The 255,000-nt window shown below is 39.7% G+C and overlaps 8 protein-coding genes across 12 annotated transcripts; 3 read left to right on the top strand and 5 right to left on the bottom strand.

Moving 5' to 3' along the window:
• Positions 1-58,347: 58,347 nt before the first annotated feature.
• On the top strand, positions 58,348-63,109 carry LOC134211330 (pre-mRNA-processing factor 6). Its single transcript, XM_062688091.1, has 5 exons — positions 58,348-58,369; positions 58,720-58,914; positions 59,015-59,074; positions 59,497-61,909; positions 62,803-63,109. The coding sequence occupies exons 2-5, from the start codon at positions 58,817-58,819 to the stop codon at positions 63,025-63,027; spliced, it is 2,796 nt and encodes a 931-aa protein (XP_062544075.1). The 5' UTR covers positions 58,348-58,369; positions 58,720-58,816; the 3' UTR covers positions 63,028-63,109.
• Positions 63,110-73,232: 10,123 nt separating this feature from the next.
• On the bottom strand, positions 73,233-75,287 carry LOC134215571 (HMG box-containing protein 4). 2 transcript variants are annotated; one of them, XM_062694727.1, is made up of 5 exons: positions 75,138-75,287; positions 74,903-75,075; positions 74,575-74,835; positions 73,495-74,034; positions 73,233-73,442 (listed from the first exon to the last, which is right to left on the bottom strand). In XM_062694727.1, the coding sequence occupies exons 1-5, from the start codon at positions 75,160-75,162 to the stop codon at positions 73,266-73,268; spliced, it is 1,176 nt and encodes a 391-aa protein (XP_062550711.1). In that variant the 5' UTR covers positions 75,163-75,287; the 3' UTR covers positions 73,233-73,265. The 2 variants fall into 2 exon arrangements, with proteins under 2 accessions (XP_062550711.1, XP_062550712.1); XM_062694728.1 differs by having other exon boundaries at positions 73,498-74,034.
• Positions 75,288-91,591: 16,304 nt separating this feature from the next.
• Positions 91,592-93,509, top strand: LOC134215570 (uncharacterized). Its single transcript, XM_062694726.1, has 3 exons — positions 91,592-91,932; positions 91,990-92,741; positions 92,828-93,509. The coding sequence occupies exons 2-3, from the start codon at positions 92,002-92,004 to the stop codon at positions 93,135-93,137; spliced, it is 1,050 nt and encodes a 349-aa protein (XP_062550710.1). The 5' UTR covers positions 91,592-91,932; positions 91,990-92,001; the 3' UTR covers positions 93,138-93,509.
• A 2,968-nt stretch (positions 93,510-96,477) lies between these two features.
• On the bottom strand, positions 96,478-99,591 carry LOC134211329 (ADP-dependent glucokinase). The gene is made up of 3 exons (XM_062688090.1): positions 99,012-99,591; positions 98,764-98,928; positions 96,478-97,620 (listed from the first exon to the last, which is right to left on the bottom strand). The coding sequence occupies exons 1-3, from the start codon at positions 99,356-99,358 to the stop codon at positions 96,642-96,644; spliced, it is 1,491 nt and encodes a 496-aa protein (XP_062544074.1). The 5' UTR covers positions 99,359-99,591; the 3' UTR covers positions 96,478-96,641.
• A 13,845-nt stretch (positions 99,592-113,436) lies between these two features.
• On the bottom strand, positions 113,437-202,566 carry LOC134211325 (phospholipase B1, membrane-associated). Of its 3 annotated transcripts, none has more exons than XM_062688085.1 (5): positions 202,258-202,566; positions 115,258-115,464; positions 114,869-115,197; positions 114,532-114,806; positions 113,437-114,468 (listed from the first exon to the last, which is right to left on the bottom strand). In XM_062688085.1, the coding sequence occupies exons 2-5, from the start codon at positions 115,453-115,455 to the stop codon at positions 114,023-114,025; spliced, it is 1,248 nt and encodes a 415-aa protein (XP_062544069.1). In that variant the 5' UTR covers positions 115,456-115,464; positions 202,258-202,566; the 3' UTR covers positions 113,437-114,022. The 3 variants fall into 3 exon arrangements, with proteins under 3 accessions (XP_062544069.1, XP_062544068.1, XP_062544070.1); XM_062688084.1 differs by lacking the exons at positions 113,437-114,468; positions 114,532-114,806; positions 114,869-115,197; positions 115,258-115,464 and adding exons at positions 147,905-148,561; positions 148,650-148,924; positions 148,993-149,321; positions 149,385-149,624 and having other exon boundaries at positions 202,258-202,564; XM_062688086.1 differs by lacking the exons at positions 113,437-114,468; positions 114,532-114,806; positions 114,869-115,197; positions 115,258-115,464 and adding exons at positions 147,905-148,561; positions 148,650-148,924; positions 148,993-149,345 and having other exon boundaries at positions 202,258-202,563.
• On the top strand, positions 137,177-245,923 carry LOC134211326 (uncharacterized). Of its 2 annotated transcripts, none has more exons than XM_062688087.1 (4): positions 137,177-137,351; positions 244,770-244,969; positions 245,113-245,347; positions 245,416-245,923. In XM_062688087.1, the coding sequence occupies exons 1-4, from the start codon at positions 137,264-137,266 to the stop codon at positions 245,841-245,843; spliced, it is 951 nt and encodes a 316-aa protein (XP_062544071.1). In that variant the 5' UTR covers positions 137,177-137,263; the 3' UTR covers positions 245,844-245,923. The 2 variants fall into 2 exon arrangements, with proteins under 2 accessions (XP_062544071.1, XP_062544072.1); XM_062688088.1 differs by lacking the exon at positions 137,177-137,351 and adding an exon at positions 237,834-237,991.
• On the bottom strand, positions 223,223-226,702 carry LOC134215569 (uncharacterized). The gene is made up of 5 exons (XM_062694725.1): positions 226,529-226,702; positions 224,663-224,865; positions 224,361-224,595; positions 223,824-224,297; positions 223,223-223,767 (listed from the first exon to the last, which is right to left on the bottom strand). The coding sequence occupies exons 1-5, from the start codon at positions 226,602-226,604 to the stop codon at positions 223,343-223,345; spliced, it is 1,413 nt and encodes a 470-aa protein (XP_062550709.1). The 5' UTR covers positions 226,605-226,702; the 3' UTR covers positions 223,223-223,342.
• Positions 245,924-246,780: 857 nt separating the features above from the next.
• On the bottom strand, positions 246,781-253,013 carry LOC134209415 (uncharacterized). The gene is made up of 5 exons (XM_062685404.1): positions 252,773-253,013; positions 252,441-252,717; positions 252,240-252,361; positions 248,285-248,412; positions 246,781-246,945 (listed from the first exon to the last, which is right to left on the bottom strand). Exons 1-5 carry the CDS (start codon positions 252,816-252,818, stop codon positions 246,781-246,783), a joined length of 738 nt encoding a protein of 245 aa, XP_062541388.1. The 5' UTR covers positions 252,819-253,013.
• Positions 253,014-255,000: the final 1,987 nt, after the last annotated feature.

Below are 255,000 nucleotides of genomic sequence, written 5' to 3'. Positions count from 1 at the left end.
TCGATTCATTTGAGTGATTCCCAATCAGTGTAGTACAATTCAATATAAATACTTTCAACACATATGTGTGGCATTATTCCATTTTCAAATAATAGAAAAGCTTATACTTCGAAAAAAAAAAATAGTTGAAAGCAGTGTTGGGCAATGTCATTTCGGCATCATGGGGCAAAGTTGTTAATAGCTTTTCTAAAATGTTTTTACAATCAAGGATTTTCATAAATATGTAACGCTCAGAAGATTCTATTACTTTAGCTAGCAGATCATTGCTCCAAATCTGAAGTTGATGGGGTGAAAACTAAATTATGATATCTGTATCAATATATTGACATTTCGTGACTGTTTTCTAAATTTCGCTCACATGTCCCAAACTTTTTATTCGGTTAGACCATCTGAAATAACAATCCTCTGACGCCCATTTTTTGTTTTCCCTGGGGTGGCTGATGCCTTTCGTTAACATCGACCTTACCATCGCCTCTCGTTTCAAAAGAGGACAAAACACGGACGAACAGTACTGGAACTCAGCGCAAAGCGCTTCCGAAATAGCGAGATTCGGTATACCGACGGATCCGTCTCCAGTCGAGGAATCGGCTATGGAGTCTGTGGACCCAACCTGCCGAATCGGAGAGTCTACTCCGCCAATGTAATATTTTTACTGTCGAAGCCGCCGCTGTTTTTGTCGCGGCCACCCACGGCCACTCTTACAAACCAATCGTGGTCTTCACGGACTCCGCTAATGTAATTTCCGTCAATGCGAGACTCCAAAACGCCCCTGGATCCAGGAAATCCTTTCAGGTATGATCCCCAGTACCTTCGCCTGGATTCCCGGCTATAGCGGCATTAGGGGAAATACCGAAGCCGAGGCCTTGGCTAATATCGGACAGGAGGGATTATTGTCTATCCGGTACAAATTTGTAACGCTTTTTATACCGAAGTTGGATTTTTCTCCTGATACGGGCAACTTTCCCAACTTCGGAAGTAGTTCGCTGGATTCCCCTTAAGATGCGCTAAACAACGCATCAATTAGTTTGACAGATAAAACTTCGGTAGAAAGTTCGGTTCGGAAGTCCGGACTTCCGAATTCTAAGTTGGTGCTACGCCGACAATACTTAGCTTACACTTGCTGCAACCAGCTGGCCGACGCGACGTTAAGAAATGGACGAAAAGCGTCGTCGGCCAATACGGGGCTCCGACTTAGAACAATAACAGAGGGCTCTTTTTGAGGAAAATTAAAATTCATCGTCCCCTGGAGTGACCTTGTTGCTCAAAAAGAATAGCAAGTCATCATTCACTTTGGTAAGTGATGCAATCTATGGGATGGGAAATAACACTAATTTGTTATCTCGGCACGCCCGGTGGCATAAGAAAACTGAGGAGAATAGCGTTTTGGACGACCAAACAGACGCGCAGCACTCTGTACTTATTAGCTTGATAGCTACATCAAACTATGGAAGATCGTCCTTGTTTCGATCGGAGCAAAACGCAATACATGCGCATGAGCCACCGACTCCAAATAGATATTTTATTGTAATTGTAATTGTAATTGTAATTGTTTATTTCTTTTTAACGATAACCAGTTAGTATATACATACTTTTTATCGGGTCAAGGAAGCAACTGTCTTAAAATATAATTACATTTAGATAGACTGATAGTTTAACAGTATTACGGGTAAAGCAGAGAATCAAAAGTACAGAGTAGCAAAAAAAAAAACTAAAGTGAGCTTGTTAAATTTATTTTATTATTTTCCCGACGAATGAAACACGTACTGCACTTACTTGCTCTATGGCTACTGCAAACTCAGTTCGTTCTGGAATTCCTCCGGTAGTTTTCTCTGGAATTTTTCCGGAATTTTATTTCTGGAGTTCTTACGCAAATTCCTACAGGAATTTCCGGATGTTCCTTATGGCATTCATCCGTAAGTTCCTTCTGAAGTTCTTCCGGAAGTTGCCATTGGATCTCCTCCGGATGTTCCTTCTACTCCCTCCGGAACTTCATTCCAGAATTCCTTCAGAAGTTCATTCTGCAATTATTTAGGATGTTCCTGCAGGAATTAGTCCGGAAGTTCCTTCCAGAATTCCTGTGAAAGTTTCTTCTGGAAGTCCTCCGGAGGTTCCTTCTGTAATTCAACCAGAAATTCCTCGAAAAGTTGTTCCAAGCAGTCCTCCATGAATTTGTTCCTAGAATTCCTCCTGCAGTTGTTCCAATAATCGCTCCTGAAATTCCTTGAGAAATTCTACTAGGAACAACAATAAGAAAATCGGCGTGAACATGAATGGTCTATGTCAGATTTGTATCGAGCGTAGTGACCTGGTAGTCCAATTGATCCCAATTCCAAGACAGTTCGGAGAATCTAGAACATCCGATTTAGGTATTTAGCATGGACTCTAAGGACTTGTATGAACATGACTGGTTGATGTAAAAGTTGTATTGAGCGCAGTTGACCGGGTAGACTAATTGATTCAAACTCTAGAACAGTTTGGAAAATCTAAAATTTCTGGTTGAGATAGAACTGTGTTGCAAATCAGACGCGTGGTCTCTACGAACTTGTATGGACATGACTGGTCGGTTTCAGATAGCTATTGAGCGCAGTTGACCTGTTAGACGCATTGATCCAAGCTATAGAACAGATTGAAAAACCTAGAACAGCTGGTTTGGGTTTTCTGATCACGGTATTCGGCGTGTTAATAAAGAAACGCAGCAGAGGAAAACCTAGGACCACCTAGCGACGAAACCGTAACAGAGAACTAAACGAAGTCGATAGCAATCAGACTTGAGCCCTAGTCAAGGATGGATATCTTTTACGTTGGCCCTATGTACCCCTAAATGTGATCAGAACACAATAGTGAGTGTGTGAGAATAGGATCCCATTGAATAGTGCCACATGTACATGGGTGCAGATAAGGAAACCAATCCTAGTGCCGTATAGCCTATGTGTTGTTTAACTTTGATTAGCTATTTTTACAAAGTAATGGAGATTTATTTTAGAACTTGTTGGAAGAATGTTTTATTTTCTGAATAAATTTGATACCTACTGGATTAGTGAGGACAATCTACAATAACTCTTTATAAGCATTTGATCATTTGTTTTACGGCATATCTAAATAATACCCAATTGACTCTAAATTATAATATCTATTTATAAAGGTTTGCAAAAGAATTATCGTTTGAACGCTCATAGGACGAATTTGGATGCATACAAGAATGGGAACCAAAAAAACAAATTTGACAATTATTGTATAAAATCAAAAAGCTTTTTATACAGGCACTGTATAAAACAATACAAATGTGTAAGATTTCAACACAATGGTTGTAATAAAATCTTCCGAAATGGTGCGTGCCAAAAGATATTTTAGTTACTAGATAAAGATTGTCGCTGTCGTCGCTGTCCGGAACATCTTTTACTGGCGAGGATAGGGGAGCTAAATGTCAAAGAAGGAAAATCCATACGATTTGACAGCTTGGTACCAGAGTGTAAAATAATCGAAATTTTTTGGTGAAGTCCATTTTTCTTCATTTGTCAGTTCACTTCCGACACATTCATATTCGGCTCTGGACAGTCAATATTCAGTTGAATATTAGTCATTGAATATTTATGCACATTTTACAAATTGATAAATTATCTGAAATCTGAACACGTTTCAAATGAGTAAAGTGATTTATCACACAGGACTGAATCCGATTTTCGTCCGAGAGGCACTTTCAACGGTAAACATCAACATTCATTCATTTATTTAGTTAACATCTAAACAGATAACACTGAATCAACAATTTGACGCCACAATACACGGTTCGAGGCCGCATCTCTCCATCCTCGGATACGCCCCACGCTCGCCAAGTCGTTCTGCACCTGGTCTGCCCATCTCGCTCGCTGCGCTCCACGCCGTCTCGTACCTGCCGGATCGGAAGCGAACACCATCTTTGCAGGGTTGCTGTCCGGCATTCTTGCAACATGTCCTGCCCATCGTACCCTTCCGGCTTTAGCTACCTTCTGGATACTGGTTTCGCTGTAGAGTTGGGCGAGCTCATGGTTCATTCTTCGCCGCCACACACCGTCTTCTTGCACACCGCCAAAGATGGTCCTAAGCACCCGTCTCTCGAATACTCCGAGTGCTTGCAAGTCCTCCTCGAGCATTGTCCATGTTTCATGTCCGTAGAGGACAACCGGTCTTATAAGCGTCTTGTACATGACACATTTGGTGCGGTGGCGAATCTTTTTCGACCGCAGTTTCTTCTGGAGCCCGTGGTAGGCCCGACTTCCACAGATGATACGCCTTCGTATTTCACGACTAACGTTGTTGTCAGCCGTTAGCAAGGATCCGAGGTAGACGAATTCCTCGACCACCTCGAAGGTATCCCCGTCTATTGTAACACTGCTTCCCAGGCGGGCCCTGTCGCGCTCGGTTCCGCCCACAAGCATGTACTTTGTCTTTGACGCATTCACCACCAGTCCAACTTTTGTTGCTTCACGTTTCAGGCGGGTGTACAGTTCTGCAACCTTTGCAAATGTTCGGCCGACAATGTCCATGTCATCCGCGAAGCAAATAAATTGACTGGATCTGTTGAAAATCGTACCCCGGCTGTTACACCCGGCTCTCCGCATGACACCTTCTAGCGCAATGTTGAACAACAGGCACGGAAGTCCATCACCTTGTCTTAGTCCCCGGCGCGATTCGAACGAACTGGAGTGTTCGCCCGAAATCTTCACACAGTTTTGCACACCATCCACCGTTGCTTTGATCAGTCTGGTTCTCGTCCATAATTTTCCATAGCTCTACGCGGTCTATACTGTCGTATGCCGCCTTGAAATCAACGAACAGATGGTGCGTTGGGACCTGGTATTCACGGCATTTTTGAAGGATTTGCCGTACAGTAAAGATCTGGTCCGTTGTCGAGCGGCCATCAACGAAGCCGGCTTGATAACTTCCCACGAACTCGTTCACTAATGGTGACAGACGACGGAAGATGATCTGGGATATCACTTTGTAGGCGGCATTAAGGATGGTGATCGCTCGAAAGTTCTCACACTCCAGCTTGTCGCCTTTCTTATAGATGGGGCATAATACCCCTTCCTTCCACTCCTCCGGTAGCTATTCGGTTTCCCAGATTCTGACTATCAGTTTGTGCAGGCAAGTGGTCAGATTTTCCGGTCCCATCTTGATGAGCTCAGCTCCGATACCATCCTTACCAGCTGCTTTATTGGTCTTTAGCTGTTGAATGGCATCCTTAACTTCCCTCAAGGTGGGGGCTGGTTGGCTTCCATCGTCCGCTGAACTGACGTAGTCATCTCCTCCGCTGCCTTGATTTTCACTGCCTGTACTCTCAGCGCCATTCAGATGTTCCTCGTAGTGCTGCTTCCACCTTTCGATCACCACACGTTCGTCCGTCAAGATGCTCCCATCCTTATCCCGGCACATTTCGGCTCGCGACACGAAGCCTTTGCGGGATGCGTTGAGCTTCTGATAGAACTTGCGTGTATCTTGAGAACGGCACAGCTGTTCCATCTCCTCGCACTCCGCTTCTTCCAGGCGGCGTTTCTTCTCCTGAAAAAGGTGGGTCTGCTGTCTCCGCTTCCGTCTATAACGTTCCACGTTCTGCCGGGTACCTTGCTGCAGCGCGACCGCCCGCGCTGCGTCCTTCTCCTCCAGAATCTGTCTGCACTCTTCGTCGAACCAATCGTTCCGTCGACTTCGACCCATATACCCGACGTTGTCCTCCGCTGCGTCGTTAATGGCATAAACATCAACATAAACAATGCTAATTATGTTTTTTTCTGCACACAGTGAACACACTCAGTGACAGTCGAATGAATGAGTTCGTGGAGTAGTCGTCTGACTATGTCATTCTATGTTTTGAATATTCATGCGATGTTTGTCAAAATTCGGACCGAAGTTGTTTCATGAAGATGAATATTTTAAGCTCTGCTTGGTACCCAACATGTTCCGGACAGCAGAACAAAGGGAGCTGAAGCGACAATCTTTATCTAGTAACTAAAATATATTTTTGCATGCCAAAATGTTATACAGTTTCTGTAAGGTTCTAAATGCGGAACTGTATTAAAATCTGCCATCCGCCGGTTGGATGTAGACAGTCACAATTATTGTTTATTAAATTCTGGTCAAAAAATGTCCCAGATTTGTTTAAATCTAAGAACAGGAATGTATATTTTTTCAACAATATTGTTTTTGAGCATACCAGAATTGTATCACGCTTCGCAAACAATAAAAGTGATTGGTATTAAAAATCTGTACAATCTATATTATTTGGACAATTACAATGACAAATTCGATACTTTGCTGAAAACTTGATCATAGAAAACATACGATGCAATGAGGAATGAGGAAATATTTTTGCACGACAATAAAAAAAAATGCGGAATTTTTCCACTGGTTGAATTAAACCGTGTGTTTGTGTATAATATTTTTAACTTAGATTGAATCTAACATAAGTGATACTAGATGTACAAGGAGCTAGTCGTAACAACGACAGATTGACACGATTTTTGTCGAAAAATTGGAAATTATTTCGTTTGATATTAGTCCAGTCCAGACGCTCCTTAATGTGAAATGGTTGGTACGGCTGTCCTCGTTTCTTCCTTTCGTGAATTTAAAACTTTTCGTTGATCATATTATCCAAATCCATTTCTCAATAATATGATTGCGGGTTATAAATTATCTTCCAATTTCAAGCCTACGCGATGTGCCTGGCCGCTTTAATATTTGTGTTATCTTTATGATATGCTGCGAATATTAATGCTGACAAGAAAATGATCTGAAATACAACCGACATTACCAGGATGCTTTTCAATACTGGCTGTGCATGTGCTAAGACAAGACAAGATGAATGAAAATTTACTATTTTAGAATTCCCTTTTCAACGAGTTACGAGTTACGAGTGAGTCCTGCAAGGTCTAGCCTCCCACACCCTACCGCCCTTTTTTAGGCGATGGAAATGCCAATTAAACACTAAGTTGAAAAGTAGGGTACGTTCCAGTTGTAATGTAGGGCTATTAAAGAAAAGGAAGTCCTGGGACTATGCAAATTTGCTTATTATGGTGCGGTATTCTACGAAATGTTCTGAAGTCAGCAAAATGCAACAACACAAACCTCAAAATATTGAGAACCACTGTGTGCTGTTTTCCAAAGCCGGTTCACAGTCAGCCAATATGATCAACTTATTTTATCGTCCTCTACAATCAATCACGACGGGGAAAATGTTCTTCATTGATTTAATAGCGATGCTGAAAAAAAACTCTTCATCACCAACAATTTTGACTGTCAAAGTCAATTTAACTCACAACAAAAAATAGATAGCCGTAGGTAATTGACTTCCTTAAATGAAAAAAAATCTCGCAGTTTGCTCAGAGACAATCATCGCAGTGAAGAAGAAGCCTACACCCCAAACATCCAGTAGATTGAGCGGAATAATTTACGTTGAGTGTCGATTTTATGAATTCGCCACTCACTGGGGAAGTGTGGTGGAAGCCGAACGGGGATGATGTTAGCATTTTACAGCAGGTGCTGCTTCTACCGCAGGACCGGTTAGCGTTCTGAGTCGGAAGACAATGCTGGGAAAATGTTACTTAAGTTCACTTTTTGCCTCAAATACAAATCAGGGCACATCTCCGTTCTCCCAATCGGCGAGGTGTAAACAATCAACGATCGGCGAATATTAGTTAGGCGCTTGCGTTACTGGCTGGATTTATCGCACCCTGTAATGAAGATAATGAAAGATTGTGGTGATCAGTGAAAACGTGAGCCAATTTAGCGTGTGTTGTGTATGTATCAATCATCGACTAGCCCGCTATTCAAAATGGATCCAACTCCTGAAACCTACACAGATTTTTATCAGAAATTGTTCAGTTCAGATGAATGGGAGCGCACAGCTCGCCAGAAGGTTCTCGGCCATTCATGGCTAGGTTTCAGTTTTTTTTATTGTTCAATTAGATAAGACGACTTATCTGCTTGTGATTGGACAATCTATATGAGATTGCATACAAATCCTTATTTGGCGTGCCTGGTAACATCAGCATTCACCCCAGTGTACATATTCGAGTTGCTAACACGTACGAAATATTTGAAGGAAGATAGCTCAGATGCCATCAGTAATTCATACATGCTCCAATTTTGTATAATTGCTTAGTCACTAATATTTATCTTTAGTTTATTGCTTTATTTGTGATTTTGCGGTGAATATAAAATTGAACTTTTACCGATGACAACACGATTGTTCTCATGCGTATAGGACATGGCTGCTGGATAAACTCACCTCGCAACAAGCGGTTGCCTCAAACTGCAACAGAATGAGACAATGATCGTCCACCGCGCATCAAGCGAATAAAAAACCGGCTTCTGTTGTTTTCGTTCATAATCAAATGGTTGTTCATATTTAGTTGAGTAAACCACACGATAACACGATTTCACAACCAAAGACAAGATTTCTGCTTTTGTCCTGGATAAATAATGGCCATTTGCATAAATCGCAATTGAATTCAATATTATTTTTATCTTATAAGCGATAATCATGTCCAACATTAGAATAGAAATCGATTCTCGAAATCCTTTCGTTTTTGTCATTTTTAAAGGTAATTTCGAAAATAATTAACATAACTTTCTTGCACTCATCCCTCTTGTAAAAAACAATTATTACGAACGAATCGAAGGACACCCAACTGAAGAAATGTGATTGGCAGCAAACCCACGGAACGGTCAAGCCATTTTGTGATTTTGGCCAACCCTAAGGACTAAGAAAACCGCAGTTAGTATTACAACCCTGGCCCAATCACCACTAGAAGTACTGAGGTAAAGTGAGCAAGAAGTAAACAGCCAAAGTTATAAAAAAGCACTGCTTTCTAGATGAGATGATTTTTTTAATATGTTTTGTTCCGTTATTTTCAGTGGATCTTTTCGTACGCTATTTTTTCTTCTCGAAAAGGAGATTCTACTGAGGGGACGCAAAGATACTGAGACATTAGATCTGAACGAGATTTATAAGAAGGAAAAGGGCAACATTAAAAGTGTACTAAATTTCGAAACAGTTCCGCTGATGAAACATTGAGGAATCATATCAATAATGCTGAAATGAACGAACATATCTAAGTCCACAGTTTTAGAATAAAATCATTACATTGAATAAGATATCGTAGGAAAAACGGGTGAGTGGGATAAGGGTGTTGAAATCGAAGTATTAGTCTATCTTGTCTGACGAAACAACGTGTCGCAAATGTCATTCTGCCTGCATTTCATTGAGAATGATAAAGTATGTGAGACATTCATGCAGTTATATCTAGTCTAAGAATGTACATGGTGCCAGATCGATGAGTGGTCACCTTAAAAGAGCACAAGCAATCATTTGACAAAACTGTAAAAGGCGTTATATGTGTGCTGCTTTTCGCATTCGTTGAATCTTTCGGTCTCTGATTGCACTCTGCAATTTCCTTAATTCTCCGAAAAGAACACTCGTCCTGACTAAAAAGAAAGGTTAATTGTGAGAAAGAAGCAACTGTTCAAAAACTCAAGCGAATTGCCAACTATTGCTTAACTACTTCGTCATCATTGGGGTGAAAGATGGTGACATTGCGGCTCATTACCAAAGGTTGCATTTTAACATGCATGTGCTCTTTCACGGAGACAAAGGATTTAAAATACCCCCCACATAAAGTGAAGCTGTGCGTTCACGACTTGTCTCCGGCAAAAAAGCAGTATAAATTTATAGAGTTTTTAACACAATACGGTGAAGTGCTATCCGTTACAAGAGAGCGTTGGGAAAACATTCCCCAGACATCTACAACTCCGGATTTTGAAATTGAAAATGAAGATTAAAAAAAAAAATCCGTCCTATGTAACTATATCTGGACACCAGACCTTAATTTATCACAGATGAAACAATTAATAAACGGCGGCGCTCAACTAGACGATGGCGAATTTGCGGAAATAGCAAGACTAAATTTTCAAAACGACTTATGTGCGTTTGTAAACAAAGATTCAAACGACGTTTGCTCTCCCACGCAAACCAACACCACCAACAGATAGCGGAAACCTTCACCTACCTATTGATGGTGTTGGTTTGCGTGGGAGAGCTATCAGATTCGTCAAATCATCGGTTGAATCTTTGTTTACAAAAGCAGATAAGTCGTTTTGAAAATTTAGTCTTGAAAGGTGTGTGCGAATCTGGTGTGGAAAGCCGCTCACCTATCGGCGCTTGAGACTTTTAAATGAATCGAACTAAAAAAACAGATTAAGTATTACCCTAACGGTGATGATGCCTTTCTCGATTCTATCGTTTGGTTTCACCTTAGTGTGATACATTTCTAAAATAATTGCCTACCTTACGGCTCTTGCAAACGCTGTATAGCGAATCAATCAACACTATCCTTATATTGTTCATCACACTAAATATTTTCTTCACAATCTTTAAACGCAATGTCCGATAATGAATATTTTAAATAGTGGTCAACTAGAGTGTGTTCCCGTTGAATGCAACTTGTTGCGAGAAAATCGATTAAGAATTACTGCATGAATAGTTGGTTAATGTTTTTCTGTTTTCGTGCGCACACACATACATCCACACGGACAGACAGATATATGTTCAGCTTGAAGAGCTGGGGCGATTGGTATATAACATCATGAATCTCTGAGCCTTCTATAAAAATTTCGATTTTGGAGTGAAATGATAGCCTTTCGGTATAACTTTGTTGTTCGAGAAACCCAAAAATTAAAAGACTTCTACGGATGCTAAGCAATAGTGTACAAACTTTCGAGTTTGTGTGTACCAATGACAGTTAACTTTGTATTAAAATTCTGCGTTTTAAAAAGCTGCGTTTATCGTGAAATCGGCAATGATGGCCAGAAAGTCTATACTGGATATTGGAGGAGATACAGGAAAACATTTCCATTAGATCTATAACAAGTCAGCACAAGTCAGTCAGCTTGTGTAAAGAGCTCGAGGTTCCTGTATCAGAAACCAAGCGCAGAAGCAAAGCTCATAAGGATTAGGATGTCGAATCAGAGTCACCAGAGGACAGTTTTTTGAGTTTTCTTCTTAAGCTGTTTCTGGAAAACATCGCTGTATCGTTACAACAAAAAATTGTTCAGCTTGGGAATATTTTGACTATTTCCAAGTACTATTGAAACAATATGCAGAAAGCCTGGATGATTTGCAATCTATGACAGAGCTGGCTGGGTTTTATGTAATCGAACCTCCTGATTTGATGCTTGGCTCCTACCACCCATGCTATGAAAGAAATGCGTTCTTGCAATGAAGAGCTTCTACCAATTTTTAACCCTCAAGCATCTTAAGTCATATCTACGAAATACCATCGGGGAAGGGCCATAAGTGAGACGTCTCACTTCTCACTATAAAAAGTGAGTAGTGCGAGCCTAATGGCATTCGGCCAAATTGGTTCCGGAAAAATGATCCTTCCCCGAAAAGGTCATCTCAACGGTTTAGGAACGATGTTCGTCCATGAAAACATTGAAGTCAACACCAATGAAGTTCTGTATGTTTCATCGAAAAAGCAAAGACAATAGGATATTTGTTTGTAAATAAATAAAAATACCTTCCACAATTGAAATATATGAGCATGAGCATTACGCCCGCACAATTCGTAGTTGTTACTTCGTGATTGACTAGAACTTGCGAAATTGTACAGAGAACATAATAAATGGGGCTGGGGATTAGCTACCCATTCTCAATGTACACGTTTCGGGAGCTCAAATATTTAAAGTCAATAACGGCGCCGGCCACGTCCTTACGGTCATATAGGAAGGGAAGCATTGTTAGTCGGACTCTCGATCTCCACGATTGCCTTGGGAAAGGATATCGTTTTATATTCCCGTAACACGGTAGATCACTTTGACGTAGTGTGTTGCGGTGTAAGATCTACCAAACAGAGTCCTAGCTTAATCCATTTTTCTAGCTAGGGCAATAACTTGTGGTAATTAAGGATTCATCCTATTAAGTCCCCGCTACCAACAGCAGTCTCAGAAATAAAACATAATTATAATAAACACAGCTTGCAGACTCGAATTCCTCTTGTTTGAGGCTAGACTGTATGCAGCGGAAACAACTTTTCAAGCAGTTAGTTGAAAAACCTCGGTACCCGGCCCTAGGCTGAACTGACTGCTGAAAAAATCGAGTTAGGGGTTTAAATACATACTAACTCTTCTTGAATTGGTGACCAATGGTAGTGAGAGGAACACACGGAAGTTCTTATTACTGAACAAATTCTCTTGCTTGAAATGGTCTTGTAGACAGAGCTAAATCCCGAGTTTCATTGTTTTACTGGCGATATTCTAGAAGCAAGACAAGGATGTGGCTAGGGCTCCTATGCATGGCCAAAAACAGTATCACTGTTCTGTTTTCTCAAGAAAGGATTGATTTCCTATTGAGAAAACAAAACAACAACTGTATCGAAACCGATACTGCATTGCTTATCAATAGTAATGAAGTTATTCGACATGCACTTAAACACTAGAATACGGGTAAAGCTACAATAGATCTAATAACAGGTCGCAGTGGCATACCCGAATAGGAAAAAAAAAAAGGATATCGTTTTAGTTTCAAAGGATGGTTTATTTGGATTCACTTCGGTAAGTGATGCGATTTATGGGATGGAAAACAACATAAATTCGCTATCTCGCCACGAGAAAAAAGTTAAACGCCCGGTGGCATATACTGAGGAGAATCGCGTTTAGAACAACCGAACGAACGCGCAGCTTGCTGTACTCACTTGCTCGACAGATCAACACTGGAGAAATACAAAGCATTTAATTAGATGCTTTTCTTGAACGCCTTCGAAATCATAAGTCGAAACTGATAATAATCATTGTATTAGGCGCTCTTCCAGATCACATTCGATATAGCAAGTCGAAACCGATGATAAAAAATAAAACAGCGAGCTCTTCCAGAGAAAATGCCTTCGACATTTTAAGACAAACCCGATTAGATTTTTTGTCCAATAAGGCTTCCGAAATCAGTAAGTCCAGAGCGCCTCCGAAGTTGAAATGGAAGAAAAATAACCCAACTTACTTGCTTACTTACTACAAAACAAAAATCTCCAGTTAGGAACAACTTGGCAGGGTCAAAGGCCCACATTTCGTGGGCTCGTCCTAACTATAGATCTTCTTCTTCTTCTTAATGGCATTACATCCCCACACTGGGACAGAGCCGCCTCACAGCTTAGTATTCATTAAGCACTTCCACAGTTATTAACTGCGAGGTTTCCAAGCCAAGTTACCATTTTTGCCTTCGTATATCATGGAGCTAATACGGGGATACTTTTATGCCGAGGGAAATCGAGACAAATTTCAATCCGAAAATTGTCTAGACGGGCATCGGAATCGAAACCAGCCACCCCCAGTATGGTCTTGCTTTGAAGCCGCGTGTCTTGCCGCTAGGCTAAGGAGGGCCTCAACTATAGATAGTGGAATATATATATGAGCGAAGAAAAACCCTCTGTCTCCAAACGAACTGTCAAACGTGTCTCCAAATGAGCATGACGTCACGATTTCAATGGAAACGTTAAGGGCTGTGACGCGTCATATGCGCGTTTGCACGGGCAAAAAATCGACCCAGCCATGCTTTCGCTCATCTATAGATTCTACTAGTCCGAACAGGTCCGAACAAGCTATCAGTTGGCATGGCCGCTCGCCTTCATCGCGTTCAATAATGCGAGTGTTACAAATATACGATCATGGGCAGTATATATATGTATTAAAATAAGTTTGCCTCTCGTTTGAAGAAAATATATTTTAGTTATAAGATAAAGATTGGCGCTTCGGTTCCCTTTGTTCTGCTGTCCGAAACAGGTTGGGTACCTAACTGTCAAATCGTATGCATTTTTTCTTCATTGACATTTAGCACCCTATCCTCACCAGCAAAAGATGTTCCGGGCAGCGACGACAGCGACAATCTTTATCTTGTAACTAAAATATCTTTTGTTTGGAGCCATATAAGGCCGATACAAATATTTAAAAACTAGAAAACAAGTATGTCTCCGCAACACCCATCCCCCACCCACCCCCTAATTTTGCCCAAAACTTATATTTTGAGGAGGCAACAACAAAACATTTGGGATGATTTTGAGAATTTTCAAAACAATCCTTAACAAATCCTAGGAGTTTTCTTGATTTTTTCCCTTTTAATATTTATTTTTTATTATTCCCGCCCTTGACCTTTCGGAGACCAGTAGGACATAATTTAAATTAAATATTTGTAACGGCCTAACTTACGAAAGGATTGACCAATTTGCAATTTTTTTACAAATCTCAGTGATTATATACGTACGAAAGATTGATCAATTTGACAGGAAAAGTTGGAATATTTGCAGAATACAACGTTTTTATGAGTTCTGAAAAAACACTGAAATCGATCTAGAGTGCGACTAAGCAATTGACCTTTCCCGTCAAACATTTTTAGACTCTGTCTCATTTGGAGAATTAAACTGAAATTAAACTTAAAAGTGACATTTCAATAATTTTTAAGTTTAATTCTCCAAATGAGACAGAGCCTTATTTGCTCAATCGAATCTTTTTTTTTATTGAAGGTAAATTTTTCAAAAGAACCCATATTTTTAACGCCTCTGAAGCACTGTCTCATTTGGAGAATTAAAATGAAATTAAACTTAAAAGTGACATTTCAATAATTATTGAATAACCCTGCTCACGAAGCAAGATTACTTTTGACAGATATCGAATATTTTGCATCGATGTCTTATTGGAATTGCTGGGTAGCACTAGCCATTCTTATGGTCGGGAGATTTTCTAATTTCCAAACTGTCATTTTTAAGTTTAATTCTCCAAATGAGACAGACCTAAGGCTTTGGTCCGATTCGTGAATTAAAATAGAATTAAACTTAAAAGTGATAGTTCGGAAATTATTAAATTCCCCGCTCATAAGAATGGCTGGTGCTACCCAGCAAGACAATTTTGAACAAAAAATTGAAAAAGTAGATACAATTTTTGAGGGAAAATGTCAACTCACAGCTAGATAAAAAAAATTAGCGAAGTCCGTCAAGTTCATTTATTTTGTAATACCGTGGATAATCAATTTTCGGACATTTCCAAACTTTGGATTGAAGCGTCGTATGGATTTTTTTAATTTTCTATATACATAAAAATGAATTTCTGTCTGTCTGATCCTTATAGACTCGGATACTGCTGAACCGAACAGCGTGAAAATTTGTATGCGAGGGTTTTTAAGGCCGGGAAAGGCTCTTAAAATGGTTCCAGACTCCTCCCTTCTCTGGAACAAATGAAACACAAATTTCTACATATCTCAAGCACTAGTCAAGCAAATGGAATCACATTTGGCATGTGGAGGTTTTCTAAGACAAGAAATGTATTTATGAAATGTATTTCGGGCCCCTCCCCGCTGTAAAAAAAATAGGGTTCCCATCAGGCATTGCAATATCATCTGAGCACATGATATTATCTTTGCTTATGCAAAGATATTATCCCTAATCAAAAAGCACTCTGGAAATATATTACCATTTGAGCATTCAATGATGATCCAGATAACCAGCGTGATTCGGGATTTGTTCACGTTGCGAGGGCGTTGCTACAACAAAAACAGTGAAAAAATGTTTCTCCATGGCGAACATTGCACTTTGTTTACTGAGTAGATAGATAACTAAGATCGATATCCCTGGATATCATCAGTATCTTTGGGCAAAACATACTTTTGCATATAAATGATAAAGACGGATCCATAAAAAACTGGAAAACGATCCATAAATAACATCTGAATGTTCTTTAAAATGCTACCATAAATCCATGAAATAGTTAATGAGATTCCATAAAGAATAATTTTTCGATCCATAACTAAGCTAAAATTTAGCAATTAATTGGGAAATATGTTCCATTAACATGGTCAAGAAAAACAATATAATTCTTGCTATTTTCCCATGAAAATATGACAAATGATCCATAAAAAACTATATTTTGATCCATAAAACTTCAAATTTGCGCATTTTTTTATCGTGATGATGATCCATAATTTCAGTAATATGATCCATAATTTTAGTCATATGATCCATAATTCTGACCATTTGATCCATAACTTTGTTCAAATGATCCATAGTTTTGGTGATATGATCAATAAATTTTGATAAATGATCCATAGATTTTATAAAATGTGTGGATCAATTAATATAGTTTCATTGGCCTTCTTTCCAAGCATTATGGATCACATTATCAAAATTATGGATCATATGACCAAAATTATGGATCATATGGCTGAAATTATGGATCATCATCAGGATATAAATTGCGCAAATTTAAAATTTTATGGATCAATATATAGTTTTTATGGATCATTTTTCAAAGTTTTATGGATCATAAAAATATTCTTTATGGAATATCTCGAACTATTTTATGGATTTATGGTAGCGTTTTATGGAACATGTAGATGTTATTTATGGATCGTTTTTCATTTTTTCATGGATCGATTTTCCACATTGAACGGTGCAAAGTCAGGGCTGCCGTATCTTTGCTCAGAAGATCGAATGATCGGATAAAATGCAATGCCTGGTTCCCATACAAATGAAACACAATTTTTGAACATAATAAATTTTTGGCGAGACGAAGTTCGACGGGACCGCTTGTATCCCATACAAACTTGAGAACCTAAAATCACGTTACGAAATAGCGGACACGAAACGACGAAACCTGTGAGCCAACGCAAGAGTGGAAATCAACAAGATATCGCAGCAAAGCAAAATAGTAGAGAAATCTATAGGAATGCCTCCAGAGTGTTCTCAGGATCTATGAGAAAGTGAGTTAGTTCTTTACAGAATAAAAAGAAAATCTGGCATTCGCTGGTTGGATGTAGGTAGAGGTCCACCATTGGTGCCTATCTATAAAAATGCTGAATTTAAAAGTTGAATCTGAGGTTTGTTTATCCCATTCATCATCCAACAGGTTCTTAGTGCAAGCAAAACAACTATTCGTCATTCTGAAACACAAGAACGATATGAATTAGGGTAACTGTTCCTTTTGTTCATTTCATTGATCCTATATTCATACTATCGAATGCATAGAAATGAAAACCAGTTCAATTTGTTTTCTTTTTATTGGTTTCTATTCATCAGTGAGCACACATATAAGCAAAAGAAATACAAATCGTGCCTTCTTCCTTTGTCCAAAACATGATGAGATGATCTTTTAACAGTGAGATTGAAACAGAAACAATTCCCCTATAAGCTCATTTCAAAATCTCGTTTTGTTCGCCTCAAACAGGTATGATGCATGTTAATGTACTTCCAAAGATAATAATTCAGTCAACGATCGCAGCAATAAAGATTCCATCAGATGGCAGAAACTTTCCGGACACTTCTTATCATTGTTGCCGACCGTTAGCTAAGGATCCTACGGAACACCACAAACTCCATTTAGTTGCAAATATGTGTCCAAACGCGGGCTGAAACATGACTAACGTTAGTTCTAGATTTTTGATTTTGATATAATGATGTATTTTCTAATGAGAAAGTCTCAAAGTTGAGAAAAGTCCCATAGCGCCCAATTTGCATTAATCTTATTAACGTGAGGGTGTTTTTATGATCACTATTGTGTCTTGTGTGTGGGGGCAAGACTGCTGAAGGTGGTTGTGCTCGATTCCTGGTCCGGTCTAGGAAATTTCCGGGTTGGAAATTATCTCGACTTCCCTGGGCATAAAAGTATTATCGTGCTAGCCTCATGATACTTACTTACTTGATGGGCTACAACTCTTCGAAGAACCTACGCCGAATGGAGTATCCTTTTCCACTGGACTCGATCCTGGGCCAATCGCTTCCAGTCGCCCTGAACATTGAGCGCCCTCGGGTCCTCTTCAACTGCAAAAAGCCATTATCGTGTACGCGGTTGCGGTCTCTTCCGGGTTCTCTAGTAAATATTATCTTCGCCTCATGATATACAAATGCAAAACTGATAACTTGGCTGCGAGCTGCCAATGTCCCAGTGGGGGATGTAATGTTAATCAAAAGAAGAAGAAGAAGATTACGTCTTGTGTAGTTGGAACCTCCAGTAGCTTAGCGATGGGTCTCATGGGTACAGACTATGCAGCAAGAAAATGACTTCAAATCCCGATCGAGTTGCGGAATGCAATTTCAGTGGAGAAGCGGGAGCTAATATTCAAAGGTGTCACATAAATATCCACATTTTTTAATACATATAACCAATATTCTGAATCTGTAAACGGACGAGCAAAAAGGTAGGTCTTGGTACATATGGTTCATGGCCACGCAAACGCAACCTCCCGAATCTGGCCGGATCTGTTTGACATAGCCATCATCCCTATTCGTCTTCTACCAATGGTTCCTATATTCTGTACGTTCAGAATGACAAAAAGTCTTATACAATCCTTGCAAACTGTTTTTCATTAGCCAGCACATCCTACGGACATTATTAGTTCTTTGTTTTTAATCATCACAAGGCTTTGAAATGATTCTCCTACAATCTGAAAAAAAAGAATGACACACTGACTTAGCATTTAGCACCACATAAGAATGGCAACAATAAACATTCTCTCGAGTGTGCGTGCATGCCGGCCGGCTTTGTGCCAGGGTAACTTTACTCGTTGAACTTATTAATGTTTCATCAGCGGAATCGTAAAAAAGCCCCTTGCTCCCGGTCATAGAACTTGTGGTTTACGAACAAAATGGGGAAGTCATTTGCCGTCGAACTTATAATTTTTAGTAGCAGTTGAGTAAACCTATTAGACTGAGACATTTGATGTTTTGGATCGTCCCTGGTGCTAATTGCACTGATGTAAACGAATCATCGGACAGAGCTTGCAGGTCAGTTCGACTCTCTGTGACTAGCTTGGAATTGGCATTCGAAGCTGTGAATTCCACTACTTAGTCAGTATAATGGCATTTATGCGCATAATTTCTCTCGGTTGTTTTCACGAAACAAGCAGTGCGTGTGTAAACCGTTGCAAATTAATGCTTAGGCTTATGACCCGTTGACTAGCAGGCACCATTATCGGAAGTGTTTAAGTGCGAATCTGTACTAACAAATAATAAGTCTGGGCGATGTCGTAATAGGGTTATGCTAGCCAGCATCTTAAATAAACTGTCTGCTGATTAGACAACCGGCGATTAGAGGAGACTCATCAGTATTGATAGTGATAGCGTTACGCTGATAACGGAACCTCCGCAGATTTTCAACAGTCGGGATTCGTTGTTCCGGCGGAGCCTCATTAAGTACAACAGCTTCATTAGTGAGTTCGCATTAGTGTAGATTCGTTTCGGTTGTACTTCCTTGCACTTGTGATTTGTATTGAGCACACAAAATCAACCTTGGGCTTACGTAATGGTGACTTAGTCCCGTGAAGTCAATCGATGAGCATCACGGGAACTGCTGCTTAGCTTTGGTGGAAACATGACACTAATTGATTATCGATCTACACCACACGCCACACGCCGATTCAGTGGTGCGTCCCTTTCGTTGTTCTGATGCAGCACGCTGCTGGACGGGTGCTGCCGGTAACTGCAGCCGTTCGGCTGTTGACGACGGTGGTTTTTACGCCAGTGGACTGTGGGAATTTTCAACCAGCTGGGCATTTTCTTTATTCTTACTTTCTAGTCCATTCATAAGAAACTGAGCACAACTTGGCTGATGAGGTGCTAACAGCGGTAATAATTTTGAATCGATTGCATTTAGATGAACAAGCAATAAAAAGCAATCGTGCTTGGAGCTGTTCTTGTTACATTAGATAATTAGAGAGGTGAGTAATGCATTTAATACCGTTGAATTGATTGCGCCACGGATGATGCAATATTCGAACCTGACTGGAAGTAAAAGACTTGGTAATCTAATGTGGTTTTGTTAGATTTTTTGACGGGGTACGTCTGTGCTTCCTATACCGGGGTACACTCTGCGATTTCAAAAAATCGGAAATTCTCCACGAAAATATAATAGGCCTTGAACGTTAATATCTCAGCCGTTTCTCGATGAATTTTCAATTTTCTTGGACCATTCGATCAGGGAAGAGTTAACGCTTCATATCCAATGTATTAAAATATTGATTTACAATTACTTATTACGATTCCGCCGTCGCGGGTGACAATGGGTCAAATAGCGGTGAGAATGGGTCACTGTTCAACCACATAGAATGCTTGTAGAATAGATTTAATGTATCTGAAAACAAGAAAACAAAATTATAAGAGACCTTTTTGAACGATTTGGTTATCCGACCTCCATATTGTCGGTGAGAACTTTGAACCTTTCTCACCCCCTAGACCCATTGTCACCCCCGATGACGGTTTGCTAACATTATTATTATCAACGGCCGTGGTCGGCAAAAGTAGCACTCATGCGAAATTTTCTCACAAGGTTCAGATTTTCCTATAACTACTTTTATTGATCGAAAGACGCATTAGGGTCTGTTCACAAATTACGTAACGCAAACTATGAAAATTTTAAAGGCAGTTAAATTGAACTGGTTGAGCTAACATGCAATTGATGCAATTGCTTTAAATGAGAACTCTCTGGGTTGCCTCTATTAACTTTGGCTTTGGTTTGGAAGATTTAATCATGAAATACAATATCAATAAAAACGTTTGAAAATGAAATAAAATTTTCGCGTTATGCGTAACATTTGGTAGTACCCACCCCCTCCCCCACCTTTTGGTGTAACAAAGTATAACGCAAGTTGGACCTCCCCCCAAAAGCGTTACGTAATTTGTAAACAGACCCTTAATGAAAACCTTTTCAGAATCAGTATTTTATTCAAGAGGAATTTTGTGCAAAGTGCAAAACAGCATCGAATAGTTCTGCAACTCTATCTGGGGGATGATTTTAAACGGTTGACAATTCTTTCAAATCGATTGAAATTGATAGTCCTGAAAAGGACTGTTTGGGATTCAAATGATGATAATCAATCAGCGAGGTTGTGATTCCTACTAGCAGCGACGGGCTTCTAGCTGGATTTTTCTGCTAACTTACACGCGCGTGTTCTTCCGACAGCTCGGGGCGCTTAGTTTGACACACGTCTATTGGTGTCAGTGAAGGCGCTCAGAAACTTCTTCGCAGCTGCTTCCTAGGTGTCTGTCAAAGTAAACGCGACGTCCGACGCGACTCACGTAAAGGAATAACAAATATTATCAATGAGTTAACGATGGGCTTCTCTACTCTGAGCCACCAGGGGCTTAGGGTGAGGCCAGAGTAAACGCGACGAGCGATGCGACGCGACGCGACTCACGTAAAATAATATTCCGTGTATAGTAGAAAATCGAAAATTTGTTTTCAATAAAATGAAATATCTGCAGTTATCAGACGTCGCAACTCATTTCTGATTAGTGCGCATGATAGTACATCCATGCGTGCATGATGCGCACTACTAATGAAATATTTCAAATTGTCGCGACTCGCGTCGCAGCGCGAGTGCTCAATCGCGCGGTCCGGTTTGGTGGCGGCCCGACAATAACAATCCTAGTGTGGGCGCACACAGTCTATCCCCGTCGAAAGCAACTTGTTGCGAGTAAATCGGATAATGCTAAGTTCCAAAAAGTGTGTCTACAAATATTGCCACATTAGGGCAGTTCAAATTTCAAAAATGTTTGAAAATTCCAACTCCCATATGTCTAATAGCATCATTTTGATAATATAGGAGTCCTGGCAAAATTTCAGGCAATTCGGTGGCCATTTAGGGGTGGCGCGAAGTCAATTTATGTTTATATGGAAATTTGTATGGGAAAAACGTAAAATTTATTCAAGTCTCCCTACAGCTGTCAAATCGTGATGAATTCAAATAAACATCCCCAACCTCCCTTTTTGAAATCTATATAAATGAGACCTCCGGATAACACATTAGTTATGAGTGGATTGAACGGTTCTATTGACAGTGTGAATATGGGATAAATGGCTAAAATGGTGTAATTAGCCTCAACGTAGCAGTGGAAATATAAATCAAAATTAATGAGTTACCCACTGGTTGAGCTCAAATAGATTCCAAAAATGGAGGTTGGGGATGTTTATTTGAATTCATCACGATTTAAGAGTTGTAGGGGGATTTGAATAAATTTTAAGTTTTTCCCATACAAATTTCCATATAAACATAAATTGACTTCGCGCCACCCCTAAATGGCCACCGAATTGCCTGAAATTTGGCCAGGACTCCTATATTATCAAAATTATGCTAATAAACATATGGGAGTTGGAATTTTCGAACATTTTTGAAATGTGAACTGCCCTATTGCCACATACACACATATATATGAAGCAGCGAAATGGCGAGTTGACATCTGGGAAGGAGCGACCTACACAGATCTGGTCGTCACAAGTTCCAATCTTACGCTCCCACGGGTCTTCTGATGACAATCGACCGCCAGCTAAGGGTTTTGTACTTAGCTGGTAGTGCAGCCTGGGCACTGTTGTCCTTCTGACATCAGCTAGAGTGAGTGGGTGCGACCAACAGGACCATCGTCCCTAACCCCTAATCCCAAGGCGTTAAGCGACCCGTGCCGAGGGGATGCATGGCCAGGGGGAGGGTGAAATAATGAGCTAGGCCTTTAACGGAGCCTGTGGGGTACCTGGGCACCCTCCACAGTAATTGTCCCTTACCACATCATGCTGGGCTCTGGCGTGGTTGACCTCTTTTCCCGAGCAACTCGTGGGACCAAAATGGAAAAACAAGTCAATTCTTCAATTAGTGGTAGTAGTGTAGACGACACGAGATGGGTTGTTCAGGTCTCCCGCTAGGAGGCCAGAAGCAATAGTCGGCAGCTCGGTGCGCAGCGCCAGCGTGGGTCACTTAACCATCTCCCAGGCTACACCGGTAGAGGATATAGACGACCCATGGCTTGTGAAGGCGATGAACCGCAAACGCGATGGGCTTTCGGCCTTCGAGGTGGCGACGGAACAGCTGGACGCCATCATCGAAGCATAATATCAGTAAGGACCTCAAAAGGAGCTTGCTGAAACTTCGAAAGTCGATGTTGGACGCCAAGCTGGAGAGGGCGGTCGGGACGGCCAAGTGTAAATCCGTAAAATCCGTGGAGTCGAGGTCTACCCAGACTGAGGCCCAAGGATTCGCGGACTCGGGCAAGGTCGAATCGACCGAGGGCGTGCCAGCGAAGACGGTGGTGCCAAAGTCTACTCAGACTGAGGCTCAAGTATTCGCGGGCACGTCGGGGGTCACTGCTCCAGCGGAGCAGACACAAAAACGGGGGAGACATCTCAGGGGATGAGCTTCCTGGGGGCCGCTCCAAAACGCGGAGGGTTACTACCCCGGACAAGGGTAGTGGGGCTGGAAAGCTGAACCCCGGCCAGGTACCTCCCAAACCGGGGGAGGAAGGACCTGGAAAGGTCCGTCCACCCAGGAAAGACGGTGGTAAGGGGCTACGGCAGACTGAGAACTCTCAGTCGCCCCAGACCAGGAAAATGGAGGGGGATGACGCCTCCTGGACCCTGGTCAAGAACAAGAGGAAACCGAAAACGTCAAGGGCCGAAAAGAAGGCCCAGGCGAACAAGGGTAGCAAGAAGTCTAGGGTAGGCGCCAATCGCTCCAGGGGCGATGCCCTAGTCATCAAGACGGACGAGGCTAAGTACTCGGTCGTCTTGAAGGCGATGAGGAGTGACGTCAAGCTCGGTGAACTCGGCGCCGACGTACGTCGAATAAGACGTACCCGGATGGGCGAGATGATCCTCGAGCTAAAGCGGGGCGTCTCGCAAAAGGGCGCCGCCTACAAGAAGTTGGCGGAGGAAGTCCTAGGCGAGACGGTCAAGGTGAGGGCACTCACGACGGAGGTGAATCTAAGGGTTAAAGACCTGGACGAGATCACCGAAATCGAAGAGCTCGTCACAGCACTGCGGCAACAGTGTGAAGTGGAGACGCCCACCGCAGCCGTTCGGCTACGGGAAGGTACGGCAGGGACACAGGTAGCATTGGTTCGGCTATCTGCAGCGGATGCCTCCAAGCTAGTCAAGTTAGAGAGCGTCAAGGTGGGATGGTCGGTGTGCCCTGTGGGCATATACGAGCAACCCGAAGTTTGCTTCAAGTGCCTAGGTGAACTAGGTGAACAAGTGAACCAGGGCACAAACAATGGGACTACAAAGTCCCTGACAGAAGCAAGATATGTCGACGCTGCGGATTGGAGGGACATAAGGCACAATGCTGCACGAACCCTCCAAATTGTTTGCTTTATTTCAGCAAAGCTGTGAACAGCAAGCACCCCATGGGGGGTTCGAAGTGCCTGGCGTTTAAGCGTGCTGCAAAATCCCAGTGCAGGTAACCCAGCTGGATTGCTCGGCCTCGCCCAAGTGTTTGGTGTACGCAGGTTTAAAGGAAACGGCGGAACACATGTTGTTCGTGTGCTCACGTTTTCGCGCAATGCGTGGCCACATGCTTGCCACATGTGGTCTGGACAATACAGACATCACCTCAGTTCATCGAGCTGAGTCGATCTAATCTGTAGATAAAAAAAAAACACTTTAATAAAGTTAAAAAAAAAACCGAGATTCGAACTAATGATCCTTCATTTCCTTGATGACCGTAAGGACGTGACCGGCGACGTTATTTACTTAGTAAAATGCAATGACTTTCCGAAATTTTGTTTTGACTCAAATCCCGAACATGACTTATATTCTGAACACTAGCGTTTCAGCACCCTAAAACTAAGAATTTCATTAGTTTTTCGTATGGAGGACCAAGACTGCAAAAGAATTCAAGATCCTATGGAGAAAAATGCGCGAATAAGGTTCAAATGACCGTTTAAACGCAACTATTCGGAATATGAGTCATGTTCGGAATTTTAATTAAAACCGTACATTGAGAATGATAGATAAATCAAAAGCTTCATTGAATTGATCTCTGTGCAATTTTGCAGTTTCTAGCCAATCAAGGAGTAGCAACTCCTGTTAATGTGCATGCTCATTAGAGTGGGGCGCCATGGTCATTTTTTCAAATTCTATGGTGTCCCAAGAATTTGGGCCCGATTTGTTGCTTCCTCGCTTTCCACATCGCATTTATAGTTTGTATGGAATTTAGTATGATAAAACATAGATTTTTGCACAGTTGGTTGGGTTCCCAAAGTTTGCGTTTTTCCGTACAACTGTGCCCCACTCCAATGCTCATGTAACTTAACTAACATGGGACAATTAGTCGTAGAAAGGCCTGGAAGGCTTGAATTAACTCGTCACATTTTGTAAAATTAAGGTAATAAAGACAATGCAGACATGCATATTTTTGCCTTTCTCGTATACTAAGTATACGGTAAAGGCTATATGATCGCTCCAAAAACAAACTTTTTATAGAAGGCCCGGAGACCCATAGTGTTATATACCGATCGACTCAGCTCGACGAATTGAGGTGATGTCTGTGTGTATGTGTGTGTGTGTGTGTGTATGTGTGTGTCTGTGCGCACCCACCCAAAAAAATGTCACTCATTTTTCAGGTACTTATCCTTAACCGATTTACTCGCAACAAGTTGCATTCGACGCAGGATACTCTCCCATTGTTTCCTATTGAAAATTGGTCAGATCGGACTATGGGCTCTGAAGTTATGGCCAAAATACATCTTTTTATAGAAAAAACGCGAAAAAAATGTCACTCATTTTTCAGGTACTTATCCTTAACCGATTTACTCGCAACAAGTTGCATTCGACGCAGAATACTCTCCCATTGTTTCCTATTGAAAATTGGCCAGATCGGATTATGGGCTCAAGAGTAATGGCCAAAATACTATTTTTATAATGTAAGAGAAAGGCACCATCACCGCTAGGTGGATTAATCTGGGTTTTTTATTTATAGTTTAACTTCTGTTTAGTGCTTCTGTAGATTACATAGGTAAACAAATGACTAAAGAGAATGTTGAAAAATTCATGTGCAAAATAGCAATGCAATAGTAGTGCAAAATAGGCAAATCAAAAGTAAACAATAAATCGCCGTTTGAGTTCAAATGGAATTACTCATGTTTTAGTCCTAATGTCATCTACGAAATTTTACGAATTTAGTATTAGGCATTGAGGTTGAAATATAACAATATTAATCATATTATTATAAAGTTTCTATAACTCTTTTTATATGTTCCGTAAAAATCTTCATTGATCTAGAACGAATTAACTTGTTCATAATTGATATGGATCTGATTCAAAACAATATCAAACCCATGAATGAATACAATGCCCTGTTTACAGGTAGCAGTGCCTTAATCTCTACATATCGATAGCGAAAGTCACGCAGAGCAAGATGCTATCAGCCCATCGCGATAAACTATGTGCTACAATTGAATTAAGGCAGCGTTTGATAAGCAGAGTGATCGAATCCTGCAGGCAGAAAAGTTCTCATCGGAAGTTTCCTCTCGATTTCTACGTGATTTGAGGCTATCAAAACTTCTCAGCTTCATAACAGAAACAACACTCCGCTTTGAAGCGGCTTGCGCAGAAAACTAGTGTAAATTATCCCATAATGCATGGGGGATGAACAATAATGCGAAAAAATCACACTGATTCTCTAGCAATTATGTAAATCAGCGAGGTGCTCAATCTGCTGAGTCTATATCGGCCGTACGTAATTAAATCGGGAAGCGATTGGTTTCCTTTCGTGATTTCCAGCCTACCCATGCAGCAAACGTTAATGAGATTTTAATAAATACACGTACACTCTTCGGTGTTTTTAAATATTCTTTTAAAAATGCGCTATATGTTTGATATCAAGATTCACATACAAAATCAGCTATCGACATGCAATGGCTAATAACTTAATCCAATTTATAGTAATTAATTGGATAGGATCAGCCTTCTCAACTTCGGGCTCGTAGCTGATCATCCCAGTGGAAAATACAATAGAGGAGAATGGTTCAAAATGCCGCCCTTATTTTTTTTAAATGTTCTAGGACGGGATACTGAATCATCCAACGTTCAGGCACAAAATTTACTATAGATATATAAACTACGATGATCCCCTACTCAAATCAACTACCCAAACAGCACACTTGTCATAAACGTGTTACTGTGACCCTTGTGCGACAAAATCCAGTTAAATATGAATTGCTGCAACCGAATCTGTCTAAATTGTGCTACTCGGTAACTAACTAACTAACTAACAACTCTAGAGTTGTCCACATGTCCATACGAATAGCTCACTAACTAAATATTTTGGATTTTATGAAGAAAACTTCAGAAATTTTCTTTCGAAATTTTTACGCGTTTCATAATCCCGAATTCTGCGGATACTTAATTATCGAATATAATTTGCGCATTTGTAAACGGCATTTATAACCATCAAATATAAGAAGCGCTTTTTTTGCTTTTCCCAGGATGCATTTATTGGGGGGTGTTCTGACTTGTCAATATCCCCAACTTAGCTATCTTGGATTTTTGTATGGAATTTATGCTCGTTTGTTTACGTTTTGCACTGAAAATGTATGTTTCACCCCCGCGCTGGTTATTCCTATCTACTGACGAAGTCGGATAACCTGTACATAAAAAAATATTGGCTTTTCCAACGCCTCTCTCTCTTTCGCATTGGTTTCGATCACGCGCATCACCGAATCGCGTTTTGGGAACTTTCCCCCTACACATCAAAATAATGCGTGTATGATGCAGGCCAAAGCGTTTTGGTCTGAAAGTCTCGTGTTGAAAAAAATATGTGGTGGCGGTGGGTCGGTTTGGTATCGTAGAGTAAAATATGACGCGTCTCCATCGCAGCATTTGGGTTGCTCTACAGCACATGCTACCTATATAAAATCCGTTTATGTATCTTATCGTCAAATTTGTACAAAACATATGTCAAATGCACATTATACAAATGTATATTAGAAAGTGCGTTTTGCATTGTTTTCCTCTACTTTTAGTAATCGTTTGCGCTTGGAAATTAAATTTAATTGGGGAGTAGATCGTGGTGTACTTCTACTCCCGTTCCCGTCATTTATTGCTCAGTCGCATGAGAAACATGGGTTGAAAAAACTTGAAAAGTTTTGATGTACCTAAGCTTCAGTAATTTCGTTCAATTCCGAACATTTCAACAGCAAAAAATGGTTTTAACTAACCAAAATGAAGCTCCGCGGAATCTCGGAACAACATTTAGCCAATACCAAGCCTTATATTTCACAAATCACGCAATGCTGAAATAGGCGATTTGGTCGAAAATACGACAATAAGTACGTGTTCTACTGATTTAACAGCAACGACTTTTAGCGCGATTATAATCCAATGTTATGCGCCAAACGGTGCTGTCGAACTGCGACAATGGAACTGCAAATAAAGGATCATCGATAAGACCTACATGAAGATAGAGGAGCGAAAGGAGGCCAAACCGCGATAGAGCGAACAAAAGCCAGAGGACCCAGAGCCTTAGCCCGTCAACGATACTCGGCTGTGGCGAAGGATGTGAAGCATTCATATCGACGAAGGGACAAGCGAGTGTTTGCGGACATTTCGAGCAACTTTTCAAATCTAGGCCACCACCTCAGCATAATCTTCCTAGAGTCCGGCAAGGGCGTAGCCAAGGGGGGGCAGGGGGGGGGGCGTCGTCCCCTCCAACGTCGTCCCCTCCCCCCTAAATTGTGGAAAGATTGAACGGGTACTGAAATGAATTCCCTCAAACATGTGCACTTTACGATCCAATCATATACAGAAATTGGTAGTTGAAATTCGAAAGATTCCCAAAACTTATTAGGGCATCCAGGATCCATAATATATGAAAGTTCAAAACAACTCGAAACATTTCGGGCTCAAAAATTCTCCTTGAAATCCTTCTAGAAGCTCCTCTGGGAACTTCTGAATTCCTCCGGAAAGTTATCCACAAATTCCTTTGAAAATCGTTCGAAAATCCTTCTCATGTAATTGTAATTCCTCCTTATCTAGAAACCCCCCACTATTTTTTTTTAGGAAATTCACGAGGAAATTCATTGAAGATTTCTTTTCTTCTCTTCAAGATTTACTTCTAGATATTTCTTCGGCTATTCTTTCTTCAGGAAGAATTTGGCATTTCCTTCAGGCATGCATTCGAGAGTTCCGTCAAGAATACATACGGAATTTCTTCCCAAAATTCTACCAGAAGTTACTTCAAAAATTTATGACGGAAATCCTCCGATTTAGCTCCATAATTTCACTTGTCAATCTATAAGAAATTCCTTAGGAAATTCTTCTAGGAGCTTCTCCGGGCATTCATCTTGGAACTCTTCCTTTAATTCCTGCGGGATTACTTCCAGGAAATTTTCCGGGAATACCTCCAAACATTCAATAGCGAAATCATCTAGCATTTCAATCTGGAATTCTTTTCGCAATTACTTCAGAATATCCTTCAAGAAATCCTCTAGAAAAATTTTCATGAATTTCTCCTGGAATTCGTCCAAGTATTTCCCCAGAAATTCTTACAGGTATTTTTTCGGGAGTTTCTTCAGGTACTTCTCCAGGAATTCTCCGGGAGATTTTCCGGGGAAGTGTACTAGAATTCCTTCCAGATTTCACTCGGAATTTACTCGGATATCTGCCAAGAGTTCTTCCAGAAATTTCTTCGGAACAATCCGCAGGGATTTTCTTCAGCTATTCATCTGTGAATTTCTGCATTAATTTCTCCTGGTATTTTTCTGGGAATTCCTTCAGATATTTTTTCAGAAACTCCTTTAGGAACTTCTCTAAGAATTATTTCAGGACTTCCATGTGGGAATTCCTCCAGGAACTGGACGATATTTGGCAGGAATTTCACGAAAAATGGGATTTCGGAAGTTGATTCAGAAATATTTTTTCTCTTCCTTCGGGAATTCAATCAGAGAATTCAAGAGAGATTCAAGATTTCTTCCAGGAATTCATTTAGCATTTCGTTGGGCATTTATCTTCAAATTCCTCCAGAAGTTCCTCGGAGAATTTCTCTGGGAGTTTTTACGGGAATTCCTCCGGGAGGTTCTTTTAAGAATTCTTCCAGGAGTTCCTCCTGGAATTCTTACGGAAGTTCCTTTGGGAGTTCATCCTAGAATTCTTACGAGAGTTCCTCCAGGATTTCCTCCGGAAATTCTTCCTGTAGTTCTTCAATAAATTCCTCCAGAAGTTCCACCGGCAGTTCCTCCGAGAATTCCTCTGATAATTTCTCCGGAAATTCCTATACAAAATCCCCCGGGAGTTCCTCCGGAAATTACTCTGGGAGTTCCTCCCGGAGTTCCTTTTCAGAGAAACACCCGGAGAAACTGCCGGTGAAACTCCCGGAGGGATTCTCGTAGAAACTGCTGGTGGATCTCCAGGACGAATTCCCGAAGGAACTGCCGGAGGAGCTCCCGTAAGATCTTCCGTAAGAACTCCCGGAGGAATCTCAGGAGGAACTCCTAGAAGAATTCCAAGAGGACCTCCCGGATGAGCTCCCAGAGAAACTATTGGAAGAACTTCGGGAGGAATTTCCAGCTTAACTTCTGAAGAAAGCCTAAATGATTTCCTGAAAAAAGCCTGAATAATTTCCTGGAATAGCTTCTGGGAGAACTCCCGGGGGAATTTCCGGAGAAACTTCCGGATGAATTGCTGGTGGAATTCCCGGAGGAACTCTCGAAGGAATTTTCTGTAAGAATTTCTGAAGAAACTCCCGGGAGAATTTTCAAAGGAACCCCGGGGAAACTATCAGAAGCATTCTTGGAAACAAGAGAATTCATCTTATAGACAAATCTCAACTAGCTGAAACCTTTGTTGGGGTTCGCAGCTGGACCATCATCATCATCAGAGGACCTCCTGGAGAATTTCCTGAGGAGCTCGCAGAGAAATTCTCGGAGGAGCTTCTGGTGGAAAATCTATATAAATTCCTGAAGAAGCCTAAATAAATTCCAATTTTGCCGAAAATCCCGGAAGAATTTTCAGAGGAACTGCCGATAGAACTACCGGAATTATTCTTGAAGGAAATCCTAGAGAAATTCTTGGTCGAAATGCCGGTGGAACTCCTGGAAGAATTCCAGGAGGAATTTTCGGAGAAACCCCTGGAGGATCTACCAGTGGAAATCTTGTAGATTCCACCGGAATTCTTTCAGGATTTCATTGCGAATTAATCTAGGAATTCCTCCGAAAATTCCATTGTTGATTTCATTTTCGGTATAATTTCTGTATAAATTTCCGGTGAAATTCCTGGAGAAATTCTTTGAAATTTTCACAAGAAATTATTCGAAACAATTCATGGAAAATTTTATGGAATTTACACAAGAAATTCGTAGATTTTTCGTGAAATTCTCAGGAATGTTTACTGGCAATTCTGCGGAATTTTCACGGAATATTTTTATTCCTAAAGTTATGGGAAACAACACGAAATTATTTGAATTATTGCAGGGAATTCTGCAGAACTTATAAAGAAGTTCGTGAAGATTTTCTTGGAGTAAATAATGGTGGAATTTTCGGATCAATTCCCGGCAAAATTTATGGTGGAATTCCTGAAGAATCCCTGATATAATTTCGGATAGAATGCCAGGAGCAATTGTCGAATGAATTCCTGGAGAAAGCTTGCATATTGATTTTTCTGCCTGTTTTATAATAAATATTATTTCAGAGAGGATTTGTTTTGAAATTCAGATGTATGGTTCTAGTTTTCTTAAACTTATGGAAGAATGCAGGATTTTTATAATAATTGTTATAGCCGATTTTATATTCTTTCTGAATACTAAGTTCGTTAATATTTTTCTCACTTTATTTAAAAATATCTGATGAGCAATAAATCACGCATTTTTAAATCCATTATTGTTTTAATCATTATTGTTTCGATTTGGTTTCATGTGTTAATATTCATGTGTTTTTATAAAACTACTATAAAACTACGATTTAGAAGACCAAAAAAGTTGCCCCCCCCCCTTCTCGAAATCCTGGCTACGCCCATGGAGTCCGGCGTATATCATGCGTCAATACCGAAGTTCCTTTACTGCTGGAGATTCGAACGCACGTCTTAGTGGAAGAGCATGAGCATGCATGCATGAGCATTAGGGCAGTTCATATTTCAAAAATGTTCAAAAATTCCAACTCCCATATGTCTGTTAGCATCATTTTGATAATACAGGAGTCCTGGCAACCGAATTGCCTGAAATTTTGCCAGGACTCCTATATTATCAAAATGATGCTAATAGACATATGGGAGTTGGAATTTTCGAACATTTTTGAAATTTGAACTGCCCTAATGAGCATGAGCATGCATGAGCAGCATGAGCATGATTGACCGCCCACGGTTGCTACTCCGTTATTGCCAGGCCAGCTGTAATTACACAGAGAACCAACAGATGATGTTTGGGACTAATACCATCCTCAATGTGTAAAAACTGGTGACCCAATATAAAGCAATACCAGCGCCGGCCGTGTCCGAATGCAGGTCAATTAAGGAATGGGTAGGAAATTGCTTTGATGGAAGCTGACGAGTCATCTGCACTTTCACGAGAAATCACTGGGATGTTGGAAAATATAACGTAGGGCATATAGCGGGGTTCGTCTTAGTAAACGGCATGCTGTGTATAACGTGTAGTTTGACTATCGCGCACTAATTAGTTCAATTACTGACTGCACTAAGTAGAACAAAAATTCCGTGATCTCGAGACCGTTCTATTTTAAACAAACACGTCCGATCGCGCACTTAATTATTTGAATAACTTACCGCACAAAGCAGAACAAAAATCTTCGGCCTCGAGACCGTTCTACTTTTTAAGTGAACACTATTTTAAAAACTCTTTTACTTTCATGGTATCGCGACAAAGAAAAACTAATACAATGCAGGCCCAGTGGCTTCTGCATACTGAGGATCGCGCTTCTACGACCGAACCGACGCGCACTCAAGAACTGTATCAACTTTCATTCATTACATCACATTCATTACAATGTAAGCTTGGTAAGTTTTGCCTACCGAGAAACGCGTAACATGAACCGAACTTAAATTAATTTATACTATTAGTATTGCAACGCATTCTGCATTAAATATGCATAAATACAAAAAAATCAAATAAATTTTGTAATTGCTTGCTACATGGTTTGGCTCTATAGTTATTGCCCATTTTAAAAGTATACAGAATGATAAAGATGAATTTGATTAACTGTAATCCTGTCGAATTGAAGATGATGAACTTTAAAAAAGAGCTCCGTCCTCAGGTTCCATTAATTAGTCGATATGAGTGAAAAGCAGTATACATTGTGAATTTGAAAAAGAAGTAATCACATAGAAAATAATCAAAATACTTAACAAACTCGATATGCCTTCCAAGCAGCACAAACTCCGCTGAATTCATCCTCAAGAACGCCACCTTCGCCATAGTGATATTACTAATTATACCATGAATAATCGATCAATAATCTACGTAACTCTCTCTTCTTCAATGTTTCAATTAATGGAAATATAGACAAATTCTACGATCATAGAAACTAACTGAATCTTGCATATCCGGGCAGAATTCGGGCCTTACGGTCCAGGTATTCACAAGCATATAAAAGGATATAGAAATGCATACAGGAGCAGTTGGATTAATTGATTTATTTGGTGCACTTATGCAGCCATTTCTGCACTTGAATGAAAAGATCCCATCAGTAATTAATTTAAATTGAAAGGTATTGGTTAACTACGCTACTGAACTGGATTGTTAGTAAAATGATAGAGGAAACTAAAGGGGGTCCGCGACGTTAGGCATAAGTACGTTAGGCACAAGGACGCCAGGCACAAGCACGTCAGGAATAATGGACGTCAGGCACAACGGACGCCAGGCACAATGTACGTCAGGCGCAATGGACGTTTGGCATAATTCTGCCTTCTTTATGTCATGGGCTGTTCTTTGGGTAATTTTATGCCTAACATCCATTATGCCCAACGCACACTAGGCCCAACGTCCGCTACGCCTAACGTCCATTATGCCCAACGTACCTATGCCCAACGTCCCTATGCCTAACGTACTTATGCCTAACGGGGTATACCCAACTAAAGGAGTTGCTTGACGCGCTCAACTGGGCTGGAATAACATGGTTTGTGAAGTAAGTAAATTTACGCTAAAGGATATTGGAACTTATCTGTCTACTGCAGTCCATGTCCAGAGCCACTCACGAGGCACCGCTCTTCCTTTCCAGTTATTGTAGAGAACTCTTCAATGTTCGCATTAGCCGCCGGACTTTTCCGACATAACGAATATCTTCAGCTCCTGGATATGACTTGATAAGCACCGATTTCTACACTGAAAACTTCCGATGAGATGTGATTTAATCTCTTAAATCTATTAAACTTAGAAAAATGTATGGAAAAAAAATCATAGGAAAAAATTCTGACAACGAAAACCTCGAACGCACATCTTAGTGAAGGAGCCCAAAAAGGGTGATTGTATGCGATATCTGGCTAAACATTATGTTGATGTGTACCGTTCCAAAGACCTATGCAAAAGAAAATGAAGTGGCGGTGATGTTGCATTTGTCAACGAAGTGCAAGTATAAAAATTATTTTCTTAAAATAAATTCATTTTGCAACGAGTGTTCGAAAAAAATATCAAATATTGTTAATAAACGAAGCGTGCACTCTTATCAGTTTATATAAATTAATTTGTTCGTAACGGCTACTGTAGGTATACTACGCTAATTCAGTTGAGCAGCACTCTTACTCAGTTGAGTGGACAATTGCATGGATGCTTTAGTTACACCGAAGTCAGGAGCTAACTCCCGTGTGTTGTTTTGAAAACATGCTTCGGTCATAGATTGAATAGAACAGATTACTCAACGGTTGTTAAAGTGGTAAGTTCAAATTTAATTAAATGTAGACACTAAAAGCGACCAAAATTCTTTTTTCTTTCATATTTTTTGTGGGCCTCTTTTATTTTAGTTGATACCGTATGGATACTCGGTCTCTAGCTAGGATAAGATGTGACAATCCAATGAATCGCTTGCTTTGAGTGTGCTTACAGCGGCACACTAGGAGTTAACTTTCGGAAATCAGTATGGTGAAAGGCATCTTAAGTTTGATACATATCTAGAAACAAAGCGATTTAATCAAAAATATATTTGGTAGGCGTAGTAGCAGACACCTTTCTGCATAACTGGCACCAAATAGATTTGCGTGAAAAGATCCTGCTGTTGAGAAGCGCCTGGATACGGCAGCGGCGGGTAGGAAACCAACCACTGTATCTGATTCATTGAGACTGACTTATTGTTTTTCTAATCGGTTGCGCTGTAGAGGTGGTCGCCAGTGCCACCAAATCGACTTAGTAGAAAATCTTCCAAATAGCATGCATCAAAACTCGATTATTTTCTTCCCGTATCATTCATTATTTATGTAAAAGAAGCAAAATAAAAAAGAAATACTTGTCATAAGACGAGTTTGTACAATCCCATTTAATTCCACCACTTAATTGTACCTCGACAGATTCGTATTTCGACCTCAACAGTAAGGTCGTCTTTACTGTTGCGAAATGGTGAGTTGACATCTGGGAAGGAGCGACCTACACAGCTCTGGTCCTCACAAGTTCGAATCTCACGCTTCCACGGGTCTCCCGATGACAATCGACCGCCGGCTAAGGGTTTTGTACTTAGCAGGTTGTACAGCCTGGGCACTGTTGTCCTTCTGACATCAGCTAGAGTGAGTGGGTGCGACCAAAGGGACCATCGTCCCTAACCCCTAATCCCAAGGCGTTAAGCGACCCGTGCCGAGGGGATGCATGGCCAGGGGGGTGAAATAATAAGCTAGGCCTGTAACGGAGCCTGTGGGGTACCTGGGCACCCTCCACAGTAATTGTCCCTTACCGCGTCATGCTGGGCTCTGGCGTGGTGGACCTCTTTTCCCGAGCAACTCGTGGGACCAAAATGGAAAACCAAGTCAATTCTTCAAATAGTGATAGTAGTGTAGGCGACAACCCTTTCGCAAGAGGTTGGTTGTTCAGATCTCCGCCTAGGAGGCCAGAGGCAATATTCGGCAGCTCGGTGCGCAGCGCCAGCGTGGGTCACTCAACCTTCATCTCGGCTAAAAAACGCCGGTAGGGGTTATTGACGGCTCATGGCTTGTGGAGGCGATGAACCGCAAACGCGATGGACTTTCGCCCTTCGAGGTGGCGACGGAACAGCTGGACGCCATCATTGACTTTGCGTCATCGAAGCATAATATCAGTAAGGATCACAAGGGGAACTTGCTGAAACTTCGAAAGCCGATGTTGAACGCCAAGCTGCAGAGGGCGGTCGGGACGGCCAAGTGTAAACCCGTGAAATCGGTGGAGTCGAGGTCTACCCAGACTGAGACCCAAGGATTCGCGGACTCGGGCAAGGTCGAATCGACCGAAGGCGTGCCAGCGAAGACGGTGGTACCAAAGTCTACCCAGACTGAGGCTCAAGTATTTGCGGGTACGTCGGGGGTGACTGCTCCAACGGAGCAGACACAAAAACGGGGTAGACAGTCTCCAGGAGATGAGTTCCCTGGGGGCCGCTCCAAAACGCAGAGGGTTACTACCCCGAACAAGGGTAGTGGGGCTGGGAAGCTGAACCCCGGCCAGGTACCTCCAAAACCGGGGGAGGAAGGACCTGGAAAGGTCCGTCCACCCAGGAAAGACGGTGGTGAGGGGTTACAGCATGCTGAGAACTCTCAGCCACCCCAGACCAGGGAAATAGATGGGGATGACGCCTCCTGGACCTTGGTCAAGAACAAGAGGAAACCGAAGACGTCAAGGGCCGAAAAGAAGGCCCAGGCGAATGAGGGTAGCAAGAAGTCTAGGGTAGGCGCCAATCGCTCCAGGGGCGATGCCCTAGTCATCAAAACGGACGAGGCTAGGTACTCGGACGTCTTGAAGGCGATGAGGAGTGACGTCAGGCTCGGTGAACTCGGCGCCGACGTACGTCGAATAAGAAGTACCCGGATGGGCGAGATGATCCTCGAGCTGAAGCGGGGCGTCTCGCAAAAGGGCGCCGCCAACAAGAAGTTGGCGGAGGGGGTCCTGGGCGAGACGGTCAAGGTGAGGGCACTCACGATGGAAGTGAATCTAAGGGTTAAAGACCTGGACGAGATCACCGAAGTCGAAGAGCTCGTCACGGCACTGCGGCGACAGTGTGAAGTGGAGACGCCCACCGCAGCCGTTCGGCTACGGAAAGGTCCGGCAGGGACGCAGGTAGCATTGGTTCGGCTATCTGCAGCGGACGCCTCCAAGGTAGTCAAGTTAGGGAGCGTCAAGGTGGGATGGTCGGTATGCCCTGTGGGCATATACGAGCAACCCGAAGTTTGCTTCAAGTGCCTGGAACCAGGGCACAAGCAATGGGACTGCAAAGGCCCTGACAGAAGCAATCTCTGCCGACGCTGCGGATTGGAGGGACATAAGGCACAATGCTGCACGAACCCTCCCAATTGTTTGATTTGTTCCAGCAAAGCTGTGAACAGCAAGCACCCCATGGGGGGTTCGATGTGCCCGGCGTTTAAGCGTGCTGCAAAATCACAGTACAGGTAACGCAGCTGGCTTACTCGGCCTCACCCGAGTGTTTGGTGTGCGCAGGTTTAGAGGAAACGGAGGAACACGTGTTGTTCATGTGCTCACGTTTTCGCGCAATGCGTGACCACATGCTTGCCACATGTGGTCTGGACACTACCCCGGACAACCTAGTTCGGAGGATGTGTAAAGATGAAGTTGGCTGGAACGCCGTTGTATCGGCGTTCTTCCTCGACAACCCAGGATGTCTGTTGAGCAGATTCCCCTCCATTTATTAGGAAGAAAAAAAGCCATCACCTCAATTCGTTTTTGGAGCGATCATATAGCCTTTGCGTATACTTTGTATACGAGAAAGGCAAAAAATGACAGAAAAGTGAAAATAATGCTTTAAATCAACAAATGCAGTTCAAAATAAATTGATTTTGCGCCAATAAGTTTGAACACAAATATTAATGTTTGTTGCTAAATATCAACTTTCCAAACTAGCCACACGGCCAAAATAAAAACAAACATACCCTACGGAAAACGAGCCGCAATCGATTGTGATTTTCAACCGAATTTTTCAATAGTACACACTCAGTTCAGCTCGGCATATTTTGATTCTTTTGCCGAGATCCGCACAGCCGAGCGCTCGGTTCGTGACTTACTGCTGACATCTCAGCTGAAAAATTAGTTTGTTTACTGCGGCACTCAAAGAAGCCACATACGTTCATTCAGCCGATATTCCAGCAAACGAACTTAAACCGAGATTTGCACAGCCGAGATCGGTGGAAAAATTTAAGTGTGTATAGCGCCTTTTTTCAACTATTTCTAATAGTTCAACTATTTCTAATCTTAAAGAGTTTGTCGATCGATTGATACAGAAAATTATCAAAATCAATTGGAAGCTCATACTTCCTGACCACTTTTCGTGACGGTCTCAAATTTGATTCTGTAGAATGATCCCTCAATATTTTCCCGTAAGACGTATTCTACGTCAAAATATTTCTATTTTTTAATTCATTCCACCACAAATATGAATCATGTTAAGCCTTGGAAAGGCCAAATTTGTGAACGGTACCCGTTATTTCTTGTCGAAATTGCTTACAGAATATTTCCCAGGTACTCAGAAGTCGTTCGTAATAAACTACAGGCGGTGAAAATAATTTCATGGTATATTGTGGTATTATTTACGAAAATAAAAAGAATGACAATTTTTTTTTTTAAATCAGGTCGAAAACGTGTTAAAATCGGGGGTAGACAAAATTGGATCAATATATACTAACTCGAACTAACTTAAAAAAAAACTTTTATTATATAGGGGAACTGTTTCGTTTTCCATCTCACTGAACATATATTCACCTCATCGCAAAACAAAGAAATACAGCACCAATCTTGTCACTTCTTTTTGCTAACATGCGTGCTCACTGCTGAAAAAAAAATCACAAAAATAAATAACAAATACGTTTTAATTGCTTTGTTTTTGATGGGATGGAAATGGGAGCTATGAGATGAAGTGCCGAACCGTTCCCCTATATACATATATATTATATATAATATGTTTTGGAAAACCGCGTAAAATCCGAAATCCGCGTAAAACGACTTTTTCTAAAATCGACCAAAAACAATTTTTCACGATTTTCACATGTTTTCCGACCTTTAAGAAAAACCGCGTATAAAAAACTAATGAGAAAATCTCTAAAAAAAACCACGTAAATCCCAAAATCCGCGTAAAATGTCGCGTAAGAAGCGTCCCCAGTGTACATTGAGAACGGATAGCTAACGCCAAGCTCCATTCACTTGGTTCTCTGTACAATTTCGCAAGTCCTAGTGTTCTAGTAAATCGCGAAGAAGCAACTACGAATTGTACGGTCATAGTGCTCATGCTCTCTAAATAGTTCTGAAGTCAAGATCAATTAGTCTACCAATGGATTACACCTGATACAGACCCACCAACAACCCATAAAGTCAAACGAAGTCATGAATGTCGGCTAAACAGATCTCAAAAGATAGTCAAAACTAAAACCAGTAAGTAGAACATTAGTTTGATATGGCTGACTACACTGCTATAAGTGAATATTAATTCAATTAAATGCCTGCTAGTTATTTCATTATATGATTATTAAAGTATTAAGCTATTCAGTAATGGTATGCTGCAAAGCAGTAGGGGAGACTGGGGAGACTTGATCCCCTTTTCTCATTTCCAATGTATCACAACTGAATCAAAACTAAATAAACTTACGCGATTTTCGCACAGGCTCTCTAATAAAAAAATATATAATTTTGCTGATGTGTGGTAGGCTGTAAATTGTTTTTGTTATTGATACACAAACGATTTTTTGGAGTGCTGTCAAAAATCGAACCCTCTCCAAGAACATTGATAAAAGTAGAAAGGTGCTCTCTAATTTTTTAAATATTTTTCTACTAAATACGCAGATTTTCCCACTTGCTGTGCGTATTTATGAACGAATTTTGTTATGGAATTCGACAGTACATGCGATTATAGAATTTGGGTAGAATTGATCCTCTTTATATGATATCTATGCAATCAATATTTTTTCAAGCCAACCCTTCATAAAATCTGTCTAGTTTACAAAAAATAAGAATAATAAACTATGCCAATGTTATGGCTTTGGGCTTTGCAAACATGAACGCATTTGGTCATTTTTAGGTGAAGTTGTTCAAATTTTGCGTGGCCATTAAACAAATCTTTACACGCAAACCGCCCTGCAGAATAAATACGGTTGCCAACCTGAAAAATAACAACAAACTACTTCGGTTCTCAGTAAAACAGGGGGATGAAGTTTCCCCACCTTCCCCTAATGTAACTAGGGTAAGCAAAAGTCAGTGTTTTAAGTGGGATAAGCAAACACGTGCATACAACCCATTGGTTTTATATACCTCTGTGAGTCGGCAATGTCCCGCCCGGGAAAGGAAATGCCTAGACCAAGAGGAATTAAAATATTGAGAGCAATTCCTCAACTGCTTGGCATTTATTTCTGCCTAGCGATTCCAATAACATTCTGAAACAATTATACCTAATAGATAAACCGCACATTACATACACGCATCGCTGCGTTGTAATGCAGTTATACGAAAGAAACACGAGACACAGCGACTTTCAGAATAGCTATAGTTATGTATACGTATTAAATCGAGCAACACTTCGATTCTAAGAATTAAACAAACATTTTCGTGTAAATGATTCTTTGAGTTGTTGTTACTTAACTTTCAGTACGCCAATGTACTGTAGTGAAGTTTAGAAAATCTTATTGCACAATTCGAAAAAGAGTAAATCATCTGTTGTTGTTGTTACTAAACATATAACATTCAAAATTGGTCATTCAAATACAATCTCAAGGTATCGATTTTAAACATCCACTTTGTATAGAATTTCATAATTAACACTCACCGTAAATAATTACTGTTTCAGTAAAGTCGATGACTATCCATTAAATGTTTAATGTTGCTGCATTTGAATTCACCTGCTTTAGTTTTTGTATTCCACTAATAAGTAAAGCACACACTCGTTGCACTATTTTTAAATTGACGACACACTCAATCCAATCTAACAAATCTTACTGCTGCAATCACCGTAGAGTAAATCAGGATCAGTTTAAATGAAGTTCAATGGTCGGTGTTATTTTTACTATGTATGTTGTATCAACTATCGAGCCCAGTTAGCAACACTGACATACAAATTTCTACACACTTTCTAGAGTGCAAATTTAAAGAACAGGTTTATTTCGGGAAAGTATGACTGCGCTTCAAACAAAATCGACGGTGGGATTACGCGAAAAACGGAAAATGAAAACTCGAAAATGCACTCACGAGCCACCCCACAAGGTGGACACTGAAGGTACAATATCAGATGCTGACCTCGCAAAATGCCGCATTAGACTGAATCTTGGCCAGAGCGAATCAAACACTTTTGTGCAATTTCAAGTGTAAGGTTAGCAGCAGTATGGCCAGTATGTAGTAATACTGTCGATATGCCTAACATACAGCACCTATCGAGCCCGAGCGACGCGACGACGACTGGGAGACATTCTCCCCGATATTTGCGGTGCTCTCCCGCTACTTATGCCATCATATATGATGGGTGACTTACCAAGATTGTGCTTCCCGGCAGCGAGGGATTCTCTCCGATTGGCGTTTGATTCTATGTAGGTTGTAGGTTGACTAAAGGTTCTTGGTTAGTGCAGCACATGTGTTTCGGGGCCAAACAGAGAATTTGAGAGTGAATTTGTTTACAGTCCACAAGCTATGCAGATGCATGTGCATTCGAGCAAGTGAGCGGGACCTACCACGCGGTCGACAAGGACGTTTTTTCTTCACGTTGGTTGCGATGACGCTGTCTATATGAAAGTGAGTGCGTATAACCAGTGGAAGACGAAGGGAAATGCATGGCGTACGAGTTGAATATGAATTGGATTTCTTAATGCTAGGGGGATTCTTCTTTGTCATGTGATGTAGATACAGTATGGGATTTTTTCACTAGTTTGGACATACGCATTTAAAGTTAATGACGTCTTCATATCACCTTTGTGTCCTCATCCCTCACCCCAACCAACAAGAGTGTCGATCGATTGGACATGTCGGTTCTACAGTTCCGTATCTATACGGAATTAACGTTGGATCGTCGGGTGATCATTTAGGACATTTTTGACTATGAACATCGTATTTATCGTATCGTGCCTTAAATTTGTTTACGATAAGACTTAATCTTGCATGTTCCAATACCTTCGGGAATATGATGCTTTTTGCCTTTCTCGTATATGTACTAACTACCGTAATCCGGGGCACTTTAATCGCCGGGTTATCATTGATCAGTTAAACCATTTTCAAGAAATGGATACATTGTTGTTTTCTCTTTAGCACAAGTATTTGGGGGCAGCATGTCCAAGGGCTTGACGATCCCTCCTCAGGCCATCGGCGAGTTATGGTGCCTGTCTAAAATGTGGTGGGCTCTATTAAACTCCTATAAAAAGCTGCACGTATCCGCAAGCAGGCTCCGCCAAACCGACCGTGTGCCGCTTAAAGCGCACAAGCCCAAGTCCTGGTGTTAGCTGGGACGCTAAACATACCTGACACGGTGGCCCTCCGACGAGATAGGAGGTTTGTGCAGGACCAATAAGCCGTTTTCAAAGCAACCATTAAGCACGACATAGAAGATAATACGACTCGATACAATCGGAAACGACCTATAGGCGACGAATAAAGGATCACGATTGGATGCTTGGAACATGAAACTGCAAGTCGCTAGGTTTTGCAGGTTGCGAAAGGATAATCTACGATGAAATACATCCCCGCAACATCAACCTCGTAGCTTTATTTAATTTACTTAATGGATCCTCTACACCTCCGGAGCCACAGTGGGGCAGCCCTGGTTCAAACATGGAATAAACCTCTCAGTCATTGAAATGATAAAATTGACCATAGCTGTCTTCAATATACATTTTGCCGACATTTTGGTCAATATTCACAATTTTTAGCGAAATTAGCACAAAAGTCCCATAGGCCAAATTGGCCAAACAGCATTTTTAACGTGTGATTTCTTCAGAGAAGTTGCTTATCACTTAATTTCGATGAACCTTGCTGAAAATTTCAAACTTACAGAGCCTACTCTGATGATTTATTTGCTTATTTTGAAAAGAAAGACCAAAAACGAAATTTGATCAGTAATTATAGTTTTTCAATACACTTACTATTTGATATTATTCAAAATCATGGATAATGGTAAAATACACGCATTGCTAGCGTTTAACAGCACAGATTTCGCACAGCACAGATAAAATTCGTATTTTGGTGCATTCACTTATCTGCCTGTTTTTCCAGATATTTCTTGCAACTCTCAAAGGCAGCCCTTGCTTTTTTGATCCGTGCGTCTATGCCGATCTTGATATCACCGTCTGAAGCTTTCAACATTCTTCACTGATTACCTGGCTACTGTGAAACTGGTGGAAAGAGTCGCCGGGTTTACATCCATCGATTTGGGTTTGTTGTCGTTTATGACTAAACTTGTCGAAGAGGAGCGCTCGGCAAGGTCGTTGAGCTTACTCTGCATATCAGAGCTCTGTTGAGCGGGGAGTGCAATGTCATCCGCCAAGTCGAAGTCGTTTAGGTGCTTCATAGCTATAGGCTGACATAGCAGCCCGCGGTTTGGGTAACGGCCAATCGCACCTACCGTCGTGCGGGGCTTCTTTTGACGAATCTGGAAATACTTTGGACATTTTGAAACACGAATTATTACGTAAATTATTGTCAAATTGTCATTATCACCATTTGGGTGTCTTGTTGATAGTTGGATGGCAACTTTATGTTACAAATTTGGTATGTTTTTCGTGAATATTTTTTAGAAAATCAAAAATACAAAGTAGCCCCGGAATCAAAAGAAGCCCCGCACGACGGTACCAGAATCTCGTCGATTACGATGAGGAACTTACCAAGATTAGAATACATTCTTGCCTCACACCGGCTATGACCCTATCCTTACCTCCTCGTGGTGCTGGCCGGGATACGAGCAACCTTAGAGAAGTTCGGGTAACAACCCCGGTGCTCGTATGCTGACAGGGAATGGGGGGGGGCTGATCATCGTCCGAGTGTCAGCGAGTGACTCTAAGTGAAGCTGTGCACCATGGTCCACGGGAAATAAGGAGGAATGGTCTTCCGGAAATTCAGGGGTTCAGTGTCAGACCCTGCAAGCCAGCGTATGAAAAAGTCACGCAACGAATAATCAACAAGAGAGTACGGACCGGAAGGGATCAATGGTACGAACGTTTAGAGGTAATCATACCATCGACCAGAGCTGCAGCAACACACACGAGCTGGGAACAGCTTTCATAGTGATGGGCGATATACAAAGGCGCGTGATCGGGCGGTGCCCGATCAATGAGAGAATGTGCAGGTTGAGGATCGAAGGCCGATTCTCCAACTTCAGCATAATCAACGTCCATAGCCTACACTTCGGAAGGACTGATGATGATACGGACGTGACTACGACAGCTGCCCATTTAGAGGAAACTTAAAATTTAATTTGCTATATCTCAGACCGATTTTCAAAATTCTCCTATAGATCTTTTACCCATCTCATGTAGATTCATAATACCGGTATTTTGTGTTTTAGGGATGCTCAGATTTCCCCACATAAACTTCTTGAACATCCCTAGATGCCTTTGGAATGGTCTACTATGTTGGAAAACAAAACAGCGTTCAAAATGACTATATTTCAGCTATTTCTCAAACGATCTTGAACCGGCTTTTTCATGTGTCCAAAAAATATTCCTGAGGACATAGATAACGTAATACAAACAATTTCCTACAGAAATTCCAGATTCTCCAAATCGTACTGGAGTTCAGATCAATTGATCTACCAGGTCAACTACGTTCTGTAACACTCCGACGTCAACCCATCAAGCCCACACATGTACATGGAGTCTTTGGGTGTAACTTGCAATTCAATCATGCCTCTACCAGGTGTTCCCTCCTTAGCCGTACGGTAAGACGCGCGGCTATAAAGCAAGACCAGTAGACCAGTCACCATGCTGAGGGTGGCATGGTTCGATTCCCGGTGCCGGTCTAGGCAATTTTCGGATTGGAAATTGTCTCGACTTTCCTGGGCATAAAAGTATCATCGTGTTAGCCTCATAATATACAAATGCAAAATGGTAACTTGGCTTAGAAACCTCGCAGTTAATAACTGTGGAAGCACTTAATGAACACTAAGCTGCGAAGCGGCTCTGCCCCAGTGTGGGGATGTAATGCCAATAAGAAGAAGAAGAAGCACCAGGTGTTCCAAGCTCTCCAAACTGTTTCGGAGTTCAGATCAATTGGTCTACTAGGTAAACTACGCTCTGTACCAAAACGATGTCAACCGATCAAGCCCACACATGTCTATAGAGCCTTTTGATGTAACTTGCAATTCAATCATACCTCTACCAGGTGTTCTAAGTGCTCCAACTTGTTCCGTAGTTCAAATCAATTAGTCTACCAGGTCAACTACGCTCTGTAGCGAAACGACGTCAACCCATCAAGCCCACACATGTTTGTAGAGCCTTTGTGTCTAACTTGCAATTCAATCATGCCTAAACCAGGTATTCCAAGTTCTCAAGCGCCGTTTATTCAGAAAATTGACTATTTTCATTAATGTTCCGTTGCTCCCGGATCTTCCAGAGCACCAGCTGAAGATTCATTAGACTTAAAAAATGTCCTCAATGAGAATATCTATACCCTTTATTATTTTCCCGAAAAAAACACGTTGATATCATTTAAATTGGTGTCAATATAACGGATTTTCTGACTGTTGTACTTTTTACAACACGCGAGTTCTCGCCCGCACAATTAAAAATTATCTACTGTGTTGTTGGCAATATTCATATGTAATAAATGGTATTGTTAAGATTTACATTACAATTGGTTCACAATATCACTATATGCAAAACTTTTTTTTGACGTAGAATTACGTCACTCGGTAAGATAGCGGCGTCATTTCAAAGTTTCAAATTTGGGACCGTCACGAAAAGTAGTCAGGAAGTAAAAGCCAATAACTCAGCTATTTTTCAACGGATTCTGGAGATTTTGGTATGAATCGATAAGTAAACTCTCTAAGATTTCATACAACTTATGCAAACAATTGGTTCAATGCATTTCACTATTGAAAAATTGAATTTCGTCAGGTAGTGTTGAAATTTCACTTTCACAAATTTCACTTCACAAATTTCAGTTAATTGCCTACATTTCGGCTATTACCTATCCGGCATGAATATGCACAAAATGTTGATGATTGAACTTCGAATCCACTATTGCATTATACGTAGTTCTACGTTCAATTTGCGGTCGTGTCTTTGATACAATCTTCTACTTTTTCCTTGAGCAAGGGAAAACGAAAATCTGCAATCAGAAACCTGAGGCGGTTAAGTCAGATAGTGTAGGGATGGGCATGTCATGTAACTCTTACCAGACCCACTAAAACCAAAACCCTTTCTCCAGTCCTTACCCCCAGCCCTCAATTAAGCAATACATTAGCGGGGGGAATATGGAGAACGCTCACGCCTATGCTAACGCACTCGACGTTAATGCACATCGACTTCAAGGGAGGTTACCACCCTCCACTAGAGTGGCTCAAAAAATCGATTTTGCTCCACATCGCTCATCTGATTGTGTATCATGTTCTGACTGTCCTCTGAAAATTTTAGCTCATTAGCACAAGCCGTTTCATGTTTGCATGCAAATTAGTATGGGGGAGTTTTTTTTTTTCATTATACTCTTAATGACGTTTCCCCATTAAGCGCAGGTTAAAAGAAAACCTACATAGCTAGAAGGAATACTCAACAGCTTTCACCCAACGAAAACCGCATGTTGATTAATCGCCCCAATAATTAGTAATCGATTTTAAGACAGATTACGAATCTTTAGTCATGATCATTAAACTTCTTTGAGTGCATCACTGAAATGTGCAGTGCAACATAGTAGCCTGAATTTGTGTGTGCTATCTTTCGCGCCACGAGCAGCAATGTTGCCTGTTGAGGAGTTACGCACTTAGCTCCAGAAAATCATTATTGGAACGATTAATTAAGATGCGGTTTTCGCTGAGTGAAAGCTCTTGAGTATTTCTTTTAGCTATGTAGGTTTTCTTTTTACCTGCGCTTAATAAGGAAGCGTCATCATCAGTATAATGAAAAAATAAATTCTTTCATACTATTTTGCATGCAAACATGAAACGGCTTGTGCTAAATCAGTTTTAATCCAAATGAGCTCAAATTTTCCGAGGACACTCAGAGCATGATACACAATCAGATGAGCGTGGTGGAGGAAAATCAATTTTTTGAATCACCCTACTCTCCACCCTTCGATCACAAGCTAAGATACTAACCTAGCGGTCCGTATCATAATCCCACGTTGGAGACGAGCACCCCGACAACAACCACCACGCATGAACCGCAATGACCTCTATATCTACATACGAAGGTACCCACAGCCCACCTGCGACATGTTAGTTGTCGGGGCGAGCGAGGTGTTCACTACACCACAGATTCCCCTACAGCAGCTGCTGGTTTTGTTCAAGACGCCACCACCGCTGCTGTTTCGACATAATCTGTTGAGATGCTGTGTTCACCGCATTCCATATAGCTTCATCCCGGCACCTCCTCTCGACGAGAATGTCCGGGGTTGTATCCATGCCGCTGACAAGCAGCATGGCATTGCGTTCTACGTCGAATCGCGGGCATGCGAACATCACATGCTCTGCCGACTCTATCGCACCTACACATTCAGGGTTTAGGGTCATTTGGCCGAATGCCATTTGGCCGAAAGGGTCATTTGGCCGAACGCCATTGGCCGAATGCCGTATGGCCGAATAGTTGAAATACGTTTCCTTATGAAGGGAGAAGGAAAAAAGGAAGAAAGAAGGAAGAATGGTGCAAGAAGAGGGAAAAGGGAAGAAGGAATAAGGAATAAGAAGAAGGGAGAACAAAGAAGGAAGAAGGAAGAAAGAAGAAGGAAGAAGTAAGACGGAAGAAGGAAGAAGGAAGAAAGAAGAAGGAAGAAGGAAAATGGAAGAAGGAAGAAGGAAGAAAGAAGAAGGAAAAGGAAGAAAGAAGAAGCAAGAAGAAAAAAGGAAGAAGGAAAAAGGAAGAAGGAAGAAGGATGAAGGAAGAAGAAAGAAGGAAGAGGGAAGAAGGAAGACGGAAGAAGGAAGAAGGAAGTAGGAAGAAGGGAGAAGGAAGAAGGAAGAAGGAAGAAGGAAGACGGAAGACGGAAGACGGAAGACTGAAGAAGGAAGAAGGAAGAAGGTAGAAGAAAGAAGGAAAAGGGAAGAAGGAAGAAGGATGAAAGAAGAAGGAAAAGGAAGAAAGAAGAAGGAAGAAGGAAGAGGGAAGAAGGAAGAAGGAAGAAGGAAGAAGGAAGAAGGAAGAAGGAAGAAGGAATATGGAAGAAGAAAGAAGGTAGAAGGAAGAAGGAAGAAGGAAGAGGAAGAAGGAAGAAGGAAGAAGGAAGAAGGAAGAAGGAAGAAGGAAGAAGGAAGAAGGAAGAAGGAAGAAGGAAGAAGGAAGAAGGAAGAAGGAAGAAGGAAGAAGGAAGAAGGAAGAAGGAAGAAAGAAGGAGGAAGAAGGAAGAAAGAAGAAAGAAGAAGGAAGAAAGAAGAAAGAAAAAGAAGAAAGGAGAAAGAAGAAGGAAGAAGAAAGAAGAAGGAAGAAGAAAGAATGAAGAAGAATGAAGGAATATGTAAGAAGGAAGAAGGAAGAAGGAAGAAGGAAGAAGGAAGAAAGAAGAAAGAAGGAAGAAGAAAGAAGAATGAAGGAATGAGGAAGAAGGAAGAAGGAAGAAAGAAGAAAGAAGGTAGAAAGAAGAAAAAATAAGAAAAAGGAAGGAAAAAGAAGTAGAGAAGGACCACTCGTAAAATGAGGTCATTTTTTAACTGTTCGGCCAAACGTCATTCGGCCAAACGACCCGTTCGGCCAAACGGCATTCGGTCAAAGGGCGTTCGGCCAAACGGCATTCGATCAAATGGCCTGATACCACATTCAGGGCACTCCGCAGAATTTGCGAAGCCAAACCTGAGTAGCATTTTTTTAAAGCATCCATGCTCAGACAACACCTGTATTAGGTGGAAGTTTACCTGTCCATGCTTTCTACCAACCCAGTTTGGCACATCCGGAATTAGTCTGTGGGTCCAACGGTCTGTGGGTCTGCGGTGCCATATGATTCTTGCCATTTGAGCAGCGAAGCTGCTCTCTGAACACGTCGCACTTGCATCGAGTCCCTTTCGTTGTAGCACTGCACATCTTCCTCTGAGAGTATGTCTATCGGCATCATCCCAGCTAGAACGCACATCGCCTCATATGATATGTACTCGCGACTCGTAGGCACATCAGCCGGTGTACTCTTATAAGTTTCCTCACATTGTACTGGACATTTAGTGCTACGGCCCATGCTGGTACGCCATAGCAGATGATAGACAATGCTACATCCGCTATCAACCCACGCACCTGACTTGACTATGCACCGCTGATCTGTTGGACATTATTCGTGATGATGATTTTATCGCCAATGATGCCTGTTGGCATGCATAATCGACGTGGCTCGTGAAATTAAGCTTATCATCGATCATCACCCCCAGATGCGAACCTGAAACCAACATTATATATAATTTTGTATCTTCGATACCATATGCAATAATTTCAAGGTACATATATCGTTTCTTTAAATTTTCGATAAGGAAACGATAAATAACTGTAAATGACTTACAGTTTATATTTTAACAATATGGAATATAGCTTTGAAGTAACCATGAATTGTTTAAATCTGCCTCCATTCCCTTGCTATTCTGAACACACATGGAAATTTATATCCTCCAAATGATAAAAAATCGGAAAACGTTATACTAAGAACACACCTACAGCACTTGTACCATGGTACAAGAGGACAAGAAAATTATTCCAAGACTATATTGGATAAAGACAATAATCGGTACGGTACTCATTTCAAGATTCTTGTACCACGTACATATTTTATTTGATACGCTTAGATAAGATTTCCTGAAATTAGGTTTTTATTTTATTTAAAATTAGGTAATGGATGTTTACTAGAAATATCGGTAAAAATTAGCGATTATTCTCGTTTCTTTTTACCTACTTTTAAGTATTTGACGTTTTCAGACGATGGCGTTATTTTTTACCTAAAATTAGATTTTTCTTGACTTTGTAAAAACAAGTGTTTCTGCCGGCTCTTCCTGCCGTTCCTGACGCGGAATCCTTCGGGCAATATTGAGATTATCAACGATTTAAAACTGATGGTAAGTCGTTGATTGATAAGGGACAACTTCCGGGAACAATATATAAACTTCTGTTTATTTTCAGAATTCCGGAAAATTGTTTTTTGGTCTCACATTTCCGAAAAATTCCAGGATGGATCAGGACTCGAAGGCCTGTCATCTTCAATAAGGTCTGCTTTGGAGTACACGTTGTTGGTTGGGAATGTTGGTCACGTGTTTGCTCGCTGGCATTCGGACGATTATCACCCGCTCTTAACGTGGGGAACAGACGCTCCTAACATGACAAACAGACGCTCGATCAGGTTAACACCTCCGGAGAGGAGTAAACGCCCCTCCCTGTAAGCATACAACCACAGTTCCCACCGGGGTTAGTTACCTGATCTTCCCAAAGGTTGCTCGTATCCCGGCCAGCACAACGGGGAGGTAAGTTAGAGGCTGTGTAAGAGGCTAAAGACCCAGCATTTGCAATGCCATACAACAGGGACCATAATTTAGACAAATTTAGATGGTTTCTATATTCATCTAAATAAAAATAAAAATAAATGAATCTATTGAAGAATTTTGTTTTTCTTTAAACAAAACACTAAATAATAACCGAACAATCGGTAATTTTCAACGTTTTTGCGTGACCAAAACAGACATCCAAAACCTATTTTTAGGTAAAATAAAACGACCGAAATCGGTAATTTTTAACGATAATTCTTGATAACCACCACTACCTATAGATAGTGGAATAGAATCGATGATTCCTACATTTTAGGTATGTGCACTTTAGTTCGATTATATCGGTATTTTTTACCGACTTTTAGATTATCCTAACTAAGCGTGACAGCTCTTCGATGAACCTACGCCGAATGTGTATCCTTCTCCACAGGACCCGAACACCGGCTAATCGCTTCCAGTCGCCCTGAACATTGAGCGCCCTCAGGTCCTCTTCAACGGCCTGCGGCCTCTTCCGGGTTCTCTACTAAATATTATCTTCGCTTGACGTTCTTCCGGCATACGAACGTGTCCAGCTCACCGTAGTCGGCCGTGATGTATAAGCTTAATAATATCCAGCCCTTTATACACCTGGTACAACACGTGATTCATGCCACGCTACCAGATACCGTTCTTCTGTTTACTGCCGAGTATTGTCCGCAGCACCTTACGCTCAAACTCTACGAAAGCTCCCCGATCAGCCTCCTTTAACGTCCATGTTTCATGGCCGTATAAAACCACCAGAAGAATCAGAGTAGTATACAGCGCGAATTTTGTCTTCGTTTGCAGACTACGGGACTTAAGCTGGTTACGAAGTCCATAATAAACCCTATCAGCCAATTACTACTTTTTGGATAAGAGATACAGTCTGTCGAATTTTTTCGTATATTTATCTGTATCAATACATTCCGTACTGTTTTATTTAAAAACATGGATTGTAATTCATGGTATTCATTGACTACGAAAAAGCTTTCGACCGTCTCAATCACGAGAATATGTGGGGCGCACAGTGGGACGGATTGAAAAAAAGACGGTCAAAAGTACAAATATGGCTTAAAATGAGAACAAATGGGTTTATTATACCTACTGTGATGAAATTTTATAATTTCAACTACATTCATAACGATTGTTGTGATTGTAGCATTCAGTACATATACATACATTTTCATGTATTTTACGTCATTTTCAAATGCCTCGGAAAAAACCTGCGGGCCCTGGCGGGCCCTAAATTTGGTTTAGTTTGAAAATATATAATGTAAAGTAGTAGCCATGCGATTTTCAGCGCTGGGTAATGATGGGTAAATTGTTTTCTGACAACATGAAAACACCACGAAATGAGTAACTTTCGAAATAAGCCCAAATTCAACTTCATAAGTCAAGGGTGAATATTTCATAAATTTGTGATACGATGTATGCAATTGATAGTTGATTATGTTATCTTTGAAGATGTATTGAGTTTGAAATGATTGAATAACAAATTTGAAAAAGATATCATACTTCATATTCATATATTATCAATGGTGTTGAAAACAGTTTTCATGCCAACTTCAAAGGTACCTCAATGGGCACAATATCGTCAAATTGACTCAACCAAAGTAATTTACAATGTTCTATTACCTGTATAATGCGAGAACAATATTTAAAAAATAGAATACATCATTTTGAAAAATGACCTTTTGACCCTCTTTCTAAAGATTCGTCCCTCTGTGGGGCGCCCTGAGACGCAAGGGGGTTCCTGAGAAAATCATCGGCCTCATCGAAGCACAGTACGAGGCCTTTGTTGAGTGTTATGTACCTGGCGATACTTGCTCCATCGAATGTTACTGTCCTTCGTCCCACGCGAAGTGTGACAGATACGATACGAAAGAGATAGCAGAGCGGAGATAGAAGAGAAGAGACAAATTTTTCATAATTCATTCCACATGTAACCTTTCTGAAATACACACGTTCAAAGTAGTGCTTACGTTTTGTTTCGTGCGCGTATTCCGAAATAACCGTCCGCCGTTGTCTGCCTTTCGCTCGTCGGAGTTCCCCGGGTGGCCTGCGCGTAATCTGCTCTACAGGTTATGGGCCCAGTAAACGGTGCGAAATAAGTGAAGTGGTTTTTTCCCCGAACACAGCAGTCCAGTGTGAATTGATGGTGGTCATTTTGTTCGGCTATCGCCTGCTCAGATCGACGCGTCCGTCTGTGTGGTAGTGCGAACGTGTTAACCTTTATTCACTGCGATTGCTGGGAGCAAGGATGCTGGTGTGTGCATTGTTTGACTGCATTCATTCATCTCGGCACATGATCTGACTGGTTCGTTTTTTCGTTGTCGGTGCGGGAGCTTTGTTGCTTGGCCGATTGGTGCGTGCAAATATTCGATTCGGTGGAAAATACTTTCAGTGCGGATCAAAGTTGCCATGCGCGAGTGAATAGGAGTGAAAAATGTCTGAGAACAAGTTTCTGTTCACACGTCTTGGTAATCAAAATTACCAGACATGGAAGCTGCGTATGGAAATGTTTCTTAAACGGGAAGACCTATGGTTTGTGGTGGCTGAAGTGAAGCCACAGCCCATGACCACAACTTGGAAAAGGTCAGATCAAAAGTGCCATGCAACCATTGTGCTTTATCTCGAGGATTGTCAATTGAGTTTGGTGAAGGACGCGGTGTCAGCTCAGGACGTGTGGAATAAGTTGAAAACATACCACGAAAAAGCTACGATGACCTCTCGGGTTTCGTTACTCAAAAAGATTTGTAGCCTAAACTTAAGTGAGAGTGGTGATGTTGAAAAACATTTGATTGAGCTGGAAGAACTTTTTGATCGACTCGCGTGTGCCGGACAAGCTCTAGAGGACCCGTTGAAAATCGCGATGATGCTCAGAAGCCTCCCGGATTCGTATAGTGGCCTGGTGACGGCACTCGAAAGCCGGCCGGAGGCGGATTTGACAATACCGTTTGTCAAACAACGACTGTTGGATGAATACCAACGAAGAGCGGAACGAAGTGTCAATTTTGGGGAAAAAGTGATGAAAATGCAATCATGAGGGCAAAAGAAGAGGTTGTGTTACCACGCTTTACTGTCAGTACGGAAGCTGACACAAAGAGGCTGCCAAGTGAACTTTTCTGGATCTAACTGTGACATTGTGAGTGCTAGTGGTGAAAAAGTGGCTCTTGGAGAGTTGTGCGGGAGCCTGTTCGTTTTAAAAACTGTGGAGTACGTGAAGCTGACAGAAGAGATTCGCCACCTGCCGAACTGCCAACATACGTGGCATCGGCGGTTTGGCCATCGGGATCCGGCGGCCATAGAACGGATTCGAACGGAACAGCTCGGCGTTGGATTGCAGTTGACAAACTGTGGTTTGAGACAAGTATGCGAACACTGTCTCGCAGGTAAATCCTCTCGTATTCCTTTCCCCAAAGCCTCCAAGAATAGGGCCAGCAGTCCACACTGACGTTTGTGGTCCTATGTCCTCAGTTACGCCTGGCGGTGCCCGATATTTGATGACCTTAATCGACGACTATAGTCGGTACACGGTCGTTTGCTTGCTTCGACAAAAGTCTGACGGCTGTATTAAAAGGTTCGTAGCCCAAGTAAAAACAAAATTCGGCAAAACACCATGCGTTATTCGTTCCGATGGAGGTGGGGAACTCAAGTCTTTCTACGATCAAGAAGGGATACGATCTCAGTTAACAGCAGCATACTCTCCACAACAGAACGGCGTCGCCGAACGGAAAAACCGTTCACTGCAAGAGATGGCGACTTGTATGCTCGCTGACGCAGGGCTTGATCTAGGGCTTGATAAAAGGTTTTGGGGCGAGGCAGTAGCAACCGCTGCGTACCTCCAAAACAGGCTTCCCTCTCGTTCGATTGACAAAACGCCTTTTGAAAAGTGGTTTTGCAACAAACCCACTCTAAGCCATTTGCGAGTGTTTGGAAGCACAGCATATGTGCATATTCCGGGCGTAAAAAGGGTAAAGTTGGATAACAAGGCAGAGAAACTTGTATTTGTGGGCTATTGCGATGATCGCAAAGCATATCGCTTCCTCAATCCGATAAAGAACACTGTAGTTATCAGCAGAGATGCTCGGTTTATCGAGTTAGGTAATGGTTCGCTGATGAAAACAACCGATGAAGATCACGTCGTTGAAAGTTTTGGAGATGATATCTGGTTCAATTCTCAAGAAGATGAAGTTACAGCTCAGGAGAACAACGAATTATACGGTCCGGAATCAGAAGAACCATTAGCTCACATCGGAGATTCCGACGATGAGTACTACGAGTTTGAGGAAGCAGAAGCGTCAGCTGAGGAGGAGAATGTCGAGCAAGGAGAGGCACCGGACCAGACGGCTCCGAGAGAGCAGAGGAGTACAAGGGGTAAGCTACCTGCCAGATTACGAGACTACGTTGTGGCCATCGCAAAAGTGGTTGAACAGGAGCCGCTTAACTACGAGGAAGCCGTTCGTGGACCAGAGCAGGATCTGTGGAAAGCGGCCATGAGAGAGGAGTATGATTCCCTAATGAAGAACAACACATGGAGTCTCGTCGAGTTACCCAACGGTCGTAAGCCTGTGGGTTGTAAATGGGTTTACAAGCGTAAAGAGGATGGTTCTGGCAATGTTTCGAAGTTCAAAGCACGCCTTGTAGCACAGGGCTTCTCTCAGCAAGCTGATGTGGATTACGACGCCGTGTTTGCGCCCGTTGCTACCCAAACAACCTTTAGGACCTTGTTGACAGTGGCTGGCTTTAAGAGGATGACTGTAAGGCATCTCGATGTCAAGAGTGCTTACCTTCACGGACAACTGCATGAAGAAATCTACATGCAGCAGCCGAAAGATTTCACGGTTCGTGGCAAGGAGCATCTAGTCTGCAGACTTCAACGTTGTTTGTACGGCTTGAAGCAAGGAGCGAAAGTCTGGAATGACACTATTTGCGGCATACTTTGTCAAATGGGATTTAAGCAAAGCAGATCGGACCCGTGTTTGTTTACCAAGAAGCTTGATAGTGGTGAGCTGCTGTATATATTAATCTATGTTGATGACATGATTGTTGCGTGTGTCTCTGAAGCGGAAGTCGATAAAGTTGAGAAACTGTTGAAGAACAAAATTAGTTTGTCGTATCTTGGGGAAGTCTCCCATTTCCTTGGAATTCGTGTTACGAAGGACAAAGAAGATAGAAACCTTTGGATCAGCACACCTACGTTGCGAAGGTCGCGAGCCGTTTCAAGCTGGATAAGGCAAAAGGATCTAAAGTGCCGATGGACGTCGGATATTACCGGAGTCGTGAAGGGAGTAAATTGCTTGTAGACAACAGCGAGTATCGGAGCTTGGTGGGCGCGTTACTTTACGTGGCAGTCAATACGCGGCCAGATGTGGCGGCATCTGTTTCGATATTAAGCCGGAAGATAAGCCAACCTTCGGAGACTGATTGGACGGAGCTCAAGCGAGTCGTCCGTTATCTACTATCGACCAGCAACTATAAGTTGAGATTTTCAGTGAATAGACAGCAACGGATGACACTTATTGGTTATAGTGATGCGGACTGGGGCGGTGACCCTACCGACCGCAAGTCCATCACTGGGTACGCCTTTCAGCTGAGCAATTCTACAGTTTGTTGGGCAAGTCGCAAGCAGACCGCAATATCCTTTTCAAGCATGGAGGCCGAATATGTTGCCCTATCTGAGGCCTGCAAGGAACTTGTTTGGCTTCGCAGGCTACTGGATGAAATGGGCATTTCACAGGATGGACCAACGACGATCCGTAAAGACAACACAAGTTGTATCGAATTCGTTGCGGTAGATCGTCAATCTAGGCGGTCAAAGCATAATGATACGAGGATTTTCTACGCTAAGGATCTTTGCGATAAAGGAGTTGTGTCGGTTCAGTACACACTTAAAATAAATCGCCGAATTCGGTAAAATTTTACCGAAATCTCAACAGCAGAACTGTTCGGTAAATAATTTAACTGATTTTCGGTGATTTTGACAGTTGAGCAATGGAAAAAATTACAAAAAATATGTAAAATAAATTACCGAACAGTTCTGCTGTTGAGATTTCGGTAAAATTTACCGTATACGGTGAAATGAGTTAAGCGTGTATTGTTCGTCAGAGTCTATGATGGCAGATGTGTTGACTAAGCCCCTCGGCGCAGTGAAGCAAAGACGATTTGCCGAGATGTTGGGCTTGGTTGGCACGGTCAACGAGTTGCAGATCAACACGGCAACTATCGAGGAGGAGTGTTGAGTGTCATGTACTTGGCGATACTTGCTCCATCGAATGTTACTGTCCTTCCCCCCACGCGAAGTGTGACAGATACGATACGAAAGAGATAGCAGAGCGGAGATAGAAGAGAAGAGACAAATTTTTCATAATTCATTCCACATGTAACCTTTCTGAAATACACACGTTCAAAGTAGTGCTTGCGTTTTGTTTCGTGCGCGTATTCCGAAATAACCGTCCGCCGTTGTCTGCCTTTCGCTCTTCGGAGTTCCCCGGGTGGCCTGCGCGTAATCTGCTCTACAACCTTTTCGTGTAGAGTGCTGCACAATGGGGTCCTGTCCGACCCTATCCGGGTCGTAGCTGGTGTGAGGCAAGGATGTATTCTATCACCGTTACTGTTCCTCATCGTAATCGATGAAATTCTGGTAGATGCGATTGACCGTGAACCAAACCGCGGGCTGTTAGGGCAGCCTATAACCATGGAGCACCTAAAGGACTTCGAATTGGCGGATGACGTTGCACTACTCGCGCAACGGCGCTCTGATATGCAGAGTAAGCTCAACGAACTTGCCCATCGCTCCTCCTCGGCAGGTTTAGTCATCAACGTCAACAAAACCAAATCGTTGAATGTAAACACGGTGACTCCTTCCAATTTCACAGTAGCCGGGCAACCAGTGGAGAATGTTGAAAGCTTCCAATATCTTGGTAGCCAAATGGCGTCAGACGGCGGTACCAAGATCGACATAGGCGCACGGATCAAGAAAGCAAGGGCTGCCTTTGCGAGATTAAGAAATATCTGGAAAAACAGGCAGATAAGTGAACGCACCAAAATACGAATTTTCAACTCTAACGTGAAATCTGTGCTGTTATACGCTAGCGAAACATGGTATGTATCAGTGGAGAACACTCAACGGCTGCAGGTGTTCATTAACAGATGCCTGCGGTATATAATTCGGGCCTGGTGGCCTCACAACTGGATCTCAAACAACGAGCTCCATCGTCGTTGTCACCAGAGGCCGATAACAACAGAAATTCGGGATCGGAAGTGGGGCTGGGTCGGCCACACTCTACGTAGGGGCGGAAACGAAATCTGTAAACAAGCATTAGACTGAAACCCAGCGGGACATCGCAGCAGAGGCAGCCCCAGAGACTCATGGCGGCGAAGCCTCAATAAAGAAATAAAAGAAGTCGACCAAAATCTAACAGGTTAAAGTGATAGCCGGGCAACGCTCAGAATGGAGATCTTTCAAGTCGGCCCTCTGCACCACCGGAGGTGTACAGGATCCATAAGTAAAAGTAAGTAATTGTAATTGAACCATTTCACATATTGTGCATGCATAGTTATAAACAGCTATCCGAATAGTAGAAGTAACATTATTTTCCGTCTGATATGATCTGACAAATGGTCCTATTTCAGAGTTATGCGAGGCTATGAAAGTTGAAGCGAGTTGCGGAAGGGTAACTTTATATGGGTACTATTTTACCCATTAAAGTGAACTTTGCAACCACAGTGTGAAAGATTGTGACTGTCCTTCAGAAACATAATCAGCTTTCGGTTTTTTTAAATTCCAGCATATCTAGCAACACTGATCCTGATGATTTCAAAATAAAAACAAAAATCTCGATTCTCGTTCCAAACCAAGGGCCTCATACGCCTGTCACTGGCGAACAAAGCTCGTGTACTCTGCATCGAAGCTTAGAACCGGTGTTAGGGCGCAATCGTTAATGCGAACATTTTTATATTCGGTTAGTTACTGTAAATAAATTCTTTTTCGAGTCCCTATAATCAAGCAGGTATCTCAAGCATACCACATCGTTATATTGCTGCATGATTGAGTGTTTAATTTTGATAAAATATCGAAAACAAAAGTGTGCATAAAAATTGGTGGTAGAGAATTAACACTGTTGTTTACATTTTAGAACCAAATCCAGATGTCGCACATGTTGGGGTAGGGATTCAGTGCTCCGCCTTCTCCCCCTGTTCAAAACAAAGCACGATTTTGTTGCAAAACGTTTAGCTGTGTTTTTTCCAATAATTTGAAGCACTTTAATAGGTACTTTGGTGATCGCACGATTGTAAAATGGCCCACATTCCGGCTACATCATTAGGCAGCAAAAGCAAGAAACACTTCCTAGGCGTTCCAGCTCCCCTGGGTTACGTCGCCGGTGTTGGACGCGGGTAAGTTTTTGGTTCTGGAAAGATTTAATTTTCAAGATTTCACGAGCAAATTTAATTTAATAGTGTGCCTATTTTACTAAAATTGTATTTGTTTTTCTAGTGCCACTGGGTTTACCACACGATCGGATATTGGTCCAGCTCGCGACGCTAATGATGTTTCGTAAGTATCCTTTTTAAAAAACCTTTTCCTTTCCATGAAACATGCCAGTCTACATTCTCCCTGTTTTTTTTCTAATAAAATTGGTATTTTCCGGTCATTCCGTTTACGCTAATCGACTTGATAATAAATCCTCACAATGGATACGTTTGCGTACGTTTTGTCAGTTTTCCCATTAGTCCGGATATCGTTAATTCGGAATTTTCCGGATTTAAAAATACCATTTAAGACACATTATGCTGTCAGTTTTCAAATTTGTTGCTTCATTCGTATGGACTAGAGAGTCGGATTAACGACAGAAATCTCGTCAGTCCGGCCATTAATTTGTCAAATCAGCGGTAGTATACTGTATTATATATGATAACTACTTCTCATTTTTTTATATTCACTATGCTCCTTGGTCTAATAGAAATTTATCTCTACAGCGATGACCGTCATGCACCCCCGGCAGCAAAAAGGAAGAAAAAAGAGGAGGAGGAAGAGGACGATGAAGATTTGAACGATTCCAACTATGACGAATTCAGTGGCTACAGTGGATCCTTGTTCTCAAAGGATCCGTATGATAAGGATGACGCAGAGGCAGACGCAATTTACGAAAGTATCGACAAACGCATGGACGAGAAACGAAAGGAGTATCGTGAGAAACGATTGAAAGAGGATTTAGAGCGTTATCGCCAGGAACGGCCAAAAATTCAACAGCAGTTTTCCGACTTGAAGCGTAATTTGATCGCAGTTAGTGAAGACGAATGGGCTAATTTGCCAGAGGTGGGTGACAGCCGGAACAAGAAGCAACGAAATCCTAGAGCAGAGAAATTTACCCCTCTGCCAGATAGTGTTTTGTCGAGAAATTTGGGTGGAGAATCGACCAGCACAATTGACGGTAGATCTGGCCTAGCTTCAATGATTCCTGGGGTATCGACTCCCGGTATGCTTACCCCAAGCGGTGATCTCGATTTGCGTAAAATTGGACAGGCGAGAAACACTCTGATGAATGTGAAATTGTCACAGGTTTCGGATTCAGTTGCCGGTCAGACCGTGGTGGATCCGAAGGGATATCTAACGGATCTTCAAAGCATGATCCCCACTTATGGCGGAGATATTAACGATATAAAGAAAGCAAGATTATTGTTAAAAAGTGTTCGTGAAACCAATCCAAATCATCCACCGGCTTGGATTGCTAGTGCTCGGTTGGAAGAAGTTACCGGCAAGGTTCAAATGGCACGGAATTTGATAATGCGGGGCTGCGAAGTTAATCCGCTAAGCGAAGATCTTTGGCTAGAGGCAGCACGTTTGCAGCCTCCGGATACCGCTAAGGGAGTCATTGCTCAAGCTGCCCGCCATATTCCGACATCGGTGAGAATTTGGATAAAGGCAGCCGATTTGGAAACTGAAGTCAAAGCCAGGAGACGGGTGTTCCGAAAGGCTTTGGAGCATATTCCAAATTCTGTCAGATTGTGGAAGGCTGCTGTTGAGCTGGAGAACCCTGAGGATGCAAAAATTCTGCTGTCGAGAGCGGTGGAATGTTGCAACACAAGTGTTGAGCTGTGGTTGGCTTTGGCGCGATTGGAAACTTACGAAAATGCTCGTAAAGTGTTGAACAAAGCTCGTGAAAATATTCCAACCGATAGGCAGATCTGGACAACTGCCGCCAAATTGGAAGAAGCTAATGGAAACATTCACATGGTGGAAAAGATTGTTGATCGTGCTTTGAGCTCGCTTAGTGCTAATGGTGTTGAGATCAATAGAGATCAGTGGTTGCAAGAGGCGATGGAATCGGAGAAATCGGGTGCTATTAAATGCTGCCAAGCGATTGTAAAAGCCGTTATTTCCGTCGGAGTTGAAGAGGAAGATCGTAAACAAACTTGGATTGACGATGCCGATCACTGCGCAAAGGAAGGAGCTTTCGAGTGTGCCAGAGCCGTTTATAATTTTGCACTGTCGGAATTTCCATCTAAAAAGAGCATTTGGCTGCGGGCTGCATATTTTGAGAAAAATCATGGAACACGTGAAAGTCTCGAATCACTTTTGCAAAAAGCCGTTGCTCATTGTCCTAAATCCGAAGTTCTATGGCTTATGGGTGCCAAATCAAAATGGTTAGCTGGGGACGTGCCGGCTGCTCGTGGAATTTTGTCGCTTGCCTTCCAAGCTAATCCAAACTCTGAAGACATTTGGCTTGCCGCCGTTAAGCTGGAATCTGAAAATTCTGAATATGAACGAGCACGGCGTTTGCTTGCCAAGGCCAGAGCCTCTGCACCCACTCCAAGAGTCATGATGAAGTCGGCCAAACTGGAATGGGCGTTGGACAATTTGGAAGATGCTCTCAGTCTGCTGGAGGACGCTGTGAAAGTTTTTCCTGATTTTGCCAAACTCTGGATGATGAAAGGGCAGATTGAAGAGCAGAAAAATTTGCTTGAACGGGCAGTAGAGACTTATAACTCCGGACTGAAGAAGTGTCCCAATTCGATTCCGCTATGGTTGCTCTTGTCATCACTTGAAGAAAAACGCAAACTGCTAACAAAATCGCGATCAGTCCTAGAACGTGGTCGGTTGAAAAACGCGAAGAACTCTATTCTTTGGCTAGCAGCCATCCGCATCGAAATTCGTGGTGGATTCAAGGACATGGCCAACACGTTGATGGCACGTGCCCTGCAGGATTGTCCAAATGCCGGTGAGCTGTGGGCTGAAGCGATTTTCCTTGAACCACGGCCCCAACGCAAAACCAAATCAGTTGATGCGCTCAAAAAGTGCGAACACGATCCACACGTGCTGCTGGCCGTTTCCAAACTTTTTTGGAGTGAACGCAAAATTCAAAAGTGTCGCGACTGGTTCAATCGTACGGTAAGTTATTAAATACATTCTTACAATCTGACAGCCATAAATAGTTGAAATCGCGAGATAGCATAACCCATTGATTCCATCTTTTAAAGCACACAATTTCCCGTAAGCATTTGCTTGAAAAAAATTTAATTAGATCATAGCTTCATTTGATGGACACATTTGTTCGTGAAATGGCATTCGCCACTTTTCAGGAATAAGGTAAATGCTTGAATCATGAATTTATCCTAAATTAGACCAAAAACTAAATTACTCCTTAAAAACACACAAGAAGATAAACAACTCTTGTAAAGCTTGATTGTTTAAAGTTCTTATGTTTTTAATTATTATGCCAAATGGCCCTAAAATCATTGATTTGTTTTGTTTTTATGCCAAACGGTCGTCATGCTTATTGGTCCCTGACTATTTAGCTCGTTATGCCAAATTACATTATGTCATTTAGGGTAGGTTAAATTCTTATACGGTCTTGCTTTCGTACAGTAACTATAATAATGCGATTTAAATATGAAACAATTGAATTTCTTGCATTTTTTGCCATATGTTAGAACGATTTCCATCCGATTCTTTCATTTTTTTGCAACTTGTTTTAATGGTTTTAAACAATTCTCATCGATTCTTAATTTTTGTTTGCAACCTTTTTTAATGGTTTTGAACAATTCAGTGTTTTCTCTTCAAACAGTGTGGGAGCTGTGACGAATTAAGAATATACATATTTTGCAGATTGGTCAAAGCGTTCGCGAGTAAACAAACAAAACCTTAACATTTTAATTTAGTAGAACTGTTCCGTTCCGGAACTGTTCTCACTGAACAGTGAACATATATTCATCTCTCTATATTCATATGTGAAAAAATAAATTACTAAATTATATTTTTGTTCTCCTGTACTCTGCTTACAGATTAAAATTGATCCAGACTTTGGTGATGCGTGGGCGTATTTCTACAAATTCGAGTTGCAGCATGGTACGGAGCAGCAGCAGAAAGAGTTGCTCGAACGCTGTGTGGCTGCTGAACCAAAACATGGAGAGGAATGGTGCAGGGTGAGTAAGGATATCGCCAACTGGTGCTTCAAAACGGACGAGGTTTTGAAAGCAGTGGTTAAAATATTACCTACCCCGATCTAGAGAAATATGAATGTCGCTAGAAATTCCTCCTAAGGTAAGTTTTGGGACGAATTTAAATTTAGTAAACGTTCTGTACTAATCATCGACTTATTCAGCCTATTGAAGAACACGAATCAGAAAATCCTTGTCAGCTGTCATAAGATAGGATTACTTTTTGCGGTTTTGTGACTATAAAGGTCTCGAAGTATGACTCCTGAGTAAAAAAGTTCTCCTAATCTCGTTACAATAAAAATGAGCTGTGCAGATAATGCCTGAACATGGCTTTCCGGTGAAACTGATAAGTTTTACGGCGAGTGCGGTTGGTTTTTGCGCTCTACTTTTGTGCGGAGATTCGCCTAAAAGTAGAACAATAGAACCAGTGCAGTGAACGCGGTCGAAACAAATGTGTAGTGTATAAAAAAGTGCTGTAGATCCTGAAGACAGTCGCATGTTCGTGCTTGCTAGGGCTGATCGATTGTTATCAAGGGCATTGCCCTTGCTAATATTGCGATCAAGCCTGTGTAAATGCTCAAACATGTTAAGGTTTTGTTAACCTCTAAATTTGTTTAAGGTGATTATACAATAAAGCCAAAAATCGGCCATTTTGTAAACCACGTCAGGGTGTCGACTACCTGGAAAAACCTGGAAAGTCAGGGAAAATCAGGGAATTTCAATTTGGACCTGGAATGTCAGGGAAAGTCAGGGAATTTTGATTGAGGTCAGGGAAAAAATCACAAAACCCAATATTGAAAATTTATAGTGATTTTTTTAATTCGAGCAAAATGTTAAACTAAGGCCACGCTGAATTATTTTAATCCATTGAAAAAAGACCAATAATGGTACCAAAACTTTGGAGCAGAATTAATCCAGCGTTTTAACTGGTCATCAGACTGCATAGCCGATAAACAATACTGCGAGGCAGTTACAGTCGACAATCACTTTCACCACAGATAACAGATATTTAGGCTAGAACAAATTTTATTGAAAATCCTGTGTAAACTTTTGAATTGATATACGTTGGCCCACTACTGCCATCTACTCAACTGATTGCGGCAGTACATATGGACGCAGCTGATTAACAACCGTCGAACGCAGCCAATGGATTTGACAGCCGCATTCGGGCTGCGTTTTCAATAACCCCATAAAAATCCTCCCGACTTTCCTCACGGTTAGATGATTTACCCATTAATGGGTACTATGTTGTTGATATTATTCAACCGTGAAAAAATTCACCTATTTTCTTGAAAGTGCCACTACCCATTTTAATGAGTAGTGGCGCTTTATAAAGAAAATGGGTGAATTTTTCACGGTGGGAATAATATCAACAATAACATAGTACCCATTAATGGGTTAAGTCATCTAACAGTGCAGACTAAATCGGTTCACGTCGGTAGGGTCGACCGATCTTATTCCCGACGAATTTATAGATTGTTTCACCGAGGCTAATGGGAGTTTTCCAGGGGAGCCTACCGACGCGACATGACATGAAATCGGTAGACTGACAACGACTAAATCGAATGAATAATAGGTCAATTTCGATTTAAATGACGTGTGACGAAACCACACGAAATAGTGTGATTGATCGACTTATTAAATTTTATTATTCAGCAAACCAGACCAAATCTGTAGATTGATCATTGTATAACAAAATGAAATCAGACAAAATAAGGTGATTTATCGGATTATTAAATTCCATCATGGAGCGAATCAGATAAAGTCTATAGATTGATCGGTACGGAAAATAATTAAATCAGATGATGTAGGGTGTTTAATCGGTATAACACATTTAATCACGGAGCAGGTCAGACTAAGTCTGTAGATTGATTGGTTTGGAAAATCATAAAATTAGACGAAATAGGTTGTTTCATCGGTTTATTTAATTTTATTGTTTAGCAAATAATACTTAATCTATAAACTGATCGGTGAGGAAAATGATGAAACCCGACGAAATAGGGTATTTCATCGGTTTTTCAAATCGGGTGGCATGTCTGATCAGTCTAAAAATACCACGTGATCACGCAGGGACGTCTCGATCTTCATGATTCTGTAAAGAAAAAAAGTAGATATTATGAAGTTATTAGGGGGTATTTGCTCCATTCAATGAAACCACGGAACACAGCACAGTGAATCTCCTGAGGAAGTATATAACTATACTATAAGATTCTTAATCCTGTACTCTAATGCTCAGAAATTCGGCGGTTGGTTTTCCATCGCGGAAAATAAAGATTCAGGCACCATTTAAAATACAAGAGGAACAAAATCCGGCAGAAATCGTCCTGAGATGTACGAGGCACAGTTTATGAATAGTCACTCAAACTCACCATGTGAAAAAGTAAGATGGCGAAATGTTTACACGGGTATCTTTTTCCGTTCCAAATTGTGACCAGTTTAATTACTTTTTAGTAAAAAATGAAAAATTAAAGATCGTATTTATAATATTTCACTTTGTCTGGGAATCTGTTATTCTAACATATGTTTAAATCGATCGCAAGTAATCACTTACCTTTATTATCCTTTTACTACCGGAAGACCATTCTTCTGAGATGTTCCGGAATTTGCCAAGCACTAAAAACTTACAAATAAAAGGTCATATTTACTTAATTAAATATAAAATACTCACTTTGCTTTACTCAATGTTCATAAGCACAGGAACCCGATTTCGTCTGTTCATTATTCAGACGATCAAAATAAACACCAAATACACAATCAATCGATTATTCTACCGATGAAATAGGCAATCGATTGCTCGTTCAATAAATCTGGCGACGAAAATATGTAGCCTACGACAATCGACGTCGTCGGTGTAAAAATAGGTCGATTTGGTAGGCACCTGATTTCGTCGGGTGATCGTGAAATTTCGGAACTGTCAAATTTTTTATGGGGACATTGATCCTTGCGCCATCTCCAATCGATTGCTAAACGCGGTCCCAATTTAAAATACATTTGAATTGACGGGTGCCGATGTTTACACACGTTTCGGATGCCAGCCTCAATATCTGTTATCTGTGCTTTCACTATCAAGCTTTAAAGCTTTTTCTTGTGATCGGTGGCAGTCTCTAGACTAAAAGTCTACTCCGGGCCCATTCCATATACACCATGGTAATCGAATTTGTTTCACTAAGCAATCATACAGGTGTCAAAGCTACGTTTTTCAAATGGTCATTGATGAGGCCTGATCCATTTTTTTTTTATAAAAAGTCCCCTTTAATAGGTATTTTAGATTATTTAGTTTGAGTGGTTTTGTGTCGAGGTCGTTTTGATTTTTTGCAGTTTCCTCAGTAGCGTTCAAGTCATGTTCCCATTAAACAAAAGAAGTTCTGAAAGTTCGTTCAAATACTGGTCATAAGACGAGTTTGTACAATTCCATTTAATCCCACTGCTTTATTGAACCTTTGATAGATACGTATTTCGACCTCAACAGTAAGGTCGTCTTCAGTGTCTCGTACTTGACTCGACTAACTCGAGTCGACTAAGTAATTTGTTTCCATTATCTCGTACCTGACTCGATTAAGTTGGAAATTGGAAAAAAAAATGCGATCTATCTCGATAAATTTAATTGCTGATTAGTAGCCAACTCTAATACATCATATTACCTTTTAATGAAAATGTATCGCCCAAATGTTTGAAAATTATCTAGTCTAAGCTGTCTAAACTGAATCAAACGGCTGAAATGGGCCATAGTTCAGAACCGATTCTCAAATAATCATCAAAAATGTTCAACCTACAACCAACAACTATATTTTTAGAAGCTTGTTTAAAGAAAACGCCGAATACTATCTTTGTGGACCTTTGACAACACTCCACAGCATCGGTATCATCTCCAAACAAGATTTTGTAGGTAATTTTTAAAAACATTTCGTGAACTTCCATTTGATGATGGGCTTATAAGGGAGCATCCATAAATTACGTAACGCTTAGAGGGGGAGAGGGATTGCGCGAAGTGTAACAATACATACAAAAATTTTAGATGCTTCATACAAAAAGCGTGACATAGGGGTGAGGGGTGGAAAATGGTCAATATTTGCGTTACGTAAATTATGGATCTTCCCTAAAGTCATTGGCCGATCCTCATGTCCGTAGGTGGTCAATTTGTTAGTCATGTAGAGAGAATGCTAGTGGATAAAAGCACCATATGGTCTACCTCATGCACGTAGATGCGGTGGTCTTAATAAAATGTTTTCTCGAAACTTCATAACCATACTCGGACGCAAGTGGAGGAAAATGCTGTTGTCAATAATAATGTTTGAGTTTTACATTCGCTGCTTTTGATGTTTATTTTACAATTGTATCAGGAAATATTCTGGTTGATCTTTGAGAATTTTTTCCAGAAATTACTTTAGTGAAATTGCTTTAGTATTTTTTGTGAAGATAATTATTCCCTTCAGAAAATTTTCTAAATTACTTCAGAATTCTCCTGAAATATAAAAAAAATCCCAAAGGATTTCCAAGAGCTCGCTCGACAGTTTAATCCTGGAGCTCCTTGATGGATGTTTAGTATTTTTTTTCCAAAGCTTTGCTCCTTTCAGGAGTTTTGCGTATTTACTTGATTCTTTGTAAACGACCAGAATTACCTACGAAATTCTACATATCTTTAATGTTCTGCCTCTAGAAGTGATTAGGCTTCCAGTAACTCAAAAACTCATATGGACAGAATTCAAACATGCAAAGATTTTTATATGCTTCTAGAATTTAAAAAAAAACACACATTTTTTATACCTGGAATTTTTCGAGAAATGGTCTGGAAAGTCAGGGAAAGTCAGGGAATTTCATTCTCAAATTTAAGTCGACACCCTGCACGTGCTTTTACAATATTTTTTTATATTTCGATATTTCAAGAGCACGAGATGGAAGAACCATAACGCGTATGGCAGGCCTGGTAGCGGGTCACTTTTTAGTGACTTGGTCACTTTTTTCGGGCAAGTCACAAAAAAGTATCTTTTTTCAAGTCACTAAAGTCACTTTTTCTTGCAAAAAATCACTATTTTCAACTATTTTGAAACTATTGACTAGTTTTGAATGAAGCAACATGTATAAGTTGGATGACGCTTTGTTCAAGGCGGAAATTAAATTACGGATCTTGGAAAAATTGCTCTGAAACGTCGCCAGCCATTTCACTATTGCTGCTCTTTTTGGCATTTCACCAGTAGCTAATTGACCTTTCCCGTCAAAAATTTTAATTTCCTCAATCGATTCTTTATTTTATTTAAAGTCAACTTTCACAAAGAACCCATATTTTTTGACGCCTCTAAGTATTTTTTAAATTAAAAACAAAATATTTAAAAAGTGTTGTTTTTAAAGATTGGGCTAACATTCGCCCGAGTTTTAACGAACAGCAGGTGAATTTTTCAGACCGGTTTACACGTGCAACATTTTTTCAACTTTTGTTTTGGATTTTTAAAATAGTTAGAGGCTTGAAAGAGAACTGAAAGAGTGGATCAAGTCTGCACATTCTCCCCTATCAATTGCACTATTGGCGGTTCAGATTAATCTTTTCAATTTTAGATATTCTTCCTGGTGCTTCAATAGTTGCAAACATGCTTATCCGTTTTTCATAACAGAAAATTGTTTTATCACAAACCCCGTGCTAAGAATCATAGGGGTGTAACTACATTAATCCATTGCTCTTCGTCGTTTTCTTCATTGTAGCGAGTTGCGGTAGTTTGCCGAGGATTTAATGGTTTGGTGTGATAAAGGATGATTGTATCTTCAACCAGATGCAACAATCACGGTTGTAACTGTTGAGTTATAAACGAAGTTATGATTCTCAGCGGTGATATTTTAGTAATTTTTTTTTTTTCAAATCGAGATAATGATAGTTGCATCTATGGTTGTACTGCAATCGAATTGAAAGGCGATACTTTAAATATGTAAGGGATCAGTACATTCAAAGTTAATTGCCTATATGCCGGGTATTAAGCCACCCGGTGTGGAAATTAATTACTATGTCTAAAACTTGATTATGCATATGTACAACATGTGAAAGATTTAGTTCGGAAAAGGTATTGGAGGTTAACCGCCCTTCGGTGGGGTTTGATCCCACGACCCCAGTTCGCATGACAGGTGCTTTCCTGCTATGTGTAGGATCCCCAAAGTAATTTTCCTGTAAGAACATGAGAAAATAAAAGCCGTTTTTGCTCCCAACATCCACTTCGATCAATATTTTGGATTTTTTTTTAAATATATTGTTATACATTTGAAAAAGCATAAATGTAAAGATTCCAATCGTGATTTTTTTTTAGATTTTGTCAGACTCGTTATATTTTGATACGGTCCTGTATTATAAGCAGGAGATCGAGCATTCAATCCCAAGTTCGTTGTAACTGAATTTCCATAATTTTTGTTTCGTTTTCTACCAAAACGATCCGTACTGATGTTCCTTTCGCACTAAAAATTTCAAAAACTTCCTAAACCTATAGCAAATCTGCATCTTTCTTAAGTAGGCTAATCCAGTGATCGTAATTTTCACTCATTCTCACGAAAAGAGAATGTTCATTCACGCAGATTTTTGACTAGAAATCATTTTCGGGGAAGAAAAACAGGTCTTGTTTCGCTCACTCCCAGTGGCGGAAACGTTTGATTTGCTCGCAGGTCTACTCATAGCTTTTAGTAGTCCTACTTTTAACTGATATTTAGTAAATTTTTTTTGGGATAAAAAGAGAGGGCAAAAAATAGAGTGCACGATTTTCGTTTCTTTTCTGAGTTCGTTATGAGAGCCACAAATTACGAAAAAAATTCTCCCTCGACCCAAAAACGCCTCATCGAAATTGCAACTGAAACTGAAAGTCACTATTTGGTCACTTTTTCTGCAACTGAAAGTCACTATTTGATCCCTTTTTTCGTCAGCTTTGGTCACTGAAGTCACTATTTTGAGCGGCATTGGTTGCTACCAGTCCTGGTATGGGGTTGAAATAATGGTAGATCGTTTGTTTAGTTATGCTGAACAATCATAATTTGAGTTTCAGCACTGTACGAAAACTATTACGCCAGATTTGGGCTTTTAGAAATGTATGTAGATAAACGTGTGGTGAATTTGAAATTCACTACGGGCTTCATTCTATAATCACCTTAAACACACAAGCACATACACAAAAGCACACACACATTCACATATATACACAAATACATACATACACTGATGGACATGCAGGGTTGTTACGGAGATCCTGAAATATTTTCCGCGCCAAATCCGCGCCGACTAAAATCAAATCCGCACCATTTCCGTGCGAGATGAAATCTATTCCGCGCGACCCAAAACTAACCTTTCAAATATACGTGAATTATCACAATTAATTGAACATTATGTTCAATCATTTAAAATTGTATGAAGAAACTAATATTAAAAAAGTTCAGCAGAAATTTCTTCGGAAATTTTGAAGAATAATTACGGCAAACTCCTGCAAATATTGGTCCGGATTTTGGGCGGAATTTACATTTTTAATTTCCTGTGGAAACCGCTTTGGTCATTCATGCAGAAATTGATTCATTGGTGCCTTCTTGCGGAAAAACTCCCGAAAAATCTTTCTTTAAAATCTAGACGTATTTTTTGAAAATTGATTAAAGAAATTGCAACGTGATTTTTTGCTGAAATTTTTCTCGAAATCTGTCAAAAATCTTCCGGAAATACATTCGACATTTCCTGCATGAATTCCTGTGGATAACCTTCCGAGAATTGTTTCGAAAATTCAAGATGGCATTGAGCGGATTTTTTACAATAATTCCTGTGGTCAGTGCTCCAAGAATTCCCGCGGAAATTCCTCCACAAGTTTCTTTATATTTTTTTGTTTTTAAATTCTGCAGACATCCTCTTTAGGCTGCGTAAATATATTTATTAAATTCCTCATAGAATCCTTGTAAAAATTCTTCAGGAGGTTTCGTAATTTTTCGGTGAGTATTCCTGCGAAATAACCATCGGCGTCGAGTTATCTGAAAATATTGCAAAAAAGTCCTCCTAGAACCAGGTATGGGGAAAATCCGTTCGTTTGGCGCTATTCTTTCTCTTCCCTCTACACACTGTACACGAGTCCCCTTCCAATATTTTTAATTTCGATTGTCCGTCGTTTGGCTTCAGTTAGTAACGAATCATGCCAAAAACAAACAGACAAAATTCATCACCGAATCTTTCCCACAGATAGCAAATGATGCATAGCCGAATATTTGTTTACATTCGGTTCGCGTACGAACGAAATCGCAATTGAGTGGTGAGTGAGCATTCAGCAGAAAGAATCAGGTCGCAAAACGAATCATTGAGTCTAAATAGAATCAATCTTCTGAGTTCAACTCAGTGTTTTCTGCTGCACACAATACGCATCGGTTCATTCTCATTTCTCGATTTCTTTTTGCTCTTTCTGTGGTTTAGCTTATTCCTGCTGGGGGCACTCAGTAGGTATGAATCGTTTTGTTGGTTCGCTGTTGGGCTGGGTAACATTCATTTTGCAATCGTGTGTTCGCTGATGGATTAGTATTTCAAATCGGTGTGATTCGTGTGAGTGAGTGAGTTTTCCCATAGCTGCCTAGAACCAGTTCGTTTTTTTTCAGAACTACCTTTTGAAAATTACATTCTAATGTTTGAACGAGTTTCTGCTGAAGTTAAATAAGGCATTTACATCAAATTAAGGAACATTTTTGTATTTTCCATTGTTATATAAACCGTTATTAGCTTTAGATGAATATTGGCAATATAAAATGTTCAACACTATATCAGAATGCCTGACGAAAAAACTTTCGAAAAATGATGTGATATATCATGCTATGTGGTGACACAGTGCAACTCGCCCACGTAATATGCTGAAGACAATAGTGCTGTCCAATGAGCAGCTCGAAGTAGCTCGAAGTTGTTCCCGTCCTGCTCGTTCTTTTTTGTCAACAAACGGGCATGAGCGTGACAGGAACAACTTCGAGCTACTTCGAGCTGCTCATTGGACAGCATTAATGAACTACGATCAAAGAACTATGCTGAATCAAGCTGCTCCTAAGCGGTCAAATATGTACTGTTGTTACTACTTACATCCGTATCATATGAAGAATATGTCTTTTGCTCGTTCAAATTTGAAGTTGAACGAGTTGCAACGAAATGTGAGAAGGTGTCGATATTATGCTCGCAGTGTGTTGCATCGCTTCGTTCCCAAACAGACGAACAAAAAGAAAGTTTTCCTCAAAATTCTCTCATATTTTCTTTTTTGTTCACGTCGTAAACTTGAACGAACTGCGACGCCGTTTCGTTGCAAGATTTGTTGCATTGCTTCGTGTTCTACATGTAGGCGGGCAGAGACAAAAAGCACGTGTTTTGATGCAGGAGTGTCTTTTTGTGCATTGGAATGATACAAACAACCAAACGCCTGAATACAAAAAAGAAAGCTACCTATTTGCCTATGGCCAATGACATACTGACGCGTCGAGCGATGCACTCGTACTCGCACTCGTAAAGCAGAATATCAGCAAGAGAAATTCTTTTGTCTTGGACGCGTTCGCGCACGCACACGCGTGAGTATGTCATCGGCCTATGTTTCAAATGTGTGAACTGGTTCAGAAACAAAATTGAACGTAGCTGTTGCAACAGCTCTGTTTTCTGCCAACCAGGGCAACTATGTTTTTGAACACAAGATCAAAATAATATCTTCATTAGTTCTTCAATTCGAATTATGTCATTAGTAGGGCGCATGATGCACGCGTGGATGTACTGTTATGCGCACTAATCTACATACATCTGAATCGCACTAAACAAATCTAAAACGCGGAACAGACAAAACATGATTTTTCGAAGTAAAGAGCTAGCAGGAAAATCGAGACAGTGAAGAGACGGAGCGACAGAAAGAGTACGAAAGTTCTAGAAGTCAATCCGTTGGACAAATCGATTTAATTATCTTAAAGATAACTCGTCCAGCTCAAACCTTTGTAGGGATAGGTATGTGGCGGTACCATCATCATCATCATCATGTAACATCATCTGTTTAGCATACACCAAGGGTTTTTTGTACACGGTTTGGTTTTAGTCGTTTAAGACCTTCAGCGTCAATGAAACAATGAAACAAACCCCAGGAAAAAATTACAAAAAATAAAGAAAATTCAGGTGGTATTTAAACACCATTGAAAGTTCGGGTTAACCGAGAAATAAATAAATTCCAACCGCGTAAAAAACCTGGGTGTACTGGGTTGTGGGTTCAAACCCCACCGAAGGAAGTATGTAGTAACATCAAAAATTTCAAACATGACATTAATTAGTCATAACATGGTATTTTTTAAATCTTGTCTTGTTTATTCGTTTATAAACCGGGCATTACATAGGCGATATTGTCCAACGTGTTTTGAAAAAGTTCCTTTAGATGAGCCGTGTCCGATTGCAATCCCGGAATGTGAATAGTCAAACACATCAGTGGACCCAAAGAGCATAGCAAACTATCCAACAGCACGGAGAGGCTCCCAGAAACCGCAATTTGTCCCTAAAATAAAAACAACTTTTCATAATTCATTCTTATTACCAGTCATTAAAACAACCTCATGTTCTTTCAATCTTTCGCCAATAATTGTCAAACTATCACCAAGCAGCTTGAGATGCGCTGCCACATCTGTCGGTTGATACCCTGGGAGTTTCGTTTGCCCTTTGGCCGGAGACTCCGGCGAATGATGAACATTGGCAGCAGCAGTTGGCTTCGTATCCGTTGATATCATATTGGCTGCCTTCGGGGTTTTCTTAGATCGTGATGAGCTTGCGCTAGTAACCGATGGGGTTCCAGTGGCACCTGCTGGCGTTGAAGAATCCTCCAGGTGAAGGTAACGCTTTACAAATGGGGCCGAAAGAGCCTTCTCTTTGTTTTGCTTGAATTTGTTAGCTACGCGTTTTGCACGCCGTTTCCAATTGAACTTTTGATTACTCGGTACATTAGCCCACATCTCGCCAAGCCGCTTGGACATGTTGCTAAAATCAACATCCGGATTTGCACGCATTTGTTTCCTAGTTTCCTTTGCCCACAGCATGTAAGCGGTGAATCGCTGTTTTCCTTTGTCTTTACGCTGTGCCTTGCCCATCACAACCTAAAATGGAGAATATATTCATGAATTTGTGTAGCATTATGTAGCACACATTAAAAACAACTTTTACTAAAATATATAAAATTTATTAAAATTATTCAGGACATTAGATATTGCAGCTAAGCGGAAAAACAATTTCTTCATCTTTCTCCTCCCTCTTAACGATGAATTTCAAAACAGTATAGGAAAAAATGAGCCTATACAGAAAACTCTTCAAGTAAACTATTGAGTTTTTCGATTTTAATAAATTCATCATTATAAACTGACCAAAACATGTCCACGTGGTATATGGACATCCCCTAACACCCTTATCTGATAGAGGAAAATTTACACTGATGGACAACAATTTTTGTCATGTATTCATAGAGTAACTATCAAATCATGACGAATACTTTTGTCTATCAGTATATTTTGCTACGAAAAACTACAGTAATTTTCTCAGAAAACGCTTGTTTTAGCAAGAATTTGCTAAATAAGCTTCTGCATCTGAAGCCCAAAATTTACCCAACTCAGATGTTTAGAATACGACAGGTTTTAACGTACCTTTCCATCCTTCAGCATTTTTTTGTACTTCGATGATTTCTCCGACATGTACAAGCTACGTTTGGGAGCCATCTCGATTACCAGCTCACCCTCACTTTTGTCATCTTCCTCTTGTGTTCCTTCCATATCCTCAATGTCCATCGCATCATCGTCGTCGGCCTCATCATCGTCCGTGTCAATATTGGAATCTGGTTCATCATCTCCCGAATCTGAAGGAATCTCATCATCCCCATCTGTATCACGTTCCAGTTTGACAGCATCCTGAAAGCAAAAAAAAAGTCGATGATGGAATTTCAAAGCATAGGACCTTCATTGTTAATGTACGTACCATAAGATGACCCAGTCCCATATGACCCGGAACTCCTGGCTGCACTGACTTTATTTTATGTGCTTTCTTTTGTTTTGCGTCGGATATATCGTCCGGGGACTGGAAGTCCATCAACTTGGATGATTTCTTACATACGCGTCCACTTCGAGAAACGCCAGTAACTTCGAGCTCCGCTGTTTACGATTGATTATCGAAAATATGAAAAGCTGTAGAAATGCTATCGATTATTACTCACCATGCGCTTTCGGAGTGTGCTCCATGTTCAACAAATCCGCCCACGTCCTGTTGATTTTGTTTCAAAAGGTTATAATCTTATAGATTTTCTAAAATCAGATATTTTTAATTAAAATCTTTTGCAAACAAACAAAGTTAATGAAACTTCAAAAAGGCCAGGGTTGCCATGTCATGCAGAAAAAAACGAAGCTTTGTTTATTTTTGTATAGAACATTTCTAAAGGGAGTTTATCCATGAACATACACTGTTAGAGGTAAACGGTCTAATTTTAGGAATAGTATACCCATACTTATTAATGAACTAAGGAGGCTTGGGGATTATGAGATGCTATCCCGCATAATGAAAAACGACATACCATGCAGTCAAAATTACATATGCGTTATAAGATATATTGTCACTATTCGCTTCATTGTTAGCATACAATTTTAAGCTTGATTTACCATACCAACCCTACATCAACACTTACTGTTAATACATACCATGCTGTCGATGTGTAATTATATAGTTCTTCAATTGTACATCTACCAACTGATGTATGGTACATCGAAAATTTTGTTCGGAAAAACGACCGGATTTAAATGTTAATTATACTTAACCGCCTATTACTCATATGGTCATTTGGCCGTTTACAATCTGAGCTACTGTTGAAACAGTATATGAGACTGTCCATTTATGGTTAACTACTATTAGTGAGATCATCGCTACAGTAACACTTATTCTCTTCAATTATAACAGATGCGGTCTAAGTATGGTCCATGATTATGCGGGATGAACGTCACTTGAAATCAGTACCTCAAAGAAGTGTGTTTTACTCAATCTCCTCTCTACAATTGGCGACGAGGATGAAGAACGGCAGAAATTGCAGAAGAGAGAGTTCCAGAACACAAACTACTCTACAATGCAAATGTAAACGGTGAATATTTAGTTTAAAAAGGCATATATTTTCTTTTCCGAGGAAACAGACTAAATAAACTGAGGGTAAGACTGGGGTATAGGGAAATTTAGTTCCAGTCTGCCCAGAAAAATCTCAGACACTAGTCTAGTCTAGTCTAGTCTGTCTGAGTAAGGACCAAGGACAGAGAGCATCGAAGATTCTAGTCTGTCCTGGGGAAAATCCTGATACACAGGGATTTGAGAAAATCCAGTCTGATCGGGTAGGCAAAGGGAATACATGTCCAGTCTGCCTTACGGTTGAAAAGAGCAAGATTCTAGGCAAATCGAACAAGTTATTTGATTTTTTTCTATCGATAGGCAATGGATGCTTAGGACGGCTATTATGCTCCTCGAACGTCTGAACGATATAATCGAGTGTAGGTAGGCCCGAATAAGAAATTGTTTGTCTACGATCTCAGGCGGTAAGTAAGGAGTGAAATATTTCAAAATCTAGCTGAAATTCCAGATTTTTTCCATCTAAATGGCAACCAATTTCAGCAACTGTTCCGTAAAAGTTGGTTCCGAAGCGTTAAGAACTCAACGAGAAGGTAACAAAGATATCATTGAATTAATCACGAATTCAAGACCAGGTGTTTTTGAAAAATTAATTCGTGACAGAAATTAGTTTATTCAACAACCATTATATTTATTTTAAGCAAATAAAGATAAGGAGGGATGTAGTATACCCATACTTATTAATGAACTAAGGAGGCTTGGGGATTATGAGATGCTATGAACGTCACTTGAAATCAGTACCTCAAAGAAGTGTGTTTTACTCAATCTCCTCACTACAGGTATACTTTTTGCCTTTCTCGTATTGTGACTAGAGCTTAAAACATTCATCTTCAAGGAAGCACCCCTGGTCCGAATTCTTGACGAACATCGTACGAATATTCAAAACATAGAATGACATAATCAGACGTATCATTACTCCATGAACTCATTCATTCGACTGTTACCGAGTGTATTTATTATATGCAGAAAAAAACATAATTAGCATTGCTTATGTTGATGTTTACCGTTGAAAGTGCCTTGCGGATGAAAAATCGGATTCAGCCCCTGTGATAAATTCACTTTACTCATTTGAAAACGTGTTCAGATTTCAGATAATTTAATAATTTGTAAAACGTGCATAAATATTCAATGACTAATATTCAACTGAATATTGATCAACCAGAGCTGACTATGAATGTAAGCCGGAAGTGAACTGACAAATGAGGAAGAATTAACTTCACCAAAAATTTTCGATTTTTTACACTCTGATTGTGATCGTTCGCTAATTGGGGCACAATCTCACCCCAACTAGCGAATGTCGTTCGCTAATTGGGGCATTTTGACAAGCATCAATGTTGTTTACTTCTTGTATTGAACAAAAGGAAATTTTTAATTGGATTTCGCCCCAATTAGCGAACCCCCAACTGAAAAGCGCCCTAACTATAGAAAAAAAATTAGCGAACGTTCACTTTACAAAAAAGTTGCACCAAAAGGGTACCCGGATAAAATAGTACCATTGGTTCAATAGTGTTAACAATTGAATTGCCATATGCTGTACGAAAAGATATTTTAGTTACTTTTTTAGATAAAAATTGTCGCTTCGGTTCCCTTTTGTTCTTGCTGGTCCGAAAACATGTGGTACATACCTGTCAAATCTTTTGGACTTTTCCTTCATTGACATTTAGCTCCCTATCCTCGCCAGCAAAAGATGTTCCGGACAGCGACGACAGCGACAATATTTATCTAGTAACTAAAATATCTTTTGCTGTACGGTATACAATAGGATATATTGTTTCATGATGGTTGCATATATTGTGTCAACACCGTGGATACAATACGTCAACATAGTTCTCTAATGTAACAATACTTGCAATTATTTTTGGGACGTTTCAGTACATAAGGGGCAAGCCATCAGAGTAAATGCGACGAGCGATGCGACGCGACTCACGTAAAAGAATAATAATCATTATCAACAGGCTGTCAACTTCTTTACGTTATCGCGTCGCATCGCACATCGCGTTTACTATGGCTTGCCCCTAAGTTTTAATCATTGATAACTTTTGAAAAGTGTGTTCAAATTACATGTTAGCAATATAACAGTATTTACCCCATAGCGCCAAAAATGCATTATTTTTCTTTAAATTTCATTGCCGGTAAAGCCGTCATAAATAAAAAATCCAATATCGTATTGTTTTACTATGAAAATTCATTTCAATATAAAGTACACCTTTGAACTGTTTTCTTCGAATATTGCAACAATATATTTACGATACACTCTATTGTAAGAAAAAAATGTGTATGAAAAGTCCCAGTATGTGTACAAATTTTGTAGACACACTTTCTAGAACTTAGCATTCTCCGATTTACTCGAAACAAGTTGTATCGGGCACGGCAAATGTACCATTGGTACTTCGCGTACCTGAAAGAATAAAACGGACCCCATCTCGCGGTCCTTAGCCTCTTACCCAGCAACTCTTAACCCTACCTCCTCGTGGTGCTGGCCGGGATACAAGCAAGCTTAGGAAAGATCGGGTAACCAACCCCTGGTGGGAACTATGGTCGTATGCTGACAGGGAACCTCTTCGGAGGTGCAAATCTTACTGAGCGTCTATTCTCCATGTCAGTATCGGCTCACAACAGCGTCTGTTCTCCATTTTAGGGGCGGCTGATTATCATCCGAGTACCAGCGATTTATTTTTAGGGGGTTTGGTGTCAGGCCCTTTCAAAAACATACGCAACGAATAATCAATAAGTACGGACCGGAACCATCGTCGAAGACCACTGCGACGAAAAGGGACTAGCGATTGGAAACTCGGTTCGTGGAAGTGCAAATCTCCATTGGCGTAATTGCTAGGGGCTTAGGGGGGTTAGTAGCCCCACTCTAGGATCTGGCTAGCCCCCTAGAAAAAATTGTTACTTTGTATAAGTATTACGCATATCTAGTCCACTGATTATATACGGGGTAAATGCAGAGTAAGGATTGGTTTTCATTATCCTCAATTACTCTCTCGAAACACTACAGCAATCTATTCGCTTAAGTTTTTGAACTTCGAGCAATTGTTATAAGGCTTGCTCACGACAAAATTTAGATCCCTCAAAACACGTTATAACTCATGAAATACCTGTGTTGAAATAATTTCATCAACAAATAAATTTAAAAATATATTATTTATTAGTATTACAAGTACTTAGGGTCAGTGTTGGTAAAATCACTCATAAATCTCAATCAACGAGGCCTCCCGTGCGAACGAAATCGTCTGTGATTTTAAAGGAATGCATCACGCTTGAGTTTTTCATGCTAAAAACGCATCATTTCACTCATTTGTTAAAAAATCATTTTGGCTTAAAACGCATTTGAAATCAATTTGGCGGCAAATTTATTGCTTACACATGAAAGAGTTTCTAATATTTTATGCGACAAACGTCAATTCACGGTTTTTAACGCGAGAACAAAAGAAAACCTACGATGATTCAAATGGATGATTCAACTCATCCATGAGTTTTAGGTGCTGAGTTAGGTGCAAGTCAATTCACGCTTGATTTGAATCGTCCAAGAGTTTTGAGGATTTTGAGTTTTTACCAACACTGCTTAGGGTCTGTCTTAATTGGATAATTAAAACTGAAATTAAACTTTCAAAAGTGACATTTCATTATATTGAGATATATCTCGCTTAACTTTCAAAGGAGAGTAACATTTTTTCATGATTTAATTTTAAATAGCGCAATCAACAGCAGAAAAAACATGTAAGTTTTCTTGATTGCTGGTACTCAAATTAATTCATGAAAAAATGTTACTTTAGTCCTTTTGAAAAGTTAAGCGAGATATATAATTATAATTATCAAATAATCCTGCTCGCAGAGAGCAAGATTATTTTTGACAGATATCGAATCATTTTCCATCGATGTCCTATTGGAATTGCTGGGTAGCACCAGCCATTATTATAGGGGGTGATTTTTTAATTTTCGAACTGTCAGTTTTAAGTTTAATTCTCCAAATGAGACAGACCCTTAATGGATAATGGACAATTCCTTGAGATTTTCAAGTTTTTCTAGGGTTTTGTGAGTAATTGTTATCTAAATCGAGCGTGTGTTCTTAACCTTCCTAACTAATACTAATCCTAAAAGAAAGCGCATTTTGATTATCACTGTAGGCTTCTTGAGAAAGGTCTGGTAGAACTATTAGATTTCCGGGCATAGGTAACTAAAAGTTGAACAAGAAAGAACTTTGTATTTTTTCGGATGGATTTTTGAAACTCCGCATACTATTTAATTTTCTAAACTCCTATTGTCGCTGCAGCAATGAAACCAGTGAGAAATAAGTCTCAGCAGGCGTGAAAACAGACCTACTGAGAGAAAAAGATTTAATTTGTTTTTTTTAACTAAATTGAAAATTAACGACCAATAAGTTGTATTGGGATGTAAACCCGATTTTTTTAAATAATCCTAGAAGTTATTCTAACAGAAAAGAAACATTGGTTTGTTGTGGTTAGATCGCCGTTTGAAAGCTCGTAGGAACGTCAGGCCACTGAATTCAAAGCTGGCGAAAAGAGTTTAACCAATCAATTTATTCAATATTTAATTTATAATGTATTCTAGGTTCGAAGCAAATCAAAAATCCTTTAAAATCAGGATCAAAGCCTCACATTCTATTTACAGTTAGCCCAGCACCTATGGCATTTTCTGTACCTATTACGGATTTTAGAAATCCTACGAGATTTCTAGATTTTTGTAACAGGGCTGAGCGTCAATGAAGATCATTTGAAATATTTAAGTCGTCCGTTGGCATTTCTGATATCTGGTAGACCTCAACAATATACATCAGTTGAATCGAGCGAAAATGGTAAATCCTCTGTGTGGTGAGTGTTAAAACAGAAAAGTTTGAAAAAACTCAAAGGTGCAGCCCAATCGGGTTGTACGCAAAGGTGACGTAGGACTACCCGCATAATCATGGGAATCATAATTAGACCGTATCTGTTATAATTGAAGAGAATAAGTGTTACTGTAGCGCGATGGACTCACTAATAGTAGCAACTATAAATGGACAGTCTCATATATCGTTTCAACAGTAGCTCAGATTGTAAACGGCCAAATGACCATATAAGTGAGTAACAGGTGGTTAAGTATAATTAACATTTAAATCTGGTCATCGTTTTTCCGAACAAAATTTTCGATGTACCATACATCAGTTGGTAGATGCCAAATTGAAGAAAACCATATACTTACACATCGACAGCATGGTATGTATTAACAGTAAGTGCGATGAAGGGTATGGTAAATCAAGTTTAAAATTGTATACTAACAATGAAGCGAATAGTGACAATATATCTTATAACGCTTATGTAATTTTGACTGCATGGTATGTCGTTTTCATTATGCGGGTACGTAGCTATTCGAAATTGATAGTATTTGCCATAATAATTTGTGTCGTTTTATTAACATTGAGCAAACTGCTCGGAGGCCAACTGAATCGCAAGAAGTCGAATAGTTGTTCCCAGTTGGATGGACTTTGAGTCTCTAACCGTGGAGTTAACATGACTCATTGGCCGCTGAAGCCACTCGACTGGCTTTCAGTCGGGGACATCATAACTCCTTTACTTTACACGAACGCTTACATCTCGGGCGAAGCGACCAAACGTTGCATTACAGGGCAAATATATTTTATTTGGTTTCACGCCACTTCTGGATTCTGCTTATTTTTCCTTTATTTCGAAGCCATTTTTGGAGGATGGTGTCCTCCAAAAAGGTCTTTATGCATACAAAAAGAAGGTTGATCCGATATGAACTTTCTTTAAATTGCAAAAACTCAATCTTAATAGCAAATTCTGGATAGCGCGGCGTGAGGGAGATGATGCAATTAATTTGAACGGGTGGAATCACTAACAGCAACCAAGCTACCACGCAAAAACTCCGATGCCGTCGTGAAACAATCCAGCGCATTTTCGCAATTAACTCTTTCTCATCCATAAAATAGTGGTCCTGAGAAGAAATCCAATTTTCTTTTACCAATGCGGGTTTCTTTCCAATAACCTGAACTGCATCCAAACGCTTGACAGTACCTGCGTTGAAATTTGTCCGGACCAAGCCTTCGTGTTGCTGTGGGTCTGCTCCGCTGCATCGAATGGGGTCTAAGTCGAATCCCGATCAAAGTATTCGCGTTATATGAATAGCAGCTTTCTTGTATTTCTCATAATAAAGTTTGGTTAGCCCCGCCCCTTTGTGATCTAATATGGGTGTAAAATTTTAAAATTTTTAATATAAAATTGTTTTACACTGTAAATAAAATGTGCACTCATAACGATTAATGAAGGGCGGGGCCACGGAATTACTTCTATTAGCATAATATAAGAAAAGCTGCTTGATTGCACGCGCGCGAGCCATTTTTGATCGGGATTCCGCAGCAGACAACGGATCTCCTTTGAGTAATGACAAATTCTAAAGAATCTTATGAAATTTTCTCGCAAGATTCCTGAATTCTGGTTAAGGTGCTGTTGGTTATCTAAGATGCGTATTGTTGTGGAAGAGTAAACAACATAAATTTTGACTCAAGACGAAGTTTCTTCATATTATTTATTTATGATTATTTATTTCGTCAACCGATGTAGACTATGTACATATACAATATACATGTTTTTTCTTTTTATTTTCTTAATGCTATAAAATACGCCGTATTATAGTGTATAAAAAATAAAATAAATTTGGTAAGTAGTGTTTAATTTTGCGATTTAATGTAAATTTAGGATGTGTAGGTTTGGAATTGTGACAAAATATTTTTTAGGTTCTGCTGAGACATTGGTAAAGCCAATAGCTGCCTTCGCAGTGTTGATTATAGAGAATAGCCATCATCTGATTGAGAGGTCCGAATTTTGCATAATTTGTAGGCGCGGCAGTGATTAATTAAAAAAATGTATGTCGATGACGCAGTTGTCGAGATGGTATGTAGGAAATTTAATTTCGATAAAAATGTTTGTTGAGAATCAATACGCTATGCGAAACTATATATCGTTAATAAATGAAACCATTGCAGTTTCACGACGCTCTTTCAAAGATTGAATGGTTTTATAAGCTTGCAGCGTGCCTCATATGATGGAAGCGGGAATGTTGTCCAACCTTAAATTCTACGAAGAGCAAATAATAGGAATCTGTTTTAATTGTACTGATTCTAATCTTTTCTTCGTGTGCTATTGGAAATGGAGACCATATATAATGCCGTTGCAAATATTCCAGTATCGACCTTACATAAGGTTAACATATAATGTTTTAATTGTGTATGGGTCATGAAAGTTAGTAGCAGAAAACGTTTTGATAAAACCTGGTATCATATTATTTGCTTTTATGAATAATGGTGTTGTAACATGGTCGATGAATGTTAGTTTGGGAGTCTAAGATAATTCCCAAATCCCTAACTCTATCGCACTTCTCTACAACCTGGGTTCCTAATGTAATTGAGAGAGATTTTGATGCTGTTCTTTTTCTGCTGAATGATATAAGGTTACATTTTTTTACATCCAGTTGCAATAGGGGTTTTTATTGCACCATTCGTAGAATGTGCATATTTCCGTTCTGGAATATGTTGAGGTCATTTTATTCCCTTATCTCCAAAAAGAGCTTAATGTCATCTGCATAGATTAATATAAATTTTCTTAAGTTTGTCAAGAATGGAAGGAAATGTCGTTTACATATATTATGAATAATAGAGGGGCCCCAAATGAGAGCTCCCTCGGGGACAACAATTGGAAGTGGCTTGAATGGGTTTTGACTCTATTATGTTGTTAAATTTTATAATCAATTGGCGATCAGTTACAGTAGTGATTCAAGCCATTTGAGTAGTCCCGGCTCAATTCCAGTTTTTTTTTCAATTTGGAAAGTAGAAGCTATGTGGGTATATCTATGCTAGATCAAATGCTTTACTGAAGTTGCAGTATAAAGAGCTTCTTACATGGTTTCCTTTATCCATTGCATTCTGTGGGTATAGTCAACAAATTCTAAGCAGGAAGATTAGTTGAACTTGAACGCCCTCTTTACAGAAGCTATCGCGCTGTGCGTCTGTTATCTCGGTTTTTTTACTTGTTTGAATAATTTTTCGTTTACTATGGCCTCTGCAAAAGTTTTTTGTGGAATGCAAGATATAATGGCTATTCTACGATAATTACGTATGTCTGATTTTTTTCCAGATTTGAAAATGAGTATCAAAAATGAGTTTTTCCATATATTTGGGAATTTTCCTGATTCTAGTGACATATTAGATAGCCAAAATAATGGAGCGGTTAGTTCCACTGCTAGGGTTTGCATAAATATAGGAGGAATTCCATCAGGACCAGGACCTTTCAGCTATCTAAATTACGTAGGGCCTGCAAAATGTCATGGACATGAAGTTGATCGACTCCAATATCATTTGAAAACTCTGAAAAAATGCAAAATAGTCGCGGTCACGATCATTTTCAGAAAATGTAGAATAGTTTCCTGGAAAAATCTGCAAAAGATTGCAGTTCTTTTCCGAGCTATCCCCGCGTTTTCGTCTAGATGCATAATTGATGGAAAGTTATTAGATTTCAGTTTTGTTTTACGTAATTAAAGAAGTTCTTTGATAACTTTATTTCGCTCTCAGTTTTTGAATTGTAATTGTGATAGCGTAATTCAATTGATCGCATACGTCCAAGTAATATACTAAATTTTCATTACTGTTATGACTTTTGTAAAATTTGTGTGCTTTTTGCTTGCGATTTCTTAAATTTTGATTTGCCGGTTATACCAAATTGGGTCTTTATTATTGTTATGACGTCGTTTTCGTTTTAGTGAAGTTTCTTGCGAGATTATGTCAGATAATAATCTGTAAAAAGTGTTAACAGATGCTTCGACATTTTCTTCATTTCTTTAAACTATTTGCCAGTTTACACTACTTAACCTACCTCGAATATTTTCATAGTTCGCTTACCAAACATTATTTCTTGGCATCTGTCTGTCCGGAGCGACGTTCACTGATGGTGGTTGTTGTAGATAGTTTCCACAGAGGTGGCGTTTTCATTGATTTTATAAAAGAAGGTTGATCCGACTATCCGAAATAAACTTTCTTTCAAGTACAAAACTCAATCGTACATAGCGAATTTGATAGCACGTCGGAGGGAGATGATGCAGTGAATTTGAATGGATGGAATCACTAACAGCAACCAAACTACCACGCCAAACCCGATGCCACCGAAACAGTCCATTTTCGCAATCAACTCTTTCTTTTCGTAAAATGTTGGTCCTGAGAAGAACCAATTTTCTTTTCCCAATGTTCCTTTCCAACTAACTGACACTACAATTTGTAATAGATTTTCAGCATCGGCACTGGCGGTGCGGGATCGCCACAGTGCTATTTTTATGGTCAACCTATTTATCATATGAAATTCTGGTTCGTTGAGGTTGAATGATCTCCAGCAACACATCGAGCACCACCACCAATGCGATATAGATTTCTTTGAAAATGTCATTAGCGCCTCCGTGATGCTGTGTCCGCTTCGCTGCGATCGCTTTGATGCGTCTGCTCATGCGTAAAATCTTGTTCAAACTGGAGGATTAGATCCAAACCCGCAAGTGATTGATTTTTGATGTCTGTGCTAGTGATGCATGTAACGTGATTGGTTGGTTGACCTATTTCTAAACTTTTATCAATTTTCGATAGTAAATAGTTAAAATTCAGTATTTTCATATAAATACAAAGAAGCGTTGACTCATCCTTGATCGAATGGTCCAAAAAAATTGAAAATCCATCGAGAAACGGCTTAGATATTCAAGTTTAAAGTCTATCATATTTTCGTGACGGTCCCCGATTTTCGCAATCGTAAAGTGTACCCCAATATAGAAAACACAGACGTAGTCCTACGTCAAAAGTTAGCCCCCCCTAGAATTTTTCATTAGTTACGCCAATGCAAATCTCTCAACTTCATCGGGAGCACACGCATACTCGCCGAGGTTTGTTGGAAAGGCTCAATGGTGAACAAGATTGGGGTTTTCAGTCAAAATCGATTTACTTTTGTAAATCAAAGATTCAAACGACGATCTGATAGCTTTCCCAAACCAACACCATCAACAGGTAGCGGAAACCTTCACCTACCTATTAAAGGTGTTTTGCTATCAAATTCGTCACATCGTCGTTTGAATCTTTGTTTACAAAAGCAGATAAGTCGTCTTGAAAATTTTGTCTTGATTTAGAGGTAATCACACACGCGAGCTGGGAACAGCTTTCATAGTGATGGGCGATATGCAAAGTCGTGTGATCGGGTGGTGGCCCATCAATGAGAGAATGTGCAGGTTGAGGATCAAAGGCCGGTTCTTCAACTTCAGCATAATCAACGTCCATAGCTCACACTCCGGAAGCACTGATGATAAGGACGGATTCTATGCGCAGCTGGATTGTGAGTATGACAGCTGCCCAAGCCACGACGTCAAAATCATCATAGAAGATTTGAACGCTCAGGTTGGCCAAGAGGAATAGTTTAGACCGACTATTGGGAAGTTCAGCGCACACCGGCTGATGAACGAAAACGGCCTGCGACTAAGAGCAAGATTACCGGTGGTGAGTTTAAGCCGTTTATCAGCGCAGTATCATTACTTGACACTTTACCGGTCGCTACTAAACGCGCTGCTATAACAGTAGCGCGACTGACAGGTGACCAAATTTGGTAGCGCGATAAGAGCGCTGCTATTTGATGAACTGTCAACTGTCAAACGTCACCGGTACGGAATACAGCAATCAAATTGAGAGCCGAAAATAGTGACCGATACGGAAGTGAGTGACGAAACTAAAATGAAAGCGCTGCGCGGGTGATTAAAATGCTCGCGACCGATAATGATGCTCTAATTGATTTCGTCGCCTCCAAGAATACGGCCATTCGCAGCACCTACTTCCAACACAGCCTCCCGTATCGGTACACCTAGAGATCACCACTGCAGACAGAATCACAAATCGACCACGTTACACGTTACGGAATTTTTTTTCGGAATATTCATTCATTTATTTAGTCTACATCTAAACAGATAACACTGAATCAACAATTTGACGCCACAATGCACGGTTTGAGGCCGCATCTCTCCATCCTCGGATACGCCCCACGCTCGCCAAGTCGTTTTGCACCTGGTCTGCCCATCTCGCTCGCTGCGCTCCACGCCGTCTCGTACCTGCCGGATTGGCAGTGAACACCATCTTTGCAGGGTTGCTGTCCTGCATTCTTGAAATATGTCCTGCCCATCGTACCCTTCCGGCTTTAGCTACCTTCTGGATACTGGGTTCGCCGTAGAGTTGGGCGAGCTCATGGTTCATTCTTCGCCGCCACACACCGTCTTCTTTGCACACCGCCAAAGATGGTCCTAAGCACCCGTCTCTCGAATACCCGAGTGCTTGCAAGTCCTCCTCGAGCATTGTCCATGTTTCATGTCCGTAGAGGACAACCGGTCTTATAAGCGTCTTGTACATGACACTTGGTGCGGTGGCAAATCTTTTCGACCGCAGTTGCTTCTGAAGCCCGTAGTAGGCCCGACTTCCACAGATGATGCGCCTTCGTATTTCACGACTAACGTTGTTGTCAGCCGTTAGCAAGGATCCGAGGTGGACGAATTCCTCGACCACCTCGAAGGTATCCCCGTTCATCGTAACACTGCTTCCCAGGCGGGCCCTGTTGCGCTCGGTTCCGCCCATAAGCATGTACTTTGTCTTTGACGCATTCACCACCAGTCCAACTTTTGTTGCTTCACGTTTCAGGCGGGTGTACAGTTCTGCCACCTTTGCAAATGTTCGGCCGACAATGTCCATGTCATCCGCGAAGCAAATAAATTGACTGGATCTGTTGAAAATCGTACCCCGGCTGTTACACCCGGCTCTCCGTGTGACACCTCCCAGCGCAATGTTGAACAACACGCACGAAAGTCCATCACCTTGTCTTAGTCCCCGGCGCGATTCGAACGAACTGGAGTGTTCGCCCGAAATCTTCACACAGTTTTGGACACCATCCACCGTTGCTTTGATCAGTCTGGTAAGCTTCCCAGGGAAGCTGTTCTCGTCCATAATTTTCCATAGCTCTACGCGGTCTAAACTGTCGTATGCCGCCTTGAAATTAACGAACAGATGGTGCGTTGGGACCTGGTATTCACGGAATTTTGAAGGATTTGCCGTACAGTAAAGATCTGGTCCGTTGTCGAGCGGCCGTCAACGAAGCCGGCTTGATAACTTCCACGAACTCGTTCGCTAATGGTGACAGACGACGGAAGATGATCTGGGATATCACTTTGTAGGCGGCATTAAGGATGGTGATCGCTCGAAAGTTCTCACACTCCAGTTTGTCGCCTTTCTTGTAGATGGGGCATAAACCCCTTCCTTCCACTCCTCCGGTAGCTGTTCGGTTTCCCAGATTCTGACTATCAGTTTGTGCAGGCAAGTGGCCAGCTTTTTCCGGGCCCATCTTGATGAGCTCAGCTCCGATACCATCCTTACCAGCTGCTTTATTGGTCTTTAGCTGTTGAATGGCATCCTTAACATCCCTCAAGGTGGGGGCTGGTTGGCTTCCATCGTCCGCTGAACTGACGTAGTCATCTCCTCCGCTGCCTTGACTTGCACTGCCTGTACTCTCAGCGCCATTCAGATGCTCCTCGTAGTGCTGCTTCCACCTTTCGATCACCACACGTTCGTCCGTCAAGATGCTCCCATCCTTATCCCGGCACATTTCGGCTCGCGGCACGAAGCCTTTGCGAGATGAGCTTCTGATAGAACTTGCGTGTATCTTGAGAACGGCACAGATGTTCCATATCCTCGCTCTCCGCTTCTTCCAGGCGGCGTTTCTTCTCCTGGAAAGGCGGGTCTGCTGTCTCCGCTTCCGTCTATAACGTTCCACGTTCTGCCGGGTACCTTGCTTCTCCTCCAGAATCTGTCTGCACTCTTCGTCGAACCAATCGTTCCGTCGACTTCGACCCATATACCCGATGTTGTTCTCCGCTGCGCCGTTAATGGCTGCTTTGACTGTATTCCAGCTGTCCTCAAGAGGGGCCCCATCGAGCTCACCCTCTTCCGGCAACGCTGCCTCGAGATGCTGCGCGTATGCAGTGGCGACATCAGGTTGCTTCAGTCGCTCTAGGTCGTACCGCGGCGGTCGTCGGTACCGAACATTGTTGATGACGTTTTCGGAATAATGTGTTCTAAATATAGCTTTTCATTTTTCTCGCAATTTACATTGCATTGATTAGTTTTTAAATAGAATACATTTTGATTTTTTTTACGGGCATTTTAAAATCACCGCCGTATACTTTGCCATGAACGATTTTGCTGTTTCTCATAATCGCACACACTTAAATTATTTTGTAGACCTCGGCACAATTTTTGCCGAGATTCCAACAGCCGAGATCTCGGTAATATTTTATACTGAAATTCGGTAATTCTTTTACCTATTTTGCCGAAATTCGGCAATGTTAATTTTTTGCCAAGATCTCGGTAACGATTACCGATGAAAGTTTACCGAAATCTCGGTAAACATTTTACCGAAATCCGTCGAAGTTATTACCAATATCTCGGCTGTTGGATTCTCGGCAATCGATAAACTTAGAATTTTAAGTGTGCATGTCTTCTTCTTTTTTCCTCTCGAATTCGTTAATATACCTTACGCAAATTCGGGTGGACAAAATTCCCGCTTCCGTCGTACGAGGCGCGATGTATGCTTTTAGATATCCAATCATTAAAAAAGCGTCGTGAATTTTCCATGATCTCATTTGTGAATGATATTATTTCCCACCGCATGAACTCCACTAAACTGTTATCTTGTTTAAATTTTTACACTCCTACTCGGCAATTGAGAAATCGATTTGTACCTTGTTTGTACCTATCTCCCACAAGTCATCATCGAACAAACTATGCAACATTTAGTCCAATGAATCAAATGATTTCTACTTACAAACAGTATTGTGAACCAATTGATGTAGCCATGCCTCGTATGACCCTAAGAAAATATTTCAGGAGTATTAGTTACAATAAATAGTTATAAGTTTTTTAATGTAGTGTACATTATGTTTGACGACAAAAATAAATAAATACCCCATTATTCTGTACGACAAACAAGACCGAAAATGTTGAAAAGCATTTTCCTTTTTTTTTTTAATTTCAATTTAAACAATGTTTCTTTTGCCTTCCAAGCAGAACAGAAACAGAACTTGACAAGATGATTACGCCCCAAACACAATGTCAACGGAACGGCAATTAACCCATATAGTTACTGCCAAATTTGCCGTTTCTGTTGCCGTTCCGCTGACATTATGTTTGGGGCTTTAGCTTCATCGTTCCCGATTGTCGCGAGAGCTCACTTCGGTTTGAACTGGAACTACAATATTAGAGTGAAATCAGCAATGATTCCGTTTCATTACATATTTTCGAACACTATTCTAGTTTAAACTGAAGCAAAATGAAATAAAGCTACTGGTTTCACCAGCATATTCTATTTACGATTGATTTTTTTTTTTCAATTTACCTTTCCCGTCATTTTTTTCAAATCGCTCAATCGATTCTTTGGCTTATTTAAGGTCAACTTTACCAAAGAACCCATATTTTTTGACGCCTTTAAGTATTTTTAAAATTTAAAATAAAAATCGTTCAGTGATGCGACTGAGACAATAAAACGAGATACAATTTTTGACGGGAAAGGGGAATTGAATGAAATTATTGTGTGGCTGCGAAGAAAGGCGCCATAATGGCAAAGTGGATTGATCCGTAAACAAAATGACGTAGTCACACATCAAAACTATTAAAAAATATTCGGTTTTCGTGATTTGTCCAGCTTTTCGCGCACGGTAATGGCGGCTCTGTGGGTTTAAGGGTGTATCCGTATCCTGTACTTCTTTCTGGCTTGAGTTTGACATTCCGTTTTCCTCCTGTTCCAGGACGAGGGGAGAGGGTAATCAAAATGTCAAACCCCAGTCAGATGTCAAAGAGGTACACGGACGGATACACTTTTAAACCCACAGAGCCGCCATTACCGTGCGCTAAAAGCTGGATTCGTGGTTCAAATCTGCAGAAAATACAACTGAGCTGTACAGCAGTTTTGAGCTTTTGAAATTCGACCGTTAATAAAAAAAAATAGTCTTTAAGGAGCTACTGGGAAAATGTATGTTTCAGATTTATCTTCAAAATGAATGCCCAGAACATTTCGAATCATTGCTGATTTATCTTTTACTTCTGTTGGGATTTTCTTTGAGTGTGTGCATACACGCACATTTCACTCACACTTTCACTAAATTTCTTCTCAGCCACTACCTGTGTCGGGAAAATCAATAGAGGTAGTAAACTATAGAGGACGATTGTCGTTGCGGTTCCCTTTGTTCTCGTTCCTAAACATGTTGGGTACACACCTGTCAAAACGTACTGATTTTTCCTTCGTTGACATTTAGCGCCCTATCCTCGCCAGTAAAAGATGTTTCGCCAGTTTCGACAACGACAGTCTTCCTCTATAGTTTATTAGCTCTATTGGAAAATCAAATGGGATTATTATCATTCACGATGCGTGCGTTGGTGGTCGTGTGAAATATCGGCGAGAGCCGAATTATTTCCAGCCTTTTGATCAGTAAATTTTCAGTTTACGACCCGTTTAAAAAGAACTCTTGATTTCGAAACAACCGCTAAACATTTCCAGTGTCACTGCAAGAAAGTGCAAGAATGCATCTCAACGGTCAAGAAACATCATTTCGAGCGGGAAAATAGAACTGTAAACATCAGGATTTGTGGACGTTAGCATTATCAAGTGCATAGAAAGTGTAAATTTCAAGAATATTACTGTTATTTTGCAGTCTAGATAATAATGTGAATTTTGTGTTTATGTGCTTTATGTGAAATCAATATTTTTGACAGCTTTGTATAGAAGGTAATGCCAAGATATGTTTTGTTGGACGATCGGATGAAATGGATTTATTTTTTACAGAACATTTGAAAAATGGCCAATCTAGAAACTACTCGAGCTCGGGCAGTACTTGCCGAAATTCCAACGGAGCTAGGCTTTCCTATTCAACATCGGGCCGTTAACCATCTTGGAGCTCTCAGAAGAAATGCTTTAAATCCGGCTCTGATCGATAGTCCCGCTGCAAATATTCCAGATAGCTTTTTATCGCCTCGAATGTCTCCAGACGAAGCCGTCATTCAGCAGCGGGGCCGCCGTCGCGTTCCTATAATGTGGAGCCCGGAGAAAGGATTCCAGTCTCCGAACAAAACACCCACCAAAAGTATTTCTGCTATGACGCTGAGAAGCTCCCCTCGAAAACGTTCGTTGATCAGAGAGCTATCGGATGTTCGGGTTTCTGGAATTGATGCAAGTCACTCATCGCCATCGAACAAAAAGAACACGCCTTCTAAGGGATCCCCTGGCAGTGCGAAAAAAATACGTTTACAGGAGGGATCGATAAATCGATCCAAAAGCGAAGTGCCTCTAGAGACTCTGCTCAAGGGTTTCAGTCAGGATCAGCTAATTGCGATGATAACCGGTATGGTGCAGACGAATCCACGGCTCGAAGATGTCGTTAGATCTGAACTACCTGTCCCAGATATAGCGCCTTTGGAAGAACAGTTGTGCTATCAGAAGAGGAATATTTTCAAAAGTCTCCCAGCGACACGTTTGGTTAGCAAGACAGACAGTCCTGCCTACGCCAGGGCAGCTACCCATTTGGCTGCATTCAAAAAGTATTGTTTCTGGAATATGTTGCTATTATTATTTTATTATAGATACTCTCTAAATTATTGTAACTAATATTTCCTCCATATTGCAGAACTCTCATCGATCAAAGTCAATCGCTGCAAAGTTCGAAACACTGGGACGCACTTCTCGATTACGTACTGATGGCATGGAACTACGTACGCTTGACTCCAGTTTGGGACAACCATGCGCATAACGCTATACGGAGACACTGTTTCAAAATTCTCTCATATCATGCAAATAGTGCACTGAAGAATGGATCAACAGGGCTGGGAAAGGAAAGAATTGAACGCTTCCATGCAAAACTGAAATTAATGGGCGCTGATTGTGAGGACATCAACGATTGCAACGTTTGTATCGGATATCTTCTGAACAAAATATGAAGCCGCGGGGATCTTACAGGTTTAAAGTATACTTTGGCTAAATCTAGAGGTTGACTGATTGTTTCCATGAGCCTCAGTGTCAAATGTAGGGTTTTTGGCTTAGGCTTTTAATTCTAGAACGCATGATTCTAGAGCAGTTAAATCTTAACATTCTTCATTTTTATGGTAGACATTAGATATGAAAAAGTTCAAATTGTTAGGCTTCGTCGTTTTGTTTGTCCTATTGTGGCAACATTTTACAAATGAAACAAATATTTAGCAAGTATTTTTTCGGTTTTACTTTTTGCATGCGACTGATAATCTTATGAATGTAATTTTTGTTTGCTATTCGAAACGGTGTAAATAAAGTTTGTAACATTGTACCTTATCAAATGTGTTGTTATTCGAAAGTATCCTGGAGTTGTATTGCGATAGGAAAGCGTACTTACTTAAGACTCATAGAAGAGAAAAATACTCTATAGCGTTTTCGTTTCCTGATATTGCTTCTTAACCAACGTTGGTTGATGTGGTCCGTTTCGTGAAATCGCCGAGGTGATAACATGTCAATGGGTTGAGCGTATAATAATGCTGATGAAAAATCAATTTAAAGCTTGAAGCGATGGAGTATGCCTTGCAGAACAATGTGGAGATGGTACCATTTTAATATGCTAGTGAAAACATGGTGGTGTTGCGTATGTCCGTTGCTGGAGGATATGTGAGGATTTTTGATCTGTCGCCAGAGATATCGTATTCCGACTTGTCATCTGTGATGGCAAGATTCGACAAAGTCAAGCGTACTGTGCGTGAAAGGTTTCCAGTAAAATATCAATTCGAAATGTTCTCTGGAGTCCGTGGCGTGCACATAGAGCTCGATAAGGCAATTCCGAAGCTTTTCTGCTTCCGAAGTTTGAAATGAAAGATGTTCTATGAACGAGTGAAACCTACGTGCTTAATTTACAAAGCCAACATGCATATGAGAAAATCATATCCAAAGATCCAACGCTACAAAAGAGAAAAAGATGTACCAAATCTCTTTATATAATTGGACAGAGGATAAAAGTGAACGATGGTTGGTAATAGCAAAAGATAAAATTAAGTTTACCAAAGCAATGCATATGCCACGGTGAAACGGTCATTCGCGTGCTGCAGATATTCCGGAAGGTGGCAGCATGGAAGACCAATGGACCGCCATCAAGAATGCCTTCATCGCCACCAGCGAGAACAATCTGGGCGAACTACGCACCCCGAGAAAACAATGGATCGCCGATGAGACCTGGAGGAAGATAGAGGAGCGAATAGAAGCCAAAGCCGCGATAGAGCGATCGAAAATCAGAGGAGCCAAAGTCTTAGCCCGTCAACGATACGCGGCTCTTGAGAAGGAAGTAAAACGCTCTTGTCGACGGGGCAAGCGAGCGTGGGCAGACTCTCTGGCCGACGAAGGAGAGATAGCCGCCGCAACCGGGGACATTCGCCTCCCCTACGATATCTCACGACGCTTAAGCGGGGCGAAGATGAATGCAACGATGCCTGTGAAAGACGCGAATGATCAGTTATTGACCGACCCAACTGACCAGCTGAAACGCTGGTTCGAGCACTTCGAACCACTTTTTCAAGTGCCAGCCAGGCCATCACCACCTCGGCACGATCTGCTTAGGATCCGACGTATAACACGCGTCAATACCGAAGCTCCATCACTGCTAGAGATTCAAACAGCCATCCAAAGCATGAAATCGAATAAAGCCCCAGGGGTCGACCGCATATCAGCCGAGATGCTCAAAGCTGACCCCATGACATCCGCTCAACTACTGCATCGTTTATTTCGTAATATCTGGGACACCGCAACTTTCCCGGTCGACTGGATGCAAGGTATCTAAGTGAAGGTGCCCAAAAAGGGTGACCTGACTGTATGCGATAACTGGCGATTCATTATATTGCTGTGTACCGTTCTCAAAGGTCTGTGCAAAATTATCCTAGCCCGGATTCAGGAGAAGACCGATGAGACTCTCCGACGGTAGCAAGCCGCATAATTCTGGAGCAGGTCAACGAATTCCAAGAGTCCCTTTACTTGGTATTCATTGACTACGAAAAAGCTTTCGACCGTCTCAATCACGAGAATTTGTGGGGCGCCCTGAGACGCAAGGGGGTTCCTGAGAAAATCATCGGCCTCATCGAAGCACAGTACGAGGCCTTTTCGTGTAGAGTGCTGCACAATGGGGTCCTGTCCGACCGTATCCGGGTGTGAGGCAAGGATGTATTCTATCACCGTTACTGTTCCTCATCGTAATCGATGAGATTCTGGTAGATGCGATTGACCGTGAACCAAACCGCGGGCTGTTATGGCAGCCTATAACCATGGAGCACCTAAACGACTTCGAATTGGCGGATGACGTTGCACTCCTCGCGCAACGGCGCTCTGATATGCAGAGTAAGCTCAACGACCTTGCCGAGCGCTTCTCCTCGGCAGGTTTAGTAATCAGCGTCAACAAAACCAAATCGTTGGATGTAAACACGGGGACTCCTTCCAGTTTCACAGTAGCCGGGCAACCAGTGGACTTCAACTCTAACGTGAAATCTGTGCTGTTATACGCTAGCGAAACATGGTGTGTATCAGTGGAGAACACTCAACGGCTGCAGGTGTTCATTAAAAGTTGCCTGCGGTATATAATTCGGGCCTGGTGGTCTCACAACTGGATTTCAAACAACGAGCTCCATTGTCGTTGTCACCAGAGGCCGATTGCAACAGAAATTCGGGATCGGAAGTGGGGCTGTGTCGGCCACACTCTACGTAGGGGCGGAAACGATATCTGTAAACTAGCATTAGACTGGAAACCCAGCGGAACATCGCAGCAGAGACAGACTCAAAGGCTCATGGCGGCGAAGCCTCAATAAAGAAATAAAAGAAGTCGACCAAAATCTAACCTGGCAGCAGGTTAAAGCGATAGCCGGGCAACGCTCAGGATGGAGATCTTTCAAATCGGCCCTTTGCACCACCGGAGGTGTACAGGATCCATAAGTAAAGTAAGTAAAAGCAATGCATATAAAAGTAAAAGAAATGTTTTTTTTATTAATAATTAGTTTATAATATTTGCATAAATGCTTAACGCATTAGATTTGCAGTTCCGCAAAGTATTCTACTACACGACTGAGCTTTAAAGAAACACATTTTAAATTGCTTTGTGGGACGAAAAATAACACGTAGATTTCTTATACCTACCCTATAACTATTCAGTACGTGCGCACTCATCATTTACGATGCCACCACGAGTGAGCTCTGATTAACAAACGATGTTTTCTCAACATGTTGTTTGCACTAAAGACACTATAAATAACGTACACAGTATTCAGAGAAAACATACGAAAATAATGATTGAATAGTCGTTTATTAACTTGTTTATTTTTCTACACAAAATAGGAATGTTTATTTGTATTGTACAAGTCTTGTCAGCATAAAAATAGTTTAAATCAAAGCGATAGAAACTTTCGAAGTCTTGATTGTAGGAAACAGATATTTAGTTTTTTTTTCTCTCACTTAATTTGCAGTATTAATCCAGCCCCGGAAATATTATCCCCAGCGCCAGCTGTTTGCTTAGCAACTTTGCAAATCAGCACGGGTGCGACGCAGATATGAATCTCAACCGGTGGTTGCCCGCCAAACGTGATTGTTTCGTCCCAGCATGAAACCGGATCTGCCTCGGAAAATGGAATACGATTGGCTCCTTCTTGGGTAGATGTTGCGAAACTATCATCCAATAGTCTGTATGCAGCGTCCGGATTGACTATCGTACTGGCACATACGTGACGATGTGCGGTTAGGGACGCTTTGGCCGCTGCATTTTTTGTGTGCTTCCATTTGCTATCTTTGACTACGAGTATGGCCTGGTAAGCTAACGTGTGCAAATGGATTCGAGAAATCATTCGCCTTTCGGGATCACTTGATCGATGTTTGAAGTAGTCCTTGTTGAGCATTATGAAGACGGCTCTTGCCTGGTCAAGCGACAGAGCTACACGAGGATTGCTGTCGGCCACAAGGGAGATCTTTCCTGATTCTAAAACCTGTCTCAAATTATCCAACTCTTGTTCATTCATGCCGATAGAGTCGCTGTATGGCATCACATCTTTTAGTAACAGTTGCAGCAACTCCAACTCAACGAAGCTGGCCATTTCAAAGTGAATTAACGTGTCTTGGGACTGAGCTTTCATCTGGTTACGAACCCTTTCGATCCTTGCTTCGCGGACACCCTTTTCGTAAAAATAGTTATCCATCATCTGAAGGCCACTGACCACAAATAGGTGTGGGCTGAATCCTGGTAGTGCTTGTTCGAACTCTTCCAGCGAACTGATGAACGGGTTGTGGTGGTCATTATGGAGAATGTAACGATTCGCACGGGGAGATCTTAGCGTTCCCCATTCATCGCCTGTTTTGTACTCCAAGATCAAGTGGATATCGTCGTCTTGTATTAGGCTTCCGGTTAATCTTACATCGGGTCTCAAATGAGATTTCAGCCTAGAAAGAATTATTTAAATGTGTATTGAAATTTAATACGAATGTTGGGCATAGATTTTTGAAGGTGCAAACCCAATAAACCAGGGGCCTATTGCGCATCTCCTTTCGACTGCTCTAACAGTTTGCATGGTTGGCTCACGGGACTGACACTTGTTGAGCGAATAAAAAATTCCGATGGGAAAGGCCAATTGAATTATGTTGGGCAAGCACATCGATACGCCATATGTACCACACCAAGGCGAAACCGAACGATTTAATCTAGAAAGGCATACCCTGGTAACCGTAAGCATTAAAATAAGCCGTGCGTGCGACTATAAGGCTACCACAGACCTAACAAACTTCATACTGGCTCTATAAGGCAAAATAAAGTGCTAATGGTTAGCTGGGTTATCAACGCTAGGTGGATTAATCTGGGTTTTTAATAAGCAGTAGATTTTTAAAATTGGCTAATTTCTGACCTCACAGACCAATCATTCCAAATGATGGAATAAGATCTATGTGGGTATTTATTTGAATCATCGGCAATGTTTACCGTTGGACTTCTTGAAAAAAAGGTTATTGAAAGCTTCTTTCATTTGCTAAATTCACTAATACGCATTTTAATCAGTGATTGAACCGCAAATGACTTTGCATTTCTTAAACTCTTTTCAAATGAGAGGTAAAAGTTTGTATTCTGCAGTTTTGATTTGATATATAGGGAACTGCTCCGATCTCAATCTCACTGTACGTATATTCATCTCATCGCTAAACAAAGAAATACGGCACCAAATTCGTCGCTTCTTTTTGTCAACATGTGTGCTCACTGCTGAAAAAAATCACAAAAATAATAAACGAACCAAATTCCTTTCCATTTCTCTGTTTTTGATGGGATGGAAATAGGAGCTATGAGATAAAGTGGCGAACCGTTCCCCATATATAATACAGAACCTCCATTTTTTATTAAAATGTTCTGTAATATATATATTACAGTTGATACTCGTTGCCTCGTTGGTACTAAACCAAACACAGTAGGTATATGTAATGCTTTGTTATCAAAGAATTTGATTAAATTTTGTTTGTCTGTGTTAAAATGAAATCTTTGAGTGTTCAAGGCTCCTCTGTTTGATAAAATGTTTGCAGTGAAAAAAATAAATCAAAACATACTTGGCCGACATTTTAGCCCCCAATACGACGTCTGCTCCTTCTATTGCTAGTCTGGAACCAATGACTGGGGCGTTTCCACCGAGGGCCCATCGGGGCTCCGCAGCTTGCGATTTCTTTGCCAGTATTACCAAATGCTGAAACATTTCTTTGTTGGCAGTAAAACGTCTAAAAAATAAATTGAAAAATTATATGCCTACACGCTCTGACGATTACTAATGATTCCACATCTTTAATTTTTCCATACTCACTCTGCAGCAGCTCCACGCTGGAAATAATATGCGAAACTTCGCAAAAAGTCATCCTCGCTGGCGATATCGTCCACGTTGAAAGTGTCCTGTGATAGCAGTCTCTCGACCCGGCCGGTAAAGTTGAGAAACTCTACTGCCTTCACGTACAGATCGCTACACGATCCGTACCCGATGGCAACTCGCGGCTTATCGACCTGGAACTCATGCTCCAGTGTTTTGAGATTCTGCAGAATCGTTGTCAGACTTTTCAGATCATTCGATGCCAGGTAGGCCTGATAGATTACGGAGAACAGGGCTGCAAACACACTCAGCGCAGTTAAAAATGTTAGGTAGGATGTGGTTCCCATGGTTGATGGAATACAATTTCACGTGGCAACAAAACCAAATTTTTTGGGTACATATAATTGCACTTTGGAGACACCAAGAAGCTAGAACGTATATTGATTTAATTAAAAAGAAGCCGGGTTTTATGGAAGAACAACATGTTAACAAAGAAGTGAGAACAGTGCTTAAAGACTATACATAAGATTTTTTGTATACGTAGTGCAGCATACGCTTCGTTTGTGTTTTTATTTTGGTACTAGAGGTAAACAAATCGAAGAAATCTGCACACAGGGTACCTGTAAAAAAATAATTTTGTACGTACAACACAGGGTCAAACTTATTCATATTGTGATAAATTGAAAAACAGCCAGAAACAGTTTGTTATTGTGATAAATCTATAAATAAGACCCATTAAATATATGTTTTTTTTTTTTAATTAGTCAACCACCGCCAACTATGTTTGTGGTCCTTCTTTGAGATACACATTATAAAGTCGACTCTCTACATCTCGATGTTCTATATCTCGATATCTCTCCCTATGTCGATCGTTTCCTCAGTCCCTTCAATCTACATACATTGGGTTTTCTACATCTCGATAACCTCCCTATCTCGATATCTCTCTATCTCGATGTGTTCTGATCATATTTTGTTCGGGATTCACTCTCCTTATGTCGATATGTTCAAATTTTTAGGCTACTAGACCATCTTTGGACAATAACAAACACATCAACAACAGGAAACGACATTTTGTTTTGTTGTCATTTTTCATAGCAACGAGCTTTTTTGGATCTAGTACTCATTTCAATTTTTCTTCCATTCCTCGATCTCTCCCTATCTCGATGGTCCCTTCAATATCGAGATGTGGAGAGGCGACTTAAACTTTTCGGGTAATTATCCACGATGATTATTTGCTTATTTCTGATGTTGACCAGAACATTATTCAAAGGTCAGTAGGCTTTTACCTCGAAGTTAGTGCCCGAACACAATGTGAACGGCAATCCGGCAGAACGGAACTGCGGCAGAGCGGAATTGTTTTAAAACTATCGTTGTCATTGCCGCTTTGCCGCAAATCAGCCCACAATGTGAACGGTTGAAAGTCGAGACTGATAGTTCAAAATAGTCGCAAACAGTTTATTTTTGAAATTTTTTAAAACTATTTTCACTCTTATTAGCATAATAAATAAGGGCATCATGACTTGCTATTTCTTCGGAAATATAAAAATTCGTGAGCAGATTTTTATGCGAAATATATTTGTTTACAATTTATCTCTAAAAGTACCTTAGGCATTCTTATTTGTTGATCTTGATTGGGACGTTTGACGTCTACCGCTTTGCTGTTCCGCAAGTTTCCAAATTTCTAAGATTTAGTACAATGTCACTTTTGCCGCAGCGCCGTCATTGTGGGTTGCACCATATAGTTCCATTGTTGGAAATATGCCGTTACCGTTCTGCCGCATTGCCGTTCACATTGTGTTCGGGCACTTAGGTCATATACTGAATACAGTGATCGTTCGATAATTGGGGCACGACCTCACCCCAATCAGCAAATGCCGTTCGTTAATTGGGGCGTTTTGACAAGCGTCAATGTTGTTTACTTTTTGCATTGAACAAAGGAAAATTTTACGCGCCAGAAAATATCGATCCTGCCAAACACGGAAACAAAACGTCAACGCGTTTTTGACATCACATTCTGACGTTTAGCTGCTTTTTAATTGGGTTTCGCCCCAATTAGCGAACCCCCAACTAGAAAAAACCCAATTAGCGAACGTTCACTGTAGTTAAATCTGGCAAGTTGATAGGCCAATCCCGAAGCACGTGAATGCACCCAGACACATGACGCCGCTAACCAAATGTCCGAGAAGCTCACAGACATTTCAGTCTGACTTTCGGCTGAAACGTGCCATCAATTCAAAATCTTCAATTGGAATATGTAATATCAATTGACAACCATTTATCTAAAATGTGTTGCAGCTAACGATCGACTAGTGTTGTCCTCTCGCTTTATAAGCGGGCACCCCGGGTTGCAAGAAAAAATATTCCTATTAGGGTCTTGCCGACATTTCTCACCAACACGAACGCACGGTTCGTGATTGCAAACAATCCCATTTGATTTTGCCGTGACAGCTGCTCGTGGTTGCAAACAAACTGAGTAAAAATGTGAGTGTGCGTACACGCTCGCAGAAAGCCTAATTGTCTCCTGTGCCACATAAATAAGTTATCGACACCCTGTGAGCACTCGACATTGGGTCAGTGTTCACAGGGTGTCGATAACTTATTCGCAGTGCACAAACTGCTGCAATTTTAGGCACAACACACGTAGTAGGCCTTTTCACGAGACGTTTAAATCAGCTGATTTCATCGTCAATTGACAGTTCTTCTATGAATATGACAGCTTCGGGTTTACGGGCCTGTTCAGCGGTTGTAAACAAGTGCAGTATCGGCAGTGTCACATAAAAAGGCCTATAGGGTACCGAACGAACGAATTTTTTTCTCCTTCGGTCTTCGTGGAGGCTAGAAAACAGCAAGGCCAATAACTGTCAATTTTAGTGAGTTCTGAGAAATGAAAAGGGAGTACTGAGTAGGGACAAGTGAAAATAATAAGTGAGTAGTGAGATATGATAAATGAGATGTTTAAAGTAAGTGGTGAAAAGTGAGAAATAAGATGGTGTGATAAGAAGTGAGTTGTGATAAGTGGAAAGTGAAAAATAGGAAGTGAGTGGTAATGGAATCAGAAACAAGTACACGCTCATTTTTTTCTACTCAATAGTGAGTAGTTTTGTATTGCCGTCTCTTTTTTTCCTACAGAAATTTTACTCACTTTTTATTGAAAGTGGAACCACTCTAAATTTGAGTAGTTCCTTTTTTTTTACAAAAAGCGAGTAAAAGTTCTGTGGGAAAAAAGAGACGGCAATACAAAACTACTCACCGGTGAGTAAAATCAAAATGAGCGTGTAGTGAGAAGAGAAAGATGATAATGGATCAATCAAGGTAACTCATTTAGCACTCACCGCATCAAAACAACGACGGCACTGTATACGCATCTTTTTATTCGTGTGCTTTTGACAGAACATGTCTACGGTGGCGCAATCTGTTCATTTCATAGCGTCGGTTTTTGCTTATTGATTGGTCCATTGGGAAGCGAGAAACGAGATGTTGAGAAGTGAGTAGGAGATATGAGACACAAGGAAGAAGGAAGAAAGGAGAACGAAGAAGTAAGAAGAAAGAAGGAAGACAGAAGAAGAAATCAGACGGAAGCATGAAGCAGGCAGAAAGCGGAAAGAAGAAGAACAACAGAAGCAACAATGAAGCGAAAGGAAGAAGGAAAAAAGGATAGGAAGAAGGAAGCAAAACAACACAGGCTGAAACTTGATTATAATAAATTTTATATGAATGTTTTATTTTTCAAATAAACGAAAACATTTAACTTTAAATTAGTTCTTATTGTTTATATAATAAAAGTTTTTGTGAATCCAAAGTAAATTTATATTTGTTTCAATAAACTGATAGAGTTCGTATCAATTTTAATTTCAGTTCTTGTATTTGCTAGACAACATCCGTACATTACAGTATATGTAACGTTAGATATTAGCGTAACGCTCGAAATGAGCAGCCTGTCAGGGTGAGTTGTATGTGGATGAATTATAAACTGAATAGCTGGTGCCGGCAATGATTTTTTCTCGCCGCTACAGTCCCACTCACGACGGCGGTGTTAGTTTGACCGTTAGAATATACTTGCGGTAATACGCGCGGCTACAAAGCAAGACCATGCTAAGGATGGCTGGGTTCGATTCCCGGTGCCGGTCTAGGCAATTTTCGGATTGGAAACTTCCCTGAGCATAAAAGTATCATCGTGCTAGCCTCAAATGCAAATGGTAACGAATGCAAAAATGGTAGCCTGGCTTAGAAACCTCGCAGTTAATAACTGTGGAAGTGCTTAATGGAACACTAAGCTGCGAGGCGGCTCTGTCCCAGTGTGCCAATAAGAAGAAGAAGAAGAAGAAGAACGACATCCAAAGTTAGTGTTTGCGGTTTTATGAAGGACATGATCCTCATTCAAGTAGCCCGGTTCCGCTTTTTTTCTTTGATTATTTTTTTAAATTTTTAGAAAAAGTGTTATAGCTTAAATTAGTAGTTTTGGTTTCGAATTCTTTCTGGATTTTTGATAGATTCCCAATTACTATTACTAAAGATCCAACTATATTAGGGGAGGAGGTTCGGTTGTGGGCACCGTTCGGTTATGGGCACCCCTACGTATCTTTTAACAGATAACAGATGCTTTCACTCTGACAACCGTAATTAGTTTGCTATTGTAACATGATGTTTTGTGCTCAATATCAAACCGGATGACGATCTCTACTTTGAACTAGGAACAAAATTTTTTTTAAAGTGTCATAAATTGAAGTGATTTAATTCAAAATGTGAGTTCCAATGCATAGTACAGTAAATTTAATCTATTTTGAAGCTCAATGACGATTTCCATTAAAATTTTAGCGCGAAATTTTTATTCTTCATTTTCCAAAAAATGCTGCGAAATTCGGTTGTGGGCACCTTTATTGGTTCGGTTATGGGCACCCTTATTTTGTTGACAAATCATTCAATACCGTTCTAGTTGTCCCATAACTTATTTCAAATGACGTTTTATGCAGATGTAATAACTATTTAAATATAATTGATTGGAATAATAAGTTTAATTCATATTTTTGTTCTTTGGGTATGTTTAGTTATTATATCCACAATTTTTGGAACAAATCGTGGACCGATTTGCTTGCAACAAGTTGCATTCGACGGGGATTCCTGTCCCATTGTTTCCAATTGAAAATTGGTCAGAGCGGACTATGGGATCAAAATTTATGGCCAAAATATTATTTTTTGTAATGAACCAGAAAGGCACTATTACCGCTAGGGTGATAAATCAAGATTTTTTTTACTGTGATATATCAATAAAACATAAATCTATGAAAAATTGAAACCCATTTACCTAAAGTGCTATTTTAGGCTTTTCTTATGTGATTTTTTCAATATCCTCCCTAATGCACCGATGGAGGCATCATCACTGCTAGGTGGATTGATCTGTTTTTTTAGAGCCTCCTGGTTATTAGAATGAACACATTATTCATTTTCTTTAAATCTGGGTGGTTTCTATTCATGCTTCTTTATTTTTAACTGAGTTTTCAAGGGTGCCCACAACCGAAACACAAAATTAAAATGACCAAAAATGTCAAATTTTCAAAATTGTCAATATTTTTTTTCAAACCGATGAAATTAAACTATTTTTTTTGCTAGTAGTAAGGTTATTAGCCTAGCTTTCCATTGGCATGCAAATATCGGCATAAGATCAACTAGGTCCAAAGTTATGGATCAAAGACAAAAGGGTGCACACAACCGAATCTCCTCCCCTACTATAAAGATTAAGTGGCTTGAACGATAAGTTATCCTTATTGCTTAAGGTCTAAGCTATGTTGCACGCTACTTTTAATTAGGTTAGTTCGTATGAGGAGGTATTGTTGAACAGCGCATCATTTGGGCTTGAGCTTGATTGACTGCTCGTAGTTGCTACTCCATTATGACCAGATCAGCTGTTGTTCTTGCACAGGGAACCAACAGATGTTTGCTTGGGACTAGCTCACATCTTCAACGTACAAGTACTGGTGATCTTATTTGTTAGGTCATACTGGCGCCTGCCACGTCAGAATGCAAGTCAATGTAGGGAATGGGGAGGAAATGTGATGCAATCATTCGCCCACTGCAAACCGAATATACCTCTGCACTTGCCACAAGTTCATGCGGAATTTGTTGGAATTTTTGTGTTAGGTTCGAGAGGCAGACGTCCGTTTTGGTTAACGAGCTATTTATATTATTTATTCAGACTAAGGCCGAAGTGGCCTGTGTGGTATATAAGAGTCTTCTCCATTCGGCTCGGTCCATGACTACACGTCGCCAACCACGCAGTCTACGGAGGGTCCGCAAGTCATCTTCCACCTGATCGATCCACCTTGCCCGCTGCGCACCTCGCCTTCTTGTGCCCGTCGGATCGTTGTCGAGAACCATTTTCACCGGGTTACTGTCCGACATTCTGGCTACGTGCCCGGCCCATCGCAGTCGTCCGATTTTCGCGGTGTGAACGATGGATGGTTCTCCCAACAGCTGATGCAATTCGTGGTTCATTCGCCTCCTCCACGTACCGTCCGCCATCTGCACCCCACCATAGATGGTACGCAGCACTTTCCTTTCGAAAACTCCAAGTGCGCGTTGGTCCTCCACGAGCATCGTCCAGGTCTCGTGTCCGTAGAGGACTACCGGTCTAATAAGCGTTTTGTAGATTGTCAGTTTGGTACGGTGGCGAACTCTATTCGATCGGAGCGTCTTGCGGAGTCCAAAGTACATACGATTTCCAGCCACTATGCGTCTCCGAATTTCTCTGCTGGTGTCATTTTCGGCAGTCACCAGTGAGCCCAAGTACACAAATTCTTCTACCACCTCGATTTCGTCACCACCGATGCAAACTCGCGGTGGGTGGCTCTTATTGTCTTCTCTTGAACCTCTTCCTATCATGTACTTCGTCTTCGACGTGTTGATGACTAGTCAGATCCGCTTAGCTTCCCTCTTCAGTCTGATGTAGGCTTCCTCCATCTTCTCAAAGTTACGTGCCATAATATCTATGTCGTCGGCGAAACCAAATAGCTGGACGGACTTATTGAAAATTGTACCACTCGTGTTAATCCCTGCTCTTCGTATTACCCCTTCCAAAGCGATGTTGAATAGCAAACACGAAAGACCATCATCTTGCCGTAACCCTCTGCGGGTTTCGAAGGGACTCGAGAATGCCCCTGAAACTCGAACTACGCACATCACCCGATTCATCGTCGCTTTGATCAACCGTGTCAGTTTATCCGGAAAACCGTGTTCGTGCATTAGCTGCCATAGCTGGTCCTGATCGATTGTATCATATGCGGCTTTGAAGTCGATGAATAGATGATGTGTGGGCACGTTCTATTCGCGGCATTTCTGCAGTACTTGGCGAATGGCGAACACCTGGTCCGTGGTGGAGCGTTCGGCCATAAAACCCGCCTGGTACTGCCTCACAAACTCCCTTGCAGTTGGTGATAGTCGACGGCATAAAATTTGGGAGAGTACCTTGTAGGCGGCGTTCAGCAATGTGATTGCGCGGTAGTTGCTACAATCCAGCTTATCGCATTTTTTGTAGATGGGACACACGACACCTTCCATCCACTCCTGCGGCAAAACTTCCTCCTCCCAAATTTTGGTAATGACCCAGTGCAGCGCTCTAGCCAGTGCCTCACCACCGTGTTTAAATAGCTCTCCTGGTAGTTGGTCAACCCCAGGGGCTTTGTTGTTCTTCAGCCGGCCAATCTTCTCCTGGATTTCCTGGAGATCCGAAGCCGGTAGAATTATGTCCTGCGCGCGTTCTCCCAGGTCCATCACCATACCGCCATCTTCGTTCGCCACATCGCCATTCAGGTGTTCTTCGTAGTGCTGCCGTCACCTTTGGATCACCTCACGCTCGTTCGTAAGAAGGTTCCCGTTTATGTCCTTACACATATCAGGCTGTGGCACGTAGCCCTTACGTGAACGGTTCAACTTCTCATAGGACTTTCGTGTGTTATTAGCGCGGTACAGTTGCTCCGTATCTTCACGATCTCGATCTTCCTGCTGGCGCTTTTTACTCCGGAAAATCGAGTTTTGTCTGTTACGCGCCCGTTTATATCGTGCCTCGTTCGCCCTCGTGCGGTGTTGCAGCAATCTCGCCCATGCTGCATTCTTCTCTTCCATTAACTGCTCACATTCGCCGTCATACCAGTCGTTTCTCTGATCCGGGGGCACCGTGCCAAGTGCAGCGGTTGCGGTGCTACCAATGGCGGATCGAATAACTCTCCAGCCATCTTCAAGAGACGCTGCGCCTAGCTGCCCACATCCAGCTGCTGCGCGTATTCTTGGGCTAGTCTACCGTCTTGTAGCCGCCCAATGTTAAGCCGCGGCGTCCGACTTCGGCGCGCGTTGTACACCGTCGAGAGTTTTGAGCGCAGGCATACTGCAACGAGGTAGTGGTCGGATTCAATATTCGCACTGCGGTAAGTGCGGACGTTCGTGATGTCGGAGAAGAATTTACCGTCGATTAGAACGTGATCGATTTGGTTTTCCGTTTCTTGGTTAGGTGATCTCCATGTGGCCTTGTGGATATTTTTGCGGGGAAAGAAGGTGCTTCGGACTACCATTCCGCGGTTAACGAGCTGCCAGTGTGAAAGATAGGAGAAAGCAACTGATGGAATTTCTAATTGGATGTTTGGAAACGCGCTTTTTAGTTCATTTCCAATTCTAGCAGATTACTGTTAGAATATTCAAGTTGAAGGTATAGGAATTGAGATGGAAACGGTATGGAAGTCCATTTCCAGTTCTAGCGATTGCTAGAACATGAGAAATATAGAGAAAGATACAAAGTAGGAGAATGGACCGGACCTGGGATTGAACCCACGACCTCCTGCGTATGAGGCAGAAGCAGTAGCATCATTTTCCGAAAAAGTCGGGGTGGTCCGAAACCGGCCCCCTATATTTTATTGGACTCTACTTTTATTTTACCGCATGATTTGAAAGGGGAAAAGAGAGTAAACGATATTCTTAATGATTTCGTGATAGATTATTTGCCGAGATGCACAATTGGAAAAAAGGAGGTATTTTTGGCCAAAATTATGAATCCTGCGATAAACAGTGGTATTCATCCCTTGTCATAAGACGAGTTTGTACAATCCCATTGAATTCCACCACTTAATTGTATCTTGACAGATACTTATTTCAACCTCAACAGTAAGGCCGTCTTCAGTGTCTCGTACTTGACTCGACTTGGTCGTTGAGGTCGAAATACGTATCTGTCAAGATACAATTAAGTGGTGGAATTCAATGGGATTGTACAAACTCGTCATATGACAAGTGAAAACATTCCACTAAAAAGCTCAAAATAATTTTCTTAACAGTGGTATTCATCATAAAAACATAGACAGAAAAGAAAAATATTTTTTCTGAGCCTTCAATTTTCGGGCCAATTTTCGGCATAGTATCGATTTTTGTCATATTCTACAAAAACAACGGAATTTGATCACTTTTTGGCTGGCAATAAGCCTGTTTGATGCTGGATAAAATACTAATGGTCATAAAAACTGTATATTCGTGTCACAGACAAATGGAAGCAACACAGATTTCCTAATATGATCAATAAAGCACTTTCAGCCTCTGATGTTGAAAATTCACTGAGTAGAACTTATTAAACTAACAAAGGAGAGTGAAACAGATTCAATTAGCATAATATTGTGACATCAACGAAACGGAATTTCATTTATTTAATATTTCATTAAGATTTCTTTCATAATTATAAAAAGGTATTGTGGCAAGTAGTTGTTCAACACACTACTCATCAACATGTTATGACATGTTATGGTTGAATCTATAATTCGCTCCTATAATGTAGTAATGTCAAAATTGTAAATTTTTAACAACTTTCCTTCTCACTGCGTTTATATGATAGATGATTTTTTCTTGAATTATGCGCAACGTTAAAAAATAACCCTCCCCCTTAAAATGTTATGTGAATTGTGTTCGTCACCCAATTCAATTAAAGTGGCATCATTGAGTAACTTAGATTAAAATTGAAAAATAAGAAGTTTACCAAAACACCTGATCAATCCCCCTAGCGGTAATATTGTCTTTCTCGTACATTATAAGAAAATGTATTTTGGTCATAACTTTTGAGCCCATAGTCCGATCCAGCCTATTTTTTATAAAGAACAATGGACCAACGTTCTCTGACGAATGAAACTTGCTGCGAGCAAATCGGTTTAGAGTAAGTGCTTAAAAACGAGTTAAGACCATTTCTGCACACACACATACAGACATTCACACACGTACACACAGACATCACCTCAATTCTTCGAACTTTTTTTTTTTCCTGTTCGGGTGTGCCACTGCGACCAATTATTAGATCTATTGTAGCGTTACCTGTATCCTTAGTGTTTAAGTGCATGTCGAATTACTCCAGTGCTATTGAGAAGCAATGCAGTATCGGTTTCGAAACAGTTGTTGTTTTGTTTTCTCAAGACCACCATGACAAGGTCCCGCTATTTAGACCCTGCGTAGAGAGCAATCCCATTGAAGGCGCGCCCCTTATCAATAGGAAATCAATCCTTTCTTGAGAAAACAGAACAGTAATACTGTTTTCGGCCATGCATCGGAGCCCTAGCCACATCCTTGTCTTGCTTCTAGAATATCACCAGTGAAACTCTTAAAACCCGGGATTTAGCTCTGTCTACAAGACCATTTCACGCAAGAGAATTTGTTCAGTAATAAGAACTTCCGTGTGTTCCTCTCACTACCATTGTTCACCAGTTCAAGAAGAGTTAGTACGTATTTAAACCCCTAACTCGATTTTTCCAGCAGTCAGTTCAGCCTAGGACCGGGTACCGAGGTTTTTTAATTGCTAATTGCTAATTGCTTGAAAAGTTGTTTCCGCTGCATACAGTTTAGCCTCAAACAAGAGGAATTCGAGTCTTTCAACTGTCTGCAAGGTAACATTAATTATGTTTTATTTCTGAGACTGCTGTTGGTAGCGAAGACTAAATACGATGAATCCTTAATTACCACAACTTATTGCCCTAGCTAGAAAAATGGATTAGGCTAGGGCTCTGTTTGGTAGATCTTACACCGCAACACACTACGTCAAAGTGATCTACCGTGTTACGGGACTTCTTCGAACTTAGTCGATCGGCAAACAACACTATGCGTGTTTGGGCTTTTTTTAATGCTTTTAGAGCGATCATGTAGCTTTTACGTAAACTTAGTACACGAGAAAGGCAAAAATGGGCATTTGTTAAAATTCATGTATCTTACAAAATGGTGAATTTGGGCAGAATTTTATTCATGGTCCTCAAAACTTATGAGTTCAATAGTGTAGTGCATGATGTTTTACTGCGGGGTATTGCGGGGTACAAAACTGGGGTGACATTGCGCATCTCGAATCGAATCACTCGATTCGTACGTTTTTGCATTCGTTTCGAAAAAATGCGGCATTATGTATTTCGTTCGACTTCATTCAGTCGCAGTACAAGATTTCGAATGGTGCTGTACTAGCTCAATCGAGTATGTTCTGTCAAACGAAATGTAAACAGAGAGAATAAGAGATAGCTGTCTCCGTGTTTAGGATGCCGCCCGCTGGGGAGACAACCTTCAGAGCATTGCGAATGTGAGTAAACAAAGAGAATAAGAGTAATTTCATCTACGTGTAGCATGTTGCCTGTTGGAAATCCTTCATGGCATGAATTGGCAGTTAATTTATAAACAAGCAAATCGTTCCAATGACTATAAAAGCAATATTATTTATTGAACAGTTGAAACCGATTAAAACATTATGCCGATACGACATGTTTTATAAATTGAGATATAGTTACGACACAGATTATAAGTTTTATTATTCGGCAACTCAGCCGAACGGAAACCCTTGTGTTTTGGTTAAATGTCGTGGCTTTGCATGGCTTTTCTAAAGTATTTGTTTAGTTTGATTGCTCTAATTGTAATCAAATGTCGGTCTTCTACCGTCATTAGTCGTCTCAGTACACGCGACCGCATGCGTAGAGTAATCAAACTCATCAAATGCTTTAGCATTTATTCTATTTATTCGAGTTTATGCCACATATCCGATTTTGAGCTAAATAATTTAGAGCTGAAAAGGATTCGATAATAAATTGCTGTGATGTTTCCAAGTGTTTTAGTTAGATGCACTTGGGTTATCTCTTGCGCGTTTTTTTTATTTAACTCAACTATTTTGACGTAGATTCTGGAATATATACGTTATACGCAGATTTTCCCCATAGATTTTTCACGCGTTTTATCGAAATTGTCAAGAAATAGGGGAACTGTTCCGATCTTCATCTCACTGTACATATATCCATCTCATCGATAAACAAAGAAATACGGCACCAAAGTCGTCGCTTCTTTTTGTCAACAAATTCCATTCCATTGCTTTGTTTTTGATGGGATGGAAATAGGAGCTATGAGATGAAGTGGCAAACCGTTCCCCTACGTGAAAACTGCAAAAAACGATTTAAGTCGAAGTCGTTTTTCGAGGATTTCGGGATAATTAGAGATTGCATATTGTCTGGAAACAATAAAAGTAGGTATACTAATGACATTCTTTCCTTCAAAATACAATAATGAAACCTTTATACTCTTCCCGTAGAGAAATAATAACAAATATAATGAAAATCTTTCAGCAAGAAATGACTCTCGAACAACATTCGAAAGCTATAAAGGTTACGAGTGTTTTTCATTCAACTTGAGTCGAGTTTCCATAATGCCAAAACATCTCGCTATTCGAACGATGAGTCGTTTTCGAGATCGGATCGAAAGCCGTAATGCCAAATATGTTCGACTCGATAGAATTACGTTCGAATCGAGATGCACAATGCCACCCCTGATTTGTTCGTTAAATATTGCGTAAAATATGCTTTTACAAAACTACTAAAAACTAAATTCTGGACGGAGATATTATTACATTATCAAGTCTATTGCATATATCTGTTTAAGAGCAACGATATATAAATATGTTACTTTTGAGACGAAAACATAGCAAAGCTGTCCGTTTTCCCACGAAACGTAAAAATATCATTTCTAGGAGGGGCTAGTTTGAACGCTCCCCACCCTCCCTAAAAAATCTAAAAAAATGAAATCGAATAATCTGTGTATTCATCACATTTTACTCGACCAAATCTAATGTGACCAGATAAATTATGTGTGAGCGCGGGACAAAAAAAATCATATAGTTTATTATGCTTTAGTTATACACTTAAATCAAATCTTTCAATTTTTTATTTGTTGTCGAGGCTTAGTTTGCTTACTGTTCGATATACGGCAACTCATTTTAGAAAACAAAGCTTTCTTCAAACGTTTATGTGCAGCTCAATGTAGCTGCCATGGAGTTTCGTATAATTTTGAAGTTTAGTGGTTCCCTGTTCGATATCTGCAAAACTGTTGCAACTATCGAATTGCAGTTAAATGACGTTCAGCTGTTGATCATCTAATATATAGAATTTTGTTAGAAATTTTTTAAGCAATGATATCGAATCTCGAAAATTATTTTGCAAAAAGCCTAAATAAATCTTTCTAAAATACTAATAAAGTAGATATTGTGATTATAAATAAATTAGATCATATTTTTCTAAAAGTCTATTCTGGTTGAAGAAAGGAATATGTCCACAGTTTTTGTTTCAATTTATTTCCAAACAGGTGAGACTGAATAGATATCTGCTCAGAAAATCAAAAAACCGTCCCATTCCAGATCGCTTGCAATTCTGAAGGTAGAGCATCGTGCTTGAGTGTTGTATGCAGAATCGCATCGTTACGCTTATTCGCCAAGAAAGATTTCGCTTCAAAAAACACTAAAACCCAGTAAAAGCGTATTTTTTGGATTTATTTACCATTGTTTTAAGCAAAGAAAGTTAAATTCGATTAATTTATTGGAGAATAAAGGTTCCCCCAAACACACGCGACGCGACAGTCGCGACGCGATTCTATCGCTTGGCGACAGCGATTCTGTCGCCGTTGGTATGGAAGCGTAAATAGAACATTGCCTGCAGCGACACAACGATAGAATCGCGGCGACTAGTTGTCGCCGTCGCGACGATGAAATCGCTTCGGTCTGGGGGAGCCTTAACACGTAGAAATCAAGCAATGATGCAAACCGCGAGTTGAATTATGAACGATTCTCTGTTCCATGGGTCGGGTGGTGTTTGACTCGCGCTCGATTTTGGATGAGATTTAAGAATATGCGTGTTTCCCAACACTGCTATCGATATCCAATATCAACACAGTAAAGGTCGTTTTCTAACTGGGGTAGATTTCCCCCAAGATTTTGGTCCGCATGGCATTTAAATGGAGTGGAATTTTGATCGTTCCGTGTCGAAATCCAGTATCTTTGCGCTGTTAGCAATTATGCAGCAGGAAATACATGGAAGCAAACTGCTTACAAGATTCCCAGGGTATAAAGCTTGGGTAAAACAAACATTTTATTCTTGATTTATATGATCCATATGATTGCCTTACGAAACGTTAGTCTTAGTCAAAATTATAAATTTTTTAAAATCTAATAATTGCTTTTAAATTACTAAGTAATAGCTAATAATATATTCTATTTTTCTGTATTTCGCGGGACATTATCTAGAAATAAGTTGAATGCGGGACGTTTCGCGGGACGCTTCTCAGCGCGGGACAACAAGTGAAAACGCGGGACTGTCCCGCGAAACGCGGGACGTATGGTCACATTAACCAAATCTAAAATTGGCCTTTTGGTAGTTTTGGCTACACCTTTATATGGGGCTGTCCTATTGTGAAATGGGGCAAAAAAGGGACAAGAGAATTTTTATCTAGCTAGGGTAAGACGGTTCAGGACCACCATTTTTGAGAATGTCGAAAACGTTTACTTTCACTTTACCCTCTGTATCTCATAACCTAACTTTCCACAGCCGCACACACAATAAAGCCCCAGAAATATAAAATAATGTCCCCGCAATGTAGACTGCAAAACTTGGCCAAAAAAATTATTTTGTGGGGAGGATTGACGAACGATTTAAAAAATAAACTAAAATGCAAATGTTACAAATATGCGATCATGGGCAGTATGTATATTATATTTAAGAAGAATTTATGGTAGTCATCAAATACGGGTGATCAGGGGAAGGACAACGAATGGAACTAAAATTAAACGATATGTAGTTAACTTTTCGTCCCTCTGGATCCAGCATATTGTTCCACAATGAATTCGCGGCTATTGCGTATCCTTTTTGGCTTAGATGAAAGCAATCTAGCGACAGGTACGAAAAGTCAGTATCTCCATTTTTCTTGCGAGGCACAGAAAAGTTTTCCGCAAATGGCTGATAGTTTACAACGAAATCAACTCGATCGCTGAATTCGGCTCGGTTGCTGACGTTCCGCTGCAATTCATTCCAACTTAGAATAATCGTATTCAGTTGTTTTTTCATGTGTTGGAATTGTGAACCGAACACACAGGAACACTCAACCATGTGTAGAGCAACACATTCGCTAGGAACACCTATCACTTTGGTTAATTGACAAACATCTGTAAAGATATGTGCCGCATTACTTTACAATTTTATCTTACAATCACAATACTTATACGCACTCGGAGTAGATGCTACATTTACCATGGTACGTGGCAGATGATCTCTTAAAATACGTAAAGCTCTGATGAGGTTTTGTTCATGATCCAAAAGTATTTGGCTTGGGTTTTCGAAGTAACACACGTTTGAACAAAAATCGTTAGCCCCAATGAGGATTGTGATCAGTTTCCAATGGTTTTGAATGTCCACTTTTGAATCGCTCATCATTCTTTTCACAAGATTTTTCGCTTGATATGGTAAATCCTGGGACATCGCAGCTATTTCCGCTACATTAAACCTTAAAAAAGAACACATGTTAATAGTTTCCGATTACCAATGTGTCGCAACATAATGTTGTACCGAGACGATTTTTGATACGACAAGCCATCTGCCGAAGCGAAACCGTACAGTTTCGGGTTGAACTCTTTGAGAATGTTTGGAATTGTTAAAAATTTCCTCCACGTCTGTTGACCTCCAATGCTCCACGAAAGTCCTCTGTTCTCGACAGATACCTCCAGTAGCTGAGTGGCCATTGCGCCGTTCCCCGCGGTGAGCGAATCCCCCATTGCACCAACGATGTCTATGTCTCCAGGTCTCAAAGTGTGAACCGATGAAGGGATGGTTGCACTCCGCATGCTTGTTATATTGCATGGGAACGGTTCATGAGGAGGAAATTGTTTTTGTAGTTTCTATGAAAACGTATTTTTCGATTGGTTGAATATTGGGGCACAGATTTGAATTCTACTCACACCATATTTGAGGTTTTTTCTAAATTTAGAAATGTCTTCGCTGTTAGATCCAATATAGTTGAAAAGCATTTCTCGCGCTGACCGCAGCATTGATGTGAAAGGATAAGAGTCCAGAGAGGTAACCATAAACACGGGGTGACTTTCAGTTTGTTCTGTCGAAGCAACATATGCTGCTACACATAATGCAAGTAGTTGCATCTTGCAAAACTATTAAAATACAAAACAATAAAGGCAACTTGAATAACCAATTAATTTATTTAAATAATAATACCAACCACCATACATATATTCACAGAAGCCAATACGTGCATGCGATATCATTTTACGATTTAAACCATTTAAGGAAACATTCTTAAAATTCGTAACTATTAAAGGGTGGTGAAGGAGGGTGGGTGCCTTAAGTGTGATGACCCATACAAAAAAATGTATAAATGCTTCATACAAAAAGTTAATATAGGGAGGGGGTGGTGGTTTGGTGAGTTAAAAATGGCCAATCCTCATTTTTCATTCTTCATCATCTTTTTTTCCTCTATATTTTTTTTCTTGGAAAATTGGAAAATTGTCAAAATGCAACGTTCTCATGAGTTCTGAAGAAAACTAACTGAGGTATCCAAAGTTAGCGTGCCAGAGAAAAGGCCTATTTTGTTTATAATTAGCGTTTGGTTTAAAGTGTAATGCTGAATCGGAATTTGTTAAACGGTAGCGAAGCATATACGATTGTCTAAACAGACGATCTGAGAGACGAAGGTCTCGTCGATAATGAAATAAATGATTATGGTCATTCGTATCTGACACCTTAAAGAAGACAGAAGTCTATTTTATTCTCGCTCTACAAATCACGGTTTATTCCCTTAGTTCTCTGCCGGTAATCTTCATACCTACATTTCGGGTCGATAAATTGGACATTTCAGCTGGCGACGAGTGTGAAACGGAGTGTTAGTTAGTGCAGTATCTACCATTTTGGGTGTTGAAACAATAATCACTATTGTTTTCTAGGACATAATAGATATAGAAATCTAAAAGAAATAATAAGTTTGTTATAACCCTCTATTAATAGAAATTCTCTTTTATTCTATTAGTGAACAATAGTTCTCCAAGTTTGGTCATGATTGCGACAGTGAATCCGGTGAATTCTACGGTTGGTTGTCATCCTGCTAAGGCTATCTGCCAGTGTCCGGAAGTTCGGTAATTCCCGTAGACGCATTTCCGACGAGGTCCAGAGTACACACTTAAATCGAGAATTTCAGCTCGGTAATATTGTTTACTGATTTTGTTCGGTAAAAGCAAATTCAAACCGAGAGCTCAGTTAACTGAAAATAATTTGCTGATATACGCAATCATTTTTACCGTTCTCTCAGTAGTTTAAAAAAGAATACTGAGTTTCGGCGATATATATTACCGATCAATTCTGTTTTTAAAAAATGTTTTGCACTTGTCAAAAAATAAACTGATTACTCAGTAAATTTAAATGCATTTTACTGAGCATCCGTTGAAACAAGTACCGAGTTCTCAGTTTAGGATCAAGTACCGCCTGTTATGGCGTTTTTTTTTTCGATTCGAATTAGCTTATGATCAACTCCTTTACACGAGTGTTTTCGCACTTGTTTAGTAACACCGTTCCTAATTAAATATTCAGGTAAGGTCCAGTTTTTTTACCAGTATTGATAAGATTTTTTTTTTCCAATTTACAATAGATTTGTTGAGAAATTTCGTTAATTTTCTAGGCAAATAAAATAACCAAAAATTGCATTACCCGTTCATGATGCCGCTGCTGCTTACAAGCATATTTTTGTCTAAATTCTGGACCCGGATCTATACTAATACTGCAGGTATGTAACTTTTATAAAATAATTGTTTCCCTAGATTTTTTTTCTTTACAAATTACATTCTACAATTCTAGGAACAAAGTTGCAGGGCGGCAATGAGGCCTATGCCGCTATTTCGGAGGTAGCTCTCAGAGATAGGAGTAAAGTAATGGCACTGGAAGAAGAAAGATGCAGAAAAATATTTCACCAAAAATTCTGACGCAAAAGCTTTGTATATATATAAAGACTAATAAAGAACTGAAATTTTATTTATTTGTTGTTTTTTTTTTCATTATCAACGAGGAAGAGGTAAATTAAATTACAATTTATTCGGTACTTTGAATTACAGAAGCCGGTTATGTTTTACAGATCTACCAGTATTTTTTACCGAGTGCTCAGTAACTATTACAAATCTGCTCGGTATTTTTGACAATTCATTACCTTGAATGCTATACCGAGAACTCGGTAATAGAATTCGATTACCGAGGTGACTACCGAGAGCTCAGCTGTTGAGAAATCGGTAATTCATTTACCGAGCCCGGTGAATAGAATTAAGTGTGTAGGTGTTTGCGATTGGGGTTGCGAATTCTCGGCGTTAATTGACGTTTGCGTGTTGCTAACTGGCGAAGAACGCGGCTAGTCCATAGCTTGGGTCGACAAAGGCTGCACAGTGGTTCTGGTGAGTCGAAATTTTTATCTATATTTTTGGGGAAACGAACAGTTTTAAGACATAGAGGCGGAGTTCTGTAATTTTGAAAACTTCAAGCAGATGGCTATTAGGGACCGTATTGTTGCTGGCATCCGGGACAAATCTCTTCAGCAAAGATTGCTGAATGAGGAAAAGCTGACATTGGAAACGGCTGAGAAATTTATTGCGACATGGGAAATCGCTAGAAACAATGCCAAAAATATGGAATATAGCAACAGTACTGACCAAATATCATCTTTGAAATCTTTGAGTTTCCCTGGGGCAAGATTAAACTAGTTGGTGGCTACACTGAAGTTAGCCGCAAGACATAATATTGATTCGACACCTGAAACCGTTGATCGGTAAAAAATAGATTGGGTTATAGTCCTTATCGAAAGGATCGCTTTAAAAAAAGAACAATGGCAGAATAGACAATGGCAATCCGCAATCAGGACAAGGAAGGCAGAAATCATCAATGGAGTCGTCCCGATTATTCGCAAATGGTGTGCGATTTTTGTGGTGTCAAAGGGCACATCAAGCGAAAGTGTTTCAAACTAAAAAACATGCATAGGGATGCTGTGCATATGATTAATCCCAATGACTCTGGATCAAACCCGGACAATTTCTTGAGGATTTCTTGACGGATTCAGATAGTGAGAATGATGTGGATGGTGAGAAACATATTTTTCATTGTATGCATGTGTCTTCCATTGGTAGCATAAGTGAACCATGTCTTTTGAAAGTAGAAATTGATGAGGTCTTGTTTGACATGGAAATGGATTGTGGTTCGTCTGTAACTGTCATGAGTAAAAAACAATATTTCAGTCATTTTTCTAAAAAAATAACAATATGTGATAAGAAGTTAGTGGTAGTGAATGGTTCGAGTCTTTTGATAAAGGGAGAGGCAAATGTTTCGGTGCAGTTCAATGGAATCCTGGCAAATTTAAAACTTTTGGACCAAATTGTGAAAATACTTTTACCCCTTTACTAGGGAGACCTTGGATGGATGTATTTTTTCCAAATTGCAGAATTTTTTTGTTAATTTAGTTTCTTTTAATGCTGACGAACATGAAACAATTGATGAAATTAAAGTAAAGTACAAAGACGTGTTCATTAAATATTTTTCTTCGCCCATTGAGGGATTTGAGGCGGATTTGGTTTTGAAATCGGAAGTCGCTATTTTCAAGAAAGCCTATGATGTTCCGTATCGGCTACATGATAGAGTTTTAAATTATTTAAACAAATTAGAAAAGGAAAAAGTAATAACACCAATAAAAACCCTGATTAATCCACCTAGCGGTAATGGTGCCTTCCTCGTGCATTATAAAAATAGTATTTTGGCCATAACTTCCGAGCCCATAGTCCGATCTGACCAATTTTCAATAGAAAACAATGGCAGAGTATCCTGCGTCAAATGCAACTTGTTGCGAGTAAATCGGTTAAGGATAAGTCAAATATACTCTATTACCAATATAGTCCACTCCAGCTGATTTGAAGAGACAACACAGTATAGCGCCGCGGTGTCACAAAAGGCAATCATTGTAGTAAAGAGACGTTCCGAGGGGTATTGAAACGTATAATTCAATATTCAATATGACATGTCGAAATTATATGCTAGAAATCATCAAATGACCCCATTTTGATATTTGAGTTTAAAAATAAAATTTCGGAAAATGTAATTCAAATTTTCTTAAACTGTGAAATTTGTGTAATTTTTGCAATTGCCGCACCCCTTGGTTATCGTTTTCAGGCGTTAGTCTCCTTTTGTGACGCAAGATGGAGTGGATGTTCTGTCTCTTGCCTAACATATGGGGATTCACGAAGTGGACTATATTGTTAATATACTATACACAGGATTTTGTTTTTACACGATTTTTTTTCGCTCGTATTTTTGATCGTGTGACTTTAATTTGCCACCAAACTCTTCGCAACATGTTTCAAAAAATTCAAAATAAATCGAAGAAAAATCACATGATAATTAATATACGTTAAACATTTAGGATGAGTGGAAAATTGAGAAAATGTAAATCGCGTAAAAACAAAATCCAGTGTATTTGGATAAGTGCATGAAAAATGAGTGACATTTTTTTCCTAAATTTTTGTATAAAACAAAGTGGTATTTTGGTCACAACTTCCGAGCTTATAGTCCGATCTGACCAATTTTCAATAGGAAACAATGGCAGAGTGTCCTGCGTCGAATGCAACTTCTTCTTCTTCTTCTTCTACTTATTGGCATTACATCCCCACACTGGGACAGAGCCGCCTCGCAGCTTAGTGTTCATTAAGCACTTCCACAGTTATTAACTGCGAGGTTTCTAAGCCAGGTTACCATTTTTGCATTCGTATATCATGAGGCTAGCACGATGATACTTTTATGCCCGGGGAGGTCGAGACAATTTCCAATCCAAAAATTGTCTAAATCGGCACCGGGAATCGAACCCAGCCACCCTCAGCATGGTCTTGCTTTGTAGCCGTGCGTCTTACCGCACGGCTAAGGAGGGCCCCTTGTAACTTGTTGCGAGTAAATCGGTTAAGGATAAGTACCTGAAAAATTGATGACATTTCTTTTGGGTGGGTGCGCACAGACACACACACATACACACGGACATCACCTCAATTCGTCGAGCTGAGTCGATCGGTATACAACACTATGGGTCTCCGGGCCTTCTATAAAAAGTTTGTTTTTGGAGCGATCATATAGCCTTTACGTATACTTAGTATACGAGAAAGGCAAAACAGATGAATGGACTTCACCAGTAATAGTGGTAATGAAGAAGAATAATGAAATTCGTTTAGTGATTGATTGTAAAGTTTCTGTTAATAAGTTTATTATACCGAACACTTCGCCATTGCCGACAGCGCGAGACGTTTTTGCTGGATTAGCAAGTTGTTGGTTGCAAAGTTTTTTGTTAGATCTTGAGGCTGCATATACACAACTATCATTGTCGGAAAGGTCCAAACAATACATGGTAATAAACACTATTAAGGGGCTTTACATGTACAATCGGTTACCACAAGGTGCATCATCTAGTGCATCGATATTTCAGCAAGTGATGGACCAGGTTCTTAATGGAATTGATAATGTTACGGTGCTTGTAAGGAAAAACTGTTCAAAGTTCTTGAAAAACTTAGGCAAGTAAATATCAAAGTAAATTGGGACAAATGTCGGTTTTTTGTTACAGAGTTAGTTCATTTAGGACACGCCATTAGTGGAAATGGCTTGAGACCATGTTCGGACAAAATATCCATTATTGAAAATGCAAAAGTGCCGCGAAATGCAACAGAACTTAAATCGCTCCTTGGACTGATAAATTATTACCATAAATTTATTCCTAACTAGAAATACTAGAATAAGAGATCGGCAAAGACGCCATCTTGTTTCCAATCGAACCGTCAAAAGCGGTTCCAAATCGACTTGTTTACTTTTTTCACCCATAAGGGACAAGCAAAAAGTTCCATTGTTGCCAGTATTATTTCTACGATATCACACCTTTTCATACGTTGCCATTTCGACAGTTTTTCACTCCGCCGGTCTCTGGTTATAGGGTTGCTATTCCTAACTTGTCTTCAAAGCTTTTTTACTTGTACAGTGATCGTTCGCTAATTGGGGCACGACCTCACCCCAACTAGCGAATGCCGTTCGCTAATTGGGGCTTTTTGACAAGCGTCAATATTGTTTACTTTTTGCATTGAACAAAGAAAAATTTTACGCGCCAGAAAATATCGATCCCGGCATACACGGAAACAAAACTTCAACGCGTTTTTCACATCACATTCTGACGTTTAGCTGCTTTTTAATTGGGTTTCGCCCCAATTAGCGAACCCCCAACTAAAAAGCGCCCCAACTAGAAAAACCCCAATTAGCGAACGTTCACTGTATAACTTAATAAAAAATGATGTTAAATTTAATTGGGATGGCAAATGCGATAAAGCTTTTGAAGACAGCAAGAAAGCTTTAGTAAATGCACAATTTCTTGAATTTTATGATCCAAACAAACCAATAGTTATTGTTTCAGATGCTTCGGGGTATGGTTTAGGTGGTGTAATGGCACATTTGATAGATGGGGTTGAAAAGCCAGTATATTTTACATCATTTTCGTTGAATGCAGCTCAACAAAAATACCCAATTCTTCATTTAGAAGCACTAGCTTTGGTATGCACTGTAAAGAAATTCCATAAGTTTGTGTATGGTAAAAGTTTTTTTTATTTATACGGATCATAAGCCTCTAGTCGGAATATCTGGTAAAGAAGGAATGAATTCAATTTATGCCACAAGATTACAACGGTATGTGCTGGAACCATCAAATCACATGGGTAATGCGGACTTTTGCTCACGTTTTCCTCTAGATGTTGAATGTTATAAAGCATTAGTAAATAATATAAATTTCGGTAGGGAATTCCCAATTGATTTTTCCGTAATAGCTAGTAAAACCAAAGAAGATGTATTTCTGCAGAATGTTATTTCATTCATGACTAAAGCCCCAAACGCAATACAACGGAACGGCGACGGAAACGGCAAATTTGACAGAAAATATATGGGCTAACTGTCAAATTTTCCGTTTCCGTCGCCGTTCCGTTGTATTGCGTTTGGAGCTTAACGGTTGGCCAGCAAAGGTGAGCAAAGCATATATCGATGTGTATGCCAATCAGCAAGATCTTGAGTTGATATATGGATGTGTAATGAACTGAAATCGATCTAGAGTGTGAGGCTAACAATTGACAGTTTGACCGAAAGAAGTTGAAGAACCAGCGCGAGGTCGGGCAGGTTAGTCTAGGTTTATTTTATTTATATTGATAGAAATGGTTTTAAATACCTTTTTTTGAAATTTGGCATACATGTTTTTTGTACGTCGAAATACATATTGCGTAGCCGTGTTTTAAATATCATGACCAATAAAAAAACATGTAAGTAATAAACAAACAACCTGCCATATCAATAATTTAATAACAGTAATCGTTCGCTAATTGGGACACGACCTCACTCCAACTAGCGAATGCCGTTCGCTAATTGGGGCGTTTTGACAAGCGTCAATGTTGTTTACTTTTTGCATTGAACAAAGGAAAATTTTACGCGCCAGAAAATATCGATCCCGCCAAACACGGAAACAAAACGTCAACGCGTTTTTCACATCACATTCTGACGTTTAGCTGCTTTTTAATTGGGTTTCGCCCCAATTAGCGAACCCCCAACTAAAAAGCGCCCCAACTAGAAAAACCCCAACCAGCGAACGTTCACTGTATTAAGATTTTCATCGTTTTTTTTTCATTATTATTTTTTTATTTGTTCATTATTAATATTTGTATCGGAGATCATCTACAGTGACGGAAAAAAGTATTTGCGGTTAAGAGGTTCATGAACAAACTCACGAGATCTTAATTTCATTCCACAAAATCATATTTTTTTAAGGTTAACAATGTATTCGTAATTTATTCGTAATTTATTTGCTTCGCGGATGACATGGACATTGTCGGCCGAACATTTGCAAAGGTGGCAGAACTGTACACCCGCCTGAAACGTGAAGCAACAAAAGTTGGACTGGTGGTGAATGCGTCAAAGACAAAGTACATGATTGTGGGCGGAACCGAGCGCGACAGGGCCCGCCTATGAAGCAGTGTTACGATAGACGGGGATACCTCTTCGAGGTGGTCGAGGAATTCGTCTACCTCGGATCCTTGCTAACGGCTGACAACAACGTTAGTCGTGAAATACGAAGGCGCATCATCTGTGGAAGTCGGGCCTACTACGGGCTCCAGAAGAAACTGCGGTCGAAAAAGATTCGCCACCGCACCAAATGTGTCATGTACAAGACGCTAATAAGACCGGTTGTCCTCTACGGACATGAAACATGGACAATGCTCGAGGAGGACTTGCAAGCACTCGGAGTATTCGAGAGACGGGTGCTTAGGACCATCTTTGGCGGTGTGCAAGAAGACGGTGTGTGGCGGCGAAGAATGAACCATGAGCTCGCCCAACTCTACGGCGAACCCAGTATCCAGAAGGTAGCTAAAGCCGGAAGGGTACGATGGGCAGGACATGTTGCAAGAATGCCGGACAGCAACCCTGCAAAGATGGTGTTCGCTTCCGATCCGGCAGGTACGAGACGGCGTGGAGCGCAGCGAGCGAGATGGGCAGACCAGGTGCAGAACGACTTGGCGAGCGTGGGGCGTATCCGAGGATGGAGAGATGCGGCCTCGAACCGTGCATTGTGGCGTCAAATTGTTGATTCAGTGTTATCTGTTTAGATGTTAACTAAATAAATGAAATGAAAATAAATGAATGTATTCGTAATATTGTATTGATGATGATGATAATGATACTACCATTTATTGTAACAAGGCACCTGTCGATAGCACTGGCCATATCTGAGAAACGATTTGATCATGATTAACTATTGTTTGTATATAATCAAATTCCTGTATGAAGGGCCAAAAATAAGCAGAAACACTTATGCGAATCCACGGGATGAATTGAGAATCTCTTTCCAGAAGAAAACTCGTACATACAATAATATAATCTAGCCCTCGTTTCCCAGATTGACCCAATAGATGGAGAAAAGAGCCACCCTTTTATCCACGAGACGTTAACATTAAGATGTTGGCGATTCCACTCTTCCTATCCAAATCGCTATGTATTCGTAATAAAAGTATTCGCGGATTAGCTTATTACTCCAGAGAATGTTTGATAAGCTAGTTTTAGTAAGTCGTATGCAGTTCCTTGGCATTAACAATAACTTTCAAGTAATTGGGAATTGAATATGCCAACTTTTATGTAAATTTTGATGATATTTTATTCCACTGTTGCTTGTTCTGGATTTCATGATTACGGTCCATTTCTTCAGAAAATCCCAAACAATATTCGATGGAATTAAGAACAAGAAACAATAATGGAGTCCATGTGGTACGTTGTAAATGATCCATAACTTTACTAAATGGACAGTATGCTTTGGGTCATTGTCATGTCGGAAAAAGATCATAATCCCAATGAATAATATTCCAACGCTTTTTTCACTATTTAAATCAAAATTTTGAAGTCAACGTTCTCGTTCTCGACCATAATGCCATCTATAAAAAACACATGTTTCTAACTCCAGATGCCGCCAATCAACCCCACTGAATGACACCATTTCAAAATAGGTTTAAGCAACACACTAGGAGTTAACTTTCTGAAATCAGTATGGCGAACAACTTAATCGAAAAAGTATTTGATATGCGTAGTAGTGGATACCTTCCTGCATAACTAGTACCAAATGTTTTTCTCGATAAAGTTCCTCCTTTCGAGAAAACCCGCGTTAGATGTCTTTTGCCATACAAATTTCTGGCGGTTAACTCATGCTGGGTATTTGAGCATACGTTAGCGCCTAGATGCTGGCAGTGGCGAGTAGGAAATCAGCCACTGCTAATAATTAAATCTATATATATAAAACAAAGTTGGCATTTGTACGACCGCGACCGTACGACACACAGCCCAAGTAACATTTTAAGTTTTATTCCGCTCTAGGGATGGTTTTCAAGATAAAATAATAAGATCTAACAATAAAACCCGCTATTACATGACAACCTTGTGATGACCACTATAAGAGTAAGATATGTCCAAGTGGCCCTCTCTAGATAACTACTATAAACCTATTATAAGAGTATTTAGAAATCCTTTTTAAACCACTCGCAAAAAAAGGAATTTGGCTGCGGTCGCTGTCAAAAATGTTGCTTATAAAAAGGGAAACAAAACTTTGCTGGAAAATGATAACAAAATAAATTGTTGATGGCGATCATGATGTGGATGACTATAAAATAATTTTCTTTCAGGATTGTTTTTTAATTTACTTCTATCCAAATTAGGTGCGCGTTAAATTTCATGGTGAAAGCAAGTGGAAAAATAAGATTGAACACCACGCGCCCTCAAAATAATGTAGTTCTGGACATTTAATTTGAAATAATTATAACTACGATATCTTAGATCTCAATTGAATCAATTGATTATTCACCCTAATATATTTGTTATGCATGTCAATCACAAAAAAAGGGTTTTACGCGGTGGGAACATTGCTCAATCATGAATTTCAGGGATAAATTACATTGACTTAAAATGCTTCTCCATTTTCAACATGGCCATCTCAAATTTCTATCAGGAAAATGTTGCTCTTGTTAAACACTGTCATAAGCTCTTTGCAATGCAAATCTCCTTATTGGGGTAATCCATTTGACCACATTACGACCAAAAATTGTAGCTTTCATCGAGCTTTGAAAATATGGTTTATCACGCTCTTTATCACTACCGTAGAGCTGCTTATAAGATTAACAGGCGTTTGACGTTTGAAGCTTTTTCAGCATACTTAAAAGAGATTTATTGATAGCAATAAGATTGACAATAAAACTAAGCAACAGGCTGTAGCGAATGCTATGATAAATCCTGCTATAAGAATTAAATAAATCCAAGAAGCAGGGAAATTGTTACTTGGGAGGAATAGACAGCCCAATTTTTGCTAATTTATATTCGTTTTCTTCTTCTCTTTACGAGGAAAAACGTTATGATGAAATGGAAATGCTTTGAAAATCAAAACTCAATCTTTTCGATGAAATAGTTTTTCGTACAATTTGCATGGAATTTTAAAATTTTGATCATCTATATATATTAAACAAAGTTGTAAAAAAATGAGAGATCATTCTGAAGAACCGATTTGTTTTCTAGATAAATTGTGGACGCAAAAAATTGTATCAGAAAATTTACCAATTTTTGGCGAGACAAAGTTCGCCGGGTCAGCTAGTTTATTATAAATAACACAAATAACACAAATATCATTATGAAGCAAATATGTTTAATACGAGTGGTGGACATTTTGTAGAAAAATTGGCTCCTTCATTGTTGGTAACCTAGATATTTTAAAACACATTTCAACCATTCTAAAATGCTTTCAGTACTCTAATTCATTAGATTTGTATCAAATATCCAACTTTACTAGGTTGGCATCGCAAGAATTGCTTGCCTTCGATGTAAACAGTTTCATCGTTTTATACATTTTACAGAACATGGAACCTTTAGCACTTGTTTGCATTCTCCACATTCTCCTCCAGGTTTGCGATAGTGGATCAAGCCGAACGGAAAAAAGTCATTGAAATGAAATGCATACTTTGGTTGTTGATGCTCGGTGATGGTCATCGCGAATTAGCATATAACTGTGCTCGACAGTTTATTTTTAACTTCTGGCGCGTGTCACTGAACTGAAATCATAAATATAGGTCAAATTGTGGAAAACGCGCGTGCAAACATTTTCCAAAAGCAATAACAATTTTTTTTTATCAATCTGGATGATAAACATCTTCAATTTTTGTTTATTCAGAGAAGTAGCTAAAGTAGTAGCTAAAAATGGTAGAAACATTCGATATAAATTTATCATAGAGGAAAATCGAAAGCAAAAAGCGCATAGAAATCACAAAAAAATTAATAATTCAAGTATCTTCTTCTTCTTCTTATTGGCATTACATCCCCACACTGGGACAGAGCCGCCTCGCAGCTTAGTGTTCATTAAGCACTTCCACAGTTATTAACTGCGAGGTTCCTAAGCCAGGTTACCATTTTTATATCATGAGGCTAACACGATGATACTTTTATGCCCAGGGAAGTTGAGACAATTTCAATCCGAAAATTGCCTACACCGGCACCGGAATCGAACCCAGCCACCCTCAGCATGGTCTTGCTTTGTAGCCGCGCATCTTACCGCACGGCTAAGGAGGGCCCCAAGTAGTATGGAAAATTATTTGAACATTTGCGATCAACTTAATACGGCTATGCACACAGCATTTGATGAGTATAATGCAAAAACTGAAGCGGAAATTAAATCTTGTCCCAAAATATTTTTCCAATATGTAAACACCAAACTAAAGACTGACAATTTTCCCTCAATAATGTACATAGACAGCAAAGTGAGTACTAATTCTGATGAGATTTGCAATTTGTTTGCTGAGTATTTCCGTGAAATTTACTCTGAACACTCAGATGAGGACCGTGATCGCGCGTTTTTTGATTTCTATCCTGAGTAATCAAACGATATAAGCGTCGACCAAATTAATGTTCTTGACATATTGGACGCGTTGAAACAATTGTACGTAACAAAGAGTACCGGTCCAGATGGTGTTCCCTTCATATTTTTGAAAACTATGGCAGCTGAGCTCATTGCTCCTTTGTTTTGGCTTTTCAATATGTCATTAAAATCTGGAGAATTTCCTAAACCGTGGAAAACTTCCTTTTTGGTGCCGATTTTCAAGTCTGGCAAAAAATCCGACATCCGCAATTACCGCGGAGTCGCTCTTCTCTCCACCATTCCAAAATTATTCGAAGCAATTGTCAATGAGAACATATTCAACCAAATAAAAAATAGGATCACTACAAGGCAGCACGGATTCTTTAAAGGTCGGTCGACAGCTACGAACTTACTGGAATTTGTGAATTATTCTCTTGAAGCCATGGACAGAGGAAATCACGTTGAAGTTTTATATACGGATTTTAGTAAAGCGTTCGATAGAGTCGATATACCAATGCTTCTCTTTAATCTGCGAAAAATTGGAATCCAGCCTGGACTCCTTAAATGGCTTGAAGCATATCTGACCAGTCGCAATCAAATAGTTAGGTTCAAAGGAAAGCAATCTGTAGCTATTCATACCACATCGGGAGTCCCGCAAGGCTCTCATTCAGGTCCGCTATTGTTTATTTTGTTTGTAAACGACTTGTCCTTCATTCTAAAACATCTAAAAGTATTGATTTACGCTGACGATATGAAACTTTTTATTGAGATCAAAGACGCTGAAGACATGAACACATTCAAACACGAGATCCAGATATTTCATAACTGGTGTATAAAAAGTTTGTTACAGCTCAATATAAAGAAATGCAACTTAATTACTATAAGCAGAAAACGAAGTATTCCAAATATGACAATCACTTTAGGTAGCCAAAAGGTAACAAGATGTGATAGAGTTGGCATAATCATAGACTCTAAGCCTACGTCCATTGACCTTTATAATACTATTATAAACAAAGCTAATAATATGTTAGGATTCATAAAAAGGTTTGGCTACAACTTCCACGATCCATACACTATAAAAACATTATATATTGCTTATGTCAGATCGATACTTGAATATTGTAGCATAGTTTGGTCACCTTACACAGTCACGCATGACACAAGAATTGAGTCGGTACAAAAGCAATTTTTATTATATGCACTACGCAAGTTGGGGTGGACTCAACTTCCACTCCCGTCTTATAAAGCACGATGCATGCTAATTAGTATACAAACATTGAAGGAACGACGGGAATATGCGATGCTATCTTTCATTAATGATGTTATCTCGAACAAGGTCGACTCAGAGGCAATATTATCTAAATTAAATTTTTATATCCCACAAAGACCTTTGCGAAATCGAACTTTATTTGCCTGTAGTAGTCATCGTACAAACTATGCGAAATTCGGACCCATAAATCAAATGATGGCTGCTTATAATAAACATTGGAATGCTATTGATTTCAATACATCTAAGACTAAATTGAAACAATACTTGCGTACTCAGTAAATGCTTGGTGTGTATAATTTTCATATCGGATAAAAGTGTTTAGTAATTTTAAGTAACGGAGAACTATATTATAAGACTAAATCTGTATCAAACGGTCTACAAACATGATTGACGACAATAAACAAAAAAAAAATTTGAATCACAAATTAATTACCTGGCGATGGTTATTTATTTATCGCGTTTTATTCATTAAACATAACAAGAAAAGCGCGTTAAGGTGACAAATAATTTTCTATTCAGAAAATTAGGCTCCATACTCCCATTAATTCGAAGGCGCTATTAGGAGATCTGGCGTGCAGAGGAACGGCACTATCATCAAACGGTCGCATATGCTCCTGGGTTTTGCGGACGGCATCGACCTTATTGGAATCGATCGCAGAGCAATATTGGAGGCTTTTGTCCCACTGAAGAGGGAGACGGCGAGGATAGGCTTAACCATTAACTCTACCAAGACAAAGTACATGGTGGCAGGTAGAGAAAGGGGAAGACCTAGTGATGTTGTTGCAGAGATAGTGCTTGATGGGGATGTGTTTGAAGTTGTTGAAGAATTTGTTTACCTTGGAACGCTTGTGACATGTGACTATGACGTTTCCCATGAAGTGAAAAGGCGTATTGCTGTTACGAATAGGGCCTTTTACGGATTACGTAACCAGCTTAGGTTCCGCAACATGCAGACGGAAACGAAGTTTGCTCTATACAAAACTCTGATTCTACCGGTAGCCCTTTATGGACATGAAGCATGGATATAAGAAGAGGCGGACCGGAGAGCTTTCGGGGTTTTAGAGCGAAAAGTGCTGCATACAATACTTGGAGGGAAACTAGAAAATGTTGTGTGGCGCAGGCGCATGAATTATGAGCTGTATCAAGTATACAAAAAAGAAAGTATTGTGAATCGTATAAAATACGGCAGACTTCAGTGGGCTGGTCACTTAGTGCGAATGTCGGAAAAAATAATAGCGAAAACAATATTCAACAGAGAACCAGATAGGGGCCGGGGACTTCGTGGAAGGCCACGAACACGCTGGCTGCACACGGTGGAATCGAACCTGGGGACCCTGAACGTTCGGGGAAACTGGAAACGCCCAAGACCGATGATTATGGAGCTCTACAATACGCCAGGCATAGGTGTTTCGACGCTGTAGCCAACCAGGTATCCAGGTAGGTACTCCCATCAATTTATATTGTTGAGTTTCTCGTACAACATAGCTGTAACGAATGGCTATCATTTCATACCGAACGTGATCTGATTCATAGAAAGCTTGTTTATGGTTTATCTACTAATCGTCTCTTAGATGGCGGAAGATGATCTGGGATATCACTTTGTAGGTGGCATTTAGAATAGTAATCGCACGAAACTTCTCACACTCGAGCTTTTCTTGTGTAGATGGCGCATCTGACCCCTTCCTTCCATTTCTCCGGTAGGTATTTAAAAATCATGTATCTCGGTATTCCCGTCACTCTAAGAATTATTATAAGACACATTGTTCTATTTTTGTGTTTTTTTCTGTTCTATCAAACGTTTCCTCATGTTATACTTTTCATACTGGCAATTCCGAAACCTCTTGTGGGAGATAGTAGAGTTCTCTATTTATTTTATATGCAACTAACCAACTAACCAACCAACTAACCATCTCTCATATTCCTAAGCGTTCACAAAGACGTGGCCAGGACAGAATTTGACGATTTTTAATCCTTACGTGGCCGACAGGGTACCAGTGTTCCTTTTGCAACTTCAAGTGGTGGTGTTAATGCCTAGGGATATAATAACTAATAGTGGAATTGCATTGGGAATTGGGAAACCGAACAGCTACCGGAGGAGTGGAAGGAAGGGGTTATATGCCCCATCTACAAGAAAGGCGACAAATTGGAGTGTGAGAACTTTCGAGCGATCACCATCCTTAATGCCGCCTACAAAGTGATCATCTTCCGTCGTCTGTCACCATTAGTGAACGAGTTCGTGGGAAGTTATCAAGCCGGCTTCATTGACGGCCGCTCGACAACGGACCAGATCTTTACTGTACGGCAAATCCTTCAAAAATGCCGTGAATACCAGGTCCCAACGCACCATCTGTTCGTTGATTTCAAGGCGGCATACGACAGTATAGACCGCGTAGAGCTATGGAAAATTATGGACGAGAACAGCTTCCTGGGAAGCTTACCAGACTGATCAAAGCAACGGTGGATGGTGTGCAAAACTGTGTGAAGATTTCGGGCGAACACTCCAGTTCGTTCGAATCGCGCCGGGGACTAAGACAAGGTGATGGACTTTCGTGCCTGTTGTTCAACCTTGCGCTAGAAGGTGTCATGCGGAGAGCCGGGTGTAACAGCCGGGGTACGATTTTCAACAGATCCAGTCAATTTATTTGCTTCGCGGATGACATGGACATTGTCGGCCGAACATTTGCAAAGGTGGCAGAACTGTACACCCGCCAGAAACGTGAAGCAACAAAAGTTGGACTAGTGGTGAATGCGTCAAAGACAAAGTACATGCTTGTGGGTGGAACCGAGCGCGACAGGGCCCGCCTGGGAAGCAGTGTTACGATAGACGGGGATACTTTCGAGGTGGTCGAGAAATTCGTCTACCTCGGATCATTGCTAACGGCTGACAACAACGTTAGTCGTGAAATACGAAGGCGCATCATCTGTGGAAGTCGGGCCTACTACGGGCTCCAGAAGAAACTGCGGTCGAAAAAGATTCGCCACCACACCAAATGTGTCATGTACAAGACGCTTATAAGACCGGTTGTCCTCTACGGACATGAAACATGGACAATGCTCGAGGAGGACTTGCAAGCACTCGGAGTATTAGAGAGACGGGTGCTTAGGACCATCTTTGGTGGTGTACAAGAAGACGGTGTGTGGCGGCGAAGAATGAACCATGAGCTCGCCCAACTCTACGGCGAACCCAGTATCCCAAAGGTAGCTAAAGCCGGAAAGGTACGATGGGCAGGACATGTTGCAAGAATGCCGGACAGCAGCCCTGCAAAGATGGTGTTCGCTTCCGATCCGGCAGGTACGAGACGGTGTGGAGCGCAGCGAGCGAGATGGCAGACCAGGTGCAAAACGACTTGGCGAGCGTGGGGCGTATCCGAGGATGGAGAGATGCGGCCTCGAACCGTGCATTGTGGCGTCAAATTGTTGATTCAGTGTTATCTGTTGCAGACTAAATAAATGAAATGAATGAATCAAGTAAACGGGGTGCAGAAAACGCGGCGGTACCTTTCATGAAGGGTTCGCCGCGTGCAATTTTGAGAAAATCAGGCAATATCATATCCAGAAAATCTGACAATATAAGGACCTAATGGAGAAGCGAACCCTACACAGAAAAAATAAAGAATTTAAAAATTTGATTGATGAGATAAGTTTATTACTTCTGCTTGAAGTTAAATGCATTTCACAAATTCCTTTGGAATACACCCAACTTGTTATCAACTTGTTCTTGATCGACCTTTTGTCCTTTTTGACCTTTTGTTCTTCTCGACCTTTTATCCTTTTCGACCCTTTGTCCTTTTGTCGTTTTGTCTTTTCGACCTTTCGACCTTTTCTCCTTTCCACCTTTTGTCATAGATTCGAATTTTATAAAGTTCGATAAACACACATCCTAATAACTAGGGATCCTATGAATGTAGGATCCCTACTAATAACTATAACGGATAAAAACATGACAAATGCATCATCTCATCTAAAAAGCGGTGCTTATTGGAATACTTGGCTCTTTAGTTCTTGTTCATTGCAGCAAAAGGGTAAAAAGGGCCTTCTAGACAGATTGTGATGATAGCTGAAATTGTCTTAGTCCTCTTTTCTATTCGCTTTACATATGTGTAAAGTTGCAGTTTTAAATCATATTAAAAATCAATAGTACCAATTTGAAGAGCAAACATTCAGTAAATTCACTTGTCATAAGACGAGTTTGTACAATCCCATTTAATTCCACCACTTAATTGTACCTTTACAGATACGTATTTCGACCTCAACAGTAAGGCCGTATTCAGTGTCTCGTACTTGGGATTGTACAAACCCGTCTTATGACAAGTGAAGACATTCCACTAAAAAGCTCAAAATAATTTTCTTAACATTCACTAAATTGTGGTAACAAAAATTTATATTTCATGTGTATTTATCTAAAATTTAGTTTTGGGTAATGCGGATTTAGCGCGGAATAAATTTCATTTCGCACGGAATTGGCGTGGATTTGATTTTAGTCGACGCGCAACATATTTTGAGGATCTCCGTAACAACTTTGGCAAGTCAAATCAACAGTCCTTCCAGAAATAAATATATCTCTTTACACCCTAAGATCACTTGAAAAATCGATTTATCCGAGGATCGGAGACCCAAGTCATATAGACCATTCCCGTAGTCTGGGCAAACCATAACTTATCATTCTTGTTTGACATAAGAAGTGCTCATTATGAATGGGCAAGACTCAGTCATTAAGGGTTTGCCCACATGCACTTTATTCTGTTCATCACAAAACAGTGTCGTGTAGTTGTAATAAAATTCTTGTTTAATATTACATAACGAATTTCTTTAAAATGTCTCCCTTTTACCATGTTTGTTTATAGACATATCATGATTCGCAAATTTTATTTTTCCGCAATCTAAAAACTCCCTTTTTATTTAAATAAAAAAATTAAAATAAACCGGTTTGACTCGAACTACACCGATATCCTTCAATGTTTCAGTAGCTACAATTTCAGTCAGATTTATTCTTATCATCCTCTGCCTCTAGCTACTTCTACCACGATCCGAGTGATTGTAATTGTAGGCGAGCCTCTGCTCTTGCTCATCGTGTGAGTTTATTACCAGCCAACAACAGCCACTTCCCGGCTGATGTTCGGAGTTTAGGAGATTGTATATTAGATTAGAGTGGGACGCAGTTGTATGGAAAAACGAAAACTTCATCCAGTCAAGTAAGATCAAGGTTTTTCTGAATCGTTCTGGGACCCCAATCAACTGTGCAAAATATGTGCTCGATTGGTTGTGTCCTCGCTTTCCGCATCGCGTTTTAAATTTATATGGAGATTGTTATTGGAAAACGCACTTTTTTACATTTTTGTTCTTAGTGGCTTCAAGTCAGCCACGTAACTTAATACGTTAGCATATAGTCTAAAAGATGCCGAAAGAGTTTGCTGAAGAAGGTACGTAGCTGGAAGGTCTACAAAAAAAATTATTACCCCTCGAAAATTGATTGTTCAAGACATATGCAAGAAATAAATGCCAGCACTACCGGTTGTCAGAGGGCAAAACCCAACTTCCTTTTTGTAAGATTTTTACTTTATGAAATGGTTCCGAATAACTCCCATTAGCTCTAAAGCCCTAAAAGATCAATAATTTTGAAATCAGTTAAATTATTGGTCCACGTTGGAAAGTGTTGGCATAATAAACGATTTTTTGCATAAGGTTTGAACAATCAATTTTCAAAGCATTATAATTTTTTTTAGGCTGTTCCAGCAACCAAAGTTCTTCAGCAAAGTTTTTCGGCATCCCCAGGGTTATACTTAAACAGAATGTGCCACTTGGTTTACTTCGACCTGAAACCTGTAGAAGCAAAAATGCAAAAATATACGCTTTCCAATCTCCATACGAACTTCAAACGCGATATGGGAAGCGAGGAAGCAACCAATCGGGCCCAAACCTTGCACAGTTGTTAGGGACCCAGACGCCCCACTCTATTGTATATGTATATAAATGTCATTCATTTTACAAAGGTCCGGCTAAGCGTGCCTTTTGTTCGGATTAGTAGCTCAAAAAGTGTTAACATTTCTGATCAGTTGATTGCTGACGTCAAACTCACACGAGATTTTATTCATGAGGTGTGAGTTCGACGTCACCGTTCTTTTGTTTTCGGCACCCGAGCCACCGCCGACGTCGTGCGACACGAATACTGTTACTGATTCCGACTTTTCACGAACACGTTTGTGCTCTCTCGCCTGAACCTTGATCAAATCCATAACATTGTACATAATATGTATATTAATAAATATGCCGGTACCGTGAACACGATTTAACTAGGGCGGATGCGTCAGTAGTTCCTGGAAATGTTTTCAATTATTTATTAGTTTGTCATTTTAGTAATAAAGAGTACAAAATTAGAAAATCAATAGTCGTTACTAAAGACTACACACTTAAAATAATCGCCGAATTCGGTAAAATTTTACCGAAATCTCAACAACAGAACTGTTCGGTAAATAATTTAACTGATTTTCGGTGATTTTGACAGTTGAGCAATGGAAAAATTACAAAAAATCTGTAAAATAAATTACCGAACAGTTCTGTTGTTGAGATTTCGGTAAAATTTACCGAATACGGTGAAATGAGTTAAGTGTGTATCGTTTTACATCCTATATAAGAACCTGTAGTAGATATGATCCTAGATATAATAAAGAGCAAAACGGGGCAAACTTTATTTAGCAAGTGTATCATCATTTGTCATCCGTCATCAATCGATGCGGATGGAAATGATAGTTGATCGGGTTCTTAGAAGCGAGCGTATAGAAAGTTCGGCTCGGTTCGGAAAAAAAAGATCAACGCATCTGTTGAGCGGTACTGCATACGCTAGTATGTATGCTTGAGGGAGACAAATGATGAAGGAGTTTTGGTTCAGCTATGTATAGAACTTGGCCTGGCTCTGGTTCAGGCAGTCTGTAGAGATGTCGCAAATTAATCGATTAATTTTGAAACGATTACTTCCCAACGATTAATCGATTCAATAATCGACAAGAATCGAGACTAATCGATTAATCGGGATTTTACGACAACGCTTAGATGTCGATTACTTCGATTAATCGATTCATCGTTGTGATAATCGATTAATTTTGAATCGATTACTACTCAACGATGAATCGATTCAATAATCGTCAAGAATCGAGAGTAATCGATTAATCGAGATTTTACGACATCTCTAGCAGTTTGTTGGTAATTGTTGTTGTAGCGATAGCACGCTTTGCGTCTTTCCGCCGGTTGGTAATTTAGATTACCAGCCGAATGGCGGATAAGCGTCACGGCAGTACCCATGTAGCAAAAGATTGGCAAAGAACTTGGGCAACTTTTCAAAAAATCTAGGATATAAAAATTCGACAAAGCACGAAAGATAAAAATAAATAGTACTTTGTACGATGTAAGAAAGCCGGTAACCTTGCAAAAGTCGCATTGATTTATGATGCAGATGAATCGGCAACAAGTGAACGAGATATTGAAAACGTAGAATATTCTGGCGATTGTCGTTAAATGAATCAAAGATTCTTGCGTTCTTTTCCGAGCAACATGATCTTAACAGTGACCACGTTAGACATCACATCGTATATTTACCTATAACAATGTGTTTTACTGCATCAATGAATTAAAAAAAAACACATTGAACTGCCACACATAAATAACAATTTTATGAGGCGAATGAATTTGTTCACATTTTAAATCTCGTAAACAAATTAATTTTCTATTCTAGCACTTTCCAACATTTGCATTTATTTAGGATGATCAGCTATTCTCTCATTCACCCTGCAAGTGTATACTGAAAACACGCATTGAGGCAAAAAAAACAGTCTCGCGGAAAGAAGAATATTAAGGGTCTGTCTCATTTGGATAATTAAACTTAAAAGTAATAGTTCGAAAATTAAAAAAATAACCGGTAATAAGAATATCTGGTGCTACCCAGCAATTCCAATGGGACATCGACAAAAAATGAATCGATATCTGTCAAAAGTAATTTTGCTCTGCGAGCAGGGTTATTCGATAATTATTAAAATTTACTTTAAAGTTTAATTTCAGGTTAATTCTCCAAATGAGACAGATCCTAAAAATTTGGAGCTGTGTGTACCCTGAGAATACATAGAGCTGTCTGCGTTGGCTGATTGGTGGTGTCGTTTCCATTTTCAAGTTCAGTTGTACGATTGTCGTGGAGTGTTTTGTTTGAATAATTCCAAGGAGTTGCACCGGGATCAACATAATGGCCAACATTAGAAAGATGTATGCCTCTCGCGCTTGCATTTTGGCCAAAGCCGCCAATGCCAACAATGCTCGCTGCTACTGCAGTGGTAAGTTTGATATTCCTAACTTAAATTTTAGATACCCTCTTTTGATCATTGAATGGAAAATTAAAATTTCAAATACCTTTATTTCAGGGCATTTAAAACATCAGTAAAAATATATAGGGGAACTGTTCCGTTTTTCATCTCAATCACGGACAGAAAACTGTTGTCATTGAACCAAAAAAAAAGATTGTTGTTTACAAGTCGTCACATTCCCAGTGTTGCCACTAATTTTTCGAACTTCACCTTCATTTTCAGGCGTAAAAATCTTTTTCATCTTTATTTGTGAGCAAAAAATCTTGAAAAAAATCTTTATGTACTTAAGGCTGAAGCGCATGCCATCGTTCGTCATTTCGCCCGTCAAATTTGACATTTTTCCCGTGAATAAACTGTCAAATTCGACGAGTTGATTGGCGAACGGGTCTTTGTGCTCCAGGCTTAAACTTGAATAGGTGTTTGGGGCCGTCCAGAAACCACGTGGTCATATATGGGGGGAGGGGGGGGTTTGGAAAATGACCACGATAAGCCACATGGGGGGAGGGGGGTGTTGCTCTCGAACCACGTGGTTTTTTTATTTTGGGAAATTCATTATTGGTGTTTCAGATGAACTTTTTTCGATTTTCTACTGGAAAATCTATGGAATTTCCATCGGAAATATTTTGGCATATTCCGAATAATTTCTCTTGGAAATTAAAGAAAAAACTGCTGAAAATGTCTGTCTTTTCTTTTGGAAAACGAAAAAAAAAATCCATTGGAAATTTAGAAGAATTTCCTTTGAAGATTCATTAAAGTTGCCCAGGATTTTGAAAAAAATCTTTAGAGATTCTGTAAAAAAAGTAAGCTGGATTTTGTTTTCTAATTTATACTGAAAATTCTTCGGAATTTGATGTTTAATGGAATTTTCATCGTAAATATGCACTTCGGATCCTTCTACGGATTCTTCTAGTTCTTCAAAATTTCTACCGAACATTTTTCGGAACTCTTCCACAGAATTTCGGAAAAAAATGGCTTGTCAATATTCCGAAGGATTTCCCTTGCAACTTCTTGAAAATTTAGAAGATCTTGGAATTTAAAATTAATCCAAGCAATAAATGTAGGCAATAAGAAGCCTAGTTTTTATGATATTGAACAATTAGGATAATTGATCGAAAAATTTAATAATGCACCTAAATGTTCTAAATGCACAAAATTCTAGTAGTGCGTATGAAAAAGGATATGACATAGAGAAGCTGGCTTTTTAAAATCAACATGAAATTCTAAATAGAATGCTTCTTAAATTCATAAAAGGGTCTTAGAACTAAGGAGATTCCTGCGGTATGAAAAAAGTGGCAGTGTTCCAGAAAAAACTCCAGTTCCTAAAACAATCTAGGTTAAAAATAGTGTTATAATAACGATTGAAATTGAACTCCAATATTAACCCTTTCAGGATGGATGGGTAATATATTCCCAGCGTTTTAGATTGTATATAAAATCACAAAAGAGAGCTAGGCCACCATTTTCTTCAGTAAAATTGTTCATCTAGATATTGGCTTTACAGAAAAAATATGGGAGCTCAAACTTGACTGACCCTGAAAACTCAGATATCCGAAACCTTGGGAAGATTTCGATTCTAAGAACATGCAAATTAAGTTGAAATGTTTGAATCATTCCGAACACTGGGATATTATATCATACATCATTCATAAGTTGGTTAATTGAATAAATCAAATGATCCAAACTCCAAAATAATGATTGGTCTATAATATATTTATTCCTCTATGAGTCCCTTCTGAAAGGACCATTGACTGAAGCATATTCGAGATGTGGAATAAAAGTTCCTTGGAAAATTATTCGAAAGAACCATCTGAGTGACCGAGAAAATATTTTTAGTATGGCATCGTTGGCTTCCACGAGTCGATATCAAAATAAAATTTCAATGAAGAATTAGAAATTTTGAGAGATGAGCCAGCTCTGGACTGAAAATCTCTTTAATAGAGAAAAAATAGAAATTTTCCATAATAAAATAGGAAATTGCCAATAAAGAAATCAGGGTATGAGTATTAAATAAATATAGAATTACAACAAATAGAGCAAAATTTCCATAAACAGTTAAAAATTTTCCACAAAACAACAATAAATTAGCACTTGTAAAAGCAAAAATTGCAATTATGAAATATGAATTTTCCATAAAGAAATCAAACGAAAAAATACAAAATTTTCATGAATAAATCAATATTAGCGAGCTTGGCCTTTTGGGTGTTAATAGCTGAAATATTCACTTTTTTTAAAATATACAAATGTTTTTAAATCTGTTGTGTTTTTTAGAAGCAGGTAGATATTTGTAATGAGAGTATATTTTGAAACGAGTTTCAAGGTATTTTTGTACCATCCCATTTATTGCAAATCAAGGTGATCAAAAGTTATAAACCTTTCAGGTTTGTAGTGTGAATATTTTGACTTTTTGCATTATGAATGAATCGCCTGATTTGAGCGTGCTTACAGCGGCACACTAGGAGTTAACTTTCTGAAATCAGTATGGCGAAAGGCATCTAAGGATCGATTTCTCAAAATCAAGCACCTTCATCAAAAAAAATATTTGGTAGGCGTAGTAGCGGACACCTTCCTACATAATCGGTACCAAATAGTTTTTCATGAAAAGTTTCTAAATTTGAGAAAACCCGCGTTAGATGTCTTTCGCCATACAAATTTCTGGCGATTAACTCATGCTGGCTATTTCGCGCATATATTGTAGATCCAGTTGAAAACCGAACTGAGCTCTCACGACAATCGCATTTTCTTCCATTTCTAAATGTCGCAACCGCATCTCGAGTGGTGCGCATAATGGCGCACGTCTATGGCATAGATGCGCACTACTCGCGATGCAGTTGCGACATCCGGAAATGGGAGAAAATGCGATTGTCGCGAGAGCTCAGTTCGGTTTTCAACTGGATCTACAATACTATAGCGCCTGGATGTGACAGCGGCGGGTAGAAAATCAGCCACTGCCAATAGTTCATTGAATTGCAACGTTAAAGCCATCTTGGCAACTTCTGTCACTGTCACTGTCAGCTGTCACTTTACTTTCGGAAAAATATTCTGCTCGATTATTCCATAAGTAAAAGTGACAATTTGCTCCATGCAGATCAGTTGTCAAAATTCCTCTTGGTAATATTGAACAAAATTCCGTAACCTCTCTACTTTTTAAGTCGATACTGGCCTTAACATAACATTTTTTAACGCAAAATAGCATTAATCGTGCTGGTATACCATATATATATTCAGTCGGTTACTAACCAAAGTTTTAATAAAGATATTCGGCCAAAACCGTCTATGATATTTTTAAGAAATTCATCTTTCTAGATGTTGGAAAGGATAATCAGATAAAGCGATTTAATTTCACTGTACATGTTCGTATACTCAGGGCTTTCCGATTGGAAAATACGATTGACTTTACAAGCAGTAGGTCATCCCGAGTAGAAGAAAATAGCTGAATAATATCAAATGTTGATAAGATAGTAAAATGAGATATGAACATGATTGATATAAGAGATAAAAGATCAAACGACAATATCAATATTTTGGATTGAAATATCATGAAGAGATCAATTTATGCTATTTATAATAAGAGATCAGTATCATGTGCCACAAGTTTGTTCTTATCTATAGCATATTTTGATATTTAAATGATATTTTGGTGCAAATTTTTGATATTGTTGCCTGTTCTTTTATCTCTTATATCAATCAAGTCTATATCATGTTTTTTTATTCTGTTCATGACTTCTACCCGGGATCCCAAGTAACAATTAGTAGCCACAAACAGACATCATTGTCGAACTAAGGTTTAATAAAAGTATTCGTAGCTGAATAATGCATAGTATTGAATAAGAAGTTGAGCAAACAATGCTGACATTAGTAACCATCTACTGTTCCACTTTCAACTATATATCTGAAAAATACGTTTTTAAAAGTTACCGAAACATTTCTTTCTATTTCGAAACTCATATTGAACAATTAGCTGAATACAAAAAACTTAAACTTGCAAAGTTTTTCCTATTCATCATGATTTATATGTTGAAACAATTTGTGTTTGAACCATTGAACAAACGCTTGAAAACTCTACTACAATCTAAGCACAACACAAGCTTATTTAGAAGTCTAATAATTGACGTTATCAGTAAACAACATCGCTTCTGTAGATGAATCCAACGAAATTTTGTTAACATAATCTTGAAACGCTGAATAAACGTTTGACAATTTGCTTATTGCAATAACAACAAAAGCTTTGAATAAACGTTGTGTTACATTTTACACTAGCTATAACATCATGGAATTCCTGTTCAGCTTTTGTACGATTGTTGTTAACTTTGAAGGATAATGACCAACAATCCCATTACAGCTATTTAACCAGTATTATTCAACAACGTGAGGTTTATATTTTTATTCAGCTTGGTGCTATCCAAGGTGACAAATATAGCCGATGGTAAACAAGAGGACTTGGGGTTCAAAGGTCGTTGGATCGATACCGATATCCTGTTCATAATTTATTTTTCATCGCATGTGGAACAATGCCTTAATAAGTGTAGCAATGTTGTGAAATAAAAGTATTTAGAAACGCATAATTAAAAAAGCCTAATCAGTAAGTCGCTGACAAGTTGAATTAACATTATACCTGGTTTTTTAACAAAGTTGATGAATAAATATTGTTATCTACTGTTTATTTATAGTTGAAGAGAGGTTTCTAGTTGTTGTTGAATAAATACTCCATTTTTGGGCGAACAATGCTGGAACAAATGGTATCATGTATGATAGTATAATTTTTAATCAACGCTGGCTGAATAAATCTGACCATACTGATGTTTATTCAACTGGCAATTGTTACTTGGGATGGGATCGTAGAGGTGACGACGGTGGCGCTGGGCATTTCAATAATTGTCACAGTTCGAATAGAACGTAAAGTACATGATTAGCTTTGAAAAACGATCAACATTCCGTTTGACTACTGAGTCAAGCGATAGCCATCTGGTATTTTACGTACGGATTTTTACTGCCTTATCGGTCATGATATCGGATTAAAGTATCGGCCAAAAATGAGAAAAAATAAACAGAACACTAAATTTCAAAATGCACAAAAATCTTGAAAAATCTTATTTCTTCAAAAAAATCTTCAAAAAAATGACCCTTATTGATTATTTTGTACGAACGTACCTATTCCTATATCTAATATATTTTGTATGAACATTCAATTTATTTGTTGAAATTAGTTTGAAGTTCATAGATAAATGCACGTTAATAACAAAATGTTATAGAGAATTCAATGCTGTAATGTGTATGTGAATAACAGTAAAGAGTCAAGCATTAGAAAACTGTCAAAACTTACGCAAACTAGGGATCCTATAATGAGAGATATGCGAATGCGATAGCGGCCATAGTAAGACAATCGAGCATTGAGCACTGTCAAAACGTGAACCAAATGAACGTTGTTATTGTTGCAAATTGAGACGAGGTTGGAGGTATTGAGATAGATTTTAAGAAAAGTTTCATCGTATAAATAATTTGTTTTACTTTCGCGAGTAAAAGTAATCTAGTTTATGTATCTTGTTTCGCCTATTCGTATTGCACTTTTATTTTAGTGTTAATGCTTATTCAAACACTGTTAGTGGACAGACAAACATATTCCAAATTGTTATCTAATGCAAATACATATACAAGCTTCAACATTTTGCGCAGCTGGAAGCGTTTGCTAACAAAAGTCACAGCGTTGCTGAATCGTCTGGAAAAGTATTTACATATCTCTCATTATAGGATCCCTACGCAAACGTATATCCCTTCTGTGTGGATCTTAAGCGTATACGAAAACTCTCCTCTGCACGCCAAATCTCCTAATAGCGCCTTCGAGTGCAATGTTGAACAATGAATTCGAAAGTGCATCACCCTGCTTCAATCCGTCTAAGGTCACAAACAAGGTTGACACTTCGTCTGCAATCCGAATACTTGATTTCGAGCCATCCAGCGTTGCACGTATCAGTCTAATCAGTTTCGCCGGAAAACCATGTTCGGACATTACCTGCCACAGCTCATTTCTCTTCACTGAATCGTACGCTTCTTTGAAATCAATGAACAGATGGTGAGTCTGCAAGTTGTACTCCCGGAATTGATCAAGGATAATCCGCAGGCTAAACATCTGATCCGTCGTTGATCGGCCCTCACGAAAACCTGCCTGGTATTCGCCGGCGAAGGACTCCTCAAGCGGTTTCAGTCTGTTAAAATGGATACGCGACAGGATTTTGTACGCCGAGTTCAGAAGGGTGATCTCTCTGTAATTGGCACACTCTACCCAAGCAACACCTCTTGTTGCTCAGTGAGTAACAACAACTATGGTGTGACTTACTAAAGGTCTAACTTATGCACAACGCGTCGTATTTGGAACTCCTTTGTGACACAAAAAGCGCAAGAGGTGGAGCCTATATGCAACATGTTGGTGCTACAATGAAAATAAAAACACAAAAATCAACCGGGAATCGAGATTTGCAAACTTCTACTATAGTCACCACACCAACAATTCTATTTGGAGATTCTGCTACAAGTGCACTACATAAACAACAAAGTCATTTGTAACTGCATTGTACCTTATACGGAACATGCAAGGGAACTGTCAAAATAAAATACTGCTCAGCTGACCTCAAAGTGTTTTGCCACATATCAGAAACATTATCGTAACAGCAATGAACCGAAGTGTTATTAATTCTGCAACTTATCTGTTTTGTTTCTGATATGAAACACATCGAATTTTAAACCACCCAAGAAGTCAGATGGGTAGAAAATTGCGACGCCACTTAAACGGAAATGAAACATTCTGTTTTTCTGAAACTGGGAAGTGGCTTTAATGTGACTCGATGTATTGCCAGTGTCCTCAATGCAATTTATTAAGAACAAACACCTATTTGAAAGATGTTGCGCGTGCTGCTTGGGTAGTCTGTGCCATTTCTTATAGATTGGGCATAGCAGCTTTACTGTTTTTCAGCTCGTTTAGAGCCTTCTTAACCTCGTCCAGCGTTGGTGGTTCCACAACTTGATTGTCGCCGACTATGTCCTACTCCTACTCATTTTCATCGTTCAACAAATCTGCGAAGTGCTCCTTCCACCTGGCTGCCACCATAGTCTTGTCTGTCAGCAAATTCCCTTCTCGGTCATTGCACATGGCGGGCACTGGCGCAGTCTTATGCCGCGCGCCATTGATAGTTGCGTAAAACCTCCGCATATCGTTTCTATCCATGTTTTCCTACGCTTCAGCTACGCTTCTCTTCGTGTTGCTTTTTTTTCTGTGGTGGATTCGTTTCGCTTCTGCCCTTGCTATACTTTACCGCTCTCTGTTGGAACGGGTACGAGCCACTAGCATTCGACTCCTAGCAACATTTTTCTCGTCCGTCACTCACTGGTACTCCTCATCAAACCAACCATTTCGTTGGCGTCGCTGTGCAGTGCCCAACACTTCCTGCGCTGTTGTAGTCACAGCTTCGTGGATATGTTCCCATAATCTGTTGACGTCGCCAGATCCGGTGGCATCTGCTGTCCGTTCTTCAACTGACAAGCGTTGGATGTTGAAACGCATCGTTCTGTTGTTTTGTGAATTCGTGACGCTGGAGCGTCGCGGCCGAATTTTTGCAAGATCCGACTTTCCAATAGTTGTCCTTTATTCGTTGCCGGGTCTGTTGCCGTTGAATCAATCCGTTTGCTCTACTTTTGCCTTTCTTGGTAACAGTAGAATCTTCGGTAGGCTTCCTTACCACGGTTGCGCTACCTACATCGCGTAGAGGGGGCTGCCTTCTCGATGCTGACACAATGCAATATGGTGTGCACAGTTTAGTTCAGAGTCCCTCGCTGGCTGTTGAGTATTCCTTTTAGCTATGTAGGTTTTCTTTAACATGCGCTTGATGGGAAAATGTCATTAACAGTATAATGAAAAATAAAATTCCTCATACTAATTTGCATGCAAACTTGAAACGGCTTGTGCTAAATCAGTTTTAATCCAAATGAGCTCAAATTTTCAGAGGACACTCAGAACATGGTAAAGAATCAGATGAGCACTGTGGAGCAGAATTGATTTTTTGAACCACCCTAGTATGCACAGTTTAGTTTAGAGTCCCTCGCTGGCACTCGGACGATGATCAGCCGCCCCTAACATGGAGAACAGACACTGTTGTGAGCCGATCCTGACATGGAGAAAAGACACTCAGTAAGATTTGCACCTCCGGAGAGTAGCAAACCCCCTCTTCCCTGCCAGCATACGACCATAGTTCCCACTGGGGTTGGTTACCCGATCTTCCCTAAGGTTGCTCGTATCCCGGCCAGCACCACGAGGGATAGGAGTTGCTCGGTAAGAGGCTAAGGAGCGCGAGGTGGGGTCTATTTTAGCTAACTTTTACCTACTCAGTTCGTGACTAGAATTGTGTTGCCCTTTCTTTTATTCCCACGGAAATTTTACTCAATTTCCGTCAGAAGTGGGACTACCCAAAACTATGAGTTGTCTTGCTTTTGACGGAAATTGAATAAAATTTGCGTAGGAAGAAAAGAGATGGCAATACAATTTTATTCAGTCACTGATAAGTGAAAGTTAGAGTGTACCCCTAAACGTCATTTTCCAGAGTTGTCGTTTTTCTTTTGTTATACCCTAAGCTTCCATATAAAGGTTGAGCCCCCAAGTGTCCAGACTTTGTGCAATTTTCGGACACCTTACTGTTCACCCGGCTGAAACGTGATGCTACAAAAGATGGACTAATGCTGAATGCGTCGAAGACAAAGCACATGGGGGTCGTACACTTATGGGGGAGGGGGTGGTGTTGGTCTGTCATTTTCTTAGGCTCCATATACCTAAATAAAAAATGATTTGTATGGGAAAAATCTTACATGGGGGAAGGAAGGGTTGAAAAATCCAGAAAAATTGCGTACGTAATTAGCGTCAATGCCAGTCAATGGGTGTAAGCGAGTGCGACAGGGGCCGCATGGTAAAGAGTTTTACATTAGACAGGGATGTGGTTGATGTATTCATCTACCTTGACTCCTCTTGCTAACTTATGTTTGAAAGCGTACTACGGGCTCCAGAAAAAATCATGGCAAAAAAATTCACATGCGCGCCACACACGGCCTCTACAGCAGCGGTTTTCAACGTGGGGTACATGTACCCCTGACTGTACCTTCGCTGGCCCCAGGGGGTATCTCGGACAATGCGTAATGGCGGATGTATTGCAATTCCAATAAAAACTTATTGATAAATGTTTAATAATTGTGTAATTTTTATTAAAAAGGCTCGAAAGGCTCCTTTCAAGAGGATCGGAAGACTCCTTTCAGGAGGCATCCTTTCAATAGACACGGAAGCTTTTCTTCAGGACCGAGTCTTCTTCTTCTTCTTTCAAGAGGCTCAGAATTGTCTTCTCAAGATGCTCAGTGACCTCCTTTTAATGGCTAGAAAGCCGCATTTGAGAAGGCGCGTGGCGCAAACGAGGATGGAGAGATGTGGCCTCGAACCGTGTATTGTGGCGTCAAATTGTTGATTAACTATTATTTGTTCAAATATAAGCTAAATAAATGATTGAATGTAATCATCTGATGTCTTTAATTTTTTTCATTTGGATATATATTATATTATAGTAATATTATCATTGTATTAAAGTAATAAAGCGTGTCGGATCTTTCGAGCAGCACCCCCTATTCTCGTCCGCAACGTTTGTTACTCAATCACATTACAACCAAATCACTTGGTTTTTAGTATATGCATCTGTACTGCCCTTCTACGCATAGTTGTCCCCTGTTCGTTTTTGTGGATTTTGACTTTTCATCATTGAGCAGTCTATTTTGATGTATACTTTAAGAAAACTCTAACAGATTTCGAACTTTGTTCGGAAAAACATTGAAAACAACATCAAGTCTATTTGTCCCATTGCATAATGTCTACTCATAATTGTCTCACGGTGATTAAATTCATCATTATGGCGGATTCTGTTTTTTTATGGAGCAACACACATTGAAATGACAATTTCTATTTAGATCTTCCAATCTTTGCCTGTTGCACTGGTTTAATAGGGGCAATTGATACAATACTCATTCTTAGCGACATAATCACTTCAACCACGTGGAAGGTTCACTTCCATAGATAAAGCATTTGGAGACATATGTCAATCGCAGTAGTCATTCACGAAATCATGCATTGAACGGGGCTGATATGCGTAGAACCATAAAACAAGTACTCTATTTCTCGGCATAACTGTCCCGCCACACTATTTTCATGATCGTTGTCGCAAATTTTTTTTTTAGTGAAAAATAAGAATGATTTCAATGAAATTAGGTCTTCTGAATCAGGTTATACGTCGGCAATGAAAATTAGGGTTGAATTTCAAATGCCTTTTTCTCATTTGTCGATTTTTGAATTTGGTACAAGCATGTGTAGAACGGCAGTGTAGATCCCTATTGAAAATCATTCATTTGGTTGGTTGGAACGTGGCCGAGTTACAAACTTTGCGGACAGGAAAAAGGAGTGCTGCCCAAATAGTCCTTCTTCCTAATTGGAATTTAGTGGTAAAGCGAAAAACGTTGGTAGTGGAAGTACACCCTATATATTTTATTAAAATGTGCTTAAGAAAATTGAGCTATTGGAGTATTGCATATCTGGCAGTAGATATTCGTCGCTTAACTATTTATTTGAAATGCAGAACTTATGGTTCATACCACGTAAACAGTCTTATCACAGAAATATGTTCTACTTAAATTATTATTTAATAATTCTTATTAAATTATTAACTTTTAGCTATTTCCCAAAGTGCGAAAGTACGGCATGTCTGGCGTTGGGCATTTGACGTTGGAGAATTCATTCTCCCATACACTGGACTTTGAACCGACCGGTTCCAGCATGTTGTTCCACAGGGCATTGGCTGCCCGTGCATACCCTTTCTGGCTGAGGTGGAAACAGTCCATAGACATGTAGCTGAAATCGGTGTTACCGTCTGGCGTTTCTGGAAAGGAAAGGTTCATTATGAACGGCTGAAAGACGACGCCAAAATCCGGTTTGGTGTTGAATTCTTTGCGATTGGTGATATCCAACTGTAGCTGATTCCACTTTTCGATCAACTTCACGTAACGCTTTCTTTCCCGGCTGAAACGTGTCGCCAGAAAGCACGGGCATTCGATCACGTGCATGGTTACACATTGGTGTGGTTTTCCTTTAAATTTGGTTAGGACTTCGACATCTGTATACAGGAGAAATAAAGTTGTAGCATTTCAAATCGTCTGTTTGTAGTATGGGATGTTTAGCTGAAGCTAGTGAAATAAACTCACTTGGACTTGCCACCAGGTTCACGAAGGTTCGAGGCAGATAATCTCGGAACGTACGGAGGGCAGACACAATGTTCTTCTCGTGGAAAATCAACGTTTTCTCCGGTGGGTCTGTGTAGCAAAAATTGGCACAAAAATCGTTTCCTCCGATCAGAATGGTTATCAGCTTCCAGTGTTTCTGTATATCAACGTGTGAATCGGAAAGCATCCGTTTGACCAGGTTCTTTGCCATGTGTGGAATATCCTGACTCATGGCACCTCCTTCAGCGGCATTAAAGCTGATATCTCAATATGGGGTGATTAGTTTTTATTCTAACAGTCGATGTAAATAAACTTTATTACTTACCGCGACGATTTTCTGATTGAAATTCCATCCTTCACAGGGTATCCATAAAGATTCGGATTATACTCTTTCAGTATGTTTGGCAATGTTAAAAACTGTCTCCATGTCCCCTGACCGCCGATGCTCCAGGAGAGACCTTTGTTTTCGACGAAAATTTCCAATATTTGCGTGGCCATTGCACCATTGCCGGCTGTAAGCGAATCCCCAATCGCCCCCACAATGTCTATATCTCCCGGACGGAGCTCGTTCACAGAGTTGGGAACTGTTGGACTTCTCATTCCGCTGGTGTTACAAAAGAATGGGACATCTTCAGGGTATTGATTTTGAACTTTCTGAAATCATTCAATTTTCGGACACTATTTTGTAAAGCTTATTACTTTTTATCCGATACTTACCCCGTTCCGTTGGTTTATTTTAAACTTTTTCCTGTCGTCCCCGGTGGTACCAATAAAGTTTTGAGCTAGACCGCGAAAACTACGAAGCTTTTCCACAAAGATAGGTGCATCCAGTGCAGTGATCTGTGCTTGGCTTTTGCAGTAAGGCACTGCAAGTAGCAGTATCATACTGATTTGATGCATTTTGTGCTGTTTAAATAGTGATCTAAACGAAATCATGCTTGCTCGGTGCAGTTTGTGCTATTTGAAAAAAACAAAGTGCTTTTAGTGTTGGGATTAGTAATTAAATGGTTAGTTTCTTCATTCTATTAGTAAGTCTTATTTCATTCGATTTGTTCTAATTCTTCGTATTTCTATTATTCAGCGTCGTTCCCAAAATAACAGTGTAGTCTGATGGTATCTTTAGTTGTAGTGAAACTCGGGAAAGAGACTATAAAAGAGTGTAACTATAACACTATAACTGTAACATTACTAGAGATGCCCTGCGGATTTCAATCTAATCATATCTTCCAAGGCTTATCAAAAATCATTACCATAACAATTGATATTTCCTGTCAAATATTTTTAATCGTTCAATCGATTCTTTAATTTATTTAAAGTCATGAGGCTAACACGATGATGCACGATGATTACCAAACCGAAAATTGCCTAGACCGGCACCGGGAATCGAACCCAGGCACCCTCAGCATGGTCTTGCTGTATAGCCGCGCATCTTTCCGCTAGGCTAATGAGGTCTATTTCCGATCAAAACAATTTCAGGTTATTTAGAGGTTCGGTGTCCCTCCGGAAGACCCGGACCATCCGTAAAAGTGGTAAATTCAAGAAACTTGTCATGCGTTTTTTTAAGCTTTTCATTTGAAAAATAATTGGGGTGACCTATTTTGATATACCTGAGTGGACACCGGAGGTCCCCCCAGGAGATCCGGAACGTCCGTAAAAGTGGTCAATTCATGAGTATTAACAAAAAAGGGAGCGATTTTTTTCCGTAAAATGTCAGAAATATTCTTAAAAGTTGCCAATTATTTAACGGAACTCGATCCAAAAGAGCGCGGTTTTACAAAAAAATATTATCGCACTCTTACTTATGGACTTAAATGGTCAGTGAAGGGCCTTTCGTGGTCCATACACTTAGACTTGAGTGAAAAAATTCCTTCGAAAGTTCCTCCAGAAGTTCCTCCAGAAGTTCCTCCAGAAATTCCTCCGGAAATTTCTCCAGAAATTCCTCCGGAAATTTCTTCAGAAATTCCTCCACAAATACCTCCGGAAGTTCCTCCAAAAATTTCTCCGGAAGTTCCTCTGGAAGTTCTTCCAGGAATTCCTCTGGAAGTTCTTCTAGGAATTCCTCTGGAAGTTCCTCTGGAAGTTCCTCCAGAAGTTCCTCCAGGAATTCCTCCAGAAGTTCCTCCAGAAGTTCCTCCAGAAATTCCTCCGGAAATTTCTCCAGAAATTCCTCCGGAAATTTCTTCAGAAATTCCTCCACAAATACCTCCGGAAGTTCCTCTGGAAGTTCCTCTCGAAGTTCCTCCAGGAAGTTCCTCTCGAAGTTCCTCCAGGAATTCCTCTGGAAGTTCTTCCAGGAATTCCTCTGGAAGTTCTTCTAGGAATTCCTCTGGAAGTTCCTCCAGGAATTCCTCCGGAAGTTCCTCCAGGAATTCCTCCGGAAGTTCCTCCAGAAATTCCTCCGGAAGTTCCTCCAGGAATTCCTCCGGAAGTTCCTCCAGGAATTCCTCCGGAAGTTCCTCCAGGAATTCCTCCGGAAGTTCCTCCAGGAATGACTCCGGAAGTTCCTCCAGGAATTCCTCCGGAAGTTCCTCCAGGAATTCCTCCGGAAGTTCCTCCAGGAATTCCTCCGGAAGTTCCTCCAGGAATTCCTCCGGAAGTTCCTCCAGGAATTCCTCCGGAAGTTCCTCCAGGAATTCCTCCGAAGTTCCTCCAGGAATTCCTCCGAAGTTCCTCCAGGAATTCCTCCGGAAGTTCCTCCAGGAATTCCTCCGGAAGTTCCTCCAGGAATTCCTCCGAAGTTCCTCCAGGAATTCCTCCGAAGTTCCTCCAGGAATTCCTCCGGAAGTTCCTCCAGGAATTCCTCCGGAAGTTCCTCCAGGAATTCCTCCGGAAGTTCCTCCAGGAATTCCTCCGGAAGTTCCTCCAGGAATTCCTCCGGAAGTTCCTCCAGGAATTCCTCCGGAAGTTCCTCCAGGAATTCCTCCGGAAGTTCCTCCAGTTTCGGCTGTTCGGCCACATTGAGAGTTGACGTAAAGTCAATGTCAACTTCTCTCCACGAACAGCCTAGATAGCCGTGTGGTGTCGGCAGCTGGTTATCTGGCTAAGAATAACATTACGGATTGCCTGTTCCAGTGGTAAAAGTCCATCATACAGGTGACCCCTAATTCTCGGTGTGATGCGGCTTTATGCTTACCGTGCCTACGAATGAATGGTTAGGGGGGTCTAATAAGAACCTAACCGCAAACGGAGCCTGTGAAGCACCAGGGCCCCCTTCACAGTATTCAGCCCTCGCTGCGCTAACCAGAGCTATGGCGTAGTTGACTTTTTACTTCTCCGAGATAATCGGCTACTCTTATTCAACCTCATCGTGGGGTTAAATAAGAGTGGGGTTATGAATATGTGTTTTACCTAGTTTTCAACAAATTATCACCTATATGGATTCGCATTATGCGTTTTTACAATGTACTTTGTGTATGTTACCTATATGGATTCGCATTATGCGTTTTTTCACAGTGTACTCTGTGTCTCGTCCTTGACGTTTGGCTTCGACTACTCTTGTTTAATCTCAACATGAGGTTAAATAAGAGTGGGGTTATGAATATGTGTTTTACTTAGTTTTCAACAAACCTCCACCTATATGGATTCGCATTATGCATTTTGTTTTTACAATGTACTTTGTATTTGTCACCTATATGGATTCGCATTATGCGCTTTTCACAGTGTACTCTGTGTTTCGTCTTTAACGTTCGGCTTCAGCTACTCTTGTTTAATCTTAACTTGAGGTTGAATAAGGGTGGGGTTATGAATATGTTTTTTTACTTAGTTTTTTAACAAATTTTCAGCTGTATGGATTCGCATTATGCGTTTTTCAAAGTGTAATCTGTGTTTCGTCTTTGACCTTCGGCTTCAGCTACACTTGTTTAATCTCAACTTGAGGTTGAATAAGGGTGGGGTTATGAAAATGTTTTTTTACTTAGTTTTTTTTTTCAACAAATTGTCACCTATATGGATTCGCATTATGCGTTTTTCACAGTGTACTCTGTGTCACGTCCTTGACGTACGGCTTCGGCTACTCTTGTTCAATCTCAACGTGAGGTTTAATAAGAATGGGGTTATGAATATGTGTTTTACTTAGTTTTCAACAAATTGCCACCTATATGGATTCGCATTATGCGATTTTCACAGTGCACTCTGTGTTTCGTCTTTGACGTTCGTCCATTGTTACGTCCTCTGTGTTTTTGTGACACCTCTCTTTATTCCCTAGCTGAATGCGTGTGAGTCTACATAATTGGCTTTCCTATAAATGGTTCCATTCTCCTTTCCAACTTCACTTCCTCTTCCTTTCCCCTTTTCACTTCCTTTTCCGTCAGGTAAATGATGAGAAAGGCCAGTGAAGGCTATGGCACAAATCTCCCAAATTGAGGGGAACGTGCCTCCTGAGCCGACGTTCTGATACCTGATACCTGATCCTCCAGGAATTCCTCCGGAAGTTCCTCCAGGAATTCCTCCGGAAGTTCCTCCAGGAATTCCTCCGGAGGTTCCTCCAGGAATTCCTCTGGAAGTTCCTCCAGGAATTCCTCCGGAAGTTCCTCCAGGAATTCCTCCGGAAGTTCCTCCAGGAATTCCTCCGGAAGTTCCTCCAGGAATTTATCCGGAAGTTCCTCCAAGAATTCCTCCGGAAGTTCCTCAAGGAATTCCTCCGAAAGTTCCTCAAGAAATTTCTTCGGTCCACAGACGGTCCGACTTTACTCCGATCGAACCAAACTGCCCCTTAAAAAGCTCCAAATGCGGGTATCACTGGTGCTGATTATGCATTTTAACTTGTTCTACACAGCTGTGTGGTTCCTAATACAAAATGAGCCAGAACAATGCGAGAATCATGTTGGGGGCTGCCTATCCGATTCTGTTTTTTCGCACTTGTACACTAGTTTGATAAATTTGTTATCATGGCTTGCTATGATTCGGAACAGTTTTTGCCTTCATTTTATCGTTATCTATTGAAAGCGATTTTTGGGGCATAAAAATCTAAATTCTTAGGGAAATTTGACCGGAATTAGGTTAAAGCATTGACCTTTCCCTCCAAAAAATGTATCTCATTTAATTGTGTCAGTCGTTTATATTGGTATACGTATAATGACAATTTATCAAATATAAAGTTCCATAGATAAAAAAAACATTTCATCGTAGATTGGACGAAGATTTAAAATATGAAACGGATATCGTTCGTTCATATGCGGAGTAAGGTGGCTCAAAAAACACTTTTTCATTTTTTTTTTCGATTGGCCTTTTATTTGGTTCTATTTGATGCCCTGATGCTCTGGACAAAATTTCAGCCAAATCGGTCGGTGTGGTTTGACTTGGAAGTTGGAAAAATGTATGCAGAAACATCCAAAAACATAGATTTGCAGTTGGACGGCACAATTTACGATCAAGAACCATGCTACTGATTCAGTTCTTGTAGAATTAAATACAGAATGTTATGTTGAAAACCGCGAGAAGATTAGAGTTTATTTTGCAAAGATATTAGCATTTTACTGGAGTGTTGTAGGGGTGAATTTATTTCTTTTCAAAGGTGAAAGAAACGAAATTTGCTCAAACCCCACTTCAGAGAAATGCTAATAACTTAGCCGGGCAAACTCTAATCTTCTCGCGGTTTTCTGCATAACATTCTGTATTAAATTCTTCATGATCTGAATGAGTATCATAGTTCTTCATAGTAAGTTGTGCCGTCCAACTGCAATTCACTGTTTTTGGATGTTTCTGCATACATGTTTGCATATAAACTTCCAACGAGTTTAGCACCGCCCAAACGTTGACCGATTTGGCTGAAATTTTGTCCAGCGCATCAGGGCATCTAATAGAACTGAATAAGAGGGTGGCTCATCAGAAAAATTGAAAAAAGTTTTTCCCATACTAATTTGAGCCACCCTAATGCGGAGTATTTAAAACGTTTATATTCAAAGTGAAATTGAACTTGAATAGTATTTCATAAACATACATAGTTTTGTTTTCAATACTCTTCAGCCTCTTTCTACCCATTTGCAAAACTGATAGTTATGTACTGATTATAAAATTAATTGCTTTACATTGTAAAATCCAAAGTTTTTAATCGCGAGCAGACGTTTGACGTAATACTGATCCATCATTAAATATTGAATCATATCATAGAATCGTTCACATAGGATGTTAAATTTTCTATCTGCTTCATGGATGGTTATAATCTTCACCATATACGGATAACGCATAAACATTCTCAAACCGGTACATTGAATCGCAACTGTTGAAGGTCGTAAGTGGTATAAACAAATTATAATAGCTTGTTCCTAGGGTTCGTACTTTGATGAATCATTCATTTTTTCTATCTGTTAAAGAAATCTTCATACTTGTGCATAATTGTACACAATCAAACGCATGCATAAATTCACACATTGAAGTAATTCAGTGGCATTCATCTTTAAAAGGGCAAAGGGAATTCTCGCTTTTCAAAAGAACCTAAGTAACATTTTTTCATGAAATAATTTGAGTATTGCAATCAAAAGCTTTCACATTGGTATGTTGATTGCAATATTCAAATTATTTCATGAAAAAATGTTACTTAGGTCCTTTTGAAAAGCTAAGCGAGAATTAGCGCAACTATGAGAAGCCAAGGGAGCCTAAATCGCCCTAGACAATGTCAGGCGTCAAATAAGATTTTATATTGTTGACTGTATGTATGTACTCGCTATCATTTCACTCCAAGAACAAACTTTTTATAGAAGGCCCGGAGGCCTAGTGTTATATACCAATCGACTCAGCTTAGCGAACTGATCAAATGTCTCTCTATCCGTGTGTATGTATGTGTGTGAACAAAGCTAAGAAAACACATTTGGTCCAAAAAAATGGAAAAATATTTGTAAGGCTGTATGAATTATGATAAATTTGTAAAACGAAGTTGAAAAATGCAGCGTCCCGCGAAAGAATTGGTCGCAAAGCAGTTATTTGACTTAAAAAAAATGGAATCAGAATTGCGCTCATAAAACCAATTCAATAAAAATTCCGCGGAAAAAAAAATAAAATTTCGTTTCGTTTCTTAAAATTTCGAAATATATGAACCTTGATTTCGTAACGTTTTGAAGTCTCGAAATTAAATTTATATTTCTTTTCGAATCAACAAAGAGGTTTAAATTTCGTTTCGTTTCATTTCGTTAGGAAAAAGTGTTTTATCGCATACCTTAGCCAGTGGCGCCGGGAGTGGGTGGGACAAGTAGGACATGTCCTACGCATGAATTTGCCTGGGTGGGACAGTCAAAGCATTGTCCTACCCATGATTATTATAAAGAACGTTTCACAAATTACGTAACGCTATAGGGGGAGGGAGGGGGTCAAGCCGAGTGTTACGATTTATACAAAAAATAAATTAAACCTCTCATACAAAAAGTGTTACGAGGGGGAGGGTGGGGGACCAAAATCACCAAATTTAGCGTTACGTAATTTTAGAAAGAACCCTAAGAACATATGAAGTCATTGACTGGCAAGAATCTGTGTGTTATCAAATGGTGATTTCAAAGTTAATGGGAGTCTTTAGAATGATCATAGACGTTTTTGGGATTCTAAAGGAATAGAGTACTGACTGTTCTTCAGAGCTTCAGGCACTTTATAATCCCGATAGTGCTCAGAATGTCTAAAGCAAGGATGTTTTCGATCATTTAGTAATCTGGGCTTGATCTTTTTTTAGTTTGTCAATATTCCACAGGCTAAATTTCAAAATGTGTCCTACGCTGAACTTTCAGCGTGAAGGTTTTGTCATGATTTGAATTCCACTAATAACGAAGTTAAAAGGCTAGTTGCAGTAGCTCATAATAGATGATAACCAAATATCAATCATTTAGTTTTAGTTGCTCCAACTAGTGCAAACAACGAACAAAGTATGTAGTAGAAAACCTTCGCACTAGAAGTTCACATTTTGGAATTCAGCCCCTGGAATGAGTTATTGACAAATTACTAAATGATCGAGCCAAGATTACCAAATGATCGACAACATCTTTGGTCTAAAAGCAAAAGGTAAAAGGTAAAAGGTAAAAAATAGTTTAAACAGTTAAATTAAACAGGACGTATGTGATTTTGTAAACAATGATTCAAACGTTAATTTGCCCAATCTGATAGCACTCCTACGCAAACCAACACCATCAACAGGTAGCCCCCTATCTCAGCAAATGCGATTAATTAAAAAAAAATTAAAACCTATGATAAATAAAGTACGTTCAAATAGATTGTTAGAAAACCACGGAATTTCAAGTCCTTATATTTTTAGAACTGATTAAGTTGCTGCCGCAATCATATCTATATCATATTGATACAGATGAATAAGAGACAGTAACTGTCATGCTTTTAGTGGCAATATTGGCAAAATGTGATCTCAGTGATCAAACTCAGTGATCTAGTTGCTACCTCTTCTGCCTATATACAGGAGGTCGTGGGTTCGATCGCAAGCTCGTTCCTTTCCAAATCTGTATGTCTGTATGTCAAAACCTCCCGTAGCACTAAGGTTCAGGCTTGTAACACCCTCGAATTTATCCGAATAGATTTAGGCTAAAGATAATCCCAGAAATCGACCCAAATCGACATCTCCTATTTGTCCCACCCACGACTCGGAACGTGGATGCGCCTCTGCCCTTAGCTAAAAGTACGCTGAAATGATAGTTGATTGTCACGTGTTTCCTGGAGTTAACAATCCAGCAAATTTTCAATTGAATTTCGCCGAGCCCTTATATATTTTTAAGAATATAAGCATCCTTATTACAGAGCAGTGTGAGGCAACATTATTCTCATATGAAGTTTAACATTAAGCTCGTTCAAAACTGCGAAGAAAAAAAACACATTTGCTATTTTTGTAACCCGGGGCAATAACATCACAAATGTTTGCTGTTAACCTACACAATGTTTATGAAGTGATTAATTTTATTAATCATGATGATAACACGATTCATGCTTTATATATGACGCTTTAACAGCATAATGGTACGAACTTGATAAAATCCACGTCAGGGATTAATCGTATTTAGTCCTCTGTGCCAATAGCAGTTTTTGAAGTATATAGAAAATAACATTACCCTGCAGATGGTCGATAGACTCAAATTCCCCTTGTTTGATGCTAGTCTGTATACAGCGGAAACAAATTTTCTAGCAGTTAGTTAAAAAAAAACTCGGAGTCAGTCGGAGTCGGCAGAATGACTTCTGAAAAAAAAAACGAGTTAGGGGTTTAAATACGTACTAACTTTTCATGAACTGGTAAGCATTGGTAGTACACGGTAATTTTTGTTACTCATCAGATTCTCTAAATTGAAATGGTTTTATAGATAGAGCTGGTCGCATTAGCACATCCTAACAGGAAAACAATCACTAACGCAACGCAATTCTATAATTAAAATCATGGTGAAATTGGGTCCTAAAGCCCTACCTCGTTTGTGGTTGCAAACGATAGTGCATCGGTCAATAATACTTGAACCGATGTTAAAAAATTCTGGTAAAATTCTAAATCAGAAAAATAATATTTTTGTGTTTAAGGCAAATTTTGGACAGTGCAAGATTTCAGAACGAATGAACCATCAGCCCAAAACGTCAGGCCAATATATTAACTGTCAAAGGTTGAGTCAAGTGCCCTGCGGTGTTCTGCTAGTGCGTTTGAATCATAATATTCCGTACGTCAAGCAAGACCGAAAATGTCGAGGAAGCATTTTTCATCTACAGTCACTCTCAAAATTGAGCGTACACCATGGATTACATGAATATATTCGAAAATTCCAAAGGAAATTTAATTGTTGGCTCGGTTGTTTTTAATGCATTATAATATTCATCCCTTCTTTCAATGTATGCGTACATAAAATAATTGAAATTTTTTCTCTGAAGTTCATTTATTTGAAAATAATCTCAAAATACGCCTATTAGATGTGACAAAATTGAGCGTACAGTGATTTTTTTTCTTTTTTTTTTTTTTTTTTTCTGGCATGGCAAATGCTGGGTAAAGCGTACCATTGGTACTTCGCGTACCTGAAGGAATAAAATAGACCCCATCTCGCGGTCCTTAGCCTCTTACCCAGCAACTCCTATCCCTACCTCCCCGCGGTGCTGGCCGGGATACGAGCAACCTTAGGGAAGATCGGGTAACCAACCCCGGTGGGAACTATGGTCGTATGCTGACAGGGAGATCGGCTCACAACAGCGTCTGTTCTCCATGTTAGGGGCGGCTGATCATCGTCCGAGTGCCAGCGAGGGACTCTAAGTGAAACTGTACACAATGGTCCACCGGGAATAAGGAGGAATGGTCCTCCGGAAATTTAGGGGGTTTGGTGTTAGGCCCAGCAAGCCAGCCTTTAAAAAAAGCATACGCAACGAACAATTAACACGAGAGTACGGACCGGAACCATCGGCAAAGACCACTGCGACGAAAAGGTACTAGCGATCTAAAACTCGGTTCGTGGAACTGCAAATCTCTCAACTTCCTCGAGGGCACACGAATACTTGCCGAGGTGCTCAAGGATCGTGGATTCGGCATCGTAGCGCTGCAGGAGGTTTGTTGGAAGGGATCAATGGTGCGAACGTTTAGAGGTAATCATACCATCTACCAGAGCTGCGGCAGCACACACGAGCTGGGAACAGCTTTCATAGTGATGGGCGACATGCAAAGGCGCGTGATCGGGTGGTGGCCGATCAACGAGAGAATGTGCAGGTTGAGGATCAAAGGCCGGTTCTTCAACTTCAGCATAATCAACGTCCATAGCCCACACTCCGGAAGCACTGATGATGATAAGGACGCATTCTACGCGCAGCTGGAACGTGAGTACGACAGCTGCCCAAGCCACGACGTCAAAATCATCATAGGAGATTTGAACGCTCAGGTTGGCCAAGAGGAGGAGTTTAGACCGACTATTGGAAAGTTCAGCGCTCACCGGCTGACGAACGAAAACGGCCTACGACTAATTGATTTCGCCGCCTCCAAGAATATGGCCATTCGCAGCACCTACTTCCAACACAGCCTTCCGTATCGGTACACCTGGAGATCGCCACTGCAGACAGAATCACAAATCGACCACGTTCTGATTGATGGACGGCACTTCTCCGACATTATCGACGTCAGGACATATCGTGGCGCTAACATCGACTCTGACCACTATCTGGTGATGGTTAAACTGCGCCCAAAACTATCCGTCATCAACAATGTTCGGTACCGACGACCGCCGCGATACGACCTAGAGCGACTGAAGCAACCTGATGTCGCCACTGCATACGCGCAGCATCTCGAGGCAGCGTTGCCGGAAGAGGGTGAGCTCGATGGGCCCCTCTTGAGGACTGCTGGAATACAGTCAAAGCAGCCATTAACGACGCAGCGGAGAACAACGTCGGGTATATGGGTCGAAGTCGACGGAACGATTGGTTCGACGAAGAGTGCAGACAGATTCTGGAGGAGAAGGACGCAGCGCGGGCGGTCGCGCTGCAGCAAGGTACCCGGCAGAACGTGGAACGTTATAGACGGAAGCGGAGACAGCAGACCCGCCTTTTTCAGGAGAAGAAACGCCGCCTGGAAGAAGCGGAGTGCGAGGAGATGGAACAGCTGTGCCGTTCTCAAGATACACGCAAGTTCTATCAGAAGCTCAACGCATCCCGCAAAGGCTTCGTGCCGCGAGCCGAAATGTGCCGGGATAAGGATGGGAGCATCTTGACGGACGAACGTGTGGTGATCGAAAGGTGGAAGCAGCACTACGAGGAACATCTGAATGGCGCTGAGAGTACAGGCAATGAAAGTCAAGGCAGCGGAGGAGATGACTACATCAGTTCAGCGGACGATGGAAGCCAACCAGCCCCCACCTTGAGGGAAGTTAAGGATGCCATTCAACAGCTAAAGACCAATAAAGCAGCTGGTAAGGATGGTATCGGAGCTGAGCTCATCAAGATGGGCCCGGAAAAGCTGGCCACTTGCCTGCACAAACTGATAGTCAGAATCTGGGAAAACGAACAGCTACCGGAGGAGTGGAAGGAAGGGGTTATATGCCCCATCTACAAGAAAGGCGACAAACTGGAGTGTGAGAACTTTCGAGCGATCACCATCCTTAATGCCGCCTACAAAGTGATATCCCAGATCATCTTCCGTCGTCTGTCACCATTAGTGAACGAGTTCGTGGGAAGTTATCAAGCCGGCTTCGTTGACGGCCGCTCGACAACGGACCAGATCTTTACTGTACGGCAAATCCTTCAAAAATGCCGTGAATACCAGGTCCCAACGCACCATCTGTTCGTTGATTTCAAGGCGGCATACGACAGTATAGACCGCGTAGAGCTATGGAAAATTATGGACGAGAACAGCTTCCCTGGAAAGCTTACCAGACTGATCAAAGCAACGGTGGATGGTGTGCAAAACTGTGTGAAGATCTCGGGCGAACACTCCAGTTCGTTCGAATCGCGCCGGGGACTAAGACAAGGTGATGGACTTTCGTGCCTGTTGTTCAACATTGCGCTAGAAGGTGTCATGCGGAGAGCCGGGTGTAACAGCCGGGTACGATTTTCAACAGATCCAGTCAATTTATTTGCTTCGCGGATGACATGGACATTGTCGGCCGAACATTTGCAAAGGTGGCAGAACTGTACACCCGCCTGAAACGTGAAGCAACAAAAGTTGGACTGGTGGTGAATGCGTCAAAGACAAAGTACATGCTTGTGGGTGGAACCGAGCGCGACAGGGTCCGCCTGGGAAGCAGTGTTACGATAGACGGGGATACCTTTGAGGTGGTCGAGGAATTCGTCTACCTCGGATCCTTGCTAACGGCTGACAACAACGTTAGTCGTGAAATACGAAGGCGCATCATCTGTGGAAGTCGGGCCTACTACGGGCTCCAGAAGAAACTGCGGTCGAAAAAGATTCGCCACCGCACCAAATGTGTCATGTACAAGACGTTAATAAGACCGGTAGTCCTCTACGGACATGAAACATGGACAATGCTCGAGGAGGACTTGCAAGCACTCGGAGTATTCGAGAGACGGGTGCTTAGGACCATCTTTGGCGGTGTACAAGAAGACGGTGTGTGGCGGCGAAGAATGAACCATGAGCTCGCCCAGCTCTACGGCGAACCCAGTGTCCAGAAGGTAGCTAAAGCCGGAAGGGTACGATGGGCAGGGCATGTTGCAAGAATGCCGGACAGCAACCCTGCAAAGATGGTGTTCGCTTCCGATCCGGCAGGTACGAGACGACGTGGAGCGCAGCGAGCGAGATGGGCAGACCAGGTGCAGAACGACTTGGCGAGCGTGGGGCGTATTCGAGGATGGAGAGATGCGGCCTCGAACCGTGTATTGTGGCGTCAAATTGTTGATTCAGTGTTATCTGTATAGATGTAGACTAAATAAATGAAATGAATGATTTTTTTTCTATAAAATGTCTTATTATAAACACGATTAACGTATTTTAATATTGTTTTTTTCATGATTATATTTATAATAATAAACATCCGCTACTTAAACATTCAATGTTTTGAAATTAAACCATGTTTTGGTCAAAATGGCGAACAAATGAGAGGTAAGAACATTGCTATTTAACAATTCAATGCTCCTGAGCAAAATAGATGCTTTAAGATATGGATTTCACCGGCATCGTGTCTTATATATGATAGATAATCGAAATCGAGCGAGACATACGAATAATTTGAAAAAAATCAGTCGGTAAATGATGAAAACAGATGTAAACATACAGAGAAAACGACAAATGTTGGGAATGACATAATTCAAATTTAGTATGTCTTCAACTTAAATTTGTTTTAAAGCTCGATTATTGTCTCAGGTCTATCATTAAGAGTAATATTATTGAATCCAATCATTCACAGTCAAATTCTAAAAGTACAAGGTGCATGTTAAGGTACCGAACATAAAAACAGCTTTTCAACCCCGTAGAGCACTTCTGATTGAATATTCAAAAGATAGCTTAAAATCGTAATTTCATAATTAAATTTGGATTAAACTACACGATCTGTTACTATAAGGGATACAATTGGATGATTTCCATGTGGCGAGTAAAAATAAACTTTTTTAAGAGTTCAGCAGCTTATTTAATGATATCTTGGTGTATTTAAATGATTCAACCAAATTTGTTCCTACGGTGACTGAGTCTTCAAATATAAAATGACATCTTATAATGTATCCGTGTGCTGCTCTTTTATTAATATTATTATTAATGAGTGTCCTGAGCTTATAAGCTACCTATACATCGACTTTTGAATAAAGTTATACTTAATTCAAAATATGCCATTCCCAACATTTGTAGTTTTCTCTGTGTGTTTACATCTGTTTTCATCATTTACCGACTGAATTTTCCCAAATTAATCGTATGTCTCGCTCGATTTCGAATATCTATCATATATAAGACACGATGCCGGTGAAATCCATATCTTAAAGCATCTATTTTGCCCAGGAGCATTGAATTGTTAAATAGCAATGTTCTTACCTCTCATTTGTTCGCCATTTTGACCAAAATATGGTTTAATTTCAAAACATTGAATGTTTAAGTAGCGGATGTTTATTATTATAAATATAATCATGAAAAAACTATATTAAAATACATTAATCGTGTTTATAATAAGAAATTTTATAGAAAAAAATTCGCTGTACGCTCAATTTTGTCACATCTAATAGGCGTATTTTGAGATTATTTTTAAATAAATGAACTTTAGAGAAATTTTTTTTAATTATTTTATGTACGCATACATTGAAAGAAGGGATGAATATTGAAATGCATTAAAAACAACCGAGCCAACAATTAAATTTCCTTTGGAATTTTCGAATATATTCATCTAATCCATGGTGTACACTCAATTCTGAGAGTGACTGTATTTTTTAATTTCAAATTAAACAATGTTCCTTTCGACTTTTGGGTCGGAAGAAAAACTTACGCATTCAGGAAGATCAACGCCATCGTTCCCTGAAAGAAAATTAAATATCGATTCTTCATTTTAGGACCTAATTATAATGTGAAAAATGTGCTAAAGCGCAACCAATACTGCCAATACTCTTTCTATCTGTGAGATGCAAACCTTTCACGAGCCAAAAGTTTTGACTCACAGATTATAATAACGATACAAAAGTGTTGTTTGTATACATTAAACGGTTTCAATTTTAAACCATTCAATTTCCTGTCTTCGACGGTACCACTTTCTTCTGAACAGCAGGTCTTGTGCTGATGTGGTAGTGCACCACAGATGAAACGTGCGCGAAAGCTATCAGCTTCCGTGTTAATACCAAATGACGCCTGCTCAACTGTAAGGTAAATTCTACAAATTAACACTACGTTGTTAAACATCGAATAAGGGATAGCTACCGTTCATGGACCTGCACACTCAGTTTTTATTTCTGCAGCTCGGCAAAAATTCACATAGCCAGCAAAATAAAAACTGATATCCCGGCCAAAATGTCTTCTGTTGACTGATTTTCGGTAAATTATTTGCTGATTTTCAGGAACTTTGACAGAAAGCGCTGCGAAAAATATGTTTGCTGGGGCTCGGCTGTGCGAATCTCGGTAAATGTTCAACAAATTGTTGAGATCCCGGTAAAAAAAAGGTGTGTGTTTTTAATCAAGATATACGATTTTTAAATGATTCTTACACGCTGTCGAATTCTTATCAGTTTATAAATTAAAAGAAAGATCACGAGTGAGTGCTGCTCAGCTATGATTTTTTCAATATTTGTATTTTTCATTCTTGGTTTATAGCTACTTCATCCAATATTGTGACGATTTAATATCATATTTTTATGGAAACTATTTATTAAAAAATAAAACAATACGCCAACTGTTTTCATTCTTGACTGCGTTCCCATATTTTTTCTCATAGCAGCAGGAAATAAACGGTAAAAAAGACTGTGTACGAGTACGACTAACAGATGATACCGTAAACCATCCTTGAATCTCGAATGGCTTGTTTGTTTAACGCCGTAGACAGTTTAATTGAGAACGGTACATTGCGGGCAGCAGGGACTATGTCCAAGGGCTTGACGATCCCTCCCCAGGCCATCTGCGAGTTGTGGGGCTTGCCTAGGATGTGGTGGGGTTTGACAGTGGGCCCTGTTAAACCTCTATAAAAAGCTGCATGTATCCGCAAGTAGGCTCCACCAAAGCGACCGTGTGCCGCTCAAAGCGCACAAGCCCAAGTCCTGGTGTTAGGTGGGACGCTAAACAGCCCTGACACGACGGCCCTCCGACGAGACAGGAGGTTTGCGCAGGCCCAATAAGCCGCCTAGAAAACCAATCATTACGAACAATATAAGAGCTAATGCGACTCGATATAATCGGCAAAGACCTAGGCGACGAATACAGGATCACGATTGGAAGCTTGGAACATGGAATTGCAAGTCGCTAGGTTTCGCAGGTTGCGACAGGATGATCTACGATGAATTACATCCCCGCAACTTCGACGTCGTGGCGCTGCAGGAGATTTGCTGGACAGGACAGAAAGTGTGGAAAAGCGGGCATCGAGCGGCTACGTTCTACCAAAGCTGTGGCACCACCAACGAGCTGGGAACCGGCTTCATAGTGCTGGGTAAGATGCGCCAACGCGTGATTGGGTGGCAGCCAATCAACGCAAGGATGTGCAAGCTGAGGATAAAAGGCCGTTTCTTCAACTATAGCATCATCAACGTGCACTGCCCACACGAAGGGAGACCCGACGACGAGAAAGAAGCGTTCTACGCACAGCTGGAGCAGACATACGATGGATGCCCACTGCGGGACGTTAAAATCGTCATCGGTGACATGAACGCACAGGTAGGAAGGGAGGAAATGTATAGACCGGTCATCGGACCGGATAGTCTGCACACCGTATCGAATGACAACGGCCAACGATGCATAAACTTCGCAGCCTCCCGCGGAATGGTAGTCCGAAGCACCTTCTTTCCCCGCAAAAATATCCACAAGGCCACATGGAGATCACCTAACCAAGAAACGGAAAACCAAATCGACCACGTTCTAATCGACGGTAAATTCTTCTCCGACATCACGAACGTCCGCACTTACCGCAGTGCGAATATTGAATCCGACCACTACCTCGTTGCAGTATGCCTGCGCTCAAAACTCTCGACGGTGTACAACACGCGTCGAAGTCGGACGCCGCGGCTTAACATTGGGCGGCTACAAGACGGTAGACTAGCCCAAGAATACGCGCAGCAGCTGGAAGTGGCACTTCCAACGGAAGAGCAGCTAGGCGCAGCATCTCTTGAAGATGGCTGGAGAGATATTCGATCCGCCATTGGTAGCACCGCAACCGCTGCACTTGGCACGGTGCCCCCGGATCAGAGAAACGACTGGTATGACGGCGAATGTGAGCAGTTAGTGGAAGAGAAGAATGCAGCATGGGCGAGATTGCTGCAACACCGCACGAGGGCGAACGAGGCACGATATAAACAGGCGCGGAACAGACAAAACTCGATTTTCCGGAGGAAAAAGCGCCAGCAGGAAGATCGAGACCGTGAAGAAACGGAGCAACTGTACCGCGCTAATAACACACGAAAGTTCTATGAGAAGTTAAACCGTTCACGTAAGGGCTACGTGCCACAGCCCGATATGTGTAAGGACATAAACGGGAACCTTCTGACGAACGAGCGTGATGTGATCCAAAGGTGGCGGCAGCACTACGAAGAACACCTGAATGGCGATGTGGCAGACGAAGATGGCGGTATGGTGATGGACCTGGGAGAACGCGCGCAGGACATAATTTTACCGGCTCCGGATCTCCAGGAAATCCAGGAGGAGATTGTCCGGCTCAAGAACAACAAAGCCCCTGGGGTTGACCAACTACCAGGAGAGCTATTTAAACACGGTGGTGAGGCACTGGCTAGAGCGCTGCACTGGGTCATTACCAAGATTTGGGAGGAGGAAGTTTTGCCGCAGGAGTGGATGGAAGGTGTCGTGTCCCATCTACAAAAAGGGCGATAAGCTGGATTGTAGCAACTACCGCGCAATCACATTGCTGAACGCCGCCTACAAGGTACTCTCCCAAATTTTATGCCGTCGACTAGCACCAACTGCAAGGGAGTTCGTGGGGCAGTACCAGGCGGGTTTTATGGGCGAACGCTCCACCACGGACCAGGTGTTTGCCATTCGCCAAGTACTGCAGAAATGCCGCGAATACAACGTGCCCACACATCATCTATTCATCGACTTCAAAGCCGCATATGATACAATCGATCGGGACCAGCTATGGCAGCTAATGCACGAACACGGTTTTCCGGATAAACTGACACGGTTGATCAAAGCGACGATGAATAGGGTGATGTGCTTAGTTCGAGTTTCTGGGACATTCTCGAGTCCCTTCGAAACCCGCAGAGGGTTACGGCAAGGTGATGGTCTTTCGTGTTTGCTATTCAACATCGCTTTGGAAGGTGTAATACGAAGAGCAGGGATTAACACGAGTGGTACAATTTTCAATAAGTCCGTCCAGCTATTTGGTTTCGCCGACGACATAGATATTATGGCACGTAACTTTGAGAAGATGGAGGAAGCCTACATCAGACTGAAGAGGGAAGCTAAGCGGATCGGACTAGTCATCAACACGTCGAAGACGAAGTACATGATAGGAAGAGGTTCAAGAGAAGACAATGTGAGCCACCCACCGCGAGTTTGCATCGGTGGTGACGAAATCGAGGTGGTAGAAGAATTTGTGTACTTGGGCTCACTGGTGACTGCCGAAAATGACACCAGCAGAGAAATTCGGAGACGCATAGTGGCTGGAAATCGTACGTACTTTGGACTCCGCAAGACGCTCCGATCGAATAGAGTTCGCCGCCGTACCAAACTGACAATCTACAAAACGCTAATTAGACCGGTAGTCCTCTACGGACACGAGACCTGGACGATGCTCGTGGAGGACCAACGCGCACTTGAGTTTTCGAAAGGAAAGTGCTGCGTACCATCTATGGTGGGGTGCAGATGGCGGACGGTACGTGGAGGAGGCGAATGAACCACGAATTGCATCAGCTGCTGGGAGAACCATCCATCGTTCACACCGCGAAAATCGGACGACTGCGATGGGCCGGGCACGTAGCCAGAATGTCGGACAGTAACCCGGTGAAAATGGTTCTCGACAACGATCCGACGGGCACAAGAAGGCGAGGTGCGCAGCGGGCAAGGTGGATCGATCAGGTGGAAGATGACTTGCGGACCCTCCGTAGACTGCGTGGTTGGCGACGTGTAGCCATGGACCGAGCCGAATGGAGAAGACTCTTATATACCGCACAGGCCACTTCGGCCTTAGTCTGAATAAATAAATAAATAACATCCGTGGCGAAGTATCATATGTTAAATCACAAAAATGTCCTATATGAAGAGAGTTGGAATAGACAGTGTCAGTTTTTCTTGCTACATTGACCAGTAGAGACTGAGGGAACTTAATCCGCCTTTTTTGTGTAAGTGACATTTTGGCCAAGTTTGAGATGAATACAGCAAAAAATGCTTTGGCTCTATAGCTTTGCGGTAATATGCCGATATAGTTTGTACGATGTTTAAGTATAATAAATGTGGAAATTCACAGAAAATATTTTTTAACTCTCATACAATTTGTATGAAACGAAACAATATTGAAAAACTTTGCACCCATTTTTCTTAAAGCTAAGTTTTTGCCACATACATCCCTTTCCATTGCGTTTGACCTTTGACCTACTTATTTTTCATATATCTCGTTCAAAAATAATGAACTTAATGCGGTTTCATCACAGATACTTTGAGATACATTTAGTTTGTATTTGTAGGTACTAGTATGTCTGGAAATTGCTGTAAATATTCTCAATTTTAATATTTTCAAGGGATGTAAAGATCTTATTTGAACATATTTTATGGAAATTGACCATACCGCAAGAACATCCCGAAAACCATTCATCAAATCGGTCAAATTATTCAGTTTACATTCATAATAGCGTAATAGCGCTTTTATAATTAATATGAATCTGCTGATAAATGTCAAATTATTCATTATTAAATTTCGATCATGCACCAAACAATTAGTATTCGGAAAATTATCAAATGCTTGATCAAATGATTGTTACCTCAATGATACAGATTTTTTTTTGTTAGCAAAAGGGTCATTTTTAAATGGTGACGATACTTTCAGTGTATCATCAGAAATCCAAAAATTGTATAGCCTATTGTCGAAATTATTATTGGTGTGGTATGGTTCAAAATAATTCATAATTTACCACGAATACCATAAATAATACAATTATAAAATGTATAATCGAATAACGATTATTGAAAAAAATGATGTTTGATAGCATTCTATGCGGGTTGCTTCTCCTTGTAGGTGTGCATAATAATGGTGTCCCCGTAATGCGTTAACATCCTAATATTGTAATATGATTGACCTGAACAACAATGTTGTCCTTTTCATTAGAACAGATGATTTTGAATTTTTTTATAGATTTGTGACGTGAAAAATACTAAACACTCTTCTCTAGCGGGGTCAAAACAAACGAACTGCTTCAAAACATCAATGCGCGGTTGTCAATCTAAAACATGTTTTCTTGGCCTAGCGCTTCAATTTACATAAAAACAGATTAATCCATTAAGCAGTTATAATGTATTTTTTGTGCATGATTGAAGATAATAAATACGAAAAAGGCAAAAATCAAACCATCTTGTTATTTTATGCACAAAAAATGCACTATCTATTGCCCTTTCATGCTTTATAAAAATTAGTTTTTTTTAATGATGAGAATTCAATTATTATTTGCTCTTACTATTTTATCTGTGAGTCTTTTTTGCTATTATCGCCGAGTAATGATGGTAGTGATGGTTGGTGAAATGCGTTTCTCTTCTGGTGCATATTGAATCCGACTTGCTCTTACAGGGACCCTTCGTGTCGTAAGCCAGCATATTAACTGCGCTCTTATTATAAGCAAGCTTGTCAATGCTTGAGATTACGGGTTACACGATTATTTTCTTGTTGAAAGTACTTGCTGTGTTTTTCCTCTAACTAAGGACAAAACGAGGGGATGTTGACCCGGGTTGTGACTTACAAGTCATTTAATACCTTTTTTCATACAATGAGAGGATGATCATTGTATTTATATAACGCAATTGCTTTCAAGCGGTCGCCCTTGTCACTCCGTCAGTAGCTAAGAGCATAGTAATAGATACATCTAATAGATGCGGAACTCGGATGTATAGGATTGCTCAACCCTTAAGGCCTTAAGGTGAGGCTCATCTTTAAGTTTACTTCTTGAATAGTTAACAGGTGCATGCTTGCTAATTAGTAATCGTGTGAGATTGAATATCATTTAGATAAAGTTTTTTTTCCTTACGTCACTTCACATTCGTTGATGTCGTCTGAGTGTAATCGGTCTAAGCTATCTAACGTGACTGTGACAACGCGCACCGGTTAGACTTGATAACAAAAAAATTGCGATGAATGTAGACGTTTGTTTCCGCATCATACCTTTGAATGCAATGCAAGTCCTTCCTACTATTGTACTATAGATCATGCGTTCTAAGCAAATAAACTATGTTTTATATCAGACTTTATTGGTTTTGGAATGAACCTAATCGGCTTAGGAATTTTTTTCGACTACTACTATTATTGCTCCGTTACATATCGGTCTGAGTAAAGAAAATGGAGACACGTAGTGGACACGTTAAGGACTTGTGTTGAATTCAATCATAAAACGAGGATAACATATTGTATCGAACCATTTTTTTCAATAATACATTGTTTTCGATAGATTGTCTTTGATATAGAACACATTTGAAATTCGTATGTTAAAGATACTGCAGGTAAAATGAACACTGACTGAAGGCAAAATAAATATCGCTTTGGGAACCCTTTTGAAATAAATAATTTTCGATTTTTTTAACCGCAGTGCCGTAAATATGATCACTGGAGATTACCAAAGCCTTTTAAATATCCTGGTACATCTTTTGAAAAGTCTTCAATTATCAAAATGATAAAACATAAGAAAAAAAAGTTCTGCCAATACAGTGTTTTAATCGAAATATAGGCAACTGTTCATTTTATCTAACTGTTAATTTTACCACCTCCATCCTCTATTGGCCTGGTTTTATCACGGGACTGATTTGCGATTTGGGCGTAACTTATTTTGTAAACAAACATTGTTTTGTAAATTCGGTAGAATGCAAGCGTTTTTCTCCAAAACTAATTTCTTTATCTGCTAGAGGAAAGCCTATTCTGTCGTATACATACCGTGGTTTTCACAGGAAATGCTTGCTTTAGCGAGAATTCGCCTTCCAATGTTTGTTTAAAAATAAGTTTCGCCCAAATCGCAAAGCAGTTTTTGCTTTTCTGCTCATACGGATGCCAGAATGTGCTAGGAGAAGAATGAACGCTGTCATCAAAAGGAAAAGTAGAATCACGAAAAAAAATTACATAACGGTATATTCCAATTATTCAAATAATTTGGAAAATTTTAAAGGTTATTTATTTGAAAATAATTTAAAGCACATTGTTAGATTTTGATTATCTACATTATAGATATGTTTATTTGATTATGATTGATAATAAAGTTTTTTCTTTAATTGATCCCAAAGAAGGTACTACTTTTGATGTTTTTTGAATACTTAATCCCATATAATCAACAATAAAAAAAACTCTCAGCTCGTAATTTTTACAATTATTTTAAATTTGTAATGCGTTCATCCTATTTTTTTGGCGATAAAACGCCATCAAAATGATGTTTTTACCGTTTTTATTCATACCATTTCGGTAGATGTATAGGGTAAATAGGATATTAGGACCTCTAGATCAGCGTTTCTCAACCTTTTTCTTAAGAGGTACCCCTTCGAACTTTTACATTAATTTAGGTACCCCCACTCGAAAGTAGACTTCCAATCCTCTTGAAAAAAAATAATTCCGAACGCTTTGAAGGGAAGCTTTAGCTTTTGAATCCCTTAAAAGTAGGTTTCCGTGCCTCTTGATTAAAGGCTTCTGAGCCTCTTGTAGATAGGCTTCCAAGGCTCTTGAACACGGTTTTAAAGCCACTTAATAGGAGCCTTCTGAACCTCTTGATAGTATGCTTCCAAGCCTCTTGAAAGAAGAATTCCGAACTTCTTGAAGCGAGGTTTCCGAGCCTCTTGAAAGGAGGCTTCTGAACCACTTAAAAATAGACTTCCTTCCGAGCAGGATTCCGAACCTCTTAAAAGGAGGCTTACGAGCTTGATTGCATTGCATATTATGTACAATATAAATTTTTGAAATAAAAAATACACAATTATCAAAACTTTATCAATGAGTTTTGATTAGAATTGTAATACGTCCGCCATTACGCATTTTTGTCCAAGGTACCCCCTAGGGACAGCAAAGGTACCCCCAGGGGTACATGTACCCCAGGTTGAGAACCGCTGCTCTAGATGAGTGCTCACCGATATCTGCTTATATCCATCAAATGACACGTTTGATATGAGCGAATATCATACCATGTCACAAATGGCAGTCTCATTTATGAAATATGCTCGCCTTCTTAAACAAACTGATTTCACTGGAATTTCATCTAAATATCGTTATTTTCGCATGAGAAACTAGTGAAACAGATGCAGAACAATATTATTTTCGTGAAGCCAGTGAACGAATTTGCATCGGCATTGATTTTAGTTCAAATGTGTAGGGGTCGAAAACAAGTTGGTTACCCTATATAGGGATTATATCTGAATCAAAAATCATTGTAACACCTGAAATGGCCAACAACAGGGTTTCTTCGATGTGGTCCTTTGGGAACGTTGGGAATAATTTTTGCTCCATCTTAGCAACATGGGTGTCAAACTTCAGAATTTTTGGAAATAAAGTGCATCCTGGCTTCAAATAATAATTCTGGAGATATTGGATGTAGGGACACGGCAGGTATTTCCGTCCATCGTCATAGGGGCTAAAAACAATGAAAGCAACGTACATTTGCCAGAACTCCACTATAGCAGAACGTTTCTCCTGAGCTTACGATTAGGTCCGTATGAGTTTTACAAAAAAGCATCTCTTTTATTGGTTTTCGAGACTATGACGAACAGACGAAAATACCTGCCGTGTCCCTATATATAACTGGATGCATGTGTTCCACATGTCTTGCAAAATGTTTGATTCTCAATTCATATTCATATCTTTCCACTGCTAATTGCTCTTTTCCCATAATGATTGTATTCTTCCTTGATTATGTGGAAAAGACGACTTTGGGAGTTTTTTTTTAAACTATTGGCGAATGATTTTTAATATCTTGCATACCTAAACAAATACATCTAAGCGAGATAGTACCACAATTCTACGAAAACTAAATCCCCGAATGAAATTTCCCCAAATAGAATTCTTCCGAATATAACCATTCCCCGAATGGAAGTATCAGTAGCATGCAGGGTTTGCGGAAATCGCTCTCAAAAGATAACGAACAACGATGGAAGAGAGGCAAAAACTGCTTCGAATTATTACAAGCCATGAAAACAAGTTTGTCAAACTTCCATAAAAGTGCAAAAAAAAAACAGAATCTGATAGGCAGCCTCCATCGAGAAATGATGATAAAACGCTTTGTTCTTGTTCCTTTTGTGTTGGGGATGGGGACTATTTTTTTTTTCACACAGCTGTGTAAAAAAGTTTTTGAGAATCAATCGGCCATTGTACTTTTGACATTTGTTTTAATATTTGCAACCTCTCAAAACAGACGTCAGGGTACGGAATGGTTACACAAATTTGCACTCTAGAGTTGGCAGTTATATAGATGTAAAATTGTGAACCCTACATCTATTTGAAAAACATAACACTAAAATTTATTGATATTGTTGAAGCCATCAGTGCACTGTTTGTCATAATGACACATATTCGTCAAGTCAGCCTGATGCCCGAATAAAGCTCAAAATCTCGACAGTGTATTATATTTAAAAATTATGGAAAAAGTGGTATTCTGACCCAAAAAGGTTTGTGTTTTGGCTAAATATGCAAAATACGGTATCACTGCCAGGGATGCCTGGTGATATTTTCTTCACAGTCGTTTAAAAATGTCTTCAAATGTCTTCAATATTAAAATTATTATCATCAGTGATAAATTTCAAAATTCAAGTTTCCGGTTATTTATTCAATCAACTCCTTGTTTTACTGATGTGGAATAATATTTATTTTTCAGCATTCAAATTGTTAGAATTGAAGAAAATATTGTTTAAAATTTTCACGAGATAGTGTATAACGAGTTTCCCCCGGATTTTTTAATGCATTTCCACGTGGAATTCTTCCGCATTTCTTCCGGAAAAAATTCTAGAGCAACTTCCGGATAAATTCCTGATGGATATACTAATTACTTCTAGCTGGAGCTTCTAATTACTTCTGGAAGACCCGTGAAGGAAATTTCCGAGAAATTTCTGTCAAAACATCCAAAGGATTTACTAAAGGACCTTCCGAAGAAATTTCTGAAACAACTTATGAAGGAATTTCTGGAGGATTTTCAGGAGGAATATCAGGAGGAATTCGTGGAGGAACTTAAGAAGGAATCCCTGTAGAAGCTTCAGGATGAATTCCGGAGGGATTTTCTGGAGTAATTCTTGAAGGGTTTTCCTGATGAATTTCTAAAGGATATTTCTGAAGAATTATCTGGTGAAATTCCTGAAGAGATTTCTGAAGAGACTTCCTGAGGAATTCTTAAAGGTAGTTCTAGATGAATTTTTGGAGGAGCTTCTTGAGGTATTGCTGCAAAAATTTCCGAGAGAAATAATTTCGGCAATACTCTTTAAGAAACTTCCAGAGCAATTCCTGGAGAATCTTCCGAAGGAATTCTTGGTTGTACTTTTGTAGACATTTCTGGACGAACTTACGGAGGAGCTCCTAGAGGAAATTCCAAAGTAGGAGGAACTTCAGGAAGAATTTCAGAAAGAATACCAGAACGATTTTTTGGAGAAATTCACAGGTGAATTCTCAGACAAAAACCAGGAAGAATGTCCATAGATATTTCTAAAAGAATTACCAAAGCAGTTTAAGGTCACTCCTCACGGAATCCAAGTTTCGAAGTGCTCGCGTTTTCGGGGGCACACCACTCGATACGGAAGCAACGCACAACTGTCCTTTTTATTATTTCACGCATGCTGCGACGCAGCAAAGCTAAATCAAGACCCCGAAAACGCGAGCACTTTAAAATTGTATTGGTAGAATTTAACGAAATTTAAACAACGAATGCCAATCGGGATTTTTTTTAACCAGCGCACAACTCAAAGTTAAGTGCGTATGAGGTCTAAAATGCGTTGCAGTTGTTAACTGATGAGTGTGAATGTGTTTTTATGTTTGAGATTCTAAGCCCAAGATACAGCGGGCTTGGTGGTCATATGGCTACCGCTTCTGCCTCATACGCAGGAGGGCGTGGGTTCAATCCCAGGTCCGTTCCATTTCTCCTACTTTGTATCTTTTCATATATTTCTCATGTTCTAGAAAATCGCTAAAACTGTAAATGGGGTTTCAAACCGTTTCCAACTTTTATCCGATACCTACAACTTGACTAATTCTAGCAAGTTACTATTACATTTTGAAATGAGCGAAAAGTCTGGTTTCGACATCCAATTAGAAATTATCCACCATTTCATTACTATCAGATTGGCAACCCGTTAACCAAGATGAACCTCTGCCATAGAATCTTAACCCCAAGATTCCAATAAAATTCCGCAGTAGCTCGTGGCGAGTGCAGAGGTGTTCTCGGCTTGCAGTGGGCGAGTGACTGCATCATCAATTCCTCCCCATCCCCGATGACCGTGAGGACGTGGCCAGCGCCGTTATCGACTATCCAAAATACTAGAGCTCTCGGACTGTGCACATTGAGGTTGGAGAGCAAATCCCATGCTTCCATCCATTGGTTCCCTGTGCAATTGCGATTGTTCTGGTCGATCACGGAGTAGCAACTACGAAATGCACGGTCATCATGCTCATGCTCATGCTCATTGAGATTCTAAGCCCGAGACAAAGACTATTATAACTTACCTCATCGTACTCAACAAAATTACAATCACAATAACTTTTGTAATATTATATAATATACATATAGAAGTCGCAGAATTGATGAGTAAGTAATAAAATTGTATTTTCTATTCGCTGACTCATCGATTGTCTCTAAGTATCTTCCAATAAGTAGATAAGTCTTCAAAATGTCTTCACGAAATAAATGTCTTCACAGAGATTCAAATATCTTTAAATTGAAGACATGTTGACATAATCTTGATGTTCTACATGACCAACAAAGCGTTTCGTGAGTCTCGGTGATGATATATCGTCTACATATATGACCAATAAAGCGTTATACGGAGTCTCGGTCACATTTTTGAGTACCGTAATGGGACATCACTTTCTTATGACATCACTTTCTTATGACAGTACAAATGGGGGGAGGGGGAGTCTACCGTTATCTTACGCTCCATATAAATAAAAAATGATTTGTATAGGAAAAATCTTACATGGGGGTCGAAAAACCCAGAAAAATTGCTTACGTAGGTATGTATTAGAGTGGGGCGTCATGGTCATTTTTTCAAATCAATGGTTTTTCGAAGCCATTCTGGGTCCTGAACAACTGTGCAGAATTTGGGACCGATTGGTTGCTTCCTCGCTTTCCGCATCGCGTTTGAAGTTTGTATGGACATTAGTATGGGAGAACGTATATTTTTGCACTACTAGAGGTTTCAGTTCACTGTAAACCAAGTGGCACATTGCGTTAAAGTATAACCCAAAGGATGCCGAAAAACTTTGCTGAAGAAGGCACGTTGCTGGAATGTCCACGAAAAAAGTTATAACGCTTCGAACGTTGAGTGTTCAAACCATATGCAAAAAATCGTTTATTCTGCAAGCACTGCCGTACTACGTAGACCAATAATTTAACTGAGTGTTATTTCAAAATAATTAATCTTATAGGGCTTTAGAGCTAATGGGAGCTATCCGGAATTATTTCACAAAGATAAAAATCCGACAAGAAGGAAGATGGGTTTTGCCCTTCGATAACCATAGGTTGTCCGGTAGTGCTGGCAGAAACATTGATTTCTTGCATATGGTTTGAACAATTAATTTTCGAAACGTAATAACATTTTTTGTAGACCTTCCAGCTACGTACTTTCTTCGGCAAAGTCTTTCGGCATCTTCCAGACTATATGCTAACGTCACAGACAAGCAGACATAACACTCGTCAAATTTCCATCGTTCACTGAATTACTGGTCGATTCAAATAATCATTAGTTGGCCAATCGATCACTCGTGGCGCGCGCATCGGATTTGCTTGAGTTTGACATTTACTCACTACCGTCATCTGGTTCGTGATTTGCCCAACTAACTGAAATCAACAGATGTCGTTAGTGTTTCAACGACGATGTATTTGATGAATAAATGTTCAATGTGTTATGTCTGTTTGTCTGTGCTAACGTATTGAGTCACGTGATTGATGATAAATTGAAGCCGGTAAGAGCAAAAATGTAAAAAAGTACGTTTTCCCATAGTAATCTCCATGTAAATTTGAAACGCGATGCGGCATGCGAAATTGCAACCAATCGAGCCCATATTTTGCACAGTTGATTGGGGTCTCAAAACGATTCAGAAAAACCTTGATCTCACTTGATCGGACGAAGTTTGCGTTTTTCCATACAACTGCGCCCCACTCAAGTATGTATGGTCAACAAAGTGATCAACTGTGTATAAACTATGCATTTGATTTGGAACAACCCCATTTCGTTATTATTATTATGACACAGCATACCCAAGATATCTACCGTACTACAAACAGATGAGTACAGGTACATGAGTGAAGGTCTGAATGGTCAACAAAACGTTTGAGAGTTGGCCATACTTTTGAATTGGAATTGCTCCATAGAACATCATTTCACTTTTATAAACATGTCACAGTATGCTCAGGACATTAACGTTACTTCAAACCATTCTTAAGCTCAGAACTTGAAGCTCTTGACAAAAGTAATCTAGGGGGTCTTAGTCTATATTTTTGAGTTGGTATAGCTCTTTTTAATACTATTTTGGTATTGTAAATATGCCATATTTCCGAAACATCAACGGTACTCAAAACTATTCCTCAGTTCAGATCTTGAAATTCGGTAAGGCCCACAAAGCGATCTATTTGGTATCGGCTCTAATTTGTGTTGGAATAGCTCTATAGTATCGCTAGTCAAGATGAAAACCGAAATGGAGGACTACCGAAGTTGGATTTTTTTCGCAATCCGTACGTTAAACTCGCTAGTAGTGCGCTAGTCTAATTAGGCCCTAAAGAAAAATCCAACTTCGAAAAATCCAAAAACAACTATTCCCGTATTCCGGTTTTCAACTTAATCGAGTATACATAACTTTCCTATTATAAATATGTCACAGTATTTCCAGGACATCCCTAGTGCTCCAAACTATTTCTGAATAAAGATATTGAAGGTCTATATAGTCTACAACGCGTTCTACGGGCTCTTGGCCATAGTTTTGAATTGTAACTGATCCACAGAACATCACTTCACTATGATAAACGTGTCGCAGCATTCTCAGGATATCAAAGGGATTCCAAATTATTCTCGAGTTCAGACTTGCAATTTTGTATGATATTTTGAGTTTAAATAACTCCACAAAACACCATTTCGCCATTCTGAAGATCAGAAAAAATATTTTAAGCTCTTTTTAGTGGAATGGAACAAGACACTGAAGACGACCTCACAGTTGAGGTCGAAATACGTATCTGCAAAGATAACAAATTCTGAAAATGTCAAGGATAGGGAAATCTATGGTACTATTTTTTGGGTTGTACCTCGAAGGTAAGTCTGGCCATAAATGCAATCGACGGCCTTATCTTTGAGTTGGAATAGCTCCATGAACATCTTTCCGTTATCATAAAAATGTCACATTTTATCCCAGAAAATCTATCGTATTGTAATTTCTAGTATAATTACTATACTCCAAGTTATTCCTGAGTGCAGATATTGAGGGTCTGTATGGCGAACAAAACGTTATATGGGCTCAAAGATCTGTATTGTTGAGAAAACGATCCGTCTAAACTTGGCCATATTTTTGAGTTTAAGCAATCCATTGGACGTCATTTATCTATCATAAACAGGTCACAATTTTTCCAGAATCATACTTCACTGCTTGGGGCTCATCCAACTAATAAGAACGTTGGGGACATCGCATATCTTTTTGGATTATCGTTAATATTATGATAAAGCTCATTTCTGGCTTGGACATTAATTTACAATGTTCTGAAAACTCAGATGTTAGGTAATTGTAGGTAATTACTTTCTTTCTTCCACATAATGTACATATCTTGGTACATATTCACATCTGAGTTTTCAGAACACTGTAAATGATAAAGCTGTGAAGTGTCCACAATGGTATTATAATGTCCATAACAACTGCTTCAACTAATAATAATGATTAACTTCTTGTTGATAATTTGGAACATCAAGATCTAACCTTAAAAGCAATTTGATTTTGGTATATATTCTTAAAACATTGTTTAATATCCATAATGGTTTTATGACGTCCCTAGGAGCTAATCCAACTTATAACAATGGTGGGGACTTCCAGATGGGGACATTGCTTATCTTAATATTGATTTTGTAGAATATTAAGATCTGAACTTGAGGACAGTTTAGATTGTTGGTAGATATTCTAATAATACTGTAGAGTGTCCATGATGGTGTAATGATATCCATAGGAGCTTATTTAACTCATAGCTATGGAGAGGACGTCGCATATTTTCTTTTTTGAGGCCTTTTTAAATCGTCGTAGATGTTCTAATACTGTTATGTATCCACAATTGTATTACGACGTCTTTCAGAGCTAATCTATTTCATACGAATGGTGGAAACATCACACATCTTCTTGTTGTGTAGAACATTAAGATTTGATAATGCTCTGAAATATACAAAATGATATTATGGAGCTAATCCAACTCGTAACAATAATTCGAATATTGTTTATCTTCATGTGTATTCTTTAGAACACCTCAAGGATAATTTGGATGCCCTAGATCATTGTTTTAGCCATAACCATACATGATCAATATTTTTCCAAGATAGAGCAGTCAATTTTGAACAACATTGCTAAACCGAGTTTTGACAGCTGATTTCATTCTTGGGTCATATATGACCCATCCGTATTGATAACCGATTCCGAGCCTATCCGTAGAATAGAACTCCTACATATATTTCTAAAACACGACGTTGAAAAGATTTAGAGTTACTGAATTTATCGAACGATATATTTTCTCGTTCAGCACATATTAGCGTGTAGTACTTGTCCAGCATTTTAAGGTAAATGTAGAGAAAAATGGTTTCGCTGTTCAATATAATCAAAATAGCATAAGTCACGTTCGCCACTACAACGGAGTGAAATGTCTTCCCTCAATGAGTTACCTTTACACAGTGACGCTTCATCAGCTCAACTGCTCTTGGTTAGAAGCCAATTAGCATGCGCCTCGCGTATTTTGGAGAGTATGCTATGTTTGATAATAAGCTTTGCATGTCGAATAGATGTTTATCCTACATATCAACCGGTGCGTCATGCGATAACGTGAGTTGAAAGGTAAAGGGCATATTAGTTGCGAAAAATGTAGCTTTTGTTCATAATTTTACTCAATTGCATCTCAAGATATAATATATTAATCGATGATTTGTTGAATATTCTTCTTCTTCTTATTGGCATTATATCCCCACACTGGGTTAGAGTTACCTCGCAGCTTAGTGTTCATTAAGCACTTTCACAGTTATTAACTGCAAGGTTACTAAGTCAGGTTACCATTTTTGCATTCGTATATCATGAGGCTAACACGATGGAATCGAATCCATCTTCTGCATAGTCTTGCTTTGTAGCTTCGCATCTTACCGCACTGCTAAGAAAGGCCACTTAATCTGATACGCTAATCAAATGACTCCAAATAGTTATTGGTACTGTAGAATGGGGTACCTTTGATTGATTTTAGCATATTTTCTATATATTTCTTCAACTTTATATGCACATAATGACTTATTTCATGATTAGAAGACACGACAAAAGCCATTGTAGGGTTATCGTTTAACATACGCATATGCATAGTTACAAATGTTTTATTATCATTTTTAGGATTTCACTTTCAATATAAAGGTTTTCTTATAACGTATTTGCAACAATGATTTTTTTCTCAATTTGATCTATTTTTATCCCATTTTTATCCCACGTATGATCTATTTTTATCCCATTTTACGGTTGCTACATTGCATGTTCAATTAAACCAATGTAAAATAATGAGACACGGGTTCCCATAATCTGTTGTGTAATTACTAGCCCGCTCATCCTAACATCGTTGGTGGTGTCGTTAATATATTATACCTCTATCTATACTAAAATCATTGCATCTTAGAAAACCAAAAACACCTTTACAGTATACAATGGATACTCCACGATTGATGGTTCCATTAGAGATTGATTCAGTTATCAACCACGACGCTCACTGGATGTGTTTGATTGTTCTACTACGTGAGGTAGTAAAATTTCGGAACTTTATGAGATGTTTAACAACCCACGTATATCTTGTTTTTCAAGTCACAAACGATACTGACACACTCACGCGCAATTAAATGTGAATCTTTGAAATGAGCCGCAATTTGGGCGTGTTAATGGTTCCTATTCCTAGAATTAAAGCTTAAATCAGATTGAATGGAATTTTTTTTTTCGAAATACACAGAAAAAAATTTAAATCAGCTGGCAGAAATGACGAAAGCATGCGAAGCGAGCGTTATCGAAGGAGGAGCAAAACTACAGTCATTCAGACTGTGAAGGGCTATTCATCATTTTTGCTGTGACTAGGTTTTCACACGCAGTTTCCGGCTTCAGACAAATTGATGAGAATTTTAGGGTAGGGCCACCAATAAAATGAAACGCAGGGACAGGCGTTCCAATTTCCAGATTAAGTTCATTTTCGATCTTTTTTCTTTTTCTATTTTTTTAATCGTTTGATTCTTTTCGAAACATTAAGAATCATTCAAAGTCTTTCTCAATAATTGTGAATATTTCATCTATTTATCCACTGTAAAAAAACGACGACATTAAAAATAATCAAACAAAACCCAGGAGGAGAAGGAAGAAGGAGAAGAGGAATGGAGGAGAACCATTTTTCGGAGTTTGTAGTGAAAAACATCGTTTTCCCACCCCATTTTTCTCTACAGCGAACCCAGAAGATAAGCGAAAATCGTGCTTTTTTGATGAATTTCTTTTTTCGTTTCATCACTTCTACGCCTCGTGCCTTTTTGATAAATTTTGAATAAATTTTAAATTTTGATAAATTTTGAATGATCCCTGGAAATAATTAAGATTACATTTTATTAATGTTCTTTCCTAGTTGAGATTCTTGTTAATCTTACCAGCAGATTTTCCCTTACGAATATAGGTAATAGAGTGGGGCGCAGTTGTATGGGAAAACCAAAACTTCGTCCGATCTAGTGAGATCAAGGTTTTTCTGAATCGTTTTGGGACCCCAATCAACTGTGCAAAAAATGGGCTCGATTGATTGCGACCTCGCATGCCGCATCGCGTTTTTAATTTACATGGAGATTAGTATGGGAAAACGTAGTTTTTTACATTTTTGCTCTTAGCGGCTATAATTTATCATCAATCACTTGACTCAATACGTTAGCATATAGTCTGGAAGATGCCGAACGACTTTGCCAAAGAAAGTACGTAGCCGGAAGGTCTACAAAAAATGTTATTACGTTTCGAAAATTGATTGTTCAAATCATATGCAAGAAATCAATGTTTCTGCCAGCACTACCGGACAACCTGTAATTGTCAGAGGGCAAAACCCATTTTCCTTCTAGTCGGAATTTTTACTTTGTGAAATCATTCCGAATATCTCCCATTAGCTCCAAAGTCCTGTAAAATCAATAATTTTGAAATAACACTCCGTTAAATTATTGCTCCACGTAGTTTGGCAGTGCTGGCAGAATAAACGATTTTTTGCATATGGTTTGAACACTCAATGTTCGAAGCGTTATAACTTTTTTCGTGAACTTTCCAGCAACGTGCCTTCTTCAGCAAAGTTTTTCGACATCCTTTGGGTTATACTTTAACGCAATGTGTCACTTGGTTTACGATGAACTGAAACCTCTAGTAGTAGAAATGTAAAAATATAAGTTCTCCCATACTAATTTCCATACAAACTTCAAACGCGATGCGGAAAGCGAGGAAGCAACCAATCGGTCCCAAATTCTGCACAGTTGTTCAGGACCCAGAATGGCTTCGAAAAACCATTGATTTGAAAAAATGACCATGACGCCCCACTCTAATTAGGTAATGAAAAAAGGATAAAACCCTTGGGAAAACCGTGGGAAATCAATAATCCCTATAGCTCTTTTCACATTTGTCTTTTGACATTTTTCTTTTCTTAAAATTATTTTATCTTATCTCTCTTGTGCCCAGACCGGCTTTAGGTAGGGGGTCGGACACTAATTATGTAAGCATTTTTTCTGGATTTTTTAACCCCCCTTCCTCCCCTTGTTTACGATCCCTAGATAATTTATTGTATTTGTAAATTTTCAGAATTGGAAAAGTTTTTGATATTGGTCTGTAAAAAAATCCTTAAGGCAAGTTTAAGAGTGGATTGAAATAATATTTAAAAGATCCCAAACGTTTTAAGAGTATTTGGAAAAATGCGTTATTTTTTTTTTCCTTTGTGTTTTGGCCCGCGCCCCTTTCAAGAGTGAAATATTTGTATTTTAGTATTTTTCCATAACTAACTTAATACAATAAAAAGTTATGATCAGCGGCGTAGCGGGTGGTTGGCCGGGTTGGCCTCCGCTAAGGGCGCCAGCCCTCAGGAGGCGCCGAAATCAAGAATTACGGCATGAGAAACAGAACAATTTTATTAGTTACAGGGCCAATTAATAACAAACCGACTTCAAAGTCTAAACCACGATATTTTAAGTATATCTGAATCAACCAAAGATTTTTTGTTTATACGAGTTCAATTATTAAAGGGCCGATGCCCACGAAGCGTTTTTTCAGCGCAACGTGCACGGTGAAATAACGCAGGTGTGCATCAGCGCGGTGACGCTGCGTTACCGCTTTTTCTCGATGCCCACCTGCGTCTTTTTAACGCCGTGTGCACGCAGAGTTGAAAAAAAAAAACGCTACGTGGGGATCAATCCAAAAGCGGAAATTGTTGAATTTACGATTGGCAGGGATAATATACAAAAATAACTACTCTGGCTTTCATTTCTCAAGGCTCTCGTAGATTAGCAATTCGCAATAGAAACAACACGTGCTATCAAAGTATTCATCGCCTCACTTCGTCACGAGGCCCTTATACTTCCGATATCCATCCCGACCACTTCAAAGTTGGAACCAACGAAGTGGAACAAACCACAAAACCCATTCCTAAATTTTATTTTTCTTTATTCAAATAGATCCGATAGCGATTTGAACTGAAAAATTCCAGAGTTTCTTGGCTCAACAATCACTTGAAATTTGTATAAGATTTGTCACGATTTTCGAATCCATCTTCTCCGTGATGTATTTTCAAGTTTGCCAGTTTCTTAAATTGAGTTCTAGGACGATATGGACAGTATGAGCTGTAACGAATCTGGTCTTCCAGACCTTTCTGGGTATTTTTACAGACTCCATATGAAGATTAAAAAATGCCCCCGACTCTGTTAGGGTCATTACATATCTTACTATATATTTTGCAAGTATAGAAAAAAATGTCTCAAAATATCAAAACTTTTTAAGGGGAATACCGCCGAATGCTGCTTGCTATTTAAAGCTCCTTCAATCCACTTAACTTTTTAATAATCTTACTGTTAGGTGAGATTCAAAATGGCTGAATGTAAAATATTGTACATTCCTTAAAAAAGAGGGGCGCCCGAGTCAAGTACGAGACACTGAAGACGGCCTTACTGTTGAGGTCGAAATACGTATCTGTCAAGATACAATTAAGTGGTGGAATTCAATGGGATTGTACAAACTCGTCTTATGACAAGAAAATAATACGCTTTGCTGCTTATTGAATGCATTGACATAGTTTTGGCCACGCTTCTACACTGCGTCCTCCTATGTGGTCGTCGGGGGTAAGAATGGGGGTCAGCGTCGACTGTCTGGAGGTCGGATAACAAAATCGTCCAAAAAGATTATTTTAGTTTTGATAAATATTCTTGAAAATAATATTTCTTGTAATTGTATGAAATCATGTAACTGTTCTGAATCAAATATTAAATGTTCTGCGAATTCAGTGAAGCCAATTTAAACATAGAACAATCGGACAATTGTGGAATTCATTTTAGAAAGGCCCGACAAGTGATTCTGACTGCCCTTTTCGGATTCTAAACGGGCTGTCCTTTATCAATTGTCAAGAAAAAGCAGTTCCAAAGTATAACGACCACGTGTGTCCACGGCAAAATTTGCATATTGATTTCGTTGTAACAGATCACAACAAACTGAACGAGTGACTCATTTTTATTTGGAGTTGGGCTCTGTCGTTTATGCAAATCATTGTTAGCTCGGCAGTTTTTTTTACCGCATTGAAAGGCAATATTTGCTTTTCTACTTGGAATGGATCTCATTGGTATACACTTGCTAAAAGGTTAATGAACTTTTTTTTTGGTAACTGCCTATACCTTAGGAGTTATGTAATCTGAAATGATGCTAATTATAAATTTTATGTGATAGAATGTTGAAAAGCTACACTTCACAGAAAATCGAAGCGTGTTCTTGAAGATGGTAGGCAATCCATGATCTTGTTTCGTATGGTGTATTTGGATTGAAACATCTAACGTCTGTGTTCAAATCGAACGAAGAATGGGAGGTAATTCAGTTGATCAAATAGAATGTATTAATTCGATGGAAATAGTCAATATTCTTTTTATCACATGTTATCAAGTATTGAGTATGAAGAATCGTTCATGGTGTTATTATTATTGTAAACGTGTTACATCGGTTCTAACCGACACACGTACTTCGCTAATTGAACTGTTTTTTATGATTGTGCTAATTAAATCATATGGTGGTAATTTATTTCTATCTTCAATTGCAATGTGAAGGCGATGACTGTGCATTTTTTCGAACATTGCAATTAAATAGTTTCGAGCTCGGGTTCAACTACACTTCTCAATTGGGCAGTATCAAATCAATCATAACTGTAATTATCCCCGGTCCTCTCCTTCAACTTTGAACGCCAAGTTGAACCATTTGCTTGCTTCGAACATTGATCGGTGATTTATGAGGTCTTTTTTCATAGCGAAGTCGTGCTGCTCGTACAGTGAAGTAAAAAAGAAGGTCAGTACTAAAATATTATCTAGACCTCTATGTCACTGTTGAAGAAGGAGTAAACAATAATGCTATGCGACGTAGTGCACACTATTTTTCTTTATTATTGGTGTATCTCTTCAATTTTTTTTAGGGAAATAACTTTTTTGAGAATCCAAGGCTCATACTTTTCGTAAAATACAGTCGAGTCTATTACTGCAGAGATGTAGTTTCTTACTAATCATTTCGAAACCACTATGGGGATTTAGGATATTGCCACTATGGGGATTTAGGCGGACATTAATCGAAAAATTGACATTCACCAATCATTTTTTCACTATTTTTTACCGAAAGTAGATACACAAGATAAAAAAAAACCCAAAAATTTCAAGTCCCTACGAGCTATAGTTTTTGAGATTTTTATTTTATTTTCAGACTAAGGCCGGAGTGGCCTTAAGTGCATAAAAGTCTTTTCCATTCAGCTCGGTCCATGTCTGCACGTCGCTAACCACGCAGTATGTGGAGAATCCGCAAATCATCCTCCACTTGATCGATCCACCTTGCTCGCTGTACACCTCGCCTTCTTGTTCCCACCGGATCGTTGTCGAGAACTATTTTCACCGGATTACTGTCCGACATTCTGGCTACGCGCCCGGCAGTATTCCGATTTTCGCGGAGTGAAGGATGGATGGTTCTCCCAACAGATGATGCAACTTGTGGTTCATTTACCTCCTACACGTATCTAATAAGCGTTTTGTAGATAGTCAGTTTGGTACGACGGCGAACTCTATTCGATCGGAGCGTCTTGCGGAGTCCAAAGTACGTACGATTTCCAGCCACTATGCGTCTCTGAATTTCTCTGCTGGTATCGTTATCGGCGGTCACCAGTGAGCCCAAGTACACGAATTCTTCAACCACCTCGATTTCGTCACCACCGATACAAACTCGTTACCGGCTTACTCGTTGGCTTACATTGTCCGCTCTTGAACCTCTTCGTATCATGTGCTTCGTCTTCGACGTGTGTGGACCAGTCCAATCCGTTTAGTTTTCCTTTTCAAACTGATGTAGGCTTCCTCCATCTTCTCAAAGTTACGTACAATAATATCTATGTAGTCGGCAAAACCAAATAACTGGACAGACTCCGTGAAAATCGCACCACATGTTGAATAGCAGGCACGAAAGACCATCACCTTGCCGTAACCCCCTGCGTGTTTCGAAGAGACTCGAGAATGCCCCTGAAACTCGAACTTCGCATATCACCCGATCCATCGTCGCCTTGATCAACCGTATCAGTTTATCCGGAAATCCGTTTTCGTGCATTAGCTGCCATAACTGATCCCGATCAATTATATCATATGCGGCTTTGAAGTCGATGAATAGATGATGCGTGGGCAGGTTGTATTTGCGATATTTCTGCAGTACTTGGCGAATGGCGAACACCTGGTCCGTGGTGGAAAATCAAGTTTTGTTTGTTCCGCGCCCGTTTATATCGTGTCTCGTAGCCCTACTGCGGTGTGCCGTGCCAAGTGCAGCGGTTGTGGTGCTTACAATGGTAGATTGAATATCTTTTACAAATTCAAGAGACGCTACGCCTAGTTGCCCTTCCGTTGGATGTGCCACCTTCAGCTGCTGCGCGTATCTTTGGCCTAGTCTACCGTCTTTTAGCCGCGGCGTTCGACTTCGACGCGCGTTGTACATCGTCGAGAGTTTTGAGCGCAGGCATACTGAAACGAGGTAGTGGTCGGATATTCGCACTGCGGTATGTGTGGACGTTGGTGATGTCGAGAAGAATTTACCGTCGATTAGAACGTGATCGATTTGGTTTTCTGTTTGTTGGTTAGGTTATCTCTTTGTTGCCTTGTGGATATTTTTGCGGGGAAAGAAGGTGCTTCGGACTACCATTCCGCGGGAGGCTGCAAAGTTTATGCATCGTTGGCCGTTGTCATTCGATACGGTGTGCAGACTATCCGGTCCGAAAGGTCTGTGAATTTAACAGAAAATGGCTGAAATTTGTCATAAATTGTACCGAACAATCAGACATGCAAACAAGCTCTAATACTTTTACCGAGTTCAGTTTGAGCTCGACTCTCATTATCATGACGCTTGATGTGGCGCCACATTGAGTTTTTTGACGTAAACGTAAACGAGCGATGCGACGCGATGTGACTCACGTAAAAGAATAACAATCATTATCAACAGGCTGTCAAATTGCACTGTCGCGTCGCGTCGCATCGCACGTCGCGTTTACTCTGGCTTGCCCCTAAGGGGAAGACTCGGATACAGGGTGACAAATGAAAATTTACCAATTCGAGACTGTCACGAAATTAGGATAGATTTCAAATGCTATAAGTTCCTTTATCTTTCGATGGATTTTCGAGATTTTATTGTCAATCGAATCGGAAACTCTTCAGCAATTTTTATGCCCATTGGAAATATTTATAACTAACGTAAAAACATTGAACATACCAAACAAACGCAGTAAAATTTCAGAGTTTCATTACGGCCGCCATCTGGTGCGTTTGGTTCTTGCGCTCTACTTTTGTGCGATGATTCGCACAAAAAGTAGAACAAAATAACCAAAGCCATGACCACGGTCTAAGCAAAAGAGTAGTGTTTATGAAAAAGTGCTTTAGCTTTAGATGCTGGACACGGTCGTGTAAGCAACGCCCTTCTTTAAGGCTCAAGAAAAGTTGGGCAAAGAAAACAGCTTTCTGAATATTTCACCACCGGCGGTGTGTCGTCTGTCTCTTTCCGTCCTTCGGAAAATTGTGATTGTGTTAGTGAAACAACAGGCAATATCACAAATACGTATTAAAAAAATACGGATTTATATAGTGGTGTGTTACCAACCTTCATTCCTCCTCAAAGCCTACACTGAGGGACATAATTATACGTCAAATTTTGTAATCCTTCTTAATGCATAAACAGGCTTATGTTTTAAGCAGGGGTATAGCAAAAGTCAAAATCACCGAAGCAAACATAAAATACATTCCTAAATATGTTTACTCTTTTATTCGTTGACTTACACAGATTGATGACGTTGAAATGATTTATTCCTCTGAGTCGTGTAGTGCACTCACGTTCACGCCAAAAAAACGAGTCGTTTACAGGAGCTAACCCCGTTGAAACTCATGGAAAAAGGTCAACTGAATTAAGCGTGCACAAACCGAGAATGTCAGAATGCCCAAAACTGTCAAAATTTCCAAAAATGTCAAATTCATGTTTACTACGGTGCATCTGTATGGGGTTGACAGCTGCGCTATATCCCTGGTTTGAAGGCAATCCTAGACTAACATTATAAAGCCAATTTTGACGTAAACTGCTGAGATACAATTTGTACAATAGTTTAAAATTGAGGACCGTCATGAAATCATGTAAGATTTTTAACGTTAATAGCGCCTTTATTTTTTAATAAGTTTTTAAGATTAATTTATCAAAAGACACGGAAACTCGCCACCAGTTTACAAGTTTTATCAAAATTGATTACCAACTTTAAACAAGGTTATTTTACCATTTGAACAGCACCCCTTAAAATAACACTTCAAAGAATTGAATACCGTCGTCGGGGGTGACAATGGGTCAAATGGGGGTGAGAATGGGTCACTGTTTCAACTACTTAGAATGCTTGTAGAATGGATTGATTGTATCTGAGGTCAAAAAGATTAAAATATAAGAGTCGTTTTTGAACGATTTTGCTCAACGACCTCCAGGCTGCCGGTGAGAGTGATGACCCATTCTCACCCCCAGACCCATTGTCACCCCGATGGCGGTAGCCATTTATTAGGCAATTACCTTTGAGATGCATTAACCACTCTAAGTCGCATAATAGTCAGAGAAAGGCATCGCCACCACTGGGGAATGAATTTGTTTTTTTTTTGAGTCGCATCCAATTATTTTCATATTTTGAGTTACGTCAATTTTGTTCGAAATCAGTAACATAAGTAATAAAAGAATTGGTATGCGATCGAACATGATTTAGATGTGCAGAACAGTCTCAAGACTCGCTTTATTTTGTTCTGCTGTGTGCGGTCGAAATAGTAGTTTGTGCAACAAGTTGCAAAAAGATTTTTTTTGTCTTTATTTAGGAGACTTGCAGCCCGAGGCTGGCTCGTCTTCGAAAAGATGATTTTATCAGCACGAGTCGTACGTTTATCGAACGAGGCTTGCCGAGTTGGAAAAATACTACGAGTGCTGAAAAAATCGAGTTTTGCAACGAGTTGCACACGCTTTTTTATGCAATGACGAAAAATGGACTTGATTATGACAAATCTGTACCAAAATTATACTTGTACTTGTCTAATCCCTTCCAGAATTTACTCCACATGATCATTCTTGCCAATAGATTATGTTGCTGCAGAGATTCCATGTTGCCGTGCCACATCGCATAGTTCGATAAACCGTGAAGCGATAGATGTTCTTGCTTTTGGAAATTTTTGATGTCATGTCCATCAAACTATTTCATTTATTACGCGACGCAGATAATATACTATTTGAACACTTACCCAAGCTAATTCAGCATAATATTGATATATTGATATAATATTGATATGATATATATATATATGATATAATATGCTACGTTTAGACAAGGCAAGTGAATTGAGCAAGTCGCTTGAATCGAACGCGAATTGAACGTGTAAACACCTTAATTCAATTCACTTGAACAAAAAGAAAGTTGAACATGTTCAACTTTTGGCAAGTCAATTGAATTCAACTGAGTTGTTCAATTCACTTGCCCTGTCAAAACGTAGCATAATGTAGTCGTGTAACTACTATTCTGGTGTTGGTTTTTCATTATAGCATCCAAATGAGTGTTATCTTCTTCTTCTTCTTCTTCTATATACATAAAAATGAATTTCTGTCTGTCTGAACCTTATAGATTCGGAAACAACTGAACCGATCGGCGTGAAAATTTGTATGCAGAGGTTTTTGGGGCCGGGGAAGGTTCTTAAAATGGATCTAGACCCCTCCCTGCTTTGGAAAGGGGGGCTCCCATACAAATGAAATAACAATTTCTTCATAACTCGAGATCTAATAAGAGAATAAATCAATTTTGGGCGAAACAGAGTTCGTCGGGTCTGCTAGTAATGAATATTATTCAACCCATTTGAGTTGCATAATGTTCATTAAAGCACCCATTTCGTTGGTATAGAAAAGTAGGCCGTTTTAAGACTCAACGGCGATCTGTAAACCAGATAATATGATCAGGAATTGCAAAAAGTTAATTACAAATCGATATTGAAGGGACCATCGAGATAAGGAGAGATCGAGGAATGGAAGGGAAATTGAAATGGGTAGTAGGGGGAATGACAGCTTTGGCAGGTTTTGTTCTGTTATTGTCAGGGGGGTTTTTATAACTTATTATGCTCAAATTTGGCCTAAACATTCTTTGAATATCAAAAAATATTTGGTCAAAATTCATAAAATTTGGTCAACAAAAACCCCCTTGACAATAATAGAACAAAACCTGCCAAAGCCGCCGTTTCCCCTAGATGGAAAAAAGCTCGTTGCTATGAAAAACGGTAAAAAAACTAATGTCATTTCTTGTGTTTGATGTGTTTATTATTGCCTCAAGGTTGTCTAGTAGTCTAGAAACATGAATATATCGGCATAAAGAGAGTGAATCCTGAACAAAACATGATCATAATTGAGATAGAGATACCGAGATAGGGATTTTATCGAGATGCAGAAAGCAAAAGTATATGTAGTTCGTAGGGACGGAGAAAAGGGACATAGGGAGATATATCGAGATATAGAACATCGAGATGTAGAGTGTCGACGGTAATTGGTGGCCGATCGGTGCAGATCATACTCGCAAAATACTGAATCGTGGGAAAATCAATTTAACACGTGAAAGAACTACATAAATATCAATAATAAGCAACAATCCGATCGCTTCGGAACAATAACTGTCTTACATATTAGGAAATATTCTATGAACTCTTCTGGTTTGCTATATTTAAATAGTTAATGGGCCGCCTCACAAAACTATCTTACACATAAGGGGCGATTTCTACAGTAATTTCCATGCAAGTATCAAATTGCTCGTGCTCAGTCAAATTACAACCAATTCAGTTAAAAAGAGCGAAAAAGTCAAAATTTGAATCACTCTAAGCTCATGCTCAAACCAGTGACATAGGCAATCAAATGAATTATCTTATAATCTGTTTTACGTAGTTTACGTCGGGCGGTCGTATCTTGTATATAACCCTTCTGATTTTTAAAAAAAAAATAACAATGGTATTGAGGTAAGTGCAGAAGCGATCTATCTTCCTACCAGAAAAAAAAAGAAAACAAACTACTTAAATTTTCAGGAAGTTAGCTGCATCCGTCGGGTATCCCGTTCGCGTACTTAGACAGTGGAAACCAGTATTCGAAAGTATTCTCGTCCGAAGCTGCACAGTGCACGTCGCCAAGGTCCACAAATCAACTCCTTCATCCTGATCGTTGAGCACCGCAGTACTCGTCGGATATCTGAGGTAGCGTTACACTTCGGGAATCCAAAATTTCACCCCATTATAAATCCACAGGAACAAAAATTCCGCGGAAAAATCTCGCGAGGTGTAAGTTGTAAGGCTACCTTTGGGAACAATTTTACCGATCGGTTGTGTTCGAAAACGCTTTGAAAAATAGTATTTTTAAAGTAAATAAACATAATTCTATAAAAAAAATTCTGTTTTTCATTTAATTACTTTGAATACAATATAATAATATACTATAACGTAGTCTGTTCTATTTTTTTGCAAATCACTCGGTAATGCTTTACCGAGTGTTCAGTAATAATTGACATTTCACCAATGAGCACTCAGCAATGCCAATGAGGTGGGTACCGAGAGCTCAGCTGTTGAGAAATCGGTAATCTGGTAACCGAGCCCGGTTAATAAAATTAAGTGTTTAGCGACTTGCAGTTTGTTCCAAGCATGTTCCAAGCTTCCAATCGTGATCGTTTATTCGTCGACTAGCACATAGTCCCAGCTACCCATTTGACCTTTAGGAACATGTTATGGTTGAATACATATCCAAGCTTGAAGTGAAGAAAAAAGCTAGCATGGTAACTGTAGATCGCAAGTTCTTGACTCAAGAACAGTTTGGATGATTCTAGTACATCCCAAAAAAATATACTTGTTTTTTTCATTTCTTCATTATAAATCACGAAATCATCTGAAATCTATCAAATTTGCTGGGTAGAACCGCTTAGAAAAATTTGGGCCTGAAAGGGTTTGAGACGTATCCTGCTGATCGTCCTCCATAGATGCGGTTCTCAACCTGGGGTACATGTACCGCTGAGGGTACCTTTGCTGGTATCAGGGGGTACCTGAAACAAAAATGCATAATAGCGGATATTGTGTTGAACTTAAAAAATATATATGGATTGATTTGATTTGAAACTTGAAACTTGATTTTCAATCTTAACACAATTGATACAAAGGCACATAATGAGCTTATTAAATAAGTGTCTGCGTCTAAAAGGAACTGCCTTGTCGACTTGTTGAAAGTCGAGTCAAGTACGAGACACTGAAGACGGCCTTAATGTTGAGGTCGAAATACGTATCTGTCATAGGTACATTAAAATAATGGAATTAAATAGAATAGTACAAACCCGTCTTATGTCAAGACAATTTAAGGTTTTTACCGATTGTATTGTTGAAACGGTTTTATTGACAAGTTAGTAAAATGGGAAAACAGCGTCGACCAGCAAAGGCAAAATACTTCTAAATTAATGAGACCTATCTGTTGATTTAATTAATTACGAAAATTGAAGTTGTGCAATCAATAATGTTGTACGACGATTTAAACATTTTTCCCATGTAAATTGCCATATGCATAAATTGACTTTCAATTTACTTTCAAATCACAATCAAGTTGCCTGAAACATTATTGAAATTTAAATTACACCCACGGTGCCCCGGTAGACCGTTATTATAAAATAAAAATGTCCATCAAAACCAAGTACAGGGCTCGATTTCTGTGGTAATTCTGCACCTCTGGACCAATTTTTAAAAAAATCCCTAGGAGGAATCTCGAGAAATCTTGATTTGAAGTTTTTAATGTGGAAATTTCAAAAGAATCTATATTTTAATTCAATAATATCCCCAAAATACCTCCAAAGCCGTCCAAAAAGTGGTCCAAGTTGTTTTCAACCAGTTTGCATTTGTTGCCTTTATTACAATTATAAATTTTTACAACTGATTAAGCTCACCAAACTGACTTAGGTATGTTTTTTGTATGGCTTGAAGCCGTCTATCTTCAAGAATGCTACCTCTCGTTCAGAACCATTCATGAATTCACGTGCAGGCTGCAGATTCTTTGTTGAATGCCTTTCAGATTAAAGTTTGTATTTTTTTATTGTATTCACAAATGTATTCGAGCATCAGAAGTAAAGATTGGAGTATGGAAAAAATTGATGAAAAAACCTACAGCTTAAATATTTGTTTAAAGTAGTGTAGTTGTTTAGCATTATATAACAGGTTAGATCTTCGTCAGATGCTGTAAAAATTGAATTGACGGTTTATCATATTCTGAGATTTTCCCGCAAAAGGATCATCGGACTGGTAATGACTCCAAAGATGGCAGTAAGGAAAAGCTACGAGTGAGCTCGGCATATAGAATGAGATTTCGAGAACCAAGGAAAACATCAGGAAAAATGCACAAGAGAAAGAAAAAAATTTACAAGCTTTGTGCATATTCTTTTGGGTTTTCGGTTACGACGAAGAAATATTAAATTTTTGAACTTTTAAAAACACTTTAAAAAAGAAACAAAATAAACCTTTGCTTATCTCCGTCACTACACATCTAGTTTGGAATTGTTAATACGATTTTAAAGTTGCTCGAGAAGCGCCATGTTGAGTAAATTTATGGGTGAACCAAGTACAGATGAGGCATCAACAAATTGCATAGAGTTCACTAGAATCCCGATCTTTCGGATTACGGCATTACTCTGCTTAAACATTAACAATTTTCTAATTAATATTTCAATCAGCAGTTTCTGAGCATGGTTTTGAGGAAGCAATTGATGGCTTAGCTAGCAGCTGGAAAAAGCCGCAGCTTCCATTCACGTCAAAGTACCATATCTTGAATTATCATGTTTCTGAGTTCTGTAGAGGTACCGGAATAGGTTTTGGCTTACATATCAAACATGCTTTTTCTAATCCGTTGATTAGAACTTTGATGAGATTTGGCAGCAAAGATCGGTTAATAAGTGCTGTGATCGAGTATAACAGCTTCTAACTACTATTATTCTACACGAACTCTAGTCTTACTTCTCTCCATTATGAACATAAACACTAAATTAAAATTAATTTTTACCTTTCATTCTATTAAACATTGAAAGCAACACTTATACTAAACCCGAGCAAGTTAGCCATACAAAAACATACTTAAGTCAGTTTGGTAAGATAAGCCAGTTGTAAACATTTATAGTTCTAATAACGGCAACGCGTGCTTAGGGCCATCTTTGGCGTTGTGCAACAGAATGGTGTGTGGCGGCGAAGGTTGCAACAAGAGCTCGCCCAGCTCTACGGCGAACCCAGTATCCAGAAGGTAGCTAAAGCTGGAAGGGTACGATGGGCAGGGCATATTTCAAGAATGCCGGACAGCAACCCTGCAAAGTTGGTGGTTACTTCCGACTGGCAGGTTCAAGAAGAATTGAAGGACATCTATCTAGGTGGATTAATCAGGGTTTTTGGTGATATTTTTGGATTCTTATATGGATTCTTTTGAAATTTCTTAACTAAAAACTTCAAATCAAGATTTCTCGAGATTCCTCCTAGGGATTTTTTTAAAAATTGGTCAAGAGGTGCAGAATTACCACAGGAATTGAGCCCTGTACTTGGTTTTGATGGACATTTTTATTTTATAATAACGGTCTACCGGGGCACCGTGACACCCGATTCTGTTCTCAGACGATTTTTTTTTTATGCGGCCGTGTAAAAAAATCTCATACAAATTTTTTGCAAAGTTGCTCTGCATGATTCGTCGAGAAATCATAAAACTTTTTTTACACAGATTTTCAGATTTTGAACTGAAAACTATTTTTACACGGAACGCATCCCCCGTGTAAAAAAATAATTGGGTGTATACTGCCGCTAACCGCAAGTCGAGCACATCTGTATATGGACGCCCATATACCGATGTGCTCGACTTGCGGCTAGTGGCAGTATACTTCTCAGAATTTACTCAATATTATTTCAATTTCAAATTCCAAATCAAAAACCCAGTTTTTTAATAAAAACCCAGATTAATCCACCTAGCGGCGATGATGCCTTTCTCGTGCATCGTAAAATGTACTGAAAAAATCACATAAGAAAGGTCAAAAAAGCACTTTAGAGGAATAGATCGCATATTTTCTATCATTTTGCATGTTTTTGTATTGATTATTATGCATTTCCACCATACTTAAAAAAAATGTTTTTTTTTCGGTTTTAATTTTTTTTTCAAGAGGGCCCTTGGGAAAAACAATGATTTTTCAATAATTCCGAAATGCAATTTTCAATAGCAAACAATGGGACTGCATTCCCCGTCGAATGCAACTTGTTGCGATTACATCGGGTAATGCTAAGTTTCAAAAAGTGTGTCTACAAAATTTGTACACATACACACATACACACACACACATACATACATACACACAAACAGACATCACCTCAATTCGTCGAGCTGAGTCGATTGGTATATAACAGCCTTCTATCAAAAGTTTGGTTTTGGAGTGAAATTATAGCCTTTACGTATACTTAGTATACGAGAAAGGCAAAAAAACATCAAAAACACTTCTACCGTGAAACACTGAAAGCTTCAATATGCCTACTAGTGCCTTTGTAGTGCCTACAAAATACAAAAATCGGAAGCAAAGAAATCATTCGTCGTTAGCACAGTTTAAAAGAGGCTTGATTCTTTAGGTGTTCCTCTCTCTCAGATTAGAATCACAACACCTCACCATGAATCAAAATAACTCATCAATCATGGACAGATTTTGAAGCAAGGGATTGAAATCCGTATCACTATTTTTTGGCTGAATGAATAAATTAAATCCAAACTGAGGGACTAAACTGACACTGTAAACAGTTTCACAACATATTCAGAAATGGACACTTTGATTTAAACTGCGTTGGTTAAACTTTGCATAAGGGAACATCCATAAATTACGTAACGCTTAGAGGGGGAGGGGGGGGTTGAGTAAACTGTGACAGTCCATACAAATAGTTTTGATGATTTATACAAAAAGTGTGACTTAGGGGGGAGGGGGTTTAAAATGGTCGATTTTTGCGTAACGTAATTAATGGATCATCCCTAATGTAATTTTGAAACTAAACACAATCTTAACAGGTGAGCAAAAAACGTTCGTTGGGTGTCGATTTATTTTTAACTATTGTTGTTTAAATTTTAAACCTGGGCGGATTTTTCCCTCCATAATATCATAGTTCGGGAATAAAACAATTTTGTTGCCCAATATTCTAGAAATTTTAATTTGTGTCCCAAACGATTCCTGAGGATTCCAAAAAATCAATCGCAAACCATTTCTTTTTATATTCAACTGATAGTTTTTATTTAAAGTTAAGTTAAACCCGCCAAAAATGACGCCAATTCAACAGCTTTGTCGGAATACAAAAACACTTGAAGTTGTATTGGAAGCCTGAGAATATATTTTAAAATTAAATAGAGGAATATTCCTGAAAAACGAACAGTTCAAATATACTTTTGGATTAAAATTAAATTAAAAGTTGCGAATAATTATTTTGAACCGCAAGTTTCTTGGTGCATTGGCTCGTGACTTAACAATTACGCTATAATTCCGACCGAGGGTCGAATTTCCAGAAAAAAAATCTTAAAGGCTACCTCAAGCAATGACAAAGCCTCAAGGGGTACCACTCATCAAAAAGGTTGATAACCGCTGCTCTATGGCACAATTTCATGTTCTTTAACGTGAATCAGAAATAAAAATTCAATAAAAATCAAAACTAGTACCTTTTTGGGATCATATGAAGATAAAACTTTGTTATCATTAACAATCAAATAAATATGTGTATAAATTAGATACCGTAATGCGGAGGAATATTAATCACTATTTTAATTTTAATTTCATATTTTTTAAACGAGTACTGCTACATGTAGAACGTATAAGGCTGTTGTTCTTGATTATTTGATAATTTTAAACTTGTTTTAAAAACCTTTTTTGTCGAGTTTTTTTTTTTAATTTTCTATTTGGGGTAACTTTAATCATCAAATATTTCAATCATTTATCTATAAATCAAGCGTCTGTAAACATCATGAAATTTTGAAACAAAAAATATGGACCAACCAAGAAAATAAGTTTACTGATCACACAATTATAGGTACGAGCTTTTTCAGTTCATTCAAAGTTAATGAATTATTGGCAGTGGCTGATTTTCTACTCGCCGCTACCACATCCAGGCGCTATAGTATATGCGTAAAATAGCCAGCATGAGTTAACCGCCTGAAATTTGTATGGCGAAAGACATCAAATGCGGGTTTTCTCAAAATTAGGAACTTTTCATGAAAAACTATTTGGTACCGGTTATGTAGAAAGGTGTCCGCTACTACGCCTACCAAATATTTTTTCGATGAAGGTGCTTAATTTTGAGAAATCAAACCTTAGATGCCTTTCGCCATACTGATTTCAGAAAGTTAACTCCTAGTGTGCCGCTGTAAGCACGCTCAAAGTAGGCGATTCATTGCCTATGCTCCGGGTATTAAGCCACCGGGAGTTGGGATTAATTACTTTGTCTGACACTCGATTTATGCATATGCACAACATGTGATAGATTAGTTCGGCAAAGGGATTGGAGGGTTACCACTAGGATGCCAATGAAAATGGCATTTTCAAATTTCAAAAAACGACATTGCTCACAAGTTTCATTACCCCTTTTCCTAATCAGAATCCACTCGAAGACCGGTGTATAGTGACAGGATTTTCTTTGAAAAGCCTTTTTTGGACTAGAAGCGGACCGTTCCCATAGATGTACTTATTTGAATCCAAGTTGAGGTGCTTGAACCATGAGGACTCTTCGGTTCAGATTTCAGTCGTGTCACCGACAAGTCGAGTCAAGTACGAGACACTGAAGACGGCCTTACTGTTGAGGTTGAAATACGTATCTGTCAAGATACAATTAAGTGGTGGAATTCAATGGGATTGTATAAACTCGTCTTATGACAGGTGAAAACATTCCACTAAAAAGCTCAAAATAATTTTCTTATCATATTTTTTTATGTTTTTTTTTTGCCAGAATACATAGTTTTGGACGAGAATATATAAAAATCTCATTTTGTCCAAAAATATCACATATGCAGTTTCATGATTTGATTATCGGCTTTATCGGTTAGTTCTGATTCACGCTTCGATTGTGTGCTGTTCTGTGATGGTGTGATGGTCTTAAGATGGTCCAAAAATATCCCCCTATACAAAATTTGAGCTCAATCAGACATGATTTAGGGGTGCTCAAAATTAATCAAAACTTTTTAAAGGGGAATTTTTGTTTTTATTTTTGATGCCAAAGGACTCCACCTTGTTCTTCGGCGTACACTTCTTGCAGATGTTGAATAAATCTCCAATCGAATCAGAAAAGTATTGCCTCTTCTCAAGTTCAGTCGTCGACATTAGCAGCCTATTTTTCATGTTAATCTCTCCAATTTTTATAGTTACGCAAAATTTTAAATTCAATTGCCCGATTACCAATTTGTTTTCCCTTTCATACAGCTATCAACGCTTCTGTTGTTATTTGCGCACTTTGTTTAGCAGTTTGTTCCTCAGCTCGCTAATGAAACATGAACTTACAATGAACTTCACCATACGACGGCAAATTAGATGACTATGGAAAATATTCCCCAACAAACAAAATATACTCCATTGTATGAATAATAATTATAATAGTGTGACTGCTTTCACTTCTAAAGTTCAAATGAATACTGGCAATGAAAAAAAAAATTTGGTCAATTTTGAGCATCCCTAAATCATTTCCAATTTAGCCCAAATTTTGCATAGGAGAAAATTTTGGCTACGGAAACGTTTGCGTATCGTCCGGTATTAAAATTCGATGAAACAAAATTCATTATTTGAAAAAAAGTCCCAAAAATGTTGTAAGAGAAAAAATCGATTTATTTTTCAATTTTTTTTTTTTTTGAGATAGCATCAGATCTCGACGTTTCATGCATTTTCATCAAAAACAAAAAATCGATTTTTGACTTTTCCTTTGATCCCCCCTTGGGAAAATTGTCATGGTTAAAATTTTCAAAACTTTGATGAATTTAGGTCATAATTTGGGGTAATGAAACTTGTGAGCAACGTCGTTTTTTTTTTAAATTCGAAGACAATTTTTTTCCTATACATTCCATTGGCACCCTAGTAACCACTCCCTTCGGTGGGGTTTGAACCCACGAAACCAGTACGCTAGACAGGTGCTTTCCCTACTAAGCTACGAAGGACCTCCATCGTCCTCCGCAGCTTAGCGGGTACTAATGAAACCACATTCCCAGCACCAGGCATGTAGCCGAATGAAAAGTATATTCAGAAAACTAAATCATTGGGCAAAAGAAAAAAAATCTTGCACAGCCTGCCGGCTTAAGCGGCTGCTTAAAACATGTCAAAAAGATTTTTCCCACAAGTTTATTGCGTTTATCAGTTGAAGAAGTGCATGAATCTAGCCCTAGCATTCTTCTCATTGGCATTACATCCCCACACTGGGACAGAGCTGCCTCGCAGCTTAGTGTTTATTAAGCACTTCCACGGTTATTAACTGCGAGGTTTCTTAGCCAAGTTACCATTTTTTGCATTCGTATATCATGAGGCTAACACGATGATACTTTTATGCCCAGGGAAATCGAAACAATTTCTAGCCCTAGCATTATGGGACTAAAATATGCTTGATACACTTCTTTAATAAAGCAGTGATAAATATATCACTACAAAACGATTTATTATAGCTGAATTATTGATAAATTTGCGTGATGAGCCATTGTTACATCCACGGCTAACAATGACTAACCCTTGATCCTACGATTGACGCCGCTAACCACTCGCCCACAAAGCCTACAAATAGATATTCTCACATAATCGCCAGTACTTTGGCGAACTGAACCTATTCCATGTTGTTTTTTCCTCCTACGATTCTACGATCTATTGAGATAAACAAGATAAGCATATGTAATAAGTGAGTTCGATCGGCTCGAACAAAGGCTTTTACATTGTATAGTTTCGATCGCACGTCTACAATAATTAGAACACAATCACAGCCGGATCAAATGGCAGCACTTTCAATTTGCCAAAATGTTGCCCTTAGCAGTTAAGCATACAATCTTGACCTCGAACAAATGAAAAGCCGGTTAGCGATTCAACCATAGCATACGGGTTCAATAAAGCGACGGTTTCGTACAATACTGACATAACTGAATTTTTTCCTTTTTGACCTTTTCCTTTTTGATGGCAAAGCACGGAAAATAATATCGTTCATCTAGGTTTAAATTCACAATATATCAAAAATAAGGCTAGCTTTAAAATTTGATTATTCAGAAAATTGGAATAAATTCTCTAGTTTGTCGTCTTTCTGTCAAAGTGTTTTTCTGGAACACACAAATATAATCCTTTTGTATCAACACATGCAACAAATGTCCATAAAATAAAAAAAATCACAAAAAGATTGATTTTTTTCTTTTTGGAATGAAAATTTTAAAACGTTGTTTCTGAACATTTACAGACAACAACTTGTGCCTGTATTGCACGAAACAGTATCGAAATAAACCATAACGATAACTGTGATAGCTTTGATTGCGTTTGCGCGCGTCGTGTATTGAAGTGAAACGATTTACACTTTGTTATGGCCCAAACACTTGCCTATTATACATTTGCCGAACACATTTTTAACATCTTCAAAATATGAAACTTGAATAAACTTAAAACAATCCGCTTTAAATCTAAACAAAATTATTAATTTGAGCTTTTGGGCAGTTTATCACTATTAAGGTGTCCAGTAAGTTTTGTGAGCATGGGTGTAGGATTCTCAAGCCGGAGATAGTGAGTTTGATTCCCAAGTCAAGGATGTATTCGGATGGGAAACATTCTCGACTTCCTGGGCGTAGTGAACAAGATAGACATTCATGCGATGACAGTCGTTGAAATTTTCCAATTAACAACTGTGGAAATGGTGAAAGAACACTTCATTCGAAAGCAGTCGAATTTCATTTGGAATGAAGAGCAATTGAAGAAGATTGCTATAAACTACACAAACGTATTTAAAACATGATAAATTAAAATATTTGCACTTGAATAGAGCCTAGTAGTCAAATAACATTAAACTGCTCCATTCCGTTTTCTCTACGTTCTCCATATTCGAATCCTCACTAGTCAGTTAATGTTTCTTTTCCTAATGTCTGTGTTCTGTTCACTTATTCGTGCAGTTCAATTTCCAGAAGCATTAGTTACCGAAGATTTGTTTTATGTTTTTTTAACTTACCAAAAAATCTTCTAGATGTTTACTCGGATGGCAGCCTTGGAAAAACTTCCGGAATTTATGCGATTTCTAGCACCTACGTTTGACAATTCTGCTTCAGTGCAACGGATAAATCCGAATCGCCTCACCCTATGTTGTATATACTTTCCAACGGGGAAAAAACGACCGAAAAATTAACCGAAATGGCACTTGAACGCTAATTGAATTAATAAGCAAAACGGAAAACTTCGTAGACGAGCCCGCGCGCGGGAGGATGACCAAGAACTTAACCAGCACGATGTGAACGGAGCGCGCGCTCTTACAAGAATAACTCCTCCAGCCAGACGGGAACAAGAATCTCCACTTGGAGACGTTACCTAATCAAGGCTTTAGGAGCATCACTTGGGTGAGAACGGCTGAGAACATCACCTGGAGGTTCTTTATTCCGTTCTCGCTCAATTACTCTCCGTTATCCGTACCTACGCGCAGTAAGTTGTCGTTCTTGATTCTATAGCAAGCCGGATTCCTGCCAGCAGCAGGCAAGGGGGGAGAACCTTTGAATCTAGGAATACAGAATAGATGATAGAATAGAAGCATGTAAACATTCTTGGCGGGGTGTGATTACCGCTTGATCAGATACATATGCGGGAAATGCACTCGAGTCACCGTTCCGTTGTCCGCGCATATACCTTTTAGTTTCTTGCTAACCAATCATAATTAGCAGCAATAACTGCACAGCGTGGTGACTATCAACTCCTCAAGAACTAAAGCATGATTCAGACAGTACCAGAGTCACAGAGTGACGAAAGGTGCCACCAGCTGTAAGCCTTGATAATGATTTTTGATATTCATAGAAGTACGTAATTTTTCTGTTTGTATAAAATGTTTGTGACTTTTAATTAGAAATTGATTGATTTCGCACCTCACTAATATTTTGAGCGAATCAATAATATTTGAACGGGTGAGGTGGTTGATTGGTTGATGCGGTATTTGCCTGTGATGTAGATATCCTAATTTTTTCAAAGAATGGAAAACATACTATCAAATTAACTGTTGACGTGCATATTGAACCGTTCTCCCACACGATTGTGATGATGCAGGATGCAGATGTAGATTGTAGATCTTTTGTTGACGCGTTCCCGTCCCGCCACATAGAAGTTCCGAGACTATAATTGTTGCACGTGCTTGCGAATCGCGCATCGAATGGTAGTTAGACATTTGCCATAGCCTAAACATTGTACGGTTGAACTCGATTAACACCTGATGAAGGGGTGTTTGTGAAGATAAATGAAGGGTGCGATATCGGGAGTTTGATGATAATAAATAGTGTTTAAATTATGGAACAGGTTTCCAATTGGAATCAATTATTCATACGTTGCATCATTGTGGAGGTTTTTAGTATCGTATAGGTTTTGGTCGTTAAATCAAAAATGTAGGGTTGTTGCTCATTGAATCAATCTCATGTGCCAACCAATACCAATCACAGCCGAAAACAGAGAATAAAAATGCAAATTGTTTTGTTTAATAGCATTAAAAAACTACACAAATTGGTAGCCTAGGGCTGAAAGTCTCCTGAATGAAGACAAAAAAAAACTAATCAAATTGAGCAGAAATCGACATTTCTGCGAATATCTATTTAATAAAAATGAAATGGTCTGTGTTCGTATCCGCATAACTCGAAAACGGCTGGATGGATTTTCTTCATTCCTTCAGCAGTTACGTTCGTTATAGTTTCCGACGGGTTTATAGGGTATCCAATCATGGTTTGAACTAGTGAAAAGCGTATCATGGTTTGAACCATTTTGAAATCAGTAGAAATTACCATCTCATTGGCAGGAAATGAACCTAAAACAGTATGAATGACATATTTAGGTATTCTGGAAATGATAGAGTTTATTTAAACATTCGTACATATTGTTTAAGTAATAAAATAAAGCGATTTAAAAACGTCCTGAATTTGCGCTAAATTCCCCCCACCAGTGGCATAATTTCAAAAAGCTCGTAAAGGACGCATTTTATTACACAGGAGTGAGATCAATATATCAAAAGAACGCTATTTTTATCTGTAATCGATTGACATCATCATACAATTGAGAAACAGTTTTAAATAGTTAAAAAAGTAACATTTATACAAGGTAAAAACGTATCATGGTTTGAACTAAATTCGTATCATGGTTTGAACTTGTAAATGCAGTCATGTTCTGCTGCTGTCCGCTAGGAGCGCTGCATGCGCCTAGCTGGAGCATTTTGTTTACATTTCCAATATGAAAAAATCGCAATTTTCATATCGATAATTTAGACGATTTTCACACGTTTCGAGTTACTAATCTAATGCGAGAACATGAATAATAAAACAAATTTGCTTTTTTATGGGTTTCCTCAGCGTTTCATGCATGTAATTATTATTATATTTAGGAGCTGCTGGCTGCTGCAGTAGTTCAAACCATGGTACGATTTTAGTTCAAACCATGAACAGTGTAGTTCAAACCATGGTACGAATCAAAGTTATGTAATTATTAAGTTTTTTCAATGAAACTAAGCATAATTATGTGCGAGAGAAAAGTTCAGATTTTCGGTTAAGTTACCATTCAAGATTGAAATCTATATTGGTCGCCATTCCTCCTCAAGCTATACATAGCGGAAAAGAACTCCACGAATACAGCGTTATGGCATTGTGGCATTGCTCCTCCTGGATGTGCAAGTCGTACGGATGAGTATCAGCATGGGATCATATTCACTCAAACCCGATCCAAGGACCTGGAATGTCAATATCATCGAAAATGAAGGCGGATGTTCGTGTTTTTCTCTGCTGTTACATTTTTCGAAGGTGTAGCGGTCGGATAAGGACCTCACGATCAACCAAGGGTATCTAGCCAAGAGGAGAAGAGTCGCAAGGAAGAACGCAATCCCTGTGGAGAAGATACTCGCCGAGGTTCTCTGGTTGAGCTTATAGGATAAGTAGGGCTCCGTCCATGGTAAGATGTTGAAGAACGGTATGTAAACACAATTGATACTTTAATGACGTAAGTAGAACATACAAACATCGTGCAATTTTTCAACAAAGGCGTAGAGTTTAAGCTGACACAATATTGTCTATTGATTCAAATGAGCATGAACATTATGACCGTATAAGTCATGTAGCGGATTGCGCCGCCACCGACATTTTGGCGAGCATCGTTGATCTATGTATAATGTCTAACGCCGATTTGTTAGAGTCTACATTATAAATTCCATATTATTATAACATCAAGACATATGTATTACAATTTTTACAGAATATCAGAAATGATTCATATTGTGTGGCGAGATTTGAATTGAGTCATGAATATGGCCGTTCTAAATTTGTAGAATCGAATCACGAAAAGAGAGTGTAATTTAAAACTTTCACAATTTTTGCATGATTTGTGAAATTAAAATCAGTTTCAGAATATTGTTTTAAATAATTCAAAAAACCCGCTTTGTTCAACTGTTTTTGAAGTTTGGTAAATCTTGCACAGGAAATTCTTGTAAAAAAATCAAATTCGTCTATTTTTTCGAGATTTATAATATTTTCCGAGAAAAAATAAAAAGAATATTTGAAAATTATGAAGAATGTGATTATGGTCAATATGATTGAAATTTTCTACAATACGAAGATGGTATCAGCTAGATACACACTGGAATCATTTTACAGGTTTCAATGATTTTCGATAAAATTCAACGAAATCGAAATCAGCAGTATTGTTCGGTGTTTGTTTCACAGATATTCTGTTATTATTTCCTTTATTTAACTGTCAAAATAACATAAATTGCTTGGCTCAAGCATATTGCCCTCCATCTCCCATAAGTTATATCAATGCAAATGTGTGTTAAAAATAAATTTTGTTACGACGATGATTATCGAGATAATGATTCCAGGCACGAAACATATGTTGTAAGTAAAAGTTTTATATTTTAATCGTCTTATGGGTTTTGATCGTTTTCATCGCTTTTGTTTCTTTTCTTTCTCGTTCCAGAGGGCGAGTAATGGCGCTTGAACCTAGGCTGAGATGTACACTGATGGATATATAAGCCTTGTCATGTTTTCATAGTAATCTGTATGAATTCATACGAATACTTTTGCCCATCAGTATATAAGCCAGGGCACTAGACTAAAAACTGTGTCCCATCCCAAGACGTCGAGGACCCATGGAGTGTACATTAATCTTCTTAGCAAGTCACTCCCAACGATTCGTCAATCATCTTTCCCCCTGAATGTGAAACGGTTGGTACGGCTGTCCCCGTTTCTTCCTTTCGTAGATTCAAAACTCTTCGTTGATCATGTTATTTATTACTAAATAATCTGATTGCCGGGGAGTTCTGGATTTTCTCCCAAATTCAAGCCTGCACGGTGGGCCTGGCCGTTTTAATACTTGTGTCATATTTATGATATGCTGCAAATATTAATGCAGACAAGAAAATGCTCGGAAATACAACCGACATTTCCAGGATGATTTTCAATACTGGCTGTGCATGTGCTAAGACAAAACAAGACAAGACAAGACAAGAAACTAAGCATAATTATGTGCACCCAGAATGTTTTAAGAAAGATAATTAACTAAGCTTCCATATAAAATAGAAATCGCAGTTCAAACATGTCCCTTTAATGAAATAAATCAACTTTGTTTTGACGGCTCATCTGGTTCCATTTGGTTCAAACCATGATTGGATACCCTACTATATTTTCTCATGTGAAAATCACAAGTGAAGTTGAGTAGATTGTAAAAAACTAAAGTAAAGATTCGTATGGGGTTTTCGCATAGGCAGTTCATAACGCGCATTTCCGCCTACTATGCAGGACAACGTCTGCCGGGTCGACTAGTGATCAATATAGGGGAATGTTACGAATAATGGAACAAATGCCCTATTGAAGAATTTTGTTTGAAATTTCAAAAATTTTAAATTCTGTGCATTGAATTTATTGAAATATTCTCTTATTTAACCCCTTCAGCTTTGTAGATTTATTTATTTATTTTCAGACTAAGGCAGGAGTGGCCTGTGCAGTGCATAAAAGTCTTCTCCATTCAGCTCGGTTCATGGCGGTCAACTGCGGAGGGTCCGCATATCATCGTCCACCTGATCGATCCACCTTGCTCGCTGCGGACCTCAAAGCTCATTATTAAGGGTTGCTTTTCATGTTTGTTGCAATAAGGTTTTCCCACTACATTGTGAGATAATTTTTTTAACTTCTGTATTTCTAATTTTGGCATTGTACGATGTTCTAGAAAGTTGTGCCTAATTTAATTTTAAGGCACTTTGCTGAAGAAACCATTGTTGTATGTCATTTGTATCACTTGTTATGATGATTTCAAGTAATAATGTTAGGGTGACCCTACAAAATCAATATTTTGAGTGTAACTTTTTAGATTTAATTTTATCGAAGTAATGTCTTCTACAAAGTTTTAAAGCATTAAAAATGTACGTTTTGGTTACACAGCCAAGTAAATACATTGGTGTATTGCTGAGATATCACTGTTTTTCTGGGATCCATTTCTCCATGGGCTAGACAGAGGAAAGGCTAGGGATTGCTCTGCATATTTTGGTACTGGGGAAATTTAGTTTATCTTAAAATGTAGTGGGACCGCCTTATTGCAACAAACATCAAAAGAAACCTTAAACAATAAGCTTTGACTTTGATGCTAAAGTGTAATCTTCAAGGTGAACATATTTTTTATCTCCTATTTTCCCGGCATCCCTTTCCCTATCGTTCACTGCCCTCTCTTGAGTCTCTTCCTATCATGTAGGGGAGAACGGTCCAAAATGCACCCCTTAAGCTTTTTCGATGTTTTCGCCCATATAAACAAAAATACCCAACCATTTCAACGTGTAGGTGCAAAATTTACAATTCCAGTTACATTTCATAATGATCTCCTGTTCAAATCAATAAGGTTTTCATGACCTGGTGCTAGGCCTGGTGCAAAACGCCCGAATGGTGGTCTAAAATGACTCAATTGCATGTAAAATGATGGTGAACGCATGGTTGTTTGTTTTTTCTTAATGGATTGAATTACAATCTTACGTAAATATGAAAGGATTTTGCTAAATTTTTCCAACGGAGCTCAATGCTGGATAACTAATTATGAATTGTAATGGTAATATTCGTTCATAAATGTACTACAACATATTATATGAGTGATTTTATGTGTGAGGCCATTTAGCCCCAGGGGTGCATTTTGGACCGTTCTACCCTACTTTGTCTATGACGTATTGATGACTAGTCCTGTGGCGTTTCCATCATCTGCTTCAACCTGTCGCCCAGCACACACGACTTACCTGGTCGACGGACAGCACAAGAAAGAGGCCGACTTCCTCTCGTAGCAATGCACGGAGCTCTTTGATGCCGACATGCACATACCGCCGTTGCATGCCGTGCCGTTGCGATACATTCGTAACGGGCCCAGGGGTGTGCAACCCCAAAGCGTAACATTTACGACAGGGTTACTAACTACCATCTCACAAGTCCGAACCGCTTTACTTCCTGATGAAGGTTTCTTCCATCTACTCAACGTGACGTGCCGCGATATCAATGTCGTCGGCGAAACCAAATAGCTAAAAAAAGTTATACAGTCCCATCCCGATTTTGGCAACACCCGTTTTTGTCTACCCCCGATTTTGGCAACACCCGTTTTTGGCAACATTTTCTTCCCGATTTTGGCAACAACCTCGAAAATATTGTTTTTATTACTTTTTAGAGCTAAAACCTTTTTATTAATATGTAATAAGATAAACAAAACCAAAAGTGAATGTAATTAAGGTTTATATGCGTATTATGGGCTCTGTACGAATAGTGGACACTTTCACTGAAATAATGAACCACCACTCGTATCACCGCTCATTGCAAACAATATCTATTGAAACTTTTCTGCTCTTTTTATTCACGTTTTCCATGTCCCTATCCACACTACCCTAATCTAACCAGCCCACCGTAGAATGTCGTATTTTTTGGCATCTCACTGATTTTGTCGTGGATAAGCTGACTCACACCGTTCTACATAGTACTATACCTATTTAGCGAAGCCCGCTGTTTACTTCACAATGCAACCGATACTGCATGAGTGATCCAGGAACAAGCAACACCAATGTGCCTTAAGAAAATGTTATGTTTTGTATTGAACATGAAAATTTATTTCATAATGCGTCCTTTTGAATTTTAAATCTAAAACTTGTGGCAAATATCCAGAAGGCAGAATTATGATTTTCGATAGCCAATTTGCCTGAGTGCACAACACATGTCGCTTACGCATCCGATTTCGACATACTGACTTCGTGTGTTTTTTGCTTAACCGGCAATGTTTACATCCAGCAACATGTTGCAGCACCATGTTTTCGGCTTCAGGCGAGTTGTTGTGGATGACAGCCGTTTCATGGGGGTGGTGAACGCATGGTTGTTTTTTTATCTTAGCGGATTGAACGAAAATATTACGGATGAGGTAAAAGAATCGCTAATCGTTAAAATTAAGTGATAATTAAGGGATTTTGCCCAGTTTTTCATTGCAGCTCGATAATAAATAACTAATTATAATTGAATTGTAATGGTAATATTAGATCAGAAATGTCCTACAAAAGATTATATAGGTGATTTTATGAGTTATGCCGTGGTTGCGTTTCGCACTGTTTGAAGAGGTAGAGGTGCAGCGTGGAGCGTCTTGCTTGCCAGTCGAAAATTGTGGCTGCGGTGGCTGATTCTATTACTGATAATAGAGATCCTAACCGTTTAGCACGTACACAGTCTCGGAATGCTCATGCAGGCTCGTTCGTGCTGTATCCCGCGAGCTAAGTTTTTTCGTTACTGTTGTAAAAATATGTACAACAGGGTGCGTGTTCGTGTATTAATGCAATGTGCCACCAGCAGATGCAAGACGGTGACAGACATATCGAACTTTGTTTGGAATATCATTAAGGACAACATCAAGTCTGTTTGTCTCGTTGTTTAATTTCTACATATATTTGTTTGCTTCGTGGTGAATAAATTTATTACTATTGCAGAATTTGCCATTTTTCAGAGTGATGCACTTGGAAGCTTTTTATAACAATTGGGATTTTTTTTTCACGTGTCAGTACACTTTTATAAAAATGAATCATGGAACGAGTTATGGCAATCGTAGTAGTCATTAACAAAATCAAGCACTCAACGAGTCTGATATGCGTAGAAGCTACCAAACAAGTCTTTTATTACTCGGAGTAACTTGACCGAACTTGATGATTTAGAGGAAGTAAAATCTGTAACAAGATTTCCGTAGGTGAACCTGTGGAACGATCATTACTGTGTCAATTACTCACACCACCAAGAAGAGAGAAAGAGAAAGCGTACAGCGAACCCACCGAGAACGTCGGTCAATCCCAAACCCCACTGATGTTCTGTTATTCTATTGTGTGTAGTAGCCTTCTGTTGCTCCGGGGCTCCGAATGGCTGCTGTTGGCCCAGCGTTCATGTTCCATGTCTGTCGGTCCATGTCATTGCTTTAAACTGTTTTACGTAGTTTACGTAAGGCGGTCGTGTCTTGTAGGGGAGAACGATCCAAAATGCACCCCTTAAGCTTTTTCGATGTTTTCGCCCATATAAACAAAAATACCCAATCATTTCAACGTATAGGTGCAAAATTTACAAACCCAGCTACATTTCACAATGATCTCCTTTCCAAAACAATAAGGTTTTCATGACTTTCTAACGCATTAAAAAATATTTTATAAATAGGCCTGGAGCAAATCGCCCAAATGGTGGTCTAAAATGACTCAATTGCATGTAAAATGATGGTGAACGCATGGTTGTTTGTTATTTCTTATTGGATTGAACTACAATCTTACGGATGTGGTGGAAGATTAGCAAATCGTTAAATTTTAGTGAATATGAATGTATTTTGCTAAATGTTTCCAATGGAGCTCAATGATGGATAACTAATTATGAATTGTAATGGTAATATTCGTTCATAAATGTACTACAACAGATTATATGACTGATTTTATGGGTGAGGCCATTTTGCCCCAGGGGTGCATTTTGGACCGTTCTCCCCTACATAACCCTTCTAATTGTTTCTTTTAAAAAATAAACAAAACGCTCCAGCCAGTGCTCCTTTCGGATAGTACAGGCTCAGTATCATAGGATAGAGAAATTATTTTCCGTAATTGTGTGCGCTCATTCAAGAAATTGCAATGCAGCTAGTTGATATTGAATGTAACTGCGACTTTGGATATGCCGAAGCGCAATTGCCTGCCGGGAATACCTGTCGATTCCCTACTTTAAAATTATTTCTCGATTGTGCACTAATATGAATCGATACTTGGTAAAAATGGTTTTCTTTTGATATGTTAATATCATTGAAATTGTGCCACTGTAGTACGCTGGTGGGGGAAGAATAAGGACGATTTTCGCTTAACTTTAAGTAGTAAATAAAAATTTCATCGAATGTTAAAATGAACTCTATTACTCATAAGATACTGCTCATACTGTTTAAATTTCCTAAAAATTTCGATGGATTTCGAAAAGGTTCAAACCATGATGGGCTTTTGCTCTAGTTCAATCCATGATTGAATACCACGCGTCTCCACGATCTATACAATCAAAAGAAGAGATCGGACACGTGGGAAACTTCAGCCAACCAGCTAGCCTTTGAATTGTCAAGAAACACCATATTTTTATATGCAAATATTATCAATAAATCATGTAGCATTAGTAGATTCACGTAGATTTAGTGATGCACATATTTGAGCTGAACACCTCTGTAAAGAGCAGATCGCATACGCCGTTCCATGTTGAATGAACTCGTGCCCGATTTGTTTGCAAACAACCCGAACATGCACGTGGTTTAACCGATCGAGCACATGTTTCGGCTTCGTGCGATGCTCGGTTTTCTATACGATACCGGTTTGCGGTTTGCACTTGAAAACTTCAGCTGATGCTGTAGGTTTACATTTTTGTCGTCGCTATTCTTGTCGCCCGATGTATCTGGGTTTCGCACTTGTTGGTGCTTCGACGGATCTGGGATTGAGCGGGTTGAGATTAATGAAGATCGTTTGTGAAATTTACGACGTGCCTTCTTGTCTTTCAATTCATTCACCCCGGAGTATCTTACCTCCATTGTTGATCGTTTGTGTTTGCATTAGATTAGGTAATTCTAATAGTAAGCAAGTATATGTAGAGATGTCGTAAATAAATATTAATCGATTCATCGATTCAATCGATTAATTTTGAATCGATGACTACCCAATGATTAATCGATTCAATAATCGAGAAGAATCGAAAGTAATCGATTAGTCACTAATCGATTAATCTGGTTTTCACGACATCATTAGGATGTCGAAAATTAATCAATTACTTCGAAAAATTGATTCCCCGTTGTAATAATCGATTAATTTTGAATAGATTCATACCCAACGATTAATCGCTTCAATAATAGACAAGAACCGAGAGTTATCGATTAATTAGGATTTTACGACATCTCAAGTATATGTCATTGCTAGCCAAAAATCATTAATAGTGTGAATATGAATTAACTAAGTTCCAAATTGTGAGCCGGTAGAATTGATTGGGTGAGTAGAATGACGTTTGATTCACTTGTCGTAAGACGAGTTTGTACAATCCCATTTAATTCCACCACCTAATTGTACTTTGACAGATACGTATTTCGACCTCAACAGTAAGGTCGTCTTCAGTGTCTCGTACTTGACTCGACTAAGTCGACTTAGTCGAGTCAAGTACGAGACACTGAAGACGGCCTTACTGTTGTGGTCAAAATACGTATCTGTCAAGGTACAACTAAAGTGGTGGAATTAAATGGGATTGTACAAACTCGTCTTACGACAAGTGAAGACATTCCACTAAAAAGCTCAAAATAATTTTCTTAACGACGTGCGATTGTTCAAATGTAGTGAGTATAGTCGAATGCTCCCATTTGAATAACATAGTCATCATAGTCACCTCACCTGAGAATAGCCAAAATCGACACGCCTCACGTCACACTAATCGTAGAAAAAACTCAGATCTGGAATCCAAATCCAAACACATTGGTCAAAATAATCACCTCAACTTTGTAGCGTTCTTCATACCATCATAACGCTTTTTTTCTATTTCCCATATGATGACGTCTAGTTCTGCTAATTGTGTAGTTTCATATGTGTGAACGCTATTTTTTTTGTTGGCTTGAATATGATAAATCTGTACCAAAAGTATGTACCAAAATGTTATTATTATTATCAGACTAAGGCCGGAGTGGCCTGTGCTGCACATAAAAGTCTTCTCCATTCAGCTCGGTCCATGGCTGCACTTCGCCAACCACGCAGTCTGCGGAGGGTCCGCAAATCGTCCTCCACCTGATCGATCCACCTTGCCCGCTGTGCACCTCGCCTTCTTGTTCTTGTCGGATCGTTGTCGAGAACCATTTTCACCGGATTACTGTCCGACATTCCGGCTACGTGCCCGGCCCACCGCAGTCTTCCTGTACCAAAACGTACAGTCTGATTTACTTCACATGGTCATTCTTGCCAATAAATCATGTTGCTGCAAAGAAAAATCAGATTCCATGTTATCGTGCCACATTGCATAGCTCGACATTAGACCTGTGCACCGGTCATATCATAGCCGCCCTCCATAGCCGTGCGGTAAGACGCACGGCTACAAAGCAAGACCATGCTGAGGGTGGCTGGGTTCGATTCCCGGTGCCGGTGTAGACAATTTTCGGCTTGGAAATTGTCCCGACTTCCCTGGGCATAAAAGTATCATCGTGTTAGCATCATGATATACAAATGCAAAAATGGTAACTTGGCTTAGAAACCTCGCAGTTAATAACTGTGGAAGTGCTTAAGTGAACACTAAGCTGCGAGGCGGCTCTGTCCCAGTGTGGGGATGTAATGCCAATAAGAAGAAGAAGAAGAAGAAGAACCGGTCATATCATACGCGCTAACTTCCACCTACTCAGTGACTGAGTAAAATTGTATTGCTCTCTCTTTCTAACCCACGGAAATTTTACTCAATTTCCGTCAAAAGCAGGACAACTCAAAACTATGAGTAATCCTGCTTTTGACGGGAATTGAGTAAAATTTCCGTGAGGAGAAAAGGGGCCATCCAGAAACCACGTGGTCATATTTTTGAAGATTTTCAACCCCCCCCCCCCCCCTGTGGTCTATCGTGGTCATTTGCCAGCCCCCCCCACCTCCCCCCCTTTGACCACGTGGTTTTTTTCAAGTACAAAAAAAACTCAATTAACTAAAACATATGGTTAATCCGATCAATTTTGAAGATAGACAATTTCAACTGATTCAAAATCAAACTAAACCCAGCATGGAAATTATAAATTTTCATGAATTCGAATATTTTGATGATGTTATCATGCTGTAATGTGTATCAGGTATTAGGATATCTATAACTCGCAATGTAATTTATAATGGTCTAGAAATTTTCCAAAATATCCCTATACTTTTTATTTTTTTTAAATTTTTTGTTGGTGATTTTTTTTTAAATAGGTGATTATGAAGTTCATCACTGAATATCCCTATAGATTCCTAAGAGTATTTGGGACCTTCCGTAGCTCTGGAAGTACTGGTAATTCTAAAGATATATTAACCTCAGAGAAGAATCTTTTTTTTATCAGAGTTTATCAGAGAATCACAAAGTTATTATGTAATCTTAGAGATGCAAATAAAACCTCATTTTGTTGTTTCTTTTGAGTAGCATTCCTGTACAAATTCCAGTATTGTTTTCAGAATCATCAAATTAGTTTACCTTCCAATATTAATAGGTTTTTCTAAGGGTATACAAGTTTTATTCAGAATCTCAAAACTCTCTCCATTATGCCAAGATTCTATGATTCTAATCAGTACCGTAACACAATGTCCTTTATATTCCTTTGCTTGAATTATACAGTTTTGGCTTAAAATGGAAGTTTTCATTTTAAATCTACAGTCTTTAATATCTTTGGGCACCTTTTGGTATTCTAGAATTTATTGTTATATTTTGGCATTTAACTCTTTCAGGACGATGCAAAAAGGATTTAAAGTACATATTTAGGGTTTTCCACTTGATCTTGCCAAAACTAGTATAAAAGAACTGAAAAGTCGTATTTTTTCGGGTTTCATAGGCCAAGCTGCTCTGAAGTACATATCCTTGAAAGTATAAATAATCATGACAAGAAACAAAATGTCCTAAGACATGATATTACGGAGTTTTGAAACGACCCGATCAACCAAGTCCTGAACGATGAATCCGTGCATCGCTAAGCATCCAAGCAGGTCTATTGAGCCGATGAAATTTCATTTATTACTCAGCCAAAAAAATTTAAAAATTTTCCATAACAATTAGGAAATTTCCAATAAAGAAATCATGGTATTAGCGATAAAAAAATATTAAATTTTCTACAAATAAAGCAAAATTTCCATAAACAATTAAGAATTTTTCACAAAACAAAAATAAATTAACACTTTTGAAACCAAAAATTGCAAACATAAAAGAAGAATTTTCCATAAAGAAATCAAAATGATCCACGGAAAAAATACAAACATTCCATAAATAAATCAATATAAGAAATAAATAATTACAAAATTTTCCACAAAATAAATATTTTTTTATTAAATTTTTTATTAAATTTATTAAATTTTATTAAATAATTAAAACCTTTCCACGAAGAAATCAATAAAGAGCATTGAAAACAAAAGGAAATTTTCCATTAAATAATATAAAAAAGCAATAAAATTGAGCAAAAAATTTTTTTTTATTTTTTTCGTGGAACATTTTGATTTCTTTATGGAAAATTTTTATTTCATAATTGCAATTTTGCTTTTACAAGTGCTAATTTATTATTGTTTTGTGGAAATTTTTCAACTATTTATGGAATTTAATATTTATTTAATACTCATACCCTGATTTCATATTGGCAATTTCCTATTTTATTATGGAAAATTTCTATTTTTTCTTTATTAAAGAGATTTTCAGTCCAGAGCTGGCTCATCTCTCAAAATTTCTAATTCTTCATTGAAATTTTATTTTGATATCGACTCGTGGAAGCCAATGGTGAAATACTAAAATTTCCAAGGAACTTCTATTCCACATCTCGAATATGCTTCAGTCAATGGTCCTTTCATAAGCGACTCATAGAGGAATGAATGTATTTAGACCAATTATTATTATGGAGTTCGGATCATTCGATTGATCCAATTAACCAACTTATGAATGATGTATGATATAACATCCCAGAAGGTCCATTGGGTTGATATGACTTTAATTATTATTTATATAAGCTACTACAGACACTTTAGGTTATACAAAACGTCCTGGAAGTCGTAATGTTTGAACTACTTAATCATTCAAGTCCGTGAACCCAGTGCTTATAAGGCCCTACAAAAAGTTTGCGAACAAACCTCATTGTCATTGTGCATCTTGATGTTGACTCAAGATAATTTTGGGTACCTTGTCTCTTGGATCTCATGTTAATGGAAACTAGGATCATATGCTTATTGCATCGGATTGGGTATATACCGATGATGACGACATTGCAAATGTCTTGATTGATCTATCTACTATCGTGGGCTGAACTGGAGAACATTTTGGAGTACCTTGAGCATCTCGTATTTCTGAATATTAATCACTAGCTTAACGTTCAGGATGACCCATCTTATCTCAGTGCTCAGAATGATTCAAACATTTCAACTTCATTTGCATGCTCTTAGAATCGAAATCTTCCCAAAGTTTCAGATATCTGAGTTTTCAGGGTCAGTCAAATTTGAGCTCCCATATTTTTTTCTGTAAAGCCAATATCTAGATGAACAATTTTGCTGAAGAAAATTGTGGCCTAGCTCTCTTTTGGGATTTTATAGACAATCTAAAACGCTGGGCATATATGACCCATCCATCCTGAAAGGGTTGAGATTTGTTTTCCAAAAATTCCAGCTTACTTTTTTTACAGAATCTCTATTTTTTTTAAATCCTGAGCAACTTTAATGCATCATCAAAGGATGGATACACTATACCTAGGGTGTCGATAATGTTTCCCACCAGAAAACACCCGGATTGACAATCCTACGCCTTTGCTCGCAAGGCTAACTGGAAACTGAACATTTTGAAGTGCACTCCTTAAAATGTTCAAAACTTCTTTGGAAATGAAGAAGAATTTCTGGAAGCTTCGGAACAACTTGTTGATGACATTCATTAGAATGTTAAAAAAAATGAAAAGATGAACATGTTTTTCCACCGAAAATTATATGTATTTCCCACGGGATTGTTTTCAATTTTCAGACAGAATTCACATGGAATTTTTATCGGAATTTTAAGGAAAATTTTTCGAAAACTTACACTGGAGATGTTTTGTTTTTTTCATTAACAATTTGTAGCCAAATTTCCAAGCAAAATTTTTCAGAGAGAATTGTTCATTCTGAATGCCAGCACTTTATCAGGATTGTATGAAGTAATGTCAAAGTTTTTACAGGAAATTTCTTAACTGGATTTTTCCTGAATATCCACAAGAAATTCTTTTGAAGTTTTTTCTTAAGATTTTTTCTTGGATTATTGTAAAAACATGATCATTTTTCAAAATTGTACCTGCAGTCCGTTGATGCAAAAGTGTCGGCGGCGTGATGCCAAAAACCATACGCGGCGAAATTTTTTTTAAATTTTAATGATTTTTATTTTTTACACCGCTATTGTTATTCACCAACAGTTTTTCGTGTAAAAAAAACCACGTGGTTCGAGAGCAACACCCCCCCTCCCCCCATGTGGCTTATCGTGGTCATTTTCCAAACCCCCCCTCCCCCCCTATATGACCACGTGGTTTCTGGACGGCCCCAAAGAGATGCCTATACAATTTTACTCAGTTACTGAGTAGGTGAAAGTTAGAGTGTAGGCGGCGGCGGTGGCGACCTGGACCGGCGTGAATTTTTGGATTTTTGCGGTTCCGATTCATACGGTACGAATCGCCCGTATATAATTCTACTTCAGTGGAAAACAGCACATTCAATAATCGATTGCCGGCGACACTAATCAATACCTGATTTCAAAATGTTGTTCAAATTAAAACTATTTTATTATTCTCTGATTTTGATTAATCAAAATTTTATCAATAAATCCTGCTTTTTTCGTAAACAAGACTTCGGTGAAATAGGACTAATTTGTTGATTTTTTTTTTTCAAAAGTTATTTCCAATTCAGGATTTTGATACACTCCAGTCGTTTTATTTCTCAATATATTATTTGAATTACATATACTATTGGGCAATATTTAAGGGGCTGCATATCTAGTTTGTTTAAATAATTTGTAGTGCTACTTCGTTCACCTACATAGAAACCCTATCCGCACGCAACGGTATATGAGCAAATCGGATCAATTTCCTGTAATTGCCGAGTGAATCTATAGAAAAAATCCCGAGAAAATCCCAAATAATTTGCCGAGGATGTTCGGAAGAATTTCCCTAAGGGATTTTGAAGAATTTCCGAAGATAACTTTCGAAGAATATCCCGAGGAAATTTTGAAGAATTTTTCGAAAGAGTGCCTAAGATTTTTTTTTTGTCGAAAGTTACCTACCTCTGTTTTCGCTTTCACTTGATGAACTATCAGTACTAATCGAGGTCATATGGAAACCACAGCAAAGCCACCGCCATTTTGTTTTGTGTCCGATTCGAAGCCGCTTAATTTTTGGCGTGTTTTTGCTTCCATCTTGGAATCCAAACCGAAACCGTTCTTTGCATTACGACCAGAAATATGCCAAATGAAAAAAATAATTTAACTGTCAACTTTGCTTTTGAAATCTGTCCACCGCATAATCAAGATGAAGAAGCCAATAGTAAGAGAGCATGCAGCGACCGCATGTCATTTTTTTTGGCAGGAACTGAACTCGCGCGAGCCTTAATTTTGTCAATGTAAAAGAACAACTCTTGTCGAAGCTCAATCTCCGCCTTTTTGATGTTTGCGAGCTAGCGTTGTATACCATTTTTTGGCTCTTTTCATCGACCGACACAGAAAACCACGTCGAACGAAAATAATCAAAAACTTCGAGACAGCAGCACGATTGGTCGTGCTATCGGTTGCTCGTTCATTCGTTGGCGTTATTTCCTCCCGGACCCGTCATGGAAGACTCGGTGGCCGACTCGGTCGCGGGAAAGGTGCCGAAGCGCACGGTACTTGGAGGTGCGGATAACCCCTCCAACCAACTATTGCAGAGCAACGTGTACTCGTCGTTGCTACTTGACGACACCGGGAATCCGCCGAAGAAGCGCAAGAAGCAGCTGTAGCAGCTGCAACAAACTCGACCAGTGCCGGTTCTGCAGTGTAGGTGTTGAGGTGATGCCCACCAACACGGACCAACACGGACAAGTCAGTCGTGAAATTCCTCGAGGTCCACAGATATGAGTTCTACACTCATGACTTCCCCGGCACGAATCCGCTCAAGGCTTTGCTGCGAGGGCCCCAAGACATGGAGGAAAATGAGCTCATCCAGGAGTTGGAAGGCAACGGACTCAAGCCAGTCGCGGTGCACAACATTGCTCGTCACGACAAGACGAGAAGGTATCGCGACCAGCTTTATCTGGTCCACCTGAAGCATGGTTCCACCACCTTCAAGGACCTGAAGCTGGTTGAGATAATCAACCATATACCGTCGTTTACTGGGAGCGATATCGCCCAATGCACCGCGACGTTACGCAGTGCACCAACTGCTTCAACTTCGGGCACGGAACCAGGAACTGCCGCATAAAGCCGCGCTGCAACAAGTGTGGCGAACCCCATCCGACTGGTAGTGCGACAAGATGGAGGTAGCCGATCCCATCATCACGGCGTACTGCCCAACTCAATCTAAAGCCGGCGATGGTTCATCGGCTGCCCCCTCCGAAGGGCACATCGTCAAGTTAATGCGGAGCCAAGGTCAGTTTGTCATTGCCGGCGGCCTGAATGCCAAGCACCAAGCCTGGGACAACAGTCGCGGCAACCAAAACGGCACCATCTGAAGCAACGACATGGAAGAAGGCTACTACACGATCCTAAGCCCGGATGCCCCCAATCGGCTGAGTCGATCCGGCGACAATTCGACAATCGACTTGTACATCACCAACATGAACGACCACGTCTCGCAGCCGGTCGTCTACCAGGAGCTCAGTTCGGATCACTATCCGGTGGTGGCGGAAATACGCTCCTTGGTCAATCGGCATCAGCAGTTCCGGCGAAACTACCACCGAGTCAACTGGGGCCGGTTCCACAGGTGCGTGGACAACAACGTCGAAAACGAGGCGCGGCCGGTAACGCCTGAAGCAATCGATCGGCAGTTGCGTTCCATCGAGGAGGCGATCTCGGTGGCCCGAGAGCAACATGTACCGACGACTCAGCAGGTAAGCAACACCCTAAACATCGATATACTCACCAAAGACTTGTTTCGATTGCGGAATGTCACTCGCAAGCAGTTTCAGCGTACCGGACTGCCTGAGCGAATCACAAAAATTATCAAGGCCAGAATGGTGGACCTAAAAAATATGGTTTCTCGAATAAGATAAGCACTCTCCCAGATTATACTAAGCCGTTCAAAATACTAAAATCCAAGCCTCGGTCCATTCCACCTTTGATCCCACTAGACAATTATTGCTCTGAGGATCGCTTGATGACTCCAGCAGAGAAGATCACTGAAATAGGTCGTCACTTCGTCAGTTCACACAATCATGGGCAGAACATCGTTAGTCCACACGAAGCAGCCTTCAACGAGCATGCTAACAACATCCATTTGATTCCCAACGACTTTTCGGAGGAGTTGCAGATCTCAGCTAGCGAATTGACAGCCTATATCAAATCATCGAAGGCTTCTTCAGACTTCGACAGCATCCTGAATCTCGAGCTCAAACACATGAGTGCGCCGTTCTTTGAGCACCTCTCGCTGATCTTTAATCAGTGTCTCAGGCTCAGCTACTTCCCATCGTCCTGGAAGTCAGCGAAAGTCATCCCCATCCGGAAGCCTGGGAAGGAGCCTTTCCCCCCAAAAGTTATCATCCCATCAACCGTCTGTCAGGATTAGCCAAACTTTTCCAAAAATCTGTTCATCAAATGGTTTTGTTTTGTTCGGGGTGAACCACTGCGTCCATTTCATTGAACTTTTGTAGTATACCCGTGTCATTTGCTTAGTGCATGTCTTTCTGCTCCATTTCTATTGAGAAGAAATGAAGTAGTCATTTTTTATTCATGTATTTCTCAAGCTTGATGTAAGGCCTTTTTAGATTAAGGTACCGCTATTTATACCCTTCAAAAAATAACTTATACCAACTCTCAAAGGCGCGCCCCTCAATCAGTTTCGGCTCAACAATAAGTGGAATAATACTGATTTTGACCATGCATCGGTACAGAAGTTTAAACATATTTTTGCTTCTTCTTATGAGTTCCGAATTCGTTTTTGTATAGAGATCTGATTTCATTGCGTTTGGCATTTCCGAATCTCACCTTTACACAGAGCTCTAATCAGTCAGAGGGTTCAGCAGATCCACCAAATTCGTATCCTAATTAATCAGCCGTCTGGAGCTTGGAGATTTATGTCGTCGGCTTCGCAAACCAGCCTAAGGTTGAGTTACGTTTTTACAATTTATCACCGATTACTTGAGTTCGCAAAAAATCTCAACATTTTGCTCGATGAACAGTTTGGTTTCCATCGCTGTCGGTCAACCGTACACCAAATGACTCGAGTTACCAACGTCCTCAGACGGAACAAGATTGTCTCAAAAACAACCGCCATGGCCTTACTTGAAGTTGAGAAGGCATTCGACAATGTATGGCATGAAGGCCTGGTGTACAAACTACAACTCTACAATCTTACCAGCTACCTGGTGAAAATCATCAACAATTACCTGTCGGCAAGGACATTCCGGGTCTCAATCAGCGGAGCGAGTTTCAATGCGCACAACATCGTCGCAGGCACCCCCAGGGCAGCATCCTCGGGCCCCTGCTTTTCAATCTGTTCACCTCCGACATGCCAGAACCTCCAGAAGGCGGCATTCAGTCTCTGTTCGCAGATGACACCTTCATCGTCTACAACGGTACAGTGATCAGAGCGCTTGTGGCAAAACTCCAACGAGGCCTAGATGTCCTGACAGAGTACCTCACCAGCTGGAAGATCTGTATCAACGCGGCGAAGACCCAATGAGGCTGACTACTTTGGCTTACCTTACGACTTACCTTGACAGCAAGCTTATTTTCATGTTGACAAGACGGTGACGAAGTATAACTTTTTGTTGAAACTACTGTGCCCTTTGATCAACCATCGGTCATCATTGTCCCTGAAAAATAAGCTTGCTGTGTACAAGCAAAAAATCCTCTCTGTGATCGAATATGGCATGCCGGTCTGGTCGCTAAAACCCACCACCTCAAACTTTAATGGGTCCAAAACAAATTGCTGAGGATGATCCTCAACACCTCTCCCAGGAGAAGAACATTCGAGGTCCACAGTCTGGCCGGGATAAAAACCTTACATGAACGCTTTGGTGAGTGTAAACAAAAGTTTAGGGTCCGTCACTTGCATTTGGACCAGGATGCTATTAGGGTGCTAGTTCCAATTTAAGTTATCAAATTCTTAATGTAAATATTTAGTGTACATAGTAGTTAGGTTTTAAAATTTTCAAACTAATCGATGTCCTCAGAAGGCAAAATTGAAAAACTAGATGAATTGAATATAAACATTTTATAAATAATTGAAACAAACTAATAACCTAAGATGAAGAGCCAAAGGCTAAACACTTAATCTGTCAAAAAATATTGTTAAAACTAAAAAAAGAAATGAAGTATAAATGTAATCGAAAATTTTTAACAAGAATTTTTTTTTACATATTTTTACAAATGACAAAAAAAACACTTTATTTAAAAATGCTTTTTGTTTACATTTTTTTCTTTTCTAAATTAGTCCCTGAAATTGTAATAATGATGTTTTTATTATGCAGATCTACTCTTATTTCAGCAAATTAGGTTATGTAATACATTTGGACCAATTATGTCTCTTCAGAACAATGGCCATTTTCAAGTTCTACGTCCATGTCCGGTTATGTCACAAACAATACTTACTGTTCGTTTTTTATACCTTTCTAAACATCAAAGCTTTATTAATACAATCAATGAACAACATACATGTTACAACCTATGATTGCAGCAATGCCTTTAAATCTCAACAAGTATTTCGTAGTCTCCAATAGTAATCTCGTTCCATCCAAACGGTATCTTAAGCACGCGCTCGTGTTCCAAAACTTTTCCTGGAGTTAGGCTTCCCCGATGGTGCCCACGTCCAATATAAACCGTCTCTCCCCACATTGTGCGACCACATACCACGGCCTTTGACGGTATGGAGCCACTGAAGGGAACCCAGGCTACCCGGGCATCACACAGAGCTTCATAGGATATCATTTCGATTTCTTTCCCTTGGTGACAAGTATGACAAAGCTTCTTGCGTGGAATCACCTTGGCCGGTAGTTGGTTTCCTTGGTAAGAAACACGCCCCACGAAGATCGGCGAACCGTCACTATCGTAGCCCGCTAGAATTGCGCCTCTTGGTACGGGGGAACTGTTGGTACTTGATTGCCAGTTTACTGAAAAATATATTTCATGAACTATTTCATGTAAATAAAGACAGTTCAAGACTTACATGCTTGTATGCACTTGGTAGTTGGTAGACTATTGTCGACCAGAATGTCAAACTCTCGCAACACGATTTCCTTAAACCCGTAGGGTATTTTTAAGATTTTGCTGCATTCTAGAATTTTTCCTGGAGTCAGGCTCCCTTCGTAGCGACCTCGTCCGAAGTATAATTTCTCGCCGTACCGGTCCCGTCCACATTCGATTGCATTCAAAGGATACACGCCATGGAAGGGAACCCAGGAAACATTCGCATTGCACAGTGCTTCATATTCGGTCATCTCAAATTCCAATCCTTCGTCACCAGTATGACACATTCGTTTGCTTGGGATTACTTTCGCTGGTAGATGTAGTCCGAATCGATAAACTCGACCCAGGTAGATAGCGGCTCCATCACTGTCATTTCCAGCCAGAAGTGCTCCAGGGGGAACGCGTCCGTTGCTTTGGGCGGACACCCAGTTTCCTCCGACGCTTTGTTTCTTAGCTGAAATAATGTCGCAAGAATCATTGAAAAAATCAAGATTTGTAAAAGATGATGATTGTATACATTCTCTCGTATCTACCAACACCTCAAACTTGGGGTGGGCATGCTCAACTCCATCGAATCCAATGTACAGACAACCGTGGCTGCTAATGATTTTTCCAGGTGTTACACTTCCATTGTGATGAGCTCGTCCTATGAACAGCTGATCGCCATGAGCGGTTTTACCGCTCAACACGGCGCCCTTCGGAAGAACTCCGTTCTCACATGGAACCCAGGTAAAGCCTAGTCCACACAGAACCTAGAATGTTTGCGAGTACAGAAGATATGGAATTGAATTATTTCTCGGAATTTTCACTAGCACCAACCTCAAAATGCGGCTTCGATAGTTCCAGTCCTTGGTATGTTACATACGCCACTCTTCGAATGGGGATCACTTTAGCTGGAAGCATGTCTCCGTAGTGGCTGGCTCGGCCGACGTATATGGGAGACCCGTCATGGTCTGTGCCTGCTCTCACTGCGTTTGGTGGATGTACGGCAGAATCAGCAGACCACCGTACCCAAGTGTGTGCTAGAAAAATGGTGAATTTGATAAACTTGATTGAATATCTGATCATGGATTGTTCAAATTAATAATTTTAAACTCCCTAAGTATTTTTCCCCGGAATAATAAAACAACAGACGTTCCTACACACAAATTTCGAAAAGTATGGGAAATTAATGCAAATAACAGGATAGCAACAACCCAGAAAACTTCTCACAATGTTGAATGAATATGGTCGAAACTATGGCATAACAAAATTAAAGATTTACAACGGTCATGTTTTAGTCAAATTATGCCATGAACAACTGAAATCTATATGTCCTAAAATCCAAAAATGACTTTTGGACACTTTTTTTCTGCCAATCATTAGTGTAAATATTCTGATTTTTCAATGATCAAGTGATCAGTATTAACATCAGTGACAATAAACTGCACTACAGAAATCCGGAATGCAATCATCATATGAACTTTACATACATTTAATGTACGAGAACGGTCGTGACCAGAATGGATTTTGTATTACTTCTAATGCTACAAATCTTCAGCTTTATGCACCATACTAAAAACTGATGCTGTAACATTTTTGGCCAAAATGAGGTTTTTATATATTCTGAATCCTCTTCCAAAAATACGTATTTTGGCAAAAAACACGAAATTTTTTTTTCAGGTTTTCAGGTTTTCCACGCACTTTGAAGAACAATTATGGAGTACTGCTTACATTGTGGAGTTTTGCCAAAAACTATTGATCTGTATTGAAACAATAGAGAGGTTCGGTGAATTGTTTGTAAATTACCCCAACAAATTCAAATACTGTTGGCTTACCAAATGTATGCAAGATAGTATTGCCTAAATTGCTTCCTTGGGGTTTGCAGTGAATTACTAATTCTTTTGGACGATTCACAGATTTAATTCAAAATGCAAATGTTACAAATATGCGATCATGGGCACCCATACTGACCATAATATGGCTTTTTAGCATGGGTTACATGGTTTTCGCTATCACTAGTTGGTGCTTTCCGATTCCCTTCTTGAGTCCACCGTAAATTCCACAATATTTGAATTGAGGTTTTCTTAGCAAGGCCTGCACTGCATATTACGGATTGAAACAAGTATGTGTGCAAATCGCTAAATCTTTTTATTCACAAAAAAAAAAAACAAAAAAAAAACCTCCATCGCGGAAACGAATTTGATAAATTCGCCAAAAGAAAAATAGTAGCAGCTGTTCACATGCAATGCTTGCTGTCACTAAGTGTACAAGGAAAAGCAAAAAAACTAAACGGCGTTGGCTTGCTTCGCAAACGAGTAAATTTAAAAACCATCCCAAACCACTGTGCTTGTAGGCAAAGTTTCAAGTGCGCTTCCCTCGTATCCATGACCATGACGTGATCGTACTGACTTGCCAGACAGAACGAGCACTCGCAAGGTCAAAAATCGAGCATCCGTATAGTGCTGCCTCGTACTCGATAATGTCTTAGCTCTATTACTGATTTGATCACATCGATATTATTCACATTGCAATTATGGGCCATAGATAAAAAATGACGAACAAATGATATTAACAGAGCATCATCAACCAAATCTATTTTTGTCTGGCTTTACCCAGTAGTGATCAAGTCACAGTTTTTTTTTTCAGCTATGATAACTTCAATATGTTACCGTTTTATGGTGACAATTCCTAATATTAACTTACCTGGTCCACTTGAGGGTGGGTCTTGCTCAAAAGGAATCCTTTCCCATGGCTTATAAGGTGCGCGGTCTATATACATTGCAATTGGTAGGGTTTGATAGTTTCGTTAGATGTCCACTAATCACGTTATGATCCCGCACGATGAAACACACGACTAACAAGAACGTAAGCAGCGTTTCGTGAGATACAATTCAAAAATAAAATTTTGCTATACATACGTCTGTTTGTTTTCGCCGAAATATGAGAGAAAAAAAACAGCGAACAAGCAGGGAAGAATGCGACGCGTACCGTTCGGATTCAAATGCTGGGAAAATTCATATTCTCAATATTTCTTTTCGTTTGGCATAGATTAAAGTGATATGCTTTTCTCGCACCATGATATTTTTTAATAGATAACTACTCAACTTTGTTTGATTGAAAAACATTTTTAGTTCGCTCCACGTTTACGTGTTGGTATGTAGTTAGCGTCTTTCTCAGGGGAACAACAATATGAAACACTTCAACTAATGAAATGAGTGTTGCACTGCGTGAAGTTAAACGAATTTTACAATGATATGGAAATGCTAATATCATCTCCCAAACTTGGACGTACATTTTAATGTTAGAATTAGATGTAAAAGTATAGATTTTATGATTCCGTTAGGATACGACAAACATGAACAATGTTTTTAGAGTATATGGCTCAAACCTTGGCCGTGGTTGAGCACATTTATCGTTGAAAATTTTCATATATTGGATCTGTAATAAAAATTTTGCCACCAGACGGGTTGCTTACTTTGGTTATTATGCCAAGTAGTTAAACTAGTTAAACACAACAATAATTTTTTTATTTAAGCCATCAAAAATTTTGAGTGAAATGGGCTTTATGTTCGGCTAATTTTCCTAGTCTTAGCTGTGGCGATGGATGCTTCAGCATACGGGAGGTTGGTGCATTATTCACTATACATCGTTTGTAAAAGCCTTAAGCTAGGCAATTGTAATGTGCTGCTTGAAAATCGTTAGCTGGAATTTGGCAACCAATTTTTTGCCTTTCTCGTACAACCTAACGAAGTTGTACCGAAAGGCTATCATTTCACTCCGAAAACGAACTTTTTATACAAACCTCTGAGACCAATAGTGTTATATATCAATCGACTCAGCTCGTCGAACTGAGCACATGTCTGTCTGTCCGTGTGTATGTATGTGTGTGTGCACAAAAGCTAAAAAAAAACATTAGACAACTTTTCATATAGTAATCTTTAACCGATTTTCTCGCAACAAGTTTTATTCGACAGGGACAAAGCCTTGAATTTGAACCTTGAAAACGATCGATCATTACGTTTAAAAGTTATGAAGAAAATGGTACATCGGACCATATAAACCCCAGATAAGGTTGGTGTCAATAACTAAATACGAGAAAGGCACAACCAACGCTAGGTGGATTAATCTGGGGTTTTCCAGAAAGCTACCTTATGATTAACCGTGACGCTATACCTATGTAAAGTGTAAATTATTCTATTTTGAAATTTTGAATATATTTACTGACGCTGATCCTAGCCTGCTGTGACCGTTATCGATGCTTTTGTTGCGATTTCCAACTAGACGAATTCTCTTTCTTCTTACTTTAACTTTCTCTTGAGTAATTCTCGCTGAGACCGGGTCACTATTTGCACGAGGTTCTTAAAAATTCCTAAATTTATGTTCATTCGAAAGCTTTTGGCGAGTATATTGAGGATCCAAGTTAAATACTTCAGAAAAATAGGCCTCTTGATAATTATACACGAAATCACGTTTAACCTCGAAACCTCGATTTTTGTCAATTCTTGCCTCACCAAAACTGTCATAACTTTTCATGGAAAAAACATACACTTGAGATTTTCGGACACAATGCACAATATAAGCTAAGCTTTCTATCCTATATAAAAAGCTGCATGTATTCGCTACTAGGCTCCGCCAAAGCGACCGTGTGCCGCTCAAAGCGCACAAGCCCAAGTCCTGGTGTTAGGTGGGACGCTAAACAGCCCTGACACGACGGCCCTCCGACGAGACAGGAGGTTTGCGCAGGCCCAATAAGCCGCCTGGGAAACCAATAATTACGAACAATATAAGAGATAATGCGACTCGATATAATCGGCAAAGACCTAGGCGACGAATAAAGGATCACGATTGGAAGCTTGGAACATGGAACTGCAAGTCGCTAGGCTTCGCAGGTTGCGACAGGATAATCTACGATGAATTACATCCCCGCAACTTCGGCGTCGTAGCGCTGCAGGAAATCTGCTGGACAGGACAGAAAGTGTGGAAAAGCGGGCATCGAACGGCTACCTTCTACCAAAGCTGTGGCACCACCAACGAGCTGGGAACCGGCTTCATAGTGCTGGGTAAGATGCGCCAACGCGTGATTGGGTGGCAGCCAATCAACGCAAGGATGTGCAAGCTGAGGATAAAAAGCCGATTCTTCAATTATAGCATCATCAACGTGCACAGCCCACACGAAGGGAGACCCGACGACGAGAAAGAAGCGTTCTATAAACAGCTCGAGCAGACATACGATGGATGCTCACTGCTGGACGTAAAAATCGTCATCGGTGACATGAACGCTCAGGTAGGAAGGGAGGAAATGTATAGACCGGTCATCGGACCGGATAGTCTGCATACCGTATCGAACGAAAACGGCGAACGATGCATAAACTTTGCAGCCTCCCGCGGAATGGTAGTCTGAAGCACTTTTTTTCCCCCACAAGAATATCCACAAGGCCACATGGAAATCACCTAATCAAGTAACGGAAAACCAAATCGACCACGTTCTAATCGACGGTAAATTCTTCTCCGACATCACAAACGTACGCACTTACCGCAGTGCGAATATTGAATCCGACCACTACCTCGTTGCAGTATGTCTGCGCTCAAAACTCTCGACGGTGTACAACACGCGTCGGAGTCGTCCGCCGCTGCTAAACATTGGGCGGTTACAAGACGATAGACTAGCCCAAGACAACACGCAGCAGCTGGAAGTGGCACTTCCAACGGTAGAGCAGCTAGGCGCAGTGTCTCTTGAAGATGGCAGGATAGATATTCGTTCCGCCATTGGAAGCACCGCAACCGCTGCACAAGGCACGATGTCCCCGGATCAGAGAAACGACTGGTATGACGGCGAATGTGAGCAGTTAGTTGAGGGGAAGAATGCAGCATGGGCGAGATTGCTGCAACACCGCACGAGGGCGAACGAGACACGGTATAAACGGGCGCGGAACAGACAAAACTCGATTTTCCGGAGGAAAAGCGCCAGCAGGAAGATCGAGACCATGAAGAGGCGGAGGAACTATACCGCGCTAATAATGCACGAAACTTCCATGAGAAGTTGAACCGTTCACGTAAGGGCCACGTGCCACAGCCCTATATGTGTAAGCACATAAATGGGAACCTTCTTACAAACGAGCGTGAAATGATCCAAGGTGTCGGCAGCACTACGAAGAGCACCTGAATGGCGATCTGGCAGACAACGGTGGCGGTATGGTAATTAACCTAGGAGCACGCGCACAGGACATGCGACTTCCGGCTCCAAATCTCCAGGAAATCCAGGAGGAGATCGGCCGGCTGAAAAACAACAAAGCCCCTGGAGTTGACCAACTACCAGGAGAGCTGTTTAAACACGGTGGTGGGGCACTGGCTAGAGCGCTGCACTGGGTGTTTACCAAGGTTTGGGAGGATGAGGTTCTGCCGCAGGAGTGGATGGAAGGTGTCGTGTGTCCCATCTACAAATAGGGCGATAAGCTGGATTGTAGCAACTACCGCGCAATCACATTGCTGAACGCCGCCTACAAGGTACTCTTCCAAATTTTATGCCGCCGGCTAAGACCAATTGCAAGAGAGTTCGTGGGGCAGTACCAGGCGGGATTTATGGGTGAACGCCTACCACAGACCAGGTGTTCGCCGTACGTCAGGTGTTGCAATAATGCATCGAATACAACGTGCCCACACATCATCTATTTATCGACTTCAAAGCCGCATATGATACAATCGATCGGGATCAACTATAGAAGCTTATGCACGAAAACGGATTTCCGGGTAAGGTTGATCAAGGCGACGATAGATCGGGTGATGTGCGTAGTTTGAGTTTTGGGGGCATTCTCGGTAGGAAGAGGGTCAAGATAGGTCAATGTAAGCCACCCACCACAAGTTTCTATCGGTGGTTACGAAATCGAGGTGGTTGAAGAGTTCGTATACTTGGACTCACTGGTGACCACCGATAACGATACCAGCAAAGAAATTCGGAGACGCATCATGGCAGGAAATCGTACGTACTTTGGACTCCGCAAAATGCTCCGATCGAATAGAGTTCGCCGCCGTCCCAAACTGACTATCTGCAAAATGCTTATTAGACCGGTAATTCTCTACGGACACGAGACCTGGACGATGCTCGTGGATGACCAACGCACACTGGGAGTTTTCGAAAGGAAAGTGCTGCTTACCATCTATGGTGGGGTGCAGATGGCGGACGGTACGTGGAGGAGGCGAATGAGCCTCGAGTTGCATCAGCTGTTGGGAGGACCGTTCACACCGCGATAATCGGAAGACTGCGGTGGGCCGGGCACGTAGCTAGAATGTCGGACAGTAATCCGGTGAAAATGGTTCTTGACAACGATCCGACGGGAACAAGAAGGCGAGGTGCACAGCGGGCAAGGTGGATCGATCAGGTGGGGGACGATTTGTGGACCCCCCGCAGACTGCGTGGTTGGCGAAGTGCAGTCATGGACCGAGCTGGATGGAGAAGTCTTTTATGTATTGCACAGGCCACTCCGGCCTTAGTCTGGTAATAAAAATAAATAAATTTCTATCGATGTATTAATATTCAAAATCAGTGGTTGCCAATCAGACGGAAAAAGGGTTTTCAAAAAGAAATCCAAAATGGCGGCTGAATTCAATATGGCTGCCTTTTTTTTTATTAATGCAAATTGAAGATACACTCTTCCTCTTTCCAACGATATGCTGATCTCTATGATCGGTTGAGAAATGTTGGAGTAATGTAAATTTTTCGGTGTGTCAAGAATTGACAAAAATCGAGAGGTCCATAAAAATGATTATTTATATACTCGCCGAAAGCTTGCGATTGAATATAAATTTAAGCATTTTTAAGAACCTCGTGCAAATAGTGGCCCGGTCTCAGCGAGAAATACTCTTTTAAAAGATTTAAAATATGAAGGATTTGTTTCCAATCATGCGCATTCTCAACCAGCAAAAGAAACAAAATCAAAGTCAGAATCTGCTGAGAACAATTCACTTGAGTGCTATTGAGTACTGATGTCAAATTCAGCCACTTGTTTTGCGGCTGAAACGCTACAAACGCCATTCATGCGAATACTTTTACATCAGCTCCCTCTGGCGAGTGCCTGCTACTGACGGAAAATTTCTGCTATTGAAGAACCGATTTGTTTTCAATAATGCGCCAGTCCAATCACAAGCAGCATCAGAATCTAATTTCACTACGTTGTTACTGACGCCAACGGCAGCCACTCGATGATTTACCGTTGAACGCGATGCGCATCATCCATGCAAATATCTTTTTTGCAGCGTCTCCCTGAGTACTCAAATATTTGATGTTAAATTCAAATACGGATACTAGTCAAATACACTGCAGTCGGTTTTTACATTAGGGATATTATGAGGGAAATAACCCATGAATCCCAAAAACCCGCATAAATCCCAAACACCGTGTGATAAAAATTCCGCGTAAATCACATAATCCGCGTAAAAAATCGCATGAATCCCAAAAGCCACATAAAAGCGAGTTTACGAGAGAATCGACGTCGCGAAAAAAGCGACCCCAGTGTAAGTTGTTTTTTTTGTTGCTAAAAATGGAGAATAAAATCCATTTGCTTAGAGCCACAAAGTTTTAACATGCAGTGTCAAAATCGGGTGTGATTTCTCCACTTGTTTCATTACTCACTGCTTATCAGTTTCCCGGTATCGAGAACCTCCTTGAGCTATCCACATGTTGTTTAGAATGCAAAATGTATAATCATTCGAATCATATCCACACATACATGCGCCCTTTGCAATTTCTCACATAATGATAAGCGTTTATTGTGTGTGTGATTTTGCAAACAGTCGAGCCACCATACATTATTTATCAGTCAAGCACAGTCAAGTCAAGTGGATTGAATGATTCTCGGATGTTAAAAAAAATCAGAAAACGATTGACTTGCAATGTGACTTATAAAAAGAAAATAAACTGCAGAAAGCAAAACCAACGCTTTATAAAAGGAAACAGATTAATACACCTAGCGGAGTTGGTGCCTATCTCGTGCTAGAAAAACTTTGAAATATTAGTGAGTGTTTTCTAGGGTGTTTTGCGCATATAAATTATGTTGTGAGTAATTCAGCTAATGCTAAGTGTCAAAAAGTGTGTCTACAAATTTTTGTTCAGATTCACACATACACACATACACATAAACATACATAGTATTACATACATACACACATATTACGGGTCTCCGATTCTTCTATCAAAAGTTCGGCTTTATTTTATATGTATATGTAAGTTTGCCCTGGTTGAACCTATCGAAATTGATAATCAAGTTAAAAGAAAACTTTGAGGAGTTGTACTACCTCTATCATATACTACTGGTTATCGAGAAATTGTGACCAAGAACGACAACGGGGACGATAGAGTAAATCTACGAGGGAGTAAACGTTGCGCAATGGATAAGCCACGTGATCACATGCGACTCACCTGAAAATGCACTTACCGCCGCATCCGTCGTTGGACTTCGTATGCCACCACACAATAGTACAGCCCTCCTTAGGGTGAAGCCAGAGTAAACGCGACGAGCGATGCGACGCGACGCGACTCACGTAAAAGAATAACAATCATTATCAACAGGCTGTCAAATTGCACTGTCGCGTCGCGTCGCATCGCACGTCGCGTTTACTCTGGCGGGCACCTTAACCGTGCGTTAAGACGCGCGGCTAAAAAGCAAAACCGTGCTGAGGGTGGCTGGGTTCGATCCCCGGTGCCGGTCTAGGCTATTTTTGGATTGGAAATTTTCTCGACTTCCCTGGGCATAATCATCTTGTTAGCCTCCTGATGTACGAACGCAAAAATGGTAACTTGGCTTAGAAACCTCGCAGTTAATAACTGTGGAAGCGCTTAATGAACACTATGCTGTGTATTACACACCGGTGTATTTGCTGTGCGCGCTAGCGTGGCCCCGGCGTGTACTATTTTGACAGATCAAAGTGACATTTAGAAAACTCAAATATCCATATATTAATTGCACTCACTGAATGAATTTTATTTGATTGTTAAAAATTGTGAAAAATAAAGGAGCAGATTTTTTGCCAACTATGTAGGACATCTCTACCTGTGTGTTGTGAATTTTGATAAAGCTATTTTCTTGGGCTGACTGAGTGCGTTAAGGTTTCGTTCATAGGTTTAGGATCGGAGAAAGAACTCGCCCTGGCCGGGTACGGGACTTTCTAAGATATTTGACACGCTCCTTCGCGGCAGTGTACTCACTGTCTGGCGCATAAGGGAAGCTGTTCAGTTGGTTCGAACCTTATCTCTCTTATTCCTATGTCTCGTTACATTTGGCTACTTCATAATCGGTAACGTTATTTTCTATGATGGTAATATAGAGTTTGAAATTCGTACTGTTGATCGTATCGTGAATTTTGCTGTCGATGTTCGTAGACGACGATGGCGCAACTTCTAGACGCGAAGTACTCTTATGCTGTTGAGTCGCGAATTGGTTCAATATGGAAGTGTTTGATTCCAGAGTAGTTACTATATTCCTAATGCGCTCTATACCTCGTTCTTCAATTGAATAAATTCGTTATCTGATTGTCCCAACCGTCCATTCTCAGTTGCATGCCTACATGAGTCGCACATCAAGAATGTGTTGGAACTACACACTTTTTGCGTGGAGATAATGAAGATCATTACAAAATCCATCACTAGACACGATGATATCTTCGGGGTAAAATTCAATTTCATATGCTTTACATATGATCCATCGTTGAGTGGTATCGTAAAACATATCGGCGTAGTTCCTCCTCCACTACAAATGTCGACAGTCTACTTATTGAGAATCTAAGGACGAAAATTTATAAGTCGACAACAATAAGTCTCAGCCGATAACAGATGTTAGGCTGTAATAGCAGATTGTATCACAGCAAAAATGTTGTACTTTAAATTTGATTTATTTGCACACTTACATCCTTTATTTGTAAACACATAGTTATTAAGTTAAAATTAATCCTTTTTTTGTATTCTAATTAACACTTTACTTTTGGTTGTGCATTACAGCTTTATATTCAGCTAGTTTCGCTGACTATTATCGATAATTCAACGGGAATGGTATTCGTTACTGCTAACCTGATAGCTAATTTATTATTTGCCCATCAATAAAAATTGTGATACATAGAAGGAAAAGACACAGCTGCAATTAATCGTTGGAGTAGTTATAATGATCTTATTCAATCATCCTATCGAGTCACATGCTGTACTATGAATCTTCTTTTCTTCTTCTTCAATGTCTTTACTTTTCGACTGGAACTTTGCCTGCTTTTCAACTTAGTTTTCTATTGACATTTCCTCAGTTACTAATTGAAAGCTTTGCCCGACATTGCATGAGAATGTATCTTGTGTGGCAAGTGCAATGGATACAATATGTCCAGGGAGTCGAGAATGTTTCCAACCCGAAAACATCCATTGGCAATCATACGCCTTTACTCGCAAGGCTACTGGAGACCCCTAGTACTGTGATTGGGAATCCCAATTTGAAAGCATGCCAGGGTGTCTACTCATCTGCAAAAACAAAATTCCCTGATTTTTCCAGATTTATTCCAGGTGTTTTACATTAATTTCCAGGTAAAAACAAACTTGCCATATATAGATTTTAGCAGCAAAATAATCGATTCAAATAAGTAATTATTGCGAAAAACAATTCAAAAAAAAATTTGGTTGCTTCACATAAACAATGTTGTAAATTACTGAAGAAATTCTTCCAGGAATTCCTTCGCAAGTTCACCCAGAAATTACTTCAGCCATTCAATCAAAAATTACTTCAGGAATCACATAGGAAATTCCTCCAGGATTCCTTTGAACATTTCTCCATAGATTTCATCGGAATATCCTCCGGAAATGATTACAGAAATTCCTTCAAAAAGGGAACTTTAAGAATTGCTTCAGAATTTACCTTAGAACTTCCTCCAGGATTTCATTTGAAAATTTCTTCGCAAAAACTTTAGAAAACATCTAAAGAAATGGTTCCGGAAATTGCTTTAGAGATGCATTTGGCAATTCCCTTACGGTTTTTTTAAATTCCTTCTTTGGAAATTTGGTTAACAAATCTTTCGAAAATTTCTTTGAATTTTATTTCAGCTATTTCTTTTTAAAAGAAACTTAAGAAATCCTCTTAAGTTCCGGAAATATGTTTGGGAATTTCCTTAGGAATTCCTTCAGAACTTCTTGCGAGAACTCCTTTAGGAAATGTGTTGATGCAAAAATATACGATTGCTTGGTCCATGACGTTAGGCATAAGGACGTTAGGCGTAATACGACATTTTTTATGTCGTGGGCTGTTTTCTGGGAATTTTATGCTTAACATCCTTTATGCCTAACGTCCTTATACCTGACACGGAGTATACTGCCGTTCTACGCATAATTGTCCCATGTTACGTTTGCTGAAAAAATCCAAACTCGAGTCAATTTGTCCCACTAATTTCAGAATCGAATGGATCTTGAAATTGAACAAATATTTTTGGGGTGTTATGAGCGTAGGCAATACTATTCCAGGACATAAAACGAATCGCTACTTATTTAAACGGTTTTCAGTCTCAATTAACATCAAACAACTTATTTTTTTCAGTGGGACAAATTGACTCGGCGGTCAATTTATAGCCTATTCAGATAACACCTTTTTTGATCATAAATATTCTGATAAACAACAACCTGATGCCACCCCCATACATTCAATTCTCTTTCTTCACTTAAACACGATACATATTTTTTACGATAAATAATCTAATCGTAATCTGAGTAGGTTATTAAGCTTATTGAAGCATATTTTGGCAGAATAATTTAAATGTTTACAGCTCCACTAGCGTTCTATTACTTATGGCTCTACTGTAAAAACCTTCGGAAAATGCTTCGGGTATTCTTTTGAAATAATTTTTTAGGAACTCATGCAGAAGTATCTTGAGGAAAACTTTAGAAAACACCTAGAGGAGTTTTTCCGGATATTTTGCCTTTAAGAATTCTTTGGGAATTCGTCGAAAATACCTTTAGAAACTCCTTTGAAAAATCCTACGGCTATTCTTTCAAGAATTCCTTTAGCAACAATTCTTCATAAATCACTTACACTTTTATTTTTCAAAAATCCCTTCAGGTGATTTCTTTGAAAAATCCTCCGGATATTCCTTGGAAAACTGATCTCGAAATTCCTTCGGAAGTTCCTCCAGAAATTGCTTTGAAAAATCCTAACTAATTTATTATTTTTTAATATATTCCTAAAGAATTTTCGAGGGAATACTCAAAAGAATTTACTAAGCAATCCCTAATTGATTTCCCGAATAAACTCCTAGATTTCACCAAGAATAGCTTTGGAAATTCTCAAGGAATTCTTTTGAAGATGGCAAATCATTGCGGAACAACGATCCATTAATGTTCACTACATTTTTGATAGATTTAATTGGTATAATTATTCAAATATTTGTAAGGATTTTTTTCATCTTCTGAGAGAATTTCACTCATGATCACAGGGTATTGAAATTTCCCTGATTATGTCAGGAATTCCCTGATAATTCCAGGTTTTTTCCAGGTGGGTCGAAGTTCCCTGATAATTCCAGGTTTTCCAGGTTTTTCCAGGTAGTAGACACCCTGGCATGCTAATTACCACGACCGTGGGGGTGTGTGTGCGCTTTCTGTGGCCAGTTTCATTAGGTTTATTAAACCGCATTTGAAAAATTTGGCCGCAAATATTTTTTTAAAGTGTAAGATAAATGACAAAATATTTTTTCAAAACTATATTTCAAAAGGAGAATTTTAATAAATCAGTAAACTGAGAAATAAATACAATAAATTTAAAAATAAGAAGTTTACAGTTTTGGTAGAATCCTTAGTTCTGGTAAAACAAATGTGAAATGATGACCCGAATAAATAATCCATTAGGGTTTGATTTTTCGGTTGACATATTTTGTCAAATATTTTCAGTGGATATGGTGAATAACTTTCACCATTCATCTGTGTATGCAACATAGTATGCGTTATCAATGGCTTTGAGCCATTTATCAGCAGTATTTCGTTTTGCCACATGAGTATTGAGTAGTGTTGAAACAAGTGATAACAAAAAGGTGCCTTATTTAGGAACGCATCTGCCAGTTTTTGTGGAACCATTGTCGAGTGAACGTTTTGTCCTACAATCGGCAAATAGTGTCTTTTTATCAGACTTTTGCTTGAACAAATTTTCAGCGCAATGAATGCAGGTGAGTCATACACCTTCAAATAGTTTTTATTACGCATTCCTCTTTGTCTTTCTTGTACAATAGTGATTCAAGTACCCGTTTGAAGCCATCAATAAACATAGTGAAAAATAAAGTATAGTGAGTTTAAAAAGTTCATGTATGAACATAAATGTGGAAAATTGGTTCAGGTTTCAAATTAGTGGATTAAATATGCGAGAATACAAGAAGTTTCAATTCATTCTTTTCAACACATGGTAAACTTTGGTAGTCTCAACGGAGCAGCGTTTCAGTCAGAACAATGTTCAAGAATCTTCACTATTGGATTGAAAGTTTCGAACTTCATGTGCTGTAGGAAAAAAAAACTCTGGAAAAAAGTACCGAAAATATACGCAAAAATATTCAAATGGTCGTTCTGCTCCGGAGGTGCATATTACCCCAGATTCTCCTATGTGAATGAAGCACATCACACGTTTATTTATCTTCTGGGCGTACACTTCGTTATCGCTTCCGGTTACTCATTATTCAAGTAGAATCGAATTGAAGATATCTCCAATTGTGTAGCAAGTCGTGATGTTTAACAAGTGTAATATAAAAATATCCAACAATTCCGAAAATGATTACAACAATATTTATTTGCATAAGATTTGTCAGCAACTTTCGTATTGTAAATCGGTATGATAATGAATATTATTGTAGTAGATACTAAATCTTTTTTTAAACTATTCTGTGTCTTCAGAGTCGAAAATTTAAAACCTTAAAATGTTTTGCGTTGTCACTCATCGCTATTCATTCATCCGTTCATAGTGGGTAAAGTGCCCAATAGTGGACCCCTAACCAGTAGTGGACCCTTCAGGCGTTTTTGGATTATTACAGAACAATGTAAACATATTGCTATGAAATTCCATCGAGAGAACCTACTTTACAGTAGACCTGTGCGCCGGTCATATAATCGGCGGCGGCGGCGTGGTGGTCACTTTTGCCCCGGCGGCGGCGGCGTCACGGCGGCGCGCCGTTGGCTTTTATCGGCGGCGGCGGCGGCGGCTTGAACCGGCGTGGATGAAAAAATCAATGGTTGAAAAAATAATTTTAACGCGGATTTTTTATTCATACTGTATGAATCCCTTATTAAAATCGACTTCAGTTAAAAATGTAATATTATACGTTTGCCGATCATTGCTGACGACACTTATTAGTACCTGATTACAAAATGTTAATTAAATCCAAACTATTTTATTATTCCCTGATTTTGATGAATTAAATTCAATAAATTTTGCTTCACTTTTCGTGATCCCTGAGCAGTGCTGAGAATTGGATTTCAGTGTCACAGGACTAATTTGTTAATAACTTTTTTTTAAAGTTATTTCCAATTCAGGATTTTGATACACTTCCGTCGTTATACTTCTCAATATATCCATATTTCAGAAAAATTCGAACTACTATTTGGTAAGCTACATATACAATTGAGCAATGTTTGAGTTGCTGAATATCTAGTTTGTTTAGATAATTTGCATAGCTACTTCATTTACTTGGTGTGAAACCTGGAACCTGGAAGGACATACACGATGGAATCCACTAATGACAGCCACAAATCTCAATAGATGATCAACATAACTGAAAATGAGCACTGGCTGAGTAAGACTGGTTCACGATGGCCAATCAAATTGAATATTTTTCTTGAAATTTGGTTAAATATGCCAAAAATGTTCTTGGTGGAGTTCCAGAAAGAATTTATGTAGGAAACAAAGCTTTTCTTGATATTCCTGCTTTCATTCCTTGGGAAACTTCTCCTATGGGAAACTTTATTCTATGGGAATTTAGCATTAACATTAGCATTGAGCGATTCGCACAAATTCGTAGGTGATACAGACATAGCCTTTTGTAATAGAGTAGCATTACTTTCATCCGTTACCACAGATATTGTATTTGAAACTAATCTCTATCTCTTAAATGGAAACAAGGTACTATCCAACAGTTGAGATCTGCCCTGACCATGTTCTTGCGAATGCCGGGGAAGCATTATTAGTTAGACACCACGGGAGGTTTTGGAATTTTTAGTGTGAAAAGTATAACACTAGGAATCGTTTTAGTAGAACTAGAAACACGGAAAAAACTAAAATAGAAGTACAAAGAAGGAAAAGGACGAGCCTGGGACTGGACCCACGATCTCCTGCTTATAAGACAAAAGCGATAGCCACTTGACCACCGAGCTCGTCTTGATAAAATCCTATTAGAATTTCTGCGGAAATTCATATAGGTATTCTTTTGAAAATCTATTCACGTTCTCTTTTGGAAATTCCTTTAGTAAAATCATACAATATTCCTGCTGTAATTCATTCGAAATTTATAAAGGAATGAAATAGTTTCCGATGATATTCCTAAAAGAATTTCCTAAGGATTTCCTTGAGGAATTTTCGAAGCGATTCCTAAAGAACTTTCTGGGAGAATTCCTGAAGAAATTTACCAAAGGCATTTTCGGTAAACTTTTTAAAGGAATTTCCGGAAGAACGTATGGAACCGATGGAATTCCCGAAGAAAAATCCGAAGGAACCTTTTAAGTAAATTTTGAAGAACTTACTACAGACATTTTCAAAAGAATTCCTAACAGAATTTCCGAATGCATTTTCGAAGGAATTTTCAAAAAAGTATTCTAAAAGAGTTTTTAATGAATTTCTGGAGAAATCCTGAGGAAAATGGCCAAAATTTTTTTTCTTAAATTACCAAACCAAAGAGGAATTATCTAAAGATTACCCCAAAAATTTCCCAAGGAATTGCTCAAGGTAGTTCTGAAAGAATGTCAATGCAAATTTCAGGAAAAAATGTCAAGGAGCTTGCTAAGGAACCCCTAGAGGAATTTCTAAGAAATTTCCAAAGTAATTTCTCTAAAAAACCCGAAGGAATGCCTAAAAGAATTTTCCAAAGGACGAGACGAGCCAGCCTAGGGCTGGAAGTAACAAAAACAACACATAAAAATCTCTTTCGCTCCGAAATCGACTCAAAAATTCCTCGGAATACTTCTAGCTTCAACAACACCTCAGAGTCCACTACGCTCCGGAATGACAAACACTCGTCCCTCTCGCTCCGGTATCACAAAAGATGCCTCGGAATCCTTCTCGCTCCGAAATAATTATAACGCCTCGGAGTCCCTCTCGCTCCAAAACAACAACAACAAATCTTCGGAGTCCATATCTATCCGGAATAACAAAGAATGCATCAATCCTTCTCGCTCCGGAATTGAGCAAAAATGCCTCGCAGTCTTACTCGCTTCAAAACAACATCTACACCTCTACCTCTACCTCTGTTCTAACTATCAACAAATCCCAACTATTTATTGAAATTTGCGTTTTCGGAAGGTATATCCGAAGGGAATTTCTGAAGAATTTTACGAAGCAATTCCTGATGGAATTTACTAAGGAATTCCTGAAGCAATTTCAAAAGAAATTCATAAAGAATTATTGGATGAAGTTCTTAAGGATTTCCTGAGGGAAGTTCTAATATAGTTCTTAGAAACCATTCTTTGAATTTAAGTTTTGGAGGAATATCTTGAGAAATTTCAACATTTATTTCATTTCAAGATTTATTTCCTAAAAAAAATCGGCAGATTTTCCAAAGAAATCTCTAGAGGAATTCCTGAACGAAGTCTTATCAGAATGTCCAAAGGAATTCTTGGAGATTGTCGGAAGTTTCTTCAGGAGTTGTTTTGAAAATTCGGATATTCTACCAGGATCTTATTAAGGAATTCTTAAGGAAACCTAGAATTTCGTCCTAGAACTTTGCAAGGAATTCCAAAAGAACTCTTAGAAGAATTTCTGAAGGTTTTTTTTTAAGAATACCTTAACAAATTTCCCAATGTTTTCCTATACAAATTTCTGAAGGAATACGTGGAGGAAATTCCGAACTAATTTCTAAGGGAAATTACAAGAAATACCCGAAAGAATTTCCGAAAGACTTTCTGGAATTCGTTTCCAGAGGAGTTTTTGTAGAACTCCTTGAGGCAATTTCCGAAGGACTTACCGGACGAATCTCCAAAGGAATTTTTGGAGGATATTGCGTACAGATTACTGAAAAAATCCGAAGGAATTCTTGGAGAAATCTAGGAATTACGTCAGAAATACCAGTAGACGTTTCCTCTGAAATTATATTAGGAATTTCTTCGCCAATGCCTTTGAAAATTCCTCAACAAATTGCTTTAAAAATTCCTTCAGAAATTGTTTTATGGATTTCTCTGGAAATTCCTTTAGGATTTCTTTTGGGTCTCTAAGCTGTTCTTTCAGGAATTATTTTCGAAAATCCTTTCAGGTTCTCTTTTGGAAATGCCTTCAAAAATTCAATTGGAAATTCCTGCACAAAACAAATTTCTACAAAAACTCCTCCAAAAAATCATTTGAGAACTGCTCCAGAACTTTTTTCCTTAAATAATTTTAAAATTACTATTTTTGTTAAATATCTTGGCTGTGCATATGCACAGCATATGTTTCGAAATGGAAAAATTGATATGAAATTTGCGAAAAAGAATCCACGTGTCTTGGAGGGACTCGAACCCTCAACCTTCTACTCTCGAGTCCCTCCAAGACACGTGGATTCTTTTTCGCAAATTTCATATCAATTTGTCCATTTCGAAACATATGCTGTGCATATGCACAGCCAAGATATTTAACAAAAAAAATGGTTTTCGTACGGCCGAGTTGCCGAATAATATGCAATTGTTGAAAAAAGATCCGAATGTATTACTGCAAGATTTTCGGAAAAAACTCATAAAGGCATTTTCGATAGAATTCCTGCAGTTCTAAAATAATTCCCGGAGAATATTTGAAGGGAATTCCTGGAAGAAGTTCTGAAGAAATTTTGAAAGAATTTCTTTTTTAATATGGATAGGATTTATTTAAGGAAGTCATGGAATAATTGCCAAAAAAATTTCAAAAGGAAGAATTTCCGAAGGAATTCTCAAAGAAATTTCCAAAGGTATTGCTTTTAAAAATTTCCTAAGCAATTATTGGAGAAATTTCTAATGGAATTTCTTAAGAAATTCCTTTAAAAATCTCCAAAGGAATTCTCAACAAAATTATCGTAGAAACTCCTGCAACCGTTCGTATGCATTCCTTAAAGAATTCCAAATGAAATTCGTAAAGGATTTTCTAAAGAACGGTAATTAAAATTCTAAAAGACTCTTCGGAGAAATATTGTAAGGAATTTCCGAAGAAAAACATAAAGAAATTTTCGGCAGAATTCTTGATGTAATTTTCTAAGGTTTTTTAAAGAAAATTGTTCGGAGGAATTTCTGGAGGAATTTGCAAAGAAATTTCTTGATTTATTTCCAAGCAATTTCTGGATTTTTTCCGAAGGAATCCCTGGAGGAAATTTCGAAGGAAATCTTTAATGAAAGTCTAAACGATAATTCTTTGAATATTCTCAGGAATTCCAGGAATTGGAAGTTTTTGAAGAAACATTTCTTAGAGATTTTATAATAAAGTATGAAACAGTTACAAGAACATAAAATATAATTAAAATTTAATGTTTGTAGCTGCCTGACGTTCAACTAAATAGGTTTGCTGAATACTAAGCAGTGAGGCGACAGCATCCCAGCTCTGGGTTACAGTGACAATTAATAAGAAAAGAAAAAGCGGTTTCAACTGATGCTCGCAACATACCAAGTGGTTTTGTCAATCATATTCAAAAATTTATTTCCAAATAAAAATTACTCTGGCAAAAAAACTGGAAAAGCATTCACAGTAGGGATTTAATTATTTTGCTACATTTTGCCAAATAAGTCATCTGCCCATCACATCATCACAAATCTGAAAACAAACATAATTGGCCTCGTTGATTTTAATAAAAAAAATGTAAATATTGTCAAGATAATAATTGTGCTACTAAACTTGATATTCCTGAACTGCAACGATTTGCCTACACCAATGCCAGATCCTATGAAAAATGATTAGGTGCCCGACTGAATGTGGCCCTGGCATAGATGAATTTCAAAAACCAGTTAAACAACATATATATTATTTTACTAGATAAAGCCTCATTCAAACTCTCAATCTATTCAACCAACTTATTCATAAGCCAAGAGAATGTATGTCACTACACTGACTTAAAGACACCATCACTTGAGGTAGATTTAAAAATGAATTCTGACGAGTTCCACCTTAACATGAATTGACAAGTTTATTACTATTCCAATTAGTTCAACCACGTTATATTGCTTTACAGATACGTATTTCGACATCAACTGTTAGGCCGTCTTTAATGTCTCGTACTTGACACGACTCAAGTTAATTGATTTTTTTATTGCGATTAGTCATCGGCGTGGCAAAATTGTGATCGGCGGCGCGCCGACCCAAAATCGTCGGCGGCGGCGGCGTGAGTAAAACCACCGGCGGCGGCGGCGTGGCGCGGCGGCGCACAGGTCTACTTTACAGTCCTATGATTTGATTACATGCATTGGAAATGCTATGGACAGTAAAATTATATGATTTTTTTTTTAATTCTATAAAAAATATACACGAGAGTGTCCATTGTAGGAATATTTTGGGGGGTCCACAATAGGGAAGAAGAACGTCCTGAAACGGATCAAGAAAATCAAATGAAGTGCCGACTATAGGGAAACAATTTCCTATTATAGACCCTCAGGGGGTCTTCTATAGCGCGAATTCAGTCAGATTCTAAAATGTTAACTTCAACGAATTATGTCGTGTATTTGAGTATTTTATGTATGTATCGCGAAGAGGAGATGCAGAACTTGTTATTAGATATCACGCAGAATTAAAATGTAAATATCATAATAACATTTATTGTATTGCAGGATACAACTGGATGCCATGGTCTGCCCACCAGGGAATACCACCAGCCGGAGTTTACGCCGGTAACGATCAGGATGGTTCGCCTATCTACATCGGACGCGCCTTTCACGAAGGAGATCAACTCCCAGCGAAAGTAATCCCCAGTAAGCAAGCAGCTTACGTGTCACATAATGGGGTGGAGATTTACAAGTCGAACTTTGAGGTAAGTTCGTTGATAACAGCTCTGCAGAAAAAAAATCCCCGGCATTTGCTTATCAATGTGGTATCATTGATTAAAGTGTGCTTACCTGTTTCGATGTTGCAATCTAGTTGATGATATGATAAATGAATTTCGTAATTCTACAGGTTCTCAGTGGAACGGGATTCACTTGGGTACATAGCGGCAATGGTCACGTACCCAACGGTGCAGTACTTTGTGGAAACACTGTTTCCGGTGAACCACTTTACATTGGGCGCACTCATCATGAAGGGAGCCTTACTCCCGGCAAAATTCATCGTAGTCATGGATGCCTTTACATTCCATTCGGAGGAGCAGAACAAAGCTTTCTGAACTATGAAGTGCTCATTGGACAACAAAGATGTAATACAAATCTATTTATTTTGAGTGAATATTCTCAACCTTAGCCAACCCCCTTATTCAAATTTTAGCAAACTGGACGCACTGTTCCGCCGGAGCTCCGGTTCCACCAGGAGCCATTCTTGCAGGACACGACACAGACACATCACCTATCTACGTAGGCCGTGCCTACCATGAAGGAGACCAACTTCCGGCCAAAGTAATTCCAAGCAAACAAATTGCCTACGTCTGCCACAACGGACAGGAAATACCAAAGCACGGCTTTGAAGTACTGTGCAACGGTAATGTTAATTGGGTACCTTCCGGATTTGGAAGTGTTCCTCCGAATGCAGTTTTCGGAGGGCGAACTTCGACGGGAGAAACACTCTACATTGGACGTGCCCACTATATGGGCAGTTTAACTCCAGGAAAGGTGCATCCGAGCCACCAAACGTTGTATATTCCATTTGGAGGAAGTGAGGTAGCAATTAAGAACTACGAAGTATTGATTGAAAACTGAAAGTATTATTTTAAAATTATAAACCCGCTGACTTTGTATAATATTTATCGATTTGTACGAATAAATATTAAAAATCACAATCTTTTGTCATGTCTTGATCTTTCGTCACTTGATTCAGTAGCACAAGTTCATATGTAATGATGGTACCGGCCATCTGCAATGAAATCAGGAAATCACACAGCAAGTATTAGAGGGCGCGTGATAAAGAAAAATCGTTTTCCAGAAATGGCAATGCTTTTCAGCGATGCGTGATCCAATAATCGCCGTAAATCTAGGTTCCAGCTTGACGTTTCAAAGTCGCGCAATAACTCCAGTGGTTTTAACGACGCTTCATAGATAGACAATGACACATACAACATTGTGAAACACCGACTGATTGGAAACAACGAGTACAGATAGAAGAATGTTACGGCAGTTTGTAGATTAATATATATAATGGAATGTGGACATTTATACAATATAACTTAGTCAGAGTTTGAGTCATCCGGGGATCCCTGTCATATCCGTGGGTGGATGACCAATCACTTAAACAGCGATGTTTTCACCGCAGTCCTCGGTCTAAGTGAGGATGCGTTGATAGTTGTCCTATCACGCGCGTTTGACGCCACCACATCGAGGAAAGCCCTGCTGAAAAATGGCAGACGTCTGGTATGCTGATGAAGTGCCGAGATTGCGGCCCTTCGATCAACCTGCCTCAAGGTTAGTGCACCGAGGATGAAAGAGCGGACCGCTGGGAAGTGTTTCGAGCTGCGAAACTGGCCTTTAACAAGGCCACCAAGCGCAGCAAGAGAACGTGTTTCGACAACCTATGCGAAGGTGCCAATGCGAATCCGTGGGGTGACGTCTATTATGGTGTGTGCCAGTAGACGTAGGCTACTGGCAGGCGTTGCCGTATCTTTTCCTTGGTACGGCGGTTCGTCTTGGGCGAGAGCTCTGTCTAAAGCACGATATCACACGATGCAGCCTGCGTGATAGCGAGCATGATGTCAGTCGGACTGCTCATCCGGGAAGACGAGGAGTGTTTCGAGCTACGTTTTACCAGAGGAGCCCGCTTACGCATCAGGCTGACTTCGGTTGCCAGATGGCAGCGCGAGTGGTATAACTGTTACATTAGAGTGATTCAAATTTTGACTTTTTGGCTTCCCGATGCTTAAATAATTGCATTTCTCATTTTAATGATCCTACCAAATTTTTAGTTAATTTGGATGTAATTTGAGTGAGCACGAACAGTTTGAAGTTTGTATGAAAATAACTATGAAAACAGTAACTTTTTTGGAAAGCCGTTCCCAACTCTTCCCACTAAGCTCCAAAAATATATGATTACATTGACAACATAGGAAATTTAACAAGGTAGCAGATAGTCTTTGTTGCGAAACGTTTTGATGCTTGCAAGAAAAGATATTAAGAAAATACTGAATCGTGGGAAATTCAATTTAACACGTAAATCAGATCTTGTCAGCTTTTGGAGCGACAGGACGTGTTTCGTCAGCGCTTTTGCCGTTAAGTGTAATTTTATTTCGTTTGGTATGTTCGCCTCAGAGCATTAGTGATTAATCATAGATTTAATCATGGTTAATGAATAATGGGTTATTTAATCATTATTCATTAATCATAATCATACAAAAAATACGATTCAATCATTAATCACTAATCGTTAATCATAGATTTTGCATTTAATCAATAATCACTAATCGTGTTCATGATTGTTTTGAGTTTATTCATTAATCATCAATTTTAATCATTGCATACATCGCATTTATTCATTATTCTTTAATCATAATCATACAATTTTTATAGCATAATTTGGTAGAAAGGTTACTTGATTATTGATCACTATGCAAATCATTCAATTTGATTATTCATAATCATTAATCATTAATCATATCGATAGTTAATCATTAATCATACACATATTGTGTCAACATTTAATCACGATCGGTAATCGTTAATCATACTTCAAACGTTTTATTCATTAATCATAATCGTTATTCATTTTCAAAAATTAATTTAATCGTTAATCATATTCATTAATCATTGTCAAAAATGAATAAATCATTAATCATAATCTTTAATCATAGAGTTAAATGATTTAATCATAACAAATTTAATCATTCATTGGAAGCTTTATTCATTAACGCTCTGGTTCGCCTATCTATTTTAAATCGTCGTTAATTTGTCCATCCAAAGTTTAAATCGTTATCGTCTCGTGATGTACTATCCCGTGTTAATTTGAATCGGAAAACCGGTTTTCCCTAACATCGGAGCCGCTTGTTTGCGGCAAAAAAAAAAAAATCTGAAACAGTGAAATTGGGTGCCTTGAAGGACGCCAAGTCTAGCGTCAGGGCAGTGACCTAAGCTGACCCGGATTGACCCTGAATCAAAGTGTGAGAATGTAAGAATTACCACCTACTGCTAGATTATACTTACTCTCCAATACTCACCTCCCTTGGTGAGACGGGAGCCCAGTGCCGGCTTTTGTGGCCAAGAATCAACCAAGAAGCAAAAGTGGTCAAAGAGTGAAGAGAGTTGAGGATTTCGGTTGTGTTGTGCCTTATGGCGGTGGGGCTGACTAGTCCAAGACAAACATCCAGCAGTGAGAGTGAGAGTAATACGAAGCAAACAGAGAAGAAAACAAGAAAAAAACGTAAAGTGTAAAAGGGGATTTGTTGGCGTAAAGCGTAAAGCTTTCACTCGTGAGGAACTATTGAGTTAGTGGAGTGCCCAAAGACTAAGGCTGATGACATACTGGGAGCGAAGAGAAGCGAAGCGAAGAGGTTGGAGATAAGCAGAGCGAAGTGAAGCGGCGATCAAAGCGAGCCATGACATACTGAAAGCGTTTTTCAGAGTGTTGATCTCGCAACAAATACAAGTCTAAAAACATGGATTTCATCAGATGGAGAATATTTTGCTTCTCCAAGCACATTTAGCACAAAGAAGAAGAGTGTTGGGGAGATTTATAGAATGTCGCAATTGAAAACCGATTTTATGATGTGAGCGATAGATTATCACCACATACAAACAGACGTAGGGCGTAGCAATGGTAAAACTTTTTGGGCCATGTTTTATTCCTATTTCACGTTTGCTCCTTTGGAAGATCAATTAATAAGGTAACGGGAAATTTTCAATTTTCACTTTTCGTATAAAACATCTGAAAATTTTGTATGGATCGTCACACTTTGCCGACAACACCCCTCCCCCATCAAGCGTTACGTAATTAATGGATGTTCCTCTCACGACATTTCTATACACTGAAGTTGATTTGTACTCGGGAGATACGTACCTCATAAAAACAACTTCCACAAAAATCTATTTGTCTCGGCTCCCAACCTTTTTGAAAAACAGCATAAACAAACGCAAATCCCAAAAATCAGCAGAAAAAAGGGAAACCATTTCCAACCAATGGCCTGCAAAAATTGGGACCACAATTTCCTTATCTATCGGATTGTTCCCGAAGCTTTAATATGTAAAAAATTCACAAAACCGATTTTCGTTGAAGTTGTTTTTTCCGCGGTTTTGACGAGCTCGGTGGTCTAGTGGCTACCGCTTCTGCCTTATAAGCAGGAGGTCGTGGGTTCAATTCCAGGCTCGTCCCTTTCATACTTTGTATTTCTATCTTAGTTCTTTCTGTGTTTCACGTTCTACCAAAACGATTCCTACTGTTATAACCTTCCACACAATCCCAAAACCTCCCGTGGCACCTATGAGAGGTCGTAGAGTTCTCTGCATCTTTCTTAAGTAGGTGTCCAACTAACCATCCTTCCCCTTCCTCAGCATTCGCAAGGACGTGGCCAGGACAGATCTCGACTATTGGAGGGTGCATTGCTTCTATCTAAGAGATAGTGATTAGTCCCAAATCGATATCTGTGGTAACGGATGAAAGTGATGCTACTCTCATACAATAGTCTTGCTTTGTACCACCTACGAATTTGTGCGAATTGCTTAATGCTAATGCTAATGCTAATGCTAATGCTAATGCTAAGTTGTTTTTTCCGCGGTTATCTAGATTTACCTAGTTTAAGTGGCATTTCAAGATACACGGTACGTATCTCCCGCGTAAAAACCGACTTCAGTGTAAAATTAAATATCAAAACGATTAAAGATTGAACACAACAACTTTTTTCGTTAAGAAAATTATTTTGAGCTTTTTAGTGGAATGTCTTCACTTGTCATAAGACGAGCTAATACAATCCCATTGAATTCCACCACTTAATCGTATCTTGACAGATACGTATTTCGACCTTAACAGTAAGGCCGTCTTCAGTGTCTCGTACTTGACTCGACTCAAGTACGAGACACTGAAGACGGCCTTAGATACAATTAAGTGGTGGAATTCAATGGGATTGTATCCCAAGTAACATTTCAAGTTTTATTCCGCTCTAGGAAAGGTTTTCAAGATCAATTTATAAGATCTAACAATAAAACCGAATAATACACGGCAACCTTCGGATGACCTCTATAAGAGTAAGATATTGCCAAGTGGCCCTCTCCAGATAACCACTATAAACCTATCATAAGAGCATTTAGAAACCTTTTTTAAACCACCCGCAAAAAAGGGAATTTGGCTGCGGCAGCTGTCAAAATGTTGCTTTGAAAAAAGAGAAACAAAACTTTGCAGAAAAATAATAACAAAATGGATTTTTGATGGAACTTATGATGATGGCAACAAAATAATATTTGCTTTCAGGTTTGTTTTTCGATTTACTGCCATTGAAAATGAGGTGCGCGTCCGATTTCATGGTCAAAGCTGGTGAAAAAATAAGGTTGAACACCACGCGCCGGCAATATAACGTACCTCAGGGAAATAAATTCAAAATATTTATTACCACAATATCTAAGATGTCTGCGAAATTGATTAGTACTTTTACCGAAATTATTAGTAGGTAAATAAAATTTGTTGTCAGAAAAGGCATGATACGCGATGAAAATTACGTTTAATCATAAATTTCAGTGATATTTTTCACTGACTTCGAAATGCATTTCCATTTTCAATATGGCCATCATGGAATTTGATCAGAAAATTTTCGCTTTTTTAAAACACCGTCATAAACTCTTCGCAATGCAAACATTCTTATGGGGGTAATTCATTTGACCACATTATGACCAAAAATTGGAGCTTTATCCGAGCGTTGAGAATTAGATTTATTACGCTCTTTATCACAACCATAGATCTGTTCATATGGTCAACGGGCATTTGACGTTTGAAGCTTTTTTCAGCAGATTTTTGAGAGGTTTATTGATGGCGATAAGAGCGCCAATAAAACTGAGCAATTAGCTTGGTGACTGCTGTCATAAGTCTACAATAAGAATTAGATAAATCCAAGAAGCATGGAAATTGTTACTTGGGATTAGCTCGTCTTATGACAAGTGAACTTTTCTCGGTTCAAACGCGCATTACAGATGTGTGAAAAATATATCATTTAAAACTAATCCTAAATACGAGAACGATATTAAAATAACAAGTGTTACATCCTTTTGTCTGTGGTAACAGCAAAATATGTGCTTTTTGTTTCGAAGTGTTTCTAAATTTATGAACTGCACCAGAATATTCCCAATTTCAATGAATACCGCTACTATGAAATACATCAGATTTGCTCCGTACGTGTAGCTAAAATCATACATATTTTAATGTTTTCGTTAACAAAATTAACAAAATAAACAATGTTGCTTGCCTCTCCCGCAATACTTTTCACCCACAGCCATTTTACACAAGAGCGAACGAGGGTAAACACCAATCAACAAACATACAGAAGAGATCCTTTGCGATCTCGCGCGGCAAAGCACTCTACGAACTGCTTCACCTCTTTGGCAACCGCTTCTCGCCTCTTCTCATCGCTTCCACTATGCCAGGTATGAGCGATTTTCATACATCGCTCATTGAGGTAGCTTGCACGCGGACGCTTCGCTTCTCTCTCAACTCTTCTAATCGCTCCTCTTCTCTCCCAGTATGGCATCAGCCTAAGGGGTGAAGGTTAGTCGCTCATCTACAGTACTCTTAAAGAGGAAAAGGAGTGAATGCGCTCACCAAACAAGTGTACTGAGGGTATTTTTCTCTTCGTTTCTCGCAAAAGTTAGCGCTCACTGCAATTAGCGCAAAATAAACGCTGCCATATGGCAGCAATAGCGGGGAATGCATCCCCATGGCTGAACGATCCACCTCCTGGATCAAACATCATTGATGGTAGCCACACGCTTCCTCCCTTCATGGACGGAGGGAATATGCATGGGGCGTTACACGTCCTAAGGTGTCAGCGGAAAGTGGATCACTTCCAAATACGCCTTTCCTCATTCGGAAGTCTATTCAGCAATACCTGAACGGAAGAATCGACGGAGCGTTTCCCGAATCCCAGGGTGCCACCTACGCACTAAAGGTTAGAAGCTTACGGCAGTACGGCTTACTTCTGCAAATGAAAAAACTGATTGATGGAACCCGAATCACTGTTATCGAGCACCCGAGTCTAAACACAACTCGGTGCGTTGTCAGTTGCCGCGATGTCATCACAATGTCCGAAGAAGACCTGCTGGAAGAGTTAAAAGAACAGAGAGTTATAGAGGTTCGTAGGATAACTCGAAAAAATGGCGAAAATCGGCAAAACACACCTTCGATTATTCTCACCGTTCGCGGCACTATTATGCCCAGTTTTGTAGATTTCGGCTACATTCGCTGTCGAACCAGGCCCTATTACCCGTCCCCGATGCAGTGCTTCACTTGCTGGGGGTTCGGGCATACGGGTAAGAGGTGCCAATCGAAGCATCCTGTCTGCGGAAAGTGCTCCGGTGCACACATCATTGCTGGTGATCGTAACTGCCAACTTGAAAAATTCTGCGGAAGATGTCAGACAAGCGAACATGCCCTGTCTGAGAGGTCCTGTCCTATCTATGAGAAAGAGAATAAAATCCAAAGAATTAGGGTTGATCAAGGGCTGTCGTACCCCGATGCCAAACGGGCTTATGAAGTGAGGAACGGATCTGGTGCATACGCTAATGTAGTTGTAGCTGGAAACGAAGAAATTCTGGAACAAATGAGCAGCAAAATTGATTTTCTTACCCATCAACTGAAAGAAAAGGACGTTCTCATTAATGAGCTTCGTAACTCCCACCTCCTTTCTCAAAGCCAATTAGCGGCAAATCCGTCTACTACAGAATTCGGCAAGGATCGTACAATAGAAGAGCTAGGAGACCAACTCATATTACAAGGAAATCAAATCCAGGAACTGACCAAACAGCTCAATACTTTCTTAACTGCGGTCATGCCCGCCAATAGTATTTCCGTCGTTAAAAACACTACCCCTAGCGCAATAATAGCTCCCATCGGAACCCAACTGATTGAAACTCAATCCCAAATCGTGGTAGAATCTGCAACCCCGAAAGACAATAATCCTAGCATGGTCGGAGTTTTTATGACCGACTCCAGTGATACCTCTCCGGATTCAAGCCCCAATAAGATCATAATCGCTACTCCACGGCCTGTCAGGATACCGCAAGGCTCAAATCAATCAAAAGGAAAGAGGTCTGACACGCCTTTCCCCTCCGATATGATGTCCAATAAACCACCAAAACGACAGAAAAGCAGTCTTAGCAACACCGATGCGAATCCCAACCATAAGAAAATAAAACCTCAAGGAGTTACCTACTTCGGGCGCGCTGTCGAAAAACGATCTATTAATCAACGGCACAACACAACACGAGAGTAAAGGACGTCAACGAATTCCAACCTCCCTTGCTATCACAGTTTAACCGGAGGCAGCCAGCCCGGCCCTAGCCGTTTGATGCCGAAATGTCTGGATGCTGTCGATCTTCGCCAGCCAACTCTGGATCCACACTTTCTACCTCGGTCAATTACGTTTTTGACGGGGTTACATGGAAGAATCTATAAGAAACAAAGTAAAATAAAGAAATCAAAACTAGAACTACTATTCCCAGCCGTTCTCCGCAGGGAATCACACAAAACAAAATGTTAGAAAACAGCACAGAAACACCTCCTCTATATTTTTCCCCACACCAATCGTGCCTACCAAAGAAAAAGCAAATCTATTAGACAGGGCATTTGTAAAGTAGAGTAAACCAACTAATATGTACGTACAGCTCAAAATCCTATACTCGAGGATCTCACCACCACTGCACATGCCCAAGTTCATTATAGTTAGAAATAAGAATAGGGCAACCCATCAAGAGCGATAACACATGCAAGCATATTTTTTAGTTCAGTGGCTCCACAGCTATTCTAGTAGGCAATAGCGTAAACTATCGTAAGGGTTGCAGTTAAATTAGTAAAACTGTTGTCAAATTCGAATATCCTGATCTCTGTGTTATTTAGTCGGAAAACGAATTATAATCGATAATTTCAATCACTCATTGGCGGGACCCCAAGGTTGGGCCCGTAGGGGGACCCCTAAGGTCTACTCTATTACTTTTAATAGTGATGAACTTAATTCAAATTTAAAAAATCACTCAAATAAAGACCTAAAAAAAAAAAAATTAACACGTAAAAGAATAACATCAATATCAATAATGAGCATTTTTGTTTCTTCTGTAACTTGACTTTCAAACGACAAATCGCTTCGCAACAACAACTGACTTTCAGCTTAGCAATTATTCTATGTAATCAACGTGTTGATTACCATTAAATAGTTCATGGGCAACCTCACGGAACGATGTTTCACATAAAGGTCAATTTTCACAGTAATTTGCATGCAAACATCAAATGACGTGTCCACAATCAAATTACATCCAAATTTGCTAAAAGTTTATCAGGAAATAGTCAAAATTTGAATCACTCTACTGTTACGTGTAAGGGGACCCACCTGCTGATAAATACCTACAGTGGGTCCAAAAAGTATTCGTCTAGCTGCATATTCTCTAGTAAAATGTAAAACTTAGGCGTGATCGAAGTGAAATCAAAAAACTTTCTTCTAAATTTGGTAGAAATTTTATCAACACATGATTATTATCAAAAAACAAATAGAAATTTCAATTACTTTTTCTGGTATGTAGAGAATATCTAAATTTCGTCAATTTCGCTCGCTCAAAAAGTATTCGTCTATTCAGATAATAATCGAATGAAACACGAATATAATAGTTTTGTTCGCATGTAGTTACACTAGCACACTCTAGTGATGTCTAGCAACATTTTTTGTCAACATTCAATCAAATATACTAT

The sequence above is a fragment of the Armigeres subalbatus genome, chromosome 2, assembly GCF_024139115.2.
Source record: "Armigeres subalbatus isolate Guangzhou_Male chromosome 2, GZ_Asu_2, whole genome shotgun sequence".
NCBI lineage: Eukaryota > Metazoa > Arthropoda > Insecta > Diptera > Culicidae > Armigeres > Armigeres subalbatus.
The sequence above is the reverse complement of the archived record's forward strand: the minus strand, read 5'-3'. Positions and strand labels throughout refer to the sequence as shown.

Bases quoted from the DNA above. Each gene is read 5' to 3' on its own strand.
- LOC134211325 (XM_062688084.1), bottom strand. From the start codon at position 149,603: ATGATTTCGTTTAGATCACTATTTAAACAGCACAAAATGCATCAAATC. The intron at 148,925-148,992 runs GTAAGTAATAAA...TTGAGATATCAG, and splicing joins TCAATCAGAAAATCGTCGCG to CTTTAATGCCGCTGAAGGAG. The intron at 148,562-148,649 runs GTGAGTTTATTT...TCCTGTATACAG, and splicing joins GAACCTGGTGGCAAGTCCAA to ATGTCGAAGTCCTAACCAAA.
- LOC134211329 (XM_062688090.1), bottom strand. From the start codon at position 99,358: ATGGGAACCACATCCTACCTAACATTTTTAACTGCGCTGAGTGTGTTT. The intron at 98,929-99,011 runs GTGAGTATGGAA...TTTATTTTTTAG, and splicing joins CAGCGTGGAGCTGCTGCAGA to ACGTTTTACTGCCAACAAAG. The intron at 97,621-98,763 runs GTATGTTTTGAT...AATTCTTTCTAG, and splicing joins GGGGCTAAAATGTCGGCCAA to GCTGAAATCTCATTTGAGAC.
- LOC134215569 (XM_062694725.1), bottom strand. From the start codon at position 226,604: ATGTATATAGACCGCGCACCTTATAAGCCATGGGAAAGGATTCCTTTT. The intron at 224,866-226,528 runs GTAAGTTAATAT...CCATTTTTCTAG, and splicing joins CCCACCCTCAAGTGGACCAG to CACACACTTGGGTACGGTGG. The intron at 224,298-224,360 runs GTATACAATCAT...ACATTATTTCAG, and splicing joins GTTGGTAGATACGAGAGAAT to CTAAGAAACAAAGCGTCGGA.
- LOC134211326 (XM_062688087.1), top strand. From the start codon at position 137,264: ATGGCCAACATTAGAAAGATGTATGCCTCTCGCGCTTGCATTTTGGCC. The intron at 137,352-244,769 runs GTAAGTTTGATA...ATTGTATTGCAG, and splicing joins TGCTCGCTGCTACTGCAGTG to GATACAACTGGATGCCATGG. The intron at 245,348-245,415 runs GTAATACAAATC...TTCAAATTTTAG, and splicing joins GCTCATTGGACAACAAAGAT to CAAACTGGACGCACTGTTCC.
- LOC134215570 (XM_062694726.1), top strand. From the start codon at position 92,002: ATGGCCAATCTAGAAACTACTCGAGCTCGGGCAGTACTTGCCGAAATT. The intron at 92,742-92,827 runs GTATTGTTTCTG...TCCATATTGCAG, and splicing joins CATTTGGCTGCATTCAAAAA to AACTCTCATCGATCAAAGTC.
- LOC134211330 (XM_062688091.1), top strand. From the start codon at position 58,817: ATGGCCCACATTCCGGCTACATCATTAGGCAGCAAAAGCAAGAAACAC. The intron at 58,915-59,014 runs GTAAGTTTTTGG...TTGTTTTTCTAG, and splicing joins GTCGCCGGTGTTGGACGCGG to TGCCACTGGGTTTACCACAC. The intron at 61,910-62,802 runs GTAAGTTATTAA...CTCTGCTTACAG, and splicing joins GCGACTGGTTCAATCGTACG to ATTAAAATTGATCCAGACTT.
- LOC134215571 (XM_062694727.1), bottom strand. From the start codon at position 75,162: ATGGAGCACACTCCGAAAGCGCATG. The intron at 75,076-75,137 runs GTGAGTAATAAT...AATCGTAAACAG, and splicing joins GCACACTCCGAAAGCGCATG to CGGAGCTCGAAGTTACTGGC. The intron at 74,035-74,574 runs GTACGTTAAAAC...TCTCCATTTTAG, and splicing joins AAATGCTGAAGGATGGAAAG to GTTGTGATGGGCAAGGCACA.
- LOC134209415 (XM_062685404.1), bottom strand. From the start codon at position 252,818: ATGCACCAGATCCGTTCCTCACTTCATAAGCCCGTTTGGCATCGGG. The intron at 252,362-252,440 runs GTGTGTTTTGCC...TAACTCTTCCAG, and splicing joins AACGGTGAGAATAATCGAAG to CAGGTCTTCTTCGGACATTG. The intron at 248,413-252,239 runs GTAAGCCGTACT...GTCTTGGACTAG, and splicing joins CAGTTTTTTCATTTGCAGAA to TCAGCCCCACCGCCATAAGG.